The following is a 288,358-nucleotide window of genomic DNA, read 5'->3' on the forward strand; positions in this document are numbered from 1 at the left end:
TATGGCTTGAGTCCAAGGTCACTGGCTTGAGCAAGGGGTCACTGGCTCTGCGGAAGCCTCCCAGTCAAGGCACATATGAGAAAGCAATCAGTGAACAACTAAGATGAGAACAATGAAGAATTGATGCTTCTCCTTTCTTTCCCTTCCTGTCTGTCCCTCTCTCTCTCTCGCTAAAAAAAAAAGAAAAAGAAAAAAAAGAATGGCAAGGTCCTCTTAGACCTTAGACTTCCCCCAAAGCAGCAGCCAGGAAGCCTACTGAGGCCTGGATGGGTTGGGCCACTCACGTCTCTAGAGACACTTCTGTAGTGTCAAGGAAAGAGCAATAGACTTAGAAGAGCTGAGTGTGAATATCAGCTGTCACATGGCAGCTAGGGCATGCCACATACCTTTGAGTTCCGGGTCCTCAACTATAAAACAGAGATGATAAGTACATTGCAGAATTCTTGAGAGGATAAAATGAGATAGTGTGGATAAATCACTGAACAACTGGAATTATTATTTGCAGCTCTTGTTAACTGGAGTATGAAAATGCATACTGGTCTTGTCTGTAAGCCCTTTATTGTTTTAATAAGAACACTTTAAAACTGTGCTGGTCCTAGATTAGAAATAATGGAGACATGCCCACTAGAGAAGAAAATCCAGTTATCACAGGCAAAGAAGAGTTTGAGGCTGGCGAGAGTATGATGATGTATGCTGGAGAGAGGTGCGGGGGAGGAGGCACTGGCTGGAGAGATGGCCTCATGGCTGAGGCTCTAGGAGAAGGGTGCTCCTCGCCCTTGTCATCCTACTGCATAGTGTTAGAGCCGGGCAACCATAGGGCAGAGCACAGGAAAATGCCATGTCACTTTTCCATTGGCTTTTTCTGGGCTTGCCTAGCAAGAGCACCTCCCATTTGCTTGAGTTGAACTCAGAGAAGGAAAGTAAACGTCCTGAATACAGACAGCCTAGATAGGACACAGGTGTGAAGAAAACATCCCATTGACTTCAAATTTTTCAAGCCATCACCAGCTGTTAGTTAAGGAAAAATGAAAATGAGAGAGAGGGATTAGGCAACCGGGAGCTTTCTTTCCCTAAGAATCCTGATTAAAATTCAATCTCAGAAGATTGTCCAGTGTATCTGAGTTCCAGTGTACTTCCAACACTGGATACGGAGTGCCTTCTGGACAGTGATCACAGAAGGTAATATAAAAACATATACAGGCCCTGGCCGGTTGGCTCAGTGGTAGAGCGCCGGCCTGGCGTGCGGGGGACCTGGGTTCGATTCCCGGCCAGGGCACATAGGAGAAGCGCCCATTTGCTTCTCCAACCCCCCCCCCTTCCTCTTTGTCTCTCTCTTCCCCTCCTGCAGCCGAGGCTCCATTGGAGCAAAGATGGCCCGGGCGCTGGGGATGGCTCCTTGGCCTCTGCTCCAGGCGCTAGAGTGGCTCTGGTCGCGGCAGAGCGACGCCCTAGAGGGGCAGAGCATCGCCCCCTGGTGGGCAGAGCGTCGCCCCTGGTGGGCGTGCCAGGTGGATCCCGGTCGGGCACATGCGGGAGTCTGTCTGACTGTTTCTCCCCATTTCCAGCTTCAGAAAAAAACAACAACAACAACAACAAAACATATACAATATTAACACTTCCTAAATGTTCCTCAATAAAAGAATACAAGTCTCTGAAATGTATGATGGAGGGAATTTCATTTAAAACAGAAGCCCACAGAATAGCATTTCAGTAGGGAGGAAAAAAGTGAAACAATAAAACTAGCTTGATTCATTAATCAAAGGTTGTGTGTATGGTTTATGCTTTTTGAATGTAATGGTATATAAAAAGTAGGGGCACATTCTCATTTCTGTGCCTATAATTAATATAGTAAAAAAAGGCTCAAGGAGAATGCTTCCCCTAAAACAAAAAGTAACCAAAATGAAAACCATTGATAAGTGAACACATTTAAAAAAAAACACACATTTCCTTCAGAAAGTTGATTGAAAAAAAATATAAATAGCTTCTATTTTTTATAGTTAAAGTTTTTTTTTTTAATCTCTGAAGTATAACAAGAAATCTGAGATATTAGACAAAAGTGTTTGGTGGATTTGAATTAATGGGCCAAGCAAGCTTCTTTTCCTTGGCTTCTCTATCAAACGAGTCATAGACAGAGTCTTTGGTTACAGTTTTGGCCATGGGAGGGATATCTGAAATGCCAACGTAGTTTTTTTTCGCTATCCTTGAGCTGGTTGTGATAGTATAGGCATTGCTTCGGTAACATTTCATCGAGGACATGCAGAAAGTCTCTTTCATTCCTCTCCTAAAACTGGCATTATAAATGGAATACAGAGTCGGTTTTGAGGCTGAAGAGCTAAAGGATACCCATGTGATCGCTGTGAACACAAGGGAACTTTTCTTGTAGTCCCGTTCATGGGGGTGCCACAGCTGAGCCACGTGAAATGGCAGCCAGGAGAGCAAAAACAATAGGTTTAAAATGAGAAACATCTTGACAGTTTTGACTTTTGTCCTTGGGACAATGTTCATTGTCCTCCTCACAGTTCGGCCATCAGTGCCTATTCTCCAGATATACTTTATGACCTTCTGGTAAAATAAGATTATGAGGACAGTTGGAATCACAAAGCCCACCAAGAAATGGATGACAGTATAGGCAGTTGCTTCCCAAGAGGAAGGGAGGAAATAGTTACAGTGATTGTCCCAGCTGGAGCTGTAGAAAAAGAACACAGGGATCATGAAGGCGGCATCAAAGATCCATGACGCCGCAATCATTTTCTTGGCTTTTTCTCTGGACACCTTGAAGCTCAGAGGATAGACAATGGTATAGAAGCGGTCTATGCAGATGGAGAGGAGCACATAGATCTGGACGCCTGGGGTGAGATACTGAAAATACCGTACAACCCTGCACATCGCACTGCCAAGCGTCCACCTGCCAGTGACGAACTGCAGCAGGACGAAAGGTGAGCTGGCAATGCTGACGAGGAGATCGGCACACGCCAGGGAGACCACAAAGTAGTTGGTGGTGGACTGCGTTCTCCTACTCCTGTGGATAACCAGACAGACCAGGGAATTGCCAAAGACCGACAACAACCACAGGGTGCCAAAGAAGATGCTGGCTGTGGCTACTTCCCCGGGGTTCAGTGCATACTGCAGGCCGGTGGTGTTGCCCATCCAGCCGTGCTCCTCATACAAGGCTGTCAGGTCATGGCTCGGCAGAGGTGTAGCTGTGTCGGGGCAGCTGTGGTTCTGGAGGGGCACCAGAAGGGTCGGGATAACCAAAGGTGACTTGCTGTGGTCCATTCTGTGAGCAAAAACCATATTCATTTTTTTCCTCTTAGTTCTGGATAAGAAAAGAAGAATGAAGCCTCCTGTTAAAATGGTGTCATAGAGACTGGTTGCCAAGGCTAACAGTCTTATTTGACACTTAGATTGGTTGTCACTGCTCAACGAGCAGGACTTGTGCATTGGTCGGAAAGCAGGAAAAACTCTGGCCCCATTTCTCTTTCATTTTAGCAGATCCCAGCACGGGATGTCTTTGGCCTCCCCCTCTCTTGACCCTTAGTTAAATGTGCTACAACTCTAACCTAGCCCCACTCCTCAACATATCCCTGTTCTCTTCACTCATTGGGGATGACAGAGAGTTAGAGAGCTCACAGGGAGGGTGTGACCTCTGCCTGAAAAAGCTTTTGGAATTCTGGGCAAGTGAGAAATTCCTGAATGTGTAACTCTAAAGTAATGAGGCTGTGAGAGAGGACAACCCAGGCTGAAGGACACACTCAGATGTCAGCGATGGAAATAGCTAACAGGAACCTGTGAATACAGAACTGGGCAGGATCCTGTCCTTACTGCAGCATTCCCATGACAGAAGCATTATGAGAGCACATGGAGCATCCACAACACTTCTGCAGGAGCCCGAAGTAGCTGTAATATAATGACATCTGAAAATAGGCTGCTTTGTTCAAAAGGTCATGTGGTTCATGTACGAACAGCTTGCTACTACCAATGACGTTTGTTGATGCAATTCTCTGGTTACTGTCCCATAAAATGATATACCGATTGAAGAACATACAAGAGGTCTTCTAAAGAAGGTGAGCAGGGTACTTAGGAACCTATGGCATTCAGATGATTAAAAACAACCAGATATAACTGTTACTCAGCAACTTTCTAAAAGCTTATGACCCTTAGATATAAAAGAATATGATAAAGTTTAGCATTTATCTTTTTTTTTTTTTTTTTTTACTATTCAGTGAGAAAAAAGTTACACTTTTTAATAGGTAAAAAGATTGTATAATTGTGGCCCATTCAATGAAAATTGAGGTGACTTTGGTCAGAGTGGGATCATTAATGTTTAATTTGGTCTGAATCTATTAAACAGAAAGAAAACGCCTAGCAATTGGGTTCATAATAACCGGAGCGACTCCATCTGGCCCGCAACACGGGGGCCGGGGCTGGGGGGCTCCCGCAACAGGCTCAGACCGGGTCTGGTGGCCCTCTTAGTGGCCTACTCTGACTACACCACACAAAGAAATGTTTTTGAAGTTTTAGAAGTGGGGTTTAAAACAGTTCTTAATGACCCCTTTTTCCTTGGAGGATCTTCACACTCCTGTGTAGAGAAGGAGTGTCCAAGGCACTGTCCTCATCCAGAAACCACAGCTTTCTGGCACGCAGGGCGGGCTATGAAGTGCCCGTTCCACATTACCTTCAGGGATTTTTGGTTTATTTATTTTTGTTTTTGTCCATGAGACAGCCTTAGTTAATTTCTCAAAGAGAAATGTAAGATAATTTGACATTTTGACTACTAAGAGACCTTTAAGCATGGCTGGCCAGTTGACAGTTGTTAGAATAGCAACCATACTTTCCATATAAAAAAAATCTGATACACAGTCTAAAAACAGAACATAAGATCTAAAATTAGCAGTATTAGAAAATCTAGAATGCATGAGTCTCATACTTAAAAAATGGAAATAATCTTTTCACCTTCATATGTGTAAAACCTATAAGATGGCCAAAAAAAAAAAAAACAACCCCCAAGAAAAACAATTTTAAAAGAATATTTAAAGTTTAAAAATAAAACAGATGAGCAATTATTTCAGACAGAAAGAACTGTTCCCAAGTGTGGGTCTAAACACAACAGGAGTCAGAGGCACTGGCCCTCCTCCGAAGGCAGTACCTCCCTTAACAACCTGGGAGCCTCCGTTTTTCTCCCCAAGCAAAACTCTGCTGAGAGATGACACTCAGCTCACCCATCAACCTAAATAACGCTCTGTGAGGCTTCCTTCCTTCCACCTTTCCTCAGGCGACTTTACGCCAGTGAGGGTGTCGGCTGACTTTTCCAGCCCACCTCTTGGAAGCGGAGGATCCTGATCCTCAGAAATGGGACCTGGGAACCGAGGAGCTCCTGACTCTAGGTCTCTCCCATGGTGGTGGCCTGACTTTCTGACTCGACCTAAAATCGCTGCAGCTGTTTGTTCAGTCAACAAGCCAAGAAACCGTGCTAGGTCCTAAAGAAACAAAGAGAAGTAAGGCCCATAAAAGGGTAATTGTATAAACAAACTGTCAGCTGTAGGTAACTCAATTCTATAATAATTATAAGTAACTGCTAAAAACAGATGAGGAGCTAAGTGCTATAAATAGGGACTGATTTTGCTTGGGATAGGAGGAAAAAAAGGAAGACAAAGGAGTAAAAAAAAAAAAAAAAATTCCGAGAGAGAGAGCGCGCGCACGCGCATGTGGAAAGAGTTCGGGGTCCTCATTCTGGGTTGATCTTTTCTGGGCCTTTTTTCCCGTAGAGGCACAGTTTCCTGCAGAATATACCTCTCAGAGTATATAGTTTCCAAATGCCATACAATCAGACTGACCTAAATTTTCCCCAGAGTTACTAGGAGAGGGTATATTTTCCACATGCACGGGCTGACATGTGGTCAGTGGACAGGAGTATTAGTACATCCAGAATGGCTGTGGAATCCGAGTTCACACAGCACTTAAAGTTAGTCCTGTACTACAGCACTTTCCATTTTGCTTTAGACCTATGGTTCTCTAGCTTAGCAACCCAGTGGATTTTCCCAGGAGCTTAAAAAAATTTTGACATCTGGGTCCTACCCCAGGGACTAATATAATTGGTCTGGAGTGCTGCTTGGGCACCAGGATGTTTCAGAGTTCCTCAAGTGACCCTGATGTGCAGCCAGGACTCAGAATCACTGCTTTAGAATTACTTCCGTGTTTCTGTCTTCCCCTCTAAACTCTGGCTCCTGGAAGGAGGGTGTCATCCTTTTTCCATGCTCTACAGCCTCCACTGAAGTTCTTTACATTAATAATTGCTTATTAAATATTTACTTGGTCGAATCCCTAAGGACAGAGACTTCGGTGGCTCTGCGAGGGGAATTACAGCAACGAGAGGAAATCACTGTGTATTCTAAGGAAGCTGACCATTGGTGACCATGGACACAGGGGAGAAGAGCAGGGCTGGTGAAATTGAAGTCACCCAGGTCAACTGGTACATGAACTGGAATTCTCATTTAAGGGAGAGAGAAGGTAGTTTAGGTGTCTGCATGCCCACTTCTAAATTCTAGGATCCCAAAGCCAAGTTTCAGAAAGGTCTCCCCAGCTCCATTAATTTGGAAATAAATACATCTGCAAGGGAGTGTTTTGGGCATTCAAGGACTGCTTACTTAGTAATTATTTCAAAGTCACTCATATGCAGTCATTTTAGGAGTGACAGGAAAGACTTCTTCACCTCTTTCCTGCTCAACCTTTCTCTTCCCAATCAGTCATGAGACTGCCATGTGACACACTTCACTGGGTTAAAATATATGTCTATATATTATCTAAGAAAGGAACCATTCATCTATCAGGCTCAAAGAGATGTATTCTCATATATAAGTGGGGGAAACGGTGGCTAGGTTGGCAAGGTACAGAATGAGGGACAGGATGGACCTCTGTAATGGTGAGATCCTGGGGAGACTGGGAGGGGAATATGCCTGTCGCTTTATATTGTAATTTTTATTTTAAATTTTTGTCTCCCCCTGTTAGGTTATAAACTCCTTGAGGACAGAGACTGTGTCTTTATTTGTATATCCCTAGAGCCTATAGATATTAATAAAGGTTTACTGAACAAATAAATGGATAGATGTGTTAATTAAAATGATGCAATGCTTGAAAATAAGCAAATGAGTACAGGTATTGATCGACTTACGACCTATGCAACTTAATGACCATTTGACTTTACTACCATAATCACTAGCCATACTGCTCCACATCTGGCAGCGCAAGCGTTGCCCAGCTGGGCGTTCGACAGTGCGGACCAGCTTCTGGCAGCACTACCATCTCCGCGTGCACCATTTCAACTGTTATCCCAGACTCGATACAGCAATTAGTGTTTTGTGTCTTGGATATTTTTCATCAAACCCTTCCCAAGATGTTTACCAACAGGAAATTGTCTTTGTCTTTGACTTAAAGATTTTTATAACATCATTTCACAGTACTGTACATATAGCCTACTCAACTTACGACCAAATCGTGTTACGACTGGTCTGTCGGAACCAATCGTGGTTGTAAGTTGAGCACTAGCTGTATAGCAAATCTTTTTAAAATCATGCCAGGACACAAATGGGCTTCTCCAGGATTAATTCTCGGGGAGAATATATCTGTGCTTGATTTTGCTATTTACTATATGCCCAGAGTCCAGACATTGTGAAATTACATGTTAAAATGCAGATTTCTGTCTAGCAGGAAAAACTATGGATCTATTGCCCTGTAGGACATAAACCAGTTTTGTGACTATCTAGAAATATTACGCTGACAATCTTTTTATTTTCTTTCTTGGGGGAGAGACAGAGAGAGTCAGAGAGGGGACAGATAGGGACAGACAGACAGGAAGGGAGAGAGATGAGAAACATCAATTCTTCCTTGCGGTTCCTTAATTGTTCATTGATTGATTTCTCATATGTGCCTTGATGGGGGGGGGCTACAGCAGACAGAGTGACCCGTTGCTCGAGCCAGCGACCTTGGGCTCAAGCTGGTGAGCCTTGTACCAGATGAGCTCGCGCTCAAGCTGGCGACCTCGAGGTTTTGAACCTGGGTCCTCCACATCCCAGTCCGACGCTCTATCCACTGCGCCACCGCCCGGTCAGGCTATGCTGATATTCTTTAAAAACAAACAAACAAACAAACAACAAAAAACCCCACAAAGCCTTATAAATACCCATTTCTTCAAATGCTCTTGGAATCAGCCTTATTATTTCATTGGTTCCTGCGGTAATTCTATATTTACATGAGAGTCATGATTTAACTTTTTGAAAATGATACTTCACTGGTGGATGAATGGGTGAATGACTGTAAACTAACGAGAGGACCACAGTGAGAAACAGAGGGTCACAGATGACAAGCTTTGCTACTTTGCAGTTCTGCCAGGGGCTATTCCTGCCTAAGCTTATCAACTGCTGGTTAGGTTTCTTTCGGGTTCAAAATAATTCTAATGAATGATTTTTTTTCTTCTCCTGAAATTATAAAGATTTAGAGACATCCTCACAATGTAGGAAGACCATTTTTATTTCTGAGATTTATTCCAAAATTAATGTCAAACTAGTATTTGCATAATATTGAATTTTTACATGATTTTGTTGGGGGGGAACAAAGATTTTCTGTAGAATGGAAAGTATCTGCTGGATCTACAAGAAGACATAACGCTGTTTACTAATGAGCAGTAAGGTTATTTACAATGATGACCGTAGTTTTAACATCAATACTACCAAGAGTTGATTCTTATTTTGTGCATACTATGTGTCAGATATTTTATATGTGTAGCCCTTGGAGGAAGGTAATATTATGAGCCCTGTTTTACAAATGAAAAAAACTGAAGTTCTTCCCCAGGGGCATCAGTTAGAAAATGGTCACCTGAGGATTGCCTCCCTCCAAAGCTGACGCTCTTAACCGCCACTGGGGCTTCATGCCAGCGGAGGCCACAAAGGGCTGGGCCTGAATTCAGAAGATCAAACTGGCTATACATGGATGGGTCTTCCTTGATGCCTCACACAAACATAGGAATATAAAGTTATTCCCCCACAGCCTCTTAACTACCCACAGATATATATGTGCAATATGCTAGCTCAGAAATAAGTGAAATAGTGAACATTTGGGGGGCAAAATCACATCTGCCATATATTCAATGGAGGCTTAGCATCAAAAGTGTGGCAGAAACAATGGTCTGGAAATGCAGCCTTCCTTCAGAATAAAGAATATGAGAGTTTTAGAGATTCATTATGAAGGATGATTAGCGAATGGTTAATGAAAGCAGAATTCTATACTGCAGCCTGAATTGAAGTGAGGAGTAAGTTTTGTTTTTTGGGTATTTTTTGTATTTTTCCGAAGTGGGGGGCGGCAGACAGACAGACTCCCACATGTGCCTGACCAGGATCCACCCGGCATGCCCACCAGGGGGCAATGCTCAGCCCATCTGGGGCATTGCTCTGCTGCAACTGGAGCTATTCTAGCGCCTGAGGCAGAGGCCATGGAGCCATCCTCAGTGCCTGGGCCAACTTTGCTCCAATGGAGCCTTCGCTGCGGGAGGGGAAGAGAGAGAGAGAAAAAAAAAGGAGAAGGGGAGGGGTGGAGAAGCAGATGGGTGCTTCTCCTGTGTGCCCTGGCTGGGAATAGAACCTGGGACCCTCACATGCGGGGCTGATGCTCTACCACTGAGCCAACCAGCCAGGGCCAGGAATAAGTTTTATCAATGTATTACCCCAAATAGAAAAATAAAATTTAAATTTTAATAGTTGTACTATAAAAATACCATAGTGGTTAGGTATTTCCTCTTGCCCTGGCCTGGTAGCTCAGTTGGTTAGAGCATCAGCCCATGTGCCAAGGCTGTAGGTTCGATCCCTGGTCTGGACACATATAAGAATCAACCAATGAGTGCATAAATAAGTGGCATGACACACTGATGTCCCCCCCCCTTTCTCCCTTCCCTCTCTCTAAAAAACCAATGAATAAGTTAAAAATTAAAAAAGAAAGATATTTTCTCTTAAACTGTCATTGTTATGTGGGCTTTATTTGCCTATATATGAGAATGCCGGAGCAGTGGTGGGCTGGGGCTGGCTTGCACGGGCTCCCAGAGCCAGTTGTGCACATTTCTTCTCAACTCCAAGTTCAGTGATTCCCCTTGATATCGTGAATCAGCCAAGGTAGGAATATTCACTGCAGAGACATTGACAAACACTACAGATCAGGCTTTTCCACCTGCAGAGGCAGTTAAACATGCACCAGCCCCCCACTTCTAGTAGTGTAGGGTTTACTGGGCAACCTGTCCTGAAGCCCTGCGCTTACGCACATCCCTGAACTCACGCTAAATGGCTAAGGAGGCCACAGAGGCTTTCTGGAAGCTTCCTGAGTGGCGATCTCACTTTCTGGCCCTGAGCTATGGCTCTGGTGTGGACACTGAGCTAGGTGTTTTATAGAACTACGTAAGGCCAGGTGGCCACCAGCATGACTGTGGTGGGGGGACAGGAAAACCAGACAGGGTAGGACATGTTCTCACCATGTGCCACCCAGATAGGCTCACCGGATAAAATATCAGTGATGTCAGTTAAATGTAAATTTCAGGTAAATATGTTCTGTGCAATAACCCATATATGACGTCCTGTGTTCCTATGGTCTGTTAAAATAATAAAGCCATTTTTAAAGGTAGTTCTGGAAGCCTAGCCTCACTTCCTCACTGTGCTCCAGCGAAGTGACAGGTGGTAATACAGGAGTGTAGCTAGGGAGGTGGGTCCCAGGCACAGAGCTTCCCAGCTGGGGTGGTCCCAAAGCAGCAAAGCCATCAGCCTTTAAGGACCTACACCAGATCAGACCATAATTACACTTTTGTTATAGTCAAAGGGTATCCAAGACTAGAGGGACCATCACACATATTTTGCTCTGGATAAGAACTCCAGGACCCAAGAAGAAGAACAGGAAAAGAGTCCCAGCAATGTTTGTCACTGAGCTTCCCATTAGCCTGGCTGAAAACTTGCCATTTTTTGAAAAAATCACTTTCTACTACCCCACCAGCATCTAGAACATTAGAAATCCTGAAAGGCTTAAAGAGTGTAGTGCTTTGTCCTTCACCTTAAACACTGGCCGAGCCACTTGGGTTCTGATTCTGATTATAAGCACTGAACAGCAAGTCAAGAGACCCAGGTCTTTTTTTTTTTAATATATATCAGTGTAAGGATCTTAAGTAAACTGATCTCTTCAAATCTCTGCCATTTTATCACTGTTTTAACTCTAGAAACTAACACTGAGAAGGAGAAATTGTGATGAGCAACGCACATTCATTTAACTTATAACTCACACCTTCACCCAGCAGAGAGCTCCTACTGAGAGTGCCTTTTGATGGAGAGAGAGAGAAGTTGTTTGGGGCTGCTGGAGCCCAGCAATGTGAGCCTGTGACATCCAGGAAGAGTAGGATGAGTCTCCAGGAGACTTAGGGGCCAAATTTTACCCCGGGCCAGCCAACCATTCCTCAAAAATTATCCTGGATGCGCCAACAATATTTTACTGAAGATACCTTGCATGAAGAGGCCTGGTCAGAGACTTGCCACCTACGTTTGCTGTTCATTCTACCTAACACCTGCGTTTGCTGTTCATTCTACCTAACACCTGCGTTTGCAGAGGGAGAAACACTTGCTAGGACCCGACTGTCCTCTACCAATTCTCATGCCTCTCTTCCCAGTATGGTGTCTTTTGAATTCTGAAGAAAACAAGTTGGCCAAGAAATTTACACCTCACCATCCTCTATTTAATTCATTACAGCAAACATTTTTTAAATACCTGCCTTATGCTCACTGAGTTAAAGTAGAAGTAAACAGTTGTTTTGGAGGTAAATGTTCAGTTTCATTTCCAAGTTCTGGTTTCGGTTATTAACATTTCTAAAAGTTTGACTAAAATAGAAAAGGGGTGGGAAAGCAAAGACCAGACTCATTACACTCAAGGCAAAGAGCTGCACAAGAAATGTGACTTACAGCTATTTGAAAAAAAGAGAGAAAGATTCATGAAGAGCCGAGAATAAGAATCTGAACTCTGGCTGGGGAGTTACTAAACAGTAATATTTTTCAGAAGCATTTACATGTGTCTCGTATCAAACACTTGCGGCAAATTTTGATCTGCACCACTGTCCACAATCAGGGTTTTCCAAGAAACCTTCAAGTTCATGGAGCAAAAGTTAGATTTGAATTTGCATTAACATGTTTTCCCATAGACAAACTATGTACCTGTATATATCACTGAAAATATGGTTGAATGTATATGTGCATATGTTTCAGATGGTTAATATATATTTTAGTGCCACATATTTTTAGACATTTTATCAGTTAAAATGCTATCATTCCTTGATGCTTATTTTCATCCTCTCTGCCTATCACCTATTCTATACCAACAGTTTTCAACCTTTCTTCTTCAGAGACAGACATGACAAATATGTTCATACATGTGACACATCCTCACAGATAGATCTAGAATTATTTGCAACTCTATAAGCTCAACCTCTAACTCCAACATTTAATATTCAACCTAAGAAATCATGTTGAAAAGGAAATAATTATGTAGATAGCCTAAAATTTATTATAATTAATTTTAAAAAATAAATCGCTGGCAAACTTTGGTACTTTATATCAGCAAGCACTTATTTGCAAGAGGCATCGTTTGTCAGGGACATAACAAACTACTTTGATACTTTGGTTGATAAGCACTACACTGCTATACCATAAGTGTACACCAATAATCTGAATTCTTTAAAGGGTACCTGGCACAGAGAACCAGGAAAAAATAATGACAGGAACATGGTTATTCTTCTCACTCGCCAATGGTGTGATTCTATGTCTGTTATAAAAGTCTATTAATGAACATTTTTCTGTAAGGAACTAATAATCTACCTGTGATCTATAAAGCTATTGATGTTCCAGGAAAGTTTCACAGCCTGTACCCAAATTTGAAGGTGTATTTCCTTCTTTATATGTGGAAGAAAATAACTCTATGCACATTTTAAATATAAAGAGGTGGTACAGTGTAGTGGTAGAGAGGCTGGGCTCTAGAGCAGTTCAGGGGCAATTTTGCCTCCCAGGGACCACTGGGCAATGTCTGGACACATTCTGGTTGTCACAACGGGGAGGACGGTGATACTGACGTCTAGTAGTCAGAGCCCAGGGATGCTGCTAAACATTATGTAATAAAGAGCACCCCCCCCAACAAAGGACTATCTAGTTCAAATGCCAAAAGTTATGGTTGAGAAACCCTGCTCTAGAGCCAGCCTGTGTATGTAGCCTCTGCAAGTGACTTAATATCTTTGTAATTATTGAGTATCTTCACCAGTAAAATTAGGGTAATACCAGTACCCACATTATTAATTTATTGGGGAATAAAAGAAATGATGCAAGTAAAAAATCTAAGAACATCTGGGACAAAGCAAGTGATAAAAAAAATAAAAAGTTTGCTTTTGTTATCATAATATGCATTGAAAAAAACTGAAAAGAAATACATCAAGATTTTTAACAGTAGTTGTTTCTAGGTGGTAAGATCATGACTGGTTTATATTTTCATTATACTTTAGTACTTCTCTATATTTTCCAAATTTTCAAGAACTGTATTTTTATTACTCTAATATCAGTTGTTCATTGATTGCTTTCTCATATGTGCCTTGACTGCGGGCCTTCAGCAGACCGAGTAACCCCTTGCTCGAGCCAGCGACCTTGGGTCCAAGCTGGTGACCTCCAGGTCTTGAACCTGGGTCCTCGGCATCCCAGTCCGACGCTCTATCCACTGCACCACTGCCTGGTCAGGCCAAAGACAAAGTTTTAAGAAGAATATAGAGCAGGGGTCGGGAACCTATGGCTCGGGAGCCAGATGTGGCTCTTTTGATGGCTGCATCTGGCTCGCTGACAAATCTTTAATAAAAAAAGTAATAACATAAAAATATAAAACATTCTCATGTATTACAATCCATTCATTTCCTACCGCTCATGTTCATGGTTGTGGGTGGCTGGAGCCAATCACAGCTGTCCTCTGGGACAACACCAAATTTTTATTGGATAATGCATAACTTACACGGGTCGTTATATGGCTCTCATGGAATTACATTTTAAAATATGTGGCGTTCATGGCTCTCTCAGCCAGAAAGGTTCCCAACCCCTGATATAGAGGAAAAAACTTTACTTGTGATATAGTGGAGAGAGCACACAATTAGACCTGGATTCAGATTCTGACTCAATTTGCTATGTATGACTTTGAGCAGATTAGTTTATCTCTCTGGGCTGCAGTTTCCAGATCAGAAATTAGGGCTAATAATGAGTATCATAGCCTGATCAGGCAGTGGTGCAGTAGATGAGCATCAGACTGGAAAGCAGAGGACCTAGGTTTGAAACCTTGAGGTTGCCGGCTTGAGCGCAGGATCGCTGGCTTGAGCATGGGATCCTAGACCTGACTTTGAGCCCAAAGTTTTGCTGGCTTGAAGCCCAAGGTCGCTGGCTTGAGCCCAAGGTTGCTGGCTTGAGCAAGGGGTTACTCGCTCTGATGTAGCCCCCAGATCAAAGCACATATGACAAAGCAATCAATGAACAACTAAGGCAGTGGTTGTCAAAGTGTGCGTCAGGGTGCACTGGTGCACCCTAGAAGATTTCCAGGTGTGCCCTGTGGTATTCCAGAGAAATATGTCCCTGTTGGGAATCAAAAAACCAACAGGGTATTTGTAGTTTAGATTTTTGGGGGACAGAGGTGTGGGGAATTAGTTATAATCTGACAGTCTGCCCAACCCTCCTCCTCACTTGCCTGATTAGGTTGCAAAAGGCTGTTAAGCTATGGTGCTAGATTGTTTATACTACCCCCCATGTTCCCCAGAAAAGACTGGAGGCAAGTTTCTTCTATCCTTTGTTTGGTGTCAAGTTAAGATGATATGTATGGTGGGGGTTTTCTGTACTCAACACAATTAAGAGTAAAAAGAGAGGAATTCTTCAATGTATTAATGAGGAAATGAGAGTTTGCCTTTCAAATATATGCCCCAAGATTGAAGAAATCGCTAGGACACATCAGGCTCATGTTCCTCATAAACACAAGAATGAAAAAACTTAACACATTCGTGCCGGGACCTGCCAAATTTACTAAATTTTACTAAAAATGTATCTATATATATAAAAAGATAACTTTTTTATTGTTTTTAAATTTTTTAACCCCTTTTTTTTATGAATTCTAAAAAGCATAACTAAAAAAATAACATAAAAATGGTTTTTAATGTCAGAATAAGTTTAATTTTGTCATATTTTGTTTAATTATCATAAAAGCATGTTTGGACTTTATATTTTTTCCTTTAACATTTGACTTAATTATTATAACATATTTTTCAGAAATTTGTATATAGTGCGCCTACTATTTGTAAGATTTTAAATGCGCCGCAACTTTAAAAAGTTTAAGAACCACTGAACTAAGGAGCCACAATGAAGAATTGATGCTTCTCATCCCTCTCCTTTCCTGCCTGCCTGTCCCTATCTGTCCCTCTCTCTGTCTCTGACACCAAAAAAAAAAAAAAAAAGTGTATCATAGAGTTTCCATCAGGATTAAACATAACAGACATCCAGTGCCTAGAAGGTATGCTGAATGAAAGGTTCCAAATGAACGCTTTAAAAGTTTAACCAAGGGGCCTGACCTGTGGTGGCACAGTGGATAAAGCGTCGACCTGGAAATGCTGAGGTCGCCAGTTCAAAACCCTGGGCTTGCCTGGTCAAGGCACATATGGGAGTTGATGCTTCCAATTCCTCCCCCTCTTCTCTCTCTCTCTGTCTCTCCTCTCTCTCTCTCTATCCTCCTTCTCCTCTGTAAAATGAATAAATAAATAAAAATTAAAAAAAAAATTAAAAAAAAAAAAAGAAAAAGAGATCATAAGAAACAAAATAAGTTACATTTAAAAAAAAAAAAAAAAAAAGTTTAACCAAGGGGAAGTGACTACAAACAGGGAAATACATTCATGACAATAACTCCCTTTTTGCTTATTTTTTTTAATTTAAAAAAATTTTTATTTATTGAATTTATTGGGGTGACATTGGTTAATAAAATTATACAGCTTTCAAGTATACAACTCTACAATACATCATCTGTATATTGTATCCCCTTTTGCTTTTTTTATTTTTAAGTGAGAGGAGGGGAGATAAGAGACACAGACTCCCACATGCGCCGATTGGGATCCACCAGGATGTTTACGGCCATACCACCCTGAACGCGCCCGATCTCATCTGATCTCGGAAACTAAGCAGGGTCGGGCCTGGTTAGTACTTGGATGGGATCCACCAGGTAATGAGGCTGATGTTCTAATCAACTGAGCCATCCTCAGTGCCTGAGGGCGATGCTCAGACACTGAGCTATACTCAGTGCCCAAGGCCAATGCTCAAACCAATGGGCCAACGCTTAAAACAGTGGAGCCACTGGCTACAAGAAGGGAAGAGAGAGAAGGGGGACCGGGAAGGGAAGAGAAACAATGGTCACTTCTTATGTGGCCCTGACCGGATTGAACCTGGAACTTCCATTCATTGGGCTGATGCTCTATCCACTGAGCCAACTGGCCAGGCCCCCCTTTTTCTTTTTAAACTACCCTCTTGGAAAGGCTATCTCATATTACATCCCATTTTTTGCTTTGGTTCATACAGAACAAATTGCATCCATTCTGGTCCTTCCTGCTCCCAACATACATCTGATAATTCTGCTGGCAGGGCATGACTCATTTGGCAAGGTTTACTAGCAGTAGGCAGGTGACTGTTTCCAAAAGGCAGGATGAAGGCATCACTTTCTCATATCCTTCCCCCATGCTCACTGTCCCTCTTTTAGTTCCTCTTTCATTCCTAGCCTCCAAGTTGAAAGCATACTTGGCAAAGTCTCCCCTCAAGGAGAAGCCTCTCCGCTTTCTCTCTCTCTTCTCTCGCTCAGCTGGTTGAGTAGACTGCCCCCTTTTAGATTTCAGAGAGATGAGTATGAAGCCCAGTGAGGCTTCCAGATGGAAGCCTTCTGTGTGCACTAGCTACCTGCTCATCTGAGAAGTCCTGTATGAATGCGGTGGGCATGCACACTGGCTTCCCGCAGGGCTGATTCTTTCGCACAGTTCACTCAGCAAGTTACAAACTCTGGGGGAAAGGAAGGTGAGCAAATCCGATTCAAGGACACGTACCTCATTCCCAAACCACACTCTTTCTCTCCTTAATGACTTAATTGGTAGGAAAATAATAGAAAAGGTTATATTTGCGTGCATTATCAAGAGGGGTGACTATCTTAACCCTAATTAGTCTGTTAACTTGAACTCAAATCCTAAGCAACCTTTCAAATGCTCAGAGATAATATTTTGGCAGTCTTGCTCCAACCCACTGTTTCACTGAAGACCCCAGGGTTCTCTTGGGAGGAACTCTATGGTTCTGTCAGCTCTTGTGCAGTGTTCTGGGCACTGGGATCTATGCTGATTAGAACAGGATTGCCTGGGGAAGGAATTGACCTTCTCAAGACATTAACTCTCAACCCAAAGTGAACTGTTTCAATGTCGAGAGATGGTTTTGAGGAAAACCTCAGAGCAAAAGCAGACTATTAGCAGTGCCCGCACCTAAATGTAAATGAAAATATCAGAAGACACAGACTCAGACAGCAGTACAGTGGCTGACAGAGGGAGAAGGGTTCAGGGGTAGTAAAGGGTAAAGGGGCCAAATACACTGCTCACAAAAACTAGGGGGTATTTTATAGCTTCATATTCATTTTGAAATATCCTCTAATTTTTGTGAGCAGCATATATGGTGATAGAAGATAATCTGGTTTTGGATGGTGGGCATACAATGCAATATACAAATGATGTATCATAGAATTTACGTTTAAAACCTAAATAATCTTATTAACTAATGTCACCCCAATAAATGTAATAAAAAAAACTATCAGAAGAACTTCATTCTATTTATTTTTATTTTTTGAGAGACAGACAGACAGACAGGAAAGGAGAGAGATGAGAAGCATCAACTCATAGCTGTGACACTTTAGTTGTTCACTGATTGCTTCTCATACATGCCTCGACTGGGGGGCTCAGGCCAAGCCAGTGACCTCTTGCTCAAGCCAGCAACCTTGGGATCATGATGATGATCCTGCACTTAAGCCAGATGAGCACGCACTCAAGCCAGTGACCTCAGGGTTTCGAACCTGGGACCTTAGCGTCCCTGGTCAATGCTCTATCCACCATGCCACCACCATTCAGGCAAGAACTTTATTTTAAAAATAAATAAAATGCCAGAGAGATATGTAATCCCCAGGAAAAAAATTTATGGATGTCTTGAATTTATGGATGTCTTGACCCACTGTTCCAGGGTCAGCCTGACTAGCATACATAAATTTCAAGCATAATTTTGACAGTTGCCAAGTTTTCTCCTACTGTACATTTATGTCTTCACTATCCTCCCTATAAATACATGCAAAACAAAGTAGGCATGGGCCCCCAAACTTGCTTCAGTAGAATGTTGTCAGTCTTGAGTCTTCCCTTCTTCATCTGCAAATATATATCGAGAACTTACCATAAACCAGGCTTGGTGCTAAGTGCTAGCCAGCAAAAGATGGAAGAATACAAGAAGCTCCCTTTAAATGACTATATTAGTGTGAGTGTTACTTGTCTCAAGGAAGTATAAATTTCAGCAGGAATGAAAGGCTCAATCTAAAGGACTAACTAAACTTCAGCCCTGGTTGGATAGCTCAGTTGGTTAGAGCATCATCCCAGTGTGCAGAGATTGCTGGTTCAATTCCCAATCAGGGTACATATAGAAACAGATAGATGTTTCTGTTTCTCTTTCTCTCTCCTTTCCTCTCTCTCTTAAACCAATAAATAAGTTTAAAAATACAGACTAACAAAAGTGTAAAACTTTAAGGGACAAAGTATTCTTCAATGAACCCTACAGGAAAACACCTCATTTACTGAGATTTTAGATTCTTATCCCATATCTTCCTCTTTGTACCCTGACCTAGTAAATTCTTAGTTTCCCCAAAGTATATAAGAATGAGATCAGTCATCTTTCATTACCAAGGGCCAGAAAAGTTAACTACTCAAATCAAAGGAAGAAAATGTTATATCTAAAAAATTTCCAGAAGTTAAAAATACTTCTCTATTTTCCCTTAAAAACCTAAAATAATTTGAAAAGAGAGATTTATTCCTTGTTTTACTTATTTATTTATTTTTGTATTTTTCCGAAGCTGGAAACAGGGAGGCAGTCAGACAGACTCCCGCATGCACCCGACCAGGATCCACCCGGCACACCCACCAGGGGGCCATGCTCTGCCCATCGGGGCGTCGCTCTGTCACGACCAGAGCCACTCTAGCGCCTGTGGCAGAGGCCAAGGAGCCATCCCCAGCGCCCGGGGCCATCTTTGCTCCAATGGAGCCTCGGCTGCAGGAGGGGAAGAGAGAGACAGAGAGGAAGGAGAGGGGGAGGGGTGGAGAAGCAGATAGGCGCTTCTCCTATGTGCCCTGGCTGGGAATCGAACCTGGGACTCCTGCACGCCAAGCCGACGCTCTACCACTGAGCCAACGGCCAGGGCTATTCCTTGTTTTAAAGTATGATGATATTATTTTAAAGCAATATAGCTAATCAGTTTGATATCAGAGTATATGTTAATAATTTTAGAAGTTTTTAATCTATTTATTCTATTTTGAAAACCAGGTAAGTGCTTTTAAAGAGAACATGCTTAGGCTGGTCTTATTGCTAGGTTCTAAGGATGGAAGACTGTTTCTAGGTTCAATTAAAAAAAATCAACCATGATGTAATTCTAGATTTCTTTTTTTCCTTTAGACATCATTTGGTCACCATAGTAACAGTATTTTACTACCACATATCTATACAGCACAAGGGAGAAGAGAACAGGTAATTACTTACTGGGTTATTTGGGGGTACAGAATGTGACTATTGGGATAATTCAGAATTAAATATAGATTTCACTGGAGATCTGTTTTAGCCAGGCAATCTGATTCAATCTTCTTGTAGCATCATCTGAACAAAATTTGTAACCAAATCAACTGTTGACATCATTTGAAATAACACAAGCAGAGAAGCAGTATATAGTTCAGTGGTGAAGATCATGAACTATGGAGTCAAGTTTCTTGTGTCTAAATCCTGTTTCTATTTACTAGCTGTGTGAACTTGGGAGAGTTCCCTAACCTCTCTGTGCCTTAGTTTCTTCATCACCAAAATGTGGGTACTAATAATACTTCCTTCAGAGGGTTATTATAAGGATTATATGACTGATTATTTGTACTTAGTCTGATGCCTTATATATAGCAAGAACTTTCTAAGTATTTAAAAAAAGACAAAATAAAATTTAAATTTGCTAGCTTCCTTCTCTAAGCTGGGTAGAAATGGTAAAAAAAAACAAGATTTGCATACATGGCAGATGACTTTAGCCTGTAACTTTGGAAGATTCCTTTGAGAACTTCCTGGGGGCCCTGTTGGTAGCTAATCTGTAAGATTTGATATTCGGTGGCAGCCTACTGTCTTAAGCCAGAGCTGGAAACAATCACAAGCACTCCTGGTATCAGGAACATCAGAAGGAAGATGATTGCACACAGAGCACAAAGAAACAGCAGGCCTGCCCCCTCAGACTCCCTAAGCCACTGCCAGTAAGCTCTGGGAACAGGAGCACAGAATGTGCAGCTGAAAGGGGATGAACAGGGTTTTATTTCAGTGACAGTGCAATCTAATTGGTTTCAGTAAAATTTATTTTCCTCTTTCCAGGATTCAAAGAAAAGAATCGTTTTCATCAATGACTGCTTTGTTTTATTATCACCTACAGAGTTTCCATCTAATTTTTCTTCAACAAGCACTTATTCTGGTGAATTGTTCATCTTGCAGAACTACCAAGGCATCTTTTCTGGACCTACACCAAGTCTAAGCTCCCACCCACAAATAAACCAAGACAAAATCTGCCAGTTGCCTGGAAAAGAGAAGGTACTATGTTCCCTAAGCCAAATTTCAGCCACAATACCATGGGATCTCTAGCACATACCTCCACCTGGACTTGATTTTAAAGCTGGTCTCCTTGGGTCCTCTTGGTCAGGAATAGCCTTTGCACAGGAGTTTGAAGAATGCCACAAACCTCCAGGAAAGCTTGGGAACACATTCATATCTGTCCTCTGCCTTTACTTTGACTCACAGCCGCTTCCTGGTAGGGAGACAAGATGACGCTGTGCAGGATTGAGTGTTTAACCATCTTCCTGCCCCAACCCCACTCTTTTGGTGCCCCTCCTTTCTCCTTTCCAAGGCTCTGGAATGTGTCACATGGGAAAAAGATCATGTGGCTCAAGGGGAGAATGTGGCCATCTTCTCTCTCCCTTCCCCCACCTTTTCCTTTCAGAAGCAAAGCAACAGAAATCTCCGACCTGATTGGCTCTGACCAAAAATCTCCATATGAAAAGAGTCAACCATCTGAACCTCCAGCCTGCTCTACTTTATTTTTGTTTTATTTTTTCAGCTGGAACATTTTATCTTGGGCATTCAGACTTTCTTGGTAGGGAGGGATATGATGCTTTCTCCCAGCCCTTTCTTTCTTATCATCAGTACCCTGATAAGGCAAGGTGTTCCCTAACCAGCTTGCGGAGCCCCGGTGGCACATCTGGGACAATGGAGTATTCAGCACCACGGACAGCATTACAATCCCTTCAGAGTTCACTAAAGCCTTTCTTGTCCATTTAACTCTCAGGTAAATAAAAGTATTTTAAAAATATTTCCCTGAGGTCTTTTGTCTAAATAGAAATCAGGCCAGCCATATGTTTAGGGGTCCTATTTCCCTGTCTGTCAAATTACTTTATAAATGTAATTTTTATATATCATTAAACCCAAAGGCCATCCTGTATCTACCTCCCTGTCCTCATCCCACCACTCAGCTCTACCCTTTAAACATGCTCTGTGTTTTGGAGGAATTCTCATAACATAATTTACTATTTGCTCATATATCTATGCTCACGAGAAAAACCTCAGAAACACGTAGGATTTCTTGAGTGTGGATGTCTGTATGTCTTTAGCCCCATTTCTAGGCTTCAGGCAGGCAGGGTTGAATTAAGAGTGGCAGGGAGGGAGCCTGGTAGGAGCTGTTTTGTTCTAGGGTCTATCCTGCTTTGCTGACATCGGGGTTGCCATGGTGCTAGGTAACCGTTGAAGGGGATGATTTGTTTCAGAACTGGTCACCATGGGATCTAGCTGGCTACAGAAAGGCAGAGGGAAAGGAGCTGAATTACTGAGGACTTTCAATGAGCATTGTCAGAGCCAAATTTACTTCATGGGCCCTTTCCTTACTGAATTGTTGCTGACCCTAAATCTTAAAAGAATTCTAGGAATCAGTATGGACACAGTGATGGGAACTTCCTCCCTCCGTCCTACAAGGCTTCTTTCCTTAAAAGTCTGTTTAGGGTGCCTGACCAGGCGGTGGTGCAGTGGATAGAGCGATGGACTGGGATGCGAAGGACCCAGGTTCGAGACCCTGAGGTCGCCAGCTTGAGTGCGGGCTCATCTGGTTTGAGCAAAAGCTCACCAGCTTGAGCCCAAGGTCGCTGGCTCCAGCAAGGGGTTACTCGGTCTGCTGAAGGCCCGCGGTCAAGGCACATATGAGAAAGCAATCAATGAACAGCTAAGGTGTTGCAATGCGCAACGAAAAACTAATGATTGATGCTGCTCATCTCTCCGTTCCTGTCTGTCCCTGTCTATCCCTCTCTCTGACTCTCTCTCTCTGTCTCTGTAAAGAAAAAAAAAGTCTGTTTAGGTGCAACTGAATGAAAATGCCAGCTTCATCGAATGACCATGGAGTGCCATCAGTGAGTGGTGGGAAGAACACAAGGAACGTATTTCTCCTCAGGCTGGGACAGCAGACTTTGTGAAGCCATTCATCGAAGTCTCACAGCCTTGTTTGGGAGATGCTTTAGATCCACATCTCAAAGTTGACACAAGGAACAATTTTTAAATGCTTTATAATTTTACAGGAGGAAGATAAATATTCTTAAATGTGAGTTGCTAAATTATTTTCCATAAAAATAAATTTATAAGGTAAATTCCTTTAATAACATCTGGACTACCCCACATCAGAAATTTAAATTAGCTATATATTTGTCTCAGAAGGCTAGCATATAACTAATTATTTTTAACTCAGAATCCTAACTATGGCAATTCTGAATATTTATGTTTTGCAGAAATGCAAATGGTAAGGAAAGAGATAGCATAGGGGAGCTGGAGTATGATTTTAAGAAATTAATGTTTTGTCTGACTAGGCAGTGGCGCAGTGGATAGAGTGTCAGACTGGGATGCCGAGGACCCAGGTTCCAGACCCCAAGCTCAAACCAGCTTGAGCGCGGGCTCATCTGGTTTGAGCAAAAGCTCACCAGCTTGGACCCAAGGTCGCTGGCTCGAGCAAGGGGTTACTCAGTCTGCTGAAGGCCCGCGGTCAAGGCACATATGAGAAAGCAATCAATGAACAACTAAGGTGTCGCAATGCGCAACAAAAAACTAATGATTGATGCTTCTCATCTCTTTGTTCCTGTCTGTCTGTCCCTGTCTATTCCTCTCTCTGACTCTCTCTGTCTCAGTAAAAAAAAAAAAAAAAAAAAAGAAAGTTATGTTTCATCTTGGCTCAACATCTACAATTTGCAACATACTTACTCCTTTTATTTTAGGAGAACAGTCAAGTTAATTCTAGTTTTTCTGTATAAGACTCAGAGGAACTTAACTCTGTTCTAATACTTGCCACTTTCAGAAAATTCATTTATCGAGAAAGCTGGTATGTGTTTAAAGAAACTGTTAGAAAACAGGCGGCTGGTGACTTAGACATCATCTCTTCTCAGTCAATAATAACAAAAACAGTAAACGAAGCTTAAATTTATCATATGCCAGGTATTTAGCACAAGATGTCATTTAATACTATCAAACTATGAGGTAGTTACTATTATTAACACACCTGTTTTACAGATGAGTAAACTAAGGGATAGGGAAGATAAATAATATGCTCAAAAGTGAACAGCTAGTTAAGTGTGGGAGCTAGGATTCGAAATTAATCTTGACTCCAGAGTAGGCACACAATACTATACTACTCTGCATCATGAATCATGGACTAGACTAAAATAACTTGTCAATTTAAGGTGATGTGAATCACTACTATGGCCCTTTGACAGAAGAAATAAAGATTGCTTTCAATTATTTGAGACAAAAAAAAGAGTCTAAATTATTCATTTATTTTAAGATGGTTGCATATATATACATCATGGCTTAATGATAAAATGATTGAAATGATTTAACAAGAATCAGAATATTATTAAGAATTACTATAAAGCATGTTATGTAAATACTAATGCTGTTAAAAATTAAGTTTGTAATCACCAAACTTATTCCTAGCCATTTGGAAAAAAAATTAACCTCATTGTAAAATACACTTCAAATCCTACAATGGCGTATTTCCTGGAATCAAGCAAAGGAACAACTGGAAATATTGGGGATGTTACTGAGATACTGATGAATGGCACTGATAATTGCTAACAAATTATTTAAAAAGTCAGGCTCTTTCCAATTGGTTTAAAGAATACTAGAAGCAAACTGCTGTCCAATTGTTCACTGAGAAATTCATTAAAATAATTTATTTTAGAAGAAAGCTCTCTATTACAGAAGTATGTCAGCTAATAAATACAGAATATAATAATTAGAATGCCACTTTGCAGCCCCAATGAAATAATTGATTTAGGCAAAGACCACAGGGTATTCAAACCATCAGGTGACAAGTTGTCTAGAATAGGTTGTTTGTAGATTATTAATATAATATGCAAAAGAAAATTTGTCCTTTTCAGTGGTGAGACTAGGGTGGGGGTGTCTTAATTAAATGACCAAATTTAATGTCACTAATAGTGAGATAACCTGAAATTTTGTGCCTAATATGAAGCAATGTGACCTACCCAATACTACTACTGATGACACAGTCTTTCTAAAAATGTTTAACTTGAATTTAATGAAACCTCTGTATATAATGTCTAGGTTTTTTGTTTGTTTGTTTGTTTTTAAAAGGCAAGCCTGACCTGTGGTGCCACAGTGGATAAAGCACTGACCTGGAACACTGAAGTCGCTGGTTTGAAACCCCAAGCTTGCCTGGTCAAGGTACATATGGGAGTTGATACTTCATGCCCTACCTTCTTCTCTCTTCTCTCCCCCCCCCTAAAATTAATAAATAGAATCTTAAAAAAAAAAAGGCAGGAACTGGCCCTGGCCGGTTGGCTCAGCGGTAGAGCGTTGGCCTGGCGTGCAGGGGACCCGGGTTCGATTCCCGGCCAGGGCACATAGGAGAAGCGCCCATTTGCTTCTCCACCCCCTCCTCCTTCCTCTCTGTTTCTCCCTTCCCCTCCTGCAGCCAAGGCTCCATTGGAGCAAAGATGGCCTGGGCGCTGGGGATGGCTCCTTGGCCTCTGCCCCAGGCGCTAGAGTGGCTCTGGTCGCGGCAGAGCGACGCCCCGGAGGGGCAGAGCATCGCCCCCTGGTGGGCAGAGCTTCGCCCCTGGTGGGCGTGCCGGGTGGATCCCGGTGGGGCGCATGCGGGAGTCTGTCTGACTGTTTCTCCCCGTTTCCAGCTTCAGAAAAATACAAAAAGAAAAAAGAAAAAAAAAAAAGGGCAGGAACTGACTGGTGGTGGCACAGTAGACTGAACATTGGCCCAGGACACTGAGGGCCCTGGTTCAAAACCCTGAGCTTGCAGGAGAGAACATGGGCTTGTTGGCTTGAGTATGGGCTTGTCAGCTTGACCACAGGGTCACCAGCTTGAGCACGAGATCATTGATATGATCCCAAGGTCACTGGTTTGAGCCCAAAGGTCACTGGCTTGAGCCCAAGGTCTCTGGCTTAAGCATGGGGTCACTGGCTCAGCTTGAGTTCCCCCAACCCAACCCCCCCGTCAAAGCACGTATAAGAAGCAATCAATAAACAACTAAAGTGAAGCAACTACAAATTGATATGTCTCTTCTTTCTCCTCCCCTTCTCTCTCTCTCTCTCTCTCTCTCAGGAAAAAAAGTCAGGGACTGGAGAAACAAGTTATAAGATATCATGAGAAAATAATCAGCCAATAGCAAATACAGAATATTCTACAAGAGAACTGGTCTGGACTCAACAAAAAGTAAATGTCATGAAATTAAAAGGTGTGCTAATTTGAAAGGTATGCTGTTACAGATTTTAAGAGACTAAAGACAACTAATTGCAAAGCATGTAATCTGATGAGATGTGATTGGAGAGGGAGGGTTTGGAATAAAATAGTTGGTATAAATTAGGTATAAATTATTTTTGGGAGAACTGTGCAAATTTGCATTGTGTACGGGATATTAGATGGTATCATGGGATTGTTGTTCATATTAGGTATGAGAAAAGAATTGTGGTTAGGCCTTCTATGATGGTGCAGTGAATAAGGTGTCGACCTGGAATGCTGAGGTTGCAAGTTTGAAACCCTGAACTTGCCCAGTCAAGGCACATATGGGAAGCAGCTACAAGTTGGTTCCTTCCGTTCCTCTCTCCCTCCAACCTTTTCTCTCTCTCTAAAACCAATAAATAAAATCAGAAAGAAAGAAAGAAAGAAAGAGACAGAAAGAAAGAAGAAAGAAAAAAGAAAGAAAACTAAAGAAAGAAAACGAAAGAAAGAAAGAAAGAAAGAAAGAAAGAAAGAAAGAAAGAAAGAAAGAAAGAAAGAAAGAAAGAAAACTAAAGAAAGAAAGAAAGAACTGTGGTTGGTAGGAGAATTTGGTTATTCTAGGCAGTGGTCGGCAAACTGCGGCTCACGAGCCACATGCGGCTCTTTGGCCCCTTGAGTGTGGGGCCAAAGAATACCACAAAATACCACATGTGGGCACAACCTCGATAAGGAATGTACCTACCTATATAGTTTAAGTTTAAAAAATTTGGCTTTCAAAAGAAATTTCAATCGTTGTACTGTTGATATTTGGCTCTGTTGACTAGTGAGTTTGCCGACCACTGTTCTAGGAGATGCTGAAGTATTTAAGGATAAAGTGTCAAGATGAATATAACTTACCTTCAAATGGTTCAACAACCAAACAATATATATATGCACATACACAGATAGGGAAAGTAAATATGCCAACACATGAACAAACAGTGAATCTGAGGGAAGAATGTATAGGTGTTTACTGTACTTTTAACTTTTTCATCTGAATGAAAATGAAAAAGTAGTAAATACTGCTCTATGATGGAACAGGACATGGAAAGTAAGAGTCTGTCCTTCTCTGGCTTTCAGCTTCAGTAACAAGAGAGATAATGGAGAGTAAAGCAGGCAGTCACTGGGCCTGACCTCTCCCGAGGCCACAGCTGGGTATGAGTGTATTCATTTTTTATTGTGGCTGTAACAAGTTACCATGAACGTAGTAACTTAAAACTACATAAATGTATTATTTTCTAGTTCTATAGGTTAGAACTGGGTCTCACTGGGCTAAAGCCATGGTGATGGAGGAGCTATGGTCATTTTTGGAGGCTGGAGAGAGGATCTCTTTCCTTGCCTTTTCCAGCCACCCACTTTCCTTGGCTCATAGCCCCTCCTTCCATCTTCAAAACCAACTTTGTATCTCTCTAACCATTATTCCATAGTCACATGTCCCTTTGACTCAGACCTCAGACTGGACAGTGTCTTTTAAGAACCCATATCATTAGATTGGGTGCACCCAGATAACTAATCTTACTTGTCAAGGCCCTTAACTTAATCATACCTACCAAATCCCTTTTGCCCTGTAAGGTAACATATTCACAAGTTCCAGGAATTAAGACAGAATCACAAGGAACTTGCATAACACAGTGAATTATCCCAGGGCTGAGAGGGGCACTTAGGGCAAGGGAATCTGCCTTTGCTTTCCTTTTGAGAGGCCCAGGCCCTTCACCTCATTCCCTCTACTTTCCATGGCTGTTCTGGCCAATGAAAAGTCCCCAACAGCATGGTCAGATAGAAAGTCAAGTATCCTGCCTGACCAGGCAGTGGCACAGTGAATAGAGCATCAGACTGGGATGCAGAGGACCCAGGTTGAAACTCCGAGGTCACCAACTTGAGAGTGGGCTCACCTAACTTGAGCATGGGCTCATCAGCTTGAGCGTGGCATCATAGACATTACCCCATGGTCACTGGCTTGAACCCAAAGGTCACTGGCTTGAAGCCTAAGGTCACTGGCTTGAGCGAGGGGTCTCTCGCTCTGCTGTAGCGCCCCCCCCCCATCAAGGCACATACAAGAAAGCAGTCAATGAACAACTAAGGTGCTGCAACGAAAAATTGATGCTTCTCATCTCTCTCCCTTTTTGTCTGTCTGTCCATCTCTGTGACAAAAAAAAAAAAGTCAAGTATCTCAAGCTTGCCTTATTCCCTTGAGGCATAGATGCTATACTAACAGCCAGTGAGCCTGCCATGGCCAGACAAGGTGACTTCATGGCAGGGGCCAAGGAAAAGATGAGTCTGCATGGGGAGCTGGCCAATACTCCCTAGGAGATTTTCCTGAAGCCAAAAATAGCCATAAATTTACCAGCTGTAGGCTTTCACAGGCCAGCAGGTGCCCCGGCAAACAGGCGGACAAAGGACATCGTGCCGGAAACCTGCCAGTGCACAGGTCTGGAAGGAAGTCGGGCTACCCTGTCTCTCACCAATGCCATAGCATTAGTGTGCATTAGCCCTCTCCATCCCCATACAAGTGGAAGTTAGCCTCAGAGGCGATGACGGGACTGCCTTGGGAGGCATTATGAAAGATAAAACATTTTTATCGAAAGGAGACACACTATATTCTAAAGGAACCATTTAAATAATGAAATTGAACTGGATTGGGTGCTTTTTCATCCTGTAACCTAATGGTTTTGAAATATGTCCACAAATTCTTTTGCTATGCTTCCCTTCAAATGGTGACACCTAGTACTACTTCCCTTTGACTTAGGAACCTGTTTCTGATAAAGAGAACAGGGCAGAAGTGATTCTCTGTAACTTCTGATGCTAGGTCAGAACAAGCATTGTTTCTGCTGGCTCCCTCCCTGCTTTCCCTACTGGATTCCTCATTCTGGGGGAAGCCAGCCACCACATCAGAAAGACACTCAAGTCATCTTGTGAAGTGGCCCACAAGGGGAAAACTAAAGCCTCTCACCAACCAGCACCTACTAGCAACCAGGTGAGTGAGCGGATCCTCCAGCCCTAGTCTAGTGATCAACTCCAGTCCCAGAACTGCCCAGCTCAGCGGCTCCCAAATTCTCAACCCACAGAGATAATGTTTATTATTAAGTGACTAAGTTTTGGGGTTATTTTATTATGCTATAATAGATAACTTATACACAGGTGAAACTCTAGAAAAAAATAAGAAACCTACTTTTTCTGGACATATTTGAGCTGTAGTGTGTTAAATAAATGTCTCTGCTACATAAGTGTGTGTTCCTGATGTGAAAGGTACATGGCTTTATTAGGCTGAGACTATTAGGAAGGGGAGAACAGAATTACAGTGTTGTCTAAGGAGGAAAATAATAAAGCCACTTAAGTAGAGGTGGATTTATTATAAAGACTCAGAAGAACTACAAGGAACTCAAGAACAGGAAAAAGAGCAACTAGAACTAAGACTGGATTGAAATGAGGAATCAGAAAGCTGTCAGAGCCAAGACAGCTACTGACTCCCTCTCCTTCTCTCTGTGGCTTCAAGGCCTATTGTCTTCTATTCTCTCTTTCTTATCATTAATTGCACTCACCTGCTTGTCTGAGAGATCAGTTCGTTCTGCTTTTCATTGCATTACTGGCCCCCAAGTTGTGACCTTGGCTCTGAAATTTATATGACAACACTCCTATCTAAATGAGCCAGTTGCCATTAAAACAAGAACTACCATATGATCTAGCAATCCTGCTTCTGAGTCTATATCCAAAAGAATTGAATTCTTGAAGAGACTTCTCACTCCCATGCTCAGTGCAGCTTCATTCACAGTAGCCAAGATATGGATCAACCTAAGTTTCTGTCAATGGATAGATGGATAAACAATATGTGACATACACATGCACACACAACAGAATACTATTCAACTTAAAAATAGAAAATCCTGCCTTTTGTGACAATATGGATGAACATGAAGCACATTATACAAGTGAAATAAACCAGACACAGTAAGACAAATACTGCACAATCTTACATGTGAATTGAAAAAAGTCAAATTCATGCACACACACAAAAATAAATCAATAAAAATTAAATGTCAAATTGATAGTAACAGCAAGTAGAATGGTGGTTACCAGGGGCTGGTGGTTTGGGGAAAATGAGGGGATACTGATAAAAAAAATACAAACTTTCAGTTATAAGTGGAATAAGTTCTAGAGACCTAACATACAACATGGGGACTATATACTTGAATTTGCTAAAAGAATGGTTTTTCTCACCACAACACACAAAAAAATGGTAAATATGTGATATGGATATGTTAATTAGCTGATTATGATAATCATTTCACAATGTCTACATATATCAAAATATAACATTGTACACCTTAAATATATACAATTTTTATTTGTCAATCATATTTCAGTAAAGATGAGGAGGGAAAAATACGACCCAGTCTCTCAATGTTCTGATCTAAATTCTTAGGAGGCAGAGTCTGTTTAAATCAGCTTAAGTCAGATATAGAGCCAGATCCAATATGCTGAGGGCACTGAGTTGGAAAAGAGCTCACTTAATACCCTCTCAGCACTCCCTAACAAATTGGCAAATTTTGTAAAGGGAAGGGCAAGGAGCGGAAGGAAATGATTGGTAGAGAAAACAACTGGCATCTTAGTGTGTGCATATTTAACATCCCATTAACTGTCCACTGGTGAGACTGCCGACAGCCCCACTGTAACCTCCACAATACCTATAGCCTCCATTTCACCCCCATTTTAATCACCCACCTAAATACGCACTGTGGTTTTCCCCCACATACACCATGCTGCTTCACGCCTCTATAGCTTAGGTCTGACACACAGCTTAGATTCCTCTGCCTTGTTGTCCACCTTGGGAACACCTATTCCTCTCTCAAAGCTGGCTGGGTTTCATCTTCTCTGCAGTTCTATGTCTCTCTTACTCCTACCCCCCCCTAAAGAAAGTTACATCTTTTCTACTACAGTACTTCTTTAATTTTCACACATATTACTTCTGTTATTGTATAGATCATATTGCATTGTGTTCACAGATTTCTGTGGGAAGGAATATCATTCGATTCATCTTTCCACCTCTAAGATCTAAAGAACACAGTAGGTGCTCAACAATAGTTGACCACCAGCACCTTGACCAAGCATGACTTGGGACTAACTTAAAGGAACTTGATTTTTATTTTCCACTGTCCCTGTGAACACCCTCTCCAGGGGTTTTTCTTCCAACCCTGAATGAAACTTGGGCAGTATCGTTCCTTTTTTCTAGTCACTTTTAGTTAGTAATTAAAATATTCAGTCCAGTATAGTGTCAAAATCTGCCACCTGACTGGAAGTGACAACCTTTCTAACTCCGCCCAGTTTGTGGAGAGTTACTCTAGATAAGGCAGCTTACATTAGAGAAAGAGTGTGGCCACGTCTGTCTTTCCCTACTTGTGTGTCTAACATCACTCCAGTAACTCCATCCAAATATCTTCTTCAAAACCCCTTCCCCCGTCTTTATCTTTTATGTCCTTGATGTTGGTGAGAGTTTTAAGACTAATATAATCAGTTCTAACCCTCCTAAATTGTGCAAAAGTCCTACAGAGTTGTCTGTCTCTGATATGTCTTGTCATAGGATCTCAGGCAGCTTCCTATTTTAACAAACTTTTATAACAGCTTAACTAAAGTGTCACCACTTGGAATTTTTCTCATTTTTTTTTAAATGGATATGAACTACAACTCATGAATTATGGTTTTTTTAAATTTATTTATTCATTTTTAGAGAGGAGAGAGAGACAGAGAGGGAGAGAGAGGAGAGAGAGAGACAGAGAGAGAAGGGGGGAGGAGCAGGAAACATCAACTCCCATATGTGCCTTGACCAGGCAAGCCTAGGGTTTCGAACTGGCAACCTCAGCATTTCCAGGTCGACGCTTTATCCACTGTGCCACCACAGGTCAGGCACCACTTGAAATTTTTCTATTTCTAACTTTCAACCTGCTTCCCTCCTCACCCTGAGTCTCCTATTTCTCTACCCCACCCCACTCCTCATTTCCGTGTAATCTGCTATTTGCCCACTTCATAGCTTCTAATTACTGACCTCTACATAGTCTGTGTATCTCCTGTCTCCTTACCTAGGAGACAATTCTTAACCATTTTACCAATTTCCTTGCTAAACAAACTAACATGCTTCTCAAGAAAAAGGACCCAATTAAAGACAGGTTAACATATGTGGCAGAATATTTCCTGGTCTTGACATCCAGTGACTGAAGTAGTAGGTGGTTTCAACTTCTTTTTTTTTTTCAGAGACAGAGAGAGAGTCAGAGAGAGGAATAGATAGGGACAGACAGACAGGAACAGAGAGAGATGAGAAGCATCAATCATTAGTTTTTTGTTGTGACACCTTAGTTCAGGGGTCCCCAAACTTTTTACACAGGGGGTCAGTTCACTGTCCCTCAGACCATTGGAGGGCCGGACTATAAAAAAAACTGAAAAAATCCCTACGCACACTGCACATATCTTATTTTAAAGTAAAAAAACAAAACGGGAACAAATACAATATTTAAAATAAAGAACAAGTAAATTTTTTTGTTTGTTTGTTTGTATTTTTCCGAAGCTGAAAACGGGGAGAGACAGACAGACTCCCGCATGTGCCTGACCGGGATCCACCCGGCACGCCCACCAGGGGTGATGCTCTGCCCCTCCGGGGGGTCGCTCTGTTGCGACCAGAGCCACTCTAGCGCCTGGGGCAGAGGCCAAGGAGCCATCCCCAGCGCCCGGGCCATCTTTGCTCCAATGGAGCCTTGGCTGCGGGAGGGGAAGAGAGAGACAGAGAGGAAGGAGAGGGGGAGGGGTGAAGCAGATGGGCGCTTCTCCTGTGTGCCCTGGCCGGGAATCGAACCTGGGACCCCTGCACGCCAGGCTGACGCTCTACCACTGAGCCAACCGGCCAGGGCCAGAACAAGTAAATTTAAATCAACAAACTGATCAGTATTTCAATGGGAACTATGCTCTTCTCACTGACCACCAATGAAAGAGGTGCCCCTTCCGGAAGTGCGCCGGGGGCCGGATAAATGGCCTCAGAGGGCCGTAGTTTGGGGACCCCTGCCTTAGTTGTTCATTGATTACTTTCTCATATGTGCCTTGACCGTGGAGCTACAGCAGACCAAGTAACTCCTTGCTTGAGCCAGCTTGAGCAAGCTGGTGATCTGTGCTCAAACCAGATGAGCCCACGCTCAAGCTGGCAACCTCGGGGTCTCGAACCTGGGTCCTCCGCATCCTAGTCCGACGCTCTACCCACTGCACCACCACCCGGTCAGGCTATGTGGTTTCAATTTCTGAATCACTTATATTCCTAGAAATCAGAGTTGTCCTACCAGAAAGAACCTTCTTAGAAGCTAAAATTCCATACCATCCTTTCTATTCCAAGTGATCCTCTATTCACTAAAAGTCTGCAAAAACAGACTTGAACCTCACCTTTCTCATCTGTTAGTACCAACACCACCACTTGGGTAGTTAGAGCAGCAGTATCAACCCTGATGGGCTATGAGAAGAGGCTTCTTTCTCAGTGGTCTGCTGCACATGCTTTCCCATGTACACTGGAGAACATCCACATGCATACACTTCTATGATGCCTTGATGCTCCAAACCCAACCAATGGAGCAGAGTGGGTTGTAAAAGTTCACCTACCCCTCTACTGCTTATCGGCTTGCTGACAGCCCAAAATTCACCACATGGTAAAGCAATAAAAACACCATCATCTGCATTGCCTGTGCTAGATCAAAGGATCAGCATAGGAGGCTCAAATTCCTTATTTCTACAGCAAATCTATATATTCCTGGGACCTATATTAATGACTTCATCACTGACCTTTTCCAAATCAGGATGTTTACCACATTCTTATCATAGTGGCCTGCCTTCTGAATATAGCTCACTATGCCCTACTCATCTGCCCATCTCAATCTCTAGCCTTTATTCCTCCATAAAAAAATTCAAATATACAGCTATCCAGATCAGGGATCTTACACCACAGGTCTAATTTCTTTCCTCCTTCTAGAGGGAACTCTTAAAGCAGTGGTTCTCAACCTTAGCAGCAAAATGATGAGCTTTAAAAAATATTATCTCCAGACTCCATTCTCAGAAATGTCTTTTTAATTGGTCTAGGGTGAAACCTGGGCATTAGGATTTTTAAAGCTCTCCAGATGATTATAATATGCAGGCAAGGTAGAGAACCTGTCTTAATAAGGCTCTCTAAATACAGATGGACCTATGCTACACACAGCATCCTATGTGGACCTATAGAGTATCTATATAGTCCATATAGAGTATCCAATGTGATGTATAGATGGCATGCATAAATGTGAGGTTCAGAGAAGAAACTCATTTGTTGATCATATACTACATAACAAGTTATGTGCTACTAACTCATGTAGTCTTTTCAATTGTACCTCATTTCACCTTTTCAATCATCCTGAGGTAGGTGCTGTTATCCTTATTGTTAAAAAAGAGAAACTGAGACTTTATAGACGTTACACAGAGTAACTGGCAGACCCGAGAGTCAAATCCCATGTCTGATTCCCAAACTCCACACACTTTCTGTGATAACACACAGAATATTTTCTGATATTAAGCCGGTCCATGGCCCAAAAAAGGTTGGGGACCACTGCTAGCTTGCATCCAGTAGGCAAGAAATACACACAGTTGGAAATACACACACTGAGATGTCATCCCTCTTAGAGTTGGATGATTCCACTGCCTAAAACAAGAAACCCAGGCTTCAATCCCAATATCCTATCCTATTGTGCCCACTGATACTTCCTGCAACATTTTTCCATGAACTCCACACATATAGCCCAGCTGCTAGACTATACTTTAGGCTGCCAAAGTGAAGTGCTCCAGGTAGAACGTCTTGATAAGAGACTACCAAGTTTGGGTCTTTACTGAAGTACTTCTCTTCTGTATCTGCTAGCTTAAATCCTGTGGCTATAGTGCTTACCTACAAGCCATTCTTTTGTTGGTCTAGTAAAGCTATGTAATCCATCAGCATCCTCTGCTTTGTACTCCAGATAGTACACAAATAATCAAAATATACTGAGTAAGCTGCCTAAGACTGCTGCCAATATCAAGATGGACTCTAATAGCTAGTGACCTGGGAGGCTACAGGCTAGAAGTAAGTCCTTTTATAATGTGCCAGTGGCACATCTAAATAACTTGGTAGCTAAATTCCAACCATTCATTCCATAAAATCCACATTTCATTCTGGCTGAGCAATGGGTTTTGTGGAAAGTGGGGGGGGGCAAGGGTTTAATTGGGAGAGAACACTTCAGGTGTTGAGGGGTGTAAAGCCAGTAACCACGGCCACTGACACAGCTGCCTGGCCTGTGCAGGTTTGCATTTGATTCGAAAAGATGGTAATGAAACAACAGAGCCAAGAACTGGCGGGCCATTAGCTTTAATCCTAGCTTGCAGTGGTCCTCAACCCCTGGGCCGTGGACCGGTACTGGTCCGTGGGCCATTTGGTACCGGTCCGCAGAGGAAGAATAAATAACTTACATTATTTCCGCTTTATTTATATTTAAGTCTGAACGATGTTTTATTTTTTTTTAATGACCAGATTCCCTCTGTTACATCCATCTAAGACTCACTCTTGCCTGACCTTGGTGGCGCAGTGGATAAAGCATCGACCTGGAACACTGAGGTCGCAGGTTCAAAACCCTGACCTTGCCTGGTCAAGGCACATATGGAAGTTGATGCTTCCTGCTCCTCCCCCCCTTCTCTCTCTCCCTCTCTCTCTCTCTCCTCTCTAAAATGACTAAATCTTTTTTTTTTTTTTTGCATTTTTTCTGAAGCTGGAAACAGGGAGAGACAGTCAGACAGACTCCCGCATGCACCCGACCGGGATCCACCCGGCACGCCCACCAGGGGGCGACGCTCTGCCCACCAGGGGGCGATGCTCTGCCCATCCTGGGCATCGCCATGTTGCGACCAGAGCCACTCTAGCGCCTGAGGCAGAGGCCACAGAGCCATCCCCAGCGCCCGGGCCATCTTTGCTCCACTGGAGCCTTGGCTGCGGGAGGGGAAGAGAGAGACAGAGAGGAAGGCGTGGCGGAGGGGTGGAGAAGCAAATGGGCACTTCTCCTGTGTGCCCTGGCCGGGAATCGAACCCGGGTCCTCCGCACGCTAGGCCGACGCTCTACCGCTGAGCCAACCAGCCAGGGCCAAAATGACTAAATCTTTAAAAATGAAAAATAAGACTCACTCTTGATGATTGTCTCGGTCACGTGATACATTTATCTGTCCCACCCTAAAGGCCAGTCCGTGAAAATATTTTCTGATATTAAACTGGTCCATGGCCCAAAAAAGTCACTCAGCAGGCAAGAAATGCACATAGTGCGAAAACTCTTCCCTTTCCATTCAGGACTCCCAAAGCCACTGACTTATCCGAGTTTCCTAGAATCAAAGGATTCTACCTCACCAGCCTTATTTACCTCTGTTCCCCATCTCCTTCTCTCTGCACAAAGTGATGGCTTCTCCCTCATCACTCCATCATCTTGGCTGTCTATCCTCTCCTCCATATGGTCTTTTTTCTGCTCTCCTGCAATGCTAGTTTTGGGAATCAAGCGAGAAAGCCCCTGGTCTGTCTCATCTTATAGTGTAGAAATCCAAACCTTTAAGCCAATCTACAAATAAGGAAGTCTCTGATACAAAGTCACTTATGTGAGGCATAAGTGGGATTCCTCATGAGAGTGCACCACCCCACATCATACAACAGCCAAGGGTGTGGGGAAAAGCTTGGTTTTGAAAAGATTTTAGTATTAAAAGGGTGGGAACGGCTTAGTCTTAAACTAAGCCTTAGGCTATAAGGACCCTGCCTGCTTACAGCCTGTCCCCCACACCCAATACAAACTATAATCGAGCAAACATATCATATTTACAAACTTATTTGACCAACAGGGGGTACCTTTAAGATGTTGCAAGACAGAATCCAATACTTGTGCAGGTGTCCCGTGTATCCTGAGAGAGAAGGAGATCAGATCCCAGTTCTCTCAGAACAGTTCCCAAATTCCCGACTCCTGCTACCTTAACTGTTCTTAATCCCAACCACACAGTTTGCTCAGGACTATGGCTTCTAGAATCTTCCTTGTTTCACACACTTAGGAACTTCCCAATTTTCACCTTATATATTATGTACTAAATGTGTAGCATTTCTGCCTTTCTGTTCACAAACATGCATAGGCTTACACTGTTTTAAGGAAACTTCCTCTATGGCCAACAGTTTTATCTTTCCAGTCGCACCTCTGGCCGTGCTGTATATTGTAGTTAACTGCCTTAATTTACCTCTCCAATTTTCCCATCTCCTTTCTGCTGCATTACCTTAGTCCACACTCACATCCTCTTCTGGCCTCCAGTTAAAAAAAAAACACAAAACAGAACTTGGCCCCTCATATTTATGCCTTTGTCGCTTCCAGTTATCTTTCCAAGCACTTATAAAACTCATTACCCTGATTTTTAAAACTTTGACCGGCTCTGCCACGCCCATTCCTTCACTTCTTGATTGGCTGTAACTTCTTGCTCTCACACAGAGTTCACGGCCACTATATGTATAAAAACGGAAAGAAGGGGCGACCGTACAGGCAGGTTGAGTCGTGACTGCAAAATCTCGGAAAACGTAGTGTTGTGCGTTTGCATCCATCTGATCAACGTGGCCGACCTTTCTCCAGGGCCAGATTTGGTTGGTTAGAACCAAGCAGAAAGTTTTGAACCTTTTTCGCGCTCAAATGATTAGTCCAGCGCAGGCGCAAACATACACTTGCCGGGGATGGGTTTGGGACGGAGGAATTCGCGTTCGGGCAAGCAGATCTCGCGTTGTTTGGGGAAGCCGGAGACTAAGAATGTTTTATTTGGGGGGGGGAGGGGGCGGGTTGCCGCCGTATGAGAGGTTTTTTTCTTCTTTTTTCCCCTTAAATTAAATGGAGCTGGATAGATGAGTGCTGTATTCAAATTAAAAAATAAAAAGTAAACCGATCTAGAGTCGGCGACGACTACAAATGAGGCCCGTATAACTAGCCGACACGCTGGCGACAGTTCTTTGCGGCTGAGGACTTCTACGAAAGACATCTCTGCAAGGCCCCCGAGGCTGCATAAGTTCTTCAGAGAAAAAAGCCAGAAATATGTAAAAAAAAAAAAAAAAAAAAAGAAAAAGAGGAAAAAGCTAAGCAGGTGATCACCTGATGGGGGCGCAGTGTTTTGCTCTGGCACTTTTCACAATGCAAAAAAAAAAAAAATCTCATTTGGCTACCAACCAAGTTTAACCTCCTGCTGCTATTGCGCCTGCGCAGAAGTTTGTTTACTAACTTGGAAGACCGCTGGGTCCCGCTCTAGAGCGTCGGCGTTTTAAATGTCTTGTGTAACTCCTAATGAAAATCATGTTTTCAGCTAGGAAAACGGATTGGAGATTGGAGATTAAGGACAGGGCAGTTTCAGTGTGAGTCTGAAGCCCATGAAAATACACACGGTAATGAAAACTAGGAACGCTCAGAAATTATTGCTATGTCAGACCTGTCGTGCGAGATCTTTATAAAAAGGACAGCACCACTGGAACTGGAACTGAGAAGTGATAAGCAGCAACAGTAAACCCGAAACCGGAGGCAGTATTTAGGGACCTACTTAAAACATAGACTCTGTTATGAAAAAGATGCAAATACGCCGAAACCTGAAGCCAACCTCCAGGAATACTTGACTAAAACAGACTTCTTGAAGCCAGGTCAAAAAGGCAGCCATGCAAATTCTGAAACTAAAAACAAGAGATGACTAGAAGCAATAGCCATAAAAAGCACAAACTAACAAGCAAATTATTAAAAACGGCTTTAAGTTCCCTTCAAAGACAGTTTCAGATGGCTTACAAGACTGATACAAAATGAGAAGATAGGTTGAAACGTACTATCCGTATGACTTGGATGCATTTTAAAACAAAATAGCAGGCAAGCTGATGTTTAAAAAGTATATTTAGGGAGCCCTGGCAGGTTGGCTCAGTGGTAGAGCCTCGGCCTGGCGTGTAGAAGTTCTGGGTTCGATTCCCGGCCAGGGCATACAGGAGAAGCGCCCATCTGCTTCTCCACCCCTCCCCCTCTCCTGACTCTCCTTCCTCTCTGTCTCTCTCTTCCACTCCGGCAGCGGAGGCTCCACTGGAGCAAAGATGGCCCGAGGTCTGGGGATGGCTCCCCGGCCTCTGATCCAGGCACTAGAGTGGCTCTGGTTGCAAAAGAGCGACACCCGGAGGGGCAGAGCATCGCCCCCTGGTGGGCAGAGCTTCGCCCCCTGGTGGGCCTGCCGGGTGGATCCCGGCCAGGCGCATGCGGGAGTCTGTCTGACTGTCTCTCCCCGTTTCCGGCTTCAGAAAAATACAGAAAAAAAAAAAGTATATTTAGAGAAAAGTATCTGGTGATGGTATTTTAACATGCTCAAAAAGAAAAACAGGCTCAGCTAAACCTGGATCTTTGATAAAAGCATAGATGCTAAAAATTTGGCAGTTGTATTGGATTCTATTTGTCAGATTTTAAATGATGAGTTTTAAGACTTTACTTTGAAGCAGAAGATGAGATATTTAGGGAGCATGACATTAAGTAGAGAAAATGTATAGACATGCAAGATGGGGCCAAATTTCGAAGACTCTGGACATTCCATCATTCACAGAGAGCCTTCATCTAAAAAAAATAGCCTCTGGATTTTTCTTATTATTTTCAATATGATAATTAGTTAATCTAGCAATTTTGATACTTATCTATTAAGGCAAATTTGTACTAAAGTAGAAGTGATTTGCTTCATTTTTTAGAGGTACATTCATTTGGTAGAGGTAATGTGGTAAACAGTTTTCTAAGCCAGGGTGGAATAGACACTTGCTTTATGAATCGCCATATTGTTCATACAAATGAAGCACACTTACGGTGAATTGATTTCTTGTTCACTTTAATGATTAAAGATGGACTCATAAAAAACAGCTTATTGGTAGAGCGTCGGCCTGGCGTGCGGGGGACCTGGGTTCGATTCCCGGCCAGGGCACATAGGAGAAGTGCCCATTTGCTTCTCCACCTCACCCCCCTTTTCTCTCTGTCTCTCTCTTCCCCTCCCGCAGCCAAGGCTCCATTGGAGCAAAGATGGCCCGGGCGCTGGGGATGGCTCCTTGGCCTCTGCCCCAGGCGCTAGAGTGGCTCTGGTCGCGGCAGAGCGACACCCCGGAGGGGAAGAGCATCGCCCCCTGGAGGGCAGAGCATCGCCCCTGGTGGGCGTGCCGGGTGGATCCCTGTTGGGCGCAAGCGGGAGTCTGTCTGACTGTCTCTTCCCGTTTCCAGCTTCAGAAAAATACAAAAACAAAAACAAAAAAACCCAGCTTATTTTGTCAGGCAGTCAACAACTGTAAAACAGCTGGGCACTTTCATTGCACTTGATGGAATGGCTCAATGAAAATTAAGTATGGGAATTAGATGATGAGCTAATAAAGAATTGTGAATGCCTAGAGAGAACTGTGATGAAAGTGATAGTGGTAAGAAGTCAAATAAAACTTCATTGTTCACTGAAAAAAACCCCACAAAAACAATTGTTTGATGAGTAAAAGAAACACTACTAGATTGGTTTCCCATTGTCTGTCATATAATTCAGGAGATAATACCAGAATTTCCACAATCAGTAGCTGAAAAAATTATCCATACCATTTCTTTTTTTTGTTTGTTTGTTTGTTTTTTCTGAAGTTGGAAACAGGGAGGCAGTCAGACTCCCGCATGTGCCCTACCGGGATCCACCCGGCACACCCACCAGGGGGCGATGCTCTCCCCATCTGGGGCGTTGCTCTGTTACAACCAGAGCCATTCTAGCGCCTAAGGCAGAGGCCACAGAGCCATCCTCAGTGCTCGGGCCAACCTTGCTCCAATGGAGCGTTGGCTGCGGAAGGGGAAGAGAGAGACAGAGAGGAAGGAAAGGGGGAGGGGTGGAGAAGCAGATGGGCGCTTCTCCTGTGTGCCCTGGCTGGGAATCGAACCCGGAACTCCTGCACACCAGGCCTACACCATACCTTTTCTTGAGCAGTATTCTGGGCATGCTCTCTCATTATTACCCTGACATTGTAAATCAATGAAAACCTGCAACCGTTTTTTTTGTTTGTTTTTTGTTTTTTGTTTTGTTTTTTGTTTCTGAAGCTGGAAACGGAGAGGCAGTCAGACAGACTCCCGCATGCGCCCTACCGGGATCCTACCGGGATCCACCCAGCACGCCCACCAGGGGGCGATGCTCTGCCCATCCGGGGCGTCGCTCTGTCGCGACCAGAGCCACTTTAGCGCCTGGGGCAGAGGCCAAGGAGCCATTCCCAGCGCCCGGGGCTTTTTGCTCCAATGGAGCCTCGCTGCGGGAGGGGAAGAGAGAGACAGAGAGGAAGGAGAAGGGGAGGGGTGGAGAAGCAGATGGGCGCTTCTCCTGTGTGCCATGGCCAGGAATCGATCCTGGGACTCCTGCACGCCAGGCCGACGCTCTACCACTGAGCCAACCGGCCAGGGCCTTGTAACCGTTTTTATTAACATGTTTATGTCAGTCTGGGTTCTTGAAATATTATGACTCCAAGATAAGAGAAATTGCTGAACAATAAATCTGGTATGTATTACTAACTACTCAAAATTGGTTGAATCAACACAATATAATTTTACTTATTAAGTACGTGATAGATACCTTTTTATATAACTTTATTTTAAAAATAGGTAATAGATCACATTAATTTAAAAAAGTACTAAACACATATATTTAAGGCCAAATTGCTATATTTGTGCATGAATCCTTAATAAACAAGGGATGTCAAAGAAATTTTGCTGCCTTCTAGCTCTGCACTCTTTTAAGTGTTAAAAGTAATTCTAGCATTCTTTTTATACCTAAAGAAGGAATGTTTCAGCCTGACCTGTGGTGGCGCAGTGGATAAAGCGTCAACCTGGAATGCTGAGGTTGCCGGTTCAAAACCCTGGGCTTGCCCAGTCAAGACACATATGGGAGTTGAAGCTTCCTGCTCCTCCCCCCTCCTCTCTCTCTCTCTCTCTCTCTCTCTCCTCTAAAATGAATAAATAAATAAAAATAATTTTTAAAAAAAATTTAAAAAAAAGAAGGAATGTTTCAGTCAGATGGAAGGAAATCCTCAACAAGGGAGTGGGGGGTAATGAGAGGAAAAAAGTGTAAGCTCTCATTGTGAATATTAAGCAATGCCTGTTGAAGACATGTTGTCCACTGAAGCACTCTTCCTTGTGCCAAGTCTGCCCCACTTCCAATCTCCCCTCCCTCCAACCCAACTCCATATCTGTATGGCTAGTTTCTTCATTATACTTACATCTCTGATAAGGAAAGATGCCTTTCTGTTCTGCCACCCTCAACATATTAAAGAGTCTTTGTCATAGTCACAGGATGGCTGCCATAGCTTCAAACATATGAAATGTTCCAAATAGAAAGAAAGAGGTATAGGTGAAGGGGGGTGGGGTGAGGGAAGCTTTCTCTTTGTGGCCTCTCTTTTCTTATCAGGACCAAAAATTGACCCATATGACATAACAGACTTCCCTTTATGTCTCATTGCTCAAAACTGCATTATTTGACTACCCCTAGCTTCAAGGAAGGGTAGGAAATTTTGTGCAGGGAAAACAGATGTGTTCTTTAAAATGGTGCACCAAGAATAACAGGACCATCTGACCTGTGGTGGTGGTACAGCAGATAGAGCGTCAACCTGGAACATTGAGGTCACTGGTTCAAAACCCTGGGCTTGCCCAGTCAAGGCACATATGACAAGAAACCAAGTATTTAGAACAACTAAAGGCGAAGCAACTATGAATTGATACTTCTTGCTTTCCCCTGCCCCCTGCCCCTCCTCTCTCTGTAAAATCAATAAATAAAATCTTTAAAAAGAGAATAACAAAACTTATGGGAAATATAGTGTTAGGAGCAGATCATCCAAAATCTATGCAACTTTGTTACTTGAGAACCATAAAAGTTATCATGCTAATAAAAAATACTAATATAGTTAAATCTTCAAAGGCATTTTTACTCAACATCACAGTCATCCTTTGGAGCTATACTGTCTACTATGGTAGCCACTAGTCATTTGTAACTATTGAACATTTAAATGTGCTGATCCAAATTGAGATGTGCTGCAAGCATGAAACATACTTAGTATGAAAAAAAGAAAGAATGTAAAATATCTTATTAATAGTTTTCATATTGATTACACATTGAAACATTTCACCTGTTTTTATTTATTTATTTATTTTTAAATGTGGCTACTGGAACACTTTAATTGAATATATGGTTCATATTTTTATTAAACAGTGCTGCTTTAGAACCTTTAACACTGGAACATGTGCTTCCTCTTTGGACATATAGATTTTTGAGGGCTTCTAATTAAAAGCAGTTTTATCAAAATTAAAAATCTGGACCTGGCCAGTTGGCTCAGTGGTTGAACATTGGCCTGGCGTGCAGGAGTCCCGGGTTTGATTCCCGGCCAGGGCACACAGGAGAAGCGCCCATCTACTTCTCCACCCCTCCCCCTCTCCTTCCTCTCTGTCTCTCTCTTCCCCTCCCGCAGCCAAGGCTCCATTGGAGCAAAGATGGCCCGGGCGCTGAGGATGGCTCTGTGGCCTCTGCCTCAGGCACTAGAATGGCTCTGGTTGCAACAAAGCAATGACCCAGATGGGGAGAGCATCGCCCCCTGGTGGGCATGCCGGGTGGATCCTGGTCGGGCGCATGCGGGAGTCTGTCTGATTAGACATTTCCAGCTTCAGAAAAATACAAAAAAAAAAAAAAAAAAAAAAGAAAAGAAAAAGAAAAAAAAATCTGATCCAGAAATAGCCTTCTTTTTCAATCAGTTCCCCCACCTCACTACACACACAAGCATGAACATTCACAGACACAAAAATGATTTCACATCTTCATTTACATTGCAGCTTTACCATATAATGCTGTGAAAAGTTTAAAGTTTCATGAAGCCGCTAAAGACTATTTGCATTAAAGGAAGGCATTTCTGAAGAATTATTTTTATAAGATCTTTATATTGCTAAGGTTTTCTAATAATTGTAAGAAGGCTCGCCCCTGTTTGCTCAAAATGTAAATGTGCTGAGAAAAATAATGAACAAATGTAATTTCTGAATTATTTTGATATTATTTCCCCATTTTCCAATTGCATGTGAGTAAATAATGACATTATCCAGCATATAAAGCTTCTACTGGCCCTGGCCGGTTGGCTCAACGGTAGAGCGTCGGCCTGGCATGTGGGGGACCTGGGTTCGATTCCTGGCCAGGGCACACAGGAGAAGCGCCCATTTGCTTCTCCACACACACCCCCCTTCCTCTCTGTCTATCTCTTCCCCTCCTGCAGCCAAGGCTCCATTGGAGCAAAGATGGCCCGAGCACTGGGGATGGCTCCTTGGCCTCTGCCCCAGGCGCTAAAGTGGCTCTGGTCGGCAAAGCAACGCCCTGGAGGGGCAGAGCATCGCCCCCTGGTGGGCAGAGCATAGCCCCTGGTGGGCGTGCCAGGTGGACCCCGGTGGGGCGCATGCGGGAGTCTGTCTGACTGTCTCTCCCCGTTTCCAGCTTCAGAAAAATACAAAAAAAAAAAAAAAAAAAAAAAAAAAAGCTTCTACTATGGAAGTTAGGAATACCAGTAAAAGGGAGACACAATTCCAATCCTATGTTTTTAAAGATTTTTTGTATATGATTATGGGCTATGTTGGATAGTGTCAGTGAACAATAACAGGGAATAATTTAGTAAATTGTCTCACTTGATTAACTCAACTACCCCCTTCTCCTCATTAAAATTGAGCTCTTAAGACTCATTTCAGCCCTGGCCGGTTGGCTCAGTGGTAGAGCGTCGGCCTGGCGTGCAGGAGTCCCGGGTTCGATTCTCGACCAGAGCACACAGGAGAAGCGCCCATCTGCTTCTCCACCCCTCCCCCTCTCCTTCCTCTCTGTCCCTCTCTTCCCTCATCTCCCGCAGCAGATGCTCCATTGGAGCAAAAGATGGCCTGGGCGCTGGGGATGGCTCCTTGGCCTCTGCTCCAGGCGCTAGAGTGGCTCTGGTTGCGACAGAGCGACGCCCGGGATGGGCAGAGCACCGCCCCCTGGTGGGTGTGCCGGGTGGATCCCGGTCAGGCGCATGCGGGAGTCTGACTACCTCCCCGTTTCCAGCTTCAGAAAAATACAAAAAAAAAAAAAAAAAGACTCATTTCAAAAGCAACCTCTTTCTTTAAAATTTTATTGGGGTGACATTGCTTAACATAATTATACAAGTTTCATGTGCCCAATTCTACAACACATCTCTGTACACCATATTGTATGTTCACCTCCCACCTCCATCACCATTTATCACCCCTAAGCCCTCCTTGCCACCCTCACCCCCACTCCTGCAATCTCCTCACTGTTGTTAGTGTCCATGAGGGGTTTATATTTTGCCTTTTTTGCTCTATTCTTCCTCCTACACCCAACCTGCCCCCCACTCAACACCCTCCCACCCGACAGCCATTGGCCTCCTCAAAAGTAATCTCTTTAGTCATGCCTTTTCTGACCTCTAGAATCTTCATAGCACTTTTCTTATACCATCTTTTTATAGTAAACATATTTGGCCTTGTATTAATGTTACTGTCTCTTTGTTTTATTTTTATAAATAGAATAAAGCCCTCCCCCTGAAGACAGTGATTGTATTCTATTCACTTTTCAAAATACCTCTGGTGACTGGCCTTAGGATTCATACAAATTAGGCACATTTAAATGCTTGTTGTATTTAACTGTGCTGTATCTACTCTAAAGTTACTTAAATAATAGAATGTTTCTAAAATTAAGGTATGAGATGGTATTTGACTAAAATCTGTAGTGCTTAAAAAATATACAACACAATGCTCTGTGTAGAATAATATTAGAAAATCAGACTAAACAGGTACTGGTGGATTATTAAGAAAAATATTTTAAGTGACTGACTAAACCCATAATAAATATAGACCTATAATAAAAATCTAGATCCATATAGTGATGACTCATAATTTGAAAGACTGGTTTTCTGGGTCTCCCTCCTCCCTCACTTGCTCAGTGCCTTTCCTCTTTCCTTCTCGGTTTTAAATTCCTTAAACTCTGTTTAAAATTCCTTTTCTTTATTTCTTTCTTTTGATAAATGCTGTAAACAAAAGATCAGTAAAGGATGTCTATCTAACTTTTTTTTTTTTCTTTTCTGAAGCTGGAAACTGGGAGAGACAGTCGGACAGACTCCCGCATGCGCCCGACCAGGATCCACCCGGCACGCCCACCAGGGGGCGATGCTCTGCCCTTCCGGGGCGTCGCTCTGCCGACCAGAGCCACTCTAGCGCCTGGGGCCGAGGCCAAGGAGGCGTCCCCAGCGCCCGGGCCATCTTTGCTCCAAAGGAGCCTTAGCTGTGGGAGGGGAAGAGAGAGACAGAGAGAAAGGAGAGGGGGAGGTGTGGAGAAGCAGATGGGAGCTTCTCCTGTGTGCCCTGGCCGGAAATCGAACCCGGGACTTCTGCACACCAGGCCGACGCTCTACCACTGAGCCAACCGGCTAGGGCTCTATCTAACTTTTAAGTCTAAAACATCAAAACAACATTTAAAATCCTGAGAAGCCAGTATTCATGTTTAGTAATGGTCATGATGAGCTTAGTAATTATTAACCCTGTCTAAATACTAAGTAATTATGTATTTCTTAGTCCCAGTAATCAAGGCACTCAAGAATGATGATTTAGCTCGACCAGGCGTTGGCGCAGTGGATAGAGCATTGGACTGAGATTCAGAGGACCCAGGTTTGAAACCCTGAGGTAGCTGCCTTGAGCCTGAGGTCACTGGCTTGAGCAAGGGGTCACTTGCTCAGCTGTAGCCTCCTGGTCAAGGCACATATGAGAAAGCAATCAATGGACAAGCAATCAATGAACAACTAAGATGCCGCTACGGGGAACTGACGCTTCTCATCTCTCTCCCTTCCTGTCTGTCTGTCCCTCTCTGTCCCTTTCTCTGTCTCTGTAAAAAAAAAAAAAAGATGATTTAATTCTAATCTGGTTTTTTCTCTTGGGTCTACAGTAAATTGACACAATTTTCATGTTGACTGGTAAACTGGACTTTTATAGAAGAGCTCTATTAGAATGACAGAAGCAAAAGAGAACCTACAATTTAAATTTAAGCAATCAGTATACAGTTTTCCTACATTTTTTATTATTTATGTCCATCCTTGTATCATTTTCCTATGCCTTTCTCACTAGCTGGGAGGCCCTCAAATACTTATTTATATATATTTGACTCCAGCATCAATAGAATGTCTGACACATTGTAGGTAATCAAGAGATAGATGAGTAAACTTTGTTGATCACATGTTTCATGTGAGCTTGGTTGGGATTAAATATGTGCTTATATTGGCTATGAAGAGTATCTATTACATAATTTGAACCATTCTATGATTGAGAGGTAGTTGAGTAAGGTGTTGGTTGTAAGAAACAGTATCAGTTGTTACCTCAAGTAAGGTGTGAAATATGTGTGTTATGTGTTCATATGTGTGGCAGGAATCTTAGCCATACTACCAAGTCCTTAGAACATGGAAAGCTAAATAATGGGTTCTTGAAAGGGTCACAAGTAAATAGGAATTGAAAGTTTATTTGGCATGTTGGGAGTTCTAGATACCTTTGCATGGAAGTCCATGGTCTACGATTCCAAGCACAAAGTGACTCTTGCCGGTCTCTGTATCTGTCTATTCTGTTTTGAACCTCTGGTTCTTACCATACTCCCCCATTCTAATTCTTGAGTAAGAATGTAAAATTGGATTAGTTAGTAACCATCTTTTTTCTTTTGGGCAGAGCTGTCTGTACCGGGCCCCTCAGAAATCACAGCTCTTGGTCAAGAGCACATGCCATGCATGGTATGGGGGTGAGACACTTTCTTTTAAAAGGGGCTGTAGACTTAATGGGTTCCATGACTGTCATGACTGTCATGTCTAGGACCCCTAACAGAATCCAGTGGTGGCTATCTCTTTGATCTTCACCGGAATGTATGTATTTGCCAATATTTATTGGTTGCGACCAACTTTGCCTTATTTTGTTTAGAGGATTAAAATTGGCCTCATTAGAGAATACAAAAAGAGTTTAAGACTGTAGATTTAAATCTGAAGTCAAGGTGAATATGTCATAGAGGCAGTGTATATTTTGTGTGTGGGAGGTTATATTTCTGAAAGAACTAGGTGCAGTAGAAAAGGATCAGGTTTAAGGTGTCATCTTGACTTTGCACCTACTTGTGAGTGACCATAGATAAGTCACCTTTTATCTCAGCTTCTACTTCCTCACTGTTTAAGGGTTCTAATACTTTCCTTGACTGCATAGACATTTGTTAAAACGCTCTGCTATGATAAAATAAATGTTAAGTTAATATTATTATGTGAGTAATGTATGAAAATGACCTGATATATTTAATAGGTAGATTCCATGCAAATTTTGAGATCAATTAAATTTGGTAAGGATTAAAACTCTTGTGTATATATTTGGAAAAGTAGATTATGAATATTGTTGCAGTTTGGAATATTTGCAGGATTAGGGCTGACAGTTCTGGCCTTGTGCTGCCCTCCTGTGCTGTTTAAACAGCTCAGCAGGACAATTACGTTCCTGCTTCAGGAAAGCTCTATGGGAGGAATTCCATCTCCTCCCGTGGCCACAGATAGCCTAACTGTTCTGAGTGTTTCTGTTTCTTTAGTAAAGGAAGAGAAGGAAAACTACTTGATAACATTCCGGGTCAGAAATATAATCTCAGCCCTGGCTGGGTAGCTCGGTTGGTTCAAGTATTGTCCTAAAGTGCAAATGTTGCCAATTCAATTCCTGCTTAGTGCACATACAGGAACAAATAGATGTTCCCTTCTCTCTCTCTCTCTCCCTCTCTCTCTCTCTCTCTCTCTCTCTTTCTCTCTCCCCCCCACCGTCCTTCCCTCCCTCCCCTCCTTTTTTTCTAAAATCAACAAATAAATTTTAAAAAGAAGAGATACAATCCCAAATTACGGAAAAAGTCAACAAATTGCAAATTATTTTTGACACCGGAGATATAATTAGTTTACTGATATCAGAAGATCTTCAGCAGATTACTGAAATTTGGAGAAGAATAGCATAATGACAGCATCAGGAAAGGCTGTTTGTCAAAAATAAAGAGAAATGTTGTCTGACCTGTGGTGTTGCTGTGGATAAAGCTACCTGGAACGCTGGGGGTGCCAGTTCAAGGCCTGGTTTCTATGAGAAGCAACTGTGAGTTGGTGCTTTCCACCCCTCCCTTTTCCCTCTCTTTCTCTCTCTCCTCTCTCTAAATCAATAAATAAAATCTTTTTTAAAAAGAAAAAAATAAATAGAAATGTAATTTATTGCCCTTTTAATATACAAGGAATTTTTTTTTTTAATTTTATTTATTCATTTTAGAGAGGAGAGAGAAATGGAGAAAGAGAGACAGAGAGAGAAGGTGGGAAGGAGCTGGAAGCATCAACTCCCATATGTGCCTTGACCAGGCAAGCCCAGCGTTTCAAACCGGTGACCTCAGCATTTCCAGGTCGACGCTTTAGCCACTGCGCCACCACAGGCCAGGCCTATGCAAGGAATTTATAATAAAATTTTACACCGCTTATTTGGTAAATAGGACAGTTTATGATGGTGGGAACAGAAGATGCTGTTCTATAGTGATTTTCTAAGCAGAGCATTAGCCAGTTGAGATATGAAATTCACAGGCAAAGCTAAATTTGTCCTAATTCTCAGTACATTCTCCAAATGATTCCTTTCAAAGAGGATTGAGGTAATTTGTTGACATGACAATTTTTAGAAACTTATTTTTTAAAATACATTTAATAAATAATTTAAATTTATTATGTAGCCTGACCTGTGGTGGCGCAGTGGATAAAGCGTCGACCTGGAAATGCTGAGGTCGCCGGTTCGAAACCCTGGGCTTGCCTGGTCAAGGCACATGTGGGAGTTGATGCTTCCAGCTCCTACCCCCTTCTCTCTCTCTGTCTCTTTCTCCTCTCTCTCCCTCTCTGTCTCTCTCTCCTCTCTAAAAATGAATAAATAAAATAAAATAAATTAAAAACCGTGCAAGAAAATTAGGCTTTAAATTTATTATGTATTATGCAGTTATTAAATTATATAAATTTGTTTCATAAAATGAAGGATTAAATAAATTGTTAAGAAAAGCTATTGAAGGAAGCAGTGTGAAGTCACACAATGCAACATATGGAGAGGATAGTCACTTTTTTTTTTTTCATTTTTTTTTTTTTCTGAAGCTGGAAACAGGGAGAGACAGTCAGACAGACTCCCGCATGCGCCCCACCGGGATCCACCCGGCACGTCCACCATGGAGCGATGCTCTGCCCACCAGGGGGCGATGCTCTGCCCATCCTGGGCGTCGCCATGTTGCGACCAGAGCCACTCTAGCGCCTGAGGCAGAGGCCACAGAGCCATCCCCAGCGCCCGGGCCATCTTTGCTCCAATGGAGCCTTGGCTGCAGGAGGGGAAGAGAGAGACAGAGAGGAAAGCGCGGCGGAGGGGTGGAGAAGCAAATGGGCGCTTCTCCTGTGTGCCCTGGCCGGGAATCAAACCCGGGTCCTCCGTAGTCACCTTTTTAATGTGTTTCCTCTCCCTCAGCTAATGCCCAGACCTCAACCCTGGCCTGATTCTAGACTGGTTTCCTGATATTGGAACCTAGATACTCTCTGCTTCAATCAGTTGTTATGTGTGCACATTTTATTCATGGGAGTATACAGTATGAACATACATGACTCTCTTTTGGTCTATCCCTGACAGGCATTCATGTCCTCAGTCTACTAAAAACTACTCTTATCAAGATCACCAGTGACCTCCATGGCCAAATCCAGTGATTATTTCTGTCTTCAACGTACTTAACTCTATCAGAAGCATTTGAAACATCTGATCTCTTTCTCCTCCCTGAAACATTTTATTTTACTTGGTTTCTGAGACACCTCTTTCTTGGCTTTCCTCCTCTCCATCAGTGGCCCCTTTCCAGTCTTCTTTGCCTAGATACTTCTACTCTTCTTGATTCCTGCAAGTGGTAGTACCCTAAGGCTTACTCTTAGGCCTTTTCACTTCTCTGTCTCATTCCCTTGGTGATCTTATTCAGTCCAATGCCTTTAAAAATCATCTAAATGCTGAAAATCTCCAAATTTGTATCTCCAACACAAACGTCTCTTTTTTGAATTCTAGACTCATGTATACAACTGTTTACTCAACATCCCCATTTGGATGTACCTGAATATCTCAAACTTAACACATTCAAAACAAAATTTGGGCCCTGGCCGGTTGGCTCAGTGGTAGAGCATTGGCCTGGCGTGCAGAAGTCCCGGGTTCGATTCTCGGCCAGGGCACACAGGAGAAGTGCCCATCTGCTTCTCCACCCCTCCCCCTCTCCTTCCTCTCTGTCTCTTTCTTCCCCTCCCCGTAGCCGAGGCTTCACTGGAGCAAAGATGGCCTGGGCGCTGGGGATGGCTCCTTGGCCTCTGCCCCAGGCGCTAGAGTGGCTCTGGTTGCAACAGAGCACCGTCCCCTGGTGGGCAGAGTGTCGACCCCTGGTGGGTGTGCCGGGTAGATCCCGGTCGGGCGCATGCGGGAGTCTGTCTGACTATCTCTCCCCGTTTCCAACTTCAGAAAAATACAAAAAAAAAAAGTTAAAAAAATTATTTATTGATTATTTTATAAAGATTGTATTTATTGATTTTACAGAGAAAGGAGGGCATGGGGGGACAAGAAGTAGTTGCTTCACTATACCTGTTCACTGATTGCTTCTCGTATGTGCCTTGACCCAGCAAGCCCAGGGTTTCAAACCAGCAACCTCAGTGTTCTAGGTCAGCACCCTATCTACTGTGCCACTGCTGTCAGGCTATTGATTGATTTTAGAGAGAGAGGATGGGAGAGAGACAGACAGAAATATTCATCTGTTCTTATATGTGTCCTGACTGGGGGTTGAACCTACAACCTTTGTGTATCAGGACAATGCTCTAAACAACCAAGCTATCTGGCCAGGGATGTTGGCTATATCTTAAAAAAAAAACAAACATCTATTAACTCTACATTTATGTATGTATGTGATTGATCTTTAGAGCGAGAGGAAGGGAGAGAAATAAAGAGAGAGAACATTGGCTCAGTCTACTCATTCATGTTGTCATTGGTTAATTCTTGTGACCAGGGAGCGAACCTACAACCTTGGCATGTCATGATGACACTTCATTCAACTGAGCTACCCAGCCAGGGTCATCTATCCTTCTTTCTACCTAAACTGCTACCACTGTGGTCTGAGCCATCATGATCTCTTTTTGGATTACTTCAATGGTCTGCTAACTGACCTCCCTACTTCTTTCTCGCCTGTTTGAAGTATTTTTCATTCGGCAGTCAAAGTTAGCAAAGTCAGACCAAAAACTCTGCTCAAAGATTACTTATCTTGATCAGGATAAAAATCAGTCTTTACCATGGTCCCTACTTCTCTGGTTCCATCTCCTACCTCTCAGTCCCTATTTATTCTATTTCTGACCACAGAAAATAACATGGCCCATGCCCTCATTTCATTTGGGTCTCTACTCAAACATCTTTTATCAGAGAGTCCTTTCCTGTTAATATAGCATCTGCCTTCAATACTCTCTGTACACTCAACCAGTTTTTCTTTTTGGCACTTATAGCAACATGACATACTATGCTTATTTATTTGTGTATTGTGTGCCTTCCACAGTTGAATGTAAGCTCTATTCCATGAAAGCAGGAACTTTGGCTAGCTTTGTTTTCTGCTGTGTTCCCAAAGAGTTTGGCATCTGGTAGGGGCTCATTAAAAATTTAATGAATGAAAGAATTAACAAATATTCATGTGAACAATTATTCAGAGAGTGGTCAGGAGCAGAAAATGGGAAGTTTCCAGTTTGTTTTAGGGGAAAGTTTGCATAAACTGAAGATTGAAATTAGACTCAATGGAAGTTTTCTCCTTCATGTTTTTTTTTAATGTAAAGAACAGAATGTAGTTTAAAATGGTAAATTGTGGTGAATATGTTCATTGTTCCAAATTCTATATTCTTGTCACAGAAGTCCACTTATGCTTCAATCATGGAAATTAAATCATGTGTATGGTCATGAATCCAGGTTCTGCTATTTATTTCCTATGAAACCAGCAATACTGGTAAACTTGCATTTGCTTCTACATTTGACTCGAAATGAAGATTTTCCTCTAAGTAAAAATGCTGATACATTTTTTTTCTTTAAGATCTGGCCCCAGTCGATCCATTTGAAACCATTCTTTTATTATTATTATTTTTATTTATTTATTTATTTTTTTACAGAGACAGAGAGTGAGTCAGAGAGAGGGATAGATAGGGACAGACAGACAGGAACGGGGAGATGAGAAGCATCAATCATTAGTTTTTCATTGCACATTGTGACACCTTAGTTGTTCATTGATTGCTTTCTCATATGTGCCTTGACCTTCAGCGGGCCTTCAGCAGACTGAGTGACCCCTTGCTCGAGCCAGTGACCTTGGGTCCAAGCTGGTGAGCTTTTTGCTCAAGCCAGATGAGCCCACGCTCAAGCTGGCGACCTCGAGGTCTCGAACCTGGTCCTAGGCATCCCAGTCCGATGCTCTATCTACGGCGCCACCATCTGGTCAGGCTGAAACCATTCTTGAATCCAGTTTCTTTCAAAGATGCTATTTTTCTTTCCAGGAATTTGAATCTCATTTTCCCCAGGACATTCTTTGTATAAATAATAGGTGAATTATGCCAATGAAGCCTCCAACCATGTGCAAATCCACCAAGTCAGTGCATCTTCTACAAGAATCACCACAATGCACTCTGGACTCAGCTTCAGAAGAGCAGACACATGATTCCTAGTGCCTTTTCTACTCTCTTTTGTCACATTGAAACACTCAGCCTTCTCTCTCCCAGGGCTTCCTATGCAAGAGAGGATAAAATAGCATTTGTCTTACAACTGTGGTCTCATGGGAATCAAATGTGATGACACCAGAAAAGGTGCTGTAAAATATTTACTTGACTTGGGGCGGTGAATGTGCAGTGCAGTGTACGGATGATGTGACACCTGAAACCTATGTAATGTTATTAACCAATGTCACCCCCAATAAATTTGATTTAAAAAAAATTAAAAAGAAAGGAATTACAAACAGCCCTAGCCAGATAGCTTGTCCCAACACGCAGAGGTTGCTGGTTCGATCCCCGGTCGGGGCACATACAGGAACATAGCATTGTTTCTATCTCTTTCTCTGTCTCCCTTCCTCTCTAAAATCAATCAATAAAATATTTTTTAAAATTAAAAACAAATTACAAACAAAAACTAACTAAATAATAAAATATATAAAATACTGTGTTCATCAGGGATGTCTTGGGTTCAACCAACAGAAATAGAAATCCATAACAAAGTGGCTTGGAGCAAACCTGGGGAAATTGTTTTGTATGCCCAGTGCTGTTCCACAGAACTAAAGTGCAGGGAGTGGAACCTCTTGAGCCGCATGATCCAGAAACTGGGGAGTCTCTGGCTGCTAAGGGTCATCTGTCTTTGTAGAACTCCTGGTTTCTCTCCTCTGCTTGTCTTGCATGTCCTTTTCTTTCTTCTGATGCTCTACAGTCTTTATCTTCAATATCATCACATATAACTGAGATAGCTTTCTTAAAATGCCTCTTTCAATCCCAAATCTTGAGCACTTTATTAATCTCAAATTCAGAGTTTACTAATTCAAGTTTCTGAGACCTGGTTCCAAATATTCAGGAGAAAGAATTTGGCCAAATTTAGATCAGTTAAACACCTCTCTCCTCATCTTGTCAACTTCAGGAAGGGAATGGAAAGAATGTCATACAATCTGTTGTCCCTCAGCAGAAGAGCTAAGGGAGTATGGGACAGTTAAGAAACAATGACTCAGGTGTGACATAAAAGCAATGAGAACATCACATGAATCCTTATTTCCTTACTTTTTTTTTTTTTTTTTTTTTGTATTTCTTCTGAAGCTGGAAACGGGGAGAGACAGTCAGACAGACTCCCGCATGCGCCCCACCGGGATCCACCTGGCACGCCCACCAGGGGCAAAACTCTGCCCACCAGGGGGCGATGCTCTGCCCCTCCGGGGCGTCGCTCTGTCGCGACCAGAGCCACTCTAGCGCCTGGGGCAGAGGCCAAGGAGCCATCCCCAGGGCCCAGGCCATCTTTGCTCCAATGGAGCCTCAGCTGCGGGAGGGGAAGAGAGAGACAGAGAGGAAGGAGGGGGGGTGGAGAAGCAAATGGGTGCCTCTCCTATGTGCCCTGGCCGGGAATCGAACCCGGGTCCCTGCATGCCAGGCCAACGCTCTACCGCTGAGCCAACTGGCCAGGGCCTATTTCCTTACTTTTGTGATCTTTAATCTACTCAGGATCTGACCTGGCCATATGGTCAATGGCACATTTGAAAATACGAATGGGTCTCAGAGAGCCACACCAACCACAACTTCCTTTACATTGCGTGTCAGATTCATGTCTCCAATATTGTCTCTGTTGTCCTCTTAAAGAACATAACCTCTTATTTTCTTTTCTTAGGGAACCAGTTAATTTCAGGCTACATCCTATTTTAAGCCAAATTCTTAATCTTCCCTATTTCCTATCTCTCAAAAAGTTCCCTCTCTATTAGGATTACCTATGAAATGCTATAACAAATGGACCCAACATGTAATGGTTCAACAAAATAGCAGTTTATTTATTTTTTCTCAGATCAGTTCAGGGGCCCAGGTTGATAATGGTGGCACTAGTATCTTCAACATGTGGCTTCTGAGGTTGCACTAACATTTACCTTTAAAGCCCATGGGAAGGGGGCGGGAACAGTCAGAAGTGGAGGGGTCATATGACAGGTTTTCTGCACTGGGCCTGGAAGACACATACTACTTTTATTATATTCTACTGGAAAATATTTAATTACAAAGTCACATCTAACTGCAAAGGAAGCTGGAAAATTTAACTAGGCAGCTGCATGCCCAGTTATTATTCTGATACTGTTGAAGAAGGTGAGATGGATTTTGGTAGACAGCTAGTAGTCTCTTATATCCTCCCTATGTGGTACCTCTCTAATTAATGGCATTATTCTGTAAAATATCCAAGCTTGAGTCCTTAAAATTATCCTCCATCCCTCCGTCTTTCCCTAATCCCTTTAATCTGTTATGACTACCTAAGCAGTCCCATATTCATTTGTTCCTTGCTTTCCATTGCCTCCTTCACAGCACTGCTTAAGGCTATTGTATCTCTTGCTTGAGCAACTGAATCAGCCTCCAGTTATTTCCCTGTGTCAGCCCTGGAGAGGTGGATCACACCCATTCTTTATGCTTCTGTTAGGTGCCACTTGTTTTGTTTTTTTTTCTTCCTTTTTCCAAAGCTGGAAACGGGGAGATAGTCAGACAGACTCCCGTATGTGCCTGACCGGGATCCACCCGGCACGCCCACCAGGGGGCGATGCTCTGCCTATCTGGGGCGTCGCTCTGTTGCATCCAGAGCCATCCTAGCGCCTGAGACAGAGGCCACAGAGCCAACCTCAGCGCCTGGGCCATCTTTGCTCCAATGGAGACTTGGCTGCGGGAGGGGAAGAGAGAGACAGAGAGGAAGGAGAGGGGGAGGGGTGGAGAAGCAGATGGGCGCTTCTCCTGTGTGCCCTGGCTGGGAATCGAACCTGGGACTCCTGCACGCCAGGCCGACACTCTACCACTGAGCCAACCGGCCAGGGCTAGGTGCCACTTCTGAACACAAAAATCTAAGTTTCAAAGACAGCTTGAGCACCTTAACAGTTACCTCTCCACTCACCATCAAGGCTGTAAGCATCACATACAGAGCATCAGCAGCTGAGTCTTTATAGCTCAGAGGATCATACCAGACTGCCTCCTCCTACTCTGTGTTCCAAACCATCTCATCATGGTCTCGTGGCCCATGCTTCTACCATCTTGTCTCACACCAGTACTCTGCCCAGCGTTCATCTCTCTTTGGATTAACACCATAATGAGACTGTTTAACCAGCTTTTCATTCATCTGTGTCCTGACAGAGTCTCAGGGCCCAAGCTTTTTGTTCAGGAGACAAATTTGGACAGTGATCAGTTATTCTCTCCCCCAAAAGCATTGTGTGTTCCCATTGCTTATGAATAAAATATATTTCTTTTTAGCATGCCACCTATGGCCTGCCTCTGTTTGACCCTATCCCACAATGACCTCCTTTGCTGATAAATAATCTTTTTGACATTTTTCTCATTCTTCAAGGTCTGATTCATTTATTTTTCTTTATTTTTTAAAAAAGAATTTATTTATTGATTTTTTAGAGAGAGGAGAGAAAGAGAGAGAGAAAGGGGGTAAAAGAGGAGCAGGAAGCATCAACTCATTTCTTGTATGTGCCTTGACCAGGCAAGCCCAGGGTTTTGAACCAGCAATCTCAGCATTCAGGATCAACGCTCTATCCACGGCATCACCACAGGTCAGGCCAAAGTCTGACTCATATATCACCTCCTCCTTTTTCTCCCTCTTACTTTTCTTTTTCCCCACAAAGACAGAGAGAAAGAGAGTCAGAGAGAGGGATAGACAGGGACAGACAGACAGGAATGGAGAGATGAGAAGCATCAATCATAGTTTTTCATTGCAACACCTTAGTTGTTCATTGACTGCTTTCTCATATATCCCTTGACCATGGGCCTTCAGCAGACCCAGTAACCCCTTGCTCGAGCCAGCGACCTTGGGTCCAAGCTGGTGAGCTTTGCTCAAACCAGATGAGCCGCACTCAAACTGGCAACCTCGGGGTCTCGAACCTGGATCGTCCACATCCCAGTCCGACTCTCTATCTCTGCACCACCGCCTGGCCAGGCTTTCTCCCTCTTCTGTACTATGTTTTGTACCATGTTCTTCTATGTATTGCTTTCTACCTCTGCAGCTTTGGTTGTATATAATGATCTCCCTATCTACAGTGTATATACCCTAAAAAGACAGGGATTGTGACTTATCCTTTCTGTCATGCTGCTGAGAATAAAGCCTTAGGGAACACTTTACATGTGGTAAAACCATGTTATTCCACTGCTTAAGATCTCCTAATGCTCCAATGGCTTCCCGTATCATTCAGTTAATGACAGAAACCCAACATAGGCCTACATGTCTTATATAATCAAATGTTCCTGTTACCACTCTCCCCTTGCTCCTTGCTCTTCCTCCAACACATCAGACAAGATCCCACCTCAGAGCATTTGCATTTGCTGTTCCCTTTACTGGGATACTCTTTCCCCAGATATCTGCATGGCTTGCTTTCTCAATTTCTCAGGGCTTGTCTCCAAGGCCACTTTCTCAACAAGGCCTTCCCCAATCACTTTATTCACATTGGGACCCTTGCAACATTCTCTTTCCCTCTCCCCTGATTTTTGTTTCTCCAGAGCATGCGTCATCTCCTTACATAATATATACTTTCCTCATTTAGTGTGTTTCTGTCTCCCCTACTAGAATGTCTACTTCATCCTAGTTTAAATCTGTGTATCTACTTCTGTGTTCCCAGAGCCTAGGATGATGCCTGGCCTATTGAAGATTTCCAATAAATATTTGTTAAAAGAAAATAAGAATAATGAATAGAAGGTGTTCAAGAAACATTTGTTAAATTGAATAAATAGATGACTGAAATTTCCAAATTCTAAAAATATGTGGGCTGGAATTGAGGGCAAGCTGCCTCGTGAAAGGAATAAAATTGTGTACTTGTGGCGGGAGGGGCAACTGAGCCAGGCAAGTGTACCTTGCAAAGATGTTCGTTCGGGGCTGCACATATGGTGTCTTACCCATCAGGCAAGAAGGCAGAAGCATGGACAAGAAGGTAGAAGCACTACCCAGGAGAGGACTGCAGCTGGGAGGCCCACTGACCCCACCGCTTGCCCTATCACCCCATTTGGACACGGTCTATCTACCACACAGGTGTTTTAAGTTATTTTGGTCTTTGCCTCTCCCCCTGAACTTGTAAAGGACACAGGAATTCTGGGTGGCTTCTGTGACACCTTTCAGCTTTAACTAGGAAATTACCAGAAGTAAAAATGACAAAGAAAAAAAAAAATTCACCTATGATTAGATTTGGGGTCTTGTGTGTGTGCGTGGGGGAACTTTCTGTCTTGTGCAGGGGGGAACTTTCTGTCTTCTACCCAGGCTCCGCCTTTATACTGTTTATGTCAAATGTTTCTCCCAATCCTTACTCTTCTGCAACCGCCTACTTGCCACAAGAGGACAGCGCTGTGATCTCAGCCTTCCCTCTTCCCTCCAGGACCCATAGTATTTTATTTTTTTCACGCTTTGCCGCTACTACAGCAGACGTCTGCCTTCTTTTTATTTGTTGTACAGATCTCTGGTGCCTTGACTGTAAACAAAACACTTCATAGCAATGTCGATGTAAGCGCAGCTTTTCTGCAGGCTGCCAGGCGTCTTAAGGTGGCATGGCTGTGACTTGTTTACTCTTCAATATTAGCAAAACAGCAAAAATAGTGATCCTATATGTTAACTGAAGAAAGATTCAATGTGTATAGAGAATAGAAGAATTACTTTTCTACTTTTATGTAGGATATTGAGTCCACAAATGAAATGAAACTAGCAAGGTATAATATTAGAGTATTTCTATTTACATGAATGTAGTAGTTTGTGTATTAATGCATGTGAATATATGCTTGTATATAATATAGAACTCATGTGTAGTCTAGCAATTATTTTAAAATCTTGACAATGATCTAATTTAAGGGGTGAGGTATAAATTGTGGTACTGAGGCCTATTCTAACTGCTCTGTCCTTCTCCCAGTCTTCTCCAATCTAAGAAATTAAGTGAGGTATTAAATGTAGGAAAATAAAGATGAGACCACCTACTTTGATCCCAGGTGAAATATTTTCTGTCAGGTAGGAAGTACATATCTTTGAAACCACTTCCTTCGCTGTTCCTTGGGTGGAATCTGCATTTTAGTTGAACTAGTGGATTGTGATACCAAATGCCAGTGACAGCTGCATTTAAATATCAGTGACCACAGGCCACATCAAGGAAATATCTGCAGGCAGTCCAGGACATGAGGAGCCATTTTGAATCACTTGTAAGAGAGAAGGACCTGCAGATCTCAGCACAGGCGACGCCAGACAAAAACTTGAACCAGGTGGGGCCATCAGGTAGGAGAGAAACAAAATGAGCCAGCCTAAGAAAGGAGACCTATGTGTGATCCTGGTTCTGCTACCCACTGGATATGTTTCTCTGGACAGTAATCTTGAGTCTCAGTGGCAAAAAGAGAGGGGTGAACCACAGGATTACCAAGGTCTCTCTGAGCTCTAACATTGTGGTGCATATGAGGTGAAACAGACACAGAGAGTGGACAAACAACATGTGGTTAAGAAAAGTTAAAAATCAAACACATCTGTGGCATAAGTGCATAAGAAAACATTGCTGCTGTGGACTATTAGAATTGAAGATTAGTTTCCAGTACAATGTATTAACTTTGGCTAAAACCAAGATATGTATGTAGGGGGGGTTGTGGGGGTGGCAGTTGAAGACCAGTTGAGATCTAAGATGTAACAGCCCTGCCCATGCTGTTTAAGATCATTTTCACCCTTCAACTACTGCCCTCTAAAAGCACCACTTGCATCTAAATCTTGTTCTGGGTGGGAGAAGTGAATCTGGAGAGAAAGGTGGAAGAAGGAAAGAGATCCTGTAGTTGGTGGTGCGAGAAGTGAATCTGGAGAGAAAGGAAAGAGCTCCTGCAGTTGGGACTGGGTAGAAGAAACTGCTACAAATCGGGAAAGAACTTTAAAATACAAAGAGGAGACGAGTTCCCACAAGCAGCCCATGTCAATTGCCTTAACGGTGCCTGGAAGCAAGAACCTGGGCCAGGGGTGTAACCTCACTTTTGAAAACTAAATGTGTCTGAGGCAGCTACAAAGTTTATTAGGAACTTGGGAGACCAGTCGAGTTTTTCATCTTGAAATCTTATTTTTATTGAGGGAGAGCTTGGGTTCAGAATAGTCACTATTATAAATGCCGCGCCTACTTCATCCAGGCTAACATGTAGAAAGACAGTTCGCCTTAGCTGCTTCCCTAAACTCCCTCTGTCTTCCCTAGAATAGCTGAGAGTCCCCTAGGCTAAGGGTGAGCTAATCACTGCTCACTTCCAGCTATGGCACCCAGGCAGGGGGCTCCTCTCCCTTCAATCCAACCCCGCCCCCCGCCTCCCCCGTAGTGTTAGCTGTTGGAGCAGTGGAGGAGAGCCCAGCTGCGGGCAGAGCCCCCAACGTCTGCCGCCGACCCCCAGCTGCCCGTAGTGTGGTGCAAACAAGATCGCCACCAACGCGCACAAGCTGCCAGCAACCTTCGAGATTATCTGGTCCAGCCCTCATTTCCCCGGAGAGGAACAGGAGACCGGGACTCCGGGGCCGCCGCGCGCCCGCCAGCGCAGCGTAGGGACTAGAACCCAAGGCCCCGCCGTCCCGGCTCCTCCCCACCCTCCCGGCCGTTTGGCTAGTTTGTTTGTCTTATTTTTAATTTCTCCGAGGCCAGCCGGAGCAGGTTTTTTGGCAGCAGAACACCTCCAACAATCACGCGACCAGCCAATCTCCGAGCCGCGCTCTCGGATTCGGCGCTTTCGGGGAGGCGGGGAGGCGGCGGGATCGCGCCGGGGCCACCTTAAGGCCGCGCTCGCCAGCCTCGGCTGGGCGGCTCCCGGCGCCGCGACCAATGGATCTCCTCCTCTGTTTAAATAGACTTGCGGTGTCAATCATTTTCTTCTTCGTCAGCCTCCCTTCCACCGCCATATTGGGCAACTAAGAAAAGGGGGCTCGTCTTTTCGGGGTGTTTTGTCCCCCTCCCCTCTCCCAACTTTCTCGCCCCTTCGCGACTCTGACGCCGACAAGGTTTGGAGAGCCGCTCGGCTCGCGGAGCCCGCCGGCTCGCACCAGCCTGGACTTGGACTGTCTCTGCCACCCCCGCCTCTAGCCTCTCCCCTCCCCTCCCCGCCCTCGCGCTCGCCAGTACACTTGATCCGCGGAGACTTTGGGCTGCCTGGCTCGGGCTTCCCCTCACCCCCTCCCCAGACCCAGCGCGCTCCTGACGCTAGCCAGTTACTTGTTGGGGTTTGTTTCTCTTGGCTCCCAGGGCAATCGCAGGGCTTATAAGAGCGGTTCGGGCTGGGTCGGGGCGTTTTGTTTTGTTCGGTTTTGTTTTCCGAGAGCGCGGGAGAGGCGGTCGTAAAGAACTGGGAGGAAGATGTCAAACGTGCGAGTATCTAACGGGAGCCCGAGCCTGGAGAGGATGGACGCCAGGCAGGCGGAGTACCCCAAGCCCTCCGCCTGCAGAAACCTCTTCGGCCCGGTGAATCACGAAGAGTTAACCCGGGACTTGGAGAAGCACTGCCGAGACATGGAAGAGGCGAGCCAGCGCAAGTGGAATTTTGATTTTCAGAATCACAGGCCCCTGGAGGGCAAATACGAGTGGCAGGAGGTGGAAAAGGGCAACTTGCCCGAGTTTTACTACAGACCCCCGCGGCCACCTAAAGGCGCCTGCAAGGTGCCCGTACAGGAGAGCCAGGATGTCAGCGGGAATCGCCAGGTGGTGCCTTTAATTGGGTCTCAGGCAAACTCAGAGGACACACACTTGGTAGACCAAAAGACTGATGCATCGGACAGCCAGACGGGCTTAGCGGAGCCGTGCGCTGGGACAAGGAAGCGATCTTCAACAGATGGTAATGACCCTCTCAAAACCATAAAATGTTTGTCTAGGGCACTGCCTTGCCTCCTTGCGGGGCTTAACCCATCAGCTTTTCCCCCTCAGCATCTGACGTAGCTTCTTGGGAGCGAACTTTCATAATCTTAGGTTTTGAGTGCTGACTGCTTGCTTGTCTTTGAATATGATTTGTAAATCAGAAGCCTGAGATTGTATTATCTGATAATTTTATTAACCGAAAACATCGCAGATCCTCCCGTCTAGCCGGCGGTAGGTATGTGGCAACGATGGGATGTTTATCGACGGCTTCCCTCTACGCTTTGGAGAGGGAGCTTTGGGGCGTAGCAAACACCGTCTGTTATGTGAAAACAACCTCATTCTCTGCTCTTAAAGGCCACTTGGAATGATGGGTCCAGGATTGTGGGTGGAGGTGGCAGGTTTTACATACCAGATTATCGAGCCAACTTCTGCCAGCCATTGTTTTTTTCTAATAAAGATTGTGTGTGTTCTTTTTAAAAATTCTTTCTTGTCCTTAGATGCCTCTTCTCAAAACAAAAGAGCCAACAGAACAGAAGAAAATGTTTCAGATGGTTCCCCGAACGCTGGTTCAGTGGAGCAGACACCCAAGAAGCCAGGCCTCAGAAGACGTCAAACGTAAACTGTTCGGTGGGTTGATTACTAGGAACAAATAACTGACCCGAATTGGGCTGTGGGAACTGAGCTTTCAAACCCCATGATACCCAATCTTAGTGGTTGCCAGCAGATTAGAGCTAGTGGGTTTTTGTTTTGTTTATACTTCGTGAAGTTAAAAAAGTAGGAATGGGGAAGGCTTGGAATCATTGTAGCAATACTGTAGTTCTTCTCTACAGTTTCCATTCCTGAGGTCATTTTCCTTTGAAACATGAAATGACTAGAGCAAGTATCCTTTGGGTAGGAAGGTCCCAGTTCCCTGTGCGTCCCACCAAAACAAGTTGGGAACAATAGGTTCTTTCCTTATTCAAACAAGACCAGCGTATGCCTCAGAACCACTTCATAAGAATTAATTTCCCAGAGGTTTCAAGTTGAGTCAATAACATATTCTGGGCCATACATGGGAAAATGGCAAATAAATGATTAAATTTAAATTTTGAGAGAAATGTTAGGTACAAATGGCTCATATTTGGTTAATCAAACCGTTAGAAATGCAAAAAGAGAGGTGTTCTTTTATCTTTATTGTTTTCATAAACTGTCACTTTCCCTGTTTTCTGATAAGTTTCATGGCCAGAGAAGGAAGCTTCATATTTGAAAAAACAAAATAGAAAGTTTAAAAAAAATACGAAGGTTCCTACAGAAGTTCTGATAACACTGAAGTTGCAAAGCAGAAGTTAAATGAACTCTGCCAGAGTAAGCAATCCAGGAACACGTCATCATGTGTATGCTAATCATGTTATAACAGGATGATTTGGATATTTGTAGGGGAATTGGATAGTAGGTATCAGGGCTGGCAAGGGTGGGTCCACCCTGAGAAAAGGAAGTGGGGATTTTTCCATCTACTAAAATCTGATCAACATAAATAGCTAATTTGAATAACTTGAGCTCCCAACTTAATGTGGATTGGCTATTCATAACGACCAAAATACATATATTAATAGTTTGTATACTTATAGACTGTGACCTCTTCTCCTCCCCCCCCCAAACACGCTCATAGTCTAGCATATAAAAAGATCTTAATAGATGTTGGCACTAACTTTTTAAATCCTCATTTATAATATTTAAAAAATAAGTTAAATAACATAGGGATTAAGGTGGGATTCAAGAGTGTTGTGTTTTTAAATCATAATATCACATATGTCTTTACATACATATGATTTTTCAGAGCTTATACAAATCTGCACTATAGAACCTCTGTATTGCAGCTGTATATGAAGTTGGAAAATTGGATAAAAAAATGTTCTGACACAAATTTACTACCTGGAGCTATTGTTTGTGATTTGTGGCCTCGCTCATTAGATGAGCCACAGTAAATCAGACCTACTGGATTTTGACCTGGTCCCATTCTGACACAGAGAGCTATTTATTAGTAAATATTGCTAGTTCAGAGAATACTAGAAATAGTAGTAAGGCCCTATTCAGTAGCATTCATGTGTATATTCTGTACATGACTAAATGAAAAAAAAGGTGTTAATAGAGTTTTCTTGAAGATTCTTTATAAGTTATCTTTTTCATTGTTTTTCAAAAATTAGAAAATTTTTGCTACTCTTAATTGTTACAGTTTCTTAATTTTCCTGTGTGTTCTTTCTCATCATCTTTGACTCTGATTCTCTCTAGACCAGTTTCTCAACCTCTGCACTATTTACATTTTGGGCTAAATAATTCTGTTTTGGGAGGTTGTCCTGTGCATTATAGCATGTTTGGCAGCATCCCTGGCCTCTCTCATTAAATGCCATTAGCACCCCACTGCCCCCAATGGGACAACCTAAAATGTCTCTAAACATTGCTAAATGTCCCTTGAGGGACAAAATTGCTGAGAACCACTGCTGTAGATAAAAGTACACAACAGAAAGGACAGCAAAAGTCCATCGAAGGAAACATTGAGTAGAGATGACTATAGTTATCAACGTTTAGGACACACTTTCTTTTCCATCACTCAGGTAACTCCCAAGTAAGACAGTGACAAAAGAATTCCTGTACTTTATTGGTAATGTTATTCCAGTGCTTTTTTCCTAATTCTTTCCTTTGTTTCTCTTGCAGAATTGAGAGTATGTTTCCTTGTTTATCAGATACATCACTGCTTGATGAAGCAAGGAAGATACGAATTAAGATTTTTAAATACATATCGCTGACTCCATGGAATGGATGTCCTGTATAAGCACTGAAAAGAAACAACACAATAACACTAAAATTTTAGGCACTCTTAAGTGATCTGCCTCTAAAAGCATTGGATGTAGCATTGTGCAATTAGGTTTTTCCTTATTTGCTTCATTGTACTACCTGTGTATATAGTTTTTACCTTTTATGTAGCACATAAACTTTGGGGAAGGGAGGGGTGGGAAGGGTGGGACTGAGGAATTGGAGTAGGGGTATGAAGAGCTTGCTTTGATTTAGAGCAAGGAGAAAAATATTTTACTTGCATGAAGAGAAGCAGCTTAGATAAAGGGGGGGTTGAGTTATTTTCTTTAAAGATGTAATGTCCCTTTCAGTAAAAACTGATATTTCATTTTAAAAACCATACAAATCTGAACACTGACTAGACAACTGTTATTTATTTTTACATGAAGCCGTTTTTCATTTGGGAGCTCTTATGTTATGTAGCAGCAAATGGCTTTTAAAAACAACAAAATATTGTCCTCCTCAGTGCTCCCTTCCAGGCCCCCTTAAAATTGGAATTTACCAGTTAATTATTCAACTGTTAGGTAATCACTTCAAGTAATTCTGGGCAAAAATATGGGCAGAAAAATGGGGGGAGTTCTGAATGCTCAGAATCGACCATCTAATTTGAATAAGATTTGTTGAGAAATTTTCTTTTCACTTTGGGCTATGTAGACAGAATAATTCTAAGTCCTTGGGTTTTTTTTTTTTTAAAAGATCTGTAACTTTACATAAAAAAATAATGAAATGATTTTAAAATTAAAGCTTCTTATTCTATTTGTTAATTTGCCCAAAGGAAAGTGGTGTTTTAAGAGGAAAGTGTGTATAAAAAAAGTGTGCATGGTATAAGTGAAATGGATACTACATCTTTAAACAGTATTTTTACATTGCCTGTGTGTTTGAAACAAAACCATTTGAAGTGTACCTGTGTACATAACTCTGTAAAGACACTGAAAAATTATACTAACTTATTTATGTTTAAAAAAAGATTTTTTTTTTAATCTAGACAATATACAAGCCAAAGTGGCATGTTCTGTGCATTTGTATATGCTGTATTGGGTAGAATAGATTTTTCCCCCCTTCTTCTGTTAAATAATATGGCTGTGCTTAAAAGGTTGCATACTGAGCCAAGTATAATTTTTTGTAATGTGTGAAAAGATGGCAATTATTGTTACATATCAAACAATCAATAAAGAAAACTTCCATAGCTATTCATTGAGTTGAAGTGTATGTAATGTGGTTTACTAAGCTTGAGGTATTTGACCTGGCATTCTAGTCATAGTCACAAATACAGTAAGAAGTGGCAAATATCTAGATGATTCAGGCCCACAACTCAAATGTTTATATGGGTCCGAATTGTAGTAGTCACTATTTTCCACTTAGTTCTGTGTGGGTGGAGAAAGCTTTAGAAATATAAAGTGGAAGAGCCACATTTTCATATAAATAAGATTGTCAAAGTCTCCATTAGCTCAAATATTTATGTCTTCTAGGATATGAATGTGTCAGAACCAAAAATTCTTATATAAGTGTACACTGGTCACACATTTGCAAGATTGAAAATGAAAGTAACATTGGTGACTTCTCTAAATTCTCTATTTACACATACGAAGTGTGAGGAATTAGAGCAATTGTTCAGACCATCTAATCTACACATTTTGTCCAAAATATTCAGATCTATAGATCCTTTAGAAATAGGTGTGCATTCTACACTAATTTAGATAAAACAAGTATTCTTTAAATTAAACCAGTCCTCAACACAAATTCCTGTGTTTCTAAATTGCCTGGTACTCTACATAATCAAAAACTGGTTAAACACAGAATCTGAGGGTTTTGGGTCCCCATATTCACATAGCATAAAAAGATTTTTTACTTAAATTTTAAAAAATGACATTTTAAAGTAAGATTTACTGAAATAATTCTGTAATTTTACATTCTCTTAAAAAATGAGGTTAAAGTGTAAAAGTAAATTATTTTTTCTAGCAATCTGCAAATAATAGCAAAAAATCTGAACTTGAGTTAAATTGTTTCCCTCAGATAGTTACATTTACATTTTTGCACCTCCAAAATGGTTCTAAACAAGATGGTTTCAGCTTATTTTGACCCGAAGTTGCTTTTATTTATTTAAGTAGGGTTGACTCGACAACTGCTAGGAAGGAAAAAGTCGGTCCTTTGCTGGCTGGGCTACATTTTCCAAGTAGGTATTATTTTAATTAAAGACTGAAAGGTGTTTTTGTGATTCTATTCAAAACACGCATGCAGGGTGTTTTTCAGGAATACACAGAAAGCAACAAAAAAAGTGCAAAACGGGGAGTAAGGAGTGGAGGAAGAATCAGGAAATAAATAAAATTAAAGTTTCTCCAAGAAAGGGAGAAAAATTCTCTTAATTGTTGCATGTACCCCAGTTTCCTTTCCTAAAGAGGCATTTTAATGTGAATTTTGGAGATTGCGTTTCAGAAGTGCTGGGCCAGGAAGCACTGGATGCTCGCCGTGCTAGGCTCTTCCACAGGAACGCAGTCCTCGAGTCGCCGGGGAGGTCCATTACACGTCTGTGTCAAGTCTCCAAATGCGCCTTCGCGATTCGGGGTGTCCACTCCACGGTGCAGGACTGCGTCGCCCGCCGCGGTAGTCCCTCTGAGGGGATCAGGCCACCGGCGCCAGTCACCTCACTCTGCTACTCTGGCCACTGCGTCGTCTCTCCAAACTGCTCCGCAGCCCCGCGCCCGCCTGCCGTGGCAGTTGCGGGGTCAGACTGGTTGGTGCTTCAGCACAAAAACACCTAGTCTGGCTCCCGCTCTGCAACTTGCAGCTCCCGCACCGCCCGGGTCCCTGCGCGCAATCGGGCGTCCGCAGGCCGCTAAGGGCGGCCGCGCCTCCGCCAGCGCAGTGGAGCTGGGCGGTTTCTCAGAAACTTGCCTCCCTCATCATCTCTCCTCTGGGCTTAGAAGCGAAAGCCCCCCATTCCTCTCCACAAACACCCCCCCATACCCTCTCCATCAGTACTCTGCCAACTCCAGAGCTGTGGGGGAACTCGAGCGAAAGGGAGAACCTTTCCGAATTCGTGGACCCTCCAAGGCAGCAGCCCGCTCCCACCCTCACCCCGGGCTCCAATGACCCGCAGCCCCGCGCATTTCGAAAGGCTTCCCGGCTCGCCGGCGGCAAAAAGGGCCGGAATAGCGCGCAGGAGGGCCGGGCGGTACCGCTGCTCGCGGGGGTCGCTTCCTCCCTTCCACCCGCTTTGCGAAGTTTCCCCATCACATCCCCAGCTGCCTAGGGCGTGGGCTGGGGCAGGGAGGCACTATGAAAATGTGGGTGCAAGGGTTACGATTGGGGGAACGAGAGGACTGTGGAAATCAACAAAAGGGGAGCGGGGCGGGCGGCCTTTCTAGCCACCGTGCACCCACCGCCCCGGCCCCGCGGAGCGACCTTCCCCGGCAGCCGTGGAACGCTGCCTTCGCCATTTCATCTTCCTCATCTTTAGTGTCGACATTTAATCTTCATACTTTTTTTAGGTTGAAAAGGGTGTTTTAAAAGCTCGTCTAGGCTCTCCATTCTGTTTCTTAGGGTACTGACTTTTTAAAAATTTGCCATCTCTTTCACCTGAGCCACACCCTACGCCCGCTCCTCTTCCTATCCGGCAAATTGAAGGTAAAAATCTTGTGAGCGAAGCGAGAGTGGGAAGAGGGCCCACGATTATGCTACAACCACCCCCCGGGGGGGGGGGGGAAGAAGCGAGAACGTCGGGGGTCCGGGCTCGCGTGGGGGTGGGGTGGGTGGGGTCAGCCTCAATTAGACCCCGCAGAACCGAAAGTGTAGCGTTTACTCCTAAACTCATGTCTCTGTGTTTGTGAGTGTGTCCCCCACCCGCATACCCGGCTGTCTCGCGTGGGGTCAGAGTAGGCAGGAGTCGGAAAGTAAAAGAAAAAGAACTCTGCGTGTTAGGCGCGAAATGTTGAGTAGGCGCGAAATGTTGAGGCGCCTCGACAGGAACGTTAAGAAAAAGCAAGAAGAAGGCGCGCAGCGGGACCCGGAGCCGGGGGATTGCATCACTGCAGCTCCCCCACCAGAAAATGGGCTCCAAACAGCGGCCACCATCATGGCGCTCGGGCTGAGCTGCGCTTCCCGCGCGCCTTCGCCGAGCGCTCGGGCCATGGGCACCGAGCCTCCAGCCAGCATTTTGCAAACATTTCCTCTCTCGCGCGCGCGCGCGCGCCTGAACCCCCCCCACCCCCTCCTTCCTTTTGTGTGCTTGTGTAAGTGTGTGCGTGCGTCCGTGTGAATGCGTGTGTAGACTAGGGAACTTGAGGATTGTTTTTTTCCTCTCTTTTTTCCCTCCTGTGCTGGTGGTTGTAAACTTGATTGGCATTGGCTGCGCCTACTGACCCCTGCGCGGAGTCCACTGAAGATTTAAGGTGGATCCGAGAGGCTGAAGCTACAGGCGGAGTCTCTCACTATTGCTGGTTTTGGAGGAAAAAAAAAAAAGCCCTAAACCGGGCGCCCGCCGTGTTTTTACGCATCCCCTACGGTACCAGCCCTCACGCGCCCCGCCTGCCGTGCGCTTCCTCCGCCCACCTCCCGCTTCTTCCCTATTGGCCGATGAGTGCAGTTTGAATTTTTTTTTTTTGATGCTTGTTTTCTTGTGAAAAATACAGTACCCAAGGTCGTGTGACAAAACCCACTTAAGCGGCCAGACTTGGGGTGTTTAGCTGGTTTTGTGGAGGCAGGATGGAAGAGTGTGGGCGGAGCTTCTGTTCCAAAAATTTCCCCCAAAGTGCGGTTGACAGTGCAGGCGGGTGGGAAGCTTGGAGCTGCGGTCAACAACCTGGAGACATTTCGGCGGGGCCAGAGATGTAGTATAAACGTTAATGGATGTCCAGGGTGCGCGTTTCGCCAGAAGTACTAGGGAGCCGCCGGCTGGAGTTCTGGGAAGGATGCACCTTCCCTTGCCTTGGAAAGGTAGAATTGGGGAAGGCGGGAGGGAAGAACCTCACTACCAAGAAAAAGAGAAAAGAAACAAGAAATGCAAATATAAGGCGAAATTAATTTTTAAGGAAGCACCTAGTCAGAATTCATCATAATTCAGACAGTGTTATTTTTACTGAATTAAAAAAAAACAAAAACTTTTCTGTCTCTGATTTCCAGAGTGCTTTTGTGTAAGGAAGGGGTTAAAATCGAGAGAGAGAATGACTTTGAAAGTGTCTCTTGACTTCTGAATCTGAAAATTAATTCCTTTGATAAAGTACTTGAAGATTTAGGATAATGTTATTTGTAATACAGGTCTAATACATATGATATACTTCATTAATTATAAAGCAATTATGTTTTACTTTATGGTGACAAATTTTAAAGTGTATCATAATCAAATCATTATATCTCCAGATTAGTGAAGTTAGCATATATACATAGTTGTGTTTTTGGGAGGGAGTGCTCAAATTTGTTACTCTTATGTCAGTGTAGCCGCAGATTTGAACCAGATGTCCAGCCCCAACATTCAGTCTGACAGTTTCTATATAGACTTCTCTATCCATTTTTTATAACCTCTTAAATTTAGCCCACCCAACTGAGCTCCTCGGATCACTATAAGCCAACCTGCTTGTGCCCTTAGCTAGGATTTTTTTTTTTTTGAGTTAAGATTGCCTGCCTCCAAATAGACTGGCTAGCCTCAATAAGCAGTGAGCTCATCGTCCTTGGAAGTATGAGTCAAGTACTAGTCTGGGTGGCCCCTTGATGAGGATATTGTAGAAAAGATTCAACTATTAAATGAATATGAGGACTCCTGATTTAAAGTCTGTTCCAGACCCTTGTGATACAATATTTCCAACCTTGGAGTTTCTGGGTTTCTACTAAATTAAGCAATCTTCCTTGCTCATGAGTGTTTTCTAGAGTTGTACTATCTTTTATGGTAGCCAGAAACCATATGTGGCTAGTATAAACTGAGATATACTGTAAGTGTGAAATATACACCAAGTTTCTAAAGATTAATATGAAAAATATGTTAAACATATCAATAATTTTAATATTGATTACATGTTGAAATGACAATACTTTTGAATTATTAGGTTAAATAAAAACTTTAAATTTAATTTCAACAGTTTCTCTTCACTTTTTTTAGTGTGGTTACTAGGCAATTTTAATTTGCAGCTGTGATTTGCGTTATACTTCTGTCTGACATTGCTGTTCTAGACCAACACACATGGTAACTTGAAGCCCCATCTTTAAGAGAGGCAGCTAGTAATACTGGGTAGGTGGTAACTCACAGCTACCACCTAACTTCCCTCCAAAGTCAAGGCCCGAACTCAGCCTCTGGAACCTTTGAAAAGAATTCTGCCAACACAACCTACCATTTAATCTTTAACATTTAGTACTGGGTTTGAGCCTAGACCATGGAAATATGGTACACATATGTCTGAGTAAGTCAGATTTGATCACTGCTTTCCACATTTTGTAAACAGAGACTGGGCGGTCCAATATGTTAGGAACAACTCTGGAAAAAAAATTTAGACTCCCAAATAAAACTTCTACAGGTAACTTTTTGCTATCAGCAGACGGGAAGGTGGTGGAGAAATGGAGCAGTGTTCTCATTCTAAGATTGTATCTCTAACAGAAGACAAACAAATGAAAAGTGTGTTATATTCTTCGATAGGAATACTCAACATGATAAAGATGGCAGTAAATTTATTCCTTCTGAATTAAATGCATACCTTTACACTAAATTCTGATAAGTTCTGATTATCGTGTTTTGTTCTATTCTCTGTTTCAGCACTCAGGACCAAATTATTTTAATTACTATAAATTTAGAATATGTTTGAATTTCTGGTAAAACTAATCCTCCATACCCCAACTAGTCCCTTTTTCATAATTTTCCTGGATTCTTTTGCTTGCCTCTCTTTTCCATATGAATTTAAAATGAATTTGCCCTGGCTGGGTAGCTCAACTGGTTAGAGCATCGTCCTGATACACCAAGATTGTGGGTTCCATTCTGGGTCAGAGTACATGGAAGAATCAACCAAGGAATGCATGAATAGGTGGAACAACAAATCAGAGTTACAAGAGGTCCTAAAAAGAGTACCTTGAATTAAAAATGAATTTGTTTAGTTGAAAATATAATCCCTATTGGCATTAATAAAATGAGATCTTTTTATTTTATTTTATATTATTTATTTAATCTATTCTGCTAGGCTGTGTCTCTTTTTGTTTGTTTTGTATTTTTAATTAATTAATTTTTTTATTTTAATGGGGTGACATTGATAAATCAGGGTACATATGTTCAGAGAAAACATCTCCAGATTATTTTCACATTTGATTATGTTGCATACCCCTCACCCAAAGTCAAATTATTATTTTTTTAATAAAATGAGATCTTGATCTCACACTTTATACCAGGATAAATTCCTGAAGGATTTAAGTGAAGTATTAAAAAAAAAAAAAAGATGAAGTCATGGACATACCAGAAGAAACCTCAAAGGATTTTAAGAAATATAATGTCAGAGTGGGTAATATCTTTCCAAGTATGACACAAAACATAGAATCCATCTAATATAATATTGGTAAATTTGATGACATGAAAGTAAAAATGTTTTGCATGGCAAAACCTGCTATAGCAGAGTGAAAAAACAATGACGTGAGGGTTATGTGAGGATACTTACTTAGTGCTACTGTGCTGTGTAGTTAAAAATGTTTAAAATGGTAACTTTTATGCTATGTGTAATTACCTACAATAGTGAATAAATAAATATATCTGTAACCACTGGAAAAATTTTAATGTTCATATGTGTTCTGTGTAAAAGAATCTCACACAGCGTTCTGGGTCCCGTCCTGTGGGAGGCAGACACTGGTACAGTGGTTTGACTTCGGGCTCTGGAATCAGAGGACGTACTTGGGTTTGAGTCCCAGTTACCAAACTTACTGCCTGTGAGATTTGTTGCAAGTGACTTTCTTTCTGAAGTTTCAATTTCTTTGGCTATGTAATGAGGATGTTTACAGTTCTCTCACAGAGTTATTAAAACTATTCAGTGAGATAATGTGCAGTACTTGGCATAGGAGGTGGTTTACAGGGGTGGGCAAAAGTAGGTTTACAGTTACAATACAAATAAATAATTAATAAATGATGCAAGAATAAACTCTTGCATACTCACAGCTGTAAACCTAATCCCCCCTTGTGTAATAAATAACCATTATCCATTTATAAACAGTGTGATTAACAGAGACATTCAGTTCTTATTTTGGATCCTTAAGTAACCACAACTAGTGCTATATTAACCTTGTTTTCTCACTTTAAAATATTTCTCTTATTACTCCTTTTTTGTGTGTGTGTGACAGAGACAGGGAGAGACAGAGAGAGGGACAGATAGGAACAGACAGGAAGGGAGAGAGATGGAAAGCATTAATTCTTCGTTGTGGTAGCTTGTTAATTGATTGCTCTCTCATATGTGCCTTGACCCGGGAGTGGGGTGGGATACAGCAGACTGGGTGACCCTTGCTCAAGCCAGCTCAGGCTGGTGAGCCTTGCTCAAACCAGATTAACCCCCACTCAAACCGGCGACCTTGGGGTTTCAGGCCTGGGTCCTCCAAGTCCCCGTCCGATGCTCTATCTACTGCGTCACAGCCTGGTCAGGCTTATTACCCTTAAGAAGAACAAATTATTTTTATGGGGCATTTAATGAACAGAATATTGTTAAAAAATGGTCAAAGTAGTAAATTTTATGACATTTAACTACAGTTTTTTAAAGCTTAAAAGATAAAGCGTTTGTTGAGGTTAAGGTCACTTCTATCTTAGAAAGGACCTGGTATAGATTTGTTTGTGGAACTAAATCAGTAACACTCACGCCCATAAACAGACAATAGAAAATTGGGGAAAATATTTGCAATCCATATCTCAAAGGGCTAATTTCCGTAATAGAGTGTCTACAAATCAATGAGAAAAAGCAAACAGTTGATAGAAAAATAAGCAAAGGCTACAAACACAGTTTTCAGAAAAGGGAATACAAAAGGCTTCTGAAATGTGAAAGCATGTTGAGTTGTAGTTTGAGACTATTGGGATATAAAATATATACAGAATACATAAAGTAAATAGTGTTACAGTTAGTGCCACTCAGATGCAAAGGTGGCCATTATCCTTTCTTGATAGTTTAACCTTTGCTTCTCTCCCTTCTATCCAAGTCTGAGTGATTTTTTTCCAGCTTCATTGGTGACCATAGAAGCAAGAAGTCTGAGTTTACATGTGTGAAAACCAGGGCCACCTTTTACATTCAGGGTAAAATCTCTCTCATCCAAACCGTTTAATCTTTGGCTTACTGGCATCACCTTACTTGCCTGTAGAACCCCTGCATCAGCCTCTTAAAACAATTATAGTGTTTTTCGACACATCTTGTTCATGCCTGTTGTTTTTTTTAAACTTTTTTTTAAGGACTTTATTAATTTCTCAGAGAGGAGAGAGAGAGGGAAAGAGGGATAGAGAGTGAGAGAGAGAAGGGGGAGGAGCAGGAAGCATCAACTCCCTTATGTGCCTTAACCAGGCAAGCCCAAGGTTTCAAACCAGCCACCTCCGTGTTCCAGGTTGACGCTTTATTCACTGCACCACCACAGGTCAGGCCTGTTCGTGCCTGTTTTTAAAGCCTGTATATTGGCCAATAATCTGACTCTCCAAAATCATCACCTCAATCTGGCTTTTCCTTCAAGTTCTCTATTCTCTCTCTCTCTCTCTCTTTTTTAAAGGAACCCATATTTTATTGATTGGTTTTAGAGACAGAGAGAAAAGAAGTGAGAGAGAGAGAGTACTCTCCCATTGCTCCATTTAGTTGTGCACTCATTGGTTGCTTCTTCTATGTGCCCTGACCAGGAATCGAACCTGCAACCTTGGCGCCTAGGGTTGATGCTACTACCAGTTGAACAACCAGCCAGGGCTGTTGTCTATACTCCTAAAAGCTTCAAGCAGAATTTATTATATAATTGACATGAAATGCCAAATCAGTAGAGAGAGGAAGGGGATATGATGGCGTAAATGGTGTTAGGTTAGAACCACACATATACAATGCATTTGATATTCTATACTGTGGCTTTACTCTTTGGTTCAGTGGTTCCTCTTCTACAAATTTACTTTTGGGAAATGGTCAGATAGTTACTAATGATATACTCACCAGCATGATCATTGTGAAGTTACATATTAGACTTTGAAAAGAAACAAGTAAACAAGCAAACAACATCCCCTTAGATGTAGGATTAAAGGACTGGTTATTTGATTGAACCAACTATTGTTATATCCAAGAATGACACAGATTGTAACCATTAAAACACCCAGGTAGCTTTATATATTTATATTAGTATGAAAAGTTGTCCATAATACTAAACCAGGTACAGAACAATATTTATGGTATGACTCCATCTAAAAAAAAAGTTTAAAATAAATTCACAGGTGTATACATAGAACTAACTGGCCTAGAAACTGGTTACCTAGTTTCCATTCCTGAGAGAATTATGAAGAGACTTTAATTTTGTTCATTTCAGTATTGGTTGTATATTTCAATAATGAATTTTAATAAGAAAATAATATAAAGATATTCAAATTAAAAATATCCTTAAAATTCTTGAATGGAGAACAAGTTTCTCTGTGTCTCACACACAGCTGTCTTATCAGGTATTAACACAGAACAAGGCATTTCCATAATTCATTTTCCTTCCATTTTTCTATTTAGTTTCAGATATTGTTAAATCCCTATATGAATTATGAGGAGTGTGTGTGTTTGAGAATATGGTTTTGCTTCCAGGGCATGTAAGTAAGGTATAAATATCACCCCATTAACTCAGGACTATCTTAACAAACCATGGAAAATTGAGCCTATTCCATCGTTTTGCCACATGGGATCCCAGTGGTAACATTATCCCAAACTCACATTCCTTGATCTTTGGCATTTGGCACACCAGGATTCTGCTTGGAATTCAACAGCTCAACTCCCTGCCCATGGTTTAGTTACCTAGGACATAATGCTGGGGAGATTGTTTTAAGTTTCAATTTAGCAGACAAGTCTTGAGCTGTCCCTCTCCATGGGACAGACTTGGAGCATTAGAATCTCAGAATACCAAGTATGGGGGCTCACTGCATCCAGTCTTCATTTTACAAATTTACATTTTAAAAATTCTATTCCTTGATTTCCTGCAAAGTGAGGAATTTAAGCAAGATGATTTATAGGTTCCTTTTGGCTTATGATTCTGTGATTCGTTTCCAAGTCAAGATCACGCAGTCCATCCCTGAGGATCAGGTTTTTTTTCCAGGGAAGCTAGATTACTGATTTTTGGCTGCACACTACATAGTCACCGGCGTCAGAGGAAGATGATAGTACCATAGGCTGAGGAGTGAACTTTTATTACCTTACTAGAAAAAAGCATGTGAAAGTATAACTTAGTGGTGGCTTAGAGGTACCAAACGCTGCTTTATTGTTGCATCCACATGCGTGGAGCCCCTCAGTGTCTTCAATATGACAAGCAGGAGCCCTGCCCTCATGGAGCTACAGGCTGTTGGAGGAGGTAGATAAGGAATCACAGCTGTAGTTATTTAATAGAATTTAGGTGAGTGTTCTGAAGGATAAGTGAAATGAGGGGGACCTCAGAGCTTCTTCCTGCTCCTAACCAAGGTGTCCAGATGAGGGAGCCAGTATGGGCGGGAATCCAGACTCTTTACCCATGCCAGCCCATGTTTACACAAAATAAATGAGTCTTTAAAAATACATCCCCCAGCCTGACCAGGCGGTGGCGCAGTGGATAGAGTGTCAGAATGGGATGCGGAGGACCCAGGTTCGAGATCCCGAGGTCGCCAGCTTGAGCGCAGGCTTATCTGGTTTGAGAAAAAAAAAAAAAAAAAAAAAAAAATTCGGATCAAAATGGACCAAAGGTTGCTGGCTCGAGCAAGGGGTTACTCGGTCTGCTGATGGCCCACGGTCAAGGCACATATGAGAAAGCAATCAATGAACTACTAAGGTGTCGCAAGGAAAAACTGATGATTGATGCTTCTCATCTCTCTCTGTTCCTGTCTGTCTGTCCCTATCTATCCTTCTCTCTGACTCTCTCTCTGTCTCTGTAAAAAAAAAAAAAAAAAAAAAAAAAGAGGAATCAGGGTTATTTAAAAAAAAAAAAACATCCCCCATAATGCCCTGGCCAGTTGGCTCAGTGGTAGAGTGTCGGCCAGGCTTGTGATGTCTTATGATGTTCCGGGTTTGATTCCCACTCAGAGCACACAGGAGAAGTCGCCATATGCTTCTCCACTCCTCCCCCTACTCCTTTTCTCTCTCTCTCTCTCTGTCTCTCTCTTCCTCTTTCCTTCCTATAGGCATGGCTCGATTGGTTTGAGCAAAGTTGGCCTTGGGTGCTGAGGATGGCTCCATGGCCTCTGCTTCAGGCGCTAAAAAATGGCTCTGTTGCTGAGCAATGGAGCAGCGGCCCCACATGAGCAGAGCATCACCCCCTCGTGGGCCTGCTGGGTGGATCCCAGTCCGGGTGCATGGGGGAGTCTGTCTCTCTGCCTCCCCTCCTCTCAATAAAAAAAAAAAAAAATTCCCCCATGTAGTGCCACCTGCGGTTTTCTGAAAGACCTCTGTATTGTAGTGGTCATCGCCCTGGTAGGATGCTATAAGAAAACAGGGGGCCTCATCTAGGGATAGGGGCTAGCAAGTCCCTCCTAAGGAAATGACCTTCAAGCTGAGACAGGGAGGAGTTAACCAGTGGAAGGCATGCAGGGAAGAAGAGAGATCTAGGCAGGGCACGGCTGAGGCCCCAGGTCAGAGAAAGACTTCAAGGAAGTTAAAGCAAGTGATTATGGTTGAGATGCTGTGAGTCAAGGGCAGCAGGAATGGGTGGTATGAATGGGAGTGGTGGAAAGTCCAGATGGTACTGGGCCTTTCAAGCCACATTAGGAATTTTGGACTTGACTTCAAGAGCAATGGGAAACCATTGGGTAATTGAACAGAGTGACTTGAGCAGGTTCAATTAAGCTTGTTTATTTCCTCATTTTCTTTTTTTGTGTGCATGACAGAGACCAGTGAGAGACAGAGAGAGGGACAGACAGACAGGAAGGGAGAGAGATGAGAAGCATCAATTCTTCGTTGTGGCACCTTAGTTGTTCATTGATTGCTTTCTCATTATGTGCCCTGACTGAGGGTTACAGCAGAGTGAGTGACCCCTTGCTCAAGCCAGCGACCTTTCGGCTCAAGCCAGAGACCATGAGGTCATGTCTTTGATCCCACACTCAAGCCAGAAACCCTGTGCTCAAGCCGGTGAACCCATGCTCAAGCCAAATGAGCCTACAATTGAGCTGGTGACCTTGGGGTCTCGAACATGGGTCCTCTGTGTCCCAGTCCAACACTCTATCCACTGCACCACTGCCTGGTCAGGCTTTTCCCTTGTTTTCTTATTCTAGTCAAAACCCGGTAGTCTTGCATTGGGATCGTTCCCATAGGGTGCAGGAAAGAAAGGTTAGACTTATACCTTTTTATTTCTTTGTGAACATACACAATACTGTATACAAAAAAAAAAAAAAGTTTTAAAGCTCTGGGTGTGTTTTTCAGTATGTGAAAGGGATGTGAAGTCTTTGGACCTTCAGAATAGACACTTGTCACAACTGATATATTTCAGGTGTTGAAGGAGGCCCCATGCAAACACCATGGCTGAGTGTGGGTCTGCTGAACGGGTAGGCTGAACAAGAGAGGCTCATCACTTCTGCTTCTCCTGCCACTCTGTTTGGCTTACAGTCTCTTATCGTTGTCATACTGCTTATGTCATTTTAGGAGCCAGCCCATGTTTTGCCAGTTGCTGGTACAACTGGTGTTTATCTTCCAAGCAAGTGAGCAGTTTAGGGGTGATTTGTGAATCATTTCCTCAGTATTTTAGTCTTCATTTTTACTGAGCAGCTGAATTCAATGTTCACTAACACTTCGGCCAAAGCATTAACTATTGACGTGGTTTTGGAAAGAGACTTCGAAGTAGGGATAATAAAAATGAACAACCCACAGGGACTCTCGTGTTGTGTTTTGTTTTGTTTTTAATTGAAGATTAGTAAAAGAGAGACCTCTGCTGGCTAAACTGGTTTAACGGCCCCGAGTTGGTCTGTCACCCAACAAAAAGCTGTTCTTTGAGCTTTTACAGATAGGTGTTAGTACATTGCTGGCTCACTGTTTGTTCATTTCCTCAGCTATCAACTCAGGTTCTTTGAAGCTAATCTAAGTGACCTCTAATTCCAAGCTGCAACCACGATTGTTTCTGTCCTTAGAAAAAGTCTTAGTCATTTATATTTCTCAAAAAGTATAAGTTTAAATATCAACCCACGCCAAAACCCAGACCTGAAATAACTCCTGAATTTTATCTTCTTTGTTTCCTTTCTCACTTCTGCCCTTCATCTCCCTTTCTTCCCTCCTTCGGTAAAACCAAATAAAACAAATCTCTGCTCAAAAGAGAGTCCTGCTGATGAAAAGTGAGAAGGAGGGAATTTACCCGCTTATCTCTAGCTTATCCTCAACCGGCTATCTAGGCGCGGGGCCCAGGGTTGGGGTTGCGTACCTGAGGAGAACTGTGAATCCCATTAATGTCCTCTGATGGATTTGTTCAGCCTCGGGAACAAAGTGGGTGTACAAAGGGAAGGAGCCTGGGTGAGTGGAGACCCAGTGCTCGAGAACGTAGAGGGTGGCTGTGTATTGGAAAAAAGGAAAGTTCTACTTGAGACCTTTTTTTTGTCCATGATGATGATGAGTGCCTACTATGTACCAGGCCCTGGGTGAAGCACCCTACGTGCCTTTATTCTTTCTTTCTTTCTTTCTTTCTTTCTTTCTTTCTTTCTTTCTTTCTTTCTTTCTTTCTTTCTTTCTCTCTCTCTCTCTCTCTCTCTCTCTCTCTCTCTCTCTCCCTCCCTCCCTCCCTCCCTCCCTCCCTCCCTCCCTCCCTTCCTTCCTTCCTTCCTTCCTTCCTTCCTTCTTTCTTTCTTTCTTTCTTTCTTTCTTTCTTTCTTTCTTTCTTTCTTTCTTTCTTCATTTTAGAGAGGAGAGGGAGAGACAGAGGGAGAGAGAGAGAGGAGAGACAGAGAGAGAGAAGGGGGGGAGGAGCTGGAAGCATCAACTCCCATATGTGCCTTGACCAGGCAAGCCCAGGGTTTCCAACCGGCGACCTCAGCATTTCCAGGTCGACGTTTTATCCACTGCGCCACTACACGTCAGGCTTTATTCTGTTTCTTGCTTTGCCTCTCACTGCACAAACTTAAGGACAACTTTCTCTGGAATGTATTTAAGAGATGTGAACAACTTAAAACAAGGCCTGCATGAAAATAGTAGTTATGTATATGTTCATGATTTTATTATATTTTTACTCTGGAATATGCTGCAATTCCTACACATGAGAAGAGGCCTTCCCCAGGCTCACTAGAGTAAGTCCTGAATTTGCTTCTAGAATGACACGTGTGGCCCCTTGGAGCAGAGGAGCAGAGAGGCCTCTGGTTTGGCAGGTTGTTTCCACACAGTGGCTCCCACGTCCTGTCTTCCAATGTCTGAGGACACTTGCAGTTTAAATATTCATTCTCCTTCTTTCAACAACCTCTTCCGGATTGGCTAACACATGAGCTACGAGTATCAAGTGATGATCATTTTAATGCTGCTAAGGGACTTTAAGTCACCAGCCTCTAAGAATGTGGAAGCCCAGAGAGGTCATCAGTTACCCAAGGTGACCCACTTAGCGGGCAGCTGAGGCGGCCTGGAACCCAGAGCCCCTAGGTTTTTGATGCAGCATCTCCTGTATGACACCCACTTTGTCCTTGGTCTGCACTGTGCAACAGATGGTTTTGCTTATACTTTCTGCTCCTCTTCTCAGGTTGCCTATCACTCCTTCTCTCAGCCCTCGACCCCAGCCCACTACATGCAGGCAACCCGGGCCCATCAGGGCAGCCACCAGTCCAGGCAGCTTTTCCTCCCTCTCCTAAACTTACTTATTCTGTTTGGGCCTTGTTCGGGCACTAACAGATCATGTTACTCACAAATTTCCTAAAAGATGTTCATAGATTTCTACCTCTGAAATGCCTATTAATCTTGGACATTTCTTTTTTCCTTCCTTTTTTTCTTTTGAGAGAGAGAGACAGGAAGGGAGAGAGAGGGTTAGAGGCACCAATTTGTAGTTCCTTTCAGTTTAATTGTGCATTGATTGGTTCTTGTACATGGCTTGACTGGAGTGAGCCAGTGTCCCCTTGCTCAAGCCAGTGACCTTTGAGGTCAAGCTGGCAGCTTTGGAATCCTGTGGATGATCCCCACCCCACACCTGTTCAAGACAGCAACCTGTGCTGATAAGCCCACGCTCAAAGCCAGCGACTTTGGGGCTTCGAACTGGCGACCTCAGTATTCTGGATCAATGCTTTATCCACTGCACCACCATTAGTCAGGCTAATCTTGACATTTCTATGCTGCTGATAGTGTTGATTATTTTTCGTGTATACCTTACATGTGTATATGTTAGAAACTGCCTTATATTTACTGCACTTTCCCTACTCCCTCAGCATAACAGAGTGCCTTTTACTGGAAATACAGTTGTTTCTTAATCCAAAAGGATAAATCTCTACCCCTGGGAATTTTAGGCACTGTGGCAAGCCAATTATATTGATATTTTAAAACATGGTGTCTTTTTTTAAGTATTTTTCTGAAGTGAGAAGTGGGAGGCAGAGAGACAGACTCCCACATGCACCCCACCGGGATCCACCTGGCATGCCCACCAGGAGGAGATGCTCTGCCCATCGCGAGCCATTCTGGCACCTGAAGCAGAGGCTACGGAGCCATCTTCAGTGCCCAGGCCAACTTTGCTCCAGTGGAGCTTTGGCTGCAGGAGAGAAAGAGAGAGACAGAGAGAAAGGAGAGGGGGAAGGGTGGAGAAGCAGATGGGCGCTTTTCCTATGTGCCCTGGCCAGGAATCAATCCCAGGACTTCCACACACTGGGCCGACACTCTACTGCTGAGCCATCCAGCCAGGGCCAAAACAGGGTGTCCTTTTAAGAGTTTCAAATTATTCCCTGTTTTCTAATATGATGCCCTGGGTTATATTTTACCAAAGTTTTGTAAACGATAGATCACCCTGCTTCAGAATTAATTTATTCACGATCTGGCAGTTATTTTAAGGAGTGCTCATTAAGTATGCTAGACTGTGTCAGGCACTGAAGGCATTTTCAAAGAAGTTTGACATCTGCCTGTCTGTCCCCTTCTGGCTGCCTAGAAGGTGGATAAGATGGATGCAACTTGAGGAGGCATCCTTTGTTCCTGAGGATAGAAGGTGCATTGTGGGGACGAATGATACAGAAACTATAGGCGATGCCCCACCAGCTCCGCATTGCTTATCTCCAGAATTCCTTTACAGAAAAGAAAAATAAACTTTTATCTGGTTCAAGCCACTGTTATTTCTGGGCTCTGTTACTAGCTGCCAAATGCAAATCTTAACTGATAAAGAAGTCCTTGAGGATTTTTGAGCAGAGGCACTGATTCTGATTGGTGGCTCTGCAAGATGAAGACTTGGGGAGGGGGGTGTTTTGGGGCTTACAAAGAGATAAAGTCAGCTTGGCAGGTGGGGACTGACAGTGCTGGACACTTTGAATGAGGAGAATACGCATCTTGCACAGGGTCATTGATTTGGTTTTTTTTCCCAGGACACCTCTGCTAAGCTCCTATTATACAGTGGTTATTTAAATATGAAGTTATTGAGAAATTTGCATTCTGCTATTGTCAAGTGTCCTGGAAGCTAGGGAGATGAGAAGATGGATACTCTTTGTGTCTTAAATAATCAGGCAAAAACTGGAATAGGAAGAGTATCAGTGTTGCAGCAAAGTGAAGTTATCATGTGTTCAAAACTTCTGCGGACATTTTCAAGGAAAGAAACTTTTGTTACATGTGATTGTCTAATCAAGATACTGTATTTGAAATGTATTCTTTACTGAATAGCAATTGTAAATCATATTTTAAAAATACATCTTGGAGTAACTTGCAGGGTAATTTCATATGCTAAAAGCTTCTAAAAGGGAAAAAAATCTGTTCTGTTAGTTTATGCTAGGCTTCATGTGATCACATGATAATTTCGTATCTCTTAGATTAGGAAATTTTTAATTATTGTCTACATTAATTATAAAAATATAATATAGGCCCTGGCCGGTTGGCTCAGCGGTAGAGCATCGGCCTGGCATGCGGGGGACCCGGGTTCGATTCCCGGCCAGGGCACATAGGAGAAGCGCCCATTTGCTTCTCCACTCCCCCCTTCCTCTCTGTCTCTCTCTTCCCCTCCCGCAGCCAAGGCTCCATTGGAGCAAAGATGGCCCGGGTGCTGGGGATGGCTCCTTGGCCTCTGCCCCAGGCGCTAGAGTGGCTCTGGTCATGGCAGAGCGACTCCCGGAGGGGCAGAGCATCGCCCCCTGGTGGGCAGAGCCTCGCCCCTGGTGGGCGTGCTGGGTGGATCCCGGTCGGGCGCATGTGGGAGTCTGTCTGACTGTCTCTCCCTGTTTCCAGCTTCAGGGGGAAAAAAAAAAAAATATATATATATATATAATATATATAAAAAATATTTTTATTATATTATATATATATATAATATAACATAGCTTTCCTCTGAACTAGTTGTGCTAACTCAATATTCAACTCTCTCTGTTTCCTAAAAAATGGGTTGGCAATTCCAAAGTTCATTTCAAATCTGGGTCAAACTGGTAATTAGAAGTCTAAATACAACTACAAATTTCAAGGTCCTGTAAGGAAGTGGCCTTCAATCTTTCTTCCTCTGCATGAGGAAGGGCAGATGTGCATAGTAGGACCTGAAAATTCTTGCTCATTATTTATGTCTCCCACTTCTCCTAATCTGACAAAAATACACTAGAATGCAAATGACTGAATATTAGGTTATAATCTGGACTGTTTCAAGTTTCCATACTTTGCTCCTATCAACTCCATTGTAATAGTCACATATGACTGATTGTCCCTGGTTTGTTTGTTTGTTTGTTTATTTATTGTGATAGAGACAGAGAGTCAGAGAGAGGGACAAATAGGGACAGATAGACAGGAAAGGAGAAAGATGAGAAACAAAAATTCTTCATTGTGGCTCCTTAGTTGTTCATTGATTGATTTCTCATATGTGCCTTGACCAGGGGGCTACAGCAGACCGAGTGACCCCTTGCTCGAGCCAGCGACCTTGGACTCAAGCTGGTGAGCTTTGCTCAAACCAGATGAGCCCGCACTCAAGCTGGCGACCTCGGGGTCTCGAACCTGGGTCCTCCGCATCCCAGTCCAAAGCTCTATCCACTACGCCACTGCCTGGTCAGGCTGTCCCTGGTTTATAATGGGGAGAAATATAAAAAATTATTCTCCTAACCTGTAATGGCACAGTGGATAGAATGTTGATCTGGAATGCTGAAGTTGCCAGTTCAGAACCCTGGGCTTCCTGGTCAAGGCACGTAGGAGAGGCAACTGTGAGTTATTGCTTCCTGCTTCCCCCTGCCCCCCTCACCTTTCTCTCTCTCACTCCTCTCTCTAAAATCAATAAATAAAAAATTTTTAAAAATGATTCAAAATATTAGGTTTTTGATTTACCTTCCTGAAGTGCCCGTTGCATTTTGCTAGAGTCTGCACACAGAGAAAAAACTCCACTAGTCTGATAAACAGTTGTTCTCTGTTAAAAAAAATATAACAATAGCCAATATTTATGGAGCACTTTGTGTGTGCTAAGCTACTTATCTATGTTATTTCTTTTAATCCTGATGAAAATTCTGAGAAGTTGCTGTATCAATGAGGAAACTGAGCCTTGGAACTCAAGGCTCAAGGTCACGTTCAGCAGCTGAACCAGCACTCAAATTTAGGTCTTGCTGACTCTCAGCCTGGGTTTAGAGGCTGTCCTGTTATTCCAGTAAGTAATCTCAATGAGAACCAAGCCAACTGGCTCAGTTTGACACTTGATCCAAAATCATTCTCTTTTACTTTCTGCCAGATTGGAAGACCAAGTAGTGATTAAATATTTTTGGCCAGCAATATCTTGCCATTTGTGGAAAAATGATACCCCCAAATCTTTAATAATTGTTTCATTAAGAACAAAAACAAAGCTCCTGCTAAACATTGGAATGAGTACAGGAAAATCTCTTTTCTTCTCTGTACCTCAGTCTGTCTGGAGGCAAGATGCCAAGAACAGCATCCCTTTCGAAGTTGCTTTGGGAAGAAGACAAACAGTGGATGCTACTCGGTTATGATTAGTAGACATTTCTGGTGGCAGATGACAAATAGCATTTTAAGGGTAGGAACCCCTTCTTAAGGGATGAGGGCCATTTTATGGTAGGAGAGCTCAAGGAAGGAGTTTTTAAAAATATGAGTTTGTCTCTGAGCTTCCTTTTGCTTTAAGCTCCCTGTAGATTAAGGTGTTTCTCAGAGTCCGCCTTCTTGCATGATAGGTGACAAGGCCTGCTCTAGAGTTTTATCATTTGCTGCATTTGCTTGTGTTGGTTTCCTCCTCCTACATTACTTGCTTGGGGGAGGGGGACCCAGCTTCCTTTGGAAAAGGTTGTAGGTAGATAAGAGCCTAGCGATGTTTGTTAATTTGTTTATTTAGTTCGGGGTCTCATTAAAAAGACCATCTCCTTTGTGCAGTTAAAGAGCTCCCAGGGGGTGTTTCTCATTATAAATATATATTATTATAATGTATGAAAATAGTGGCTAATGGAAGTGCTACAAAATATTAGCTATTATTAATAAGAGTACAAGTCAATATTATGCCTAATTGGAGGAAGCTGATTTACACACACGTGGCAACTTTTTAAAACATAGCCTTTCCCTACCTGCTTACTGACATTTCACTGTATCCATTCCCATCACAGCCTGTTCTCCCTCAGTTTGCATAGTATATTCATACAAATGCATTCTTCCATTCAGTTTTAGCAGCTGGAGCACTGTATTTGTTTCCCTTTCCTCCATTGTTCTGTTCTGTACAAAGTGAACATTGACTACACATTAGTCTTTACTTCGGGAACACTGAGAACAATTCAAAGCCAAGGGCATGTTGTAACACTATTTAATAATCGGATATCACATGGCCCATGCTGGGAATAATAGGTATGTATGTTTCCTTTAGAGCTGCTGTGTTAGACCTGCTTCCTAGGGCCAGTGCCTCATTCCTGAACATAATATATCTTAATTAATCAAATGAGAACCAGGCCATGTGGATAGGGTCTAACTACATTAGGGCTTGGCATAATCTGAGGCTTAATTCTGTGGCCATCTGGCCGAGTCGTTAAGACAGCTCAAGTAACAGTGTGACCTATGGCTCTCACACCTGGGGTCAGGGAGAATTACCTAGTGTAGCTCTGAGGATGTGCGTTTGCAATTTGTTCAGGCAAATATCTCTCTGGGAAGGAGATCTGTATCATTTTTCTCTTTTCCTTCCCTCCTTGCTTCCAAAAAAAGAATGTATTGAGCATCTACTATGTGCTAAGTATTAGGTATGGAAAACATTATTCCTGCTCTCAAGGCCTCAAGGATCTCAGAGGTGTGTGTGTGTGTGTTTGTGTGTGTGTGTGTGTGTGTGTGAGAGAGAGAGAGACAGAGACAGAGAGATATCACAGTACAGTGCATTATGAACAGTACAGTGGGTTTGAGAAAGCGTCTGTGAGAATACCCATGGGCAAGGACGACGTTGGGAAGTCTGTGCTAAGGAGATGTGATTTTAAGTACTGAAGGGTAAGTGGGAATTTGCCTGGCCCAAAACCAACAAAAAAGTAGAAGGTGGGCTGTCTGCGTGGCTGAACAGAACTGTGAAAGCACTGGGTTGAGGCATGGAGGCATGTGATTAGGAAATATGACATATAGTTAGGTGTTTCTAGTGCCTCTCTGCATGATTCACAAAATGAGACACTTTGTGGATATGCTTCTGAGTTTTCTCTATGGCTATGGTAACCATCTTCTAAAATCAGCTTTAGGTAGGCCAAGATTCTTTTTGCTCTACTCTACAGTGTGGAATTTTGGAGGATCCGTAGAGCTATTATGAGTCTATTCTCTGTCTGGAGACAGATGTGAGTGAAAGGCTGAACCCTTGAATCCACTACCAGTTACCTACTGCCGCTCAGTGGTAACTATGCAGAGAGTATATGCCAGGCAAAAACATTTTATAGCATTTGCATTTCCTGTTCCACTGAATAATGCTGGACTTCAAGAGTCACACCAATTCCTTTTGCCTAGACTCCCCCTACCCCCTTCACTTTTCTCCTTTACTTTAGGCTATTTCCTATTGACTAAAACGGAGCCCTACCCATAAATGAAAGCAGAACCCGGACCATCCTACTATGGGTTTGAAAGAATGCACAGAAGGAAAGTACAAGAAGTAAGAGGGCTAAGTTAGAAAAAGCCAAGATGGAGTGAGTCATGTGAAAGAGCAGCCAGGGGAACCTCACGCCCCCAGCTCTTGTCTTACCTTAGTATCACTATTGAACTCAATCTTCGGTAGGAGTAGCCCTTGGAAGTGGAACCTGAACCCAAACTTGGCGATGGATTGCAAGTGACTTTGCCTTGAGGTCTCCCCAGTAGTCTTGCTGAGTTTTTTTTTTAGAACTGCACTGCAGTCTAAGACACTTTTACTCTCTGTCTTCCTTCCTTCCCTGTCTCTTTCACTCACGGTCAGACCTGCATTGTGGTCTGACTGTGTCCCCAATGTCACCTCATTTCCTCCATAGACATTTTCTTGTATGTCTAATTCCATCTTGGTGGCTGTTTCTTGGAGGACTCAGAACAATATTGGATGAAATGGGCAAAGGAATGTTGTTTTTGTTCTAAACATTTTAATACTGAGATTCAAAAGTAAGAAAATGTATTTCTTGTATCAAAAGAACAATTAAAAGAAGAATAGAGCCTGACTTGTGGTGGCGCAATGGATAGAGTGCTGACCTGGAACGCTGAGGTTGCTGGTTCGAAACCCTGGGCTTGCCTGGTCAGGGCGCATGTGGGAGTTGATGCTTCCTGCTCCTCCCTTCTCTCTCTCTCTCTCTCTCTCTCTCTCTCTCTCTCCTCTCTAAAATGAATAAATAAATAAAATCTTTAAAAAAAAGACATAAAAAAATTGAAATAAAAAAAAAGAAGAATAGAAAGGGAACAAAAAATGTACCAAACAAACACATCAAGAGCAAGCCATTGAACAATATTAAAGTTATAGAAAACAGGGGTAATAGGGCATGAGATACAAGAGGATATAACAATTTTTTTTCTTTTTTTGTATTCTTCTGAAGCTGGAAACGGGGAGGCAGTCAGACAGACTCCCGCATGCGCCTGACCGGGATCCACCCGGCACGCCCACCAGGGGGCGATGCTCTGCCCCTCTGGGGCGTCGCTCTGTCGCGACCAGAGCCAGTCTAGCGCCTGAGGCAGAGGCCATGGAGCCATCCTCAGCACCTGGGCCATCTTTGCTCCAATGGAGCCTCGGCTGCTGGAGGGGAAGAGAGAGACAGAGAGGAAGGAGAGGGGGAGGGGTGGAGAAGCAGATGGGTGCTTCTCCTGTGTGCCCTGGCCGGGAATCAAACCCGGGACTTCCGCACGCCAGGCCGACGCTCTACCACTGAGCCAACCGGCCAGGGCTGGATATAACAATTTTAACATGCACATTTGAAAAAAATATGTGGTGGTGATAAAATAATAAAAATGCAATTTTCTGTGGCATCCCCCAACCCTCTAAGCTCTATTTGGTGGCAGTAGCCTCACTGGTGGTCCCTGGTTGAATCTCAGTCTTGGGCTGCTCCATTAGCTTGCTCTATGTGGAGGAGCAGGAAGCATCAACTCCCACATGCGCCCTGACCAGGCAAGTCCAGGGTTTTGAACCAGCGACCTCAGCGTTCCAGGTCGACGCTCTATCCACTGCGCCCCCACAGGTCAGGCTCTATTCTTCTTTTAATTGTTCTTTTGATACAAGAGATACATTTTCTTACTTTTGAATCTCAGTATTAAAATGTTTAGAACAAAAACAACATTCCTTTGCCCATTTCATCCAATATTGTTCTGGGTCCTCCAAGAAACAGCCACCAAGATGGAATTAGACATACAAGAAAATGTCTATGGAGGAAATGAGGTGACATTGGGGACACAGTCAGACACTAGCTCACTAACTCACTGTTATGTGATAAAAATCTTCTTTCAACCTGTCAGTTCAGTAATTAAAATGATCCAGTTTGATGTTTACCCAAAACGTAATCTTCATTCAAGGGAGAAACTTCTTCTCACCTATCAGCAGGAACAAGAACCATCCTGTGGGGCCTCTTAAGTTCTAAACAGAATGAGCGCTGTCACTTTTGCTTTATTCTATTTGTCAAAGCAAGTCACATGGCTAACTCCAACGTTAAAATTCAAGGAAATATACTTATTCCTGACCAAGGAACAACTACAAAGATACATGGTAAAGGGTGTGCTTAGAGGGAGAAGCAGAAGTCTATTTATTCAATCTTCCATAGTACCAAAGGGAGAAGATCTAATTAGCTGTGCTTGGTTCATGTGTTCATCCTCTGACTGTTCCTTTTGGGCAGAATGAGGACATGTTAGTATCACAGGAACTATAATAGGACCGCATGCTTGAAAAGAGTCAGAAGAGCTCTTCCTCCTGGAAGAGATACTGATCCTGGCAGAAGGGGGGAGTGCTGACAGAAGAAACAAGTAATATTCACTACCACGCCCCCCATGCCCTTCTACTCAGTCCCTATCGTCATTCTTTCACATAGGTACTACCAATACCCTCTTTTTACAGTTGAGAAAATTGAGGTTAAGGGAGGTTATGCAGGCCCTCGTCAGATGGCTCAGTGAGTAGAGCATGTCCTGGTGCACTGAGGTTGTAGGTTCCATCCTTGGTCAGGGCACATACGAGAAGCAATCAATGATCGCACAACTAAATGGAACAACTAAGTGGAACAACGAGTTGATGTTTCTCTTTTTCTCTCCCCTCCCTTTTCTCAAATCAATGGGAAAATTAAAAAAAATAAAAAAGATGACACATCTTGAGGGATGGAGATTTTTGGATTAAAAATATAGATTTATTAATTCACCACAGCTACGGTGATCAAGAAAGCGGTGTGTATCACAAGGAGAGACACAAGGATCAATGGAACAGAATACATAGTCCAGAAATCGATCTAGTCGTGTATTGTCAATTGATTTTTGACAAAAGGGCAAAAGCCAACTCAATGTAGGAAGTATAGTCCTTTCAATATGTGCTGTTGGAACAAATAACAATGATATGCCAAAAAAGGAAAGAAAAACAAAGAACTTCAACCTATGTCTTTCATCTTATGCAATAATCACCTCAAAATGGATCATAGAATTAAATGTAAAATTGTAAAGCTTCTAGAAGAAAACATAAGAAAAATATATTTGGGAACTTGAATGAGGAGTTCTTAGATATGACACTGAAAACATTATCTGTGAAAGGAAAAAATTATAAGTTGTACTTTATCAAAATTATAACTTTTGCTGTCAAGAGAATGAAAAGACAAAGCACAGACAAAGAGAAATATTTTTAAATCACATACCTGACAAAGGTCTTATATGCAGAATTTATAAGAACTTTCAAAACTTATCACAAACATTTTTAAAATGGGCAAAAGATTTTGAGCTGGTACTTCATGAAAGAAGATATAGGGATGGAACATAAGCACATAAAATACGTTTAACATTATTATTAATTAGGGAATTGCACATTCAAACAACAATGAGATAATACCACACACCTATTATAATGGCTAAAAACCCAACCCAAATCAAACCAAGCTAAAACAAGACATAAAACTGACAATATGAGCCTGACCAGGTGGTGGTGCAGTGGATGGAACATCGGACTTGGATGCAGAGGACCCGGGTTCGAGACCCCGAGGTCTCCAACTTGAGTGCGGGCTCATCTGGTTTGAGGAAAGGCCCACTGGCTTGAACCCAGGGTCGCTGGCTCCAGCAAGGGGTTGCTCGGTCTGCTGAAGGCCTGCGGTCAGGGCACATATGAGAGAGCAGTCAATGAACAACTAAGGTGTTGCAATGCGCAACGAAAAACTAATGATTGGTGCTTCTCATCTCTCTCTGTTCCTGTCTGTCTGTCCCTGTCTATCCCTCTCTCTGACTCACTCTCTGTCTCTGTAAAAAATAAAAATAAAAAAAACAAACAAAAACAAAAACAAAAAAATCCCCCCTGACAACATGAAATGCTGACAAGGATGTAGAACACCTGAAAATCTCATACATTGCTGGTAGGAATGCAAAATGGTACAGCCACTTAGGAAAAGAGTTTGGTAGTTACTTATCAAGATAAACATGTACTTACAACATGATCCAGGAATCCTAGATGTTTACCCAAGAGAAATGAAAACTTAAATTCACTCAAAAACTGTACCTGAATGTTTATCGCAGCTTTATCCATAACCACCAAATACTGGAAACACAAATATGTCCATCAACAATTGGATGGATAAATTGTGGTATATATATATATATATACATACATATATATATGTATATATATATATATATATCCATAAAATGGAATACTACTCAGCAATAAAAAAGGAGAGGGGAAAACTACTGATATATAGAAGGTTTGGGTGGATCTCAAATGCCTTTTGGTCAGTCAAAGAAGCCAAACCCAAAAGACTACAAACCATATGATTCCATTTATATGGCATTCTCAGAAAGGCAATAGTTAAGAGATGGAGACCATATCAGTGGTTCCCAGGGACTTGAGGTGAGGAGATGTATTTTATTTTTTAAAATTATTTTTATTTATTAATTTTAGAGAATAGAGAGAGAGAGAGAGAGAGACAGACAGACAGAGAGAGAGAGAGAGAGAGAAGGGGGGAGGAGCAGGAAGCATCAACTCCCATATGTGCCTTGACCAGGCAAGCCCAGGGTTTTGAACCAGCAACTTCAGTGTTACAGGCCAACGCTTTATCCACTGCGCCACCACAGGTCAGGCTGGTGAGGAGATGTATTGACTACACAGAAGCAGCACCAGGGGATTGTTTGGGCCCATGCAACTCTTTTGTATCTTAATGGTGCTGGGGCACCAAACTGCTGCCTCACTTCCTAGAGAAGAGTAAAAGGATGCACATGTTTTTCCAGTCCAGGGAGCTAATAGTGAACAATCTTCACTTCTGCTTTGTGACTGAAATAATCATATCTACAAGTCAGATTCTCCCTAAGGGCTTTTGACAGAGCACCAGTTGAAAATTTCAGAGTCATGGACAAGCTTAGATGCTTAGGTAAGATGTGGCATGCAGAATAATGGCTTCCCAAATAAATGGTAATAAATGTGTTACCTTAAGTGGCAAAAGAGTCTTTACATATGTGATGAATGAACCTTGAGATGGGGAAAATATTTTGGATTATCTAGGGGGGGGGGCAATATAATAAAATGAATCCATAAAAGCAACAGCAGAGAATCTTTCCAGCCATGCTTTGTATTTCTCCATAGTACTTCTATCACCATGCAGTAAGCAGAATACTGGCTCCTCAAAGATGCACACATCCTAATCCCCAGAATCTGCGAATATGTTATATTCCATGGCAAAGGGGAGTTCAGGTTGCAGATAGAATTAAGTTTGCCAACTTTCTTGCCTTCAAGTAGGAAGATTATTTTTGGAAAAAGTGGAAGAGGAAAGCAGAAGAGGTCAGAGTGAAGTGATGAGAGGACTCGACCTGCTCTTGCTGCCTCAGATGGTGAAGATGTAGAAGGGGCCATGAGCCAAGAAATGAGGGGGGTCTCTAGAAGCTGGACAAGGCTGGGAAAGGATTCTCCCCTAGAGCCCCCAGGAAGGAACCAGCCCTGTCAACAGCCTGATATCATCTAGTCAGACCTGTAATGGACTTCTCGTCCATAGCACTGCAAGAGATTAAGTTTATATTGTTTCAAGTAACTACATTTGTGGTAATTTGTTACAGCAGCAACAGAAAACTAATACATGAGTGGAATGTATTTTTCTTAAGCTTGAGGGGAAAATATTAGGAGTAGAGACCTCTTGGTTTCCTGGGTCCTCAACCCTGGGCTGTAGGCAGGTGATCTATTTGTCTACTTTCATAATCAGCCCATTGCCACAAGGATCAGATATGAGCCTGACAGTAAACTTGTTGGGGTGTTTACTGAGTGTAATATTTATTGAGCATTAAACTGCATTCCTGTTGCCCATGCCCAGTGTTACAGAACACCCTCTCCCCGCTCCTGGCCTCCTCTTGCACAGGTGATAGGGCCTCATTTAACCAAGTTTTATGTTGTGTCTACCCCCACGTTGAGATCCGTGGTCCCAGTCTGCATTTCCTTACCAGACATCACTACAAACAGTGCCTTTCCAGACCCCGTATTTGCTTCACCCTGACATAGCTTTTTCTTCCTTCTACTTCTTGACTGCCTGAGGTTTTGTTTTATGTCCGTGTGACAAAGGGAAAATGTATTAAAATGATGCACTGGCAATACCTCCCTTCTTGTCCACAAGGAAGAATGAATGCTTTGTGTGCTTACTCACTAGAGGGCCTTTGTTAAGTTAAGCAGGGTATTGGCAGTGAGGAGAATTAAAATGTTGAGAGGAGACCAAATTGCTCTACCCACCACAGAAGGGGGCGATACTTAGAAGGAAATTTTATACGAAGATTGAAGAAAGGAAGAAGTAGAGATGGGCGAGCTAGAACCTTTGAGGAGAGAGAAAGAAACTCAAAGAATATCTAAAAGGAAGGTTTCCTACAGAATGTGTAAGATAATATCCTCTTTGCCTTCCCAAGGAAACACTCAGTCAATGTCAGATTTGTGGGAGTTTGGATGCATCAGTCGCTGAGATTGGCCTTCAGGTGAGAACAGGATGACCCCAGCCCAGATAGTTCAGTGTCAGGTGGCGACAGGGAGGAAAAAGGGAATGAAGGATGTAAAGTGTTCTTTCCAGTAGCAGTTCTTTCAGCAGGCATGTTTGCTCAGTACTCAGGAAGAATTCTTCAGAAAGGTTGCAGGAGGCAGGTACACTTCAGAGTGGTCCAAGAAAGACAGAAAGAAGAGGATGTTTATCTGCCTCTTCCTCCTGCCTCCTTTCCCTTGGCCAGAGCTGATCCTATACAGAGTTAAGTCCCCCAAACTCCCGAGCGGTGTCATCTGGCCGCTTGTTGACCACTCAGGAAATTAATCTCACACCTCGTGGTGTGGCCATCTCATTCAAGTCTGGAAGTAGGATGTGGCTTGCATGGCTGAGGAACTGACAAAAAGAAGGAACACAAGGAGCAATGGAAGGAATCTGAGAAGGCTGAAGATGTTTGTCTCTGTGACTGAGAAAAACTTTCATTTAAATCTTGCTCTGGCCCTGGCCGAGTAGCCCTAGTTGGTTAGAGCATCATCCTGAACACCAAGGTGTGGGTTCGATCCCCAGTCAGGGCACATACAAGAATCAACCAACGAATGCATAAATAAGTGGAACAACAAATCAATGTTTTTTTTTCTCTTTCTCTTATGAAACAAACAAACAAAAATCATGAAACAAAAACATGATTCTAAATTGTGAATCATATTTTTAAGTGCATGGCTAATACAGGTATGAACTTAAGTGTTTTCATAAAAACATATGGAAAACTATATATTTAAAGGAGTGGGAAATCATCCACTAATGCTAATTGATAATGCCTGAGAAATCTTATCTTTAGACTTCCAAATTATAACCATCGCACTCCAGTCCCACCAGGTAGCAGCTTCTACCATCTTGGTTTTACAAAAATCAAGTTAGTAAGAACCCAAGTAATACGTACATACATTTTACCAGTGAAAAAAAATTGAACAAACACTGACCTTCCAGGTGAAGACAATTGCATTAATGTGATACCTGATTTTTCTCTGCCCTCTCTCAACTCTGAACTAAGGAGTGCATGATTTAATTGGCAAGTCTGGGGAAAATAAAGTGGGCGTGCTCCACTCATTTCTGTCCCTTTTCCTCTTTGGAATCCAGCCAGCATGAGACCTGCTGGGCCGGGTGTGTGTGTGTGTGTGTGTGTGTGCGCGCGCGCGCGCAGGCTGACTCTCCCGCCCCCAGCCAGGCAGGCTGACTTTGAACCAGAACTGCAGCCTAGTGTTGAAAACCTCTCCTGACTGTCCTATTAAGCTGCATCCTGCAACCCAGCTTTATCAGGAATTAATTAATAACATGGCCTTCTTCTTGTTCTTCCATTCCTTTATCTTATTTCTTAATTTGTTTTGGACTTAGAAAAGGAGAAAGGGTACTTTATATCAAACTTGTTCCAATGTTCCAATGTTTGATGCATTTGGCCAGAAAATTGGTATGTGAGAAATAAGGAGCACAATTAAGGAGAAGCAAATGAATCCGCATGAAGTGACTGAGCCTTCTGGAGTGGCAAGGAGTTGGCCTTGAGCCTGCGGTCTTGTTTTGTGTGTAGGACGTTTCAATCTTGGCCATTTGTAAAGGCTTTTATTGGGCCAGGTAGGTTTTTTATGGTGATGCACTCGGCTCTTAAAGCTGTGGCCTGGGAAAAAGACCTTGGAAAAGTCACTCAGAGGTGGTAAGAGGGCCTTGGCATGGGCACAGGGGCCATGAGAGGGTCTTAGCAGGGACCAGCAGGCTGAAAAGGACTTAATAAGCAGTTAGAGCTGAGGCAAGGATTCAATTATAGGGAGAAAGAAACAGTCTTTTCATATACTGTCCCTTTAGATATTAAAGGAGTGTAAAAATATCTTCTGCTTTTAAATGATGGGGCATCTGGGTTCTCTCTGGACCACAGAGCATTAGTGAGAGATTAGTTTTGATGTACTAGCACTAAATCTAGGTGGTACTGTAAACAGACAGCCCAAATTTTAATTCCTCTTTTCTGTTATTTTGAACTATCTCCAAGGGCAAAAGAGGGCAGGGTAGATGAACAAAGTTTGCATTCATATGGCTCAAGAATCATCCCCTCTGCTTATCCTTAAGGCTGCTGGAAAGTGGTTATTTAAATATGATGAAAAAATCTTCCCCAGGTGATGGTTTTCTTAGCCCTATGGAAGAGGCAATGGAAAAAACCACTCATTGCGGCACAGGAATAAAAATGCTCACTAGTGCCTGACCAGGCAGTGGCGCAGTGGATGCTGAGGACCCAGGTTTGAAAATCCTGAGGTTGCCGGCTCATTGGCTTGAGCATGAGTTTGCAGGCTTGACCCCAAAGGTTACTAACTTGAGCCCAAAGGTCGCTGGCTTGAGCCCAAGGTCGCTAGTTTGAGCCCAAGGTCACTGGCTTGAGCAAGGGGTCACTCAGTCTGCTGTAGCCCCCCGGTCAAGGCACATATGAGAAAGCAATCAATGAACAACTAAGGTGCTGCAATGAAGAATTGATGCTTCTCATTTCTCTTCCTTCCTGTCTGTCCCTATCTGTCCCTCTGTCTCTCTCGCTAAAAAACAAACAAACAAAAACTCACTAGTTACTGTGGGAGCTCTGTTACTAGACAGAATTCACTTTCATTGCAACACAGCAGTGCAGGCACCTAAAGTTCAAAGGGGAAAAGGTTTTGAATACCTGGGTGGGAAATAACAGCTTCCCAGTGGTCTGATGGCAGAGGATGATGGCCATTGCATGTTTCTAAACTTTGTAAGAAGGTAACACTTCCCTCAAACGTTTTGCCTGAGAGAGAGAACACCACCCTTAGGCAGAGCTCCCTGGAAATGGTAAATCACGGTGTCATAGTGCAGAAATTAACCTGTAGCTAGGAAAGTTCTCCTCACTGGGTTTTTTTTAAAATTTAATTTATTGTGTTTACATAGATTCTAATGTCGCCCCAATTGCATCCCCCCCTCCCCTGTATTCCCCTCAACATCTCCTTTGCCCCCCTCCCAACAGCTCCCTCCCCTCTTCCCTTCAGGTTTAATTCAGTTCCTCAGTTCACATTGTTCCTTGGATTCCTCAAATGAGTCCTCACTGGGTTTTAATTCACAGGCCACAGATTCTGGACTCTGGGCATCAACCAACTAGCATCTTGGCGAGGCTGCAGTCTCTGCAATAGTCGTTGGCCGCCCTAAGTACTGTTAGCAGCCAGAAGTACTGATTTTGAATATGGATTTTGCTTGAGATACCTGCTAGAAATTGGCTTGTTTTATGAATATGGTTCATGTAAGGCTAGTACTAGGATCATTTTGCATATGCTACTAAATCTGTAGACTCTTTCAAAAAAGAAAAAAGGTACATCACAGACTAGCTGGTGTTATTTTCTACCTTGGAGGCTCTGTAGGAACTGTGGCCATTCCAGTGAGATACAACTTGGGCTGCTGTTCCTAAAAGATCCCTGATTCTACCCAGGTAATGAGTCCCCTCCTACTGATACAGAGCAGAATAAGAAGTTGGGGAAGATAAAATTTGGGTTTTAATTTCTGTGAATTTTAACCCAGAAAAAAACAAGATAATTTTATTTCAATCTTTCTTTGAACTTTAATGTCTCATAATTTTGGTTTTGTTTCTTTGACATTAATTTCTCCCTAGATACTTGATAAAAGGGGATTATGTTAAAAAATATTTCCCTCAACATTGTTGGCATTTTCTTATTAAAGTTTCATTGTGCATGTTATTATTGGAATACTGTACTTTTGTCATTTAATCTCATTGCTGATCCTCTGATATGCTATATTGTCAGTATAGATAAACATAATAGTAAAAAAAATGAATACAATTTTAACCTTGGATACAGATTGGTGTTTAACAAGTTAATGTATGATAAGGAACAAGTTTGAAACCTTCTGAGTTACAGTGGCAACAAGAAACCAGTACACCTTCCACGTGAAGGAACTTGATTGAGTGTATCTCTTGTGCTCTTGGAGGCTGTGATTTCTCTAACTGGTAAATCTGAAATGTTACACTGAGCATGATTGGCTTGGTTGCTTTCTCCTTCCTCGTTGGGAGCCAGTCAGCCAGAGAAAGCACAAGTTCTACTTCTTGCAGGGTAGGATGCCACCACGTGAGGAGACCTGCCCCAGGAGGTGCTGCAGGGCCTGGCTGATTAGCTTTATAGAATTCTGTGCTCAGGGTTAGTAAGCTCATTTGGCTTTCATGCAAAGCTAATTCTGTAGTGGCTTTTATCAGGATAAGTTGATATTTTGGCCTCTATAGACCACTTCTTTGTCTTATGTCTCTCTTTGTACATAACACAAGCATGGCAAAAGCATGCATTTGAAGATACAGTAGTCCCCCCTTACCTGTGGTTTCACTTTTGTGGTTTCACTGACTTTTGGTCAACCATGAGTTTGAAAAATATTAAATGAAAAATTCCAGAATAAACAATTCTTTTTAATAAGAAACACATAAACAAAAAGGTTTAAATTGTACGCCATTCTGAGTAGCGTGATGAAATCTCAAGCCATCCCACTCTCTGTCCCATGTGGGTCATGAGTCATCCCTGTGTCCAGCATGTGCGCACTGGGGATGCTCCCCACCCATTACTCAGTGTAGTAGCCGTTGCTGTTATCAGATCAGCTGTCCTTTGATCTCAGTGCTTGTGATCAAGTGACCCTTATTTTACTTAATGTAGCATTCACATGACTTTCATTACAGTATATTGTTATAACTGTTCCATTTTATTATTAGTGACTCTTGTTAATCTCTTACTATGCCTAATTTATGCATTAAACTTCATCATAGGTGTGTGTGTGTGTGTGTGTGTGTGTGTGTGTAGGAAAGAACATATATATATAGGGTTCAGTACTATCCGTGGTTCTAGGTATCTACTTCAGGCCTTGGAAAGTATCCCTTACAGATAAGGGGGCTTCTGCAGTCAAGAACAGATCATTTCCATTCTAGCCAAGTCATTCTAGAGCATTGAATAAGATGGAAAACTACATGATTCATTTTATAAGCCTGGCTTAGCTCTGATACCCAGGACAGCAGAAACAGGCCCAGTCTCATGGATGAACAGAGAAGAATCAACCACTCAGTAAGCAAATTTAATATATATGTAGATATATCCCAAAAGAATAATACATCATGACTAATTAGAATTTATCTTAGAGGGCCTGGCTGGTTGGCTCAGTGGTAGAGCATTGGTCCAGTGTGTAGATGTCTAGGGTTTGATTCCCGGTCAGGGCACACAGGAGAAGCACCCATCTGCTTCTCCATCCCTCTGTCTCTCTCTCTCTCTTCCCCTCATGCAGCCATGGCTCAGTTGGAGCGAGTTGGCCCCGGGGACTGAGGATGGCTCTGTGGCCTCCACTTCAGGTGCTTAGAAAAGCTTGGTTGCTGAGCAATGGAGCAATGCCCCAGATGGGCAGAGCATCGCCCCTCGAGGGCTTGCTGGGTAAATTCCAGTTGGGCTGCTAGTGGGAGTCTGTCTTTGCCTTTCCACCTCTCACTTAATAAAAGAAATTAAAAAGAATTTATCTTATAGTGCAAGAATAGTCTAAAATAAAATTATTACTAATTTATTAAATTAACAGATTAACTCAACAAATGTTTATTGCCTTCCTATTACTTGCCAGGCACTGTTCTTGGAGTTGAGAAAACAGCAGTAAAACAACAACTCTTTTTTCTTTTTCTTTATTTTTTTTTGAAAGAGAGGTAGGGAGAGAGACAGGAACACTGAGCTGTGCCTGTATGTGCCCTGACTAGGGAGTTGAACCAGCAACTTCCATGCTCCTGGATGACACTTCTACCAACCCAGCTACCCAGCCAGGGCTTAAAGCAACAACTTAAAAAAAAAGTGTTTAAATCAACTTTATTTACAAAACACTATCATGATTCTATAAATCTTCCATTTGAGTAAAAACATAACCACTTAAGTAATAATTTCCTAAAGTGAAAATGAATAATTCAAAATTAACTTTGAAAAGAGATTTTAAAAAAAATTTCTTGGCCCTGGCCCATTGGCTCAGTGGTAGAGCGTCGGCCTGGCGTGCAGGAGTCCTGGGTTCGATTCCTGGTCAGGGCACACAGGAGAAGCACTGATCTGCTTCTCCACCCCTCCCCCTCTCCTTCCTCTCTGTCTCTCTCTCCCCCTCTCTCAGCCAAGGCTCCATTGGAGCAAAGTTGGCCCAGGCACTGAGGATGGCTCTGTGGCCTCTGCCTTAGGCGCTAGAATGGCTCTGGTTGCAACAGAGCGACGCCCCAGATGGGCAGAGCATCATCCCCTGGTGGGCGTGCCCGGTGGATCCCAGTCGGTCACATGCGGGAGTCTGTCTGACTGCCTCCCCGTTTCCAACTTCAGAAAAATACAAAAAAAAAAAAATTTCTTGTACAGTAGCTGATTTGATTGAAAGCTGGGTCAAGAGAATCTATAATCTCAGGACCTAGGGATGGTGGAATGAAATAGTGCACAGGAGAATAAATGGAGGCAAGCATGGTGGTGAATAGGTATTTACCACTGCTGCTGAAAGATGTGGTAGGCCAGGGAAAACTATTCCGTGGGAAGGATTCTGGGGTGGTCCATACATGCTTCCTGGAGAAGCAGGAAAAAGAAGAGGTCGCCTTGGATATGCTGGCAACAAGGGACGGAACTGGGGAATGAGGCATGTGAAGTTAATTATTTATGTCAAGTTGGCCAGATTATGGTGCCCAGTTGTTGCTCGTACACCAGGCTGGATGGTGCTATAAAGGCATTTTTTTTTTAAAGAATGTGATCTACATTTAAATCAATAAAGTTTGAGAAAAGCAGATTATTCTTCATATGTGGGTGGGCTTCATCCAATCAGTTGATGGCCTTAGAAACAAAGAATTGAAATTTTTCCAAGAAAAGGCAAATCTCCCTCAAGATTGCAGTGTCGTCTATGTGAGTTTCCAGTGCTCAGACTTCACACTGAAAATTGCAACATCATCTTTAATTTCTAGCCTGTCAGCCTGCTTTACAAATTTCAGACTTGCCAGCCCCTAAATTGTGTGAGCCAGTTCTTTAAAAAGGATTCTCTCTCCCTCTCTACTTGTATCCTGTTGGTCCTGTTTCTCTGGATAATCTTAACGAACACTAGCAAGAAGAGGGAGTCTGGGAGCCAAGGGGAAAGTATGAATGGAGAGGTGTGGAAAGACCTCGATGAAGATGAAGTCGACCTGCAGTGAAGAACTGCAGCGGAGAATATTCAGCCAAATGAGAAAAGTCCCCGTGATTGCATGCATTTTGATTTATGTTCTAGTGCTTTTACTCTTGTTATAATGCCAGCAATCAATTTTCCAGATCTTTCTTTTCAGTTCTTTTTCTGTCAAATCTGCTTTACCACGGAACACAGAATTGGACCTGCATGGCTTCTCTCCAGGTTGGCTGCCCCCACGGACGGCTCCTTCTGAAGGCTGGCAACCTTTAAAGATAACTCTAGACCCTCTAAATTTTTTTAAAATTGATTTTAACTTATTGTGTTTACATAGATTCTGGTGTCACCCCAAATGCATCCCCCTCTCCCCCGTATTCCCCTCAACATCTCCCGAAGACAATTTCAAATTATTGTGCGTTTTTTGGAACTTATTTTTTTGGAGACAGAGAGAGACAGATAGGGACAGACAGGAAGGGAGAGAGATGAGAAGCATCAGTTCTTCGTTGCAGCACCTTAGTTGTTCATTGATTGCTTTCTCATATGTGCCTTGACCAGGGAGCTCTAACAGAGCGAGCAAGTGACCCATTGCTCAAGCCAGCGACCTTGGGCTCAAGCTGCTGAGCCTTGCTCAAATCAGATGAGCCTGCGCTTAAGCTGATGAGCTCAGGGTTTCAAACCTGGGTCCTCCGTGTCCCAGTCCAAGGCTCTATCCACTGCACCACCGCCTGGTCTTAATTTCTTAACATGGCTAATCTTTTCAAGAATTTTACATTTTCCTTCAACTAATTTGTTAAGTCATATAGTGAGCATCCCCTCCTTCCTCTGCAGTTGCTTTCTATGCAGCTTTTTGGGTATTTTTTATTGTGGTAAAATACACATAACATAAAATTTATAATTTTAACCGTTGAAATGTTTATTTTATTGATTTTAGAGAGTGGGGGAGAAAGAGAGGAATATGGATCGGTTCTGTATGTGCCCTGATGGGGGATCAAACTGGCAACCTCTGTGCTTTGGTACTGTACTCTAACCAACCAAGCCATCCAGCCAGGGCTCAGTTTTAACCATTTTTAAGTGTACTGTTTAGTGGCATTAAGTATATCCCTAATGTTTACAGTGTTCTACAACCTGGCTTAACTTGGATACCAACAACAGCAAGGACAGCACAAGAAAAGAAACAAAAGAATTTGTAGAACCAGCTGGCAGGCTGGAAATTCAGGGAAGAGTTGATGTTGCAATTTTTAATTTAAAATCTGCCGGCTGGAAACTCAGGCAGGAGTGGACACTAAAATCTAAGAATATTTGACTCTTCTTTGGAAAACTTTAGAGTTTCTTTTAAGGCCTTCAGCTGATTGGATGAGGCCCAGGTACATTATGAAGAGTAATCTGTTTTCCTCAAAGTCTAATGATTGAAATGTAAATCACGTCTATCCACTTTTATACCTTTTTCATCATCCCAAACAGAAACTCTGGAGTCATTAAACAAAAGCTCCCTACTCCCCCTCCCTCAGACCCTGGTAACCACTGTTCTACTTTCTTTCTTTATAAATTAGCCTAGGCCAGGTACCTCATATAAGTGGACTCATACAACATTTATTCTTTCTATAGTTGCTTTTTAACTGAGTAACAACTTCTCCAGAACAAGAGAACTACAAAACACATCCAGTAATTGTTGCCTATGCTACAATAAATTTCTACTTTTTACCATTCATAAATATTAATTGAAGTGGTATTAAGGAACTAGAAGAGTCTTATTATTATTATTATTATTATTATTATTATTATAAGACACAGAAAGGCAGAAACCCATAATGATTGATCATTTGGTTATATTATGTTAGTACTACAAAAATAGCATGAATAAAATTAAAGCAAATTGAATGGAAGGAAATATTTGCTACATGTATAACAAGAAGTAGAATCCATATCATAGCAAACCTTCTATATGTGCATAAGGAAAAGAGGCAACACTGTAGAAATATGGGCAAAAGATATAAGCAGATAATCCACATAAAAGACTATGGACAAAAAGGGGGCAACTCCTCTGAAAAAAAAGCCCACTGTAAACATGAAAAATGCTTAGCTTCACTCATAATCAAGAAAGTGCATTTTAAAATTGCACCATAGTATCCCATAGTATGGATATACTGAAGTTTAACTAACCATGTCCCTACTGGTGAACATTAAGATTATTAATTTATTGCATACAGTGCTTGATGAAACTTCTCTGTCTTGCCTCCTTGAATCTCTCTCTGCTTTTGCGATATTAAATCTTGTGAGCTGAAACCTGGAATGTGGTAGCAAACAGCTTGTGTCTGGACCGCAAACAGAAGTGGTATATTATGTGATTGTACTCTGAAACATACCATCAGAATGTTCTTTGGGTTTTTATTCTTCATCATGTGCTTACTCTAATACACTTAAAGACTACTGGAACTTTTTCTAGTCAGATTAGTTCAAACAGTCAGAAATTGTTCTCTTCCCTTGAAATAAAGCTGATTGAAGGATTACATTGTCTGAATAGCTGTAGGATTCATAAGCTCCTTTGTAAAGATTTACTTTATTTTTAGGTTAAAAAATTCATGATTTCTTTTGGATTAATGCTCTAACCTGAATATTTCACTAGAGCCTTACTTTTTCCTTTATCATAGCTATAGCTTGTTTGTAATTTATTAGATATAAGTATATTCTAGGGAGAAGAAATTATTGACTCTCTGCCCAGGAGGGAGAGAAAATATTAATCAAATTCAAAATATGTATGCCTTTTATTCCAACAATAACATTGTAGAACTCTCTCCTACCTTAATACTCACCAAAAGTACACACACACACATACCCACACACAAGGATGTTCCCTTGTTTGTAATAAACAGTTCAATTGAAAATATGATAAATGCCCATCAATAAACAAATAGATATGTAAACTGTGACCTGTCAGCATGTTAAGTGACAGCTATAACTATTACCTTGAAATAATGTCTGCATAAGAGAGGATCCTGGCAGGAAAAGGAACTCATTCCAGATATTTCAAGTGAAGAGATTTTTCTTTTTTTTTGTATTTTTCTGAAGCTGGAAACGGGGAGGCAGTCAGACAGACTCCCGCATGCGCCCGACCGGGATCCACCCGGCATGCCCACCAAGGGGGGATGCTCTGCCCATCCGGGGTGTCGCCATGTTGCGACCAGAGCCACTCTAGCGCCTGAGGCAGAGGCCACGGAGCCATCCCCAGCGCCCGGGCCATCTTTGCTCCAATGGAGCCTTGGCTATGGGAGGGGAAGAGAGAGACAGAGAGGAAGAAGAGGGGAAGGGGTGGAGAAACAGATGGGCGCTTCTCCTGTGTGCTCTGGCCGGGAATCGAACCTGGGACTCCTGCACGCCAGGCCAACGCTCTACCACTGAGCCAAACAGCCAGGGCTCAAGTGAAGAGATTTTAAGGAGAAGTTTACTTACAAGGGGTGCTCAGTGTTAAGCCAACAGAGAGAAGATGAGGAAGACTTACAGATCAGTAATAGAGGAAAATTATCACCATTCCTGGGGCTTACGGTACAAGAGAGAGAATATATAAAATAGGAATCCAGTGAAATTTGGAACCATAAAGGCAAGGCCACCCAGTGGAACAATAGCCAAAGAGGGACACGGGTACTGTAAAACAGTGGTCCCCAACCTTTTTTGGGCCACAGACCAGTTTAATGTCAGAAAATAGAAAATATTTTCATGGACTGGTCTTTAGGGTGGGACGGATAAATGTATCATGTGACCGAGACAAACGTCAAGAGTGAGTCTTAGGCCCTGGCCGGTTGGCTCAGTAGTAGAGCGTTGGCCTGGTGTGCAGGAGTCCCAGGTTTGATTCCCGGCCAGGGCACACAGGAGAAGCGCCCATCTGCTTCTCCACCCTTCTCCCTCTCCTTCCTCTCTGTCTCTCTCTTTCCCTCCTGCAGCCAAGGTTCCATTGGAGCAAAGTTTGCCCCAGGCACTGAGGATGGCTCTGTGGCCTCTGCCTCAGGCGCTAGAATGGCTCTGGTTGCAGCGGAGCTACGCCCCAGATGGGTAGAGCATTGCCCCCTGGTGGGCGTGCCAGGTGGATCCTGGTCGTGGGCATGTGGGAGTCTGTCTGAGTGCCTCCCCATTTCCAACTTCAGAAAAATACAAAAAAAAAAAAAAGAGTGAGTCTTAGACAGATGTAACAGAGGGAATCGGGTAATTTTTAAAAAATAGAACATCGTTCAGACTTAAATATAAATAAAATGGAAATAATGTAAGTTATTTATTCTTTCTTTGCAGACCAGTACCAAATGGCCCATGGATCGGTACCGGTCCGCGGCCCGGGGGTTGGGGACCACTGCTGTAAAAGATGGAGTTGAAGCGAGGAAAGCAGGGAGGAAGCACTCTGACTTCTGTCCTCTTACGCTCTTACCTCTTACTGGTGTCCCCTGAGGGCTCTTAACCCAATCACATCTGGCAAGGGAGCAAAGTGAGGCAGTCTGTAGGATTCAGCCTGCTGGGGCATAGAGCAGGCCGATGAGAAAGGGCAAAAATACTCTGTGGGGCTGGGGAACGACAGTGTTTATGCTATATCTTTAAGTAGGAAAATAAAGTTGCTTAGCAATATATACAATATGTTATTTTTGTAAAAAAACACTACTACCTATTTGTATAATCATAAACATTATGTAAGAACACATAACACACTATAAACCTCAGTATTACTTCTAGAGGGTGAAAACAGATGGAGAGAGAAACTTTCATTTTTAACTTTCTACATTTTTTTATATAAATTTGTGACAAGAAGGATTTCTTTTGGTGTTAGAAAAATAAAGATAAACTATATTCTCCATGAAAAGAAAGCATTGTTACATCTAAGGTGAAGACAAAGACAAAGGTAAGAGGGACCCCTAAATGGTTATTATTATTATTATTTTTATTATATATCGATTGATTTTACAGACAGAGAGAGGGAGAAAGAGAGAAGCATTCATTTGTTGTCCCATTTAGTTGTACCGTCATTGGTTGCTTCCTGTCTGTGCTCTGACTGGGGATTAAAGCCACAACCTTAGTGCTTTGAAACAATGCTCTAACTGGCTAAGCTAACCAGCCAGGGCCCTAAATGGTTATTAAAGAGTTGATTCACTTAAGGGCATTACATAGGGAAACACCTCCAAGAGCCTATGTTAATTCTCTTAACATTAGAGGCAAAAGAGTAAATCTTTTTTTTTTTTTCTTTTACAGAGACAGAGAGAGTCAGAGACAGGGATAGACAGGGACAGACAGACAGGAATGGAGAGATGAGAAGCATCAATCATTAGTTTTTCATTGCGCGTTGCAACACCTTAGTTGTTTATTGATTGCTTTCTCATACTTGCCTTGACTGCAGGCCTTCAGCAGACTGAGTAACCCCTTGCTTGAGCCAGCGCCCTGGGCTCAAGCTGGTTAGCTTTTGCTCAAACCAGATGAGCCCACACTCAAGCTGGCGACCTCGGGGTCTCGAACCTGGGTCCTCCGCATCTCAGTAAGATGCTTTACCCACTGCGCCACCGCCTGGTCAGGCCAAAGAGTAAATCTTATACACTGCATTGTTGGTTAGGGTTCTCTATTGCAAAGATCAGAAATCAAATCAAGATCACTCAAGGAATAAGAGGGGAATGAAAAAAATGAGGATATAGGATCAGTGGTGGGATTCAGCCGGCTCAAAGTGGTTTTACAGAACTGATACCTAATATTTTGTTGAGTTTGGGGGCCTGGTTGTTAAAATGGCACTTGTAATCAGGGTTCTCTCTAAGGTGGGCATGTGTCAGCCACCCAATGTGGAAAACACAAATTTACTGGGTTTTTTTATTTTTTATTAATTTTAATGGGGTGACATTGATAAATCAGGGTACATATGTTCAGAGAAAACATCTCCAGGTTATTTTGACATTTGATTATGTTGCATACCCATCACCCAAAGTCATATAGTCTTCTGTCACCTTCTATCTGGTTTTCTTTGTGCCCCTCCCCTCCCCCCACCCACTCCCTATCTTTCCTCCCCCCCTTCCATAACCACCACACTCTTGTCCATGTCTCTGAGTCTCCTTTTTATGTCCCATCTATGTATGGAATCATATAGTTCTTAGTTTTTCTAATTTACTTATTTCACTCCATATAATGTTATCAAGGTCCATCCATATTGTCGTAAATGATCCGATGTCATCATTTCTTATGGCTGAGTAGTATTCCATAGTATATATGTACTAAAGCTTTTTATTTTTATTTTTTTATTTTCATTTATTCAGTCATTCATTTTAGAGGGGAGAGAGAGAGAGAGAGAGAAGGGGGGAGGAGCAGGAAGCTTCAACTCCCCCAGGCAAGGCCAGAGTTTTGAACCGGCAACCTCAGCATTCCAGGTCGATGCTTTATCCACTGCGCTACTACAGGTCAGGCTGTACCAATGCTTTTTATTACTCTCGTCCACTGACGGACACTTGGGCTGTTTCCAGATCTTTGCTATTGTGAACAATGCTGCCATAAACATGGGGGTGCATTTCTCCTTTTAAGACAGTGCTGTGCATTGTTCACAGTGGCCAGGACATGGAAACAACCAAAAAGCCCATCAATAGATGACTGGATAAAGAAGATGTGGCACATATACACTATGGAATACTACTCAGCCATAAGAAATGATGACATCGGATCATTTACAGCAAAATGGTGGGATCTTGATAACATACGAAGTGAAATAAGTAAATCAGAAAAAAACAGGAACTGTATTATTCCATACATAGGTGGGACATAAAAGTGAAACTAAGAGACATTGATAAGAGTGTGGTGGTTATGAGGGGAGGGGAGAAAGGGAGAGGGAAAGGGGGAAGGGCACAAAGAAAACTAGGTAGAAGATGACAGAGGACAATCTGACTTTGGGTGATGGGTATGCAACATAATTGAAAGACAAGATAACCTGGACTTGTTATCTTTGAATATATGTATCCTGATTTATTGATGTCACCCCATTAAAAAAATAAAATTATTTAAAGAGAAAAAAAATAAAAATAAAACCCAATAAAAATATAAAATAAAATAAAAAATAAAACAGTGCTGTGGTGTTCTTGGGGTATATTCCTAAAAGTGGGATAGCTGAGTCAAAAGGCAGTTCAATTTTTAATTTTTTTTTTAATTTTTTTATTTTTCTAAAGCTGGAAACGGGGAGAGACAGTCAGACAGACTCCCACATGCGCCCGACCGGGATCCACCCGGCACGCCCACCAGGGGCGATGCTCTGCCCACCAGGGGGCGATGCTCTGCCCCTCCGGGGCATCGCTCTGCCGCAACCAGAGCCACTCTAGCGCCTGGGGCAGAGGCCAAGGAGCCATCCCCAGCGCCCGGGCCATCTTTGCTCCAATGGAGCCTTGGCTGTGGGAGGGGAAGAGAGAGACAGAGAGGAAGGAGGGGGGTGGTGGAGAAGCAAATGGGTGCTTCTCCTATGTGCCCTGGCCGGGAATCGAACCCAGGTCCCCCGCACGCCAGGCCGACGCTCTACCGCTGAGCCAACCGGCCAGGGCCAATTTTTAATTTTTTGAGGAATCTTCATACTGTTTTCCACAGTGGCTGCACCAGTCTGCATTCCCACCAGCAGTGCAGGAGGGTTCCCTTTTCTCCACATCCTAGCCAGCAATTATTCTGTGTTGTTTTGTTGATGTGCTCCATTCTGACTGGTGTGAGGTGATATCTCATTGTGGTTTTAATTTGCATTTCTCTAATGATTAGTGATGTTGAGCATTTTTTCATATGCCTATTGGCCATCTGTATGTCCTCTTTGGAGAAATGTCTGTTCATTTCTTTTGCCCATTTTTTTTACTGGATTGTTTGTTTTCCTGGTGTTGAGTTTTACAAGTTCTTTATAAATTTTGGTTATTAACCCCTTATCAGACATATTGTCAAATATGTTCTCCCATTGTGTAGTTTGTATTTTTATTCTGTTCTTATTGTCTTTAGCTGTGCAAATGCTTTTTAGTTTGATATAGCCCCATTTGTTTACCCTGTCTTTTATTTTAAAGGTTTTATTTATTCATTTTAGAGAAGGGGGAGGGGGGAGGAGCAGGAAGCATCAATTTCCATATGTGCCTTGACTGGGGAAGCCTAGGGTTTCGAACCTCAGCATTCCAGGTCGACGCTTTATCCACTGCGCCACCACAGGTCAGGCAGTTTATCCTGTCTTTTATTTCACTTGCCCGTGGAGATAAATCAGCAAATATGTTGCTGTGAGAGATGTCAGAGAGCTTACTGCCTATGTTTTCTTCTAAGATGCTTATGGTTTCACAGCTTACATTTAAGTCTTTTATCCATTTTGAGTTTATTTTTGTGAATGGTGTAAGTTGATGTTCTAGTTTCATTTTTTGCAGGTAGCTTTCAAATTTTCCCAACATCAATTGTTGAAGAGGCTGTCTTTACTCCATTGTATGCTCTTACCTCCTTTGTCAAATATCAGTTGTCCATAAAGTTGTGGGTTTATTTCTGGGTTCTCTGTTCTGTTCCATTGATCTATAAGAACTGGCATATGCCTGTTCTTATGCCAGTACCAGGCTGTTTTGAATACAACGGCCTTGTAGTATAACTTGATATCAGGAAGTGTGATACCTCCCGCTTTATTCTTCCTTTTCAAGATTGCTGAGGCTATTCATGTTTTTTTGGTTCCATATAAATTTTTGGAATATGTATTCTATATCTTTGAAGTATGTCATTGGTATTTTAATTGGTATTGCACTGAATTTATTAATTGCTTTGGGTAATATATACATTTTAATGATGTTTTTTCTTCTAACCATGAGCATGGTATATGCTTCCACTTGTTTGTATCTTCCTTGATTTGTTTTATCAATGTTTTATAATTTTCTGAGTACAAGTCTTTAATCTCCTTGGTTAAATTTACTCCTAGGTACTTTATTTATTTATTTATTTATTTTTGGTATTTTTCTGAAGCTGGAAACGGGGAGAGACAGTCAGACAGACTCCCGCATGCGCACAACCAGGATCCACCTGGCACGCCCACCAGGGGCGACGCTCTGCCCACCAGGGGGCGATGCTCTGCAGCGACCAGAGCCACTCTAGCGCCTGGGGCAGAGGCCAAGGAGCCATCCCCAGCGCCCGGGCCATCTTTGCTCCAATGGAGCCTTGGCTGCGGGAGGGGAAGAGAGAGACAGAGAGGAAGGGGGGGTGTGGAGAAGCAAATGGGCGCTTCTCCTATGTGCCCTGGCCGGGAATCGAACCCAGGTCCCCTGCACGCCAGGCCGACGCTCTACCGCTGAGTCAACCGGCCAGGGCCTGGTACTTTATTTTTTTTGGTTGCAATAGTGAAGGGGATTGTTTCCTTAATTTCTCTTTCTGACTGTTCATTGTTGGTGTATAAAAATGCCTCTGATTTCTGAGTATTTTATATCCTGCCACCTTGCTGAATTCATTTATCAGATCCAGTAGTTTTTTGACTGAGACTTTAGGGTTTTCTATATACAATATCATATCATCTGCAAATAATGATAGTTTTACTTTTTCTTTTCTATCTGAGCAACAACTAAGTGCCTGTAGTAATGTTCATTCTGTCCACAGGTGAAAAAAATTTGATGGAACTATGCTTGTAATATTTATTCATTTCATAAAACTCATTATACCCTTGATGAAATACTACATTTTAATTTCCTCGCATTTGTTATTTCAGTAAACAATAATGTAAAGAGAAAAAGTGCCAAACAACCAGGGGGTGACAAGCTGTCATTTGTTTCAGCTCTGTGTTACACAATATGGAAATATCTTAAATAACAATATTTTGTTTTCAGGTATTATTTAATATTTTTATTAATATTTTAAAACTTTCTTATAACATAATCTATTTTTATGTACCTCTTTTATTGTTTTTATTTAAGTATTAAATGCATGAAATAATAAACTACCTTTTGGTAAATCATTTTTTATACTTACAATGGTCATTAGGGCAGAGAACTGGTTGTTAAATTATTTGAATCCCCCCCCCCCACTATTATAAATGAAACTATTCAAGTTGTGTAAATGTTAAGGGAGAGTTAAGGTTTATTATGGCTTTATGGGCACAAAACTAGCAGATGCTATAATCCAGGTTGCAGTGATTGTTATACATACCTGAGAACTTGAGAGGTAATGACTAAGTCTGGGAAAGGGAAAGACAAAGATAGTAGTTTCCCACTGGCTAATAGATAAAAGAATCTTTATGGCTACTGGAGGGATGTGGACTCAGCTGCAATCTTTCTGGCACCAAAAGAAAAAGCATGTGGGAAAGCAGATATGCTACAATAAGGCCCACATGTATATTAATGATGGGGTGGATGTTTCACCTCCATGATCCCATGTGTTCTGTGCAGGTGTGCACACCTGTGGAGGAGGAAGAGGAACAAACCTAAACTGGCTTCAGGTGATCACATTAGGGAGCCTGGGAAAATTGAAGAGCTCCCAGTGTCATCTTTGCCCAAAAGAATAAGTAAGCCAGTAAGATTATACTTTTTTTCCCCTCAGAAATGAATAAGATGATCGATTCTCCCTTTAAATAAAAATCCTATTATAAATCACTGATTTTCAAGATTATAATATACTGAATTAAAAACAGGTAAATTGAGCCCTGGCTGATGGTGCAGTGGATAGAGCATAGTCCTGGACTGTGGAGGTTGCTGGTTCAATCCCAGGATCCCTGGCTTGATCCTGGTCAGGGCACATATAAGAAATGAACAGGTGCATAACTAAGTGGAACAAGGTGTAAGCAGTGGTAATTAATTGATATGACAAAGGCATATTGTGCTCTATAACACACCAATAGAAAAGCATATTACTGCCTGACCAGTGGCGACAAAGGAGATAGAACAACAACCTGGGATGCTGAGGTCCCAGGTTCAAAACCCTGAGGTTGCTGGTTTGAGGACAGGCTTGCCAGCTTGAGTGCAGTGTCATTGGCTTGAGCATGGGGTCATCAACATGATCCCAAGGTTGTTGGCTTGAAGCCCAAGGTCGCTGACTTGAGCCCAAAGTCACTGGCTTGAGCAAGGGGTCACTGGCTCAGATGGTGCCCCCTGGTCAAGGCACATATAAGAAGCAATCAATGAACAACTAAAAGTGATGCAACTATGAGTTGATACTTCTCATCTCTCTTTCTGTCTCTCTCTTTAAAAAAAGCATATTACTATTCTATAAATATTATCAATCTGGAGAAGAATTAACTCCTACCATACACTATAATTCACTCCAGGTGGGTTAACTTAGATTAAAAAGTTTATTGTGGATATTTTCTTTTTTCCCCTCTAAGCATCAGTTTTCCTCTCCCTAATATACTACTACTCCCGTCATGATTTCCTAATGTAAACTTTCTTTTCCCTGACTATGTGTAGCATTGATGGGAGGATTAATTTACGTTACCATCTTTCATTTGGAAGCTGAAAGTTATTTACCCTTCCTCTCACTACCCAGTACAGCTAGAAGATGGGCACTTGGCCTAAACTCAGCCAACTGACTGTTGCTCCTAGAACTTTGATTCTTAAGCTGATTCAAGGACAAAAAAGACTGTGGCTGGTCAGTGCCATCCAAACATGCTTTTGTAACTACAAAACAGAGGGTATCCTTCTAGCTTCTCTTTAGTCCCTTCCCATTTTCAAGCATATTCCCCCATGCTCCTATCAATCGTTTGCTAATACGAGGCAGTGTGAGGTTCTTGCTATATCCATATGGAGCCTGAGATTCCAAAGGAAGAGAGTCGGTGAGATAGTTGGTAGAGTCACAGTTCATCTTAGAATATCTCCTTTATAAAGAAAGCACTCTGGTAGTTGAGCTGATAGTTTGCATTTCGTCTTCTTGCCTCCCTGTATGGGAGTTTACACTTCTCTGTCCCACAGATGCTGGTTTGGCAACATGCTATGATTGACCAGTAGAATGTAAGTAGATGTAATGGGTACCATGTCTGAGCAGAAGCTCTAACTATGATTTGCCAATTTTGCTGCCAAAATATGTTTTACTTTATCCACTCCATTCTTCTACCAACACTGTCTAGACCAGGGGTCTCAAACTTGTGGCCTGCGGGCCGCATGCGGCCCGGCGAACAATTTTGTGCAGCCCGCAGACTAATCCACGAAGTTCAAAATATTTTGGATAAAATTAAGTAAGCCTAGGGGCCTACTTGTATTTTTCATTTCTCTAGCATCCTAGCTAGATATTAGCTTAGTTAACAGCAGTTGTGATGCGAACTACAGTTTCTGGTCGTTTTGTGACACTGAGTAAACTGCATGTACGATTGTGCTTGTTATACTGATTTTTTTTTTGTTTTCAACTGCAGTGAGAAAAGTGTTGCATAACAGTTGCCTTTTGTAGACCTAGTGCAGCCCACCGAACGACTGTGATCTTGCTCTGCGGCCCACATGCTGAGTTGAGTTTGAGACCCCTGGTCTAGACCCATGACAATCTTGTTCATTTACTTCTACAGCATATAAACTTATCTGACTTTGAGCTGTGTACCTTTCAAGTCCATCCTTCACACAGTGATGTCAAACCCCACCCTGTAAAGCCACAGATGAAAAGCCTTTAATGGCTCACTCTCCCCTAGGTGGCATTTGAGAGCCTTCGTGACCTGCCTCCTACATACTCCTTCAGCCTCATCTCTGGACATCCCCGGCTTCCCACTTTATGGTAAGCAATACTAAATGCCTGAAGCCTCCTGAACACTCCACTGTGCCTTTGTTCTTTCTTTTCCTTTAGTTTGCCTTCTTCTCCCTCTAATATTTGTCCAAATAACTTTAGTTCAACTCTCAAGGTTCAGCTTCATATCAGTGCTTTTGGGAAGTCTTCTTCCCTAGTCCTTCATAGGCACGTGCTTGCCCTGAGCTTTTTTGGTGCACACACCTCTGGCACTTCCCATGTTGAGCTGAAATGATTTGTTCTGTATCTTTCTCTCTAATGGATTGTCATCTCTTGGAGGACTGGGGTGGTATCTTCTCCAGATTTTTTTTTTTTTGGTATTTTTCTGAAGCTGGAAACGGGGAGAGGCAGGCAGACAGACTCCCGCATGCGCCCGACCAGGATCCACCCGGCACGCCCACTAGGGGCAACGCTCTGCACACCAGGGGGCGATGCTCTGCCCCTCCGGGGCGTTGCTCTGCTGCGACCAGAACCACTCTAGCGCCTGGGACAGAGGCCAAGGAGCCGTCCCCAGCGCCCGGGCCATCTTTGCTCCAATGGAGCCTTGGCTGCGGGAGGGGAAGAGAGAGACAGAGAATAAGGAGGGGAGCGGGTAGAGAAGCAAATGGGCGCTTCTCCTATGTGCCCTGGCCGGGAATCGAACCCAGGTCCCCCACACGCCAGGCCGACGCTCTACCGCTGAGCCAACCGGCCAGGGCCTCTTCTCCAGATTTTTATCCTCAGAATGTAGCATGATGTCTGGAACGTGGTAGGTATTCAATACACGTTCATGGAACTAAAATAAACCAAAAAAATTAACTATGAATATAAGAAAACTTTGAGCAGTCCCATAGCCTGTAGATTGGATTCTTACAAAGCTAATAGCATCATAAATTGTTTTTTCTGGAAAACAATACAGCAATGTCAAACAAAAACCATAAAAATGTTTATTCTTCTTCACCTGGTATTTTTACTGTTTGTGAGCATTCCACAGGGAAATAATCCAAAGAGGGGAATTTTACACAGATGCTCCCGACAAGTCTAGTTATAAAAGTAAAAAACAAAACAAAACTAGAAGCAATCCAAGTGTCTAACAGGGAAGTGACTAAACAAACAATGGGATTATTACATAGCTATTAAAAATGATAAGAAGTGAGGACTATGTCAACATAGAGAAGTGTGTATCTGCAAGAACATTAAGTGGAAAAAAATACATAGCAGTGTTTAAACACTGGTGGTTAAGGATTGTGTGTACATTAACAAAGATCATAGCCAGTTTGAATAAAAGGAACTTGCGGTGTGTTCAGTATTCACTGGGTTCTTTTTTGTTTCTGCTTAGTTCCATGAGTTTATGACAATAATAGTTAGGGTATCATGCAAAGTAGGTATCCTGGGAGTCCTCTGCAGAATAAGGGCTCTGACTTACCTACCAGGTTGTATATTCCAAGAGATAATTTCACATTCAATTTTCATTACATTATCATGAAAATAATGACATTTCTTTAAAAGAACAAAAATTTAGTTTTATTCAACAAGCAATTTTGAGAGCTTAGTGATGCGCTAGATGCAGCATTTATAGTCTCATGAAATTTATAAAAAATTATGAGCAAAGTCCTCAGGTGGCTATGTGTTATTATTTTAATTTACTTTTATTTGTTTGGGTGACTGTACATATTAGGACCTATTACAAAGTCAACTCTGAAAGACCCTTGGCCTAAACCTCACACTCACATATGTATATATTTTTGAAATTGTCTCCAAAAGGGGTTCTGTGTACGTCACTGAGATATTCTCATAAAGATTAGAAGGAAAGGTCATCATCTTACAGCGCTAAGCCATGTCCCATGACCACTGTAGTACACTACAGATGAATGTTTTATAAACACTGTGATTATCGTATGAATAGCAAAATATTGACATTGTGAGATATATTACAGTGTAATTAAAAGAAATAAACCACAATTTTTTATATTTTGTTTTAGAATTTGTTTTTTTATTCATGGAGGGCCTCAACAAATAGACATGGCCTAGCTTCTCTAAGCTGTCTTCTCTTCTTTTTTTTCATTGATTTGAGAGAGAGAAGCATCAACTCATTTCATTTAGTTGTGCACTCATTGATTGCTTCTCCTACATGCCCTGACTGGGAATTGAACCTGTGACCTTAGTGTGCTGGGATGATGCTTTATCCACTGAGCCACCCAGCCAGAGCTCTTCCTCTCTTCTTTCTTGCACTGTATTTCTTATGGATCCAGGGCTCAGAATTCCAGCTAGTATGGTATGGTTTAGGTGCATCATTGATTTAACAGACCTGAAGGCTAATCTGAAAGTCAACCACCATTTTCAATCTAGTCTTTCTTGGGGTGATGTGTTGTAAGTGCCCAAGAAACAATTAAAAAAAAAGAAGTTGGAGAAGATAGACCACAGACTTTTTGTAGGGGAACTGCTCACATAAAACTTTTGATTGCCTGACTAGTGGTGGTGCAGTGGATAGAGAGTTGACCTGGGATGCTGAGGTCCCAGGTTTGAAACCCTGAGGTGGTTGGCTTGAGCACAAGCTCACTAGCTTGAGTGTGGAATCGCCAGCTTGAGTGTGAGATCACTGACATAATCCCATGCTTGCTGGCTTGAGCCCAAAGATCACTGGTTTGAAGCCCAAGGTCACTGACTTGAGCCCAAGGTGGTTGGCTTGAGCAAGGAGTCACTGGCTTGGCTTCCCTGGTCAAGTCACATATGAGAAACAATCAATGAACCACTAAAGTGCTACAACTACCAGTTGACATCTCTCATTTTTCTCCCTTTTTTTTCTCTCTCTCTCGCTAAACAAACAAACAAAAACCCCCTGTATCCGGTTTTTATAGGCAGTAAAACTTCAACTAGCTCACATTGTCAAATGACTGGATTATTTTTGCTCCATGGAGACACAATATGAAGTAAATGAGTTTGCAACTCAGAAGAAAAAGAAATTAATTAGGACATGGACTAAAGTCAGTCCACATGCTGTTCGTTCTCCTATATCTTCTACTTTTGGATCCAAGTTCTGTACTATGATTACTGATGCTCGGAAGATGGCGACTCTTTCTGTATTTCAGCAAAATTCCTCATGTGTGAAATAAAGATTTCATTGTGTTCATCTAAACCCAATACACACACAAGTGTCCATGGAAGTTGGAGGAGCATATGGGAACTGAAGAATCGGGATCCTGTTCCTCCTTGCCCACTGCCTCCCTCCACACCCTCAGTTCACTCCACTTATCCTCCTTTTGGAGTGTTGATGTCTATGGGGATATATTTCCTCACCTCTTACTAAAAAGTGCAGGTAGATACTAAAGGAAGGCATTTTGACTAAGGTTATATTTATCCTTTGAGGAGCTGTAACCAGAATATTTGGACATGGTCCAGATTCAGAAAAATCAAGTTCAAAAGGACCATGTTATGAGCAGTAGCAAATGGTGTTGTGCTGATAAATACAGAGTGTAGTTATAAAGGTGGGGGATTGAATTGTGTTCCAGAAAGATGTGTTAAGACTTTGCAGATGAACCAGAGAGTTGAGATGACAATAATTTAAGAAATAAAGCAATTTGGCCTTCTTTATTTTCAGGTGAGAGTGTTAGAAGGAGGATGATGTATTTGGGGTCCTGCGGTCAGAGGTTGCCAGGCTGAGCTCCAACCACCAGAAAGCACCCTCAGCTGCTACAGTGTGTCCGTAAAGTCATGGTGCACTTTTGACCGGTCACAGGAAAGCAACAAAAGACGACAGAAATGTGAAATCTGCACCAAATAAAAGGAGAACCCTCCCAGTTTCTGTAGGATGATGTGGCAGCATGTGCGCATGTGCAGATGATGACGTAACACCGTGTATACAGTGGAGCAGCCCACGGACATGCCAGTCCAGATGTGGACGCTACAGAGGAAAGTTCAGTGTGTTCTGTGGCTCGCTAAATTCGAATCCAAAGTGACCAAAGTGCAATGTGAATATCGGCACGTTTATAACGAAGCGCCACCACATAGGAATAACATTACTCGGTGGGATAAGCAGTAGAAGGAAACCGGCAGTTTGGTGGAGAAACCCCTTTCTGGTAGGCCATCAGTCAGGGACGAGTCTGTAGAGGCTATAGGGGATAGCTACCTAAGGAGCCCTAAAAAATCTGTGCGTGAGCCCACATCGAACTGCACTGAATAGGTATAAAACTGGGAGAGTTTTCCTTTTATTTGGTGCAGAATTCACATTTCTATCGTCTTTTGTTGCTTTCCTGTGACCAGTCAAAAGTGCACCATGACTTTACAGACACACTGTATATTCCCCTTTCACTCCTGAATTAACTCAGGTAACTGCCCTTCAAGCCCTGCTTCACCAACCTGGAGATAGAATCCATTCATTTAACTATTGCATGGGCTACATTGCTGCTTCAAATGAAAACCTGGGAAGCCTAATTCCTACTGCTGCTGAGAGTATATAATTAGCTCCTTGTGTAGCCTGACCCCACAGATTTTTCTGACGCAACTTGGCCTGCAGAGTGTGCCTTTTCTGAGACTTCCAATACCTTCTCGCAGCTGGAGATGCCCAAAACTGCACGCAGCACTTCCTGTGGGTGTGGTCTTGAAGGTTTTTTTTTTTTAGACTTCATGCTTTTTGGATCACTTGTTTCAACCACTCACAGATTCAGAATGTTTTTTCAAATACAGGCGTGGACTATAAGTGGCTATATCAAACATGAGTTCCTCCCCTTTTTTTAAAAAAAAAAAGATTTTATAATTGTGGCCTCTCATGAAACACTATAATTGGTCAGCCTGGGGTGCGTTTGATGTCCTCCCAGATAACGTCATTAGCTATTCTCAGGAAAGGAAAGGCCGGGTATACCCTCCTGGGAGAATGACAACATGTTTCAAGTTGGGGAAGAGCCTGCTGTTCTTTTCCTGCGTTTGGGGAAAAGGGAACACACAATGTTCGTTTCCTAAATACGGGATGTGCTGTGTGGCTGGCAGGTCATTTTCCACCATGTCACATCCTTTTGAGTGAAGGCAGCAGGAGCCAGGACAGGAAACAGCAAATTCTCAGAATGAGACAAGGCTTTCCCAGGGCAGTCATTGGTTCTCTGGGACTATAAAGTATGCTCATCCAGAAACAGCCTCAGATTTTCCTTTCCTGCAGGTAGCCAGAGGTGAATGGTAAGTGGGGAGCATAGAGGGATACTGTCTGAAACACTGCCATTGGACTTGTAATACTGGGATTATGTCCCTGGTCCATGATATATTTTGAGTGACTTTTTCTTATTTTGCTAAGAGGTTTCTTTACTTGGAAATTTATCATTGGTGGGTGGAATTATGGAGGAATGCAAGACCTAAGAGGAGTTAGGGGACCAAGATTCTAGGCTGAGCTCTGTGAAAATTTTGCTACATCTAGAACCTGCCTATGTTTCGATGGCCTCATCTCTTAGATGAGAAGAATGATTTCTGCCTTGATAGCACACAGGATTGAAATGCTCTATTTCTTGGTCTATTTGCCACTTTTAAGAAGTTCCTCATAATGATGAGTACAGTGGATATGAAGGTGGCAATTTTTGGCAACTAGGCGGGATGTAACTTTACCCCAGGGTGTGAAGCTCTGTCTGTCTGTTAGTCATGTACAATTGGCTTCAATTCAATGTGGTGCAAGGTTTGCCCTCTGTGAGTTGTTAAACAAAAAATTTGAGTGATTTTATTTTATTCAATTGTTACTGATTTTTAAAAGGAAACTTTCATAATAAAGAGACGCAGTGGTATTAATTTAATTTAGTTTTAATTAAGCACCAATCCAAGAGACCTGATGGGTTCTAGTTAGAATAAACAGAGAAAACCACATTTTAGGTTTAACTCTAAGATAAGAGCCTGGAAGGGTAACAAGCAGAAGTTGCTCCAGGCAAGCAGCTAACTTGAAAGATTAGTTTCTACATTTGACAAAGAATGTGATTTTTGAGTTTTCGGTGACTTGTATTTCCTACTCGTGAGAGAGAGAGAGAGGGAGAAAGAGAGAACTATTGCAAAAGGATTAGGATCCAAGTCTTCATGTAAGAAAAGGACTTGGTGAACAGGTACAACCTCCTGCTTGTAAAGTATTGTCTTTCAAACAGACCAGAAGCCTGAGGTTGCCAGTGTTAGAAGGTTCATCCTTTCTTCACTGAGTTTACATCTTATATAACAAATAGTTCATTAAGTCCATCCTCAGTGTTCCCTGAGAGAAAAAGTAGAGGGCAGCATTATTCCTACTTGCATATACGGATTCAAGGTCTGAGAACTTGTGTGACTGTTCCCAGTTTACAGAACTGATTTTTGAGAACGTGACACATGACTCAGGAAAATGACCCGTTTCCCCTTGCATGGCAGTAGCTGCTATGTTTAACTTCTGCAGACTGCCCGCTTGCGTGTGGGAGCCGCAATTGGGAGCCGCTTTAGTCAGGGAGACTCCGGAATAACTGCGTGTCTGTGTCCCCCACAGGATATGGACCGGCCGGCGGCCTGGGAGCTGCAGGGCCCCGAAGCGCTGCGGCGTTTCCAGGGGCTCCTGCTGGACCGCCGCGGCCAGCTGCACGGCCAGCTGCTGCGCCTGCGCGAGGTGGCCCGGCGCCTCGAGCGCCTCGGCAGGCGCTCCCTGGCGGCCAATGTGGCGGGCAGCTCTCTGAGCGCCGCCGGCGCCGTCACCGCCATCGTGGGGCTCTCGCTCAGCCCGGTCACCTTGGGGGTCTCGCTCCTGGCTTCCGCCGTGGGGCTGGGGGTGGCCACCGCCGGAGGGGCCGTCACCATCACGTCGGATCTCTCCCTGATCGTCTGCAACTCCCGGGAGGTGCGGAGGGTGCAGGAGATCGCAGCCACCTGCCAGGACCAGATGCGCGAGATCCTGAGCTGCCTCGAGTTCTTCTGCCGCTGGCAGGGCCGCGGGGACCGCCAGCTGCTGCAGTGCGGGAGGAACGCCTCCATCGCTCTGTACAACTCTGTCTACTTTATCGTCTTCTTCGGCTCACGTGGCTTCCTCATCCCCAGGCGGGCCGAGGGGGCCACCAAGGTTAGCCAGGCCGTGCTGAAGGCCAAGGTTCAGAAACTGGCAGAGAGCCTGGAGTCCTGTACCGGGGCTCTGGACGAACTCAGTGAGCAGCTGGAGTCCAGAGTCCAGCTCTACTCGAAGTCCAGACATGGCCACGACCTCAAGATCTCTGCTGACCAGTCCTCGGTGCTGTTTTTCTGAGAACATCCTTTCTCTTAATGACCGAGGCCAGAAACCATCCCTGTGGGATGCTCCGGATTTGTAACTCTCTCAGGAAAACACCGAGCTGCATTAGGAGCTGAATGCAAAAGATGAGAAAAACTGTTCTGGAAGTGAGGGTCCTTAAGGTCCTTCTTTTCCCATCACTATGACATCCTGCTGGAGTTGAGTGCTAGGGACTGTTTACTTGCCTGATCTTAGTGGAATATTGACCTGAAAACTGTTTTTCCTTTTCCAAAACCGTTCACTCTTCACATCACTGGGCACTCCTGTTTTAAATTGTTGGGTGGTCCCTGCCCCTACTCCGGTGGTTTGCGCTGAAGCTGGAGAGGATGAAGACATGGCCACTTTCTGGGTCCTCTCCAAGCCCTACTAGGCTGAGAGGTACTCAGAATGCCTGTATGAGGCACCCCACCCTACCCCTCTGAACAGCACAGGAGTATTCAGGACCCTAGAGAGGCCCCTCCCTCGGATATGCCATCCCCTCCCCTCTCAGCTTATCCACTTACACATCCACCTGGGGATGGAGTGGACCTTTCTGGGTGGCTTCATATCCAGACTCGGAGAGGGGTCTTACTCCTGTCACATAAGAGCTGAGGCCAAGAAAGATGAAGTGACTAACGGCTTCATTTATAGAAAACAGAGCAATGGCTTAGAGTTAGACAGTCCTGAGTTTATAACAGACTGTCACTACTGTGTGATCTTGGCCACGTAGTCTCTATAAGACTTTGTTTCCTTGTGGATAAAAGAGATGCTACAACCTTATGCTGTTGTGAGATAAAGTGCCTAGCACAATATCTGGCTCACAAAGAGTGGCTCCTGGACTGGCAGCATTAACATCACTGGAGAACTTATTAGAAAAGCAAATTTTTGAACTCAACCCTTAACAAGGAATTAGAAACTCTGGAGGTGGGCCCAAGCAACCTGTATTAAAACAAGCCCTCCTTCTGGTGCCTACTAAGGTTTGAAAACCATTGCACCAAATGTTAATTTCTGATCCTCTCAATTAGCTTTCATGAAGTCTCATGGCCTCTATAGAGCTCCATGTTCTCCAAAGTCATTCACTGAAGGTCAAGGATAGACTATATCTCAGAAGTCAAAGATTGTGTATGCACTTGGTCAATGCATCCTGGGACACCGTTCCACCATGTTAGCTAAGGGATGTCACATAAACCAGTGGTCCCCAACCCCCGGGCCGCGGACCGGTACCAATCCGTGGGCCATTTGGTACTGTTCTGCAGAGAAAGAATAAATAACTTACATTATTTCCATTTTATTTATATTTAAGTCTGAACAATGTTTTATTTAAAAAAAAATGACCAGATTCCCTCTGTTACATCCCACTAAGACTCACTCTTGATGCTTGTCTCGTAAGTTCGACAATTATATTTAAAAATACCACAGTTTTTACGTCGGTCGCATAATTTTATTTTGTGCATTTATCCATCCCACCCTAAAGGCCGGTCCATGAAAATATTTTCTGTCATTAAACCGGTCCATGGCCCAAGAAAGGTTGGGGACTACTGACATAAACCCATTAGAGGGCAGTGTTGCCCACTCATTGTAGAAACTGGTACAGAAAGGAATATGAATTTCCTGGAAATTGACCTTTATTACCTACCTTCTCTGAAAACTGTTAGACCACGTATTTTTTTAATTTATTTTAAGTTTTTAATTTAATTACTGTTTGTTATTTGCATTTAATTTTATTTAATCATCACATTTAGAAAATAATAGGAATAGCAAGTTTCTGAATGGGAAACTACTGAGGCTCTTTTCAGGAGATGAGATTGATTTTACTTTCTGAGGCTGTCATGAGCTCTTCTTGGACAAGTCTCTCTCCTTCTCATATGAAGTTAATGTGAGAAGTTTTGGATAGAGCGACCTGGAGCTGAGTTTATAAATGGAGGCTTGACATACGGGATACAGAAATGATGCAGGCATACTTAACCTGAAGGTACTTTGCCAGCAGCTTACACCTGACCTAAAAGGAGAACCTATTTATAGGGTTCTGAACTATTTTTTAGGGGGAAAATACCAATTAAAGGCATATGAAGGAAGCACTTGGACATTGGAAGCCTGATGCCCTGTGAAGTTATGGGTAATAAAAAAACTTGTGTTATAGTGGTGATAGGTCATAGTTTTACATTAGGAGCTGTAAGAAATCTATAAGCTGTCTCTAAGAAAATAAAATTTCTTCAATTTACATCCCTACAACTTTAATATTGAAAAATATGTTGAAAAGTCTTTGTGACCACATACACATCAAACTTGGCTGTATTACTTACTTATTTAATATGCTTTAAATTCATTCAGTTCTCTCCCATGCTTCCTAATGATGGCACTGTGTTTAGGAAGTATAATTTCAGTACTGGGGGGAGGTGATTAATGGTTCTATATTTTAATTTTTTCTCTAAGTTTCATTTCCAAGACTACTTTGCACAAATGCTGGCATTTTAGGTTACCAGAATGTACTTCTCATTGTAATTTGTGTTATGTCATAAAGGTTCATCGTCTCCCTAATTCCATCTTCTATTAATGCATAAGCTTGACTTATATTTTTCCAATGCCTGAGCTGTTCCCTTGAAATAAACTGGGCACATTTGGTGGCAGCAGCAGCAGCAGCAGCAAACATTTCCTACCATTAGGGTGTTTTGATTATATCAAAGTCCTAAACTCCTAAAGTTATCATTTCCTTGGTTCCTGTTACATCTAAGGAAGAGTGTCCACTTTGGAACAACACTTTGCACATAATAGGAGCTAAATAAATGCATTTGAATAATTTAATGAGCTACTTAGCTATATCAACAGTAATTTTTTGATAATGAAAGACTATGCTCTACACATCTGTTATATATTGGAGCCTCTGTCAGATTTAGTCAAGTTCAGTGCAATGGATCCCAAAGACAAATATTTATTTACCCTTTTTGTGGGAATGTTCATAAGGCTTTTCCTTAAGGCCTACATTCTAAAACAAACAGGTTGAAATAGTATATTGTAAAGGGAAGAAGGGAGACAGGTATTTATTTATTTATTTATTTATTTTTACAGAGACAGAGAGAAAGTCAGAGAGAGGGATAGACAGGTACAGACAAACAGGAACAGAGAGAGATGAGAAGCATCAATCATTAGTTTTTTTCATTGAGACACCTTAGTTGTTCATTGATTGCTTTCTTATATGTGCCTTGACCGTGGGGCTACAGCAGACTGAGTAACCCCTTGCTCAAGCCAATGACCTTGGGTCCAAGATGGTGCACTTTTGCTCAAACCAGATGAGCCTGCGCTCAAGCTGGTGACCTCGGGGTCTTAACCTGGGTCCTCCGCATCCCAGTCCCACGCTCTATCCACTGCGCCACTGCCTGTTCAGGCAAGGGAGACAGGTATTTAAATCACAAGTATACTTCAGAAAAAGGTCCCAAGCTTGAAAAATAAATGTCTGTTACTAAAGGTTGAAGTATTCTAGGGTTTACAATAATTTGGATTGTTTTCTTTCACAATAGAGGAGCTTCAATGAAACTACATTCTGCTCTATTAAAACAATAATCCTTAGGAAACATTCTGATCCTAATTGCTTTGATGCATTTGCCCTCAGGCATCGGTCATTTTCAATATTGTGAATGTCAAAGTCAAAAGTGTATACTGGGAAAAAAAGGAGAAAGAAGAGTGCTGTAGAAGCCACTCTAGATCAAATATGTCAACCAATCAGTCAACTTGATACAGTTCTCATTCAATACCTTGGTGTGAAAAGGAAGTATAGGAAATTGAGACACAGAGATAAAGACACTCTGCAGAAATAAATAGGGATACAGTTAAATGCAGCAGTGTTTGAATTCCATGTTTATTTCCCTCACTGTAGCAAAATTAGTTCTTTCCCTTTATTGAAATTGCCTATTCCTCAAACCTTTTGATCTCTGTAATTAATTGCCTAGTCTCATGTTTGCCTGTGTATGAATTAATAACTTTGAAAAGGGACATATATTTAATCATTTTCACTTAGAATACTCTGTATCAAACTGTGTAAGTCAATTTTTTTTTTGTGTGTGACAGAGACAGAGAGAGACAGAGAGAGGGACAGATAGGGACAGATAGACAGGAAGAGAGACAGATGAGAAGCATCAACTCTTTGTTGCGGCACCTTGGTTGTTCATTGTTTGCTTTCTCATATGTGCCTTGACCAGGGGCTACAGTAGACTGAGGGATCCTTTGCTCAAGCCAGTGACCTTGGGCTCAAGCTGGTGAGCCTTGCTCAAACCAGATGAGCCTGTGCTCAAGCAGGCAACCTTGGGGTTTCAAACCTGGGTCCTCCTGTGTCCCAGTTCGAAGCTCTATTCACTGTGCCACCGCCTGGTCAAGCTGTAAGTCAATTTTTTAAAAAGCAATCAACTTATGTACAGGAATACTTGTTACCTAGAAATCAGACTTGTAGCAGTTTCAAAATCTTTGAACATAATTACAATCTGGGAATTAGAATTAGCTAAATTGGCCTTAACAAAATCTAGAGAGAGGCAGAAAGGGAGGGCAGGGAGCAGCATCTATATAAAGAGGTAAATTTTCCCCACAAATATCCAAGGAACTTCACCTTGCAAGTCACTGATCTTGACCATGCAAGACAGGCTGGGGAAAGTAGTAATTTTTAGCTAAGAATTGGCCTATCCTGGCCCTGATGATTGGCTCAAGCGGTAGAGCGTTGGCCTGGAGTATGGAAGTCCCGGGTTGGATTCCCAGTTACGGCACACAGGAGAAGCACTTTTGCTTCTCCATCCCTCCCTCTTCTCTCTCTCTCTCTCTCTCTCTCTCTCTCTTGCTCTCGCTCTCTCCTTCTTTCCTTCCCACAGCCATGGCTAGAATGGTTTGAGCAATTTGACCCTGGGTGCTGAGGATGGCTCCATGGCCTCTGACTCAGGCGCTAAAATAGCTCCAGAGGCCCCAGATGGGAAGAGCATCATCCCCTAGTGGGTTTGCTGGGTGGATCCCAGTTGAGGCACATATCTGAGTCTGTCTCTGCCTCCCCTCTCACTGAACAAAAAATTAAGAAAAAGAAAAAAGAATTGGGTGAGCTCCAGTATACCTAAACATTCTGTTTGTAAGAAAGAACACAAAGGTAGACATAGGGTAGGGGGTCCAGCAATCCAAACAAAGAACCTGTAGTGGTTGCTACGGTCAGCCAAGAGCTTCTGCCTTGGAGGTGATCTCACCGTCTAAGTGCCAGTCTGAGTCTGCCCACCTTGGACACATCCCTGGGTCTGGATGTTGCACTGTTAGTGAGTGTGCAACCAAAAGAAAAGGCTGTGTTGGAAAAACCCTGCCAGTTTGCCAAGGCCAGCCACAAGCTGGGATCCTGTTTTGAATGAATCCTATCCATATGAATACATATGCTGTAGCATATGTATTCCTGTCAAAACAAGTGTCCTTTCAGTTCATTGCAATAAATCTCTCCTTGTTGAGTTGACACGAGGTGAGGATGTTAACTTTTTGCTCCTGGCAAACCTTGGCACATCCTGCTGTGGTCTGGAACAAGACAAAGAGCGAATCAGAAGATCTAGAAATTACCCCTTAGCAACTGGAGAGTTGTTAGGAGAGAAGAAGTCATGCTGATGAAGCAAGACCCCACTGGGGTCAGGGAGGAACTCTAGGAACCTTCAGCACCCCTGATCCTGATAGGCATTGGCACTAAATTGTGGAGAGAAGGCCCTCCAGTGTGGTCTTGAAAGCACAGGTAAAGCTGGTCTATAGGAAGTACATCTGTAGATAATGATATTTAATTCCACTTTATATTCCCAATGTAATTCCAGGGGTGGAAGTGTAGGCAGGCCTGAGAATGGATTTGCCCAGAACTTTAGCAATGAGTCACACCCAAGCCCTCCGCCTCCCAGACACACAGGTGCAGTCATAGCAGGGTGTGTTCCAGCATTTCTGTGAGTACAGTTGACAAATTTACCAAAATAGTCGTAACTGGGAGAAACTTTTGTGTACACTAAGTTAGGGAGGGACAGTGATGTTTAAACCTATTCTTTTAGGCTAAAAATTTCTTTTCCTAGGCTTCCTGGTTGACATGGTGACATCTGTTCTGCCCTCCCCATATTATTAAACCGGCACTATCAAAATGCCATTGAAGGGTTCGATTCCCGGCCAGGGCACATAGGAGAAGCGCCCATTTGCTTCTCCACCCCTCCGCCGCGCCTTCCTCTCTGTCTCTCTCTTCCCCTCCCGCAGCCAAGGCTCCATTGGAGCAAAGATGGCCCGGGCGCTGGGGATGGCTCTGTGGCCTCTGCCCCAGGCGCTAGAGTGGCTCTGGTCGCAATATGGCGACGCCCAGGATGGGCAGAGCATCGGCCCCTGGTGGGCAGAGCGTCGCCCCCTGGTGGGCGTGCCGGGTGGATCCCGGTCGGGCGCATGCGGGAGTCTGTCTGACTGTCTCTCCCTGTTTCCAGCTTCAGAAAAATGCAAAAAAAAAAAAAAAAAAAAAATGCCATTGAAGAACAATACTTTCCTCAGTGCTTAAATAAAATGACATTTAGATAATAAATATAAAAAATAAATGTGGATATTTAATGGAATAACAGTTAACGTTTATTAAAAACTTACTCGGTACTGTTTGGCGTACAATTTGACGTGTATTGTCACATTTACAAAAACCTTATGAGGGGGACACTGAAATCATCCCATGTTGTTAGATAAAGGAAGTAAGGGAGCTGGGAGTTGCACAATGAGCGAGAGCTGTCCCAGGATGGGAATCCTGTCGGCCTGACTCCAGAGTTACGTTCTTCACTCTTCTGAGAGTATTTTCCTAATATAAAAAGTGGTGACACTGGCTTGAGCACAGAGTCGCTGGCTTGAAGCCCAAGGTTGCTGGCTTGAGCCCAGGGTCACTGGCTCAAGCAAGGTGGTCACTCAGTCTGCTGAAGGCCCGTGGTCAAGGCACATATGAGAAAGCAATCAATGAACAACTAAGGAGACTAAGGAGCCACAAGAAAGAATTGATGCTTCTCATCTCTCTCCCTTCCTGTCTGTCCCTACCTGTCTTTCTCTCTGTCTCTGTCACACACATAAAAAAAGTGGCGACATGAATAACAAACTGACAGACTCATTCATCTATCAAAAAAAATTTATTGAGCACTCACCTTGTACCCCCTACTGACATTTGTGAGCGAAGAAGACAGGGTTCTAGTAACCTAGGTAGTGAAATCTTATGCCAGTAGATTGACCAATAAGGAATTAAAATGTAGGTTCGCAAGTGACTAGTGTTTGGAAAAAACAACGTGGCTGCGATTTGGAAATGATCAAACATCAGGTTTGATCATATAAGTTTGTGCACAAGTATTTTGTAATGCTGCCCCAGGTGCCCTACACGGGGCAAGAGTCTTGTGAACAAAACACCTGGAATGAGAGGACATGATTAATGAGAACTGTTTATTAACTGCTGATATGCCGAGACTGAAGGTATTGATGGAGACCAGTCAGATAGGAATAAAGGAATTACTGGTTCAGCAGGCCTTTCCAGATGTTGTATAAAAACCTCTGAAAATGAAACTTCTTTGAGGTCATTCCATCGAAACTCACTTGAAGCTGCTCATCAGTTTTTGCCCTGTTAGGGGTGTGTACTCAACTTCAGTGCGATAGTTATGGATGACAACTGCAGAGACGTGTAGGTGAAGAGATTGATGTGTGTCGGAGTAAGACTTTAGGTATATAAAACTATTTAAAATAATAATGCTGTGTCTGCAGGTGCTTTTAACATTGTTCCCTGCTTGTGCATAGTTAATACTGTGAATTATTGGACTTTCATTCTTGCTAACTTCTCTGTAGCATTTGACATTGTTGACTACCCAATTCTGAAAACGCTTTGCTCAGTTGAATTCTGTGACATCAGCCTTTCTTATTTGTCTTTCTTGATGGCTTTCCTTTCTCCTCCATTCCCAAACTGCAAGTGTTCCCCGAGCCTCAGACCCAGGCTGTCTTCCCTCTCCCCTCCTTCAGTGAGTCCTTCATGTCCATCTCCTGTGTTATACCAGTCCTGGGTTGGATGTTTGTTTGGACGAAATCAGTGCTTAAAGTATTCTCTTAGGTGAGTTTGAATTTATTGAGTTTTTGATGAAATGAAAACAAAGGTGAAGATCATTGACTGAGTAAAGCAGGTTGCAAGGAACATGTTCAAAAAAGAAAGCCCTAGCTGTGTTCCTCCTACACATTCCCCTCTTTGGAGTGCTCCATTTTTATTTCGGCTGATGTGGTCTTGCTTTCATCTGAATGTCTGAGAACAATCTGCTTGTGTCTCTTATACAGATGTGTCACATGATACCTTTTTTGTTGTTGTTGTTGTTAAGTGAGTGGTAGAGAGGCAGGGAGGCAGAGAGACAGACTCCAGCAAGAGCCCCGATTGGGACCTACCCAGCAAACCCCCTACAGGGCAATGCTCTGCCCATTGCTCAGCATGTTTCACTACTCTGTTGCTTGGCAGCCAAACTATTTCAGCGCCTGAGACGAAGCCATGGAGCCATCCTCAGTGCCCAGGGCCAACTTGCTCAAACCATTTGAGCCATAGCTGCAAGAGGGGAATAAAGAGAGAGAGAGAGAAAGAAAGAGAGAGAAGAGAGAGAGAGAGAAGCAAGAGGGGGAGGGGTGGAAAAGCAGATGGTTTCTTCTCTTGTGTGCCCCGGCCAGGAATCGAACCAGGGACTTACACATGCCGGCCAATACTCTACTGCTGAGCCAACTGGCTAGAGCCACATGATACCTTTTATTACAGATGTTTATGCCTCCCCTAGGTTCTTTTTTTTTTTTTTTTTTTTTTGTATTTTTCTGAAGTGAGAAGCAGGGAGGCAGAGAGACAGACTCCTGCATGCGCCCAACTGGGATCCACCTGGCAAGCCTGCTAGGGGGTGATGCTCTGCCCCTCTGGGGTGTTGCTCCGTTGCAACCAGAGCCATTCTAGTGCCTGAGGCAGAGGCCATGGGGCCATCCTCAGTGCCTGGGCCAACTTTGCTCCAATGGAGCCCATAACTTGGCTGCGGGAGAGGAAGAGAGAGAGAGGGAGGAAGGAGAGGGGGAAGGGTGGAGAAGCAGATGGGCGCTTCTTCTGTGTGCCTTGACTGGGAATTGAACCCGGAACATCCACACGCTGGGCTGATGCTCTACTACTGAGCCAACTGGCCAAGGTGGCTCTTAAGGACAGAAACAATATCTCAGTTACCATTAAGCGTCCCCATGGAGGCTCTCCAGCTTCTGCCACAGAAGCTGCTCCACGAGCATCGACTGAATGAACAAGTGAACAAGCACTCTTTGTTCGCGTGGCTATGCTGGCACCATTTGCCAGCACATCCAAAGCTAAACGTATGCTCCATCTCCTCTGTGAAACTGGCCTGGTTTCACAACCCTCCTGCCTCTATCAAGGCAATGTCAGTATCCCAGTTACCTACCTTGAAATCTCCTTGTCATCTCCAAGTCTTTCCCTTCCTTATTTCTCTGACAGAGCTTTGCTGAGGTATATCCTTCCCGTTAAATGTCTCTCCCCAGCACTTTGATCTAGACCAGTGCTACCACATCTAGGCTTTCATTCCCCAGCAGCTGCCATAACCCTCAAGCTGGTTTTCCTGGTTCCAGGTCCTTAGCACTCCAGTTCATGCTACACTTTAATCCTTGATTTATTTACATAAATCATGGATTTTCTCATATTCCAATTGCATGGAATGCTCCCTTACCTGTAACTGGACTCTGAATTTGAGTACACGCCCAGAGAGGTGCTGAGTTCCTGTGGCGTTTGTGATATTTTTAATAGTGTATCTGATGGGTGACATTATGAAGGGTCTGAACTCAATTATGTGGTTTTAATGTAAAAACAATGATGTAGTTTAGAGACTTCGCATAAAAGGCTGAGTCAGGAAGAAGAGCACCAAAGGTGGGGGTGGGGGAGGCTTGGCAGGGAGGGGAGGTGGAAAGCAGAGGGACAGCAGCTGGAAAGGCCAGATCCAGCCACCACAAGGCGGGTACCCTGCGTGACATCTCAGGCCTGTGGCTCCAAGTGACCAGGAGAGAAGAATCAGATCATCGCAGACCACTCAAGCCAGCTCTCGGCAGAAACAGAAACGGTGAGAAACAGGATCGGAGGGAAAAGGTAGTTCTATGTTGAACCTGTTGTCTCACCTCCCCAGGCTCTGAAATGTGTGGGTTTGGCATAAAGCGCACAAACCCAGCCCTAGGTCAGCACTAACTTCCTTGCGATTTTGTGGCCGAATCATAAATCTACCATGCTGACAATGAACTTCCTCACCTCTGAAAACCTTTTTTTTGTCAGGAGGGTTATCAAAAGGGGGGAGAGACTGCAGAGTGACCTGGAGTACTATTTCTCACTGCTCAAGGATGACAAGTTCTGTAAGCTGTCTTGTAATATACATTTACCTCTCAGAGTCGGAGAATACCATTTCCTTTGAAGTGCAGGAGATAAGAGAGATTTTCCTTTGCATACCATGGTCAAGTTGGACCTTGTCCACATGCCTTTGCCTTATATATGGAAAGCTGCTGGGCTTCTGTGCTTGCCAGGGAGGAGCAACCTGGCCCAGGGGGATAGTCATCTTCAGAAGCTCAATTTTATTGACTACCCCTTTTACACACAAGCATATGACCTTCCTACAACACAACCACTGCTTCAGCTCTCCTCCCAAACACACTGCACACCTACAGACACACCGATATTCATTTATTCAACAAAATATTTATTTATTGAGTGCCTACTATATGCTAGGTATATTTCTAGGCACTGAGCATAGAGTAGTGAACAAAACAGTCAACTGTCTCTTCTATAATGAAGTTTGCATTCTAGTGATGGTAGGAAATTTACATTCTAGTGTAAATATCTAGTTTGTGAGATGGTGTGTATTTTTTTCCTCTTGTTGCTGTAACAAATCACAAACCTAGGAGCTTAAAACAACACAAATTTCATTTTCATACAGTCAGAAGTCTGACGTGGGTCTCAGTGGGCGAAAATCAAGTATTTGTAAGGTCTGTGTTTCTTTCTGGGGGTTCCAGGAGAGAATCTGCTGTCTTGTCTTTCCCGCCTGCTCGAGGATGCTGCATTCTTTGGTCTATGGCCTTCTTCTCCCTCTTCAAAGCCCACAGTGACAGGTTGAGTGCTTTGTCCACTGCATCCCTCTGGCCTCCCCATCTCTGCTTCTGCCTTTTCTTCCATTTTTCAGGATCCTTGTCAGTACATTGGGCCCAATGGGACAATCCAACATAATCTCCCTGTTTTAAGGCCAGTTGGTCAGCAACCTGAAGTCCATCTGCAAGGCAATTCCCTTTTGCCATGTTCACAGATTCTGTACATCTCCAGGGCCACTATTAAATAGCTCACTGAACAAGTGCCATGGAGAAGGGCATGCTGGGGGAGCGCTTGGAAGGCCTCAACGACAAGGTGCCGTTTGAGTGAAGACCTGAAGTTGGCGTGGGAGGGAGTTATGAGGGTATCTTAGGACAGAGCACACCAGGCAGAGGGAACATAAAGGACAAGACTCTGAAGCAAAAGCATGCCTAATATGTCGAAGGAACAGTGAGAAGCCAGGTCAGAGGGAGGTGGGGTTGGGCGGTTGGAGATGAGTTCAGAAAGGGGCTGGGTCCTGAACCTGTAGGGCTGCATAGACTGTCTAAGGACTTGGTCCTTTACTCTGAGTGATATGGAAAGTCTGGGAAGGTTTTGATCAGAGGAAGGGCCTGATCAGATTTCTGTTTTGAAAGGATCCCTTTGCTGCTATGTTAAGAATCCACGGCTGAGGGGTAAGAGTGAGTCCAGAAGACTAGTGAGGAGGCTACCGCGGTAATCCCAGTGAGAGACTAGTTGGTGGCTGAGAGTGGAGAAAGTACTGAGATTCCGGATGAATTATGAAGCTAGACCAGCAGGAGGATGGGAGACCACGCTTCTGGTTTCTACTTAAGCTGAAGAGTATGTACTGGAGGGACTTTGACAATTATTGGAATATTATTCAAGAGGTATTGGGCTATCACCAAGCATGAGAAATGTCCAGGATGGCAGTTAATGTTTTGTTTCATTAGTTTATTTCAAACCTTTGGGCATCAGATTCCTTATACTTAAATGCACATGCTTCTATTTCAAAGTGTGACTGGAAGCTACTGTATATTATACTTATTTCATGACGACAATGGTATCTGGATTGCCAAGGAGTTTCATCAACACCCCCATTTCTGATAATGTGTTATTTTTAAACTGCGTGTGCATTTAAAAAACACACACATTTGTATGAAAGGAATATGAAACAACCAGGAAACCAGGAAATTAGTCAAAGCTGCCTTTCTTCCCCACCCCGTAGTACGAAGTGACCTTGAAACCTGAGCCTCTGCGGTTCCTTGCGTATCGAGTGTCACGTAATGTTTGAATCTCTTGCTTGTTGTTGATTTCAGGTTAAAACGATTCCCTACATATTTTACTTACATCTTAGAACATCTTTGTCCCCTTCACTGTAATTCTTAGGCTGAGCACCAGAATTTTTCAGGTACTGGACATAAACAGCTCTTATCCTAAGGACCAAAGAGCAGTAGTAGACCAAAAGGTTCTGCGTCGTGTTCCAGTGGGCAGACGGCAGGTCTGGTGGACAGGCTGATCCTCTCTGTGGCCCAAGGGGCCGTGTCCACCACGGTCCTGATTACTTAGGGCCCTCCCTATACCTGCAGCTTCATCATAAATACAATTTCATCATCTCCGTGAGCTTCATTTGATGTTTTCTGCTACAGGGCCTACCCGGGAAGGCTCTTTCTGTCTGGAAACCACTCCCTCATCCCCACACAGCTAGTAAGAGTAGCTCATCTTTCAGGGCGCAGTTTAAAAGTCAGTTCCATGGAGAAAGTGTCCATGATTCACAGAGGAAGTTTAGGGCATCTCCTTACACATCGCTTTAACATTTTGTTTCTCTCCTTGGTACACTGATCTCACTTGCGATTACTTTATTGCAGTGGTCGGCAAACTCATTAGTCAGCAGAGCCAAATATCAACAGTACAACGATTGAAATTTCTTTTGAGAGCCAAATTTTTTAAACTTAAACTAACACACACACTTGTATGAAAGGAATTTGAAACAACCAGGAAACCAGGAAATTACCTAAGGTAGGTACATTGTTATTAACTTAATTAGGGTAGGTAGGATTTGCATCTGGTTGGAAAAATACTGGTAACTTTATGCTTTGAGTAGGTACCTTTGTCACCCACGCGCGATTTGTGGACTCGACTAGCACTAACCACTGCACAGTGAGACTGCTGACTGGCTCACTCAACTCCTGCAAGACTCGCCAGCGCCTCCCCCGCACTGTGTATCCTGGCTGCCTGTGCAGCGTCTCCCGTCGCCCCCCCCCACCGGACCTCCCCACCCCATGTGTACCTGCGCACCCACACGTGGTATTTTGTGGAAGAGCCACACTCAAGGGACCAAAGAGCCGCAGTTTGCCGACCACTGCTTTATTGGATCACTTGATTATGAGGATTTATTCATTTATTTATTATTAATTTTTTTTATAAATAAATTTTTATTTTAATGGGGTGACATCAATAAATCAGGGTACATACATTCAAAGAAAACATTTCCAGCCTGACCTGTGGTGGTGCAGTGGGTAAAGCGTTGACCTGGAAATGCTGAGGTCGCCGGTTCGAAACCCTGGGCTTGCCTGGTCAAGGCACATATGGGAGTTGATGCTTCCAGCTCCTCCCCCCTTCTCTCTCTCTGTCTCTCCTCTCTCTCTCTCTCTCCCTCTGTCTCTCCCTCTCCTCTCTAAAATGAATAAAAAAAAAAAAAAAATTTCCAGGTTATCTTGTCATTTAGTTCTGTTGCATACCCATCGCCCGAAGAGAGATCGTCCTCCGTCACTCTTTATCCAGTTTTCTTTGTACCCCTCCCCCTCCCCTGCTCCCTCCTTCCCTCCCCTCACCTCCCTCCCCCCCCACCTAACCACCACACTCCTGTCCATGCCTCTTAGTCTCGCTTTTATGTCCCACCAATGTATGGAATCCTGCAGTTCCTGTTTTTTTTTTGATTCGCTTATTTCACCCCCGCACAATGCTACCAAGACTCCACCATTCCGCTGTAAGTGATCCGATGTCATCATTTCTCCTAGCTGAATAGTATACCATGGTGTATATGTGCCCCATCTTCTTCATCCAGTCCTTTATTTTTTTTTACAGTGATTAAAAGCCTTTAAGCAAACTCTTGGCCAATACAGCAAGAATCCATAAAAGAGTAGTGTCCTTAACATGTTCACCAAGTCCAAGTTGGCCCCATCACCATGCCAAATCCCTGAAAAATGCAACCCAACCACAGTTCAGTCTGTTAGGAGCTGTCACAGGGAGCAGGAGTCCAGGAAAGTTCCCCACAGGAAAAGTCCGCATGGCACTGGAATTGTTGTCACCATTCTATACTTTGCAGCTCATGTCCAAGTCCCAATGACCGCTGCTTCTAGCTGGTAATGATTCAGGTAGACTGGAAAAAGCCATTTGCAGCATGCGTGGATATGGAGCTTCTATTCTCCTCTGCCTGGAGAGTTGAGACCAGGTTGCTTTTCCCTGGAGCTCTGTGACTGTGGCCTGGTAAAGAGAACCTTGGGATACACTAAGCTAGGTGGCAAAGGTAAATTCATAATACAAGTTGGCAAAAGGAGGAAAGAGAGCTCTAAATTAGGAGTAGGTCCCAGCCTGAAATATGAGTGGGGCATTGAGGTAGGAGGGATAAAGGAAACACTATATATTAAGCAAAGCAGCAGAAAATAGGACTGTCAACACCCACAACAGAGATCTTTGAGGGAAGAATAAAAAACCTGACTATTCAGGCAAAACATAGTTAAGTGGCCCTTGTGCGAATGAGATCAGTTTACCTGCTTCTTGGAAGAAACACCCTAGGCACGTCCACAGTGTCGTAGATGGGGCCGACGGCCCTGGGCACCTTCAGCCTTCAGTGGCAAACCCCAGCTTTCTGGGCAAGGTTAGGTCATAGGTGGCTGGAGCAGGGCTGGAAGAGACTGAACCCTCCCTTAGAGGAGCGAGGGGGAAGCCCACCTTCCAGTGTCCCTGTTTCCTCACAGCAGAGGTGTGTAAGCCTGGCAGGCTTTAGCTCAATGACCTTCCTTTCCACTATTGAAGCAGGACCCAGATGGCATCCTATGAGACCCCTTTGGGGCATTGGAGCCTTTAAGGGTGTATCCTAAAAGCTGGTAGTTCCCCTGATCTCTATTGGGCTTTTTCTGCCTCTAGGTATCTTAAAAGCCCATTCTCAGAAGACCTCGCTGAGGGGTTTGAGGATCCCCATCCGCATATATAAATCTTTTCCATATATCTGGAGCTATTTGGAAAAAGACAAAACAGTGTTATTAGCTAGATTTAATAAAGAAGGTAGTAGTTTGCAGGCGAAAAAGATTTGGTGTCTCCTGTTCATCAGCATTCAAAAGAAATGTAAATTTTTTTTTTTAAGTAAAAAGCATGATATGGTAGACCCGTTGGAGTCATTGGCCTGGTGTGCAGGATTCCCAGGTTCGATTCCTGGCCAGAGCACACAGGAGAAGCGCCCATCTACCTCTCCACCCCTCCCCCTCTCCTTCCTCTTCGTCTCTCTCCTCCCGCCCGCAGCCAAGGCTCCACCGGAGCAAAGCCACCCCGGGCACTAAGGATGGCCGCATGGCCTCCGCCCCAGTCGCCAGAATGGCTCCGGTTGCAACAGAGCAACACCCCAGAGGGGCAGAGCATTCCCCCTTGGTAGGCATGCCAGGTGGATCCCAGTCAGGCGCATGCAGGAGTCTGTCTGACTGCCTCCCCATCTCCATCCTCAGAAAAATACAAAAAATAAATAAATAAATAAATAAAAGAAAAAAATACACCCCCCCCAAAAAAAAGGGGGCATTCCCTTGTGCTAAAGCTCCAGGGAGCATGGAGTGAGCTTGAGTATGTCCTATGAAACATGGAGCTCTATGTTGACATATAAGTCTTTGAAGAAGGAGGAATTTATTATTATTATTAGGTTTCATTGTCACTTCTGGATCTCAATGTCTAGCCCATGGTCTGCCATAGAGTCGGAGAATACTTGAATAAAAAAAAAGCAGGCCGTGGTCAGTTTGCTCAGTGGATAGAGTGTCAGCCAGGCATGTGGATGTCCTGGGTTTGATTCCTGGTCAGAGAACACAAGAAAAGTGACCGCCTGCTTCTCTTTCCCTCCCTCTTCCCCTTCTCTCAGCCAGTAGCTTGAATGGTTCGAGCATAGGTCCCAGGCACTAAAGATAGCTAGGTTGGTTTGAATGTTGGCCTCAGGTGCTGAGGATAGCTTTGTTGATTTGATCGTCGGTCCCAGACGGGGGTTGCCAGGTGGGTCCGGGTTGGGGTGCATGTGGGAGTCTGTTTGTCTCCTCCTCTCACTTAGAAAAAATGCAGATATTCTGTGTTTTAAGAAAACTTTCAAACTAAAAGCATAAAGAAAAATAAATCTATAAATAACCAGGACTAGTTCTCTTTTTTTCCCCAAACACAAATTGGATAACTAAGTTCATTTGTGAGTCAACTCTCTTTTTTCTAGATTCTGTGTAGACTGTCTTCTCTCTGCCAAGTTATTATATCACCTATGTCCTTTCTTCACTAGAACCTACATACTCATAACATTACAATTCCTCAGTTAAAGATAATTTTCTGAGTGACTAATATTTGCATGAGTTCCTTCTTGATGCATATAGAGCACTTTGTTATCAGTGAACATTCTCCACAATAGACTAGATAGAGGCTATTCAATTTCCAGGAAGATTTTGAGCAGAAGCTGATTAATAACTGATTCTTGTTTGACTCCTCCTCTGAACTCCCATGCCTGAGTTTGGGGGCTCATTTTAACTTTTGTTCCAACCTGACCTGTGGTGGCGCAGTGGATAAAGCATTGACCTGGAACACTGAGGTCACTGATTCGAAACCCTGGGCTTGTCTGGTCAAGGCACATACAGGAAACAACTGCTATGAGTTGATGCTTCCTGCTTTTACCCCTACTTTCTCTCCTTCTCTCCCCAAATCAATAAAAAAATAAATAAAAATAAAAATAACTTTTGGCCCAGGAGCCACCACTATCTTAAGATGCTCACCCCCCACGCAGTCCGCTGTCCCTGGCCTACGAAGGCTTCCCCACGCTCCTCAGGCCCTTCCCTTCTCCACCAGGCGCTGCAGCCACAGTGGGGAACTCCCACCGTACGTTTAGAGGCCCACCAACGAGGTTATAATTTCTTTTAAAACCAAAAGACAAAATGCATTTTTAAGTCAAAGGAAACATTTAATATATAATATTAATATATTTATCTTTATAGTAATATGGCCATAAACTAGTATTTTATTTTTATTTTTATTTTTTTGTGGAGGAAGGGGCCCATCCACGAAAGCAGAGAACCCTTCAGAGTCGGGCGGGGTCAGTCACTTTGCCCTCTCAGACTGAAGCCAGTACATTGTTTCAGACCTGCTTCCCACGCCCCACCCTGTATCATTTTGAGTGTTTATTTGGATTTCCTCTTTAACCTTCCTCATTGTTCCGAAAGCACAGGATACGACAGGACTCCGTCACTAGCATGGAACCGCTATTATTTTCATGACCAGCATGTAAATGTCCAAATTACTCCAAACCTGGTAGGAATACTCAAAAGCAGACAATCCTCTCCGTGGATGCAGGCTTCCCTCCTCGGAACCCACCCGTATCACCCTGTTGCTCTGACACGAACCCGGTCACCCAGGTGCGGGAGTTGGCTGAGGTCCAACCCATGTGGGTGCCCTGGACCAAGAAAGGGAGTGATGCTGCTGCCCTCGTCATCGCACACCTCAAGGACCCTGGCACCAGAGGAAGTTTTAAATATAGCCGACATCTGAATTAGCCAAGAACAGAGCAGAAGAGATTTTTGCTTGGCTGAAACAGAATTTTATAATCTCATAGCAGTTGAGTGATTTAAATCAGTTTCCCTTTGGAGCAGCACCAGACCCGCAGAAATCTTAACGTGTGATATATATTTTTTCTTTCCTGTAACACATTTTAACAAAATGTGGGTAACTTTAGACCCTATATTTTGTACGATTTTATAGGTCTTCCAATTGTTTCCACCTGGGTCCCCCCTTGGGCCTCCTAGCCTTGCTTCCCTTACTCCCCCAGTCACGTCCCTCACCTTCTCTCAGCGCTTTTCATTTCCCATGCTGCTCGCCAAGATGAAATCAGAGCATGGGTCTGAGGGAAGCAAAATAAATACTTTAGCTGCTGCTTGGTTTTTACAGGAAAATAATCTGTGCAGCAGAGGAATTCTGAGTGTGACTCTGCAAGAGAAAACGGCCCGTGATCGTGGCGAGTGATGTTCTCTCCGGTAAAAGCGTTGTTCCGGGCCTCCAGAGGCGTCCAGTCTAGTCTTGTCTCTGTGACCTAGCTGTGTGACATGTCACTTTACCCTCTAGGACTCGAGTTCCCCATTTGTCAAAGAAGTAACATACATTCCCCAGGAGGTCTACAAAGCACAGAGCAGGAAGAGGAAGAGCCAGGGCTAGTTTGGTAGATTTTCTTTGAAATTAGTCAATGTCCCCTAATCTCTGAGCCTGTTATCCACTTTGGACATCCTCTAAAGCAGTGGTTCCCAACCTTTTTTGGGCCACGGACCGGTTTAATGTCAGAAAATATTTTCACGGAGCGACCTTTAGGGTGGGACGGATAAATGTATCATGTGACCGAGACAAGTGTCAAGAGTGAGTCTTAGAGGGATGTAACAGAGGGAATCTGGTCATTTTTTAAAAATAAAACATCGTTCAGACTTAAATATAAGTAAAAAGGAAATAATGTAAGTTATTTATTCTTTGCGGACCGGTACCAAATGGCTCATGGACCGGTACCGATCCGCGGCCCAGGGGTTGAGGACCACTGCTCTAAAGTGGCCTGGTCCCCAGCGCTAGGGAAGCGGAGATGGTCGCCACGAGGAAGAGCTGACGGACAGATGGAGAGCCTTAGACTGCAGCAGCGCAGTGTGGGCTTGTAACTGCCTCATGGAACCAATTTCAAGGTGACTTCTTGATCTATCCAAGGTGTGTCTTCTCTCTTTTGCTGTAACTTGGAATAAACTAATATGAAAAACACCAAAGTCCCCAGCCTATTCTGCAGGAGTGTAATCTCAAAGAAAATAACCAGTACCCTATACTGTACACCTGAAACTAATATAAAATAATACTGAATGATAACTGTAATTGAAAAAGTAACTGAAAAAAGAAAAGAAACAACCAGTGAAGTCCTTCCGGGTCTGCCATCACACCCTATCCCAGCGCTTTGTTGAGTTGAAATTCATCCAGGCAGCGTTCAGGGAGCATCCATTTTGTGTCAGGCTGTGTGCTTAGAGCCATCTCTTGCCTCTTACATGGTCTCGCTTTCCCATTCTTTTTTCCCTTCAATCTATCTCCACATACAGAGTTAGAGTGATATTTTAAATAACTAGATCATGTCACTTCCCTGCTTAAACTCCTCCAGTGACTTCTTTATGTATTTAGGATAACATCCAAAACCCCGAACCTTTTAGTGTAGGACCTGCAGGGTCTGATCTGAGGCTGCTTCTCTAACCTCGGCCTGCCTGGTTTTATTGTTGTCGACACCACTTGATTCCTAAATTAGAGGCTTTTTTTTTTTTTTTTTTGCTCAGGTGATAGGTCCTCAGGCACATTGAGTTGAGTCCAGTTGAGTTCCCAAGTCAAGGCACATTATTATCACAAGGCCCCTCTTGCTTTGTATATGTATTATCTTTTATCCCCAATTCCCAGTTTTATCACAATTTCTCCCCCTCCACAGGCAACCTTTCTAAAATGTTTAAAGTGTAGTTTTCTGTTTGTATGTGTTCCAGCAGAAAGTGATATCTTTGAGCACATATTTTATTTTTTCGTGATTTTTTTTTGAGAGTGAGTGAGAGGGAAGGAGAGACAAAGAGGAAGGGAGAGAGAAAGTGAGAGAGAAAGACATTAACTCATTGCTCCACTTAGTTATACATTGATTGCTTCTCTGACAGACCAGCAACCTTGGGTTCAAGCTGAGCCAGTGACCCATTGCTCAAGCCAATGACCTTGGGTTCAAGCCGGCGACCTTGGGATCATGTGAACAACTTGGTGCTCAAGCTGGTGACCCCATGTTCAAGCCCACAAGTCTGTGCTCAAGTAGCCAACCTTGGGTTTCAAACTTGGGACTTCAGCATTCTGGGTCCACATTCTAACCACTGAGCCACCACTGGTCAGGTTGTGAACTACTTTAAATGGACACAATAGATCTTATACTTTTCTCATTCAGCACTAGGTTTTTGAGATCTAGCTCTATTGTTCTGGGTGCATTTGTTCACACCATGTACACATTTTAACCATCCACTTTCCCAGTGATAGACACCAGATTGCTTCCAACTCCTCACCTCCAGAATACTGTTGCAATGAAGACCCTGGCACCATGTGAGAACCGGCATACTGGGCCACAGGTGTGCACCTGCTGGGCACACGGTGTGCAATATGCTTAATTTGCCTCATTAATGGAAGACTGCTTTCCAAAACAGCCTCACTGCCCACATTCCCACCCAGTTCTTTGTGTGTGTGACAGAGAGAGACAGAGAGAGGGACAGATAGGGACAGACAGACAGGAAGGGACAGAGATGAGAAGCACTAATTCTTCGCTGTGGCTCCTTAGTTGTTCATTGATTGCTTGATTGCTTTCTCATATGTGCCTTGATGGGTGGGGCGGGGTGGGGGGAGGGCTACAGCACAGCGAGTGACCTCTTGCTCAATCCAGCTACCAGTAATCTTTGGGCTCAAGTCAGGGACCATGGGGTCATGTTTATGATCCCACGCTCAAGCTGGTGAGCTGGTGCTCAAGCAGGCAATCTCACAATTTTGAACCTGGGTCCTCTGCATCCCAGTCTGATGCTCTGTCCACTGCGCCACTGCCTGGTCAGGCTCCCTCTCGGTTCTTGTGTTTACTCTTCCCTCAGTCTGCAATAATGGTCCCCTGGGCTCTTGAAGGGACTTTCTGCTCATCAATGAGGTCTCAGCTCAGATATCACTGCCTCTGAGAGGCCTTCCTAATCTTGCAGTAATCCTCACAACCCACCCTCCCTAGGTTGCACTATCATTTTAATTTCTGTCACATTATAGTACGCTTCACAATTTGAAAGGACCTATGCCATTTATTTATTATCTGTCTTCTCTACGAGGGTAGAGAATGCCGTCCTTGTCATTAAGCATGTAACATAGTCTTAGCATATGATAAACACTCAACAAATATTTGAATAATGAATGAAATTATATTATAATAAGTAGCACTGTGGTATCAACCTGTTTAAAACTGTATGGTTAGAAAAGTGAGGAACATAATGTGTGGGGAAAGCTTTTTAAAAGAGGCGTGAGGGGTATAACGGAGGCGATGGTCATCACCCCTTTCTGCTCTCGGCTCAATCCCCCAAGTCCACACGCTTACATCCATCCCTAATTTTTCACTTGGTTTCCGCCAAGCCTCCCTCTCCTGGTCGGCTGGTGCAAAGCCAGAAAGGCCCGCTGGGGGGCGCCCAGGACACGCCGTCTAGGGAGAACCACAACTACATTTACCAGCATACCGCGCGCCGCCGATCCACTTCCGGAGCCGCGAGAGGATATGGCGGCGTCCGAGGAGCGTGCTTCTCCTGAAGCGCCCCAGCTGGCGGTGGAGGAGGAAGAAACTAAAACATTTAAAGACCTGGTGAGGGTGGATGACGGTGGTTTATTTTTGCACTGCGGCCGCCAGGCCTTAGATCCCTGTTGGTGGTGTACAAAAGCAGCTAGGGCCTAGCGTAGGTGTCCCCCAGAATTTCGAGGCTCGGGTTCCGGACGCGCTTCCTTATGCTCTGAGTTTGGGTCGTGGCGGTGGCCGTGGCTGGGGGTGCCCGGCTCCGAGAGCCTCCATGTGCGCTTTTCTCCGTTTTGGCACTGCGCTGTTTGTGTCTGTACGCGCAGCGAATCGGCTTAAAAAAAAAAAAAAAAATCTCGAGCTTGAAGTGAGATGAGCAGGTTTGAATTCTGACCCAGCCTCTCACTAGAGGCAAGTTGTATCCCTCTGTGTCTCATTTTCCACGACTGTAAATTGGGGAGAGACCTGATAGAAGTATGAGGGTTAAGTGAAGCACGGCGTGTCCAGCCCCTGGCTTCGGCCCGGTGAGTGGGCAGTGTCCAGTCAAGCTCCTCGCTCGCAGCGTTCGTGCACCCGGACGGGGCGGGCGCACCCCAGATCCTTCTGAATCAAAATGTGAGGGATGCAGGCACCTGTCCCCGGCAGGGGGGCTCTCACAGTCATTCAGTTAGGAGGGAGACGAGTGTGTGTTTTTGGCTGAAGTGTGTTTTTCTGAATTCAAAGGGTGTGACCGATGTGTTGTGTGAAGCTTGTGAGCAGTTGGGTTGGACAAAGCCCACCAAAATCCAGATTGAAGCCATTCCTTTGGCCTTACAAGGTAGGTTGAAATGAAATAGGTGGCCTGGTACAGATTCAGTATGAAGTTACACTCAAGTATTTACCACTTTAGAGAGGTATTGCTTGCATACATCAGGTGAAATAAATATATGGTCACTAACGACAGGAAGTGGGTATTTATTGGCTTTTGAGTAAGTTCTTTGCGGGTTTCACTGAGTTTACTTTTTAGAAGGGGATTGAGTGCAGCAGATGCTGACTTGAAGGAAGCACTGGATTAAATTGTATTATCAAGAACCTTGTTAGAAATTGTGAGTAAAAAGTGCAGATTTCAATGAGGTGCCTGGAACCTACGTTAGTTTCTAGAGGTGTTGAGAGCTCTTGCTGTGGATCGTACTTATCAGACAGGCAGAAGAGTGGCTGATGATGAGTGGGACTGACAGGATGAACTGTAATAGGAGTAGAGGTGAAATCCTGTTCTTAGATTCACAGAACTCTGCTTTATTGGTTTAAGGTGGGCAGTAAAGCAGACCCAGAAGTGCTCATTGAAATTAAGATCCTTAGAGGAAGTGAATGGAATCTTGGGTATATTACCAGAAGAGAAGGGTGACATTTTGGGGGTTTCATATCCATTTTGAGAATCAAATAAGAATTGAAGATTTTCTCCCCAGAAAAAGAATATATAAATTATATCTACACATAAAGTTTACCCCTTGCCCTGAATTCTTCTCCCACAAGCCCAAGGTTAATAACGGAACTAGCTCTAGAGCAGGGGTCCCCAAACTTTTTACACAGGGGGCCAGTTCACTGTCCCTCAGACCATTGGAGGGCCGGACTATAAAAAAAACTATAAACAAATTCCTATGCACACTGCACATATCTTATTTTAAAGTAAAAAAACAAAACGGGAACAAATATAACATTTAAAATAAAGAACAAGTAAATTTAAATCAACAAACTGACCAGTATTTCAGTGGGAACTACGCTCCTCTCACTGATCACCAATGAAAGAGGTGCCCCTTCCGGAAGTGCGGTGGGGGCTGGATAAATGGCCTCAGGGGGCCGCATGTGGCCCGTGGGGCCGTAGTTTGGGGACCCCTGCTCTAGAGAGAGAATGGTGTTTTGCATTGTTTAGAACACACCTAGAATAATGCTAGGCTTAGTGCTGGGAACCAGCTGAGTGGTGATGTATGTCTCAAGAATAGTCACAAATAGCCTGACCGGGCGGTGGCGCAGTGGATAGAGTGTCAGACTGGGATGTAGAGGACCCAGGTTTGAGACCCCGAGGTCGCCAGCTTGAGCGCGGGCCCATCTGGTTTGAACAAAAGCTCACCAGCTTGGACCCAAGGTCTCTGGCTCGAGCAAGGGGTCACTTGGTCTGCTGAAGGCCTGCGGTCAAGGCACGTATGAGAAGGCAATCAATGAACAATTAAGGTGTTGCATTGCGCAACGAAAAACTGATGATTGATGCTTCTCATCTCTCTCCATCCCTGTCTGTCTGTCCCTGTCTATCCCTCTCTCTGACTCTCTCTCTCTCTCTCTCTGTCTCTGAAAAAAAAAAAAAAAAAAAAAGAATAGTCACAAATAAAGGAACCGAGTGCATGTGGTCTGGAGAAGAGTAAAATTAGGGGTTGGCATATGACAATTGACTTTAATGATTTGAAGAACTGTTGTGTGGAAAAAGAATTAGATTTATTCTGTGAAATTCAGTTTGCTTATTCCATAAATAATATGCACTAATATGTAGTGGTTTACTAAGTATCTGATACAAGTATAAAGCACCAGGAGTTAAGATTCTACCTTCTTTTAGAGATAATTACAAATTTATTGCAAGCTGAACCAGGACATAATGTTAGCAAAACAAGACTTATAGAGAGCATGCTGACAGCTGTCGGGGGGAGAGGGCTGGGGGAGCTGGGTGGGACGTAGAGGGATTGAGCAAAAAAGAGAAGCTCATGGACTGGGACAAGTGTGGTGACTGTGGGGGACTGATGGGGGAGGGGGAGGAGGTTATGGGGGATAAAGGTGATAGATGGAGATTTGATTTGGGGTGGTGATTGGACAATACAGTGTACAGATGATGTGTTGTGGAATTGTGCACCTAAAACCTGTATAATTTTGTTAACCGGTGTCCCCCCATTAAATTCAATAAAAGGATAAAAAAGTTACATTCAAAGTGCAGTAAGGGAGTAGAATAGATTATTTCTAACTGAAATGGATTAGAGGAAATTTGTTTAATTTTTTTGGCTGGGGAGTTTGGAAAGACATTTGAGTCGAACCTTGAACACTGAATAGGATTTGGGCATTTAGATATGATGCTAAGGGAGGACCTCCTAGGCGTACGGAACATGAAAAGAGCCAAGATGGCTGGAAAACAGGGGCATGTATGGAGACCTGCAAGTACTTCACAAAGTGGTGGGAGGGATGGGTGAAGTGATGGGGGCCAGTTCATGGAGGGCTCGAATGCTGGGTAAAGGAATTTGGTCTTTGTTCCATATTCAGTGGAGCAGCTTTAGAGATGACTTTTTAGCAGAAGGAAATCTGTAGAATTGTATTCTTGGAAGATTAACCTCACAGCTATGTCAGATAATGTAGAGATGAAAGATTGGAGGCTGGGAGATCAATTAGGCCATTGCAATAATTTTGGCAGTAAATAATGGGTGGGGTGGTGGTAGTGAGAATGAAATAGAGAAGATGATAGAAAAAGAATCATTGTAATTAAAAGAATCATTGTAATTTAAAACCAGTTTGTTGAAGTGGAAGGCAAGGGCCGGGGAAATCTCAGATTATTGCAAGGTTTCTAGCTTATGTATTTAGGACATATGGGTGTACCAGTCATATAGAAGGCAAACATGAGGAAAGATAGTCAGGAAAAGGAAGTTAAGTTGGAAATAATTTCAGGTACCAAAGGGATTGAGATGCAAAGTTGGAGTATAGGGATTAGAGCATAAGAGCCAGAACTGGATAGAGACCTCATCTCCAAACAGATTGTAGCTGAACATGTGAAAATGGGTGAGGTGCAGGATGAGATGATAGGAGAAATGGAGGCTCAGTAGAGGAATGAAAATCATGAGTACAGTTGCACACACATTAGGCCAGGGACAGTGCAAGGAAGGGATAAGAAACACTAGCTTGTTTAGAGAAACAAGGAGGGTAAGGATTGTATAAAGGCCACTCGTGGGGAAGAAGCCTCAGCAGTCAGCAGTGCCACAGTGGCGCTCAAATAACAAAAAGAAGGGTTGGTATGTTCTGACTTTTTCTTGCTTAAACTACAACACGGGGGAAAAAAGCATCAAAATTAAGTGGCAGTAATAATTCTAAAGTTATAACATTTTCAAAAGTTTGCGTTTAATGCAGAGAAATAGGAGTTGATGAAAGATTACTGGGAACTGAGTAATGTGATTGACATAATCACATGGTACATGCATGTATTCTTTTTTTTTTTTTTTTTTTTACAGAGGCAGAGATAGTCAGGGACAGACAGACAGGAACGGAGAGAGATGAGAAGCATCAATCATCAGTTTCTTGTTGCGCGTTCTTAGTTGTTCATTGATTGCTTTCTCACATGTGCCTTGACCGTGGGTCTTCAGCAGACCGAGTAACCCCCTGCTGGAGCCAGCGACCTTGGGTCCAAGCTGATGAGCTCTTTGCTCAAGCCAGATGAGCCCGCGCTCAAGCTGGCGACCTCGGGGTCTCGAACCTGGATCCTTCCGCATCCCAGTTCGACACTGCATCCACTGTGCCACCACCTGGTCAGGCCATGCATGTATTCTTATTCTTGAGCTTGTCTTACTTTAATGAGCAGTTTACAAATGCTTTGAATCTACCGATTCTGGCCCTAAGCAAATGATTTAAATAATCTAATAAAGTTTTTCTCCTTTTTTTTTTTTTTTTTTTTGTATTTTTCTGAAGCTGGAAACGGGGAGAGACAGTCAGACAGACTCCCGCATGCGCATGCGCCTGACCGGGATCCACCCAGCAGGCCCACCAGGGGCGAGGCTCTGCCCACCAGGGGGCGATGCTCTGCCCCTCCAGGGTGTCGCTCTGCAGCGACCAGAGCCACTCTAGCGCCTGGGGCAGAGGCCAAGGAGCCATCCCCAGCGCCCGGGCCATCTTTGCTCCAATGGAGCCTTGGCTGCGGGAGGGGAAGAGAGAGATAGAGAGGAAGGGGGGGGGTGGAGAAGCAAATGGGCGCTTCTCCTATGTGCCCTGGCCAGGAATCGAACCCGGGTCCCCCGCACGCCAGGCCAACGCTCTACCGCTGAGCCAGCCGGCCAGGGCCTTCTCTTTTCTTCTTTAAAATTTTCATTTGAGTACTAATGAGGGAGTCAGTTTCTACAGTTACTGAACCCTGAGTTCCTCCATTGTTCTTAAACTTTATAACAGTCCTGAAAGGTAGGAATGATTATTTTATTGGTGCGATTGAGGCTCACAGGGTTAAGTACCTTTGCCAGGTCATGTAACTGTTGCTGGGGCAATTTGAATATAGGCTCTGCCAGCTGGAAAGCCTATGTTCTTGGCCCTCTATCAGGGTTTTATACTGGAGAGAACAAAGTTTTGATGGTTTTTGAGGATGCTTTCCTTCCCATCTGTTTAATGTATTAAGTTTATTTCCATTTTAGAGATCACTCAAAGTCCTCTAGGAATTTCAGATTTTTTTGAATGGCTGCTATATTCCAAGTGCTTGAGTTAGTTGATGGCAATGTGGCAGATGGATATGAATTTATTCTGCTTTTTAATGGAGTTTTTGTATTCTAGTGTGTTCTACACAGATACTTCCACTAAGAGGCTTAGGGGTTGTGAGAAGACAAGGAGATAATAAGAGAAAAATTTTAACCAACTTTATAAACTGAGTATTGCTCTGATGGTATCAAAAAAAAAATTGAGGCCCTGGCCGGTTGGCTCAGTGGTAGAGCGTCGGCCTGGTGTGCAGAAGTCCCGGGTTTGATTCCCAGCCAAGGCATATAGGAGAAGCGCCCATTTGCTTCTCCACCCCTCCCCCTGTCCTTCCTTTCTGTCTCTCTCTTCCCCTCCTGTAGCGAGGCTCCATTGGAACAAAGATGGCCCGGGGCGCTGGGGATGGCTCCTTGGCCTCTGCCCAGGCGCTAGAGTGGCTCTGGTTGCAGCAGAGCGACGCCCCCTGGTGGGCGTGCCGGGTGGATCCCTGTGGGGCACATGCGGGAGACTGTCTGACTGTCTCTCCCCATTTCCAGCTTCAGAAAAATACAAAAAAAAAAAAAAAAATGAAAGCAGTGCCAAGTGTCAGTTGGTGGCAGTGGGCATTGCTCACAGCCACATGATTGACTTAAGTTCCTCTGTGTCCCTAAATCTTTTTTTTTTACATCCTTTCTCCCAGAATTTTAATGTTTCCCTGGACAGAAAAAAGAGGACAGATCTTGGTGTGTGTGTGTGTATTTTCTTCTTTCTGTTCTTGAGGGCATGTTGTGGTACACAGACAGGGAGCATGGAATCCCCAAAGAACTGGGGGATAAAAAAGCTTTGGAAGTTCTTAGCTCACACATAGGCGGATGCTGTTGGAATTCACTGTCACCTATTCCAGCAACTAAGGGGAATAGTAAAATTGATAGATGAGTGTGAAACTTGTTTCTACAACCTTCACGAAATTACTTCATTTTCTGGTCTAATAATTCACGTTTGTGTGTGTGTGTGTGTGTGTGTGTGTGTGTATTTAAGCGCATGAGAGGCAGACAGACAGGAAGGGAAAGAGATGATAAGCATCAACTCATAGTTGCGTCGCTTTTAGTTGTTCATTAATTGCTTCTCATATGTGCCTTGATGAGGTGGGGGGATGGCTCGAGCTGAGCCAGTGACTCCATGCTCAAGCCAGCGACCTTTGGGCTCAAGCCAGTAACCATGAGATCATGTCTATAATCCCACACTCAAGCTGGTGACCCTGTGCTCAAACTGGTGAGCTCACACTCAAGCCAGCAACCTTGGGTTTCAGACCTGGGTCCTCATCGTCCCAGGTCGACACTCTATCCACTGCGCCACTGCTGGTCAGGCCATATACTTTTTTGGAAAACACTGATATTAATGGATAAAAGATTAAAGGGTGAAATTCACTAGACTGTACTGGTTGGTCTGGCATGGTGGATCCTAGTTTATTAAATCTAGTGATTGTTTATGCAATGGATATTGAAAAGTTCATTCTATTTATCAGCCACTCTCCTTTCTTGAAGCTCTTTTCCATTTTAATTTCAGGTCAGTATTGTCTTCTCATGTCTTTCTAGCCATTCTCTGTTTTGTTTTGTTTTTTGTTGTTGTTAATTCTATCTTTATCCTCTTTTTTCCACTCTCTAAAACAGTTTCTCATCTAGTTCTGAAAGTCTAAGACTGTTAGTGAGCCCCAGCCAGTGCTTATCAAAATCACCTGTGGAGCTCCTTTTTTTTTTTTTTTTCCAAAGATAAAAGTCAGGAGGCAGTTCGTAGACTCCCTCATGCACCCGACTGGGATCCACCTGGCGTGCCCACCAGAGGGCGATGCTCTGCCCATCTGCGGCGTCACTCGTTGCAGCTGGAGCCATTCTAGCGCCTGAGGCGGAGGCCAAGGAGCCGTCCTCAGTGCCCACGCCAACTTTGCTCTCATGGAGCCTTGGGAAGAGAGATAGAGAGGAAGGAGAGGGGGAAGGGTGGAGAAGTAGATGGGCGCTTCTCCTGTGTGCCCTGGCTGGGAATTGAACCTGGGACTTCTACACACCAGGCTGTCGCTCTACTGCTGAGCCAGCCGGCCAGGGCCACCTGTGGAACTCTTAAAATAGTAGAGCTTGACCAAGCAGTGGCGCAGTGGATAGAGCATCAGACTGGGACATGGAGGACCCAGGTTTGAAATCTCAAGGTTGCCAGCTTCAGTGTGGGCTCATCCAGCTTGAGAGCGGGCTTACCAGCTTGAGTGCTGGGTCGCTGGCCTGAGTGTAGGATCATAGACATGACCTCATGGTCACTGGCTTGAACCCAGGGTCACTGGCTTGAGCAAGGGGTCACTCGGTCTGCTGTAACCCCCCAGTCAAGGCACATATGAGAAAGCAATCATTGAACAAGGTGCTGCAGCGAAGAATTGATGCTTCTCATCTCTTTCCCTTCCTGTCTGTCTGTCCCTGGCTGTCCCTCTCTCTGACTCTCTCTCTGTCTCTGTCAAAAAATTTTTTTTAAAAAAATAGAGATTTCAGGGCTCTAGCCTAGACCTACTGAGTCAGAATTTCCAAGTGTGGGACCCAGGCATTCATAGTTATTAACAGCCTCATAGATTATTCCAGTGTGTCTGCCCTGGGGGGAACATCACTTGTAAATTGGTCATGGCTCCCACCTCTGTATTTCTTTCTTTCTTTTTTTTTTTTTTGTATTTTTCTGAAGCTGGAAACGGGGAGAGAAAGTCAGACAGACTCCCGCATGCGCCCGACCGGGATCCACCCGGCACGCCCACCAGGGGCGAAGCTCTGCCCACCAGGGGGCGATGCTCTGCCCACCAGGGGGCGATGCTCTGCCCCTCCGGGGCGTCACTCTGCCGCGACCAGAGCCACTCTAGCGCCTGGGGCAGAGGCCAAGGAGCCATCCCCAGCACCCAGGCCATCTTTGCTCCAATGGAGCCTTGGCTGCGGGCGGGGAAGAGAGAGATAGAGAGGAAGGAGGTGGGGGGGTGGAGAAGCAAATGGGCGCTTCTCCTATGTGCCCTGGCCGGGAATCGAACCCGGGTCCCCCGCACACCAGGCCGACACTCTACCGCTGAGCCAACCGGCCAGGGCCCACCTCTGTATTTCTAACCCACATTTTTCTTTTGAGCCCAAACAAGTATGTCCAGTTGAATTTTAGATATTTCTCTCTGAGCATATGTAGGAACGTCAGGTTCTCTATATCCAAACCAGAGTCCTTGTTTTCCTCACCAGAAAACTAATTTTTCTGTAGCCTCTGTTTCAATTTTTGGTCTTGAATTTCCCAAGCTAGAAACCTATGTGTCAAATACATTTCCTTTTGTTACTTTCTAAGTCTCACTTGTTCACATTCTTTCTTTGTTTGGGCAACCATCATAACTCCCCTGGTATCCAATTGAGCTCTCTTTTCCTGTGTGCTCTCCACTCTGGGAGTTTGGGTCATTATAGATTGTAAGGAACAGAATCATGTTCAGGTCACTTCATGGTTAAGGGGCTTATTGTGGGGGTAATGTCTAGGTAAGGAACCGTCATCAGCCGTTACAGTCAAGGAGCACTGTCAACATCATCAACTGTGGAGGTTGTTTGTTCCCGCCGAGCATTGTTCTAATGGTTTTGGCTTGGGATGTGATTTCTAAGTCTTATCAGTAGTGGCTTGACTGGTGATAACAAACCATGGGCATCTAGTCTTAAAGAATTACTTAATACAGTCTTTCCTCAGAAGAAGTGATTTGGACAGTTAAGCTCCTTGACTCCTCCCTGCATGCCATCAGGTCTACTTTATCTTCCTAAGGAATAACATGGGTCATGATTTGCCTGCTTCAATAGGAAGACATCAGAACTCTTTAGCATGGCTTTGGACCCTGATGGCAAACCTTTTTATAAAAACCGCCCACTTTTGGCCCTGGCTGGTTGGCTCAGTGGTAGAGCATCGGCCTGGCCTGCGGAAGTCAGGGGTTTGATTCCTGGCCAGGGCACACAGGAGAAGCGCCCATCTGCTTCTCCACCCCTCCCCCTCTCCTTCCTCCCAGTCTCTCTCTTCCCCTCCCTCAGCCAGGGCTCCATTGGGGCAAAGATGGCCCGGGCGCTGAGGATGGCTCCATGGCCTCTGCCTCAGGCGCTAGAGTGGCTCTGGTCGCAACAGAGCGACGCCCCCTGGTGGGCGTTTCGGGTGGATCCCGGTAGGGCGCATGCGGGAGTCTGTCTTACTGCCTCCCCGTTTCCAGCTTCAGAGAAAAAAACGACAAAAAAACCCGCCCACTTTTGCAGTGCTGGTCAACCTGGTGCCTCCCGCCCACTAGTGGGCGTTCCAGCTTTCATGGTGGGCCAGTCGTGGCGCTGTTTGGTTGCTCTGCTACCGCCCACCATGAAAGCTGTTATGCCCACTAGTGGGTGAGAGGGACCAGGTTGACGAGCACTGCAAAAGTGGGCGGTTTTTATAGAAAGGCTCACCATCACAGCTTAGGAGTTTCCTTTCTAGCCTCATTCTTCTCTCCTTTCCCCTTAAGACTTCTGTGTTCCAGCCACATTGTACATCTCACTCTCCTTGCACGCTGTGCTTTTTAAATCTTTCATCTTCTCGTCCTATATCATACGGGAATATCCGTCCTTCTATGCTTCCACATTTAATTTATCCATCGCCTCTTTTAGCCTTTCCTGACTCCTTAGGGTAGTGAGTTACTCCTTTGTGTTCTCACTGTACTGTATTTTGCAGGGGTTATATTAAAGCCCTTATCACATTATAACGTATTTTTGTATCTCATTCCTGGATATTGAGCTTATGTAGAACAGAGACCATGTCTTCTGTCTACTCGACCTTCCTCTGCCCCCAATTCCTCGAATATTTATTCAGTATCTCCTCTGTGCCCAGCGTTGTGTCACTGTAGAAAATGTGGGGAAATAGAGACAAATGTGGGAATATTAGATGCTTTCCTTCCTTTTTTTTCTCCCTAGGTCGTGATATCATTGGATTGGCGGAAACTGGCTCTGGAAAAACAGGGGCCTTTGCTTTGCCCATTCTGAACGCACTGCTGGAGACGCCCCAGCGTTTGTTTGCTTTAGTTCTCACCCCCACCCGAGAGCTGGCCTTTCAGATTTCAGAGCAGTTTGAAGCCCTGGGCTCTTCCATTGGAGTGCAGTGTGGTAAGTGTCTAAAAGGAAAGGGGTCTTTGGGTTTTTCTTTTTTCTTTTTGTAGGGTCTTAGGCTTTTTTCACTGGTTGGGAGTGAGTGAAAGGAGAATGTAAGAAGTATGATTAGCAGAAGTTTATTGACTGAAAAGTTGATTTGATATTTTAGCTTTGGGGAAAGTTATAAATTTAAGAGAAGAACAAATTTAAGTAGAAATCTAGCATTTGCTTTAAATGATGATCAATAAACTATGGAAAAAATTAAGGATCTTCTTTTTTTTTTTTATTTCTATAGCCGTGATTGTAGGTGGAATTGATTCCATGTCCCAATCCCTGGCCCTGGCAAAAAAACCACATATAGTAATAGGTGAGTAGTTGCCAAAGGTAAAAGACACTGACAGTGATGAATTGGAGGAAATATACCAATATTGGGTGTAACTTACTTGTGTGGAAATGTTAGCGGCAAATGTGGACATTGGTTCTTGAGTTCAACTAAGAAGGAATTCAGAGCCAAGAACTCTAGCGCAAGAGGAAGTTTATTAGCAAGCACAGTGAAAGCACACTTGGAAGGAAGATGTGGGGACTGCTCAGAGAGCTGCCCGGGTTGGTGGCAGGGGCTCATTTTCACTCCTTTTTTAAGTTGATCTGCTCCTCCTCTAAAAGGGTCTAAACCACAAGACTAATGACATACTAGGGGAGGAAAGGTCACACTGGGGGCAAGGCCCTAACCTAATAGCTGTTTTCCCTGGATTTTCCTGTTGCTAGGCACTCAGGACTTTCCACCCTGGTGACATTCCATACCTGGCCTATCATTCCTTCTCTGCTCCTGCCTAACTACTTTCTCTATCATTCCCTCTCAAGGAGTCTTGGCTCTGAATTCTTTAAGGAAAAGGGGTGTAGGGTCTCTTCTGTAGCTGCTTCCTGCTGAAGAGGTGTGGAGTTTTCTTTCAGAGTCAGGTGATCCTTGCCCTCTGTCAGAGGGACGATGAGCCCTGGACAGGGAACGAAGTTGTGATGATGTCAGTAAGGAGCATATTCCTGGAGTGTGAGTAGGGCTTGTAACCTGCTGATTTGGCAGTCTCTTTAAAGAGGAGTGTGAGGTCTCCAGTTGGCTCGCAGGAGTAGTCTGGATGCTGAGTGGGTGTCAGGTCTTCTGGTACGTAAGGTTCAACTCTGGTGTGATATATCCAGCTCGCAATCACAGGTACCTTGATGGCTGAAGTGGTGGATAACAGTACAGGGAAGGGGCCCTTCCAACATGGAGTTAGTTGGTCTTGAGAGGACCTGTCCTTCAAGGTTTTTATAAGTACTTGAGTTCCCAGCAAGAAAGCTGTCCTTCCCAGGTCACCCACCCCAGGGGTAGGGAGTCATTTATTGCCATATTCCTGGATCACCTTTGGACCTTTCCAAAGGAGATTATATATTCCTTTAGTGTATGGGATCTAGAATTGAATAGGAGATCTGAATATTGGGAAGGTAGAATTTTTTAAGGGCTTAGTTTTAGAGAGGATCGTGGGGCCATTTGTACCAGTAGAAGAGCTATGGAAAGGGTTTCACCCCATGAAAGAGCTGTTTCCTGGCTCAATTTTCTAATGATGGACTTTAAAGTGAAATTAGTTCTACCTTTCCCGATGCATGGGGCCTCCATGAGGAGTGGAGGTGTACCAAATTTCAGGGAGGTAGCTAGTTTTCGGGTGACCTGGAACACAAAAGAGGGCCTGTGATCACTCCGTAGGGACTGTGGTAGGCTGAATCTGAAGATGAGTTCCCTGCTAAGGCCTTTGCCACCTCCAAAGCTTTTTCAGTTTTAGCAGTATTGAATTCAGTCCATCCAGTAAAAACGCCAATGAAAACCAAAAAGACCCTTATATTTTGGCACCTGGATGAAGTCTAGTTGGCTCTTCGCCTGGATAAGTCCCTTGATGTTGGCCTGGACGGACTAATGGAGGAGATGGAACTCTCTTTGGGTTATTAAATTGACAGGTAGGACAACTTGTACGAATAGCTTAGATGGTCGGCTCTTCCCCCAAAAAAGAGAGCGGCACATTATGAAGCAGTCGCATTCAGAGTGGCAACATTCATGTAAAGATTTAAGTATTTTTTATATTTTCATTGAACTACCTGGGGGAGGTATTATTTTCTGTTATTGGTTTACTCCTTCTGTGTTAAGGGTATATATAGCCTCTGTGTTCTGCCTGTTCCTTCTCTGAGTAGGTGTACTGGGGTCTGGGAAGGGAACGTGTGGTCCAGGGAATAAAACCCCTAGTAAGGAGGGTTTCTGAGCTGCAGCCTCTGCGGTCTCTCTGCTGAATTACGTCCCTGTGTTATCTTGGAGTTGTCTCATTGGTGTCCTCTACAGTAAACTGCAGCTACTTCTGCCAGTTTCATGGTAACTCCTAAAAGGGAGGGTTAGACTCTGAGGGCTATATATAATGGGGGTAGTCTGTGCAGTTAGGAACCCCTTTTCTTCCCAGATGGCAGTATGGGCACGTAGGATTAGAAAGGACTCTTTGGAATCAGTATAGAGTGTTACTCGTTTCCCCTGTGTGGGTTCAGGGCTCTAGGAAGAGCACTAGGTTCAGCTGGGGCAGAAGTGCAGGGAGTTGGTGTAGGGCTTATTAGCTTCAGTGACAGAGTGGAGAGAGACCATAGCATAGCCAGCCTTTTGGATCCCCTTTTCTACGAAACTACAGTACTCCCATCAGTGAACCATATTTATTCTGAGTTGGGGAGGGGTTGATTCTGAAAATTGGGTCAGCTGGAATTAAGTCTGGCTGTGACCTTGGAGCAGGAATGGATTAGCATAGGTTGCTTTCTGTTGGTAATAAGGTGGCCAGATTTGGGGTGTGACAGACTGATACTGTTGTATCTGGGTTTTCTAATAAGATAGATTGATATTTGAGTGGTTGGCTATCAGTGACCCAGAGAGGCCCCTTTAACTCTAAGAGGGTGCCTATCTGATGGGGAGTGGGTACTTCTAAGTGCTATGTGGCCGTGAGTTTGAAAGCTTCTTCTACTGAAACTGAAAGCATCCTGGCCATCCCTGATTTATTGGGTTTAGTCTTTTAGAAAAATAACCTACACTAGGAGAGCATATTGTTCACAAGGACTAGGTTAATCCTTGAGTAGTACAGACATTCATGTACGTCCATGTGCCTCCTGACCATCCAGAGTATGATCGATTTATTTAAGAAATGTGTAAGGCAACATTAAAAAAAGGCAAATGTATGTTCTTCTTGTTTCCATAAATTGGTTATCAAACAAACATGATTTTAAGTTAATAAAACTAACTGGAACTAATTTCATTTTTTTAAAAAAACCTCACTACTCAAAGGGTGAAGACTCCTAGATTTACCCCCTGTTTTTCTGTAAGAGGTAGTTGGAAGGGTTTGCCAGTTCAGAGAAGCTTACTGTCTACATCCACTACCAGGTGGGAGGGAGAGGAGAGGGATCCAGAGAAGGTTGTTAAGACCGAGAATGCGGCTTCCATATCCAGTAGAAAATCATTAGTCTTACCTGCAACTTCCAAGGTTGCCCTGGCCTCCTTCTCTGTGGTGTTGATGTTTTGTCCTGGAGCCAGATGGTGCCCAAAGTCCCTTCAGTCTAGGGCCGGAAGGGGGTCCGTGTCTGATCCAGGATCCCTGTGGTTCCTGGGACAGTCCCTCCTCCAGTGTCCATGCTCATGGCAGAGTGGACAGCGACCGGGAGGCTTACCTCTCTTGGGGCACTTGTTCTTCCAGGGCAACCTGGACCTCTGTGACCTGAGTAGCTGGACTGGAGTGCGGCTAATAACTGAGTCTGTCTCTGATCTTTATGCCTCTCCTTCAAGAGGAGCCTCTCCTCCTCCTCTAGATCCCGGATATAGAAGATGGATGAGGCTGTGTTAAGAAGGTCTGGGATAGAGGTATGGGGTCCTAAAGAGAGCTTCTGAAGTTTCCTCTGGATATCAGGGGTGGCCTGGGTTAAAAACAGGTCTTGTAAGACTTGTTGGCCAGCCTCTGAGTCAGGGTCTAAGTTAGTATATTTAATGATAGCTTCCCTTAATCTCTCTAGGAAGATGGTGGGATTTTCTTGGGGGCCCTGGCTTATAGTTGCTATCTTTGTGTAATTAATTTGTTTAGGTTGGCTCTGTTTCATTCCCTCTAGAAGGCATACTAGATAATGGTCCCGGTTCCATGTTCCTTGGGAGGTGTTATAGTCCCATAAGGGGTCGGTGGCAGGTACAGCAGTCATCCCTGTGGGGTACTGGGGGTTTGTCATATGCATGCCATCCCCAAATTGGATGGCTGCCTCTATGATCCTGTCTCTTTCTCCTTTGGTTAGGGAGTGAGTGAGGATTACATTGATGTCCCTCCAAGTTAGATCAAAGCTTTGAATTAACTTCCAGAACTTTTCTATGTACCTGTCTGGATCTTCTGAGAATTTCCGTAAGTCCTGTTGGATTTCTTGTAAATCTTTCATAGAGAAAGGAACATATATTCTAATAGGAATCCCTACTGGTCCTGATACTTCTTGTAAAGGGCCGGTTAAAGTAGATTGAAGAGGTCTTGGGTAGGAGGGGAAAGGGACTGGAGCCTGACTGGGGGAGTTTTCTGCTTCCTTCAGGGCCAAGGGGCGTCAAGGAAAAGGAGAAGTGTCGCCCCGGGGAGGTAAAGGAGGCAGGGGCTGTGCATGTGGTACAGGAATGACAGAGGGACCTAGTTTATAGGTAGAGCGTAGCTTAGGCTTGTCCCTGAGAGCCTTGAAAACTTGGATATATGGAACCTCTGTCCATTTCCCTTGGGAGCAGCAAAATAGATGTAGCTGTAAAATAGTATTAACATTAATGGTGCCATTAATAGGCCAAATCTCTCCATCACCCAGTTTATACTGGGGCCAGGCCGTGTTGCAAAAGAAGATTATCCTCTTTTTCTTGAGGGACTGAGGGTCAAATTTCTCCCAGTTGGCGAGTATGCACCCCAAAGGGGTCTCTCGAGGTACGGTGGGCTGGTTTCCCATCTACGGAGAGACAGATACATGATAATCTGAGAGTTAGAGGTGTCTTTGCAAGTCTCTGGACTGTTCTGGGCTGTCCTGCAGTATAGTAACATGGGTACCCTGAGCCCTGCCATCGAGGAACTACCCTTTGTGTGGAGTTCTTACCCCATGCTCTGAGAGCAGCCTTACCAACCATCACAGTGGTAGTTAGGCACTTTGCTCAGACATGTGGCCTTAACTCCACATGGTTAATGAGTATGGCCCATACCTCAAGTGAGGCATGCCTCAGTTGATGACCCCTGGGCTAGCCGGCCTGCCAGAGGTCCCCGCCCTTTGTGTCTTTCTGTACAGTGAGTGCCTGTTACCTCCAAACCCTTGGGAGGAAACCTGTCCTATAACTATGGCCTTCTTTATTCAGTAAAAACTGTCATTTACCTCTGGCCTCATTAGTTGGGCTACTGTTGCCCTTCTTTTCATGTTCCCAGCAGCGCTGGTCCTTTAAGAAACCTAGTAGGGAGAGGGCAGCCACCCCTAAAAGGGAAGGACTAAAGAGCTCCATTTTGGCCATCTTACGTTGACTTCACTTCTGGTTAAATCTTCCCATTTCTGTAAGTACTTGCAAGTAAAGGCTTCCTATTGTATATCTGCACGAGTATTAATAGGGCCTGGGGCCTGGGGGTTTTCAGGCTTTGAGGCACGATTTCCCATGTTAATTTTAGTTTCATTTTGAGATCTGCAGCGTCTGAACAAATTTCTAGGGATAATGTGTAGTGGGTTGAAATGTGCTGCTCATGGGTAGAGACCCAAGGGCTGCCACATTGGGAGCTGCTTCAGCCCTCTTAGGTGTCTCGGTTTCTCCCCGGCTGTCAGTGCAACCGTGGGGGCTTGGAGCACTAGGTCAGCAGCCTTTATGTGTGTGTTTCAGACAATTCAGTTATTAAGAGTTGTGTTGGAATTCCTTACGGGACTCCTGCTCATCTTGAGGGATACCCTGTGACACCTCCACATAGATTATTAGTCACCTGAGAATATTAGTCACCACATATAATATTAGTCACCAAAATTTGAGCTAAAGGGAGTGAGTGCCCCTTATCTTTGGAGTTGAACAGTTTAGGCTCTCATTTATCCAGCAAAAGGTTTTGTTCAGACTCTTAGAAAACAATTCCAATTGAAAAGCCAAAGTTAAAAACCAGTCACCATTTTTTTTCTCCTGTCCTGAGTTACCTCAACTCTTATCCTTAGCATGGGTTATCTCAACCCTTAACCTTGAGGAATTTTTTTTTAAACCGCTCAGATAAAGTCAGAGCCTCTTACCTTAAAACAGGGAGATCCAGAATTCCAGGAAAAACATCCAAGTTCACTTGATGCAAAGTAAGGAGTCAGTGGGGCACAATGGCGCCTGCTGGTACCCCGGGCTCGGGTCCAGGTCTGCAAGGTGGTCCTGGGTGGGCTTCTTTGGATTCCTGCTGCACTGTGCCAAGTTTATGTCAATGTAAGAAACATCCAGCACTCGCCCCTTGAGGAACAGGCCTGTGCCTTTCCTGTTCCCTCCCCGTCCCCCCAGGCTCATTTTCCTTGCCTCTCTTTCTCCTAAGCTCCAAGGGCCCTTCTTTTGCTTCTCTAACTTGTTTCCTAAAGCCTATTTCTTCTACTTCTGTGACTTTATAAACTTTCTTTTATATATAAAAAAAAGCGCCTGACCAGTGGTGGTGCAATGGATAGAGCATCGATCTGGGATGCTGAAGGCCAAGGTTCGAAACCCTGAGGTCTCCGGCTTGAGCACGGCTCATTTGGCCTGAGCACGGGGTTGCTGGCTTGAGCAAGGGGTCACTGGCTTGGCTGGAGACCCCTCCCGCCAAGGCACATATGAGAAAGCATTTCTTGAACAACTAAAGTGCTGCAACTAAGAATTGATGCTTCTCATCTCTCTCTCCCTGCTTCTCACTAAATAAATAAATAAGTTCATAAAATAAATATGAACAAACAAACAAATGTTCAAACCGAGAAGGGTGATGAGACAATCCGGGTCACGGCACCAGGTGTTAGTAGCGAAATGCAGACTTCGGTTCTTGAGTTTGACTAAGAAAGAATTCAGAGTCAAGAACTCTAGTGTGAGAGAAAGGTTAGCAAGCAAAGCAAAAGTGCACTCTAAGGAAGAATTGAGTTGGCTGCTCAAAGAGCTGCCCTTGGGTGTTGGCAAGGGCTTCTTTTAGCTAGGAGGGCTTAACTGCTTCCTCTTGAAACTGACCTATAGGGGCCTTTCCCATGTCATCTGTCCTTGTATGGATGTCCATATGAGGCTGTTGTCCAGCCTCTTGTTCCTCCTCTAAAGGGGAGTCTAAACCACATGACTAAATGACATGTTATGGGGGGAATGGTCACCCTGGCGGTGAGATCCTAGCCTAGGATACTAGTTGTTTCTCTAGTTTTGCCCGTTGCTAGGCACCCGGGACTTTTGCCCTGGTGACATTCCTTACATTGCTGCTCTGCTCATGACTATCTACTTTATCAGAAGACTTTGAAGAATGGATTTACCGTGTTTCCCCATGTATAAAATGCACCCTTTTTGGGAAAAATTTGGCGTCTAAAAACTGGTTGCGTCTATATAGTTGTTACAGATTTTTTTGCTTGCATTTCCCTCTTTTCCATGCTTGTTTTTGAGCTCATTATTGTAGGTTTTTTTACTTGCATATCTCACTTTTTTGTACTTTTTTTCAAATTTTGGGCCCCAAAATTAAGGTGCGTCTTATACATGGGGGATATGGTATGTAACTAATGTTTTAATTTTGAAATTGAGGGGAGGAGGAAGGACTTGGTAACTTTCTTTCTTTTTGTCCTTGTTCTTAAACATTGCTCTTTCTTCTCAACCTCTCTTGGTAGCAACTCCTGGTCGACTGATTGACCACTTGGAAAATACAAAAGGTTTCAACTTAAGAGCTCTCAAATACTTGGTCATGGATGAAGCAGACCGAATATTGAATATGGATTTTGAAACAGAGGTGAGCTCTCCATTTCTTTCCTCCTCGTAGAACATCTAAAGTGCCCCGTTTTGCACACCTGCCTACGTAGAGTGCTGCAGCGTTCTCAGCTCACTTAAACAACTCTGTTGCCTTTTTCATTCTTGGTGCTCTTCCCATTGTTAGTGCCTGAGCATCCTCTTTAGAATATAGTCTGAGTTTGATTTCAGAGATGAGGAATATCAAAACCAGATTTTCTCTTCCATTTTATTTGATTTAGACCTCTTCCATACACCTTAAAGTATCTGTTTCTTTTTTTAAGAATCTGTTTTTATGATGACCTACTTATTAAAGCTTTAGTTGTTTAATACCTATTCTTGACTTTTCTCTTAGATTAGTTCTATACATGGGGAAATATGGTAAGTACTGTATAACAGCTTAACTCATTTTCTTAACTCCTGAGAAATACAGAGTAAGTTTTGTGTTTAATTATAGTAGCTGTGTGTGTGTGTGTGTGTGTGCGCGCGAGAGAGAGAGAGAGAGAGAGAGAGAGAGAGAGAGAGAGAGAGAGACAGGAACAGAAGACAGGAAGGGAGAGAGATGAGAAGCATCAATTCTTTGTTGCGGCACCTTAGTTCATGGATTGCTTTCTCATATGTGCCTTGACTGGGGGGCTACAGCTTAGATTAGTTCTAATCTAATTAAATTTTTATTTTTCTCTGAATCACAACATTTTTTTTTTTTACAGCATTGGTATGGTATCAAATAGTAAATATTTTGTAAATTTTAGCTGGATCAAATTGAATTTTTGAATCCCCAAATTCCTACAGCACTGTATTTAGTTTGTTGCTCTGTTCTTTATCTTCCTCACAAAGATTATTTGCAGGTGTCCAGTCTAAGAATTATATTGGTATCCTTTCCTCTTTGTGCCTTAGGTTGACAAGATTCTTAAAGTGATTCCCCGAGATCGGAAAACATTTCTCTTCTCTGCTACCATGACCAAGAAGGTGAAATTTTCTAGGACTTCTGATTTCTTTTTTATAAGAATCAATAAATGCAAACAATAACAATAACAACAATGGAAAGAACATTTGGGAATCAGTGTACTATTCCAGATTTCTTTTTCTTTAGGTACAAAAACTTCAGCGAGCAGCACTGAAGAACCCTGTGAAATGTGCTGTTTCCTCTAAATACCAGACAGTTGAGAAATTGCAGCAATATTATATTTTTATTCCCTCTAAATTCAAGGTGAAGTGTTTACTTTGATTATTTCTTCCTCTCTCTCTTCTTCCTCACGAAAGCATCTAAAAATGTCTCAAGTCTTCATTAGCTGAGAGCTTTGCTACAGATTGGAGTTCTTTGTGTTTGCTTTAGAGGGCATGCTGTGGTTATATTTATCGCTTATAAAATCTAACACTCTGGGAATTCACCCCATACTAAAGAAACCACAGTGATGAAATCATGATATAATTCCTTCCCAGCCCCACACTTGAGGTGGTTTTTCTTTTGTGCTTATTTGGCTTTTTTGTAGTCAAAGGACCCTTGTGTTGTGTCTTGATGTGAGGAATTTCCTGGTTGCTGAGTACAGATCTCCTTGTACTTGGCTTGAGGCTGTATGTGAAATTCATGGTTCGCAGAGATAATAGTGCTGGTTAAGGAGTACAAAGCTAGCAGCTAGGGGTCTGGATAGTTGAGAAGCAACTATAAGCTTAGTCTTTTATGTAATTTGTATTTCCAGGACTCTAACCTTTTCTTCTGGGTTCAATTACTTGTATTTTTTGGTTTGCAACTTAGGATACCTACCTGGTTTATATTCTAAATGAATTGGCTGGAAACTCCTTTATGATATTCTGCAGCACCTGTAATAATACTCAGAGAACAGCTTTGCTACTCCGAAATCTTGGATTCACTGCCATCCCCCTCCATGGACAGATGAGTCAGGTAAAGATTCCATAGCATCATCCATGGTGAACTGTTGGTGTGAGAAAGATAGACCTTGTAGCAGTATATTTGTACAGTAACAACACATGACATCAGTGCATCATCCTGTGATTGTTGATTTTTATGGGCTTTGAAGTGTTGCTCTGGGTGCTTCCTTCCTCCTTTCAGGCTAGCAAGAGGCTCCGATTGGAATATTCCATGGGTAGCTGTCTGGTATGGAAGCAGTTGGTTTATTCAGCCCTAGTGCCGCTAGTGATTTTCTGGTTTCTAAGGATTTTTAATAAATTATTTCCCAATTATCTCTCTACTGTGTTAATTCTTATTTCATGTTAGTATTTTTTAGCCTTAGTCTTAAATATTTTTTTTTGTTGCTTCCATGTTTCCTTGTGACCATAAAGTCCAATCTGGACCTAGGGGAAAAACCCTTTACAAAATTTCTGTCTCATATATCTTTAGTATGCCTGGTTGGTATGTCTTAGATTCCAAGAGTCCTTAAATTGTTTTTATTTTTGTGCCTTGGCTGGTTGGCTCAGTTGGTGAGAGTGTTGTCCTGATATGTAAAGGTTGTGGGTTCAATCCCCAGTCAGGGCATATACAGAAACAGACCAATGTTTCTGCCTCTCTCTCCCTTCCTCTCTCTCTAAAATCAATAAGTAAATTTTTAAAAGATTTTTTTCTTTTATTATTTCAGAGCAAAAGACTAGGATCCCTTAATAAGTTTAAGGCAAAAGCTCGTTCCATTCTTCTAGCAACTGATGTTGCAAGCCGAGGTTTGGACATACCTCATGTGGATGTAGTTGTCAACTTTGACATTCCTACCCATTCCAAGGTGAGTCCTGTCACTGCCCTGATTTTCTAATCCCAAAGTGTGTTTTTTTTCAATTGAGGTATAATTCATGTATAACATTATATTGGTTCAGGTATACAACATAAAGATTCAATATTTTATATATGCAGAGTGATCATCACAGTAAGTCAAGTTAACATCTGTCACCACACATAGTAACACATTTTTTTTCTTGTGATGAGAACTTTTAAGATTTACTCTTTTAGCAACTTTGAAATATATGATACAGTCCTATTAACTATAGTCACCGTGGTGTACATTAACCAGAAATTTGTACCTTTTGATCCCCTTCACCCATTTCACTCTTCTACCCCCTCCCCAACCTCCTGTAACTACCAAGTGTGTTCTCTGTATCTGTGAGCTCAGTTTTTTATTTTAGATTTCACATATAGGTTAAGATCATATGTTATTTTTCTCTGACTTATTTCCTTAGTGTAATGCTCTTGAGATCCATCTATGTTATGTTACCACAAATGGCAAGATTTAATTCTTTTTTTTATGGCTGAATAATATTTTATTGCGTCCAGAGCATATTTCTTAATGAAATGTTTTCTGGCCTGACCTGTGGTGGCGCAGTGGGTAAAAGCATTGACCTGGAACACTGAGGTCGCCAGTTCAAAACCCTGGGCTTCCCTGGTCAAGGTACATATAGGAGTTGATGCTTTCTGCTCCTCCCTCCCTTCTCTCTCTCTGTCTGTCTTTCTCTCTCTAAAATGAATAAATAAATAAAAAAAAAAGAAATGTTTTCTGTCTTTCATTAGTTATAATATCTTCTTTGGAGGGGAGGCTCCATGATTAAATATCAAAAACTGAGAAAGGTTCTGATTTATTCATTCTGAATCATTTTGCACATGCCTGTAGATATAATATTAATAAATGTGAGTAAAGGTTGCCAAAGAGAAGTACTAGATGATCACATTCAGAAGGGCAGATGCAGCATATGCTGAGCTTTGTTGGTCTCATTTCTTTAGAAGTGACACTTCTGCGACCTGGAAATGCTGAGGTCGCCAGTTCGAAACCCTGGGCTTGCCTGGTCAAGGCACATATGGGAGTTGATGCTTCCACCTCCTCCCCCCTTCTCTCTCTCTGTCTCTCTCTCCTCTCTCTCCCCCTCTCTGACACTCTCTCCTCTCTAAAAATAAATAAATAAATAAAGAGGAAAAAAAAGAAGTGACACTTGTGATTCTTACTGTATCTCAGGGTTTCTCAACCTTGGCACTGGTAAGATTTGGGGCCAGTAAATTCTTTGTCATGAGTGACTGTCCTTTGTAGGATACATAGTAGCATTCCTGGCTTCTGTCCATAGATGACATTGTAACAAACAGATAGGTTTTCAGACATTTCCAGATGTCCCCTGGGAAGGACAAAATCAACCCTGGTTGAGAACCACTGGTATCTCTTGGCTGTGTATTTAACTGCTGTCTCATTTGAGTTTCACACTAACTGAGTTTGAGCCTGTCTTTCTATCCTTGTCTTATAGATGAGAAACCAAGGTTCAGAGAGTTTATGTGATTTGCAGACAGTTGTGTAGCTGGTAGGTGGTGAAACCATAGCTGTGACCGAGTCTGCCTCTAAAGCCAATGCTATTTTTGTCTATACAATGTTAGTGTGCTTTGTGACCACGTGGGTATGCTTTGTCTTTCTATAAAAGAAAGGAAAAGTGGGGTCAATTTTGTTCTACAAGGAGAATAAAAAAGGTGAAGTAGATTTATCTCAATAAATTTTTCAATGCATATTTCCATGTTCCAGCACAGATCTCTTCTGTGCTTTGGGATGACACTCGAACCAGCTGAGCCATCTGGCCAGGGCCACAAGTCTCTTTTCTTTCAAAGGTTTGCAGTAAGACTTTGCATACTAGTTTTTGTATATATTCTGTGTAACTCAAATTTACTTGCCCTTTTTGTTTCAGGATTATATTCATCGAGTAGGTCGAACAGCTCGAGCTGGGCGCTCTGGAAAGGCTATTACATTTGTCACACAGTAAGTGAGCAACTATGACCTTTGTCACACACTAAGTGAAGTGACTTTTGGAGCAGAGCAGTGTAGAGAGAAGGGAAGAACTTGGGAGCAGACTGACTTGGAACCTGTCTCTACCAGTTACTATAATAGTTACTTAACGTCCCTTATTCCATTTTCATCATCCCATTTCATAAAATGGGAATAATAATACCTACCTCGCAAGGTTTTAATGAAGATTGGAGATGTAGATGTACATGGTCTAGTATAGTATTTGTCATATAAAAGAAAAAAAAATACCCCCATTATTTCTTTAACTGCTAGAGCCAGAGAGCAGTGACCTTTCCTTCAACTCAAAGAATTAAAAAACTATTTCTGATTTTTTAAAATGTTTATTGGTTTTAGAGAGAGGCAAGTGAGAGAAAGACGGTAACATCGGTCTGCTATATATGCCCTAACCAGGGATCGAACTGCTACTTCTGCGCTTCGGGACAATACTCTAGCCAATTGAGCTATCCGGCCAGGGCTTCAGATTTTAGTTATTTATTTATTTACTTATGTGTTTAAGTAAGAGGAGGGGAGGTAGAGTAACTGACTCCTGCATGTGCCCCGACTGGGATCCCCCCGGCGACCCCCGTCTATGGCCAATGCTCAAACCTCCGCACCTGACGATGACCCTCAGACCAGTTAAGCTGTCCTCAGTGCCCAGGGCCGACGCTCAAACCAATCGAGCCACTGGTTACAAGAGGGGAAGAGGTAGAGAAGAGGGAGAGCAGATGGTTACTTCTTGTGTGCTTTGACTAGGGACCAAACCTGGGACTTTCACACATTGGGCCAACGCTCTATCCACTGAGACAACTGACCAGGATCCAGGTTTTGTTTTTAAAGGAAGAAATTTTTATGTACCAGTACTTTTCTGGGTGTAAACACTATGTTGGGTGATTTTCTAATGGACTATGCACAGAAGATTGCATTGAGTTATTATTCTGAAAAGGAATGATAGATTTGATACTGTTTTAATACCAGGGCTCCTGTTGCTTCGTTATCATGTAATACATAGTTTTGGAGTGGGCCAACATTTGTATTCTCAGTCCACCAAAGCCATGCCAATTTCCCTTCCTCAGATACGATGTGGAGCTCTTTCAGCGCATAGAACACTTAATTGGGAAGAAACTGCCTGTCTTTCCAACACAGGATGACGAGGTGATGATGCTGGCAGAGCGTGTGTCTGAAGCCCAAAGGTTTGCCCGAATGGTATGCAATTGATTTATTATTATTATATTTTGCCAACTTTTTTGCAAATGATATTAACTACATGCTAGACACTATATTGTATTAATCCTCATAATAAACTGCAGGATCTGGTAATACTTTAACTCCCAATTTAAGATGAGCATGCTAAAGCTTAGAGATGGTAGGTCCATCATTAGACCATACAACTAAGTGGTTGAATCGGGGTTCAGACTCATTCTGACCACAGGGGCCACAGTCTCAGCCATTGTTCATGTTCCATGTGGTAGGAAAACCTTTGGACTTGAGATCAGAAGACCCAGCTTTGAGCTTGGATAATGTGCCTGATTTCTCAGAAGCAGTTCCTCATCAGTAGTTCCTGTCCTAGTTTAGGGAAGAATACTTACCCTGAACACCTCACAGGGTTTTATGAGCACCAGATAAGCTCATGTAAACTGCATAGTTACCAAGGTAGCGGTAGCAGTAGTAGTAGAGATGAGAAAGTTCAAAAGGAGAAGCCTTGCAAGTGTTAAATCTGCTCCCTGGAGTCTAGTCTGAGGGTAGAGAAACTTTGCCCAGGAGGTGCCTTCTGAGTGGCTGAAGTGAGGACTTGTTTTTATTTTTCTTCTAACATGGAATTCTTTGGCATTTTTGTGCACATGTGTATTAGAGGGAAAGTTCAGAAAATAACAGAAAGGATTCAGATAGTAAATGAAACATAAGCTACCACCGCCCCTCCCCCCTGCAGAGAACCATTGGTAACATTTGCTGTTTTTTTCTTCTTTAGCCATAATTAGACTTTATCTAATTTATATGATGAGCATTTTTCAATTTCAACAAGTTTAGGTCCATGTGATGATTTCATAGCTACAAAGAATTCTGTTATAAATATGTAACATGATTTACATTCATGTGTATTTATGCTTTTTCTAATTTTTGTATTTTAGCTAGCATTGGGTTGAACGTCCTAGTATGTACAGCTTTGCATTCTTGTCTTGTTTCCTTAGAATAATTCTTAGAACTGTCGGGCTGAGGAGTATATAAAGGTAAAATTTGCATTGCCCTGTAGAGAGCAGTTTACCCTGTCAGCAAAGGTGTATGTGGATGTTCTCATATTTTGACTGGTAGTAGGTATTAGCATTCTCTTAAATCTTTGCTGGTCTGCCATGTGAAAATAATAGCTTATTTTAATGTTCATGTCTGACTAAAGATGGTTACCATTTTTTTATATTAGGATTTTGGTCTTTTTTCCCTTGCTAATGTGAGGTTTTAGGAAGTTAGTCAGTGTTTGATTTTAAGGAGGGGAGACCAGGATGTGTTAGTACAGTGACAGTAATTTATATTCAATTCTGTCCTTTCTGTTTTCTTGCAGGAGTTAAGAGAGCATGGAGAGAAGAGGAAACGTCCTCGGGAGGATGCCGGGGACAATGATGACACAGAGGGTGCTCTTGGCGTCAGGAACAAGGTGGCTGGAGGAAAAATGAGGAAACGGAAAGGCCACTGATCGCCTTTGTAAAGACCCAGTTTCTGCCGTCTGTTTTGTAAAAGGGGATTGAAGAAGAGAAAGAAACCTCCAACACAGTTCTTCAGACTGAAATCTGTCAGAATGATGTCCGGAATCTGCTTGGCTAATTCAGTACTTGTCCCTTTTCTGTTTGTGGAAGTGTCGTTACTGCAGAGGAGGTTTGCAGTGCTGAGGTCAGGGTTGTCACTGGGCCTCGGCGCAGGCTCCCTGCTCGTGACGTGAGTAGGATGAGGATGTGCTCTTCTGTCACGTCACACGGACCTTTTCCTTTCTTCAACTGCAAGTCAAGGACTAGGTTGATGAAGCGCTGGACCTGTAATTGTAAAGCTTCTACAAATATAAAATGGTGATACTAAGCAATTCCCGCTGGGCTTTATTGGACCTAATATGAAATAATAAATTTAAATGTTACTTTTAAAAGATTGAAACTTCTTGGAAACCTTTATTGGTTAAAGGACTTTAGATTTAAAATCTTGCTCATATGTAAGAAACTAACAGTGGTGGTTACATGGCAAATTCATTGGTTGCCCTTATTTAAGTTAAACATTATTTATGACTTTAAAATGAATCAACAAGCCCTGGCCAGTTGGCTCAGTGGATAGAGCATTGGCCCAGTGTATGCAATGTCCTGGGTTCAATTCCTGGTCAGGGTACATAGGAGAAGCGACCATCTGCTTCTCTCCTCCTCCTCCTCCCTCTTTTCTCTCTTCCCCTCTTGTAGCCAGTGGCTTGATTAGTTTGAGTGTTGGCCTCGGGTGCTGAGGATAGCTTAGTTGATTGGAGCATCAGCCCCAGACAGGTTGCTTGGTGGATTTTGGTTGGGGCGCATGCGGGACTCTTCATCTATCTCCCATCCTCTCATGTAGAAAAAAAAATCAATAGAGGAACAAGATGATTGATGGCTTTGAAAAGAAGTTCCATGTGAAAGGTTGGTTGTTTCTTGGGGATGGAGCAAAGTCCGTAAGTAAGACTGCAGCCGTTTCTTAGATCCTTAAATAGATTCACTTTCCTGGTGTCTTGGATTAAGCAGGTGGTTAGGAATGTTGATTTAGAAAAAAAAATCAATAGAGGAACAAGATGATTGATGGCTTTGAAAAGAAGTTCCATGTGAAAGGTTGGTTGTTTCTTGGGGATGGAGCAAAGTCCATAAGTAAGACTGCAGCCGTTTCTTAGATCCTTAAATAGATTCACTTTCCTGGTGTCTTGGATTAAGCAGGTGGTTAGGAATGTTGATTTGTTACAGATTCTTATCCCCAGGTGACTAGATTAAAATCAGGAAGCATCAGAAACACAGAGCAATTCCAAGAGTTGATTTTATCTGCTTGTCATTGGTGCCCATTGGACACGGTTTTCTTTCCTTTGGCCTCATCTATTGGCTAGTTTAATTCAGGAGATGTAAAACTGGGGCATCAGCTCCTGGGCAGGAAGTAGACGCTGGCTGGCACTGTAGGTACTGGCTGGGGCAGGGGAGAGGTGACGGGAATCGAACTGCTCTGAGCTTCGCAGTCCTGCGCAGTTTTGTGCTCTGAGGGCTTTTACACACATAAGAGGTCTAACAATTTTTGTTGAATGTAACAGTTTTACTAAAAAAGAGTGTCTGGAGAATCAGAACAAGGATGAAAGGACTGCGGCAGTTTGAGAATGACTTTTGGCAGAAGGCAAATTTTCCATATTCATCTTAATGGAAAGTAAATGTTTTCTAAGAAATTGTGTTTCTTAGAGTACAAGTGTCTGGTGAGAAGTAAAAAGTAGATGTCAGTAAAATTCTCTTTGGTGATCAGTATGAACTGTTGATTTCGGGAAGGTCTTTGTAAGTATAGGGGGTAGGGTGCTTTTTGCCTAAGACAGGCGCCTAAGGAAAAGGCATTTAAAGCTAGTTGGAATCTAACATCTATTTAAATAAAAATGTAAATGTTCGTTTGTTCAAAATCTTAAATCTCTGAAAGTTCTTCACCGATTGATTTGAAATTTTGACAACAACGTTGCATTCGAATACGCACATTTTTATGTTTTATATACCTACTATTATATATAGATGTCACACCTGTGACAGGTAAAAACATGCTTTTTTGAGAAACAGCGCCATCTGTTGGACGTAAAATCAACATATGCTATACTAAATATTTTACGATACCATTTCAGTATTATGGGAGAAATATAAATCACACATGGCTGAAGATATTTTCCGTCAAATATGCAAGGAAAATTCAGGTGAGATATCATTTCTGAGACGGGAATAGCAAACGACTTAGAATATGAACATGGATTTCACAGCAGAAATCTACAACAAAGCATTGATAATGATTGAAGATTTGTGCTTAGAAATCGCGAACAAAGTTATCAGTCATTTGGGAATGCACTGAATCGATCTGCTGCTGCTTCGTTTGATGTAGAATTGCATCGTGAACAAAATTACAACACGGGTGAACTTTTGTCATATGTGCAATCAAATATTTCTAAGCTAATGCTTGAGCAGAAGGGCATTTACGATCAAATAATGCAAACTGTCAATAACGGGGTTGGAGAAATCTTCTTAGATGCGCCAGGAGGAACTGGTAAAACGTTCCTAATTAGATTGATTCTGGCAGCATTCGATCCTAAAATAACATAGCCTTAGCTCTCGCGTCATCCGGAATAGCTGCAACATTGCTACCAGGTGGAAGAACTCATTCCGCTTTGAAATTGCCATTGAACATGCAATTCATTGAAACTCCCACGTGCAACATTTCCAAAGCATCCGGCATGGGAAAAGTATTGCAGAAATGCAAACTTCTTGTTTGGGATGATTGCACAATGTCGCACAAAAAAATCGCTTGAGGCTCTTGATTGATCATTGCAAGATTTGTGTGGAAACATCAGACCATTTGGGAATGCATTAATATTGCTTGCAGGAAATTTCAGGCAAACATTACCTGTAATTCCTTGATCGACACCAGCAGATGAAATAAATGCTTGCCTGAACTCTTCTTTGTGGTGACACGTAAAGACATTAAAATTAACTACAAATATGTGTGTCCAGCTGCAAAATGATTGATCAGCTGAGATATTCTCACATCAATTGCTGGAAATTGGGAACGGAAAGGTGCTGGTTGATCTGACCTCAGGACGAATTTCATTGCCTCATAACTTCTGCAATTTAGTGATGTCAAAAGAAGAATTGGTTGAAAAAGTATTTCCCAATATTCAAACCAATTATAAGAATCACGATTGGCTGAGTGAACAAGCTATTCTTGTGGCCAAGAACAAAGACGTCTACGAACTTAATATTATTCAGTCCAACATTCAAAGCAAGGCAGTCACATAGAAGTCCGTTGACACTGTTGTGGAAGCAGATGAAGCAGTTAATTATCCAACAGAATTCTTGAATTCACTCGATCTGCCAGGGATGCCACCGCACGTACTGCAATTGAAAATCTGCGTGCCAATTATCGTTTTGAAATATCAACCAGCCAAAGCTTTGCAACGGCATGCGGCTTGCAGTAAAAAAATTAATGAGCAATGTCATAGAAGCAACAATCTTGACAGGACCTTTCAAAGGTGAAGATTTCCTCATTCCTATGATTCCCACGGATATGCCATTTCCATTTAAGAGATTGCAATTCCCAATTCGATTGACGTTTGCAATCACCATCAACAAAGCTCAGGACCAATCTTTAGAATTGTGCGGTTTAGATCTAGACATGGACTGCTTCTCACATGGACAATTATATGTTGTGTATTCTAGAATCGGCAAACCAGACAGTCTCTATATCTGCACAGACAATGGAGCAATAAAAAATATTGTATACCCACAAGCACTGTTAAATTAAGCATATTAGAAACATGCGCTTTCTCTTTCTTTTCCATTTAACCAGACTGAGCTACAGCAAGGCGTGGCTGGGTAAAGCTAGTATGGCTTATTTTGTTTAGTTTGCCTCAGATTTTTTTTTTTTTTTTTTTGTATTTTTCTGAAGCTGGAAACGGGGAGAGACAGTCAGACAGACTCCCGCATGCGCCCGACCGGGATCCACCCGGCACGCCCACCAGGGGCAACACTCTGCCCACCAGGGGGCGATGCTCTGCCCCTCCGGGCCATCTTTGCTCCAATAGAGCCTTGGCTGCGGGAGGGGAAGAGAGAGACAGAGAGGAAGGAGGGGGGTGGAGGTGGAGAAGCAAATGGGCGCTTCTCCTGTGTGCCCTGGCCGGGAATCAAACCCAGGTCCCCCGCACGCCAGGCCGATGCTCTACCACTGAGCCAACCGGCCAGGGCCCAGATTTTTTTTTTTAATAAATATATTTTTATTAATTTTAATGGGGTGACATCAATAAATCAGGGTACATATATTCAAAGAAAACATGTCCAGGTTATCTTGTCATTCAATTATGTTGCATACCCATCACCCAAAGTCAGATTGTCCTCTGTCACCTTCTATCTAGTTTTCTTTGTGCCCCTCCCCTTCCCCCTCTCCCTCCTTCCCTCCCCCCACCCCCCGTAACCACCACACTCTTATCCATGTCTCTTAGTCTCGTTTTTATGTCCCACCAATGTATGGAATCCTGTAGTTCTTGTTTTTTTCTGATTTACTTATTTCACTCCGTATAATGTTACCAAGATCCCACCATTTTGTTGTAAGTGATCCGATGTCATCATTTCTTATGGCTGAATAGTATACCATGGTGTATATGTGCCCCATCTTCTTTATCCAGTCTTCTATTTGTTTTTTACAGTGATTAAAGCCTTTAAGCAAACTCTTGGCCAATACAGCAAGAATCCATAAAAGACTAGTGTCTTTAACATGTTCACCAAGTCCAAGTTGGCACCATCACCCTGCCAAATCCCTGAAAAATGCAACCCAACCCCAGTTCAGTCTGTTAGGAGCTGTCACAAGGAGCAGGAGTCCAGGAAAAGTCCACATGCAGGAAAAGTCCGCATGGCACTGGAATTGTCACAATTCTATACTTTGCAGCTCACGACCAAGTCTCAATGACCGCTGCTTCTAGCTGGTAATGATACAGGTAGACTGGAAAAGCCATCTGCAGCATGTGTGGAGATGGAGCTTCTGTTCTCCTCTGCCTGGAGAGATGAGATCAGGTTGCTTTTCCTTGGAGCTCTGCGACTGTGGCATGGTAAAGAGAACCTTGGGATACACTAAGCTGGGTGGCAAAGGTAGTTTGCTTCAGATTTCATTGCTGCTCATGGTGCATTTGAGTAAAGGATAAGTTAGAGGAATCAAGAGGCAATAATAAAGGAAAGGAGAAAAGGAGTAGAAGAAAAGCAGAGGCAAATAGTTGAGGGGGGACCATACTTGTCACTTGTTAGTTGGTTCTACTACTGGAGGCTAATTCTCCTTTAATGAATTTTCCTAATGGGAATCTCCAGATGGCTTAGGATGATGGCCTCTTTCTCTCTCTCTCTCTCTCTCTCTCTCTCTCTCTACCAGTGGGTAAAATCACATATATGGTTGCTGTTCAGCTTAGTGGATGACTGCAGAAGTGAGCCGAAATTGAAGCGGGGTATGAGTGGTGGGTAAGGAGGAGAGATTGGAATTGTCCTGAAGGAGGCAGAAATCCCTCACATAGGGTTTGTGGACTGCTGAGGTACATGCATATTCCTTGGGAGACTAAAAAGGTTAAAAACTACCACGGAAGCTTTGCTGTTATTTCTGAAGTATATGCTGAATTATGCTTTGCTAGGAGGGAAAAATGGGACGCTAAGGGAAGAAATGTGGTCAGTGTATCTTCAGGCATATTAGTGGTTCAGACCATAAATTAGAGTCCCAAACAGAAGAAGCGAAGATGTCATTATGAAGGACAGGAGGCACAGAAGTAAATGAATGTGACACATTGGTAATTGAGGACACGCCTGTGGGTTTGTGTCATTGTTCAGGGCTATGCCCTCTTGTCCTCTAAGACAAGGTTACTAAGTCTTGTGCTGAAACCCTTACTGAGGTGTGTCTTCGTTTCCTGTGGCTGCTGTAACAAAGTACCACAAATTGGGTGGCTTAGACAACAAAACTTAATTGTTCACAGTTCTGGAGGCCAGAAGTCTAAGGACAAGGTATGGCAGGGCCATTCTTCATCTGAAATCTTTAAACAAGAGTCTTTCCTCTCCTCTTCAGTGGTTGCTGGCAGTTGTTGGTGTTCCTTGGACTTTGGCAACATGACTCCATCTCCCTCCACCTTCACATAACCTTTGTGTGTTTGTGTCTTCACCTGGACTTCCTTCATGATACCAGTCATTGGAGTTGAGGCACACCTTAACCCCATATGATCTCATCTGAACTAATTATAGTTGACTCTTCAATGGGTTTGAACTACATGGTTCCATTTATGTTCTGATTTTTTTCAATGAACCTTCATATCCCTGGGGATTCAACCAACTGTGAATTGAAGAGGTTTTTTGTTGTTGTTTTTTTTGTTTTGTTTTGTTTTTTACAGAGACAGAGAGTCAGAGAGAGGGATAGATAGGGACAGACAGGAACGGAGAGAGATGAGAAGCATCAATTATCAGTTTTTCATTGCAACACCTTAGTTCATTGATTGATTTCTCATATGTGCCTTGACCGTGGGGCTACAGCTGACTGAGTAACCCCTTGCTTGAGCCAGCAACCTTGGGTCCAAGCTGGTGAGCTTTGCTCAAACCAGATGAGCCCACGCTCAAGCTGGCGACCTCGGGGTCTCGAACCTAGGTCCTCCGCATCCCAGTCTGACGCTCTAGCCACTGCGCCACCACCTGGTCAGGCTGAAAAGAGTATTTTTGATGTGTGTTTGGAAATCCATTAATGTGAAGTGCCAACTGAATGTGTTGTCCTACGCTGTTTTATGTAAGGAATTTGAGCATTTGCAGATGTTGGTATTTGCAAGGGGTCCTGGAATCAATGCCCATGAATACCAACGGACTCAAGTTAAGTTTGGGGGGAGTCAAAAGTTATGTGCAGATTTTTCAACTGCATGGGGCAGGGGAGGAGGTGTTGTACCACTAATTCCTTTGTTCTGGGGTCAGGTGTATAACTGCAAAAACCCTATTTCCAAATAGGTTACACATTCTGGGGTTCTGGGTAGACATGAATTTTGGGGATACACTATTCAACCCATTACAAACTATCTAAACTACTATGTTCTTTGGTGTTTAGGATTGAATTGTGGAATAGAAGTGGCAGAGTTGATTAGAAAGAAAGTGGAGAACCCTGGCTGGTTGTGCAGTAGAGTGTCATCCCAGAGTACCGATGTTACCAGTTCAATCCTGGGGTTGCCTGCTATATCCTGAGGGTGCCGGCTCGAGCCCTGGCATGCCTGAGAAGCCATTAGTGGGTGCACAACTAAGTGGAACAATGAGTTGATGCTTTTCTCTCTTTCTCCCTCTTCCCCAAATCAATGGAAAAAAAATGTGGAGGAAAGACAGGAGATCTTCAGAAATGGTGAGGTGGGTTAAAGTATAGGAGTCTAAGCTCTGGCCGGTTGGCTCAGCAGTAGAGCATTGGCCCTGCATGTGGAAGTCTCAGGTTCGATTCCTGGCCAGGGCACACAGGAGAAGCACCCATTTGCTTCTTCACCCTTTTACCTCTCCTTTCTCTCTGTCTCTCTTCCCCTCCCACAGCCAAGGCTCCACTGGAGCAAAGTTGGCCCAGGCGCTGAGGATGGCTCCATGGCCTCCGCTTCAGGCACTAGAATGGCTCAGGTCACAACGGAGCAACAGCTCAGATGGGCAGGGCATCGCCCCCTGGTGAGCATGCTGGGTGGGTCCCACATGAAGGAGTCTGTCTTTCTTCCTCCCTGCTTTTCACTTCAGAAAAATACAGAAAAAAAATATTTATATATATATATTTATATATATACAGTGGTACTTTGAGATATGAATTTAATTCGTTCTGTAACCGGCTCGTAAGTCAGTCAACTTGTATATCGAACTGCTGATACTGGACCCCTGCGCCAACGTGCCAACTAGTGGCAGCTTCCTGAATCACAACTCGTATCCCGGAATTTTGCTCGGATCTCGAACAAAAATAAGGACCGAGTCACAGCTCGTATCTTAAAAAATTAGTATGTTGGTCTGTTCATATCTCAAGGTGCCACTGTATAAGTTTAAAATGACATTTCTTAAAAATGAAGTTTAAATTGTCTCTGCAATCAAAGTACCAGTGACTCCAGTTCAGGGATGGGGAGGGAGGTCTCTGGGCTTTGTTTTCTTCCTTCCTTGGCATAATTTTTTGTTCTTCCTCTTTCTCTGATTTGAGAAACAGAGTTCCGGTGCAGTGGATATAGCATTGACCTGGGAGGCTGAGAACTCAGACTCAAAACTCTGAGGTCACTGGCTTGAGTGTGGGATTATAGACATGACCCCCAAGGTCGCTGGCTAGAGTGAGGGGTCATCGGCTTGGCTGGAGCACCCCCTACTGTCAGGGCACATATGAGAAGCAATCAGTGAACAACTAAAGTGCTGTAACTATGAGTTGATACTTATCTCTGTCCCTTCCTATCTGTCTGCCTCTGTCTGTTTCTCTTCCGCTAAAAAAAAAAACTTCAACAACTGATCAACTTCTCACCATTCCCCATTGCAAACAAACATGCCTGACTTTTAAGACTTAATAAAGAGTGTACCTAAATAGTCATGTAATGCTGGCCCAGAGAAAAATTTCTCTTATTTCTCATCTGAATCATAAGCCATTTCATATAGTATTCATTGTATCATGGCTTCATGGTCCTAGCCAACCTGGTTTTACCTCTTTTGTACCGAGCTAATGGGAGATGAGGAAAATACCTTTACCTTATGAAGTGTCCTAGGATCCCAGTGAGAGGGTTTCCATTGGGTAGTCCAGGCATGAAGCAGGCCCAGAATTCTGGGCACTCTGAGGGGATTCTTATAGTTGCCAGAAGGGCTCTAGACTCACTAGATCGTTCTTCTCAGTCCCTTAAACAGTGTGTCCTAGAACTTGGTTGCTCTATAAAAGACATCCAGCCAATGGCCAGAGTGTTTTCTGGGTAGCTTTTCACCTGCAGATATGTCAAAAACTCTAAATCAGATACTATACTCTGTCTTCCCCACGTCCCTCAAAGTCCTGGGCAATGGGACCAGAAAGAACCACAGGCTGTGGTATTGGTTACAAAAAATAAAGGCATCCAAGTTATCAAAAGCAGGTAACAAAATAATATCAAGAAAGTATGTTCTAAAGACTTGACTACAAAATTAGGGCGGGGGGAGAATATATTTATATAAGAAGTGTTAATCCACATAGTTCTTAAGGTGAAATCTAGCTGTAGGGCAGATACTAGGTCAGGGTGTGAGTCCCAGTCTCTGGCTGGAATGACAAGAGACCCAGACCCTGGCACTAGAGATTCAAGGGCTACCTGCACCCACATTCCTTTTCATGCCTCACCTGGCCCAGGTATGCAGTAAAGCTGCAGCTAAAAATAGCTGTAGAAACTTGAACTCTGGGAAATAACATTGAATAGTCTCACCTAGAGTAAAGAGCTGGTTTGTGGCAAGTGGAAGAGACAGGAAGAAAATGGTCTCATTAGAGACCGTGTAATCTCTTACGATGTGGGCCCTCTGCCTGCTCGTATTGAAGTTTTTATCTGCTCATAGTCATCCATCCACCTGATACCTTCAGTAAAGTATTGCCCTTCCTTCACCTCCGGATGCCATCTAGGCATCTAGGGGCTGGAAGAAACCAGAGGAATGGGGGAATGCAACAAAGTATAAGGAAAGGGCTAGTCCAGACCTGTTCCCTCTTGCTATGTGATCTTGTGAGAGTCTGTCTGTCTGTCTGTCTGACTCAGACCCCTTTTTTTTTTTTCTTTACAGAGACAGAGTCAGATAGATAGGGACAGACAGATAGGAACAGAGAGATGGGAAGCATCAATCATCAGTTTTTCGTTGCGACACCTTAGTTGTTCATTGATTGCTTTCTCATATGTGTCTTGACGGGGGGGGGGGGGCTACATCTGACCGAGTAACCCCTTGCTTGAGCCAGCGACCTTGGGTCCAAGCTGGTGAGCTTTGTTCAAACCAGATGAGCCTGTGCTCAAGCTGGTGACCTCGGGGTCTCGAACCTGGGTCTTCCGCATCCCAGTCTGATGCTTTATCCACTGCGCCACCGCCTGGTCAGGCTGACTCAGGCTCTAACCTAATTTTATTTCATTTAAAAATTTTGTTCCTTCCCTCCCTTCCAGGGTCTGCTCTATCCTAGCCACTGTGCCAGGTAGTAGGAAGACTTGACAGAAGAAAGTCAGGTGCTGTCTTTCCTGAACTGCCTTAGCTGAGTCAGCTATCATTAGCACAGGCTTGTGATAGTGCTTGCCTGCAGGGCTGGGCCATGGCTTATTCATGGATATAACTTGACGATCTTGCTAGGCCCGACAGTGAATGTTCAATATCTGTCATTTTTAAAGCATACTTGTGTGTCAACCCCTGTACTTGTGTGGTGTCTAATATCTTGAACAATCCTCAAAGGTGGAAATCATTGTTCCCATTATGAGCTATGGAACCAGACTATTAAATCTGTGAGGCCTTGGGCCCGTTATTCAACATTTTTGTGCTTCAGTCTCCTTATTTGAAGATCCACAGACCATAATAGACCCACCTTACAGGATTATGAGGTTTAAATGAACTATCCTGTGGTTCATCATAATGATTAATAAGTGTTAGCCATTATTATTATCACTTATTATGATTGTTACAGGTGAAGAGTAGCTAAGTAGCTTGCCTAGGTTGTATAGAGTAGATGATACGCAGTAAGTCAAAATTTGAAGCCTCTTCTCTATGTTATATACACTGTGTTTATGAATGTATAATTTAATACAGTATTAGATTATTCATTCAATAAATGCTTATTGAATGAATGATTGAACCATCTTTTTAATTTTATTTTATTATTTTATTTTATTTTTTGCATTTTTCTGAAGTGAGAAGTGGGGGGCCGCAGACAGACTCCCACATGAGCCCAATTGGGATCCACCTGGCATGCCCACCAGGGGGCAATGTTCGACCCATCGGGGGTGTTGCTCTGTTGAGAGCAGAGCCATTCTAGTGCCTGAGGCAGAGGCCATGGAGCCATCCTCAGCGCCCGTGCCAACTTTGATCCCATGGAGCTTTGGCTGTGGGAGAGGAAGAGAGAGTTAGAGAGAAAGAAGAAGGGGAAGGGTAAAGAAGCAGATGGGCGCTTCTCCTATGTGCCCTGACTGGGAATTGAACCAAGGACTTCCACACACCAGGCCGACACTCTTACCACTGAGCCAACTGGCCAGGGCCTGAACCATCTTTTATAAAATATATTTTTTCCTTTGAAGAATGTCTTCCCTATATTAAATATTACACAAATGAGCTTTCCGACTCTAACCTATTTGCAAATCAGGAACAGCCAGGTGATAGAATATATTTTTCATTTCCACCAGTAGATGGCAGAAGGAAGAAAACATAGCCCCAAATGAGGAAGTTTTTATTCTGAGTAAAGTGATGAATAGCAAGCAGTGACTGCAAGGTAGTGGCTGGTTAAAAGAACTCTGTGTCGTGTTTGCCCCACAATGACAAAGGGGAGGGGTCAGGGTGGGTATGAGAACTACCTACAGGTATTTGAAAGGTGTCAGCCTTCAAGAAGGTCTGCTAGGTCAACCCAGAAGATGGGAACTGGGAAAACAAAGTCAGCTGAAGTTCAGCTGTAATAAGAACAAGCTGCATTCCACTATTATCTCCCCTTCACAGTCCCTGTCTGCGTTTCCTCCCTTTCTTCTCATAAGCAGCTTTGTTCTTTTCTGAAGTCCGCCATTTCCTTCTGGGATTTTGATGGAAGTCCCTGCCCTCTGTCTAGGTCCTCCTGAGCCCCCACCTGGTCTGTACCCCAGCAGTACTGACACTGACCCCTGTCACCCACTCCACCCCACCCCCTGCCGACCCCCGTATGAGTTGTTTGTGTTGATAGATACAGAATCTCTGAGCCATTAATTTCCCTTCTATCGAGTAAGCTTTGTCCATCTGCCTCTCTCAAAGAAGCTTCATGTTGGTCAGCCAGTGATCCACTTGTTTGTTCATTCTGTCCTAGATAGGTCTTTCAGCTCCAAGTGGTGGGGAGTTGTCCCTCTGGTTCCAAAAAAGTGGCAGCAGCAATCATGCGTGGTGGTCAGCAGTAGTGGGGAGCTCACTCTGCTTTCTGTGCTGGCTCTTTTCTCCCAGCATTCCTTCTGCTTTCTGTGCTGGCTCTTTTCTCCCAGCATTCCGTTTGAGGGAAGCGTCTACTGCTCAATGCCTGACCTCTTGGAAACTCCAACCCAAGCTATTAAATCCAGTGCCAACTTCCAACCAGCATCCTTGTGTTTTCTGGGTTGGTCAAGAGAGGGGTTATCTTACTTTATACTTCTCTCTGCACATCTGTGATGGCTTGTTTGTCATTCTTTACAATAAGGTGGTGGAGAGCTTGCTGTGCAGTAGACATTGGCTAGGTGTTTGTCAAATGGTATTTTATTTCCTGGGTGTATGAGTCATTTCTGAGGAAACATTGAAAAGCTTGTTTGTGATATTTTAAAACCATAAACTGGTCATATGTTATTCTGCATCTTCTATGATTTCCTAAACTTATCTGAGGGTATTCAGGAAATTTTCAGGGTGAACTCATGCTAACAAAATGAAGCAGAGATTTGGTCACAGCATAGTTAATTGTGGCATCTGTTTTCATTCGATTTTGGTGGATTTCAAAGGGCTGGGGGGAGGTGGAAGTAGGAAGGATTCCCTGTTTCACCATAGTTTTATATTTTCCCCATGTTTCTGGAAAATGTGTAAGGTTGACATTTGGACTCTGCCGTAATATTCATAGGAAACCCACAGAAAATCAGAATTTTGGTGTTTGAGAGGACCTTGGTGATCAAACAGATTGTTCATTTTTCCTTGGAGAATACAAACGGAACTATGTGTATGTTTATTGGTTTGTATTTGCTTTGTGATGTGTAGGTTTTCGTAGGTTTTAGAACGTGTTTTCATGGTTATAGCAATTTAAAGAGATACACTAAAGTACATTCTTCCTATTCTTCAAAAAAATTCTAGTGAAATTTTGTTTATAATACCTGCCTAAGGAAGAAATGCTTGCTTTGCAGAGCTAACATCTTGGAGAGTGAAGTCCCCTTTCTGAGAATAATGGTGGGAAATTTGGGAGAATAAAAATGTGTTTTAGGTAACCCTGGTTAGCCTAACTAATTTTCCTAGTAAATGCCAGTGCTGTCCTTGGCCAGGTTCTAGGCGCTGTCTCAGAAGGAGTATGGGTCAGTCCTACTTCATGCCTTACCCTTTTAGCATCTTTGTCCAGTAGAATTGCAGTTCATGTGTGATCTCCAGGGGAAGCCTGGAAGGAGGCAGTAAGCCCCACAAGGACAAGGATCAGGTTAATTTATGTGGAAATGAGAGGAGAGGAACCCACCTCTATATTGATTACCAGGGAAGGGTCTAGGGAAAGAGGAAAGGAAGGCGAGAAATGTGTCATGTAAGATTTCTAGCCTGTACCTAAACTTCAGGATTTTATGGTACTCAACAGCAGTACAGTCATTTCCTGACCCCCTTCCCCATGCTCCAGGCTCCCTGAGTCACTCACTGGCTTGCAACTCTTCCCTGTGCCCGAGAGGAGTGGTTTTCACAGAGGGACACGTGCATCCAGGGGCATGTGTGACAATTTTTGGGGGGTGCAGGAAGAAGACATAGAACATTTATTTGTATGTAACTCATCCTTTTCTAATTGTTATTTTTGTATATGTTTTATAATGTACATAAGTATTATAATAACAATTTAAATATATACAAATATGGAAGTATATTAAAAATGTTATGTTAAATAGGGGGGCACTATGAGGAAAGTTTGAGACTAAAGTTCTAGGAAATTATTCTGACAACAGTCTTTTTTTTTCCCCCCCAGGAAGTGAGAAGCAAGGAGGCAGACAGATTCCCGCATGTGCCTGGCCGGGATCCATTTGACAAGCCCACCGGGGGCGATGCTCTGCCCATCTGAGCCATTCATTGCTCTGCTGCAACCGGAGCCATTCTAGCACCTGAGGCAGAGGCCATGGAGCCATCCTCAGCGCCCGGGCCAACTTTGCTCCAATGGAGCCTTGGCTGCGGGAGGGGAAGAGAGAGACAGAGAGGAAGGAGAGGGGGAGGGGTGGAGAAGCAGATGGGCGCTTCTCCTGTGTGCCTTGGCCGGAAATCGAACCCCGGACATCCACACGCCAGGCCAACACTCTCCTACTGAGCCAACCTGCCGGGGCCTCTGACAACAGTCCTTTAAAATAATTATTTTGTTTCATCCTGAAATTAATTTTCAAACGAAACTCTGAGACGGACAAAATTTTTGAATGACTTTAGAGCAGTTTTTGGTTCACGGCCAAATTGAGAGGAAGGTATGGAGATTCTCCATGCACCTTCTGCCCCACAGAGATTCCCCGTGTACCCTCTGCCCCACAGAGATTCCCCGTGTACCCTCTGCCCCACGGAGATTCCCCGTGTACCTCTGCCCCACACCTGCAGAGCCTCCCATTATCAACCTCTCCTCCCCAAGTGGTACCTTTGTTACGATCTATGTACCTGCATTGACACGTCGTGATCACCCACAGTCCACAGTCCACAATTTACCTTAGGGCTCACTCTTAATTCTGTACATGCTATGGGTGTGGACATGTCCAATGAGATGTAGCCACCGTTATACACAGCGTACTTTCACTGCCCTGGAATTCTCTGTGCTCTGCCTGTTCATTTCCCTCCCTGCACTGTGAAACCTGGCAACCAAATATATTTTTACTGTTTCCATAGTTTTGCCTTTCCAGAATGTCATATAGTTGGAATCATACAGTATTTAGCATTTTCAGATTGGCTTTTTCATCCAATAATTTGCATTTATGGTTCTTTCATGTCCTCCAGGGCTTGATAGCTCATTTCTTTTTAGCACTGAATAAATATCCCATTGTCTGAATGTGTCAGTTAATCTATTCACTTACTGAGGGATGTTTTGATTGCTTCAAATTTTGGCAATTGTGGCCTGACCTGTGGTGGCGCAGTGGATAAAGCATCGACCTGGAACGCTGAGGTCGCTGGTTCAGAACCCCAGACGTGCCTCGCTGGTTCAGAACCCCAGACTTGCCTGGTCAAGGCACGTGTGGGAGTTGATGCTTCCTGTCCTGCCCCCCTCTTCTCTAATCTCTAAGATGAGTTGAAAAAAAAGTTTTGACAATTATAAATAAAGCTTCTATAAACATCCATGAGAAAGTCTTTTTTTTCCTACTTTTTTTTAATGTAATATATAACATATAATTTATCATCTTAGTCATTTTTAAGTGTACAGCTGTTTCAGTGGTATTAAATACACTCATGTCGTTGTGTAACCACTACTGCCATCCATTTCCAGAACTCTTGCATCTTTACCCTTTAAATAATAACTCTCCATTTTCCTCTGCCCCAGCCCCTGGCAATCACCATTATATGTTCTATATTAATGATTTTTATTTTCTTAAATTAAATTTAACTTTTTTGTGTGTGTCTTAATGATTTTGACTCACATTAGTGGAATCAAACAGTACCTGTCTTTTCTGTGGCTGGCTTATTTCACTTAGCATATGTCCTCAGGGTTCATCTATTTGTTAGAAATGGGTAACTAAAGGAATGTTTTAGCATACTGCAGTTGTAGCATACTGCAGAATTTCCTTTTTAAGACTGGAGAATATTTCATTGTTTGTAGAGACCACATTTTGTTTATCCATTCACACTTGGGTTGCTTCCATGTCTTATCTCTTGTGAATAAGGCTGCTGTGATCATAGGTGTTCAAATTCTATCTCTTCAAGACCCTGCTTTCAATTCTCTTGTATATGTACCTAGAAGCAGAATTGCTAGATCATATGATAATTCTATTTTTAATTTTTTGAAAAAGCACCAGACTCTTTTGTATCATATTACCTTCTCACCAATAGTGTACCATATTACACTATATTACCTTCTCACCAGCAGTGTACAAGGGTTACAGTTTCTCTGCATCCTTGCCAGCATTGTTTTCTGTTTTTTGATAGTAGCTACCTAATGGGTTTAAGGTGGAAACGGATTGTGGGCTTAGGTTGTTCTTTTCTAGTTCCTTACTTAGGTTGTAAATTTAGGTGGTTGATTTGAGATCTTGTTTTTTTCCTTTCTCCATCACTTTTATTGTATCTTTATATCTATTCTTTTTAAAAACTTTTTTTAGAGAAAGAGAAAAACATCGATTTGTTCCACTTATTTATGCATTCATTGGTTGATTCTTTTTTTTTTTTTTTTTTTTTCTTTTCTGAAGCTGGAAACGGGGAGAGACAGCCAGACAGACTCCCGCATGCGCCCGACCGGGATCCACCCGGCACGCCCACCAAGGGCGACGCTCTGCCCACCAGGGGGCGATGCTCTGCCCCTCCGGGGCGTCGCTTTGCCGCAACCAGAGCCACTCTAGCGCCCGGGGCAGAGGCCAAGGAGCCATCCCCAGCGCCCGGGCCATCTTTGCTCCAATGGAGCCCCGGCTGCGGGAGGGGAAGAGAGAGACAGAGAGGAAGGAGGGGGTGGGGGTGGAGAAGCAAATGGGCGCCTCTCCTATGTGCCCTGGCCGGGAATCGAACCCGGGTCCCCTGCACACCAGGCCGACGCTCCACCGCTGAGCCAACCGGCCAGGGCTCATTGGTTGATTCTTGTATGTGCCCTGACTGAGGACTAAACCTACAACCTTGGCATGTTGGGATGATGCTCTAACCAACTGAGGTACAGCCCAGGTCTCATATCTTTATATTTAAAGTGAATATCATATAGACAACATATTACTAGATGTTTTCTTTTTTGTCCACTCTGACATTTAATTGGTGTGTTGTAACCATTTACATTGACAGTGATTGTTAATATATTTGGGTGGATAGCTATCATGTATAACTATTTTCTGATCATTGCATTTGTTCCTTGCTCCTATTTTTTATCTTTCCCTCTTTGATCCTCTTTTTTACAAATGTATTTATAGCTACAAATTTTCCCCATAGCACCATTTTTTCTGCATCCCATAAATTTCAGAAAGTTGTGTTTTCATTTTCATTCATCTAGTATTTTCTAATTTCCCTTGTGAATTCTTTGATTCATTGGTTGTTGAAAAGGTGTGTTGTTTAGCTTCTACAATTTTGGGAACTTTCCAGTTTTCCTTTAGTTACCCATTTCTAACTTCATCAAGTTGTGGTCAGAGGTGATACTTTGTATGTATACTATTTTTAAAACCTATTGAGAGTTAATTTGTGGCTTAACATATGGTCTATCCTGGAAAATGTCCCATCTGCACTTGGGAAGAAGGAAGAATGTGCATGTTATTGTTGGGCAGAGTGCTCTGTTTTTGTCTGCTGTGTTGATTAATTCCTTTATTTTCTACTCTCTAATTGTTCTATGCATTATTGTGAGTGAGGTATTGAGGTCTCCAACTATTACTGTAGAACTGTTTCTCCCTTCAGTTATGATGTCAATTTTGGCTTCATATATTTTGATGATTTGTAATTAAGTATATAAATGTTTATAATTGTATCTTCTTACTGTATTGAAACTTTTATTAATATATAATGTCCTTTGTCTCTTGTAATTTCTTTTTATTTCAAGTCTACTTTGTCTGATATTAGTATAGCAACTACTGCTCTCTTTTGGTTACTATTTGCATGGGATATCTTTTCTTATCCCTTCACTTTCAACCTGTTTGTGATTTTAGGTCTCAAGAGAGTCTCTTTAGATAGCACATGGTTGGATCATCTCTGGCAATCTCTGTCTTTGGAAGGTTTAATCCATTTACTTTTAAAGTAGTTACTGATGCCCTGGCCAAGTAGCTTAATTGGTTAGAGAGTCATCTCAAGTTGCGGGTTTGATTCCCAGTCAGGCCTGACCTGGGTGGCGCAGTGGATAAAGTGTCAACCTGGAAACGCTGAGGTCGCTGGTTCAAAACCCTGGGCTTGCCTGGTCAAGGCACATATGGGAGTTGATGCTTTCTGCTCCTCCCCCCTTCTCTCTCTCTCTCTCTCTCTCTCTCTCTCTCTCTCTCATTCTCTCCCCTCTCTATAATGATTCCCAGTCAGAGAACATACAAAATCAACCAATGAACACAGAAATAAGTTGAACAACAAATTGATGTTTCTCGCTCTCTCCCTTTCCTTCTCACTCTAAAATCACTAAATATATAAAATAAAATGAAATGAAGTACCGTATTTCCCCATGTATAAGATGCTCCCATGTATATAAGACTCACCTTAATTTTGGTGCCCGAAATTTGAAAAAAAATGTATTACAAAAAATTATTGAACTCAAGTTTTATTCACCATAAAATTTATACAACTCCTCATCACTGTCAAAACTCCCATCCACTAGCTTGTCCTCATCTGTATCTGATGACAAATCACTGTCTTCAACAATGAGTACAAGAACAAGCGCAAAAAAGTGGGAAATGCAAGTTAAAAAAATCTACAACCACTGTATAAGATGCACCCAGTTTTTAGATCCCAAATTTTTCGGAAAAGGCTGTGTCTTATACAGGGGGAAATATGCTAATCACTGATTGTTAGAGATTACTTCTGACATTCCGTTGTTTTCTGTATGCCTTATGGTTTTTTTGTTCCTCATTTCCTGGTTTACTATCTTCTATCTTTTGTTGATTTTTATGTAGGTCAATGTAAATTCATTTCTCATTTCCTTTTGTGTATATTCTATAGCTATTTCCTTTGTGGTTACCATGGGAATTAAAGTTATAAAACTCTAATTTGAATTTATACCATCTTAACTTCAATAACATATAAAAACTTCTGTTTTGTAGCTCTGTTCCACCAACCCCTTTTGGTTGTTGGTGTCACAAAAGCACAAGCACATCTTTATACATTGTGTGTCCCAAACATAAACTAATAATTTTTTTAAATGAATTCATTTCTTATGTAGAGAACAAAGTTTGGAGTTACAAACCAAAGTTATATTAATAGTAGCTTCTACAGCCTGACCTGTGTGCAGTAGATTGCACTGGAGTGTCACCCTGGGATGCTGAGGTCCCAGGTTTTGAAACCCTCAATTCTTTAGCTTGAGCATGGGGTCACTGGCTTGAGTGTGGGATCTAGACATGATTCATGGTTGCTGGTTTGAGCCCAAGGTTGTTGGCTTGAGCAAGGGGGCACTGGCTCAGCTTGAGGCCCCTGGTTAAGGCACATATGAGAAGCAACTAATGAACAAATAAAGTGATGCAATTATAAGTTATTGCTTCTCGTCTCTCTCTCACCCACGCATGCGTGAATGCTAAAAACAATTAGCTTTTACATTAATATTTGTCTTTAAATGTATCCATCTCTTAAATTATGTAGAAAACAAAAAGTGTAGTTACAATACAATAATGCTAGATTCTATAATTGTCCAATTTAATTACCTTTATTGAGATCTTTATTTCTCCGTAAGGCTTTGAGTTACTGTCTAGTATCCTTTTTAAATTAAATTAAATTAATTTTTTATTTTTTATTTAATTTTATTTTTTTTAGAGAGAAACAGGGAAAATCGAGCTGTTTCTGTATGTGCCCTGGCTGAGGATCGAACTAGCAACCTCCACACCTTGGGATGGCACTCCAACCAAATGAACTATCTGGCCAGGGTTTTGCTTGGTATCCTTTTATTATACCTTTCAAGACACCCTTGAAACTTTCTTGCAGGGCAAGAAGTGGTCATGAAGTGCTTTAGCTTTTGTGTATTTGGGAATGTCTTAAATTCTTTTTCATTTTTGAAGGATAGTTTTGCTGCATATAGAATTCATGGCTGGTAGGGGGTTTTTTAGCATTAAAAAATTGAATTGACATGCTGCAGATGGCTTTTCCAGTCTACCTGAATCATTACCAGCTAGAAGCAGTGGTCATTGGGACTTGGACGTGAGCTGCAAAGTATAGAATTGTGACAATTCCAGTGCCATGCGGACTTTTCCTGGATGTGGACTTTTCCTGGACTCCTGCTCCTTGTGACAGCTCCTAACAGACTGAACTGGGGTGGGGTTGCATTTTTCAGGGATTTGGCATGGTGTTGGGGCCAACTTGGACTTGGCGAACATGTTAAGGACACTAGTCTTTTATGAATTCTTGTTGTATTGGCCAAGAGTTTCCTTAAAGGCTTTAATCACTGTAAAAAAAAATAGAAGACTAGATAAAGAAGATGTGGCACATATACACCATGGCATACTATTCAGCCATAAGAAATGATGACATCAGATCACTTACAACAAAATGGTGGGATCTTGATAACATTATACGGAGTGAAATAAGTAAATCAGAAAAAAAACAAGAACTGCAGGATTCCATACATTGGTGGGACATAAAAACGAGACCAAGAGACATGGACAAGAGTGTGGTGGTTACGGGGGACGGGGGGAAGGAAGGAGGGAGAGGGGGAGGGGGTGAGGGAGGGGCACAAAGAAAACTAGGTAGAAGGTGACGGAGGACAATCTCTCTTTGGGTGATGGGTATGCAACAGAACTGAATGACAAGATAACCTGGACATGTTTTCTTTGAATATATGTACCCTGATTTATTGATGTCACCCCATTAAAATAAAATTTTATTTATAAAAAAAATAAAATTAAAAAAATAATAATAAAAAAAAGGAAAAAAAAATTGAATTGGCCTGACCTGTGATGGTGCAGTGGATAAAGCTTCAAACTGGAGTGCTGAGGTCACCAGTTTGAAACCCTGGGCTTACCTGGTCAAAGCCGTATGAGAAATAACATGTTGATGCTTCTTGCTCCTCCCTCTCTTCTTCTCTCTCTAAAATCAATATATAAAATTAAAAAAAAAATTGAATTGTAGTTGACATACAATATTATATTAGTGATTTGGTATTTTTATACTTTATGAAATGATTACCATGATTAGTTACCATCTGCTACCATAAAAGATTATAATATTATTGACTATATTCCCTGTGCTTACATCACATCAATGTAAGTTTTTTATTTTATAACTAGAAGTTTTTAACTCTCAGAGTTGTCCACCCTGAGCCTCCAGCAATTCATCAATCACAGTTCAGGTGTTCCTACCCAACACCTGTTTTCACGGTGGTTTCTGCTTGTGAGTCTCCGCTCCGCGAAGCTGTGGCTTCCTGTATTCACCTCTTGGCCTGTACAGTCTTGGAAGCAGCAGTTTGACATGCATCCTCAACTACAAACTTTAGTTTATATTTCTTATAAGCAAGTACATTTTCTTATATAACCTAATAAATGCAACAGTCAAAATCAGAAAGTTAACATGGACACAGCACTACAACCTAATTCTCAGGTCCCCTTCAGAACTGAAAGGCTAGTATTTTGTAGAATATTCCTCAATTTGAATCCGATGTGTTCTCATGATTAGATTTTGGTTAAATGCTGTTGACTAAATATCAGACAATCAATGCTGTGTTCTCACAACCTCTCAGGAGGCTCCTGATTTGATTTTCTCAATACTGCTGATGTTCAGTTTGATAATTTAATTAAGGTGGTGTCTGTGAGGCTTCTTCACAATAAGGTTACTTTTACCCCTTTGTAATTAATGACTCTTTTATGGAGAGGTAGTTTGTAAGCATAGAAATATTCCCCTCTTCATCAGACTTTCAGTTTATTCCTTTATTTATGTATCCTCTATTTGTATTCATGGCTTCCTGTTTTATTTGTTCTTTAGGTTGATGTTCAAATTATCCCAGATTTGCCTGGAGGGATCATAGTTTATCCCCTCTTTAAGATGGCTTCCGAGTCCTCTTGTTGTGTCTCCATCATTCTTTGAGCATCTTCCTTCTTTCTGGCACCACGAGGTAGTCTAGGCAGGTCTTACACTTTACATCACCAGTTTGGAATTAGCCATTTCTTCAAGTGACCCTGGTTCCTTTCAGTACAGGGTTTAGAAACCGACATCTGGGGTCTGTATTTGGTCGTTGCTATGGGAGTGTCACAGCTCCTAGGCCCTCTCAGTGGACAGAGTTAGGGAATGTATGCATGCATGTGTTTGTGTACATGTAAATATGTGTACTTAAATGCATACATATTCACATAGACACACATTTACATTTATCTCTATCTATATCTCTCTCTATTGAGAAACATGAGTTCTAACCAATATTTCCAATTCCAATCTTAGAACACAGGGTTTATTTTACTTCTCTCTTTCTATTTTTCTGACTCCTTTTCTTGACAATGATGTCTCCTATTGTCCTTCATATGAATTCCTTATTTGACCAATCCCTTTGTCTCAAGCAGCCTCCCATACTGTTACTCACCCCATACCGTGTGGACGATCTGATCACTGCACCTAGGCTCTCATGCCACGCCCGCTGCCCTCGGCCTGGATGCTTGGACGGCTGTTCTCTGACTCATCTCTGACTCCTCGTATGGTTGCCCTCGTATGTGGGTGCCTTCCTCCCCTGTTAGGTTTCCATACCCCACTCCAGGCCACCTCTCTGTGGGGACATCTAGTTCACCCTGCTGACTTTTTTTTTTTTTTTTACAGGGACAGAGAGAGAGAGAATCAGAGAGAGGGATAGATAGGGACAGACAGACAGGAACAGAGAGATGAGAAGCATCAATTATCAGTTTTTTGTTGCGACACCTTAGTTGTTCATAGATTGCTTTCTCATATGTGCCTTGACAGCGGGCCTTCAGCAGACCAAGTAACCCCTTGCTTGAGCCAGCAACTTTGGGCTCAAGCTGGTGAGCTTTTGCTCAAACCAGATGAACCTGCACTCAAGCTGGCGACCTCGGGGTCTCGAACCTGGGTCTTCCTCATCCCAGTCCAATGCTCTATCCACTGTGCCATCGCCTGGTCAGGCACACTGCTGACTCTCGATGCCTCATGCCAGTCTGTCCCATAGCACAGTCATCTCCTCACCTGTTTTGGCCCCAACACCCTGCGTTTGTCCACCCTTACACATGTGTCACCCTCACCCTGCTCTGACTCACACTGTGCCAGTCCTCCCTGGCGAACACACAATATAATATACAGATGATGTATTATAGATTTGTAACCCTGAAAACTACATAATTTTATTATCCAATGTCACACCAAAAAATTAAATAAAAAACGAAAAACAACATGAATAGCCTCAGTTAGCAAGGCACAGGAGTATATCAGTAAACAGATTGTTAATCACAATATCTACTCTTAAGAAGATTACAACATAATGGGAGTGAAAGCTAAATATGCAATTTAATGCAATCGATCCGCTGATAATTGCTATATTAAAGAGAGAGGAAGCCTGACCTGTGGTGGCGCAGTGGATAACGCATCGACCTGGAAATGCTGAGGTCGCCGGTTCAAAACCCTGGGCTTGCCTGGTCAAGGCACATATGGGAGTTGATGCTTCCAGCTCCTCCCGCCTTCTCTCTCTCTCTCTCTCCTCTTTAAAAATGAATAAAGAAAAAAAAAAAAAATTCCTTAAAAAAAAAAAAAAAAAAAAAGAGAGAGAGAGGAAAAACTACAGATGCCAATGTCTCACAAATGGCTTATTGTGTATCTATATGACCCATATCCTAGTGGTTTGGGACATTTAATTTTTGTTGATTAACTGATTCAGGATTCTAGGCTGACTTTGGCTGTCCCAGATATGCCCTTTCTTCTCCCCACCTCCCATCCTACCTCACCCTACTTTTTTAAAAAAGGTTTTATTTATTGATTTTACAGAGAGGAGAGGAGAGAGAGAGAAAGGATTAGGGGGTGGAGTAGGAAGCATCAACTCATAGTTGCTTCTCATATGTGCCTTGACCAGGCAAGCCTGGGGTTTCGAACTCGCAACCTCAACCTTCCAAGGTAATGCTTTATTCCCTGAGCCTCCACAGGCCAGAACATTTTTTTTTAATTGAAAATATGTTTAGCAGCTTATTGAGATATCATTTATTTATTTTTATTTTTTTAATTTATTGATTTTAGCGAGAGTCAAAGTGAGAGAGAGACAGGAACATCAATCTGCTCCTATATGTGCCCTGATCGGGGAGCGAACCAGCAACCTCTGCGCTTCAGGATGACGTTCTAACTAATGGAGCCACCCAGCCAGGGCAAGGTATCATTTATGTAGCAAAAAACTTCACCTATTTTAAAGGTGGAGTTTGGTGAGTTTTAACAGCTTTATGCAGCCGTCACCATCATCCAGTTTTAGGACACTCCACCACCCGAAAATCTTTCCTCATGACTATTTGTTTTCTGTCCCTATTATTTTGCCTTTTCTTGTATATTTTTTTAAAATTATTTTTATTTTATTTATTCATTTTAGAGAAGAGAGAGAGAGAGAGAGAAGGTGGGGAGAAGCAGGAAGCATCAACTCCCATATGTGCCTTGACCAGGCAAGCCAGGGTTTCAAACTGGCGACCTCAGCATTCCAGGTCAAGGCTTTATCCACTGCGCCACCACAGGTCAGGCTCTTGTATATTTTTTTAAAGGAGAAAACTAATGAATTCATTCTGTTATTTTCAATTCTGATCTCCTGTCAACAGCACCTTCTTTGGCCACACCTTGTAAATCAGAAAGGTTTGGTTACTACCACGTTAAATGGTGCGTGGTGACCCTCCCACTTTCCTCTGGAAGAATTCCCTAAACTGAGGCCAACAGTCCTCATTTATCTCCTCCTCCACCTCTCTGCCAATTCAGCTTGGAGAGGCTTGGCTCGCTTTCCTTTTCATCCCCTGATTTTGGAAAAACACGAAGGCATAAAATGAGGATCTCTTCTGTAAGTTCGAAGCCAAAATAAATAAATGTAGTGCTAGCACATCAAGGTTTTTCTAATTTAACTTTTATCAGATGCCAAAACGCACAAAGGACTGTACATAGCACAGCATTAAACCAGGTCACTAGCAAGAAAAATAAAATGCAGAGAAGAAAAAGGAAACAAAAAAGAAAATAAATCAAAAGAAAATAAATTTTTTTAAAAATTTTATTTATTCATTTTTAGAGAGGGGAGAGAGAGGGAGAGAGAGAGGGAGAGAGAGGGAGAGAGAGAGACAGAGAGAGAGAAGGAGGGAGGAGCTGGAAGCATCAACTCCCATATGTGCCTTGACCAGGCAAGCCCAGGGTTTTGAACCAGCGACCTCAGCATTTCCAGGTCTACACTTTATCCACTGCGCCACCACAGGTCAGGCGAAAATAACTTTTAAAAAGTAAAAAAAAGAAATAAGAAAAAGAAAGAAAAAAACCCATGGACACACACACACAAAGAAAACAAATAAACCACGCCACTAGCTATAAGGGTGCAGTGGGAGTAGTGAGGCCAGGAAAAGCCAGGAAATGTATCTGACCCTCTCCCCGTGGTTGAGAGGATGTTAATATGGGGAACAGCCATAGCTCACTTCTTCTACCTGGTGGAAGTGTAGATTTCTGATGAGTCCCTTCTTTCACCTCTTGTTTTTTAAATTAGGAAACAGCAAATGGAGAATTCAGGTGATTTGCTTTAAACCTCTAGCTGGAGGAGGCAGAACACACCCTTGCTCATCCTGGCAGCACGCTGCTCCCTGGGGTGAGGCCCACATGGGAGAGACTGTGAAGGAATGGGGAAGGCTGAGGGGTATCCTGCTCAGCCCCGAGGGTGGTGGTAGGAACCGCAGGGTTTTATATGACTTCAATGACATGGTTCTGCTGTGTGTGGCAATGTCACACTGGGGGTTTAAGCTCTCTGTACTTTTACCTTAACTTATTGTCAGGGGAGGCAGACAATGTAAGTCCAAGTGGATATTTGTCACTAATTCTGGTCTTTTTCCAGAGTTCCCCATTAGGTGAAACAACCCTTGTCAATCCTCAAAAAGACAACACAACAACCAACCTACTCACTTACGCTTCAATATCTTTCCATTGGTCTTGGGAGAAAGGAAAGACGAAGCCACCAGCATGGCCTACAAGGTTCTGCATGGCCCCATTAGCCTCTGCAACAACTCCTGCACGTGTCCTCCCTCCCTCACTGACCCTTTCTCAGTCTCTGAACTTCTGCCTGCTACAGGGCCTTAGTACATGCTGCTTTTTCTACCTGCTCTCCTTTTCTGCCCTCTTTTTTAAAATTCATTTTAAATTTTTTTTAAATTTTTTATTTATTTATTTATTCATTTTTAGAGAGGAGAGAGAGAGACAGAGAGGGAGAGAGAGAGAGAGAGAAGGGGGGAGGAGCTGGAGGCATCAACTCCCATATGTGCCTTGACCAGGCAAGCCCAGGGTTTTGAACTGGCGACCTCAGCATTTCCAGGTCGTTAAAATTCATTTTAGTGAGGAGAGAGAATGAGAGAGAGAGAGAGAGAGAGAAGGGCAGGGGGAGGAGCAGGAAGCATCAACTCTCATATGTGCCTTGACCAGGCAAGCCCAGGGTTTTTAACCGGTGACCTCAGCATTCCAGGTTGATGCTTTATCCACTGCACCACCATAAGTCAGGCCCTTTTCTGCCCTCTTAATCTATGCAAATCAGCATATTTGCCAATATGCCACCTGTTGGGCAGATAAAATGTATTATGCTCACTTTGTTAAAGTGGCGCTGCCCACGCACGTGGAGGCCGTTGCCCAGGTGATATTAATGTGTGTCTCTGTGGGCAGGCAGAATCCTTGTAGCCTGGGGCTTGGTTTTGGGATTAAGCTTTTCCCACCCGTTTTGATGTGGGGTGGTACAATCCAATCATGCCTCAGAGAAGTGACTTTGTATTAGAGACTTCCCTATCTTGTATATTGGATTAAGGGTTTGGATTTCTACAATATAAAATGGGGGCAGAACGAGAGTTTGCTCTCTTGGTTCCTGGGATTATTAGCATTAGAGGAGAGAGCAGAGAAAGGCCAGGTGGAGGAGGCCAGGAGAAGCAGCCAAAATGGCAGAGTGCTGAGTGAGATGCCAGTTTGTGCAGAGTTTGTATCTGGGATAAGGAAGGAGATGGGGAACAGAGGAGAATAAGGCTGGTGAGCTAGAAACCTTTGATTCTAGGAAACTCGGATAAGTCAGTGGCTTTGTGAACACTGAATGTGACTGGGTTTTGGAGCCCAGTGTATATTTTTACTTGCCCGCCGGGTGCAAGCTAGAATGAAAGAAAATGGCCTATCAGTTTTTGGCTCCGTTGTTTCTTTACCGACTGTCCGAATCCAATGTGAACCTGCATGGGCCGAGCTGCTGTGATGGTAGCCCTGGCTGCTGGCTTTACACCACCCTACCTTGGTCTGCGGCGGCCACTTTTTCTATGCACTCAATCTGCTATATTGACTTAAGTGTCAGCGGCTAGGGCATAAGCTTTCTGACTGAGAGGGTCTGTCAGTGTATTTTGAGCCAGGATGTGGAAGACAATTGAGGGCTGCCTTAGGTGTTTGCAGGAGAACTCAAATATCTTTCCACACATCCTGGCCCCAAAAGGGGCTATGATCATCCTACTCATGATCGTCAACCCCTCACCTTCCCATTGTGCAAGCCGTGGGGTTTATCCCTTCAGAGCAGCCCAACTGTGAGCACAAAGGCTCATGAGTGATCACCAGCCAAGCCACTGTGAGTGCATTCAGCTCACTAGCTGCAGTGGTTTATTTCTTTGTGAGAGACTCTACCTAGAGAAGCACTTACACTTCTGGGACTGTTGCTAGTCTATGGGGTATGTTGGGCAGATAAAATGTATTATGCTCACTTTGTTAAAGATAACACGAGGAGGCCTTCGCCCAGGTGATATTAATGTGTGTTGGGGGTGGGCTAAAGGCAGGCAGAATCCTTGTAGCCTGGGGCTTGGTTTTGGGATTAAGCCTTTCCTACCCTTTTTGATATGGGGTGGTACAATCCAATCATGCCTCAGAAAGTGACTTTGTATTATAGACTTCCTTATTTTGTATATTGGATTAAGGGTTTGGATTTCTACACTATAAAATGGGGACGAAGCGGGAGCTTGCGCTCTTGGTTCCTGGATGATTAGAGGAGAGAGCAGAGCAGAGAGCAGAGAAAGGCCACGTGGAGTAGGCCAGGAGAAGCAGCCAAGATGGTGGAGTGCTGGGTGAGATGCCAGTTTGTGCAGAGTTTGTATCTGGGATAAGGAAGGAGATGGGGAACAGAGGAGAATAAGGCTGGTGAGCTAGAAACCTTTGATTCTAGGAAACTCGGATAAGTCAGTGGCTTTGTGAGCACTGAATGTGAGTGGGTTTTGGAGCCCAGTGTATATTTTTACTTGCCCGCCGGGTGCAAGCTAGGATTAAAGACTATGGCCCATCAGTTTTTGGCTCCGCTGTTTCTTTACCGATTGTCCGAATCCAATGCGAACCTGCATGGGCCAGAAGGCTGCTTTGATGGTGGCCCTGGCCATGGCTTCTGGCTTTACAGGGTATATTGGGTTTCTGCCCCCTTCCAGAGCTGGGGCCAGAATCCTAGGGGCTCTGTCTCCTGTTGTCTCTGCCACAGTGCCCAACCTGTACCTTCTGGAGTCACAGACACAGCCAACTCAAATGGTCACTATATAGCCAGTGTCCACCACTGTTGTGGCCATGTAGGTTCTTATTGAATTCAGACAGATGGTAAAGAAACAGTGGAGCCAAAAAATGGTGGGACATTCCTTTATTAAAGTCTTGCACTGGCCGATGAGCAAACAGGCAGGGAAGAGACTTCTCTTTCACTCGGGGCTCCCAAAGCCCTGACACATTTCCCATTTCCACAACCAGGAGAATCTTCTCTGGTTCCTCCTAGAATCAAAGGCCCCACCAGTTTCTCGCAAAGCCCCTCATCTCTGGTTCCTCATCTGCATTCTCTCCCCTCTCCCTGCAAAACTGGCTGGGCCCACAAAGACCCCTCCTCCAGCAAACATTAGCAAAACAATGTCCCCCCCCCCCCCCCATGCAGGAATGCAACTTGCAATTTGCAATCAACTGTGCTGCTCGGAGGGCAAGCACACACAAGGGGCTGCCCAGCGCCATTTTGTAACAATAAAAGTGAGCTAACTCAAAAAATACAAATTTTAAAAACTCATTTGCCCAACAGTCGCCCTGCTTAGAAGATGCCCAGAGCTTTAATCTGCTTCACTGGCATTTTTGAATCCTCAAAAGCAGCTTGGCCTGACCAGGCGTGGCGCAGTGGATAGAGTGTCGGACTGGGATGCAGAGGACCCAGGTTCGAGACCCCGAGGTTGCCAGCTTGAGCACGGGCTCATCTGGTTTGAGCAAAAAAGCTCATCAGCTTGAAACCAAGGCTCCAGCGAGGGGTTGCTCGGTCTGCTGAAGGCCCACGGTCAAGGCAGGCACGTATGGGAGGGCAGTCAATGAACAACTAAGGTGTTGCAACGTGCAATGAAAAACTGATGATTGCTGCTTCTTATCTCTCTCTGTTCCTGTCTGTTTGTCCCTGTCTATCCCTCTCTCTGACTCACTCTCTGTCTCTGTAAAAAAAAAAAAAAAAAAAAAAAAAAAAAAAAAAAAAAAAAAAAAGCAGCTTGCTGCTCTCATCCCCAGACCCACACATGCCCTTTCTTTACCAGGAGGCACAAAGGACAGGGGCACTGCTCCAGGGGGAAATAAAACTTCTCTAACGCCCGCCCAAATCCCTACAAAGCCTTGACCTTCCCTTCCCTTCTTAAGGGTTGGATAGTCTTATGAGTCAGAGCTCCTGGGGCAATGTAGGGAATCACCCGTCTAACCTTGAGCCCTCTATGCTTTGGATTGGGGAACTTTAGTTAAAAGCCTTGAGTGAATGTCTCTTGGATACAAACAACAAGAAGCTGTGTGAGTGAGTGATCTTTGTGCAGACACAAAGGAATGCATGTGAACGGGCTTTAGAGAATTATCCTAGAGGTTCTAGATTGCCCCTTCCTTTGTACTTGTGAATTAGCAAAAGAAAAAGAAGGTACTGACCCAAATCAGCCCTTTTCTCCATGTCAGCAAAATGGCCGTTAGTCATTCTTTCCCCTTACCCCCTGGCCTCCCTCCTTTGTAATCCTGTTACCTCTGTTCTGCTTCTGATCAATAAAGGCTAAGGGAGAAGGACATCCAGGAGGTCTTCTTTGCCTCCCGTGGCAAGCCTCCCCCTCTTCCTCTTGATGTAAGTTTGTGTCTTAAGTAGGTTTCTTCCACATGACACTGGTAGTTCCCAGTGGGCTGGAGTACTACAGGACAAGAGGTATCTAGTTGACCACGTGACTCCCAAAACTTTTGGCAGTTCCTGGGCCTTGAGCTCTCTGTGGGTTCACCTTCCATTTTCTCCCTTGCAGATGTTCAGTGCACTCTGCAGGGCATCCAGCTGTGGGGGCAAATCTCCACATGTTAACATCACGTCATCAGTGCAACGGCCTGTTTTCCTGATGCGCGGAAGGAGAACCACCCCGTGACACTGTGGGGCTGTGCAGCTAGCCCTGGAGAAGCATGGGAAAGGTTTATTATTGTCCCTCCCACATGAAGGTAAGTTGATCTTACCAGAAACCTGTACTTGTCAGTCTTTCCCTGAATCTCCTTGCCGTGGTAGGAACACTTTTGCAAGAACTTAAGAGTAAAGCAATAACTGTGTGTAAATGACAACATGCTTAAAAATGGCCATAAGCTAAAGCTCTGGTGAGAGTTCCTGTGCACACACAAAATGTCACAATTGACTTAGTTATCCATTCCACTCTTAGGCAGCTTGACCACTCAGAATTCTTTACCCAAGATCCCCTTGTCGTGAAACTTCCGCAGCTTCCATATATATTTTAGCTTTTATCCTATCTTTTTTTCTTATTTATTTATTTATTTATTTATTTATTTATCTGAAGTTGGAAATGGGGAGGCAGTCAGACTCCTGCATGCGCCCGACCAGGATCCACCCTGCATGCCCACCACGGGGCGATGCTCTGCCCATCTGGGGCATCACTCTGTTGCATCCAGAGCCAGTCTAGCGCCTGAGGCAGAGGCCATGGAGCCGTCCCCAGCGCCCAGGCCATCTTTGTTCCAATGGAGCCTTGGCTGCAGGAGGTGAAGAGAGAGACAGAGAGGAAGGAGAGGGGGAGGGTGGAGAAGCAGATGGGCGCTTCACCTGTGTGCCCTGGGCAGGAATTGAACCCGGGACTCTTGCACACCAGGCCGACGCTCTACCACTGAGCCAAACGGCCAGGACCCTATCTTTTTCTTTCTTATTTTGAAACAGTTATTTTACTTTAGGACAAAATGTTCTTGCCTGGTTGGTAATGATGCTGTGGACAGAACGTCAGCCTGGGACATTTAGGTCCCAGGTTTGAAACCCAAGGTCGCTGGGTTTAGCTTGAGCTCATCTGGCTTGAGCACAGGCTGATTTGAGCCAAGGTTGCTGGCTTGAAGCCAAAGGTTGCTGGCTTGAGCCCAAGGTCTCTGGCTCGGCTAGAGCCCCCCAATCAAGGCACTAGGAAGCAATCAATGAACAATTAAAGTGTCACAACTACGAATTGATGCTTCTCATCTCTTTCCTCCCTCCCTCTCCCTTCCTGTCTCTCTCCCTCCCTGCCTTTCTCTCTCTCTCTCAATAAAAAAAAGTTCTTTATATTTTTTCTTATGTTGAAATAAGAAACATCTAAACCTGTAGAAAGTTTTTGTAAGAGTTTTTTTTTTTAGCTAAATTGATGACATGCACTGGAAACAAGATCTCAAATGCTTCAGAGAATGAGTTTGAAGCCCTTTTTATGAATTTGAAATTAAGGAGGGGCCTGACCTATGGTGGCACAGTGGGTAAAGCATTCGACCTAGAATGCTGAGGTCACAGGTCCGAAACCCTGGGCGAGCCCCGTCAAGGCACACATGGGAAGCAACTACTATGAGTTGATGCCTCCCTCTCCTTCCCCCACTTTCTCTCTCTCTCTCTCTCTCTCTCTCTCTCCTTATTCGAAAAATCAATCAATCAAAAAAGAAGGAAAAAATTAAGGAGGGGACTAAGGAAGATTACATGGGCAACCACAGTAGGGATAGGATTACAGGATAGCTAACAAGATTATGTGTTCTCTTGAGGGTGGTTACCCTTATTTCAAAGGTGTGGCTAACCTAGATGCACAATAACAATGGATAGGGCTTGATTAAGGCAAAGATAAACCTTTACTAAAAGGTTATATGCCTGGGGCGTGACCACCCACCATGACTTGCCCAGTTAGTAATTTATGATCAAATTGCACTGCCAGTGTACTTGGCAAAGCACATCCTTTTCCTCCACACTTTACCCTGACACAATGGCATTTTTTTCCACGCCTTCTTTTACTGAAAATACACATCCTACCTTCCATACACAGAGTAGAGCAAAAGTAGGTTTATAGGTGTTTATGTGGAAAAATAATACAATAATTAACCCTTTGAGTAGTGAGTTTTTTTCATGCTCGCTGACCCCTGGGAGTGAGTTTTTTTTCAAAAAATAAAATTAGTTCCAGTTATAGTTTTATTAACATCATGTTTGTTTGATAACCAGTTTATAGAACCAAGAAGATCATACATTTGCCTTTTTAAAAAATGTTTAATGTAGCCTTACACATTTTTAAAATAATTTTTTTTTCTGAAGTGAAAAGTGGGGAGGCAGAGAGACAGACTCCTTCATGCCCCCAACCAGGATCCACCTGGCAAGCCTGCTAGGGGGCGATGCTCTGCCCATCTGAGGTGTTGCTCCATTGTAATCGGAGCCATTCTAGCATCTGAGGTGGAGGTCATGGAGCCATTATCATTACCCGGGCCAACTCTGCTCTAGTGGAGCCTTGGCTGCAGGAGGGGAAGAGAGAGACAGAGAGGAAGGAGAGGGGAAAGGGTGGAGAAGCAGATGGGCGCTTCTCCTGTGTGCCCTGCCCGGGAATCAAACCCGGACTTCCACACGCTGGGCCGACGCTCTACCAATTAAAATAAAATTTCTTGTACCATTGTACTCTGGATGGTCAGGAGGCAGGAGGATGTACATGAACATTCGTACTAATCAAAGGCTTTAAAGGCACCCCCTCCTTCCCCTGTGCTGGAATGTGCATTCCACTTGTGTTGGGCAGATAAAATGTATTATGCTCACTTTGTTAAAGAGGCTGTTGCCCAGGTGATATTAATGTATGTTAAGAACTGTTGTAGCCTGGGGCTTGGTTTTGGGATTAAGCCTTTTCCACCCTTTTTGATGTAGGGCGGTACAATCCAATCATGCCTCAGAGAAGTGACTTTGTAGTAGAGAATTCCCTGTTTTGTATATTGGATTAGAGGTTGTGAAGCTACACTATAAAATGGGGGTAGAACGAGAGTTTGGGCTCTTGGTTCCTGAGATTATCATTAGAAGAGAGAGCAGAGCCAGCAGCGGAAGGAGGCCACGTGGAGGAGGCCAGGAGAGGCAGCCAAGATGGTGGAGTGCTGAGTGAGGTGCCAGTTTGTGTAGAGTTTGTATCTGGGATAAGGAAGGAGATGGGGAACTGAGGAGAATAAGGCTGGTGAGCTAGAAACCTTTGATTCTAGGAAACTCGGATAAGTCAGTGGCTTTGTGAGCACTGAATGTGACTGGGTTTTGGAGCCCAGTGTGTATTTTTACTTGCCCGCTGGGTGCAAGCTAGGATTAAAGGCTATGGCCCACCAGTTTTTGGCTCCGTTGTTTCTTTACCGACTGTCTGAATCCAATGCGAACCTGCATGGGCCGGAAGGCTGCTGTGATAGTAGTAGTGGCCCTGGCCATGGCCACTGGCTTTACAACTTGCCTTCCCTGCTACCAAGGGCTGCCCCAAAGATGCAGCCTTGAGATAAATGCAGTGCTGAGACCATCTATACTATGTATGTGACTGACCCCAGAGACCCCAGATCGTGCCCCTAGGGCACATGACTGAACCCAGTTAGGGCCTCCAAATATAAACTTTTAAAATTTGGAAGGCGCTGGGGGTCGGTGGAACTATTCGTCTTGCCCTAGCCCAGGGGTCCCCAAACTTTTTACACAGGGGGCCAGTTCACTGTCCCTTAGACAATTGGAGGGCCGGACTATAAAAAAAACTATGAACAAATCCCTATACACACTGCACATATCTTATTTTAAAGTAAAAAAACAAAATGGAAACAAATACAATATTTAAAATAAAGAACAAGTAAATTTAAATCAACAAACTGACCAGTATTTCAATAGGAACTATGCTCCTCTCACTGACCACCAATGAAAGAGGTGCCCTTTCTGGAAGTGTGGCGGGGGGGTGGATAAATGGCCTCAGGGGGCTGCATGCAGCCGCAGGCCATAGTTTGGGGACCCCTGGGTTAGCCTAAGACAGCTGTGAAATGAGCTCCTTGATTATCAAACTGCTCTCTGCCAGTCTGGAGTGGTCTTGCCTTTCTTTTGTCTCTCCCTCCAGATATAGGAGGCAGCTTCAGGTTACACCTGGGAAGCTCCCAAGAACGTGGTGACCTAACAATTGGCGGAGTCAGCCAGGAGGTCAAAGAAATGGGTCTTGGGAAAGAGGCACCCCTGGGGGAAATCCCCAGTTGGCCACTATGTCCATGTGGCAAGGGGTGGCCAGTGTGTCAGATGTGTATGGACTGTCACCTGAGTATGGGGACCCCCCGAAAATGCCAGCTGATTTCACGTGCTTGTTTGAGAATCTGCGTGTAGCACACTGCAGCAGAGACAGGGAGCAAACGGCTGCACAGTGAGCCGGCCTCTCCTGTGGACACATCAGCTGGTCACACATGCCCAGCTACAGGCTGACATTTCTGAGCTAAGGTTAGAGAAGGGTTTGTGGGGCTGGCCAACAACGTGGGAGAACAGGATAAGAAAGTTAAAGCCGCCTGACCAGGCAGTGGCGCATTGGTAGAGCATCGGACTGGGATGCTGAGGACCCAGGTTCGAGACCCCATGGTCGCCAGCTTGAGCGCGGGTTAATCTGGCTTGAGCAAAAGCTCACCAGCTTGAGCCCAAGGTCACTGGCTCGAGCAAGGGGTTACTAGGTCTACTGAAGGTCCACGGTCAGGGCACATATGAGAAAGCAATCAATGAACAACTAAGGTGTCGCAATGCGCAACAAAAAACTAATGATTGATGCTTCTCATCTCTCTGTTCCTGTCTGTCTGTTTCTGTCTGTCCCTCTCTCTGACTCTCTCTCTGTCTCTGTAAAAAAAAAAAAAGGAAAAAAAAAAAAGAAAGAAAGAAAGTTAAAGCCACACAAGCTGCTGTGGACTAAAGGAAGGAAAATTTTAAACAGCAATTACTCAAAACACCTAGGAGAAAATTTATATTCTTTCTCTTATTTGCCCAGGTCCAGCTTGTGGGGGTCAGACTGGCAGTCACCTCTTCTTGTTGACCTTCCCCAACAGCATCTCTTCTTAGTTCTGGTGCGTGTATTTTCCCTTTCTTGCTCTTGCTGCACTGATGGCCAGGGTTGTGGTTCTGTGAGCACCATTGTGCTCTGCCCCAGCTGTGTGCCCAAAATGTACAGTCACCTGGAGACCAGGTGGGCCCAGCAACCACCTTGCTGTAGCCCTCCCTGCATGGTTCTGCATGCACCATGTCTGCAGAGGCCTCTCAGCCTGCACACCCTGTGCACACCTGCCCACCAGCCTTAGTTCACCTGCACCCTGGAGTGTTTTTTTCTGCCTGAGCTTGTGAACCAGCTCTGAACTGGGCAACCCAGTGAACTCCTCCACCACCCAGTAGGCTGCAACCACATCTTCTCCAATGAGACCAGAAGCTCAGCGGTGGGGTGGGAGTTTCCCTCCCAAGATTCTTTCCTTGGGTATTCACCCTTATCTCTAGAGCAGGGGTCCCCAAACTACGGCCCGCTGGCCACATGCGGCCCCCTGAGGCCATTTATCCGGCCCCCACCGCACTTCTGGAAGGGGCACCTCTTTCATTGGTGGTCAGTGAGAGGAGCATTGTTCCCATTGAAATACTGGTCAGTTTGTGGATTTAAATGTACTTGTTCTTTATTTTAAATATTGTATTTGTTCCCGTTTTGTTTTTTTGTTTTTTTTTTTTTTTAATTTTTTTTTTATTTATTCATTTTAGAGAGGAGAGGGAGAGACAGAGAGAGAGAGAGAGAGAGAGAGAGAGAGAGAGAGGAGAGACAGAGAGAGAGAAGGGGGGGAGGAGCTGGAAGCATCAACTCCCATATGTGCCTTGACCAGGCAAGCCCAGGGTTTCGAACCGACAACCTCAGCGTTCCAGGTCGATGCTTTATCCACTGCGCCACCACAGGTCAGGCCCGTTTTGTTTTTTTACTTTAAAATAAGATGTGTGCAGTGTGCATAGGGATTTGTTCATAGTTTTTTTATAGTCTGGTCCTCCAACGGTCTGAGAGACAGTGAACTGGCCCCCTGTGTAAAAAGTTTGGGGACCCCTGCTCTAGAGTGTCCTTCACAGTTCTCTTTCCATCTTATAGTTATGCTGTATCATAGCTTCATAATTCTTTACATGAAACTTCCCTGTTTAAATTACTGTGTGGACCTTCTGATTGGACCCAGACTGATACAGGTACATTTGACAGGAAGCTAAAATACAGCTCCTTCTTTTTTACTAGAGAGGTTCTTTGGCTCGTGACATTGTTTGGTCTCCGGATTGAAATTCATCCACAAATTGCAAATATGCAGTTCTGGTTTGAAGGCATCTACACGCCTGGCACTCATTCTGCTCCAGTTCCTGGACGGTTATCTCGGCATTATTGCCTTCACACGCTTCTCTCCCCTTTCAGAGGCTATTCACATACTTATGTAACGACTGGAAAATAAACAGCGTGGCAGCGACAGTCTTCTTTCTAGCCAGTGAAGTCAAGCCATGCTTTTTCCTTCTGAAAAAGATCATCTCCAGGTTCATGGTACAAACAGGATTAAACAAGGTGTGGAATGCTGAAGACAGGTTTCAACCAGAAGTAACTATACCACCTGTATCATAGGGCAGTTATGGGAAGGAAATGAGAGTCTAGGTAAGATGCTCAGCCTGGTTCTGGCACTTTGTGCTCATTTACTCCTTTTCAGTCATTAATTCATTCAACTCATTCTCAGCAAGCAGCTACCATGTGCCAGGTGCTATTATTGACATGGGATTATGGGGACGAACAAGGTTCATTTCCTGCCTTAATAGGCTGGCAGTCCAGTCTCCTGTTTAGTATACAACAGAGTATAAAGAATAATTCTCCTCTTCATTCTCTCCCAAAGGTATGGGATTTCAAGTAAATGAAATATAATTAACGATTTAGTCATAGAATGTGCAACATGGAGATAAATTCACATGTCTAGAGGGAATTTTCTGCTGCATTTGTTTGATGTGAGCTTTGACAAGACCAAGTTATTGTTGAGCAATATGCTTTTTCTGTGATGAATTATAAATATATTTAGTCACATGTGATATATGTTATATATAGAATGTTACCATATAGTAGGCTATGTGATAAACATTACCGTAATTTACTGTAATCCTTGCAACTATCTTCTAAACTAAGTATTGTTATTCCTATCTTATAGATCAAGGGTCCCCAAACTTTTTACACAGGGGGCCAGTTCACTGTCCCTCAGACCGTTGGAGGGCCAGACTATAAAAAAACTATGAACCAATCCATATTTACACTGCACATATCTTATTTTAAAGTAAAAAAAAAAAAAAGGGAACAAATACAATATTTAAAATAAAGAACAAGTAAATTTAAATCAACAAACTGACCAGTATTTCAATGGGAACTATGTTCCTCTCACTGACCATCAATGAAAGAGGTGCCCTTTCCGGAAGTGCAGTGGGGACCCGATAAATGGCCTCAGGAGGCCACATGCGTCCCGTGGGCCATAGTTTGAGGACCCTTATTATAGATGAATTAAGGTGATGCTGAGAGTATTTGAGAAATTACCCCCACTTCTTTTGGTGAGAGAAGGGGAGATAGTGAGGCAGACTTCGTATGCACCCCAACTGGGATCCACTGGCCCCCCCCCTTGGGCTGATGCTCGAGTACCAAGCTATTTTTAGCACCTGAGGCTGATGCGCTCCAGTGGAGCTATTCTCAGTGCCCCAGGCCATGATCAAACCAATAATGGCTACAGGAGGGGGAGAGGGAGGAGAAGAGAAGCAGATGGTCACCTCTCCTGTGTGGCCTGACCAGGGATTGAACCTGGGACATCTGCATGCCGACCTGATATACTCTATCCACTGAGCCACTGGCCAGAGCCAAGAAATTTCCCTTAAGTTACTCAAAAATCAAGTGCAGGGTTAGGATTCAAACAACTCTGACTCAGAAGCTCATGCTTTTTCAACTGCACCATACTGCTCTCTCTCTGCTGCTTTTCCGCTTGGTTGTGCCAAGGATTGGACTATCATCCCCTCACCCTTCTACCACCTAAACTCATCTCACTGTGTTGTACTTGCTCGACTGTCTTTTCATTAGACTAGGATTTCCTTGAGGGTAGGTGCGATCTATGTTCCTCACTGTATTTCCATTATTCGGGTTATTTATTACTGCTTAACAAAACTGCCCTAAATATTAGTAGCTTAAAATAACAAATCACAGTTCAGTGGGTAGACTTAGTTATATGGTTTCCCTCTTGGGGTCACTCACACAGCTGCAGTGGGGTGGTGTTATCTGAACACCCAAGTTGGTTTCTTATCACATATCTGGTGCGTGGCCTTAGATGGCTGGAGCAGCTGAGGGTTGGCTGGGTATCTCTTTATCTCCATGTAGCTTTCCAAGTGGCTACCTTGGCTTCTTCACAGCATGAGGCAGTTCTGACGTAGTGTCTGACTTGCTGCAGAGGGAGTGTTGCAAGGTCTGGGTGGAAGCTGCCAGACTTTTATGAACTAGGCACAGAAGTTACTCAGTGTCATAGCTCCCGTAGTCTGCTGTGAGTCACAGGGCCCACTGAGATCCAGTGTGCGAGGGAATGACATCAGGGCAGGAGAGTCGAGGCATCATTCATTTGGGGCCGTCTTTGGAGACTCACTGTTGTTGTTGGGGGGAGGGCAGTCTGGGGAGGGAGAGCTCACAGGATGCGCTGCATGCATGGGACTCTTGGAGGAAGAGCAGGAGTCCAAGTGAAGTAAGAGTGTGGAAGAGAAAGGATAGGAAGGATATTGTCTCTCAGGTAGAGCGGACCCCCTACAAAGAGACTTGAAGATAAGATGGGGGATTGAGGGGATAATGAGCATAGTAGATTCAGGTTCTACCATTTACTTGCTGGATAATTGGGTAATTATTTAACTTTTCTGCATCTTGGTTTCCTTATCTGTGAAAGAGAGATTATCAGTTATTATCCAGTAGTGTTGTAATAATTAATTTAGTTAATGTATGAAGAGTTCTTTAGAACAATATCTGGTACATAGAAAACAATGTAGCCTGACCTGACCGGGTGGTGGCACAGTGGATAGAGCATCAGACTGGGACTCAGAGGACCCAGGTTCAAAACCCTGAGGTCGCTGGCTTGAATGGAGGCTCACCAGCTTGAGCGCAGGGTCACTGGCTTGACCCAAAGGTCACTGGCTTGAAGCCCAGGGTTGCTGGCTTGAGGCCAAGGTCGCTGGCTTAAACAGGGGGTCACTCACTCTGCTGTAGCCCCCCGGTCAATGCACATATGAGAAAGCAATCAATGAACAACTAAGAAGCCACAACAAAGAATTGATGCTTCTTATCTTTCTCCCTTTCTGTTTTCTGGGGGTTTTTTTTGTTTTGTTTTTTGTTTTGTATTTTTCTGAAGCTGGAAACGGGGAGGCAGTCAGACAGACTCCCGCATGCGCCCCACTGGGATCCACCTGGCATGACCACCAGGGGGCGATGTTCTGTCCATCCGGGCCTCGCTCTGTCACGACCAGAGCCACTCTAGCGCCTGGGGCAGAGGCCAAGGAGCCATCCCCAGCGCCCGGGGCCATCTTTTGCTCCAATGGAGCCTCTGCTGTGGGAGGGGAAGAGAGAGACAGAGAGGAAGGAGAGGGGGAGGGGTAGAGAAGCAGATGGGCGCTTCTCCTGTGTGCCCTGGCCGGGAATTGAACCCGGGACTTCCGAACGCCAGGCCGACGCTCTACCACCGAGCCAACCAGCCACGGCCTCTCTCCCTTTCTGTCTCCCTCTCGCTGTCTCTCTCTGTCTCTATAACACACCAAAAAAAAAGAAAAAAAAAAAGAAAGAAAACAATGTGTTGGTTATTGTTAGTATTATACAGGGAAACATGGGTAGTTAACTATGGCTGGAACAGAGGACTTTGGATGGGGAAGGTAAGATAGTCTGAAGCAGTAGGCAGGGGCCAGAGAATGACTCTGTAAGTTATACAAAGGTGTTTGATTTGATCCTAGAGTAAATAAAGAGATGTTGCAGATTTTAAGGAGGAGAGAGTTGATCAGATTTTGGATTTTAGAATGCTCTCTATACTAAAGGTTTCTAGAGTGGGGACTACTTGGAGGAGGAGAAAAACAAGAGACAGAAATCAATTAGCCTGACCAGGCAGTGGTACATTGGACAGAGCATTGAACTGGGATGCGCAGGACCCAGGTTTGAAACCCCAAGGTCACCGGCTTGAGTGCAGGCTCACCAGCTTGAGTGCGGGGTCGCTGGCTTGAGAGTGGGATCATAGACCTGACCCCATGGTCACTGGCTTGAGCCCAAGGTTGCTAGCTTGAGCAAGAGGTCAATCGCTTTGCTGTAGCCCCCCAGTCAAGGCACATATGAGAAAGCAATCAATGAACAACTATGGTGCATCAACAAAGAATTGATGCTTCTCATCTCTCACCCTTCCTGTCAGTCTGTCCCTATCTGTCCTTTTCTCTGTCTCTCTGTCACAAAAAAAAAAAAAAAGAAGAAGAAAAAAGAAATAAAAGGAAGAAGAGCTGTTGTGGTCCAGGGGAGGGACATAATGGCCTGGCTTAAGGTCTGGTAATGGGGATGGAGAAGGGTGGACCTGCTAAAGGTCACAGTGCTGGGTAGTGACAGAGCAGGGACTGGAGCTGCTGACTAAATAACACAGGAATTTGCTGCCAGGAAATTAATAACCTTTTTTACTTGTTTATTTAGGCACGAGTTTAGTATGTGCTAGTTAATGGAGACAGATAAGTAGTTACAAGTAGCTGGCAGGGATGGTTGAGCCGGAGGTACGGTCTCCCTATCCTGTGTGTACGCCTGCAATTGCTGATAACAGGTATGCTCCCATAAGTCAATGCTCCCCAGGAAAACTAGGCAGGGTGAGTGACTTTCTTTGATTGAGAGATTTTTCCAACTCTACTGGAAGGCCATAAGCCATCTATTATAACTGCCTCATCTATTCTCCTTCAGGTCACACTTGGGCTGTTTTTTTTTTTTTTTTTTTTTTTTGCTTTTTCTAGATATTTGGCATGTAAAACACTAGTAAGATCTGATTAGCTACTCTGTCGGAGCACTCTTCACCTTTCAAGCTGTGTTTCTCAAACATTCTCTGTGGACACAGGTTGGTCACGAAGCCCACGGTTCATAGAAGATCTGGGGATAGCTGGGATCAGGTGACTCCAGGCTGCTACCTGGGGGCTGGGGGCTCTTGAGATGAGATATTTGAGGCAATGAGGGTGGCTGCTGGGACTGTGGGCAAAGAATGAGCTTGGTGTTGTCCTCACCCATTGAGTCAGGAGACCCTGAAGGTCTAAGATGATATTATCAGTGAATATTGACAGGATCCACTCTAATCTTTCCTCTTGTCTATCAACACCCATGCTTGTTGCTCATTTCCTATGGGTTCACAGAGTCCTGTGTGGATAGAATCCTACACAGTCTTCAAGGCACAGCTCAGGACCCACCTCCGTGGGAGGCTCTCTTCACTACTCCAGCCTTGTGAGTCCCCCCATTCTCACATCCCGACCTTTGAAGAACCACGGAGGAGGAGTAGGCACCATCTAGCTCAGCACGCACTGACTTACGGTGTATACTGTTCTCCCAGCAGGATGCATCTTTTAGCGTCTCCTAGCTTTTCTGGAAGTCCTCTGAGTGCTGAGTCCTCCTTTGTCCCTACCATACCTGTCAGAGTTTTGGGGCAACCTCTGTTGGTAGCTCCAGAAGTGTGGAAGACATGTTAGCCCTAATTTTCAGATTGGGACACTGAGGAGGAAAGGGTTAAGTCACCTGCACAAGATTGTGAAGGTTGGCATTTATCCAGGAGCTAACTAGGAACAGTCCCTAGTTAAAAATTTCACATATATTTGTGGTTGACTCTTTCCCACAAGCCTAAGAGGTTGGTCCTATTATCCATATTTTACTACTGAGAAAACTGAAGCTTACACTTTTTAAAAATAACTCTACTGCCCTTATGTGCCAAACACACCCAGAACTAGAACCCAGACAGTCTTACTCATAACTGCTTCTCATTTCCAGCACTTCCCACATTGTAGCACCTGTTTACCCACCTGTCTCCTCTACTTAGACTACTTTTCTAAGGGCAGGGGCCATGCTTTTGTTTTTATTTTCATCTTACTCATCCCAGGGAGGGCCTAGCACAGGACCTGATGTCCAAAAAAATGATTGTTAATTGTTAAGTGAATAGAAAGCCAATGATAAAGCTTCCTTTAGTTCCAGTCAGCACTGCCGCCCTGAGAAGCCCAGGTTGGTCTATCCCAGGAGTCCCCACACTTTTTACACAGGGGGCCAGTTCACTGTCCCTCAGACCATTGGAGGGCCAGACTATAAAAAAAAACAACTATGGGCCCTGGCCGGTTGGCTCAGCGGTAGAGCGTCGGCCTAGCGTGCGGAGGACCCGGGTTCGATTCCCGGCCAGGGCACACAGGAGAAGCGCCCATTTGCTTCTCCACCCCTCCGCCGCGCTTTCCTCTCTGTCTGTCTCTTCCCCTCCCGCAGCCGAGGCTCCATTGGTGCAAAGATGGCCCGGGCGCTGGGGATGGCTCTGTGGCCTCTGCCTCAGGCGCTAGAGTGGCTCTGGTCGCAATATGGCGACGCCCAGGATGGGCAGAGCATCGCCCCCTGGTGGGCAGAGCGTCGCCCCTGGTGGGCGTGCCGGGTGGATCCCGGTCGGGCGCATGCGGGAGTCTGTCTGACTGTCTCTCCCTGTTTCCAGCTTCAGAAAAATGGAAAAACAAAACAAAACAAAAAAAAAAACAACTATGAACAAATCCCTACGCACACTGCACATATCTTATTTTAAAGTAAAAAAACAAAATGGGAACAAATACAATATTTAAAATAAAGAACAAGTAAGTTTAAATCAACAAACTGACCAGTATTTCAATGGGAACTATGCTCCTCTCACTGACCACCAATGAAAGAGGTGCCCCTTCCGGAAGTGCGACGGGGGCCAGATAAATGGCCTCAGGGGGCCGCATGCGGCCCGCAGGCTGTAGTTTGGGGACCCCTGGTCTATCCCCTCTCAGAGTGGAATTTCTCTCATAGAAACCTCCACTCCCCTCACAGTGACCCCATCGGACACCTTGTGTAAGGAGAACTCTTCCCCTCTGGCTTCTCTGAAGGCTCTGTGCGAGGAGGTTGGTAAGCAAGCAGCTCCACTGGGTAGAGCAGGGCGGGGCCCCCGCAGGCTCCCTCTGGGCACAGAGCTGTAGTTTCAATGCACAGAAACCCTTGAGAGATTGACTATCAACCTCAGCCTAGGGTGGGAGTGAAAACCCCCACCTCTGGCCAGAGGATTGGGTTGTCCTGGCTCTCCTCCTGGCTGGGTTTGTGGACTTGAGCCAGTGTTTTAACCTTATGAAGCCTCAGTTCCCTCCATGTAAAGTGGGGATGCCAATAAGGCCCACTTCATGGGGTTGTCTTGAGGATTACAGGAGAATATGTGTGCATGGCTGTCTCATAGTGCACAGTGGGGAGCAGCGTGGTCAAGGCTGGCACTGGAAACCTGAAGGGGTAGCCATGACAACAATGTTGGACACTGCAGGGTGCTTTGCCAATCACCCCTCAAATACCACATCTCAGACCTCTGTCTTCCCTGCTCAAAGGACCTTCCCAAGGCAACATTGTCAAATGGTCGGAGTGTGTTTTCCTGGCGTTTCCATTTCCCCTCTCTGGCTGTCTGGTGCAATGTCTCCTCTGTTTCTACGTGCAGGCCAGGCTCCCAGGGAGGGCTTGGCTGGAGAGGGCGAAGGAAGGAGCCAAGGTGGGATCTCCGGTGAAGTCCTAGAGGGCCGCCTCTGTGGGGTCTGCCTGGAAGTGGGGAGTGGGAGCAAGGAGACCTGCTCCTACTACCTGAGGCAAGGAAGTTGGAGCCTTCAGACTCCTGCACTGCCCAGTGGTCAGCCGGACAATTGAGAGGTATCAGTTACCAGACAGTGCAGACAAAGTGGGCTCCCAAGGGGAAAGAGATTTAGCAACTATTAGGAGAGGAAACTTGAATTATAACTGAACCTAAGTAATCCAATGACCAGATTAATATACACTAGCATTCCATGGCATATTAGACTCATTAATAATGCTCATGGTCCACCTTCAGGTGGATGGCAGGATTTTGGCATGAAATCTGGGAGTTAGATGAGCCTTCCTGATACAGCTCATGTCAAAGGCTGGCTTTCGCTTGACCAGAGATGGGAGTAGACTAGCTTGTCTTATAAGGACCATGCCTGAGCTCAGGAACCCCTGCTCACGAAGTGCCTTCCACCCCAGCCAGGGTGTTTGCAATGCAAATTGTCTTTGGGGGGGGGAGGCACGCCCTGAGGTGTTTTGACTATGCGTCGTTGGCATCACGGAGCTGAAGGCTGCAAAGTGAGGTTTAGCAGGCAAGGTGTTGGTTAGTATTTGTTGAGGAACTGTGTGCAGGGATGAAAGGCAGCCTGAGAGGACAGCATGTGTTATGTGTCTTCTTTGTCATGTCAGGTCTGAAGTTATTCTTCAGCTTCCATGGTTACTCCCACTGTGAAATCTTCCCTACTTTATTTATCCTTCCAGGAGAAATTGCCACTTTCTTTAGAAAGCTGGGCTTTCTAACTTAGTCAACCAAGTTAGAATAGTGTAGTAATAAGGTGACCAATCGTCCTCCCCTCCCTGGGGAGGACAGTCCATTCTCCCTCGAAAAATGTCCTCCTACATGTCCTCCTTTTTGATATTGGAAGACTACTCTGTAAATATCCATATTCAATGAATGCAGAGTCGATCCATTGTGATCCATTGCTTGTGATGTGACGTATTTGTATTTGACATGAGGATTTGTCAAGGATCAGTAACGCGTGAGATGCGATTATGAGACCCTATGCGCTCCGCACGGCAGACCTTGAGAGAGCGCACGGTATACCAAGGGCGCAAATGGCTTTGTGTACTTCTTGCTGAAACACGACATGGCACGTACAACATTGTAGACTCACGATTGTTTCTTTCTCAGTGAATATTCAATCATAGACAGGTAAGCACAGTTCACATTTTATTAATTCATTATCTATTGAATAATTTCCAAATATATATAATTTTATTTACAAGTATTTTCCCAAAATTCAAGATTTAAAGTGGAAATCTAACCTCAAACTATATTTTTTTTTTTTTTTTTTTTTTTTTTTTACAGGGACAGAGAGAGTCAGAGAAAGGGATAGACAGAAACAGACAGACAGGAACGGAGAGAGATGAGAAGCATCAATCATCAGTTTTTCGTTGCAAGACCTTAGTTGTTCATTGATTGCTTTTTCATATGTGCTTTGACCATGGGCCTTCAGCAGACCGAGTAACCCCTTGCTCGAGCCAGCGACCTTGGGTCCAAGCTGGTGAGCTTTTTGCTCAAACCAGATGAACCCGCGCTCAAGCTGGCGGCCTCCGGGTCTTGAACCTGGGTCCTCTGCATCCCAGTTCGACGCTCTGTCCACTGTGCCACCACCTGGTCAGGCTCAAACCATATCTATTAATAACACATTTTGATTAAATAGTTGCATAAAACAGACGTTTTTTTAATTAGAAAATGATAAATACACCCGAATATCACTCCAAATTAGTGGTTTTGTTTGATATTTAGTTTTGTTAATTTAGCTTTTGGAAAATTCACCTACCATGATTTGCCTGCATTTTCAGTTCCTAATATGCTTGCATCATTCATATAGCTCTATATTTTATTTTTAATTTTAAATTTCATTTAAGGGATGGAAAAATAAAAAAAGAGAAAATGCCATTTCAATGATAAATTAAAAAAGAAATTTTCATTCTTCATATCAAAGAAAGATACCATTGTTTTCTGCAATATTTGCAGCAGAGAATTTTGTATTGCAGTTGGGAGCAGAGCAGCTATAACGAAACACTTGACCACCAACAAACATAAGCAGTCATTAGATGCATCAGCTTCCAGTTGTAAAGTAACAAGTTTTTTTAAAACTTCAATTTATTCTGAAGATGAAAAACAGTTGGCTGCAATGGAGGGAACATTTGTATTTCATACCATAATTCACAATCAAAGTTTTCATAGTATGTATGGATTGTACAACTAAATTATTGAAAAAGTTTCACAATGCAAAATTTTCATGTGCCAGGACAAAATGTGAGGCTATTTTGAAATCAGTATTTAAAAATTACTGTGACAAAATACTTACAGAGGACTTGGAAACTGCAGCATTTGTAACAATTTTATCTGATGCATCAAATCATAGTGAAATTAAATTGTATCCAATAATAGTAAGATATTTTAATGTTACCAAGGGCATTCAAGTAAAAATTTTAAATTTAGAATCCATTGAGGGCAAAACTTCTGAAATTTTGTCAAACCATCTATACAGAGTAATAAATGAAACCAATTTGATATCCGAATTTGTTGCACTCATGGCTGATAATACAAATTTTGGTGGGAGAAGACGCAAAGAGGTGAATAATGTATATGTAAAATTACAAGAGTTACTCCAAAAGAAAATACTAGGAATAGGTTGTAATGCACATATTTTGTCAAATGCAATCAACACAGTGTCATGTGCCATGCTAATTGATGTAGAAGTAATAATAACTACAATTTATTTGTATTTAAGTCATTTTACCATTCGTGTTGCTACTTTAAAACTATTTTGTGAAGAAGCAATTGTTGAATACAAAAAACTTAGGATATTCAAAAGTTAGATGGCTTGCTCTAACACCTGCTATAGAGCGTGTTCTACAATTATTTGAGCCTCTCCGTTTGTATTTTTTAAGTTTAGACAAATGTCCTAAAATCCTGGTATCGTTCTTTAATAATAAAATATCTGAGATATTAATGTATTTTGTACATAATCAAGCATCTATTTTTCATAAAACGATTCAAAAGATTGAAGGTGAACACATTTCAGCTATGGAAATTAGTCTTATTTTGAATGACTTTATCCTTCAATATAAATCTTGTTTTGAAGAAAAATTTCTTCCTTTAATTATAAAAAGAAAATCGTCAGACTTAGAGGAATCAAATCTGGGCATAACAGAAAAGTTTTTGAAAGAAGTGCAGAATTTTTACCAGACATGTTTTCAACATATCAAAAAATTGTCTGAAACAAACATCACAGGAAATAACAGTTTTCAATGGTGTTTTTTTTACTTCATTGCAAGTATATTGGATAGACATTGAATCTTGTTGAGTTTTTATCTAAATAAATGCCAGACATCAAAATAGACGACAATTGTCTCTTTGAAGAAATTAGAAGACTGAGTGTATATTTAAATTCTGAAAAATTAATACATTAAGAAAATAAACACAGTGAAATTGGTAAAAGATGGGTGGAAATATTCAGCCATTTCAAAAATGAACATATTCCATGTGAAAATTTATTTTTTCTTGTTCAATGTACATTGTGTTGCTCTGGAACTAATGCAGCAGTTGAAAGAGTTTTTTCAATTGCTCATGATTTTTGGACAAGTGAGAAATCAAGATTGAATATTGATACTCCAGCTGCAGCACTTGCCATAAAATTCAATATGGGCCCTGGCTGGTTAGCTCAGCGGTAGAGCGTCGGCCTGGCATGCGGGGAACCTGGGTTCGATTCCGGCCAGGGCACATAGGAGAAGCACCCATTTGCTTCTCCACCCCCACCCCCTCCTTCCTCTCTCTCTCTTCCCCTCCCGCAGCCAAGGCTCCATTGGAGCAAAGATGGCCCGGGCGCTGGGGATGGCGTGCCAGGTGGATCCTGGTCAGGTGCATGCGGGAGTCTGTCTGACTCTCCCCGTTTCCAGCTTCGGAAAAATGCAAAAAAAAAAAAAAAAAAAAAATTCAATATGAAGGATATTTCTTGTTCAGATATTTCCAATGTATTGTTACAAGATGATACATTGACAAAAAATATTCATTCAATGGAAAAGTACTCATTTAGTTAATATTATCTAAATGAGTACTTTTTCTTACAATTATTATTAAAAATAAAGTTTATGAAAGAAGTGCATGTAAGCATAATTAAAATATAAAATATTAAAATGTTTTTATTATGCATTTATCATATTATAGTGTATTATTGTTGCAATGAATAAAATATTTCTTTTATTTATGATATTGTTTTCTTCAATTTATTTTTGTCCTCCTTTTCATTGTAATAAAGTTGGTTACCTTAATAGTAATCATCTGCTTATACATCTGTGTCTCCTATTAGACAGCGAGGGCCTTAAGGACAGGACCTACATTCTTGACTCTGAGCCTGGGTCCAGGTAGGATAATAATGTTGATTGAATGAATACATGTATGAATGAACCAAATGGCTAAGCCAGATGTCTGTTGTTTTGAATTATAATATGAATATGTCTATGCAGTAGTCCATCTTATACATGATGTTGCTTTTTGTGGTTTCAGTTCCCTGCAATCTGAAAATATTAAATGAAAAATTCCAGAAATAAACAATTCATAAGTTTAAAAGCTAGCAGCCACCGCCGTGGCCATGCAGGTTCCCATTGGATTTGGGCAGACAGTACAGGAACTGCGGAGCCAGAGGATGGTGGGCCATTCTGTTTATTAGAGTCTCGTAAGGATGACGAGCAAGCAGGCAGGGAGGACCACTTGCTTCTCACTCAGGGCTCCCAAAGCCCCAATCATTCTCCGGACTCTTTCGGACTCACAGGCCCCCACCAGCCTCAGCACCCTCTTTCTCTTTCTCTGCAGTCTCTCTCTTTCTCTTTGGATTCTCTCTGCACTCCTTTGCCCAGCAAAACAGGCTGGGGGAAAAAAAACCCTTCTCTAGCAGACAATAGCAAACTATTGCCCCTTCCAAGCAGGAAGGCAATTGGAAATTTGTAATCTGCCGCCCTGAGGGCAAGCAGCCGCAGCCTTCTATAGACTATCACTGCCCCAATGCAAGTGAGCAAACTTAAAAACATTTGTTTACCCAACAATAAGTTTTAAATTGTGTACTGTTTAGAATAGCGTAATGAAAACTGGCACCGGTCTCCTCCTCCTCCTGCCCGCAGCAGTTATTATTGCCCTTTGTCCAGTGTATATGCTAATCACCCACCCCTCTTAGGTGTTTCTTGGCCATTATGGTTATGAGATTGACTTGTCGCAGTATCACAGTGCTTGTGTCTGAGTAACCCGTATTTTACTTAATAATGACCTAGAGTGCAAGAGTAGTGATGCTGGCAATTTGATACCCCAAAGAGAAGCTGTGAAGTGCTTCTGCAATTGAACAGTTATGTATATATAGAAAAACCATAGTGTGTGTGTGTGTATATATATATATATATATATATATATATATATATATATGTATTATACATTATATGTATAATGTATAATATAATAAACCACATATATACATGGTTTGATACTATCCAAGGTTTCAGGCATCAACTGGGGGTCTTGGAACATATCCTCAATAGATAAAGGAAATGTGTGTGTGTGTGTGTGTGTGTGTGTGTGTGTGTGTGTGTATTTTAAACTGTTTATCTTGATGACTTCCTTCACTCAGGCAAATCTAGCCAAGGAAACTCAATAGTTGATTTTAAAAGGATTAACAGTAAGTGAGCAGTAAATATACAGGCTAAATAAGAGATCAGTCAGTTCTGAGCTTTCTAACTCAGTCAAGTGACTTAGAGAAGCTTAGATAGCTACTCCTTTTGTTTGGGTCCTGATGGATGCTCTGTGACCAAAGGAGAGGGAAGGTGGGGAGAGGGTCCTTCTGTTCCACACGGTCTTGGCATGCCTCCATGACAGATGGTAACAGAATGGGCTTTATTTTTGTATGTGTTTATGTATTATTTCTGTTTGTATGTTCATTCCTTTTACAAAGTATCTTTTTTTGTGTGTGACAGAGACAGAGAGAGACAGAGAGAGACAGAGAGAGGGACAGAGAGGGACAGACAGACAGAAAGGGAAAGAGATGAGAAGCATCAATTCTTCGTTGCAGCCCCTTAGTTGTTCATTGATTGCTTTCTCATATGTGCCTTGATTGGGGGGGGCTACAGCAGAGCAAGTGACCCCTTGCTCGAGCCATTGACCTTGGGTTCAAGCGGTGAGCTGTGTTCAAACCAGATAAGGCCACGATCAAGCCAGCAACCTCAGGGTTTTGAACCTGGGTCCTCCGTGTCCCAGTCTGATGCTCTACCTACTGCGCCACCGCCTGGTCAGGCTACAAAGTATCTAACATCTGAAGGCTTATAACAAATCTGTAAAGCAGATTTCTCAGCTGCTAATGAGTTAAAGAACTTTGAAAATCTGAGAAGGATATGAAACTTCTACTCTAAAAAATGTAGTCATTCATTCATGAACTTTTTGTAGTGTTGGGAGTTCAGGAACCTCCTTTGTATAGAGATTGTTGTGTTGCAAGACTTGTTCATAGTAGGTTTTTAATATATACCATTGTGTTGAATCAAACTGTGTGAGTAATGATACTTGCCAATGGAAACAGTCTTGAAAAAGAGGAACAAGTGAGCCTGACCTGTGGTGGCGCAGTGGATAAAGTGTTGACCTGGAACACTGAGGTTGCCAGTTCAAAACTCTATTAATAGTCTCTGGATTGAGTGAAGGATTGTCCACATGATCCCAAAGGTTGCTGGTGTGAAAAGCCCAAGGTCCCTGGCTTGAGCAAGGGGATGATGGCTTGGCTTGAATCTGAAGTCTGATCTCCGGTCAAGGCACATACGAGAAGTAATTAATGCACAACTAAGGTGAAAGCAACTACGAGTTGATCTCTCTCTCTCTCTCTCTCTCTCCCTTCTTCTTCTCTCTCTCTAAAAAAAAAAAAAAAAAAGAAAAAAAGAAGAGAGACAAGTGAACAAAGCCCTGATAACATGATCTACCAAATGAAACCAATCTTGCATTTCCTTCTTTACCTGGCTTACTAACACTTGCATATTTTTACAAGACAGACTTGTGCTTTGGTGTAGGTCTGGTTTCCACTAAAGTGCCCAGGATTAACCCATTTAGCCTTACCTGTCCTGTATTTCTTGCCATTAATGTGTTTATCTGCTTCTTCCTGGGAGGGGAAGATGATTGAGATAATGACTATAAATCATGTAACGCAGCCCCTGGAGTAAGAAGGTGCCAAACAGATGTTAACTTAAAACAGGAAAAGATAAAAGAGCACATTAGAAGTGGGAAGGTGCTCACTGGACAGAGGAAATGTGGGAAAGGCTATGGAATTAGTGGGGTGGGGAGGGGGCAGGAGGAGCCCAGGACCAGGAGCATCGCTTCCCAGCTTTTTGGAGACTAGAGTGGCCTTGAATGCTAGAATCCCTTCTGATTACAGGTGAGCTGGAACCTAAGAAACCAGGTAAAATCCCTGGTTGATAACAAAGATATAGCCATCCACCAGTTCTGTCATGCATCTCAGAATGTGTAGGAATACGGTAATAGCACCAAATGCAAATCATGGAAAATAAGCTGTGAATGGAAACATTTGCTAAGAGATGCTGGCCTGGCCCGGAGAAGTCAATTTGTCATCTTTTTTTCACTCGGGGAAGAGGAACTAAGGGAGGAGCTACGGCCCCTGCAAAGCTAAATGTCTAAATAGCAGACTGGTTAAGGCTTCAGGCAACACCAGCTGCAAATGAGCTCAGCTGGGTGAGGCCGGCCACGCAAGTTCTCCCAGGAAACACGCAGAGAGCACAGCCTCTAACATCCCGCAAAGCCGGCCACAGGCAGGGCCAAGGAGCCCAGGCAGAGGGCTGCAGGCGAACGATGGCCTGACTCTGGAGTTAGGGACGAGCCGTGTGGACACTGTGCCACTTTCTGCAGGTTGAGCACCGCAGGCCACTTAGCTCTCTGAGCTTCAGTTCCCCATCTGTAAAACGAGGATAACAACATCTGCTTTCAGAGGCGGATTAGGGTTGGTTGGGGCCCTTCTTGCAGAAGAAAATATTGGGCCCCTTAAAAAAGAGAGAGAAACAAGAAAAATAGGAATACATGTTACTTATGAAACCAAACTTGGTGTCATTAGAATAAAGTGTAAAGCTGGAGTTTTGCGGGGCCCCTCAGAAGTCGAGGCCCAGGGTGCACACCTGGTGCGCCCGCTGTTAAATTCGCCTCTTTTTGCTTTGAAGAGTTTCTGTAAGTAGAAAAAACGAGACAAAGAAAGCACAAGTGTTGTGGAAATTGCTAAAATTTTGGATGTCAGTTGTTATGAAAAAGAACTGAACTGGTCATATTATTCTGCTGCGTTGCCATGACAAAATATCATAGACAATAATGGCTTAAATAACAGACTTTTATTTTCTCACAGTTCTAGAGGCCAGAAGTCTGAGATCAAGGTCCTGGCAAGGTAGTTTCATTCTGAGACCTGTCCTCTTGACTCACAGATGACCACTATCATCTCATGGTGTGCTCAATGACCTCTTTTTAAAAAAATTTTATTGATTATTTTAGAGAGTGGAGAGAAAAAGAAAAAGAAGGGGAGGAGCAGGAAACATTAACTCATAGTAGTTGCTTGTTGTATGTGCCTTGATCAGGAAAGCCTGGGGTTTCGAACTGGAGACCTCAGCACTGTACCACCACAGGTCAGGCTGACCTCTTTGTGTGTGTGTATGGGGGGGGGGTAAGGAGAGAGAGAGAGAGAGAGAGAGAGAGAGAGCTCTTTGGTGTTTCTTCTTATAAGGACACTAATCCTGTCATGAAGGCCCCACTCTCATGACCTCACCTATTTCCCAAAGACCCCTTCTTCAAATATTATCACATTTGAGAATTAGATCTTCAACATATACATTTTGAAGGGACATAATATCCAGTACATAATACTGGTTAAAAGAAACCATTGATTCTTATGAATATTCCATCATGCATTTTGTTTATTTATTTATTTATTTTAGAGAGGACGGGGAGGGGGAAAGAGAAAGAAAGATATAACACAATGTGTTGTTCTACTCATTTTTTTCCTTTTTCTTTTTCTTTTTGTATTTTTCTGAAGCTGGAAACGGGGAGAGACAGTCAGACAGACTCCCGCATGCGCCCGACCGGGATCCACCCGGCACGCCCACCAGGGGCGAAGCTCTGCCCACCAGGGGGCGATGCTCTGCCCCTCCGGGGCGTCGCTCTGCCAAGACCAGAGCCACTCTAGCGCCTGGGGCAGAGGCCAAGCAGCCATCCCCAGCGCCCGGGCCATCTTTGCTCCAATGGAGCCTTGGCTGCGGGAGGGGAAGAGAGAGAGAGGAAGGAGGGGGGTGGGGGTGGAGAAGGAAATGGGCGCTTCTCCTATGTGCCCTGGCTGGGAATCGAACCTGGGTCCCCCGCACGCCAGGCCGACGCTCTACCGCTGAGCCAACCGGCCAGGGCCTGTTCTACTCATTTTTTTTTTTTTTTTGTATTTTTCCGAAGCTGGAAACGGGGAGAGACAGACAGCCTCCCGCATGCGCCTGACCACGCCCACCAGGGGAGGACGCTCTGCCTACCAGGGGGAGATGCTCTGCCCCTCCGAGGTGTCGCTCTATTGCGACCAGAGCCACTCTAGCGCCTGGGGCAGAGGCCAAGGAGCCATCCCCAGCGCCCGGGCCATCTTTGCTCCAATGGAGCCTCGGCTGCGGGAGGGGAAGAGAGAGACAGAGAGGAAGGAGAGGGGGAGGGGTGGAGAAGCAGATGGGCGCTTCTCCTGTGTGCCCTGGCCGGGAATCGAACCCGGGACTTCTGCACGCCAGGCCGACGCTCTACCACTGAGCCAACTGGCCAGGGCTTGTTCTACTCATTTATGGATTCATTGGTTTATACTTTTTAAAAAATTTTTTAGCGAGAATGGGAGAGAGGAAGAAAGGAAGGGAGAGAGATGAGAAGCATCAACTCATATTTGCAGCACCTTAGCTATTCATTGACTGCTTTCTCATATGTGCCTTGACTGGGGAGCTCCAGCTGAACTAGTGACCCCTTGCTCAAGCCAGTGACCTTGGGCTCAAGCCAGTAACCATGAGTTATGTCTATGATCCCACACTCAAGCAGGTGACCTCAGGGTTTCAAACCTGGATCTTCAGTGTCCCAGGCTGACACTCTATCCACTTTGCCACAGCCTGGTCAGGCCATTGGTTCGTTTTTGTATGTGCCCTGACTGGGGATTGAACCTGCATCCTTGGTGTATTGGGATGTCACTCTAACCAACTGACATATCCTGTCAGGGCTTTCATCATGTATTTTAGTGTGAGAAAACAACAACCACCACCACCCAGAACCCTGTGGTAGTAAGCAAATAGGCTTTAAATAAAATGCCAGAATAGGGAAATCTTCATCCCTAGGCTGACCCTGCATTTCTCAGCCATGTCTTTGTTGGTCTGTCACTGCTGTACCCTTTATGTCACTTGTAGAGAGGCATCTTTTTAAAATTGAGGACCAGGGAAAACCCTATCTACACTAACAAGTACAATGTGAAGAGATATAGGCTGATACTGGTTTCACTTCTATTCTCCGTGGACATCTTTGGGAATGTGAAAAAGCTATGGACATATGTGTAGTGTTTCAGATATATGTGTAGTGTTTCTACACATTTCTGACAATGGATAAGGGTTCTCAACTTGAAATCCATCTTTGGATACGTGGTGTGTGTGTGTTCATGGACCTCAGGTTATGGGCTGGTACACTATAGAAAATAGGGAATGTTGGTGGTCCTTAAAAATATCAAGGAAGTTTCTTCCATTTTTTGTGGGTCAGAGTGAACATTCAGGATTAAAAACATGCATGGTGTATAAAAGTTTGCTATCTAAGTTGTTATCCATATATACGTCATGATGTGAGAGTTAGGGTGGTATAACAGCTAGATCCCTGAACTATGAGTCTGGAGACCTGGTTTCTAGTCTTGACTCCTAAATAGATTTGGGACCTAAAACATATCCCTTGGCCTCCCTCAACTTCAGTCCTCTCATTGGTCAAGCTTCTTCCCACCTTGAGCTACTATTTACTGATGCTCTAACATGGGCCAGTCTCACTATGCTGTTTCCCTCACCCCAGATATTACTAATAGTTCAACAGTGCAAAGCATATCTATGTATATCTATCTTTATGTCTCTCTCTCTCTCTCTCTCTCTCTCTCTCTCTCACACACACACACACACACACACTGTTATTACTCTGTGGGAAGAGAGCCATACTTATATACAGTGGGAAAATAAAATTTCCTTAGGTCTCAACTCAGTCTTTCTCAGGGGATCTAGGACAGGCTTGGTTATGGGAAACTAGTTGTCATACCAGGTAATTACTCAGGCCTTCATCTCTCATTTCCCTTCAAATAGTCTTCTTCTCTCAATACTCACCTTTGTCAGCGCCTGTTTACACTGTTCCCTCCCAAGGTCACACCCATCAGTTTCTTGAAGTTTCAGGCAGTCGTGGTTTGGGGTGGTACAAGAGAAATAAGGAAATGACTGGCTGGCAAGTGGCAGGCCCGACAGGACATTGTGCTGGCCTCCACCTGCCACAGGCAAGGGGTGTTCAGAGCTGACCGGCTGTGTATCCCTGCTGCTCAGGGCCCCAGGGTGTGTCCTGAGTGCCAACCCACAGTCTGTCCACAGGACTTCACTTTGGTTTGGATCCATGTTTTCCTTGGAATTAGCTAGTTAATCAGTCTCTTTTGTCCACTGGTGCCACTGCCCTATCTCTGGGACGAGGCCAGAACCAGACTCAGATGTGGCCTGGAATTGCAAAGCAGCCTGGGGACCCCTGTCATTTCCCCCCTGTGGGACACTAGCCCTTTGGCCTACCAACACACTGGATAGGTTCAGCAATCGAAGGACAGGCAACCCAAAGTGATAATCTGCTGATTTGTCAACTCAAGACAGGAGATGAGAGACATTTTGATGCAAAGGTGATTTATTGATTTGGATGAAGTCCTTTAAGTTTCATCTGAAACACTACACATATATGGCATATAGTAGGTATTTTCTATAAGTTTATTCAGATGATATATGAATAATTTTCCTTAGGTTTTGTTTACAAAAAATGGGGAGCTGGCACACCCTAGACCTCCAATCAGTATTTGGTTCTTACTTCTCTCTCCCCTCAGGTGCTTCATTCTTCTCCTATAACACAGGAAATCATGATTGAGGCTGTATTAAATAATATATATTCAGCCCTGGCTGGATAGCTCATTTGATTAGAGCATCGTCCTGATAAAGGTTGTGGGTTTGATTTCTGGTCGGGGCACAGACAGGAACAGATTGATGTTTCTGTCTCTCTCCCTTCCTCTCTCTCTAAAATCAAAAATTAAATCTAGGTATGTATATAGGGGTGGGAAAAAGTAAGTTTACAGTTGTTTCTATGGAAAATAATACAATAATTAATAAAAAATAATAAGGAATAAACTGTTTCATGTACTCACAACTGTAAACCTGCTTTTGCCTACCCCTGTCTATTTAAAAACCTCAGGCCAGGCTATACTGAAAAGCCAGCTATTTCCCCTATACACAGAGGAGAATTGACTTCATTTGCTAAACTTATTATTTTGGTAAGAATATTTTTTTGGGTTCCACTATCTCATCAACTAAATTTCAGATAAGTCTATTTTTTTCTATGGGTCTCAGCCAAGGCCACCACTCCAGGAACACAGGGTGATCTGGGCATTCGGGGAGTTAGTTCGTTTGAAAATACTTCGCTTTAGAAGTGAAAGTCTGCCTGACCAGGCAGTGGTGCAGCGGATAGTGTTGAACTGGGACGCAGAGGACCCAGGTTTGAAACCCCAAGGTCGCCAGTTTAAACTCAGGCTCATCCGGCTTGAGCATGGGTTCACCAACTTAAGTGCAGGGTCACTGGCTTGAGCGTGGGATCATAGACATAACGCCATGGTCGCTGGCTTGAGCCCAAGGTCGCTGGCTTGAGCCCAAGGTTGCTGGCTTGAGCAAGGGATCACTCACTCTGCTGTAGCCTCCTGGTCAAGGCACATATAAGAAAGCAAACACTGAACAATTAAGGAGACTAGGGAGCCGCAATGAAGAACTGATGCTTTTCATCTCTCTCCCTTCCTGCCTGTCTGTCCCTATCTGTCCCTCTCTCTGTCTCTGTCACACACACAAAAAAAAGTGTAGGTCTTCTGTGTCTTCCTAAGTTGAAATTTTAAAGTGTCCCAATCACTGGGAGTAGAAGTTTTTTTTTTTTCCTGAAGCTGGAAACGGGGAGAGACAGTCAAACAGACTCCCGCATGCGCCCGACCGGGATCCACCGGCACGCCCACCAGGGGGCGATGCTTTGCCCCTCCAGGGGGTCGCGACCAGAGCCACTCTAGCGCCTGGGGCAGAGGCCAAGGAGCCATCCCCAGCGCCCGGGCCATCTTTGCTCCAATGGAGCCTCGGCTGCGGGAAGGGAAGAGAGAGACAGAGAGGAAGGGGGAGGGGGGTGGAGAAGCAGATGGGCGCTTCTCCTGTGTGCCCTGGCCGGGAATCGAACCTGGGACTTCTGCACGCCAGGCCGACACTCTACCACTGAGCCAACTGGCTAGGGCCGGGAGTAGACGTTTTTTATTTTTCTGTCTTTTTTGAGAATTTTTATAAGAGTTTGAGTCAAACTGATGACATATATTAGGAAGCAAGGTCTCAAATACTTCCAGTAGAAATGTTTTCATTCCTCTCATTTTATTTGCTTGGAGATAAATGTTGTGGATTGAAGGCAGAGGAAGGAATTCCTGGTCCTACGCTGGGAAACTAAGTTAATCATCACTGGGAGCAATTGTGAAAACAAAACAAAACAAAAAACCCTATGACTTTCAACTTGTGGAAGATGGCACCACAGAGGATAAAAACAAGATGGAAATAGCTGTAATTGCTTGACCTGTGGTGGCGCAGTGGATAAAGTGTCAATCTGGAATGCTGAGGTTGTTGGTTTGAAATCCCAGGCTTGCTGGTCAAGGCACATTTGCTTCTGTAAGTACAAGTTGATGCTTCCTGTGCAACACCCCTCCCATTTCTCGCTCTCTCTCTTCCTAAATTGAATAAATAAAATTCTTAAAAAAAGAAAAAGCAATAAATGATGTTCCTGTGAAATTTTACCCCTTTGGATAAATGATACTAACCCAGGTGTGGCCAACAGTTTTTGCCCCCAAGCCAGATTAGAAAGAAAACTTTTTTCATGGGCTGGACGAAATATTAAAATTTAAAAATGTGAAATACAAAAATGATTAGTTTAAGTAAACAAAATTTTATTATGTAATTTGTTTATGAATAAATGTGAGTGAAAAAAAATTTTAATATACAATATTACTTTAATAAAAATATATTTTAATAAAAATATAATTACATACCGTATAAATATCCAAACTGTATCGCAATCAATCAAAACAATATTTAATTTTTTTTTTTTTTTTGTATTTTTCTGAAGCTGGAAACCGGGAGAGACAGACTCTCGCATGCGCCCGACCAGGATCCACCCGGCACGCCCACCAGGGGCGATGCTCTGCCCCTCCAAGGCGTTGCTCTGTTGCGACCAGAGCCACTCCAGCGCCTGGGGCAGAGGCCAAGGGGCCATCCCCAGCGCCCGGGCCATCTTTGCTCCAATGGAGCCTCAGCTGCGGGAGGGGAAGAGAGAGACAGAGAGGAAGGAGAGGGGGAGGGCTGGAGAAGCAGATGGGCGCTTCTCCTGTGTGTCCTGGCCGGGAATCAAACCCGGGACTTCTGCACACCAGGCCGATGCTCTACCACTGAGCCAACCGGCCAGGGAAAAACAATATTTAATTAATAGAATGAGCTTGAAGGAGTTATATCGCAAATAAAACAATTATTTTGTTTTACAAACAGCCTGGACACGTTTTCAGATATCAACTGCAGTTATTGTCTATGCTACAATGCCACTTGATTCAGCACATTTGACCATAAAAATAACAAATTGTTTGACCTTGGGTGCGCTCTGGCAAACTCCACCTAAAAGAATGTGGGTTTCACATCGCTGCTAAACATCAAACAGTTCCTATCGAGTACAGATGAGTACAAAAGCTGTAAATCTTTATAATAGAATTTTTTTTAAAAAATAAAGAAGTATCACAAATCCATTTGACCAATTATTGGAAGTTAACTCTAGATTAGTCACACCTGGAATTCTTTTCCGCGTATCACTATTTTCTTAAATATCTCGATTTCCAATAATCAAAGATGCTTCTGCTTCTGAGTAGCTGAGATTTTAAAGTAGTGGAGAATATTAAAAATTTAATCATGGGTCGCATAAACTCATTACACGGGCCGAATCTGGCCCGCGGGTCGTACATTGGTCATGCCTGTACTAATCTATTCTAATTCACCTGAGGGACTGACATGCTTCATGTTAATTTCTGTCTTAATATCTGATTGTGTCACAAAACTCCTGCTTCAGAATGAAATTATTTTATTCCATCCAACTCAGCCACGTTGGTGCAAGTGACTTGACCATGAAATAATTTCTAATTTCCTGATTCTTTTTAGAACCAATGAAAAAGCATTTTTATAATTCTGTTGGGAAATGTTGGTGCTTAAAACAGTTTATGGAATTATCCCATTAGCCTTTAAAATTTCTCAGAAAATTCAATATTTAGGTTTCTGTATTTTGGAAACTGCCTCTTGCACTTTGTATGTGGCATCAAAACTATCTGGTAGTCCACATTGTTTTATTTGGAAAATATGGACACTTAATTTAAAGAAGGATTTAGTTACAAAGGCCCGTTTTCTCTTTTCTCCTCCTTGCCTCCCCCCTCCCTCCACCTCCTTCCCTTCCTTTTTTAAGATTTTATTTATTGATTTTAGGGAGAGGAAAGAGAGAAAGGGGGGTGGAAGAAGTGGAAAGCATCACCTCATAGCTGCTTCTCATATGTGCCTTGACTGGGCAAGCCTGGGGGCTTCGAACTGGTGCCTCAGCATTCTAGGTCAACGCTTTATCCACTGTGCTACCACTGGTCTGGCCCTTCCTTCTTTTAATAAAATAAAATATTTTATTTATTGATTTTAGAGAGGAATGGGGGGAGGAGCAAGAAGCATTAATTCATAGTTGCTTCACTTAAGTTGTTCATTGATTGCTTCTCTATGTGTCTTGATGGGGGGGGGTTGGGTTCCAGCTGAGCCAGTGACCCTTGCTCAAGCCAGCAACCTTGGGCTCAAGTCAGTGACCTTAGGCTTCAAGCCAGCATCTTTTGGGGTCAAGTTAGCAACTACGAGATCATTTTGATGATCCCATGCGCTCAAGCTGGTGAGCATGCACTGAAGCCGGCAACCTCAGGGTTTTGAACCTGGGACCTCAGCGTCCCAGGTTGATGCTCTATCCCCTGAGTCACCACTGGTCAGGCACCCCAGTTGTTTCTTGATAACACATATAACAAAAGGATTTTCTTTTTGATTATATTCAAAGCCCCACACTTTGGAATCATCTTTGACTCCTTTTCTTTCTTTTATATCCCACATTTAATTCATTACGGTCTGTTGGCTCTATCTTTGGAAAGTATTCAGAACTGGGTCACTTCCTACAACACCCACTGCTACACATGCTCCAGACAACCTTTTCCAGCCCTGGCCTCCGGCTTTCTGACTTGGCCAGCCCTGCCCTCCGGCCCATTCCCACACATGGCCAGCCCTGTCCCCAGCCCTCTTGTGTGTTTTCAACACAGGGAGTGTGGCCCTCTGTGAAATATAAGTCTTCACTGCCAGAGGCTTCCCGCCTCACTCAGAGTGAAAGCCAAAGACCTCGCTGTGATCCACAAGGCTGGACTTGGTCTGCAGTCTTCCTTCCCCACTTCCTCTTTGACTTCAGCCCCTTCCCCTCCCTCCCTTGCACCTTCCTGCCCAGTCTCCGGTCTCCCTGCTATTCTATGAACATGCCAAGCACAGGGCCCTGCACTGCTGTTCCTCCTGCCTGGGGTGCTTTCCCTACATATCTGCAGGCTCACTCCCTCACTGCCTCCAGGTCGCTGCCTAAATGTCCTCTTCTCACAGAGGGAGGCTTCCCTGGCCACACTCCTCCCATATCTGCTCAACATGCTTACATGACTCTTGTTTCCTTCTCTCCACTGAAATGTCAGCTCCATGAGGACAGAGACTTTGTCTTGTTCACTGTGGAAGGCTTCCTTCTGGAAGAGTGCCTAGCGTATGCAGACATTCAATACATATTTGTTGCATGATTAAATATCCTGGACTCAAACTAGGGAAAGGGTAAGGTAGGTGTGTGGGTAATTTCAGAGTTCTCAATACTCAGGTGTCTAAACTACATTTCCAAAATAGCTTCTTACGCCTGGAGAGAACACCAGATAATTTTGTCAGACCAGGATCTTCTCCTGCAATGCCCTCCATGGCCTTGCTCTGTTGTCTTTGCATTTCCTTAAAATACTATTCATGGTGGTTTATTTTTTAGGGCTAAGCATCAGTCTCTTTAATAAGTCCCCCTCTTGCTTTTAAAAAGTCACCTTTTTTGATGTATAATTTACTTACAATAAAATATACCCATTTTTAAGGGTACAGTTTGTTGACTTTTTTTGTATGTGAAAGAGAGAGACAGAGAGAGAAAGAAAGATGGAGATGGAAAGACAGACAGGGGCTGACAGACAGGAAGGGAGAGAGATGAGAAGCATCAACTCGTAGTTGCAGCACTTTAGTTGTTCATTGATTGCTTTCTCATATGTGCCTTGACTAGGGGCTCCAGCCAAGCCAGTGACCCTTGCTCAAGCCAGCAACAATGGGCTCAAGTCAGCAACCTTGGGCATCAAGCCAGCGACCTTTGGGCTCAAGCCAGCAACCATGGGATCATGTTTATAATCCCATGCTCATGCTGGTGACCTCAGGGCTTTGAATCTGGGTCCTCAGTGTCCCAGGTTGATGCTCTATCCATTGCACCACCACCTGGTCAGGCTGTTGAGTCTTTAAAAAAAATTTTTATTGAATTTATTGGGGTGACATTGGTTAATAAAATTATATAGGTTTCAGGTGCATAAGTATGCTGTTGAGTCTTGACAGATGCATAAGCTGTGTCACAACCACCACACTGAAGATAATGTTTCCGTCACCCCAAAAAGGTTTCCTTGTGCCTGTTTGCAGGAAATCCTCAGTCCCCACCCTCACCCTGCACAATCCCCGACTCGTTTTCTGTCACCACAGACAGATTCTGCCTGTTCTAGAACTTTACATAACTGGAAGCATATGGTATATAGTCTTTTATTCTCTTGCTCAGCATAATGTTTCTGAGATTCATTCATGCTGTGATGTGTATTTGCGGTTCATTTCTTTTTATTGCTGAGTGGAATTAGTAGGTCCTTTCTTTTAACAGAAAATTAAATCCATTCAGCCCTTTAACTGTTTAGTCCAAATGAAATGTATTCTTTTTAAGCAACACATGAAAAGTATACGGGCATCTGGCCACTGGAAGAGACAAAGAGGCTGAGGCACTTGTGCTGGCTTCCCGCTTTGATCGCCTCTCACGTCCAGACTCCAGGCACGGACTTCCTGCCGCAGTGCCAGAGACCCAAGGGTGAGTGAGTGAGTCTGTGTCACTGAATGTCTCCTCTGGGCTAGGTGTCATTCTGTGTGATGCTTATGACAACACTGTGAGTTAAAATGCTATGAACTCCCCCCCCCTTTTTTTTTTCTGAAGCTGGAAACGGGGAGAGACAGTCAGACAGACTCCCGCATGCGCCCGACCGGGATCCACCCGGCACGCCCACCAGGGGCGATGCTCTGCCCACCAGGGGGCGATGCTCTGCCCCTCCGGGGCGTCGCTCTGCTGCGACCAGAGCCACTCTAGCACCTGGGGCAGAGGCCAAGGAGCCATCCCCAGCTTCTGGGCCATCTTTGCTCCAGTGGAGCCTCAGCTGTGGGAGGGGAAGAGAGAGACAGAGAGGAAGGAGGGGGGTGGGGATGGAGAAGCAAATGGGCGCTTCTCCTATGTGCCCTGGCTGGGAATCAAACCCGGGTCCCCCGCACACCAGGCCGACGCTCTACCGCCCCCTTTTTTATTTCAGATGAGAAAATAGACTCTGGAACAGTAGGTGGGATTCATGCCAGGTCTTCCTAGCTCCAAGGTTTATGTTCAAGTTCATTCCAATCCAAGTTGCCCTGGCCACTAATTCCCTGCCCTGGGCTGTGCCCAGCCAGAGACAGTAGAGAGAGAGAGAGAGAGAGAGAGAGGGAGAGAGAGAGAAATAAAGAGATAGGTAGGTCAGGACAGATCCACTGGGCTCCATCTGCATTGGGTTTCACATCACGGAACCAGTCTGGGCACTTCATGGGACTCTAACCCAGCCTTGGGGTGACTGGTAGCACCTCTCTGGTTTCAGCCTGGAGACTTCAGCTCCTAACTTTTCTCTGAATTAAGACCCTGAGTATGAGCACAATCTTAAAGTCAACCCCAGAAAAGGTGGGGAAGTCTGAGCTGTAACCACGACATTTTTCATAGCCTATCTCAAGAGGCCTGAGACCTCCGAGTTGGTGGTTGGCCAGCGTGCTGACCGCAGGCTCTAGTTCCCCGCCGGCTGCATTCCAGGGCTTCAAGTGTCATCTCCCCTGCGCCACACGTGTTTACCCTTTGCACACCCCACTTCTCTCCCTCCGAACTGGTGGCGGTGGGAAGACGAAACCACTTTGAGATTAAGCCCTTGAGACTGTGCTGGATGAGGCAGGTTTTTTTTTGTTGTTTTTTAGCATTTCACATAACCTTCTGGCATATGCAAAACTGCCCACCTTTCGGAGGTGTATTCTTTTCCTAGGCCTCGCAAACAAAGGATCACAAACTGAGAGGCTTTAAATAACAAAAGCTGATTCTTTCACAGTTCTGGGGCCAGAAGTCTGAAATGAAGGAGGTGTCTGCAATGGGTTCCATCTGGAGCTGACAAACTGTCCCATGCCTCACCCTTATCTTCTGGTGGTTGCCATCAGTCCTTAAGAGTTCCTTCATTTGTGACAGCCTACCTCCAACCTCTGTCCCCCCCTTTTCACGGCCTTCTCTCTCTGTCTCCTCTGTGTCTGTGTGCCTCTGTGTCCTCTTCCTATACGGACACCAGTCACTGGATTTAGGGCCACTGCACTGGTTTCATGCTCCACTGCCCTTCTGCTTCCAAGCTGAGTCGGGGGCTCCGCACTCAATGTGCCCAGTGCCCACACCTGTGCTCACGCTCTAGGCAGGGGTTTGGCTGTTCCACACCTCCGTGCTTCCTCTGCAAATTCTGTCCTCTCTGTCTGGAATGGCCTCCCCTTCCTCACCCCTCTAACCCTACCCTTTTAACTGCTTTACAATATATGTATGAATATATTAAAATTTATTTATCTAATCTCTTAGTAATACAGGATGAGGTTGTCAAATTTTTGCTGTTTGTTTTTACGGACAGTTGCTATAGCAACTGTTTTATGGACAGTTGCTATACCCTCATCTGAAAAACTCTTACTCATCCTTTATGACCCTCGCCCTCAGTGGGGGCTGCCCTGAATGCTATGGGGAGAGTTGACTGGCCTCTGGTGCCCAGCTGTGCTGTGTGCCGTTGGCTCAACATCTACCACAGCACATTGCTTCTGTTTCATTACTGTCCGTCTCTCCACCAGACTGAGCTCCTTAAAAGGTACTTTTCTTTAGCATCCCACACAATTATTCAGATCACCCACAGCTTCGAAATCAAAATCAACATGGACACTCCTTTCAGGGGACAGAGCCTGAGCAGTATCTTTCTCATCCTTGTAGTACACTCCCTACAATGCTTGGTACGCAGCTGGCTCACAAATGCTTCCTGTAGGGTTTAGCAGTTGAATGGAAAAGCCACTGGTAGCAGGAACCTGGTGGGACCTGTGAGCTGACACTAGCAGTTCTGTTAGTGAAATGACATGAGGAAATAAAATTCCCTGTGCTGTTCTATGTCTTAGGTGTTCCTATTCTTTCTTTTTCAAAACTTTTATTTGTTGATTTGTGTGTGTGAGAGAGGTTAAAAGAGAAATATTGATTTGTTGTTCCACTTATTTATGCATTCATTGGTTGATTCTTGTATGTACCCTGACTGGGGATTGAACCCACAACCTTGGCATATTGGGAGATACTCTAACCAAATGAAGTACCCACCCAGGGCTCAGGTGTTTCCTAAATGAGATTGAATTGAGGTTACAGAGGGGGTCAGGGGTCTTGCTAGTGAAGAAATGAAGGGAGAGAAATGGGGAGCCCCAGACCTGAGGTTCTACAGCCCTGACTTCTCAGGTAAAGTCGGCAACGGGTCCGGGGCCAGGACCAGGACATTGGTAGAGCTATCCATGTTCCTGGTTTGTTCCTACTATCAAAAGTGGGGTCCATAAGAGAGGTGTCCGCCGGGACCGAGTTCTGGTACTCCCAGGCTGAGGCTGACCCGGGCCTGTCCCGCTGGAAGAGGGCCCCCTGGCCGGCCTTGCTCTGAAGCCTCTGCAGCACCAGGCCAGCCTCTCTTCTGGGAGGCAAAGGGCACCCTCATTGTGAGGCTTTCTTTCTTCTCATCTCCTCATTTCCAATCATGTGAGCTCTTCTGTGTCCCTCAACAATGCGACCTGTCACTTGAAGCCAGGTTACACTCCATGGAGGATAACTAGAGTTGGAATCATAAGTGGGTTTCCAGACTTCTTTTATATGATTTCTTCCATTGATTTCCAAGGGCCTCAACCTTGTTCTCCAGACAATTTTAGCAGGATGAGAGACCCAGAGGATGAACTATTCCACCTACTGGCCCCCTTTCTGTCCCCCTCAGGGTCATCTCAAAATTACTCAGCTATTCCACCCTGCCCCCACGCCACCTCCCAGACAGCCAGGGCCCACAGGGCTTCTGGGTTCTGGGGCAGGGCTGGGGCTTTAAGGAAGACAGGCAAGGCACCCAGGGCTCACAATGTAAAGAAGTGCTCAACCTCAAGGCTCAGTATCTCCTTAAATGATGTGTTCAGGTGCCTCACCCCTCCTGACTTGGTGCTGGCCTGGTGTATTGATAAAAGGATGCGAGGAGAAAAAGAGGTTAAAAGGAGGGTAGAAGAGACAGGGCTAAGAGGACAGGTGGGAAGTCCAAAGGCAACGGCAAAGTGAAGAATGGGTACAGGAGATGGAGGGTAGTGCTTCAAAACAAGCATACACACACACAGAGCTGTGGACAAGCCAGACAGACATCACCCTGAGAACAAGGAGCAGCAGGAAAAACAAAACACCTTTCTCATGAGGTTTCTCCAGTTTCCTGTCCTGCCTAAGGGTGGGGGTGGGGGGATAGGAAAGGAATCCCCAAAGTCCTGTTACCTCTGCTTTTACTCCCTCCTCTGACTTGACATCTTTTCTTTTTCTTTCTCTTTTTTTTCTTTACAGATACAGAGAGTCAGAGAGAGGGATAGACAGGGACGGAGAGAGATGAGAAGTATCAATCATCAGTTTTTCATTGTGGCACTTTAGTTGTTCATTGATTGCTTTCTCATATGCGCCTTGATTGGGGGGGGGGGGCTACAGCAGACTGAGTAACCTTGCTCAAGTCAGCGAACCTAGGTCCAAGCTGGTGAGCTTTGCTCAAACCAGATGAGCCCACGCTCAAGCTGGCGACCTCGGGGTCTCGAACCTGGGTCCTCCGCATCCCAGTTGACGCTCTATCCACTGTGCAACTGCCTGGTCAGGCTCCTTCTCTCTTTAAAAAAAATATTTTTTTAATTGATTTTAGAGATAGGAGAGAGAGAGAGGGAGAGAAAGGAGTCGGGGTGTGGGGGTAGAGGGGGAAGCATTTACTCTCTCATATGTGCCTTGACCTGGCAAGCCCAGGGTTTCAAACCAGCGACTTCAGCATTCCAGGTCGACACTCTTATCCACTATGCCTCCACAGGTCAGGCATCTTTTTCTTGATGTCACAAACCTCATCCACCCTAGGCATGTGATTCAAACTCCTGCAGTCTGAAGAGCCCTTAGAGGCCACTAGTCCTGTGCTGTCCTGTGGGAGCTGCAAGCCACAAGGGGCTTTTGAGCATTTGCAATGTGGCTAGCTAGGCCACATGGGCAAGTGCCGTAAGTGTAAAGTACACACTGGACTTTTGAGGACATAGTTTAAAATGAAAAAAAATGTAAAATAGCTCATTAATATTTTTAAAAAGATTACATGCTGAAATGATGTTAGGCTCTATTGGGTTAAATGAAATATATTATTAAAATTAATTCTTGTTTCTTTTTACTTCTTTTAATGTGGCTGCTGGAAAATGTAACATTACAATTGTGGCTTGCATTTGTGGCTTGAATGACATACCTATTGGATAAGGCTGGTCTAGTTCAACTGTGCTCTTTAACAGAGGAGGAAATTGAGATCCAGAGAGAATCTGACTTGGCGGATGGCACACACTAAAATGTACTGTCATTTTCAGTCCCCACCAATTTCTCAGGTTCCCCTACACACACACTCACACACTGAGGGGGCCCAGGACAGGAGCAGGTGGTGTTACACACCCGTGGGCTGCGGGCCTTAAGGGAAGTGTTCCAAGACTCAAGACATTGGCTGTGGTTTCTTGGGAGTGAAATAAAAATCTAACAAAGGTAGAAGTGTCCTGTCCAAACAGTCATATTTAAAAGAAGTGCCGAGAAGGCCCTGGACACCCCCCTCCCCCGCCCCGTGATACATATGCACAGTAACAAGGTTAGTTTGCCAGCTGTGCTAATGGGCACCTCAAATCACAAAGTCCCCCTCCCCCAAGGCTGTGGGGTAGAGCCGTGCCCCAGCCCTGACATTGTGTGAGCAGCCACTTAAGGATTGTTTGACAAGTAAACAAAGACAAGTTTCACTAGGATTGGCTTGATAATGGAAGAGGAGTGGGCAGCCAGAGGGAGGGGAACCAGATACCAAAGGCAAATTCCTTTATTTCATAATTTTATCTGGCATCCTCATTCTCAACCTGCATTGTGAGGCTTTAAGAGAGGCAGCTAGGAAAGTAGAGCGGTAACGACCTCTCCGCCCGCGGGGCAGCACTAATGGGTCTCATGTGAGGACAGTTCTTACAGGCGGAGCCGCTAACTAACTGGATCCCGGAGGAAGTTCTCCTTGGCCCCCACCTCGCTCGCGCAGGTGGGCCCTGCGAGGGGGCTACCTCCTTCTTTCCCGCCCCTGGTTTCCCGTCCTGCCCTGCCGGGGTGAGAGTCGTGGAGAGGCGGGGAAGCGCCACTGGGGGGTCAGCTCTACGTCCTATTTACTCGAACAAACACGGTAAATAAATACGTATCCTCCTTTCCCCCCGAAATTAAAATAGGCGCGACAACCTTGCTAATCCTTGCCCTCGGGGGACAGGAATGCCCAGCGGGGAGCGCAGGTGTGGCTCCCGCTCGGAGGTGACAGCTTTCAGGACTGATAAGCGCGGTCTCTGCTGGCGCCCGCCGGCCCCTCTCTTCCACCCCAACCCGGGGACTAGCCGGGGCGCGGGCGTCTCAGCCGTCTGCTGAGCGGGGCGGGGTCGAGGTGCCCTCCCCCACCCTCCATCTCGAGGGTGACTCCGCCGCTGACGTCAGGGGGTTTTTGGTTCATTCCCTGACGCGGGGACTTGATTTTCATAACAAGCGTGCAGCGCCGTGGAACTGGAATAGGCGTGTCCTCTCCCCCTGACCCTCTCCCGCCCCTTGTCCCTCTGCTCACCTCCTCGCTCGCTCCCTCCCTCCGGCGACAGCCGCCTTTATAACTGCTCGGCGCCGTGAGGGCGGGATTGCTGTGGCGGGCTCCCCAGCATCAAGGGGCTCCGTGCAGCAGCGAACGCGCGGGAAGCAACGCCAAGTTTAAGCGCCGAAGCCCACGCACAGGGTAAGTGAGGCGCGCGGAGCCCGCAGCGCGCTCCGCCTCCGGATGTAAGTCCTGCGAGGAGAGCGGGGTCGGGAGGGTGGGATATCAGAGAAAGCCTGGTAATATAGTCTATGAGCAAAAAAGAATCCCAAGAAAGAAGTTCCTCTAGTTTAATCCAACTCACATCCTCTCCCCCACCTCCATCACCACCAGCCTGTGCGCTTTCAGGCTAAGCTAGAGGCGGAGAGCCAAAGGAACATCAGGTGGTAATTTCAGACAAAGTGTACTCACTCTTAGCAGGTGGAGTCCTGGCCAGGCAGGCTAGCAGTTCTGGGATCTAGGGGGAAGAGAAAAGAGAGAGAAAGATCTTAGAGGAAGGGAAGGAACTGGGGAAGAGGGGATGGAAATTGGAGAAGGGGGCCAGGAGGAGAAAGATGGTGACAATTGCTACTTTATCCAGTTACTGAAAAGTTTCTAATTATTTTACCCTTCCATAACAAGCATGCCCTTCTGCATTCTGGGAAGTAGATTCATATGCCACTCTTCTCTTGTAAGGGTGGGGGCATCCGCTCCACAGCGGTTCCTCCTCTGCTGTCCCCTGAGTTGCTCAGGAACCCCACCTTCCACAACAACTAAGTAGGACTAGGGAATCGCCCCAAAGCTGGCCAAGAGGCCTCTCTCAGCATCCACGGTGGGAAGAAAAGATAGGCTGGCTCAGGTTCAAGGAATTTGAAGAACTTTGCATTCCTGACTTCTTTCTAGACTGATTTTCTCCTCTGAGGGTTTGTAAATGCCACACCTGTTGAAGGTTCAGCTGAATCACCCACTGCTGTGGGCTCATTCCTGAAGGGGAGTACTTGAACCACTTCAGATACAATGGCCTGGGGCCCATGGAGGGGTGAGGATGGACTGAGAGCTCTACTCTCCAGTGCTATGTGCTGGCTGCTACTTGGAGAGGGAGAGGATGGGGGGGGGGGGATGTCAGGAGAGGTGTTACTTGGGAGACTGAAAGGCTCCTCCAGGGTGTGGAGTGGTGTGTGCTCCAAGGGCAAATGAGAATGAGCAGAACATTCCTGGGAAGTGCTCTCAACTTGAGCCAGAATCCAAAGGACCATGTAGCTGTGAGGAGGCAAAGGCTTGGGCCTTGAGTTCCTACTAAGGGGTCTTCTGAAGGCCCCCAGCCCCTCTGTCTCTGCACATGTCCCCTGGCTGTCCTCTGTGGAGTCTGTGCCTTTGTATTTCATTCTAGTAGGAATTGAAGATAAACAGGGTGTGAAGAAGAATTTTGACCTTGATCGTGTGATTTTATTTTTCTCATTCTGGGAGTTGGTCTTTAGGTCCACTGTTATTTAAAGATCCACAGATTGAGCTGAGGAAACGGGCAGGAAATGATGTGATGGCATAATAAACTTTTAACAACAATGAATTGAATAGTATGTTTACTTGATGGGTCTCAGATTTTTTGAGTAGTTTGGTGTGTTTGTTTCTACTTTCATTCCTATTTTTATTGTTTTGTAGTCAGAATACATATTGCACATTTCTTTCTTTTTTTGTGGTATGAAATATGCTGTTTTGGTAAAGACCACCTCCATAGAAGCAATCATATAGAGCAGGGGCAGTAAACTAGGTCCATGGTCAAAACACATCCCTTAGCTTGTTCTTAATGTTATAGAGTACCCAATCCACAATTCCGTGGGTTTTCATAGAGGCACCAAGTCCAAATAAAGTTTTGAAGAATTTTATTAAAGGAGGAAATTTATTAAATATGCCAGCCACATATAGCATACATGGGGCAGCAGTCCCAAATCATGTGTCTCATTAATATTCTAGGGGCTGGTTATGTACTCTTAATTATACATGGGCGAGGAAAAAGCCTGAACTCACGGCATAAGCTTATAACCTTATAACCTTTGTTTAGAGATATATACATTAACTACATGCTTTCAGGAGGGGAGGGGTAGTTTCCATGGGGACAAATGCCTGTATATGGCCCATCAATATAAGAAAAGGTTTAATTTAATCTTTTCTCTTTCTGCACCTGGCTAGCTATCCACTTGCTTCCTTACAGGTATGTGTGTGGGGGAGGTCAGAGAATCCAACTCTCTTTCCCTTCTGTATTTACAATACAATGCCATCGACCATCCTGGTTTTGATGCTAATCACACAAGTACAAAGATCATTTTCAAAATCTTTCTGCACGCCTTACTCAAATTAATAAAATGTTCTTTAAGCTTCCTAAAATATTAATATTAATTCTGTAACCTTTGATACCTTACAACGTTATAAGTAAAGTTTTATTGGAACACAGCCATGCTCATTTGTCTTATCCATTATCTACAGCTGCTTCAGCTACAAACATGGCCTGGAGAGCCTAAACCACTTATTATCAGGCCCTTTACAGAAAATGTTTGTGGATCACAGATGTTGAGGATCTGAATTATATGATTAATAATGGATATTTAATAAGATATGAAGATAGAGACCATTTTGATTAAAATAACCATAGAACACATATAACAATTTACCATATTATTATTTATTCTATTTAATCTGCTGAGGACTGATAGAGAAGTATTAAAGTCTCCTATAACTGTAGTGTTTCCTTTTATTTCTTCTTGTATTTCTGGTACTTTTGTTTTATGTGTTTTGGTGCTATGTTATTTAGTACATAAAAGTTTATGATGGTTTTATCTTCAATGTGAAATATCCTGATTGTTATAATACCTTTTTGCCTTGATTACACTTTGTGTGATATTAATATCTCAATTCTTTCTTAATTGTCTTACCTTGAGCGAGTTATTTAACTTTGTACCTGACACAGAATACCTGCAAAATAAAAATAGTCTATTATTATTGCTTTTTTTTTTTGCATTTATTTTTAGTTTTTCCTTCCTTTTGCTTTCAAAAATTTTAAATCCTGTTGTTTTCAGTGAGGTTCTTATAGGTCTAGTATAGATTAATTAGTCTTGTTTCAAAATAAAAAAGTTACCATTTATATTTATTGTGGTAATAGTTGCTTGTATTGTCATCTAAGTTTTGGCCATGTATTCTGCTTTCTCTATCCTCTTCCACATTACGTAGTCTCTATTGTAGTTTTAGATCTGCTAGGTCACTCAGTGCATGACAGTGTCATTCTCAGGGCTTAGAAATACAGACTTGCAAGGAGAGATGACAAATTTAGCTTGGGGCTTGTTGGCTCAAACATAAATATGTTACCATTATATATTAAAATAAAATATTTAAAAGAAGGTGTCTTTGAGAGCTTTGAGATGGTATACCAGTAGAGAACTTCACTTTATCCACCCCTCTATTTTCTGAAATTTCATTGATCATTCTGGGCCTAAGAGATTTAAAAGTTTCACTCAAAGTTTTTTTTTTTAAAATTAAACAATTTTATTGATTGATTTTAGAGAAAGAGAGAGAGAGGGAGAGAAACATCAATTTGCGTTCCACTTATTTATACATTCACTGATTGATGTGCCCCTGACTGGGGATAGAACCCACAACCTTGGCATAGCAGGATGATGCTCCAACCAACTGAGCTGCCCAGCCAGGACCGCACTCAAAATCTAATGATTTTCAGTATTTTTATTTTTATTTTTATTTATTTTTATTATTATTATTATTATTTTTGGTATTTTTCTGAAGCTGGAAACGGGGAGAGACAGTCAGACAGACTCCCACATGCGCCCGACCGGGATCCACCCGGCATGCCCACCAGGGGCGACACTCTGCCCACCAGGGGGCGATGCTCTGCGCCTCCGGGGCGTCGCTCTGCCGCACCGGAGCCACTCTAGCGCCTGGGGCAGAGGCCAAGGAGCCATCCCCAGGGCCCGGGCCATCTTTTGCTCCAATGGAGCCTTGGCTGCAGGAGGGGAAGAGAGAGACAGAGAGGAAGGAGAGGGTGGGGGTGGAGAAGCAAATGGGCGCTTCTCCTATGTGCCCTGGCCGGGAATCAAACCCGGGTCCCCCGCACTCCAGGCCGACGCTCTACCGCTGAGCCAACCGGCCAGGGCCGTATTTTTATTTTATATTCCAGTAATTTATTGTACATTAATCTAAATTTCCCATGCTTTGTTTAGAATAGAGAAAGATGACAATACCCCCAAATTTCTACTTGGGGATGAAGAAATTGGGATGAACACTGTTGTTACTCTTGTTTATATCTGCCTGATGGTTTATTTTCTCTCAGTTACTACACAGAAACTCAATTCAGTGGAGTTCTTCAGATGTTATTCATAAGCTCTTGCCATGGTGCATCACTTTCATGTCAGCAGACTATGGATGGCTACTCAGAACAGGGGATCTGGAGGTTCCCCTGGATACACCTTCCAATTACAACTAATTCTTCATCCAGGGCAGAGAAATCTCTGTGGGCCTCCACCCTTGTCTTAGAACTCAGCCTAAATAAAAATATAAGGATCAGCATATATTCATCTTCAAAAATCCTTCCTCCCCATTACTCACACTCGCTAATAAATAACTTGCTTTGAGTTAATCTTCAGCAGCCAGTCTTAATCCAAAACACTCGCTCAGCAACCACTGTGCACATGGTGAGGGGGTTCCAACAAACAGAAGGGTGGCTCTGTTTCCTTCATCCTTAAGAAGCTTGTTATTGGATAGGTGAGCCAACATGGTTATTAAACTATAATATATAACATGCATAGCGACAATCTTGAGTGCCAAGAAGTGGTTAATTGTAAAAACTATGAAGAGATCTATACATTTAAAAATGAGATGGGTCTAATAATTAAACCCCTTCAATATGTGGGCCGAGTTTCGAAGCAAGATGGTAAATGGATTGAGACTAGGAGGGGCAGGGTCTTTCTGGCTAGGAGGACTATCACGTGTGCTGAGGCAAAGAGGGTGAGTTTGTCCGAGAAGGGCTGAGATGAGCCCCAGTTCCCCCCAGATAGAAAAAATACCTTGGAAGATTTGCTTGCCTTGCATAGAGGTAGAGAGAGGAGTCAGGAAGGCAGGAGGAGGGGAATGGAGGGCCAGATGGAGAAACACCTCGAAGCTCAAATTGAGGCTGAATCTGTTCTAATAAACAAAAAGGAGTTAATATGCTTTTTACCTGCTATATCCAAAGACCCCTTCCCAGGCCTTCTCTTCTTTCTCCCCTTGAATTGTCTAACTCCATTGACCACTCTCTTTTGGGAAACAGCTCCTTGGTTTCTGGGAAACCACTGAGCTTATTTCTTTTTCTACCCCCCCCCCCCCCAGTACTTTCTTTTTAACACCCTGTGCTGGCTCCTGCTTTGATGTGGTGGTGCTCCCCTGTTTCTGTCCTTGGCCCTGTTACGCACCGTCCGTGCTCCCTGTGTAATCCGGTTTCCTCTCCAGGCTTCAGATGCCTCCGCTGGGCCCTACCTGTGTGTATAGACCAAGTCTCTCAGGAGCCTCAGACCCACATGTCCAAGTGTGGCGAGGCCAGCTCAGCTTGGTGTCTAGGAGCCTGGCTTCTCAGAGCCATGTGATCTTGTGCAAGTGATTTAATTTCTTTGTGCCTCAGTTTCCTCAGTTGTAAAAAGGGAGCGTAATAACAGGGTTGTGTGGGAATTAAATGAAACCGTATATGGCCCAGAGTAAACTTCAGCGTTTGTTCTTTCTGAATCCTTCCAATTGAATTGCATGTCTCATAGTTATCTTTGCTTCAACAAAACTAAACTTGGCATCTCCCCTTCTAAGCCTGTGTTTCTAAGCTCCATGAAGTTGCTGAAGCCAGAAATCTGGAAATTAACCTGGACTTTTTTTATTCCCCAAGCCCTGTCTCTTTTACCCTCCAAAAAATCCTACTATTTCCTGCCCATCTTCGTGCCTCATGTCCCCGGTTTCCTTGCTAAAAGCTTTATTTTATTGTATTTTTACCTTATTAGGTAGAATGGGCCATGTGCCCTCAGCATTCCCTGCATACTCAGTAACTCCTTATTTGTGTGTCTCTGTGACTTGATTGGTCCTCCCCAGGGCAGCAGCCACACTTGTGGTTTGGAGTGACTTGTGGACATAAGACGGTACCTGACACTCAGTAGGCACTCAAATGTTTGTTGATTGACAGAAAGATTGACCAAATGCTGGATTGCTTGCTTTGGAGGGTTCTTGGAGATGATATATATATATAGAGAGAGGCTGGAGTTGGGGAGAAAAACTTCAAAGATCATAACAATGATTTAGAGATGAACTGACAGATTAAATCATGATTAAATTTATAAAGGGAGATTCTTCTTAACTCTGTGACATGGGACATGTAACTTCATCTAAGATGCAGTCTTCTCACCTATGAATTGAGTGGTAGGGATATTAAGTGAGATAATAGTCATAAACACATGTAAATGAGAGAATGCATATTATAGAAACACTAAGTGTTGCGCTGGCTCAAAAGAGGACTCAGTGTGTGGCAGTTGTCATTCTTTTCATTCATGATTATGTGATGACTATTGTTATTACTACTGACTGAATGTGCAATTCAAGGACAGAGAAGATGAAAAAGATAGAAACTCACAGACTTGCCTGACTGGGATAGTGCGAAGACTCAGCTTCAACAAACACCTATGTCATTTGTTGTCATTCCCCAGGCATTCCTGAGAGGAAGGATTTATTTTTTAAAGATTTTATTTCTTGATTTTAAAGAGAGGAGAGAGAAAGAGAGAGGTGGAAGCAACAACTCATATTAGTTCTTTCTCGTATGTGTCTTGACCGGGCAAATCCGGGGTTTTGAACTGGTGACCTCAGCGTTCCAGGTCAATGCTACATGCACTGCACCACCACAGGTCAGGCCTAAGAGGAAGGTTGTATCCTCTTCACTGTTAGATGACAGAGAAGATAAATAGATAAATCTCCTAAAGGAAAATAAGATCAGCTGTTGGGAAGGTTCAGGGCTGCGGTAATTCATGCTCAGGTGCTCCAGCGGAGGGCTGCCAGGCCCACCCAGTGCTGGTTTGTCCCTTGCATACCAGTTAGTGCCGTCTGCTGGTCCAGGTCACGTGGAGGACCAGTACTACTGCAGGACCCTGTGACTTTGTCCTGCAGGTGAGCTTTCTCTTTGTCCTGTGTTCAGACCCTTTGACCTCACCTGCAGCCCTGGTTTGGGGTTGGGTCAGGAGTGTGTGGCTCATATTCTGTTAATGATGGGGGATGGGGCAAGAAGGAGGATGAGGGAGAGGGAAAGAGGTTTGGAAATTGTCCACAAGGAGCCTCCAGAGGGATGAACAGTAGAGCTGGCCATGGGCTCAGACCACCTAGTTCAGCAGGCCGCCCTCATTTTCCAGGAGATAGTGTCTGCGCAGGTGCTCGGTGAGGCAGCTGAAGCTCCTTCCTTCCAAAGGGGCAGAGGAAAGGGAGGCTTTGGAATTGAGCTCAGTGAGTGACTTTCTCCTCCCTGCCTGCCTCTCCTCCTCTCTCCCTCTCCACCTCTTTCTCCTTCCTTCTCTGGTTGTCCTGCCCTCCTGGTTTTCTTAACCTTTTGGTCAATACCCTGACTCATTTCGGAAGGGGGAAGGCAGTGCCAAGTGACTGCAGGGGCTCAGCTGTGGGTGCCATTGGATTATTGGACAGCAGGTGGTTAGCTCAGCAGCTGGAATAAGTGAAAGGGGGTCTCACCCTTATGACTCAGAGTTCTCTCATTTCCCAGGCCACTAAGACCTCACCATCTTCCTTCGAAGTGCAAGGGTTAGTCATCAGGAAATTGGGGTGGGTGCATATGACTGGATTCCAGTAAATTCCACTCTGCTTGCTGAGAAAGCCTCAGGATTCATGGTCTCCTAGGAGACACCTGAGTCACTTCAATAGGAGCAGGGTTTCAGACATGGTCCAGAGCTCCTGACTTAGGACCCAAAAAATGATTTTAGACAGCCTGCGTGAGAAGGAGGGTGGGAGCAAACGGTGGGGGATGGACAGGGGCTCATGAGCTGCAGCCCACCCTTCCCTGTCTATGAGCAGCCCCGCCCCTCCAGACTCCCCTTATAACTATACGTGCACTCACACATCCTGGCTGGGCGTTTACCACAAGTCGGGCACGAGGCTGGCGGCTGGGGGAGACATTTAATAGCCCCACCTTCACAGAATTTTTATGTCTAGAGGGTGTGACGGACTTCCCACCAGGCGAGGCAGGGCTGTGTGTGAAGTGCTATGGCAGGAAATGCAGAGGCTCCCTGGGAATCAAAGGACACATGTCTCCCTGGACTTGGGCCTTAAGAGAAGCACCTTGGACCTCCAGATAGATGAAGGGTGGGGAAGAGGGGAGGATGTTGCATGCAGATGGGGCAGATGCTTGAAGGGAGATAGTGGGGCTTGTTTTGTGGAGTGTGAGAAGTTCTCATGTTGGGGACGCAGAGAAGGGAGTGGTGACAAGGCATGAGGCTGGAGGGGCAGGCAGGGGCTGAGGATGCAGTGCCTTGCACTGGCTCTTTCCCTGGCCACAGAGCGAGTGGCTCAGAGACGACAGGCCTGCAGAGGTTGGGCTCCTGAAGTGGTCCCGATGGAGACGATGGTGGGCCACACGGTCAGAGACACTGAAGAGGTGGGACTGCTAGGACGTGGACGGTGGGTTTGTAATGTGGGGTAGAGATTGCTTCAGCCATTGCCCAACGCAGTGGCAAGATCTGAACTTGGCCTTTAATGCCACTGCCTTAGGTTCACCGATGGGGAGACTGCCTTAGGTTCACCGATGGGGAGACTGGAATGCTCTACCTTCTCGTCGTCTCTTATAGGACCCCCCTTTCTGCCCTGCCTACATCAGCAGAGTGCACGCAGGCAGTGTGCAAACAGCCATTTTCTTCACTGTGCAGGAATTTGAGGGTATGCATACCCCTGAACAGTTGGGGCAACTCGCAGGGGTCGGCTGAGCTCTCAGTGGTTTAACCCGTGCTCAAAGCCTAAAGCAGCACCCAAGTGCCAATGTGAATCCCCCATTTCTTTCTTTCCTTTTTTTTTTTGGTATTTTTCTGAAGTTGGGAACGGGAGGCAAGTCAGATAGACTCCCGCATGTGCCTGACAGGGATCCACCTGGCACGCCCACCAGGGGGTGATGCTCTGCCCATCTGGGGCATAGCTCTGTTGCGACCAGAGCCATTCTAGTGCCTGAGGCAGAGGCCACAGAGCCATCCTCATCACCCGGGCAAACTTTGCTCCAGTGGAGCCTCAGCTGCGGGAGGGGAAGAGAGAGACAGAGAGGATGGAGAGGGGGAGGGGTGGAGAAGCAGATGGGTGCTTCTCCTGTGTGCCCTGGCCGGGAATTGAACCTGGGACTCCTGCACACCAAGCCGACACTCTACCACTGAGCCAACCGGCCAGGGCCTGTGATCTCCCCATTTCTAATTGGCTGGTATCTCTTGCAAAGCTTTAAAGTTCTTACCAGACAAAAGGCGCTGTACAGTGTTGTGTTAGGATATGCAATGTAGCAGTAAGAACTTGGGTTTAAATCCTGGCCCTTCCACTTTCTAGCTGTGTGACTTGTGCTAACTTGTGTTCTAGCTAACTTGTGCTCAGTGTTGCACTTGTAGGACAGGATTAATAATCATATGAGCTATATCATGAGGTGGTTGTGAGGGTTCATTAAGGAAGGTGCATTCACCCGATCTCCAGTGTGAATGAATTATGAGACCATTCCTTCCCCTTAAGAGCAGCTCAAGAGTGAATGGCTTCTTTCTGCCTCTGTTTCGTCTTTGTTGAAGGAGTCCATTCTTGGTTGAACTCTAGACCTCTCTGCCCTTGACTTTGGTTGCAAACAATGTCCACATAACTGCTAGACTCACTGCATTTTCTCTTTCTTGCTCCAGCCCTATATTCTTCTCCAAGGCTTTCTTTAGCTCCTGGAAGTTTATATTCCCAAATACCTACTGCTCTTCTTTCCTCCTGAAACCCTGCTCTCTACAAGCCTTTCCAGCTCCCCACTGTCCCCTCCCAGCCGCCTTCCTGGGGCCTTTTTCTCATCTGGACCATTCCCTGGGCAACATGGTGCCTTCTCAGTACAGACCTCCTTATTAATGAGTCCGATGAGTTTTATTTTCCTCTGACCAAATTCACAGTATTTAGCAGAGCCCTGGCCGGATAGCTCAGCTGGTTAGAGCATCGTTCCAATACACCCAGGTTACGGGTTTAATCCCTTGTCAGGGCACTTACGAGAATCAACCAACGAATGCATAAATAAGTGGAACAGCAACTCAGTGTTTCTCTCTCTCTTTTTAAAACCAATAAATAAAAATTTAACACCCCCCCCCCCCAAAAGAAAGCATATACTTAGGACACTTCAGACCTGTTGTGTAATCCCTGCCTGCTGGGGCAGGGTGGGGAAGGGCTAATAGAGATCATTTAAGAAGGGTAATTAGTTCAAAAAATTGACTCATAAAAAATATTTACTAAAAGTTTTTGAAAAGACATTTCTGAGAGAATTGGGAAATATAAACTCTAACTGAATATCTGATATTAAAGGGTTATTGTTAATTTTTAAGTCCGGCTAAGTTAAAAAGGAGTTTTTGTCATATAGATGTATATATGCATGTACTTATGGATAAAATGATCTGATATCTGGGATTCGCTTAAAAATAATCTAGCAAGCGGGGTGGGGATACAGATTAATGAAGCAAGATTGGCACTGTATTGATAATTTTTGAAACTACATAATGAGTCCATGGGCCTCCATTATACTATTTATTTTTGAATATGCTTGGAAATGTCTATAACAAAAACTTAAACATTAAAAAAAAAACCCAGTTTTTAAAAGGGCAGTTCAGGGACTGTTTCTCCATCTCCCTTGATCATTGCGGTGGGAGGTGGAGGTGAAAATTGGGGAAATTGGTTTTCTCTACCTTCACACCCACTGGCCATTGCTCTTGTTGGACCCTGGTCTGTGGGTGTCAGGAAGCCCTGAGACACAGCCCTCTCCTCTACAGACGCACATGGAGCAAGGGGCCTAGAGGTCCAAGTTGGGTGCAGGAGGTCTCTGCCTTACTATCCTCTAGAGGTCCAGCCTCAGAACTGTCCTCTAGGCAAAAATCCCATCATCTCTGTCAAGATTTAGAGTCATCACATTCAGAATCCTTCATAATTAATTATCAGGTAGTTATGATAATAGCTACTTGTCAACAAATAGCACTATTTTGAGGGGCGGGGCAGGGACAGGGGGAAGGGCAGGGATGGTGAGAGAAGTATCTTTCCAGCCAGCCCCCGCCCTGATGATTAATCTGAGAGGGAGTGCAGTGGAGAGGTGAAGGAGATGAATGCACGGCTGGCCCGGGTCCCTTCCCTTGTTTGTGTTGCTGTTGAGTTCTTCCCCTTCTGTAATCATGGCATAGACGAGGGAGCACCTGCCACACCTCCCTTTTCCATGGCAACCCAGAGAGGACATTTGTAGGCAAAGCATATTAGACTTTGGGTACTTGCACTTCAAGGGTTGCCACTTGGTCACAGTGGATGATCTTTCTAATGTATTGCTGAATCTGGTTTGCTAATATTTTGTTGAAGATTTTAGCGTCTATGTACATCAGGGATATTGGCCTATTATTTTCCTTCTTTGTAATGTCTTTATTTGGTTTTGGAATTAGGATAATGTTTGCCTCATAAAATGAGCTTAGGAGTCTTCTCTCCTCTTTAATTTTTTGGAATAATTTGAGAAGGATGAGTGTTAGTTCTTCTTTGAATGTTTGGTACAATTTACCTGTGAAGTCATCCGGTCCAGCACTTTTGTTTGTTGGCAGTTTTTGATTACTGTTTCAATTTCATTAGTTGTAATCCACCTATTCAGATTTTCTGATTCTTCATGTTTCAGTTTTGGAAGATTGTATGTTTTTAGGAATTTATCCATTTAATCCAGATTATCCAATTTGTTGGCATAGAGTTGTTTGTAATATTTTCTTACAATCCTTTGTATTTCTTTGGTGTCAGTCACTACTTCCCCTGTTTCATTTCTGATTTTACTTATTTGGGTCTTCTCTTTTTTTCTTGATGAATCTGGTTAAGGGCTTGTCAGTCTTGTTTATCTTTTCAAAGAACCAGCTCTTGCATATATAATGAAGAACTCATTGGCAAGGATGATTTCTTCCATTACTTTTTGGAATTAGTAGAGCCATCCTTACAAACCCTAAGGAGGGAAAAGACCTAATATGTGATTGCAGAGCTGAAGAAGAGAATCCAGTGACTGAGAAGTGAGTGTTTGGTCTTCTGTAGAGAAATCTACAGTTCAGATAACTCTTTTTATCCACGAGAGAAGGAAATGCTCACAAATAATGTCTGAAGCAGGTATTTCCCTGTTCAGTAATTCCTGAGAAAACACAAGCCAAAAATATCAGGGACACTGGCAAGTTATTGGTGATGTATGTTTTAAACTGAGACTCTGAAATCCCTCACCACGGACTGGGTCCTCTAACTCCAGGTAAATGTTAATATAGTTCAGTTGTGGGGAAGGATGTATGAGATTTGGTCCTTCTCTTTATCAGCCTTTAGGATTTCCCATGAGGGGTAGAGAAAAGTTAGTAGCTTTATCTGATGTAGTAAGTTCACAGGCAAAACCCTGGCTGAACATACAATGTTTTTTCTTAATCTTCATGATCCTCTGCATCTGCGTTTGTTACGACATTCACCCCCTGCTCCCCGTTTGCTTTTATGCAGGACCAGAATGCCTGCAAGCCCTAGTGGTTGTCGCCAGAACCTGAACCCCAGGTATCAAAGACTTTGTGATACGAAAGAAGTTTGGGGCATTGTCCTGGAAGCAGTGGCCGCAGCTGGGGCTGTGACCTCGGTGGCCTTCATGCTAGCTCTCCTGGTCCTCATCTGCAAGGTGCAAGATTCCAACAGGCGGAAGGTTCTCCCGGTTCAGTTTCTCTTCCTCCTGAGTGTGCTGGGGGTCTTCGGCCTCACTTTTGCCTTCATCATCACGCTGGACAGCCTCACGGGTCCCACACGCTTCTTCCTCTTTGGTGTCCTCTTCTCCGTCTGCTTCTCCTGCCTCCTGACTCACGCTTTCAACCTGACGAAGCTGGTCCGCGGGAGGAAGCCCCTCTCTGTGCTGGTGATGCTGGGCTTGGCTGTGGGCTTCAGCCTGGTGCAGGACATCATCGCTGTGGAGTACGTTGTGCTCACCATGAACAGGACCAACGAGGCCATCTTCACTGAGCTTTCTCCTCCTCGGCGCAACGAAGACTTTGTCATGCTGCTCATCTACGTCCTCTTCTTGATGGCGCTGACCTTCCTCACGTCCTGCTTCACCTTCTGCGGCTCCTTCTCTGGCTGGAAGAGACATGGGGCCCACATCTACCTCACCACGCTCCTCTCCATCGCCATCTGGGTGACGTGGATCACCTTGCTCTTGATCAAGACCCCTGGTCCCAAGTGGGACGATACCATCCTGAGCTCAGCCTTGGTGGCCAATGGCTGGGTTTTCCTGTTGGCCTATGTTGCACCTGAGTTTCAGCTGCTCACAAAGCAGCAGAACCCCATGGATTACCCTGTTGAGGATGCTTTTTGTAAACCTCAATTCATGAAGCAGAGTTACGGTGTGGAAAACAGAGCCTACACTCAAGAGGAAATCACTCAGGGTACAGAGCCCGGCTGGGTGGAGAGCCCTTATAGAAAGATGGGGGAGATCCACAGGGTATTATAACTGTAAGCAGCACGCAGGTGCCCCTGATAGAACAGATAAGGCCTGCAAGGCTTAGAGCTTGCTTAAAATTACCCAGCTAGATAATGTGAAGTAGAATTGGAAGCTGGCCTCCGGAGTTGTAATCTAGTACTTTCTACACAATACCATGTAGGTTTTTCTGAATCAAAATAAGATGAAGTGGGCCTGACCTGTGGTGGCGCAGTGGATAAAGTGTCAACCTGGAAACACTGAGGTTGCCAGTTCAAAACCCTGGGCTTGCCTGGTCAAGGCACATATGGGAGTTGATGCTACCTGCTCCTCCCCCCTTCTCTCTCTCTCTCTCTCTCTTTCTCTCTCTCCTCTCTATAATGAATAAATAAAGTCTTTAAAAAAAACCCCAAAAATGGTTAAGATGGTAAACTTAAAAAAAAAAGATGAAGCAAAGGAATGGAAAAGGAATGTCTAGAAAAAATTCTTAGACAAGTAGGTGAGATTGTGTTCTTTGTAAAAGCTCACTAGGCATTCCTTTTGGAAACGTGGGGCCCGTATATACTGGGGGGCATAGAGCTAAGCCATGATTCCCTGCAGTGATCACAGAGCACAGAGGGGGTACAAAGCCCTTTTATCCTAAACCAGCAGAAATCTCCATAAAGTTACTAAAGATTCTGATTTAACCTGAAGAGCTGCATTTTCAAGAGAGGGAAGAGATTATATCTTAACAGGAAAGAATGAACCAATTTTGCTCTTGCCCTGAGTTGTGAGTAACCAGGTGTTCTGTTGTTGCTCTTGCAACAAAAAGAGGCTAAACTGATAGCCAGACACTGCCTTTGCCCGTGGGCATCTATTTGTTGGTCTTTAGAATTGACATGGACCTTTGGGCCTAATCAGGGAAGGGAGTAAGTTTGGGACAGGAGTGAGGGGTAAGGGGCCTCCAAGGCCAGGTTCTCACCTGCTGCTCACAATTTCTCTGCTCTTGGAGCCTGAGGTGCAGAGCTTCCCGGTGCCTCTCCCTGGTGCCTCTCCCTGGTGTGGCTGGGGCCTCTCCTGCACTCTCGGGAGCCTTAAGGGGAAGGGGGGACCCGAGGGGCAGGTGTACCCACACATGCCGTCCTGTCCATTGCATGGCTTCCCTCTGTCACCTCACTGCCGAGACTCAGGTTACCCCCTCTAAGATGCTCTCCTGGCCGCCACACCTCACTGGTCACCTACCTGACCAGCTCCCCAGTGCCCACTGCAGTGACCAAATCCTTAGTGAAGCATTTCTCACCCGCGGAAGCTGTACTTTCAGCCCAAACCAACTGAGTCATTTTCCTGCTTCTGTTTTGGGCTCGAGGAGTGTCTGTCCTCTGCCTGACAGTCCTTCCTTATTCCTGCCCTTTTCCAGGGCCAGCCGTTCCCCAGGCTTTGTCACGGCTCACTCGCCCACGCACCTGCAGAACTCTCAGTGTGTCTGTTCTAGTCACTTGTGTAGCTGTCATGTGTTCCTCACTCTTTAGCGCCAGCCTCAGGGCACACATCATTCTGGTGATCCTTATGTTCGTCACAACATCTTATACACAGGTGTTTAGGTAATCTGATCCTGTGTTTAAATCCTTCTGATCGCCCCCAAAGCTATAGAAAACAATTGCTCATAAATTACGACTTTTTTTTTTTTTTTGTATTTTTCTGGAGTGAGAAGTGGGGAGGTAGAGGGACAGACTCCCACATGCGCCTGACTGGGATCCACCCGGCATGCCCTCTGGGGCGATGCTTTGCTGCATCCAGAGCCATTCTAGCTCCTGAGGCAGCGGCCATGGAGTCGTCCCCAGCGCCCAGGCCATCTTTGCTCCAATGGAGCCTTGGCTGCGGGAGGGGAAGAGAGAGACAGAGAGGAAGGAGAGGGGGAGGGGTGGAGAAGCAGGTGGGTCCTTTTCCTGTGTGCCCTGACCAGGAATCGAACCTGGGACTTCCACATGCTGGGCCGACACCCTACCACTGAGCCAACTGGCCAGGGCTATCACCCTTTTTAATGAACATAAAAAAGACTTTTTGTCCTTATTGGGCAGGTAAGGAAGTAGGCAAATCCCCAGTGAGATTCACTTGATGTGTACCTCTGAAAAGGCTGGTTTTAAATGTGCTTTGAAAGTGGTCCTAGGATGAGGTGGGCCTCCGGTGAGGTTATGTTTCCATAGTGATCATATACTGCTAGTCGTTCATTTATTCTACCAACCCTGTGTGACTCTGCCTGGGCCTGGGCTTGAGGATACAGTCTCCCCCCCCGTGAGACTTACAGTCGACCTGAGAGACACTTCAGTGGGTAATGTATCATGCTTTGGTAAATGACTCCCTAGGGTGAGCTCAGGTGGGTGCCCGAGGCAGGGGACCTAACGCTTTAATGGCCCCTCTCCCTTTGTTCCAGGTCCTGAAGAGCCAGGTGACACTGTCTATGCCCCTTATACCACCCATTTTCAGCTGCAGGTAAATGAGCTCTTTCTCCTTTTTCATCAGCAGCCTTAGCACCCCAGGAACTCTGTCCCTTGAGAATAGATGGCGTTACCATTCTGATGGTCCCTTAATGGCCACCTTGAAAGGATGACAGGTCTACTTCACTGTCATCTGTCCTATGGGGTTAGGGCAAAAGCCCGCAGCGTAAGGCACGGGGAGGACTTGAGCGGGAGGGTTTAGGAGAAGGGAAAACAGTTAGATTCCTGCCCAGATTGAAATTCTGTTGCAATATTCAAGAATGGGAAGGGTTTTAACAATGTGGTGCTTCCTTTTCAGAACCGGACCGCCCAGCTGGATTTCTCCATTCCGCGGGCCCAGACTCGGGTGAGCCCTTACAATGACTACGAAGGAAGGAAAGACGGCAGTTAGCTGTTCTGGAGAGCGGGATGGACATAACACGTCAGCAGGACTAACGGGGAGTTCGAAGGGATGTGGGCTAAGTCCTGTCTTCTAAGGAAGCCATGCAAAACTGTGGGCAGGCCAGGCCTTGCTGCCGGCCCCCACGGTTCTTCTGTTCTCCAGTTGCTGAGAGGACTTCGGTTATTAGCAGCACTGTAGCTCTTTCCTTTGTTCCATGTTTAGGACACTTCTGGTAAGTAATAGTCTCAGGCAACTCAGGGGTACCCTCCCACTATTCCCTGTCACTTCACGTGGAACCAACGTTCTGGTCATCTAACTGTGTAACAACCCATTCAACTCCAGAAGCCAACACTCAACGCTGGTTTTGTAAGGATGGCACGGCGCAGGGCAGAACTGCAAATCTGAGCGGAAATAGCAAAGACCCGTCTCTCAGTCCCTCCCGGCCTAAATCTACACTGGAAGCCAACTTGTCTGGATAGGAGAGGCTAAAGGTCACCCTAATTTTTCTCATCTCTGTGGTACTGCCTAACCCAAGGCCTCTGTGGGTCTCCGGCACCAATTCACAGGTTCCCTCCTCTCCTTGTATCACTCCCAAACTTGTTGTTAATCCTCCGATTAATCCCTATGTTTTCCCAGGAATTTTCCTTCCGGACCTCACTAGTGTGGACAAGCCCCGTTTCTCTTTGCCAGGAGAGTTTGTGCACTGTTCTCTCCTATGAACTCCTGGCGCTGATTTGCATCCCAGCCTCTGTAACTAGATTTGCACTGTGTTCAAGCGAGCGGTCATTGTCTACGGATGGGGAGTGTTCCTTGTGTAATAAGTTATTCACACTTCTTTACCTGGAGACGCAATAAAGATGTGGTGGCAACTCCTTCACTGGGGCAGCAGAAAGAAGTATGAGTGTGGTGGATGTTAGTCACGTTGGAGCGGAAGTTCAAAGTTCGGTTCTGCTGGGTGTGGACTGGACCCTTCTCCGTGTAGCTCTCCTTCTCTTCCCCGCACATGTCCAAGATAAGTATGTTTCCCCAAGTTTTTGAGGGGAGTGGCAAGGGGGAGAGGAGGAGCCAGGAAGGGTCACGGACCCTGGGTTCTGTTCTAGGAAGGCAGAGGAGCGGCAACTTTGGAATGGGGCTTGGTAACCCAAGTGAGACAGGAAGGAGCCCTTAAAGCCAATTTCATGATTCACTTGAGGTTTAATTGTAGGAGGAAATAAAACCATATCCTTTATTTGACAGAATTGGTGCACATCTTCTCTTGAAAAAGACATGGTGCCTAACAATTATTATTTACTTAATCCCAGAAACAGCTCTGTGGGTCAGGGCAATAGGAAATTGCTCTTTGGTGAAGGAAAACAATCCCATACCCAGAAACTGAACGACGTTTAGAAACATGTAGCTGAGTCAGGGAGTTGGTTACCTCCTAAGAGCCTGGCGCTCTGCTTTTCATCTAAAGGAAAACCGGGCGTGAAAAGGGCTGAGGTGAGGTTGGAGGCGAATGAAGGACATGCTGAATTAGGGATATTTACATTCCACAAAGATTGGGTTGATTGTTTCTCAATGGTTTTGCACCACCATTAGTCAAGGTTTGTATTGAAAAGGGGGAATTAGGCCCTGTCATTGAGGTTGAGGATTTGATTCCCGGCCAGGGCATGTTCGAGAAGCAGCCAATGAGTGCACAGCTAAGTGGAACAAGTTGTCTCTTTCTCTCGCTCTCCCTATCCTCTCCGTCTCTCTCTCTTGTCTCTCTCACTCTGTCAAATCAACAGAAAAAATTAAAAAAGAAAAGGGAGAATTACAAGTAATGATTTATATCCTTCTACACTATTCTAATATTGCCCAAGAGGGCATAACCCATGGAGGCTTGTTGTGAGGAAAGAACAATATAGTTTCACGTGCATTGTTTTGTCACAATATAGGGACTCAAATAATACACATTTCCTTTCCTCTCTCCTTTCCTTCGGTCTCTGGGGTATCAGTCCAGAAAAGGGGGCTGAGTAAGAGGTAGAGCCACAGAATACTCAGATCTGCTTTTTTATTAGAGAGAAGACTCTTGGCCTTTGTGTCCCCATGACTGCCTCTTCCAAAACAAGGAGGACATGGAAAGGGGCCTATCACTGAAAATTGGTTTCTTTTCTAAGAAATGAAGTAGTTTCCAGCGTAGTTCTTGAAAGGCAGTAGAAGAATGCTCCCCATTCAACCACACTTGTCATCCCCGGAGGCTGCTACCCTGTCTTCAGACCTTAGGCCTTCTGCACATAATTAAACACTGTTGTTAAACTGGGAACACCTTGGGGGCTGGAGGTTCGGCCTCGGACAATGACTGTGATGAGATGGGAGAAGAGGGTTTCCCAGCTGGTCCTGTAAGTCTCCAACTCTGCCTGGGCTGAAGTAGAATGTGCAAATTTAGCCCAGCCTGGTTCTTGAGCCAAACCATTTGATCAATGGCTGGGAACCAAAATGGCCTCTTCTTCGAACTAAATGGGTGATAATAATATGAAGCTCACGACCTTTCTCTCATCTCTCATTGTCAGATGGGAAGAAAGAGAGCGTCTCACTTCTTGGCTCTATCTTTAGGCTGAGAGGATGTCCATAGCTGCAATACCACATGGTTCCACCGGATGGCGGTGAAACCTCAGGTATCGGCCCTCAAGGGCGCAGTGCCTCGCAAAGCAAACATCTAGAGCTGCTTTCCTGGGAAGGTTCAGACAGGACGGCAGATATTCAGGGGGCTTGAGGCAAACGCATCCCATTTTAAAAGGCTTGCATGTACGAGCTGTTTGCGTCCTTCCTCCCACTGTCTTTAGGAAATTGGCTCCCAATCTCTGCCAGAGTTCAGTTGCCCTGTGTCTTATTTTTGTGAAATTCTCCAAGGTATTTCCAGTCCTTTTGCATTCGAGCTGGCATCTTTACAGAGACTGGCTTCACTTGCTGCTGTTACTAATATCGAGGAGTATTTACATGGCGAGAACACTACTGGCTTTTTGTCGGGAGAAGCGGGCTAACACAGAGCGCAGCCCAGCCCTGCAAATGCAGCAGTGACGTCCATTCTTCCCCTCTCGTGAACCTGGGTTTTTTCCCTCAACTTCCAGACTTGTCCATGCTGCTGAGAACTGCACTGCAGCCACCCGAGCTTTTCCTTCCTTGTCCGTGTCCCTCTGCTGCTACCAGGGTTGGCAGGTTCGCGCCTGTCCCAGCCCCAGCCTGAAACGGGATTATTTCAGAATTGGAGGTGGTGGCTTTGGAAAAACCTTTCTTCAGTGTTGACTGCTGAAATCCAGGATCTGGTTAATCAGCCTCCAGCTTGGAGACTGCTCCCCTGGGAAATGCTCTGGTCCCACCTGGGGTCCTTTTCTGGAAGCCCTCCCACCTAGGGCACACGACGCCATGCCCTCCCACCTAGGGCGCACGACGCTCTGCCCTCCCACCTAGGGCGCACGACACTCTGCCCTCCCTGGCTCCGGGATGTTTCAAGTGCACATGGGTGTGGGCAGAGGCATAACAGTGTCTGACGCTGATTTCTGCAACCTCCAGGTTGCTACAGTTTTCTTGACCCTTCAGAGGAAAACCCTCAAGGGCCTAAAACATGTGAGTTTGAGATGGTCACAGAGCTTTTTTAGTTGGTGCCTCACATTACAGAGGGGGGAACTCAGGCCTGATGGACTTGAATACAATTGAGACCAGATTTCTGGTTCTGTGCTCTGTCTACTGTCGACACTTGTGAGGTCATTGTCAGACACATTTCCCCCCACAAGGTGTTCGAGTGAAGAATCAAATACATGACAATGGTCACCCATATTTTAAATTCTTCTCATTTTTCTTTGTCTTCCCAGTTGCCTTTTGTTCCCCTGATTTCTCCTTCAGTGACCTCGTCTTTCCTCTGCATGTGAACTGTGGGGAGGAGACTGAGGGAAGGTTGACATATTCTGCTTAACCCACAGATCACTGTCCTGCAACTCCCAAGACAAATGGGCACCTGCCTCTTGAGGGAGTAGGCTGTCAAAAGAGGGGTTAAAGGCAAAAGGAGTTATTCACTTTCCCCAGCCAGCGTGATTCTCCTTCCACTTCTCTGAGTCCCGTATGGAGACAGAATCCAGACCCTGTGCCTCTAACTTTCCCGTGTGTTAGCACAGCGCCCCCTCCAGGGCAGTCTCTCACTCCCTGTGCAGTCCCTCACGGCAGATTTCAGGGGCGGTCCTTGGGAAAACCTTGCAGGCAAGTATTGTGTGTAATGACCAGACGTGTGTCTCAAGCACCAAATGCAACCCCGATTTTCAACAGAAAAGAGGAAACTTGAATGGAATTTGGTTACCACATGTGTGTCACCCAACTGTCTGGTCCCAGCTGCTTCTATTCCAAGACCTCTTCCAAATTAAAATACATTAACTCAACTAAAAACAAACAGCTCCCCCCCCCCCCCAAACAAAACTCTGAAAAGCCCACGCAGCTATCCCTTGAGCTCTGGGACATGGTGGTCGGGTCTCACACCATACTTGTGATACAAAGCTGCCGGTTTTCTTTCTACAAGAAGAAATAATTCCAGATCAACTATTTTTACCCACAAGGAATTGAAATAGGAAAAAAAGCATCCATTGATTTTTAGCACGATATCTTTATGAAAAAGTCAAGAATAATGATAATAAAATTAGAAGGGCATAAGAGAAGCATCCAAGAAGAGATAATTTATTAGATAGTTTTTTCCCATAGGGCTCTGTCTTTAGATCTGCTTGGGTAACATTTTTTATTGACCTGCTTGGACAAAAATAAAACATTATCAGAGTAAACACATGACACAAATTAGGAAAGGCTGAATAATAAAACCAGAATAAAATGTATTGCGATCAACTGGAATAAAGAAAGGTCCTAAACCAAGAATTTAGTTTAATTGTTCTAAATGTATTCATGCCCCCCAAATAAATTACATAAATACAGGTTGAAAAGGCTTGGCTCGACAGTAGTTTTAGGTGTCTGAAGGGCCAGTGATGTGGCTCAGCAGCAGAACACTGCAATTGTAGGCAGCACTGATACAACTGTAGTGTAGGTCAAGGCAGGTGCTGTTCCCACCAAAGGGCCATGTTATACCCCATGAGCATATTGGATCCATTTCTGTGGCTCTCACGGTGCTGGAGGAGCTTCTAGTAGAAGAGCTCTTTTTAGAACTCCATGATATACAGAACGGTTAATGGACATGGAGACATTTCATCTGGAGAGAAGAAGATTTTGCAGGGTGCCATATCGTCATCATAGGTAACATTTATAGTGTATTTGCTCTGTGCCGGGCTCCATTTTAAGGGCTTTACTTGTATAATATTATTGAACACTTAGAAAAACCTCATAAATTATTATGATTATCACCCCCCCTTCTACCTAACACCTGCAGAAGTGGAAGCTCTGAGATGACTCGGCTACAAGTGATAGGCCTGGGAGTTGGAGCCAGGTGGGTTGCCTTCTGACCCTGTACGTATAACTCCACACCACCTCTCAACTGTCTTTAATAATAACAGCATAACAGGTGGTTCAATGGCTAAGAGTAATAAGGAGGCAGATCCCAGAAAAGCTTCATGCAAAGTGGTGGGTTACATCTCGCTGAAGGTGTTCAAGCTCAAGGCTGCTCTGTTGAGAGTGCTGTGTGTTAGGAGAGAGACTGACCTAGTTAAGCGGAAGGGGTCTTGGAACTCTCAGGGTTCTGGACTTTCACTTGCCAAGTTGTGTGCTTGGTATCTGAATCTTAAGAACAATGAAGACATTACTGTTTTTGTTTGTTTTTACCAGCAACCTCAGCATTCCAGGTCTACGCCTTATCCACTGCGCCACCACAGGTCAAGCCTTTGTTTTTAGAAAAAGACAGAATGAGACAGGAAGGGAGAGAGATGAGAGGCATCAACTTGTAGTTGAGTCACTTTAGTTGTTCATTGATTGCTTCTCGTACGTGCCTTGATGCGGTGGGGGGTGTGCTCAAGCCAGTGACCCCTTGCTCAAACCAGTGACCTTGGGCTCAAGCCAGTAACCTTGGGATCATTTCTATGATCCTGCACTCAAGCCGGCAATCCTGTGTTCAAGCTGGTGAGCTCATGCTCAAGCAGGTGACCTCAATGTTTCACACCTGGGTCCTTAGCATCCCAGCTCAATGCTCTATCTGCTGCACCACCACCAGTCAGGCAAATAACTATATTTTTTAAAAAAAAGATTTTATTGATTTTAGAGAGAGGAGAGAGAGAGAGAGAAAGAAATGGGGGGGGAGGAGTGGGAAGCGTCAACTCATAGTAGTTACTTCTTGTATGCACCTTGACTGGGCAAGCCTGGGGTTTCAAATCTGCAACTTCAACATTTCCGGTTGACATTTTATTAACTGCACCACCACAGGTCAGGCTGAGAGGTTACTGGTTTTATTGTACAGTTCTCTTTCCTCATGCCTGAAACCCAAACATTTCCTTAGTCCCCAGGTGAAATGAAAATGCACTTAATTGTTTTGATGTACCCTCACCTTTTGGTGAGTGTTATTTATTATTGGATGTTATAATCCATCTCCAGGTTGGCAGTTGTATTTAAAAAAAATTTATTGGGTGACATTGGCTAATAAGATTATATAGGTATCGGCCCTGGCCGGTTGGCTCAGTGGTAGAGCGTCGGCCTGGCATGCAGGGGTCCTGGGTTCGATTCCCAGCCAGGGCACACAGGAGAAGCGCCCATCTGCTTCTCCACCCCTCCCCCTCTCCTTCCTCTCTGTCTCTCTCTTCCCCTCCCGCAACGGAGGCTCCATTGGAGCAAAGATGGCCCAGGCGCTGGGGATGGCTCCTTGGCCTCTGCCCCAGGCGCTAGAGTGGCTCTGGTCATGACAGAGCGACGCCCCGGAGGGGCAGAGCATCGCCCCCTGATGGGCAGAGCTTCGCCCCTGGTGGGCGTGCTGGGTGGATCCCGGTCGGGCGCATGCGGGGGTCTGTCTGACTGTCTCTCCCCGTTTCCAGCTTCGGAAAAATACAAAAAAAAAAAAAAATTAAAAAAAAAAAGATTATATAGGTATCAAGTGTACAATTCTATAATGCATCATCTGTATGTTGTGTAGCAGCAGTTGTATTTTACAGAACAAGGCTTCATAGCCTTGCTTTAGGGAAGGTGCCATGTGAATAGAATACGGTCATCCCTTGGTATCCACTGGGTATTGGTCTGGGACCACCTCCTTCACACCCCGTGGATCCCAACCTCTGTGGATGCTCAAGTCCCTTCCATAAAATGGTATGGTATTTGCATCTAACCTACACACATCCCTCTGCGTATTTTAATCTTACAATTTCTTAGAACACTTAATGCAATGTAAATGCTATGTAACTACTTGTTATACTGTATTGTTTAGGGCAGGGGTTGGAAAACTTTTTGGCTGAGAGAGCCATGAATGCCACATATTTTAAAATGTAATTCCATGAGAGCCATACAACGACCCGTGTACATTATGCATTATCCAATAAAAATTTGGTGTTGTCCCAGAGGACAGCTGTGATTGGCTGCAGCCACCCACAACCATGAAAATGAGCGGTAGGAAATGAATGGATTGCAATACATGAGAATATTTTATATTTTTAATGTTATTATTATTTTTTTATTAAAGATTTGCCTGTGAGCTAGATGCAGCCATGAAAAGAGCCACATCTGGCTCATGAGCCATAGGTTCCCAACCACTGGTTTAGGGAATAGTGACAAGGAAGAAAAGTCTGTACACGTTCAGCAAAGAAGCCACCATCATAGACCTAATGACATAATACATGTCAACAACATGTAACATTTTTCCCCCAAATATTTTAAATCCAGTTTGGCTGAATCCATGGATGTGCACCCACAAATATGAAGGAATGATTGTATATGCTATATTTAATATCACTTTATTGTGGACCTGGTGATAATGTAGACTCCTGTGCAAAGATACTTGAACTTTACAAACACCAGCGTCCCTCCTCAGACACATGTAGTCAGTGCCTGAAATATTGCCCAATTTAGTTCTCTACAGAAAAGCTACCATTTTTTAAAGTACAAATATACTAGTTTATATTGTTCTTTGAGGGTGATTAATTGCATAAGAAAGAACCCTATTATTTGTATTGCTTAGCAAAATCAAAAAGTCTTGTGGGTTGCCCTTGCAAAGCATGAGTTTAATCATCTGAGTCATGAGCCCAAGGAGTCTATGAACACTGGGAAGCAGGATGAGGGGCAGTGGGAGCATCGGACTGGACTTAGCCAGCTGAGAGGGAGGGAGGAAGGACTGAGGTTGAGCAGGGCAGAGGGAGGAGTGAGGGTGAGCAGATAGGAAGAGAAAGCTGACAGGTAGGAGTAAGGATTGTAAAATCAGAGACCTGGCAAAAAAATCAAGAGAAAAGTATGTTAAAAGGAAATTAAAGACTTAAGAGTCAGAGATTCAGGAGAACATTAAATGACAAGTCTCAGAGTCTCATGAACTGTCAGAGAAACTGGGCAGATGGATTTGATCTCATCACAGAACTTCCTAACAGAGTGGCTATTTTTTCCTGTTAAGTTGAAGGCCCCCACACCAGGAAGGAGGGGAAAATGTGCAGGAAGCAGCCTCCAAAGACACGGAGCCTGGTGTGCATACAGTGTGGTTCCATGGGTGGCAATGGACTCCAACCCACCCTCAAATGCCTCCAGAGGCACCAGCTGGATCCTCTGTTCCTAACACATGGGGTGGCAGGGACACACCTCATTGGTACTTATATGTTTTTACCAGGTCACTGGAGTTAGTGTGTGTTACATTTCATTTCAAGAGAATAGAAAAATATAGTTCTTCATCAATTCTGCATAAAGGATAAATGCAGCAGTCTTCATGCTCTTCAAATATCTTTTCTAGGGGTCTGTGGGACTCTGCAATCCCTCGAGTGTGTACACGGTGCCTGCTAGTGGCTGTGTGTGCACCTGTACTCTCTCACACACATATCTGTGTACACACAGGTCAGATGTCATTGCAAGGTACAGAGTCATTTCTGCAAGGGAGATAAAATTATTATTATCTTTATTCTTAGTCACTGGATGTACGCAGATATATTATCATGCTAAATTAAAAAACAGCTCCTTTCAGCCAGGCCTGTGGTGGCACAGTGGATATAGACCATTGACTTGGAACACTGAGGTTGCCACTTCCAAACCCTGGGCTTGCCTGGTCAAGGCACATGTGATAAGCAATCAATGAACAACTAAAGTGAAGCAACTCTGAGTTGGTACTTCTTGTCTGCCCCCCCTTCTCTCTGTAAAATCAATAAATAAAATCTTCCAAAAACCCCCCAAACACAGCTCTTTTTAAATAGGTGGCAAAACAGACGGTTGTACAGCTAAGGCGGAATGCTTGCCACCAACTGTCCCCTCCTTGGGTGAACAACCCATCCCCAAGACCTTGATTTCCACGCTCTTTCTCATGCAGCCTTAGGTCCGTGTCACGACTAAGTGGCACTGTGTCCCTTTCCACAGCTTCCCAGGTCCCTGATCTTCTCAAGGTGTCTCTTCTGCCAGAGAAGCATTCCGGTCTAAAAACACTCCAGCTATGTTGTGAGGAGATGTGAGGATATAGTTTATACACATGGTTGTTGTTAATCCCGGTAGACTTTCCCAGGGCTGTTTGGGTTGGGCCTACAGCCTTAAGCAGGGCCTCCCAGTCTTCATCGCTTGCTGGGGCCTGGGGGTGAGGGGGCTGCTCGTTGCCAGACAGACACAGCCAGTCTGGGGCTCTGGTCACCTCAGATCCTGCTCGGCTTCCCCAGAGCCAAGGTGATCAATCACACGTCACCATCCTTCAATCCATTCCAAGCACGTGTTGCCTATTTTCTGGTCTGCCAGCCCTTCTTGGTTCTGATCCTTCAATGTAGACTTCTTGACGGTTTCAGTCACTCAGCTCAGAGACGTGATTTTCCATCAGTCCTTCCCTTGAGGGTCCCCAGCTCGAAATGCCTCCTGCCAGAGTCTCCCCCTACTCTTCCCAACTGTTTCCAAACTCCCGTCCTTCACAGCATTTGCATCTGTGCTCAGACGTGGCTTCCTCAGCGGGGCCCCCACAGCTGGCCTCTGCCACGCTGGCTGGCTCTCATAGTGGCTGTCTTCAGAGCACTCGCACTTTGAAATTACATTTACTGCTTGTCTTACTTATTTCCCCTCCATTATTCTGTATATTTTAGGAAGATAAACCACTTTTTTCCTCCTGTCTTCCCAGGGGCTGGCCCGGCATCCGCACATATAGGAGCATTTGTTCATGAACGAATACACTGTTTGGTACAAAAGCATCGTTTTGTTTGTTTGTCACAATTAAGATGTTGGCCTCTCACTGAGAGAGCAGCACTGTCAGGTCCCCCCTTGCGTTTTCTGGTGTTTTCAAGGCCAATTCCTCCCTCAATAATTTTGATGAATTTCAGCTGATCTACCATCAGGGTTTTTTTTTTTTTTGTTTTGTTTTGTTTTCATAAAAGAACACAGAAAGTCAATGTGATAAAAGCCAGTCATAAGCCTGAGGCTGGGAGGAGAGAAAGGAAATTCTTTTTACTTTTTGGGCTAAGTGTCTTTCATCAAGTCCAAGCGTTATTTCCCCGAGGCTTGTCTTGGTCCAACTTGGGAAAGGTCCGTTTCCCAAGAGAATCTCACAAGGACAAACTTCCAATGTGAAAAAAAAAAAAGAGGAAGGCGTGCCTCCAAGCAGAACATCAGAGCAGCCTTTTAGATGGATCCCCAAGACCAAGAGCGATCTTTCCTTTTCCAAGTGCATTAGTTTTCCAAACTGACTTGAACCAAATAAATGAACAAGGACCTTTCAGACTACATAAGCCAAACTGAAAGTAGATGACTTGCCAGCAAACAGGCTCCGGGGGGCTTCATCTTCCTCAATTTCAAGGCAATAAGTTGCTTCTGGGAACATGTGTTCTTAGGAAAACCGGGTGAGTGTGTCCCTGGTGGTGATTGGAGGGGAGGGAGCAAACAGATCAGTGAGGCTGCAGCGGATGTGGGGCCGTGGGGCTGGGGGGGGGAGGGTAGTGGTGGGTTGTACATTACACCAGAGAAAGAGATTGGAAGCTGAATGTCCTCAGAGCCTGACAGACAGAGAGATTTTTCGTTGCTTGTGCCGCACTGAGCCAGTCCCTTCCTGCCTTTGTGGGCCACGCTACAACGGCCTGGACAGCCTTTGCTGCACACCAGAGCACAGAAGAAACCTTGTTCTTCCCAAACTCACACTTTCTTTTTTTTTTTTTTTTTTTTTGTATTTTTCTGAAGTTGGAAATGGGGAGGCAGTCAGACAGACTCCCGCATGCACCCAACCGGGATCCACCCGGCACACCCACCAGGGGGCGATGCTCTGCCCATCTTGGGGCATCGCTCTGCCGCAACCAGAGCCACTCTAGCGCCTGAGGCGGAGGCCACAGAGCCATCCTCAGTGCTCGGGCCATCTTTTTGCTCCAATGGAGCCTTGGCTGCGGGAGGGGAAGAGAGAGACAGGGAGGAAGGAGAGGGGGAGGGGTGGAGAAGCAGATGGGCGCTTCTCCTGTGTGCCCTGGCCGGGAATCGAACCCGTGACTCCTACATGCCAGGCCGACGCTCTACCACTGAGCCAACCGGCCAGGGTTTCAAACTCACACTTTCTTAAGAGTCACATAGGAAGTAGAAATGCAGAATCCCATGGGTCCTCCCCAGAGGTTCTGACTTAGTAGGTCTGGGTCCAGGTATGAACAGTTTCCTCTGTATCAAATCCCTCCGCTGACGGCACTGATTAGGCAGGTTTGGGGACAGGCCTTGGATCGTTGACCCCATCGGTCTGTCCTTTTGCTGAATCCACCCGCCTTGCAGGTAAGCCCCGGCAGCTGCCTTGTTAACTGTGGAACTCAGGTCCTAGGAAGAATCTCAGCATGTCCTCTTGGTTTATTCATTCAGAGCTAGAGAGTGGTTCTGCCAGCAGTACCCAGGTCCCCTCTCTGGAGGGATCGAGGTGGGGATGCCCCGGTGTTAAAGGTGGAACTGGATTTGGAGGCAAAAGTATCAGGAGAGAATTCTTTTATGGAGGGCCAGCCTTCTCCACCGAGGCATTCCTGAGACCTCTCTTTATGCTCCTGATCCATTCACATTGCCTCCATAATCTCCTGCTCCCCTCTCAGCTCATTTCTGAGTCTTTCTCTTTCTGTCAGCTGGCACTTCACAGCCTTCTCTCCGTCTGTGCAGTCGTTCCCACCTCAGACTCAGCTGGTTCAGCGCTGGACTCACTGAGTCTTTCTCTCTCTGTCAGCTGGCACTTCACAGCCTTCTCTCCGTCTGTGCAGTCGTTCCCACCTCAGACTCAGCTGGTTCAGCGCTGGACTCATTTGCGGTCCTCTCTGCCCCACACCTGATTCTCTTCCTGAACCTTCCTCCTGGATCACACCTCTCTACAAGTGGAATCCTCATTCCCTTGGTTATCCAGGCCAGGATCCTGGCGTCTCTCTCTTACTCATGCCTCACCTCTATTCCTAAATATCTGCTCATGGCAGTGGTTTGCAACCCAGGCTGAAAAACAGAATCATCTGGAAAGATTTTAAAACATACCCGTGCCTGGGCTCCACTCCCAGAAATTCTGATTAAATTGGTCTGTGGTGAGGTCAGGCCCTGGAGAGCTTTTAAAACTTCCTGGGTGAGGTGCTGTCCCTCCTGGGAGCATGACCATGTCTTTCCCTCCCCCCTTCCCCTCTTCTTCTGCCTCCCCCTCGTCTCTGCCCCCCACTCCCAGGCTCTAAGGGACCCCCCGAGACTTGCAGCCAGGGGAGCAGTGGGCAGCGGCAGCTCCTCCTGGGCTCACCCCCTGAACCTGACTCCAAGGCCCCCTTTACTCAGCTCCTTTCTTCCCCATAGGGTTTCTAGAGGGACCAAGGCAGCCTGACTGGCTCTCCTGCTGCTTCCTCTATTCTAGGCCCTTCCCTGTTTCACTGTCTCCAGCTTTAATCAACTTACTCTCAAAATAAAAAGTAAATACATAAAACTTACCAAGTGACTCTCCATCCCGAGTTACACCCTTGCACCAGAGGCAAATCTGATCCACAGGGTCAGGCTGGGGTGAGGAGAGTGAGGCACTTACCTTGGGCACAAAATTCAAGGGTGTGTCTAATCAAGATCAATAATATTTGATACAAAAATTTTAATAATCAAAATTAATGCAAAAGCGTCCATGATAAACAACACACCACAATTTTATAAAAATGAGCCGTTTTGCTGTGTTTATTTTACAACCCTGCATTATTTTGCAACAGGAGCAATTGTTTCCAATTAAACTATGGTCCCAAGCTGGTGTGGTTTCACATTCCTCCCATGGGTTTATGAGGATTAACCAAGCTGTGTAAATAGATTGGTCAATAGAAGGCTCAGGATATTTTGAGAGTTTATACTAACTTTTTCTATTTGGTTCAAAACATGAGATAGTATTTTGGTAAGTGTACAACTGGGCGCACATTTTGCCTTTTGCTCCAGGTTCCAACACAGCTTGGCACAGCACTGATGATCTGCCACTCCTTTGATATTCTTCACACCTATGTATGGGTTCTTTCTTTCGGGATGTGAGCCCTGTGTGAGCAACAGAGCCGGCTCTCCAGCCACCTCAGCTCCCATTGCTTCTCCCTTTGGGCATTGTTTAAAAAAATATTTGTGTGGTTTTTCCACACAATGGGAGAACATATTCGACAATACATCTGATAAGGGGTTAATAAAATTTATAAAGAACTTGTAGAACTCAACACCAAGAAGGTAAACAATCCAATAAAAAAATGGGCAAAAGAAATGAATAGACAGTTCTCCAAAGAGGACATACAGATGGCCAATGGGCATATGAAAAAATGTTCAACATCACTAATCATTAGAGAAATACAAATTAAAACTGCAATGAGATACCACCTCAAACCAGTCAGAATGGCGCTCATTAACAAAACAACACATAATAAGTGCTGGCGAGGATGTGGAGGAAAGAGAACCCTCCTCTCTGCTGGTGGGAATGTAGACTGGTGCAGCCACTGTGGAGAACTGTATGGGGTTTCCTCAAAAAATTAAAAATGGAACTGCCTTTTGACCCAGCCATCCCAGTTTTAGGAATATATCCTAAGAATTCCAAATCACTGATTCAAAAGAAGAAATGCACCCCCATGTTTATGGCATCATTGTTCACAATAGCCAAGATCTGGAAACGACCCAAGTGTTCGTCAGTGGACGAGTGGATTAAAAAGCTGTGTGGTACATATACACAATGGAATACTATGCGGCTGTGAAAAAAGGAACTCTTACCTTTTGTGACAACATGGGTGGACCTAGAGACTATTATGCTAAGTGAAATAAGCCAGGCAGAGAGAGAAAATTATCCTATAACCTCACTCATTTGAAGAATCTAATGAACAATGTGAACTGAGGAACGGAATAGAGGCAGAGGCAGGATCAAAGGGACCAGAGGGAAAGTGGTCAGAGGGAAAGGGGATGAGAGGAGGGGATCAAAGAAGGGAAAGAGATTAGTGAAATTATATAAATATATATATAACACAGCGTTATAGAGAGCAGGACAGCAAATCCTGAAGGGAAGGGGGGAGGACATTGGGGGGAGGGGGAAAGAGGATATAGAGGGGAACACGGGGGTGGGCGGGAGATATATTCAGTGAGACATTTGAATCTATGTAAACAATAAATTAAAATCAATAAAAAATTTTAAATGAAAGACTATTTGTGTGGTTTTTTTAAAAAAAATCTTATTTATTCATTTTAGAGAAGAGAGAGAGAGAGAGAGAGAGAGAGAGAGGGGAGGAGGAGCAGGAAGCATCAACTCCCATATGTACCTTGACCAGGCAAGCCCAGGGTTTTGAAGCAGGGACCTCAGTGTTCCAGGTCAATGCTTTATTCTGTGCCAGCACAGGTCAGACCCCTATGGGCATTTATATTTTATTTTTATTGATTGATTTTAGAGAGATAGAGGAAGGGAGAGAGAGAGAGAGAGAAACATCGATTTGTTGTTCCATTTATTCATACATTCATTGGTTGATTCTTGTATGTGCCCAGACCAGGGATGGAACCCACAACCTTGCAGTATCGGGACAACCCTCTAACCAACTGAGCTACCCGGTCAGGGCTGCTGTTGTTGATTTCTGCACTGTACAAAGAAACCTGGCTGAGATGGTGAGTGGGGTTGGAATGCAGACTCACTCCATTTACCAAGCCCTGTGCTCGGGCCGGAGGCTGCGTCCGTGGGGCAGATTGGGGGCGGCACATGTTCTAATTCACTTGCTTACAGTGAGGCACATTTCCCCAACTTGTACAAAGACTTCCTGAATTTGTTTTCTTTTCTTTTCTTTTCTTTTCTTTTCTTTTCTTTTCTTTTCTTTTCTTTTCTTTTCTTTTCTTTTCTTTTCTTTTCTTTTCTTTTCTTTTATTGTGTGACAGAGACAGAGAGAGGGACAGTTAGGGACAGACAGGCAGGAAGGGAGAGAGACGAGAAGCATCAATTCCTCGTTGCATCTCCTTAGTTGTTCATTGATTGCTTTCTCATATGTGCCTTGACCGGGGGGCTACAGCGACTGAGTGACCCCTTGCTCAAGCCAGCGACTTTGGGCTCAAGCCAGTGACCTTTGGGCTCAAGCCAGCAACCATGGGATCATGTCTGTGATCCCATGCTCAAGCCAGTGATCCCATGCTCAAGCCAGTGACCCCAGTCTCAAACCAATGAGTCTGCGCTCAAACTGGCAACCTCAGAGTTTAGGACCTGAGTCCTCTGCATCCCAATCTGATGCTCTACCCACTGTGCCACCGCCTAGTCAGGCAAGACTCCTTGAATTTCTATTTACATTATAAAACATCTCAATTTTTTTACTTCCACTGTGAAGTCTTGCCCTTGGTCTTCCAGACAGAATGATTCTGTGTTCAAGGTCACTACTTTACCCTCCAAATGCTTTTACAATGGTAGCTATCTCAGTGAATTGTAATTATGTGAATAATCACGGAGATACATGGCTGGCAGCTCCATCTGGCATATATCAGTCAAGAATGGGGTGCCTTTTCTTTAATCTAAGAATGTCTTTGAAGAATACCAAAACAACAAGCAGTAAAGTATGATATTCAGACAAGTAACTCCTTATTTTACTTTAGGATACTTAACAACTGATTTAGTGGCTATGTCAGTCAGGCTAGGCTGAGCTAGCTGAGATAACATATAACCCAAATCATAGTGACTTAAAATAACACAGATGTACTTGTTCACGCTGCATGTTGATAGAGCAAGCACTATTTGAAACACTGCTTAACGTCATGAAGAAAGAAAAAAACCTCTTGAGGGTCTTGCATGAACAATTAATTGCTTCTTTTTGGAACTGACCTGAGAGGTGTCATCATTTCTCTTATTTTTTTAATATAATTAAAAAAATTTTTTGATTACATTAGTTTTAGGTGTGTACCCAGTGATTAAACATTATATGACTTACTAAGTGATCATCCTGATAAGTCTTATATCCCATCTGACACCATATGTAGTTACTAAAATATTATTGACTGTATTCCCTATGCTGAACCCCATTACTATTCTAAAACAACTAATTTGTACTTGGTTGTCCCTTCACCTTTTCACCCATTTTCCCAACAGACCTCCCGTCTGGCCACCGTCAAAATGTTCTCTGCATCTGTGAGTCTGCTCCTGTTCTGCTTATTTATTTTGTTTTTTAGATCCAATTGTTGATAGATATGTATTTATTGTCATTTTACTGTTCATATTTTTTATATATATTTTTTCTCCTTGAAGAAGAAGACCCTTTTACATTTCTTGTAATACTAGTTTGGTGGTGATGAACTCTTTTAACTTTTTCTTGTCTGGGAAGCTCCTTATATGTTCTTCAATTCAAAGTGATAGCTTTGCTGGGTAGAGCAATCTTGATTGTAGGCCTTTGTTTTTCACCGCTTTGAACATTTCTTGCCAGTTTCTTCTGGCCTGCAAAGTTTCTGTTGAGAAATCAGCCTACAGTCTTGTGGGAGCTCCCTTGCATGTAACTAACTGCTTTCCTCTTGTTACTTTTAAGAGTTTCTCTTTGTCTTAAAACTTTTGCATTTTGCCCTGGCCAGTTGGCTCAGTGGTAGAGCGTCGGCCTGGCGTGCAGAGGTCCCGGGTTCGATTCCCGGCCAGGGCACACAGGAGAAGCGCCCATCTGCTTCTCCACCCCTCCCCCTCTCCTTCCTCTCTGTCTCTCTCTTCCCCTCCCGCAGCGAGGCTCCATTGGAGCAAGGATGGCCCGGGTGCTGGGGATGGCTCCTTGGCCTCTGCCCCAGGCGCTAGAGTGGCTCTGGTCGCAACAGAGCGACGCCCCAGAGGGGCAGAGCATCACCTGCTGGTGGGCAGAGCGTCGCCCCCTGGTAGGTCTGCCGGTGGATCCCGGTCGGGCGCATGCGGGAGTCTGTCTGACTGTCTCTCCCCGTTTCCGGCTTCAGAAAAATACAGAAAAAAAATAAAAAATAAAAAAAACTTTTGCATTTTAACTATGATGTGTCTTGGTGTGGACCTCTTTTATTTATTTATTTATTTTATTTGAATGAGAAAGAGAGAGAGAGAGAGAGAGAGAGAGAGAGAAATGAAAAGTACATTCCTACCATGTGCTAGGAAGGCAGGAGAGTTTGGAAATATTTGGAAAATAGCTCTCATGACTATCAGAAGTCTATATGGTTTGCATAAAATTGACTTAAAAAATTTTCTAAATAGCCACTTTAACCAATTGTTTTGTTTAGAAAAATGAGTTATCAACAGCAGGACATGACAACACAACTGTAGGTAACACCCCAAAGCACAGTCTTTTATGAAAAATTTTTTAGCAGTATCTCTGCTCATAAGAAGGATTCTCAGTGGGTAAAATAAAGTGTGAATAAAAATCTCATATCAAATGTCAAACCTTTACATGTGAATGGACATCTTTGTTACTTTCACTAAAAAAAAAAAGCCTGCTCTGAGGATTCCACCACTGGTGGTCTGGTGCATCTTTCCCAAACACAAGGTTTATTTAACCACATATTAAATATGGTTCAAGTTCTAATAGTTCCACTGTCTTTAGAAAAATCAAGAAAGATAACCAATAGCATTTCCAATGTGCAGTTAATAGTTTTCGAGTGATGGATAAGATCAGAATTAGAAATTCATCACTAAACTCACTTTTCCAGTCTGACCGTTTAGTGCTCATAGTAACCCAATTCCACCAGTTTTCTTGAGAAATTCTTAAAGGCAGTCCAGGAAAGGCATTCTAACAATAGTTTAAGCCGTGGTGCATCTCTGTGCCTCCTGAGGTAACCACTTTAAAGTTCTTTAAATACACTGCTCACAAAAATTAGGGGATATTTTATCACTTCATATTCATTTTGAAATATCCCCTAATTTTTGTGAGCAGTATAAGTGAGTTCTGCTATATGTTAAAATGCAAATTTAATTCTAATTAATCTGTATTTGAGGAGCAGCAAGCATGATCTCTCACAAGAGACCAGTAGTTTAAAACTGGCCTGAACCATGAAGACATTTTTAACAATTCTAACAAAAATCTTTCTTTACTCAGATGTCAAGTATTACTTCTCAAAAGTCAAAGTTTTTGTGATCACTCCCATTTAATGCTAATTGAGAGGCACTCCCCTCAAGCACAAAATACAGAGGGTTTTGTACCAAGGAAACAAAATAGATTTTCTAGTTTATTTCTCATTAATTGTATGTTTTTAAAATAGATGATTAGGCTTATTCTGAGGAAGATGCTACAGAAATAATCTTGTTTACCATTGGAGTTTGAAGGAAAAAAGATACCTTCATTCTATCATAACTTAAGTTGGGCTTCGTGTGTGGCAATCCTGTGTTCCCATGTCACCAGGGGAAGTTTCTGAGAAAAAGTAGGTTTAAAACTGATTGTGGAAGGATAAAAAAATATAATCTGAGGAAAGGGGAAGATTTATTTAAAAGAGGAAAGAAGGAATAATATGTAGAGAGGATGTGGAAAAGTTAGCCTGACCAAACCACAGGTTGAAATACGATATGGTAAGTAGATACCCTTTGAGTTAATGGGGAGGTCATGAGATTTAATGTGGAGGGGCATAAATCTTTGATGCTGTTTGAGTCAGGAAAAAAGCATCAAGATGAAGGATATATTACATAATACACACCTGGGCAGGTATTTTATTAGCAGCTCTAATTGAGCTAACCGTTCATTTATACCAGGAAAGTATTTTATAGTGAAGTTTTTCATTGATATCCTATCTTTTGGAGACACACACACACACACACACACATGATCAGTAAATAAATAGAATCAGAAGAGGACTATCTAAAATACTTAAGAGAATAAGTGCCTTTCAAATATGTAACCTATTACATATAAGTAAATGAGTTTAGAACTTCAAGTATACTTATTGAATTGAGTAATTGAGTATAATAGGCTAATCATAAGTAGTTTTATTTATTCTTTTAAATGGTTCCTCATGGATATCAACTTGAGACTATCAGGGTTTTTAGCTTTATGTGAATTGCTCCATAAACTTGAAAGAAATAAAATTGTATTTTCATTAAAATATTTTATAATTTTATAAAATTTTACTTTCCTGGATTAATTCCTCCTGAGTTGGTCACTCATGATGTATGTTATGCCTTTTTCTTCCCCCCAGTGGCTAATACCCTGCCTACAGCTTCTCACTGAGGGAGCAGACGTATGTGACTGAGTCTGTGCCACATGGCCAAGGCACTCACAGCTAAATGGTCCAGGGGTGGGTACTGGACCCAAGGGCAGCCAATTCACAGGCTGACTGTAAATCAAGAGGTAGGCTGATACAAAAGAACTTCCAATCGGAGATGGTGATGAATAGCTGGACCAATCAGACCTCCTCTCAGGAGTCTGAATTATGATATCCAGGGATAAAGTAATTCAGCTGTTAGTGAGTAAAGTGTCAAAGTGGCTGAGGGGGATTGTGGGGCCAGGACAGGGGACAGCAAGCTCCTTTCAATGCCTGACAGTATTCCATCTCCATGAAACCAGATGAGTGGCTGTACTGGGGGTCCCAGAGGGACTTTTGTCTCGCTGCTGCCATGTGTAACCTTACAATACAGCTTCATTCTTGAAATAGCTGAATGAAACACTTGCATCCATACAACATCAACCCCCTCCAAATCTAACTAATACACAGTCCAACACTTTGCTAAATTGTGCTATACACTTCAGAGGCAATTTGGTACAAATTTTACCTTTTCTAATTTTAGGAAAAACATTTTGGGAAACAATTTTAGCCATGATATGTGGCTTCAATGAGTTTATTAAAATTTGCCAGCCAACTCAACAGAAACACCTCCTGCAAAACCAAACCAAATGAAACCAAACCAAATTATGTTAAAGGTGCCATTGTCATCATTTTGGGGATTAAAAACTAGGAAGATCATTGATGATGGTTTTATTCCAGGGATGTGAGGTGGCATGGCTTGCTGCTCCTTCTTCAATTAGGTCCTTCATGTGGTTTGTTAAGTAGTATGTCACCTAACGAATAGGTCCAAGTCTTAATGTTTAAACATTTTCTCTCAATTTTTTATTACCATTAAGGGCAGAAGGTCAAAGCCTGGTCATTTATCTCGGTTCTGGTTTGTGCTGGGACCATTGTTCAGGGCACAGATATCAAAAAAAGGAGCAGTGAATTTGAGTGCAGCAGAAAAATACATGAAAGTGAAACACTGTGTAGAGGGCGAGCACTTAAACAGCGGCTGCAGACCTGGAATCTAGCTGTTTTTCATTAACAAGCCGTGTTATCCTGGGCAATGGTCCCTGGTATCCTTTCCTCGTCTCCAAGAGGAAGGAGCTGTGTTCCTGAAGTTCTCTGCCTTGTGCTCTCTCCCCCACAAAAACTGTAGGATCTACTGAAGCAGTGTTGTCTGCCTTGTCCACCTGGGACTGAGTTCTGAGAACAGGTCCTGGTGCCTTGCCCATATTCAGGAGATAGTCATTGATACTGAAAAATCCATGCTTACATTGGTCATTAAAAAGGCTTATTTTCAAGTCTTAGCTATTTTTCAAAGACCTTTCACACAGCAGGTGCTCAACACTCACTGGTCTGACATATCACACTTGATTCTCAGGAGAGAGGCACATCTTACTTGTTAATACAGAACTACAGGTGTGGAGAAGCCTCCTGGAGTAAGTAAAAAGAGTTGTCTAAATGTTGGAAAACCTGGCCCACCGCTAACTGCTGTGTGGTTTTGGGCAAGCCATTCTATTTCTCCAGGGTTCTGTTTTCTTATCTGCAAGGTCAGGGGGCTGAACTGCACCCTTAGAACTCTTCTGGCAGCACACCTCTGACTCTGGTCCTGTTCTGCCTGATACAGACAGCAGGGGGCATCAAGTGGGGAAGGAATTGGGTCTGCATGAGGAATAAAGGCAAAGTAATTAGTGCAGAGGCATCGGTTCATCAGAAGCATCAAGATAGGCAGACTCTGCTTTTTATGTGCACCACCTAAAATCTTTTATGAGCATCAACCGAGTGGCTCTTCCTTTGCTGTTATTGGTTCACCAAGGCAGGTCACTGACCTCAGCTGCATCAGCCGTCACACTGGGGTCCTGCAGAGCAGACACCATGGAACAAAGCCTGCCAGCTTTGCAAGTCCACGAAATGTTCACATTATTTAAAATGCCCAATTGTGGGGGTCCTGAGGATTCTGCTATGACTTTGATAGCAAATGCTGGGTCACTCATGTGTAAGGGCCCTTTGTAAAATATGACTAGAAAGGTATTTCAGTAGTGAGTTGCTACTGACCTCTAGACTTTGTCAGTTTAGCATGACCCTAATTTCTTCAGACCAAGGTCTGCCAGTCCCATTAGTAAGGAGCCAAGTTGTTCCAGCATTGCTAAGGAAGGGAATCTTACAGTTACATGAATGAAGAAAGAGACACATAGGCAGGTAGGGTGGCCAGCAAGGTTGTAATTATGCTTGAAAAGGCAGTCTTCTGATGATTGGTCCAGATGGATGGAAAGAACCAAGAAGCAGAGAAGGAAAAATGAGCTGTGTTGGTCATGTGATGCTGTGGGCTCACCAGTGGCTCATCAGGGCTCTAGCAGGACGGACTTCTCAGTTTTCACTACTTATGTTTCCTGTGGGCTTTATAATTCCGCGTCTTGCTGGGGACCCAGTTTAGCCCATGGGATAAGATAGTCTTGTGTGAGATCAACAATCTAGAAGGGAAGCAATGTCATCATGAACATTCTGAGCCAACATATGGGATGATACTCTCTAGAACAGCGGTTCTCAACCTGTGGGTCGCGACCCCGGCGGGGGTCGAACGACCAAAACACAGGGGTCGCCTAAAGCCATCGGAAAGTACGTGACCCACAGGTTGAGAACCGCTGCTCTAGAACTATGTTTGAAATATTATCATTTCATCATCATTCAATACTTTGTTAATGCAAAAGGGAAAAAGAAAATTGAGCCTACTCGTATCAGAACGTCTTTACCATCTTCCCCTTAGTCATTAACAAGAATCTTTTTGTAAGATTCTTGAATAGCGGCCTGACCTGTGGTGGCGCAGTGGATAAAGCATTGACCTGGAAATGCTGATGTCGCCAGTTCGAAACCCTGGGCTTGCTTGGTCAAGGCACATATGGGAGTTGATGCTTCCAGCTTCTCCCCCCGTCTCTCTCTCTGTCTCTTTCTTTCCCTCTCTCTCTCCTCTCTAAAATAAATAAATAAATAAATAAATAATAATAATAAAAAAAAGATTCTTGAATAGCTGGTCACTGGAAATTGAAAGCAGTCCAAGAAATTCTCACAGGGGATGATAAAGATTTCCCCATCATGTAAATGCTCTCCAGAAGGTTAATTATAGCAAATGATACAGCTGTGACCTGGACTGTGTCATTCTAGGAAAAGGCAAAGTCTCAGAGCAGAGGGATTAGCCTGGAGTTGCCTAGAATAGTTCATGACTTTCACTCTTGGATTTTCGTTACTTCTGATCCCCATATTAAAGGAATTGTGTCCCAATGTGGTGTTTTTGGCTGTCCGGACTGTGTGTCTTCAAGCCATCACGGCACAAATGCAAGTTAACTCCAAACCTGCTCAGCGGTGCTCCCTCTGTTTTTGTCTGAAAGGATGAAAATCAGTACATCCATCTGGACATCCAGATGATAATGCCAGACCTCGCCCAGCTCTTGGGGAAGCCCTGGCAGCTGGAGCTAGACAGTGACTGGGAGAGACAGCCAGTGTGGCTCGGGGGTGCATATTGACAACTGATACTGAAAACGGAACTGACATGCAAACATAATCCCCTGTTGCACCCAGGGCAGAAAGCAGTGAGCTTGTTTCTCTTCACCCTCCAACAAATGGTTCAAGCTGCCTTTTCTTTTCAGGCACAGTCACCTGCATCAGAATATATTGTTGATGGCAGCGGCCATGGGGATTGGGAGGCGCTTGGGCGGAGGCAATAGGCCTGGCTTCCCTTTACTGTGCTGCCCTGATATGAATTAATCTACAGGCTCCAGCTCCACAAGCTTGTAGAGGTGGCCCTGCCCTGCCATTTCTCTCTCAGATCAGTAAAAGCCATTGGAGATGAAGCCTGACTGCTCTAAGGAAGGACTGCTTGCAATGGCCCTCCGTGGTGAACGAGACGAGCACATTTACCTGCAGCTGAATATGAAGTTAATGCTACATCCTCCTCAGCTCCATCACTGTCTCGGGCTGAAAGCCAAAGGAGGGAAGGGCAGGGTTAGTGTCAGAGATTCATCGGGAAACAGCACATGAGGACCGGGAGAAGACTGAATGGTTTGTGAAGAGGCTCCTGGCCCTTTAAAAAGGAGTTCTCCATTGAGGCTGTTTTAACAAGAACAACAACAAAATAAATCTATGATTTAAAAAAGCTTCTCGGGAAGGTTGTATATGAATAACCTTTTGTGTTCAGGAGAAGCTCATCTGTGTTTAGTAATTAAAGAGGCTGAAGATTCCTCATTACTTTCTAGAGGAAGAACAAAGGCAGTGGGTCAGAGCCTTTACTCTCCGGGATTACCACCCGACCACTGGCCTCTCACTGTCTTCAACAACAACATAAAGAGCCTTAACTAGATCATCTCTAAAGTCCCTTTAAGTTTTGATACTCTACAACTTTTGATTCAGTTTAAAAAACCAGACATAATATAAAACATCATTAAAGACTATTTTATGTTGCCTGACCAGGCAGTGGCACAGTGGATAGAGCATCGAACTGGGACACAGAGGACCCAAATTTGTGCCCTGAGGTTACTGGCTTGAGCATGGGCTCACCAGCTTCAGTGCAGGGTTGCCAGCTTGAGCATGGGATCAAGCGTGACCCCATGGTCACTGGTTTGAGCCCATGGTTTCTGGCTTGACCAAAGGGATCAGTTCCTCTGCTATAGCCCCCAGTCAAGGCACATATGAGAAAGAAATCAATGAACAACTAAGGTGCTGCAACACAACAAAGAATTGGTGCTTCTCATTTCTGTCCCTTCCTGCCCATCTGTCTCTCTCTCTCTTTCTCTTTCAAAGAGTATGTTGTCATAGAATAATCACACATGTGGATATCTGTTTAATGTGTGTCTTAGCAACAGGACGGTAGCTTTTTGAAGAAAGTAGTTGTGTTGGTCTCTAAGGCTAGGCCCTTGCTTGGTGGCCACAGACATAGCTGGGCAGCTAGTATTTACACTTAGTGGCTGCACATTGGAGCAGGTCAGCTCTGTTCTCTCACGGTTGGCTGTGCTACCTAGGGCCCAATTCCTTAACTTTTTGTGGCTTTGTTTCTTTTTTTTTCTTTTTCTTTTAATTTTTTTATTTTATTTATTTTTTTACAGGGACAGAGAGTGAGTCAGAGAGAGGGATACACAGGGACAGACAGACAGGAACAGAGAGAGAGATGAGAAGCATCAATCATTAGTTTTTCATTGCGAGTTGCAACACCTTAGTTGTTCATTGATTGCTTTCTCACATGTGCCTTGACCACGGGCCTTCAGCAGACCGAGTAACCCCTTGCTGGAGCCAGCGACCTTGGGTTCAAGCTGGTGAGCTTTTTGCTCAAGCCAGATGAGCCGCACTCAAGCTGGCGATCTCGAGGTCTCGAACCTGGGTCCTCTGCATCCCAGTCCGACGCTCTATCCACTGCACCGCCACCTGGTCAGGCGTTGCTTTGTTTCTTGATGGGGGTAAAAGAGGGATCACGATGATCAAAATAGTAAATCTATTTCAAGGGTTGTTTTGAAGGTTGAATCAACTAATATCTATCAGGCCCTTGAAATAGGGCATAATATATAGAAAACACCATAGTGTTATCCTTTGTATATTATTGCTGGTGGTAGTACTGGTGGTATAGTTATAATTAATGCTCTGACATCTTTCTCCTACTGGCAATTTTTAGAGGGGTTAGATCCCATGAAATATGAAATGCTCTTTTTTTCCACCACAGCAGAATGAACTGAATTTTTGGTTTAACTTTTTCTTTGTGGCATGACAAGATTCCTTCATACTGAGCCCCTTGGTAACCAGCGTTCATCCAACATTCTCATCAGACCAGATCATACATGAGAGAAGCCCGTTTCTCCAGCTCACTGTCTTCTTCCCTACTTTGTGCCAGTTCTCTTTGTGACACGTAGCTCTTGAGGGTGACAAGAGAGTGGTTTCCCAATTTGTTCCCACTACAGAAAAACAAAAACCATGCCCCCTGGGACCATTCAAATTGGGTTTCTCATAGTAAGGTGGGCGCCTTGGGCAAAAAAGTTGAAAATTGTTTTAAAAAAGTAATATTCAAATATTAAAATTGTTTTAGAAAAGTTGGTATTTGCTATAAGGAAATCAGCCCAAAGGGCTTATGATTACAAAACCATTTTTCTCTTCCTTCATATCATTTTATAGTCATTGGCTCATTTTTATATCACATAGATTCATTGTGTCTTTATGTTAATACCTTCAAATAAAATCATTCTAAGTTTGCACACATTCAAACACTGGAAAGAAAAATGCTCACAACTATACATGGGTCTTGCTTTTAGCAAACTTGATATAACAATATTCTAACTCATCTAAGACAGATAAAGTGAGCAATACTTAGAACAGGAGCTTTCCCATCCTAATAAAGATCCATGGCAGATCTTTTGTTCTACTATATTTAAGGTCTCTGCAAATTCTAGCATACTTAAAATTCTCAGTTAAAAGAACAACAAATTTTAAGAGGTCAATCAATACGTTGCTTTTTAGGAACACATTTATAACTGGGCAAAGAATATTTATACCTAATTGGTGTCCTGTAGTAAAACACCCGATTGCATTTTCATTCTCTGTCAAGATGTTTTTATATCTTGGAATTAAGTCCATAAACCACTTTAGAAAGATAAAGCCTAATCTTCTTTTGAAAGACTTCCAGGAAATGGAGTCCTTAATTCACTTTGCTGATCCCTGTCAGTGTTTACCAACTCTTATTTTTGTATTTAATCTAAATCCCTCATGCTTTGATTTGAGTTCATCTCTACCCATTGTCTTCAGTTGGAGATAGAAAGTAACAGGAGAACAGCCTCTTGGAGAGAGGTCTTTATACTTGTGAAATTCCCTGCTAATCCCCTCCTGCCTTACTCTTCTTTCAGCTGAGTACTTCTTTACCCAGTGGTAAAACAAATAATTATGTGACCGGAGTCACAACTACAAACAGTATTAATCGGAAGAATCCCATGACAAACACATGCCTCATGGAGTAGAATGAAATGTCATGTTTTAGAACAGCATTGAGAGAGAGGATTTAGTCTACAAGAAAAGCACGTCAGTAAATACCATCTCAGTCTCACAGGTCTGACTACATCACCCTTTAATCATTTTTGTGGTTTCCCACTGAAACCTCTCCAAGCTCCTCACACTTCTCATTAGTGGGTCCCAGAACTGGAAGGAGTGTTCTTGTTAGAGACTGACTGATGCTGAGTACAAGGGCAGGATTGTTCTTCTCGACCACATGTCTGTTTAAATAGCACAGTGATTGTTTCTTGAGCAAACAAAAACAAACACAGTGCTAAGCTGTTTTCCACTGTCAGCTCCTGACCTACGGCACACTTAGAATTTTTAAAGTAATAGTTAGTCTACTGTACTTATTCTACTGTACTTGTCTGTCTTTTATTTATTTTGTGTCTATCTGTATGTTTTTCCTAGCTAGGTATAATCACTTTTTATCGAGTTTTAATCATTCTTCTGATTTTTGATATTTTCTACTTTTTCCAGGTGACCTGGGTTCTGGTTCCATTCTCTAAAGCTTAAGTTTCTGGTTATTCTGCCCAATTATGGAGCGTAATTATGTGTTCTTTACTACACTATTCATCCTCTCTCCCCCAGAATATCACACTACATCTACAGTGATTCTCACTGGCAGGCTACGGTCTGCTCGGAAATGGATTTTCTAACCATGCTGGAGCAGTAAGGACAGACCAGGAAACACTGTGCTTAGGCAAGCCGTGCTCTTCCACCAGGACACTCAGAACACTTTAACACTTGCCCAGTATTTCTGGGGTATGAAATCCTGATCATTACAAATGCCAGTGTGTTTTTGCGTTTCAGGATACTCTAAGAATTCTCTCTCTCGCTCTCTCCTTTTTTCTCTGACTTCTGTTTCCTGGAAACATAAAACAACAATGAAATAAACACAAGAAGTTTTATTCTATCTTCTGGTGAGAACTATGAGAAGTAGTTTCAAGGAAGATCAACTCTGCAATTCTACCACAAACCTCAGCAATCTGATTATGCATCCTCAACAAGCAATGATAACTGTCATAGGAAGGATATATACTGTCAGTTTCTGACTCTTGGTCAGCCGGACTGAAAAGAATTAAGGGATGCATCTATCTGAACAGGATTTAACTTAAATGTGTGATTAACTATAGATTACAGCTCAAAGAAGTGTATACACTTAAAAAGGAAAGCTTGTATTAATTTTTTTGAGTCTAGTGAACATTGTGTGCTATACAATATATAAAATAACACCATCTTTGCACATTAGAAATAAATTGTAAGAAATCAGATATCTATTAAGATGCAAGAATTGATGTAAAACTATGACATTTGCTTATGAATACTAGGCCAGATGTTTTAGAAAGGAAATAATGAATTCTGACATATTTCCAAATGCCTGAAATTAGCCACTATTTTTCCCAGGTTGTTGCTGTCCAAGCCTCCATATTGTCATGGATAAGATATATTTTATTTTTTAACAGAGGAGGGTCAGGTGGCTTGGTTCTTACATAAGGAGGAAAATATGATCTAGAAATTATTCTGAAAATGTTACATAAGCAAGTTGCTTTATTTCTACTAATGATTGTACTTCTGTGCCCTTACTTGGAATTCTGATTTAATGGTTCTTCCTGTCACTTTTTGTAAACCTTGAAGGGTTTTAAGCAGTGAGAAGTTTGAAAAGTAGAGATCCAGAAGTTATTGGGCTTTGTGAATTTAACAAGGTGATGAGTCCTGCAAATCAGTTTATTATGATGTTTGGGCAAATTAGCTTTGACATCTAACTTTTAAAATGTCAATCACTGTTGTTAGGATTGACTTTTGTACTTGACAGCCAAAACATCTGCCCTTAGCAATGATCTGTCATGCAGTCCCATGGTCCAAGCCTAATTTGGGGCTGATTAACTTTTTTTTTTATAGTGGGTGCCTTTCTTTACTAAGCATGAGCACTACAGCCTCACCCTCTTTACTTAGGGCCTTTGATATGTTTTTGCTTTGGTCTCATTCCATTGGTCTCTGTATTTTAGAAAAACTCAATTTTCATAAAAGTTTAACCTTGATTCCAGGAGTCCTCATCTCCGTGTTTAACATTAGTCATCCACTAAGTTCTGACCATTCCCCCTTTGCTCCCTCTTGATTCATCCTAAAGCCCCATTTCTCTCCTGTTTCTCTCACAGAAGACCCTCCCTATTCCCTGAGTCCCCTGGGAAAGTACCTCTGGAGGGCTCCTGGTTCTCCACTCGGAAGCTGCGCTGATAGGCTGGCACCGTGCAGGCATTGCTTGGTAGAGGGCAAGCCTGTTTGCACGCTCTGTAGAGAATGCAGAGCTCAGGGATGATGTACAGCAGTAGGAAAACCCACGCGTTGGTGACCAGGGCAATGCAGATGACAGGGTCATCCCACTGGGGCTGCCGCTCGAGCTGGGGGTTGCCTCTCAAGAGCATGGAGATCCACACCACCCAGATAATGATAGAGATGAGCATCGTGACGAAGATGAGTTTTCCATGCTGCTTCCAGTTGTCACACGGGCCACAAAAGGTGGCTTTGGAGACGAAGAATGTGAGGGCCATCAGGAAAAGGACGTAGACCAGGAGTACAACAAAGTCTACATTGAGCTCACAGGGGGTCATATGCACAAACATCATACCTCGGGTCATTATGAGAGTCACATATTCAATGGCAATGATTATCTGCAACAGGCTAAAACCAATAGCAATGCCCAGAATGGTCGTCCAACAGAAGGGGACTCCACCGCGGACCAGCTTCACCAGGTTGGAAGCATGAGCCAAGAGGCATGAGAAACAGACGGCAAAGAGGACCCCGAAGAAAAAGTAGCGCACAGGAGCAGTTTGCTGATTGAACTGGATGATGAAGGCAAAAGCAAGGCTAAAGAGCCCCAGCACACCCAGGAGGAGAAGCAGCTGGGTGGGGAGGACATTCCACTGGCCACAGTCTTGAACCTTTCGCAAGAGGAAGAAGAATGCCAAGAGGAGAATAACTGTAACCACGATGCCAATTATTGCCAGGCACTCCAGAACAATGCCCCATGGCCCCTCTGTTTCACAGAGGAAATAAGAGTCCCCAGTGGGCTCAGTGAAGTCCTCGTACATGGTGACTGTAGGTGGACCTCACGAGAATGGACTTGTTTTCCTGCAGAAAAAATGATGAGACAAACTTATACTTTACATCTACCCACAAGAAAGCCAATTGGGTATATATACATCACTATAGTGTCTCTCAGTCTCAAATAAAGACACTTGGATGTACTGAATAAATAGCCCAACACTATCAAACTTCAAGACTATCTTAGCTCCATTCTTCTGGGAAGAACGAACAGTCTTCACTCGGGGCCTTCAGATAATTCATCCATTTCTTTGTCACAACTTCTGTCAAAGTTTTTTGAAGTTAATGCTGAATCTTTTTCATAAAATGGGGTATGCAACAAGGTTTGCATAATTCATGGGATTCCAACACTCTCAGGCTCTAGGACAAGGGCTGTTGACATTAATGAATCATTGGGTCACTCTAGACACCAATGCACTGCTTGAAGGAGACAAGTGATTTTTCCTAGTAATATTAATGACTGTGCCTGGCCTGTGGTGGTTCAGTGGATAAAGTATTGACCTGGAATGCTGAGGTTCCTGGTTCGAAACCCTGGGCTTGCCCAGTCAAGGCATATAAGACAAGCAGTGAACCAACAACTAAAATGAAACATCTATGAGTTGATACTTCTTGCTCTACCCCCACTCCTCTCTCTGTAAAATCAATAAATTAAAAATATATATATTAACGACTATTCTTTCTTTAAATTCACGTCAATTTAATGCAACATGTTATTGTTCAGTACTTAGTATTTGTTCATCAAAGAACTATACAAAATAGTCCCTGCCTTTAAATAACTTTTTGTATAATTTAGCACCAAAATCTACATCTTAACAGAGGTTGCCTAGGAAAAAGTCCCACATATTTATTTAGAACAAAGTACCTTGCAATTGAATACTCCTAGCTCTCCTCCTCTTCAGTTACTCCCAAGCCAGATGGCTGGAGCAGCCCAGATTTATAGCTGAGGGCATGGCCCCTTCATTCCAACTTACCTTCTCTGTGTTCACGCTGGAAGCTGAGGCTGTGGTGGCTGTGAGGTTGTAACTGCCAATGAGTAAGAAGGACACAACCTCAGCTTCTTTATTCTCTTCCCAAATGGGCGGAAGGACTGGAGGCCCTCACTCAGATTCCTGCAGTGCCTATAAAAAGAACCGGAAGGTCAGAAAGACACACCTATTCCAGTTTCACAGCAACTTTTCTACAGAGACTTCTTCGGTGATAACAATGGTTTTCCATTCTACTGCTCACTAGAGACACCCTGGCCTTCAGGAGGTCCCGAAGGGGCTGTGCATTTAGGGGAGACTGCTTGCTCCCCATGCACTCCGAAGTGTTTGGGGAGCAGCGTGAGGCTCTCGGTTGGTCTTACGTGAGGATCCTTCACTCTTCTTCCATCTACTCCGTGAAAAGCCATCTCCAGAGTCTTCCCCACATCTTGATTTTGATAGTAAGATCCAAAAGAATATCCATTCAACAAAAAAATAGAGTTTTACTGGCCTATAAAAAAGGATATGTGCATTTCAAGAGCCAGTGGTTGGCAAAATTGTGCATTGGGAGGAATTTGTCTTCTATACAACTAACTCACTTTCCCTCCCTTTTGGAAGTCCTTCTTCAGGCCTGGCTCTCCAGTCAGTGTGGGCTTTGGTATAATTTCCCTCTCTCCTTCCTCTCCTCACACTATATCAGAATGTATTTGTTCTGGGTCTCGCCAGGGCATTCCTAGGGCCCAAGAAGGAACTCGAAACGGAGAGTTACCAGCTGATATTGATGTACCAGGTTCCTTTCCTCCTGTGGTGACATGTAGGAGAGCACACAGTACCGTGTCCTGTCTATGCTGGCTGTCGGCCCTCCCCACCCCTCTGCCTCTGCTTCCAATTTACCCCTTGGTTCTTTTCCTGGGTATTTGCATTTTGACAAAGAACTTCTGAAGACCCCAAATCAGTACCAGTTCATCTGGTTTCAAGTCACTGTGACCTGGCCCTACTGTTCTCATCCACCCATATTCCTTTCAGGTCTCTTGCCCTCGTGCTTTATCCAGGTTGGTTTTCCCACCACCTCTCAAAGAAACAAGCTCCCGTCCGCTTCCTTCTTTCGGGTGTTGTCCCTGACCCAAATTGCCTTTGCCTTATTCCTGTTTATCTTTTGTGCGCTATTCCCATTGATCCTGTTTTCTATCCACATACTTTTCCTACCTTTAGGACCTAGCTCACTAGGTATATCCTCTCTGAGCGCTTACGCTAGCCCTCATTCAGCGACATAGGATCCATTCTGTCCAAAATTGTAGAAACTATTTTTTTCTGCCTAGTTTATTGGCATTCACAAATTTATAAATAAATAAAATAATAAATGAACTTAGAAATAATAAACACATTTGGTAATTCATTTGTATTAGTCTCATCCTCTCGATTAGATTTATAGTTGCTTGTGGGGGAGTCAAGTTCCACATTTCATGCCCCCGTAGCAGCTGGCCCTGAGCAGAACACCTTTCAGGCAGTGGATAAATTGTGTAATTGAAGGAGGCTAACGATAAAATTCCGGCCTTGGGATGGAACTTTTCCGCAGTATGCTTTTCCAACAGATGCCTTTTACTGAAAACCACCGGCAAAGAAGTCAGAACCTTAACAAACCCTAAGGGCATTCTGAAGTGGGGTTCTGTTTCAGAGATGGTTTAACTTTAAAAAAAAATCTTTTTTTTTCTTTAAGAGAAGAATATTCTAGGGAGGAGAGTGCTCCCCATTACTTGCTTTAGGCATAATTGTGGTCAGACTGAAGCTGTGCGTGGGAACTAAAGTTTACATTAAAGGGTAAAAGGACTTTTTAGAAGAAAAATTGTGACATCCGTGAGAATTCACTCAGAAAGCCTAGTGAGCGGTTAAATGGCTGTCAGTAGAACAGCACAGGACTTCTCATTTAATTCTTCTGGGAGAATTATTTCGGTGCCCTCCTCCCAGCCCCCTCCACCGAGGTATTCACGGCCATTCCTCACCCTGTGATGTTCTGCTGAGCCTGTCTTCTAAGGCCAGTGCTCTTGACCTGATAGCTTGAGGCAGGGGAATTAATGGGTTAATGACCACAAAGCCCTTTGAGCACCTTAGATAAAAGAACTTGTCTCAGGTAATAATTATCATTATTTAAGAATCTGGGGCTATAGAATTAACCCATGGGCTGCTAGGCCTTAAGGAAATGAGGCCTTGCCTGCACGCCTCCACATCACTCACGCCTCATTTCTTTTGGCTTTTGTGTGGCAGCAACCTCACACCACACAGTTTAGATACGGCGTGGGTGAAACAAAGTATATTGGTTACCACGAGTCCATTAAATATGGAGATAAAACAATCAAGAGGTCAAACGGCTTTTGTCAAACACCTGTTTGTGTTGTTTCTGTCTCCCAGAAATGTTAGAGGTTACCTGTCTTAACCCTTTTATTAATAATTAACAATAAGAAAGCCAATGTTATCGCATGAGGAATTAAATAATTAAGGAAGCAGAGGCCCAGAGAAATGAAGGCATGGAATGGGAGAGGAGACAGCCACGGTTGTCCGACTCCTGGTCACATTCTTGCTGCCCTACCAGGCTGCCTCTCCCGACACTTCCCACCTCAGGAGGACAGGCCCTGAAAGAGACAGCGCCTTAGACATGACACGCAGGTCATGGCCAGAAAGAAAACAGGGATAAATGATGAGTGTCTAACCACTATGCTGCATGTAAGGATCAAGAAAAGATCAAATTGTTAGATTCAGGAAAGTGTGCTGGGATTGCCAGAGTGTAGATGCAGAGACAGGGAGGTAAGGATAGGGACCTTGTAAGGCTAAGAACAAAGGAAGACAAACGTTTGCATTCCATTGGTTAGAGACCCTTATCAGAAGTTTATGTTTGAAGTTTGCCAATGAGCTAGACCCAGCCCCTGTTGCTATGCTATGTGCAACTCCCTTAGCAAATAAGTAACCGCTATTTTTGCTTCTGTATTATGCTTGCTTACTTAGGATATATATAAGGAACTAGCTGTAAGCACCAGGCGCGATTCCCATTTGCAGCTCCTACTGAGTACGGTGTCTCCGAACACCAGGGAATTCGCCCCTGCTCAGGTGAAACTGGCCAATAAAGTTACATCTATACCTCTGAAAGTCTCCATTTGTTTATACCCGGTGGATGCTTCACTGCACATCTGAAATTACTGCAAAATAATATTGAATATTAACTGTAATTGAAAAAAATTTAAATAATAAAAATAAAAATACTCATAGGATATAAAATTCAGAA

General features: G+C 43.8%; 6 protein-coding genes across 14 annotated transcripts; 4 read left to right on the forward strand and 2 right to left on the reverse strand.

Annotated features, from left to right (window-relative positions):
- Positions 1-2,002: 2,002 nt before the first annotated feature.
- On the reverse strand, positions 2,003-37,818 carry GPR19 (G protein-coupled receptor 19). 6 transcript variants are annotated; one of them, XM_066264510.1, is made up of 4 exons: positions 37,477-37,593; positions 37,064-37,116; positions 20,998-21,153; positions 2,003-3,316 (listed from the first exon to the last, which is right to left on the reverse strand). In XM_066264510.1, the coding sequence occupies exon 4, from the start codon at positions 3,298-3,300 to the stop codon at positions 2,047-2,049; it is 1,254 nt and encodes a 417-aa protein (XP_066120607.1). In that variant the 5' UTR covers positions 3,301-3,316; positions 20,998-21,153; positions 37,064-37,116; positions 37,477-37,593; the 3' UTR covers positions 2,003-2,046. The 6 variants fall into 6 exon arrangements, 5 of the variants coding, with proteins under 5 accessions (XP_066120607.1, XP_066120608.1, XP_066120606.1 ...); XM_066264511.1 differs by lacking the exons at positions 37,064-37,116; positions 37,477-37,593 and adding an exon at positions 37,735-37,818; XM_066264509.1 differs by lacking the exon at positions 37,064-37,116 and having other exon boundaries at positions 37,477-37,604.
- Positions 37,819-61,861: 24,043 nt separating this feature from the next.
- On the forward strand, positions 61,862-66,872 carry CDKN1B (cyclin dependent kinase inhibitor 1B). The gene is made up of 3 exons (XM_066264444.1): positions 61,862-62,833; positions 63,351-63,480; positions 65,545-66,872. Exons 1-2 carry the CDS (start codon positions 62,359-62,361, stop codon positions 63,470-63,472), a joined length of 597 nt encoding a protein of 198 aa, XP_066120541.1. The 5' UTR covers positions 61,862-62,358; the 3' UTR covers positions 63,473-63,480; positions 65,545-66,872.
- Positions 66,873-70,359: 3,487 nt separating this feature from the next.
- APOLD1 (apolipoprotein L domain containing 1) lies at positions 70,360-124,185 on the forward strand. 2 transcript variants are annotated; one of them, XM_066264514.1, is made up of 3 exons: positions 70,360-70,614; positions 114,210-114,292; positions 120,753-124,185. In XM_066264514.1, exons 2-3 carry the CDS (start codon positions 114,290-114,292, stop codon positions 121,494-121,496), a joined length of 747 nt encoding a protein of 248 aa, XP_066120611.1. In that variant the 5' UTR covers positions 70,360-70,614; positions 114,210-114,289; the 3' UTR covers positions 121,497-124,185. The 2 variants fall into 2 exon arrangements, with proteins under 2 accessions (XP_066120611.1, XP_066120612.1); XM_066264515.1 differs by lacking the exons at positions 70,360-70,614; positions 114,210-114,292 and adding an exon at positions 119,356-119,446.
- An 18,947-nt stretch (positions 124,186-143,132) lies between these two features.
- Positions 143,133-169,587, forward strand: DDX47 (DEAD-box helicase 47). Its single transcript, XM_066264459.1, has 12 exons — positions 143,133-143,233; positions 143,885-143,978; positions 153,553-153,741; positions 154,022-154,093; positions 161,584-161,702; positions 162,596-162,667; positions 162,792-162,908; positions 163,455-163,601; positions 164,293-164,430; positions 166,358-166,428; positions 167,529-167,658; positions 169,007-169,587. The coding sequence occupies exons 1-12, from the start codon at positions 143,150-143,152 to the stop codon at positions 169,136-169,138; spliced, it is 1,365 nt and encodes a 454-aa protein (XP_066120556.1). The 5' UTR covers positions 143,133-143,149; the 3' UTR covers positions 169,139-169,587.
- Positions 169,588-237,678: 68,091 nt separating this feature from the next.
- GPRC5A (G protein-coupled receptor class C group 5 member A) lies at positions 237,679-255,197 on the forward strand. Of its 2 annotated transcripts, none has more exons than XM_066264518.1 (4): positions 237,679-237,950; positions 250,489-251,414; positions 253,857-253,915; positions 254,219-255,197. In XM_066264518.1, coding segments are annotated over exons 1-4 (1,080 nt in total). In that variant the 5' UTR covers positions 237,679-237,948; the 3' UTR covers positions 254,312-255,197. The 2 variants fall into 2 exon arrangements, with proteins under 2 accessions (XP_066120615.1, XP_066120617.1); XM_066264520.1 differs by having other exon boundaries at positions 237,682-237,906.
- Positions 255,198-276,345: 21,148 nt separating this feature from the next.
- On the reverse strand, positions 276,346-285,209 carry GPRC5D (G protein-coupled receptor class C group 5 member D). 2 transcript variants are annotated; one of them, XM_066253200.1, is made up of 4 exons: positions 285,094-285,209; positions 283,215-284,149; positions 277,916-277,972; positions 276,346-276,474 (listed from the first exon to the last, which is right to left on the reverse strand). In XM_066253200.1, exons 2-4 carry the CDS (start codon positions 284,107-284,109, stop codon positions 276,467-276,469), a joined length of 960 nt encoding a protein of 319 aa, XP_066109297.1. In that variant the 5' UTR covers positions 284,110-284,149; positions 285,094-285,209; the 3' UTR covers positions 276,346-276,466. The 2 variants fall into 2 exon arrangements, with proteins under 2 accessions (XP_066109297.1, XP_066109299.1); XM_066253202.1 differs by lacking the exon at positions 277,916-277,972 and having other exon boundaries at positions 276,367-276,474.
- Between the last annotated feature and the right edge of the window lie 3,149 nt (positions 285,210-288,358).

This window comes from Saccopteryx bilineata, chromosome 1, assembly GCF_036850765.1.
Source record: "Saccopteryx bilineata isolate mSacBil1 chromosome 1, mSacBil1_pri_phased_curated, whole genome shotgun sequence".
NCBI classification, from domain to species: domain Eukaryota; kingdom Metazoa; phylum Chordata; class Mammalia; order Chiroptera; family Emballonuridae; genus Saccopteryx; species Saccopteryx bilineata.

Excerpts from the sequence above, each read along its gene's own strand:
- GPRC5D (XM_066253200.1), bottom strand. The coding sequence starts at position 284,109 with ATGTACGAGGACTTCACTGAGCCCACTGGGGACTCTTATTTCCTCTGT. Across the intron at positions 277,973-283,214 it reads GAACCAGGAGCCCTCCAGAG|CCCGAGACAGTGATGGAGCT; the intron begins GTACTTTCCCAG and ends TTTGGCTTTCAG.
- GPR19 (XM_066264511.1), bottom strand. The coding sequence starts at position 3,300 with ATGAATATGGTTTTTGCTCACAGAATGGACCACAGCAAGTCACCTTTG.
- GPRC5A (XM_066264518.1), top strand. Across the intron at positions 251,415-253,856 it reads TCAAGAGGAAATCACTCAGG|GTCCTGAAGAGCCAGGTGAC; the intron begins GTACAGAGCCCG and ends CCTTTGTTCCAG. Across the intron at positions 253,916-254,218 it reads CCACCCATTTTCAGCTGCAG|AACCGGACCGCCCAGCTGGA; the intron begins GTAAATGAGCTC and ends CTTCCTTTTCAG.
- CDKN1B (XM_066264444.1), top strand. The coding sequence starts at position 62,359 with ATGTCAAACGTGCGAGTATCTAACGGGAGCCCGAGCCTGGAGAGGATG. Across the intron at positions 62,834-63,350 it reads GAAGCGATCTTCAACAGATG|ATGCCTCTTCTCAAAACAAA; the intron begins GTAATGACCCTC and ends TCTTGTCCTTAG.
- DDX47 (XM_066264459.1), top strand. The coding sequence starts at position 143,150 with ATGGCGGCGTCCGAGGAGCGTGCTTCTCCTGAAGCGCCCCAGCTGGCG. Across the intron at positions 143,234-143,884 it reads CTAAAACATTTAAAGACCTG|GGTGTGACCGATGTGTTGTG; the intron begins GTGAGGGTGGAT and ends CTGAATTCAAAG. Across the intron at positions 162,909-163,454 it reads TTATTCCCTCTAAATTCAAG|GATACCTACCTGGTTTATAT; the intron begins GTGAAGTGTTTA and ends TTTGCAACTTAG.